Here is a 240,817-nt window from a genome sequence, read left to right on the forward strand (position 1 = left end):
TTGGCTCACTATAATCTCCACTTCCCGGGTTCAAGCAATTCTCCTGCCTCAGCCTCCTGAGTAGCTGGGATTTCAGGTGCCCACCACCACACCTGGCTAATTTTTGTACTTTTAGTAGAGACGGGGTTTCACCATGTTGGCCAGGCTAGTCTCGAACTCCTCACCTCAGGTAATCTACCCGCCTTGGGCTCCCCGAGTGCTGGGATTACAGGCATGAAAAAATTTTGGTTTTATAGATTTCTAACAACACACATGGAAGAAATTTTAATATTCTATAGTTGGCTTACCTCTGCTACTCTTAGCTACACCTGTATTCCACTGTTTTATATTCTCGTTCCAATTTTACTTGTGAAAATGGCAATAATTATACTCATCCTAAATTCTCAGGTTATTATGAGGGTAAACAAAAAATTCACAACTGCATTTAAGCTCTTTGATAAAACAAAATGAGCCAATAAACCTAAGGCACTACTATTTTTAAATAAAACAATCGGACAGCATCATATATCTGCATACCTAATAGTTGGTTTTAAAATGTCATTTCTGGCTACATGTGGTAGCTGAAACCTGTAATCCCAGCACTTTGAGAGGCCAAGGAAGGAGAATCACTTGAGTCCAGGAGTTTGAGACCAGCCTGGGCAACATAAGAAGACCCAGTCTCTACAAAAAAAGTTTTAAAAATTAGCTGGGCATGGTGGTGTGCACCTGTAGTCCCAGCTACTCAGGAGGCTGAGGCAGGAGGATTGCTTGAGCCTGGGAGTTGAAGGCTGTAGTGAGCCATAATCGTGTCACCATACTCCAGCCCGGGTGACAGAGAGAGACCCTGTCTCAAAATGAATGAATGAATGAATGAATAAAACAAAAATAATTATTTATAATATAGCCAGACAGACCATCTGCTAGCTCATTCAGCCACTTCCTAGGTTCAGACAGGAGATTAGTGTAAACATGCACATGCAATGTTTGGGCAAAGCCCTTCTCAGGACTTTACTCAATTCAGGGTTGCTGCTGTTGTTTGTTCTGAATATGTTTTTAAACAGTAAATAAGTTACTATGGATAAAAAACACTATATAAACCAAAATACATGTCTGAAATTAATCTAAATGTTCTTCAGTATACTCAAGAAGATGTTTTGACCTATGGGTCTCAAATTCTAAACTCGAATAGCTTCAGAAGAAGCATAAAGTCATTGAAAATTTCAGAAAGTAATATGTATGTCTATGTATGTACATGCATAGACACATAAACAATTTCTTCTAAAGATTACTATCAATTTTGGTTTCAAACTTACTGAATCAACATGAAGATATCATTAATAGTTTCATTATTTACGTATTTATGGAATGAAATACTAAGAAGCGTAAGTACTTCCCCTCCCCTGACCCTCCAATTTTCTTATTCAACAAGTTGGCAAGCCTAGTGGTTTGTGAGGAAATCTGTTAGAGAGTAAGTAGTGGACACACTGTCTTATGATAACGTTTGCTCTCTCTTTCTCCAGTCTAAATTATATAATTCACTTGACTGTTGTAGTTATCAAGTTGTATTTGTTCATGTGTCTGTCTCCCCACTGGATAGTGAGTCCAGGAGAGCAGGGATTATGATTTTTATCTCTGTGTCTAATCACTTTTCTGCCCCCAGGAGCCAGCTGCCTTATTCAGTAAATGGATGCTCTTCTACATGGTAATCTTGATTGGCCAATTTCTGTACTATATAAGGTTTTGGGAAGCAGAGATGGACAATGATGAGACAGAGTGGATGTACTCAAAAAAAAAAAAAAAAACAAGGTTGTAGGGAGAATGCAGGAAAGGAAGGAAGAGGGTATCTTTGTAGAGCAGGTAGCAAAATTGGAAGTCAAAGTGTCCAGTGGCAGTGGTGAAAAGTGTTGACCAACCTTGGTTTGATGAAGGTGGCGTGAAAGTCAACAAACTTTTCACTGGGAAGCAGGATATTTCTGAGCCTAATGCTTACGGAGAATTGGCCTCCGTATTTCCCTCCAGACTTTTATGAGGCACCCAGCCTGGCCCAAACATGAGCCAGATGCTGAATGGCCTGCCAATGGCCTGCCAATGTGAAAATTATTCAGTTTGGTTAAGAAACAATTTAATCATATTCTGGTTTGTATCTGAAGCCTGCTAATATCAAAGTACACAGAATTTTCAATTTTTATGCCAGCTACTTAGATATTATTTTGAAGCTGTGCCATGATGAAATTAAAAGCACAGGCCGGGCACAATGGCTTATGCCTCTAATCCCAACACTTTGGCAGAGGTCAGGAGTTGGACACCAGCCTGGCCAACATGGCAAAATCCCATCTTTACTAAAAATATAAAAATTAGCCAGGCATGGTTGTGGGCGCCTGTAATCCCAGCTACTTGGGAGGCTGAGGCAGGAGAATTGCTTGAACCCAGGAGGCAGAGGTTGCAGTGAGCTGAGATCATGCATTGCACTCCAGTCTGGGCAACAAGAGCAAGACCCAATCTCAAACAAACAAAAAAAAAGCACAAGTGCTAGAGTCAGCTTTCACCATTCCCCTAGAACAGATCATATTTTTCAGTGTTAACAATGTGTTCTATAGCAGGAAGGCAAGACTACTGTCCAATGTCTGACCTCCTTTCATATCTCCCAGAGGGCTGTGATGAGGGCCACTGCTGCTGGCTGTGGGGGTCTCCATTCCCCTGCCTCTCACCCCTGCACCCTCAGGGCACACGTCACCTTTCCTTTTTTACATGGTAGACTAGCTGTGTCTTCTGGTGCCCACGTAGCTTCAGAAGTGTGGTTTTTAGTAGGTACAGATCTACTAGGAACTTTCATTCAATTAAAGCTTCTAGGAACTGAAAGACAACAGGAGACAAAGAGAGCAGGAGAAAGAGGAAGCATGGGGTATTAGAAGATAAATGATCCTCATTTCAAATGCAGACTGCTTAATGAAAAATCTGCTTAAGGCACTATTTCCCAAACTTGCCTGGTTATCAGTGTGAATTACACAGGGCCTCTGGGAAAAATCCAGACTCCTGGGTGCCATTTTAGAACCACTAAATACATCTGCAGAGGTAAGAGTCTCGATAATCTGTATTTTCAATATGACCTGGAAATTCCAACAGTCAGGTAAGTTAGGGAATCACTAATTTAAAAGAAGTCCACTCCATCAACTTAAGTCATTAAGATTTGAATATATCAGGATTAGCTTTCAAAAACACATTGCTTCTTGGAGTAAACATTTCAACAGAATTGAATTTTAAAATTATTAAACCCCCTAATGCTATCCCTCCCCCGTTCCCCTAGCCCCCCACCCACTGACAGGTTCCACTATGTGATGTTCCCCTCCGTGTCCATTTGTTCTCATTGTTCAACTCCCACTTATGAGTGAGAACATGCGGTGTTTGGTTTTCTGTTTCTGTGTTCGTTGGCTGAGGATGATGGCTTCCAGCTTCATCTATGTTCCTGCAAAGGACATGAACTCATCCTTTTTTATGGCTGAAGAGTATTCCATGGTGTGTATGTGCCACATTTTCTTTATCCAGTCTATCACTGATGGGGATTTGGGTTGGTTCCAAGTCTTTACTATTGGGAATAGTGCTGCAAAAAAACATATGTGTGCATGTGTCTTTATAGTAGAATGATTTATAATCCTTTGGGTATATACCCAGTAATGGGATTGCTGGGTCAAATTGTATTTCTGGTTCTGGATCCTTGAGGAATCACTACACTGTCTTCCACAATGGTTGAACTAATTTACACTCCCACCAACAGTGTAAAAGCGTTCCTATTTCTCCACATCCTAATGTAGCACTGAATGTAGATGAGCAGCTAATGTAGATGAGAGGTTGATGGGTGCAGCAAACTACCATGTCATGTGTATACCTACGTAACAAACCTGCACGTTCTCCACATGTATCCCAGAACTTAAAGTACAATAATAATAAAAAGATTGAAAATTTAAAATGTTAATACAAAGTTAGGCTTTAGTTATTTGCAAAATACACTGTATTTTCAATGTGAAGAACAAAGGGTTACTGTATGTATTATCAATAAAGTTATATAGTTTCTTATAAAAATAACATTAAAAATGGAAAATTCTAAAAGAAAAATAATTAAATTTCTTTTAGGATAATTTAAAAATGTATCTGTCAGTTTTAACATGAAAATTCTCTTACATTTATACATCCCACATTCTAATAAAGACTAATTTTTATGAGCAGTAAAGAAATATGTGTATGCGTGTCTGTATAATTATAGGTATATATCTGTTGCTGTGAAAATATCTCTTTTAGAGTCAGAAAATGTTTGGTCCCAGTTCTTACTAATAATATATGATCTCACTAAAGATACTTAAATTCAATAAACTCAATAAACTTTACTCTTACTGAGGTGAGAATGAGAACACAGGCACAAGTCATGAGCTGGGGTTCCTCTGGCACAGGCCTCAGAGACCCTACCTTTAACATCCTCCTTTCATTCACTTGAGCCTGATAAGAAAGGAGTCTCTTGGGAGACTGTAACAGCAAGCATACACCTTGGGGCCAGACAGCCCACGGTCAAAGTTGAACTCCACCACTGTTGAGCTGTGTGACTTTGGGCAAGTGACTTTTCCTCTCTGATCCTCATGATCCTTTTTGGTAAAAACAGCACAATGACAGGTCTATGAAGATTGGAGGAGCTGAAAGAAAAATATGTGTCTTAGTTTACGTTTCCTGGAAGTAGATCCTGAGGCAAAGATTCAAGTATAAAAATTTTATCTGGAGATGACTCTAGGACAGTAATTCTACTGCCAGTTCTTCCTTAGGATACTAATTGCAGGCAACACCAGTAGAGGAGTGAGGAACTGAGACAGGAATGGAATATAGCAGTTAAAGGGACCTTCATCAAGAAAGTTTCCACTGTGGGCAGCCAGGACTCAGCCCTGCCGGGTACCTCTGAGAGACAGCATAGAACATGTGCCTCAGAGTCATCCCACCCAGAGCAAGGGAGTTGGGTTATTTATCCACCAATACACACCAGTCACTCCTCAGGGCTTCTTCCAAGGGCATGATTCCTCCAGAATGCCCTGCCTGCACTGCAAGAATGAGACCTGGAGGGTCAATGGCAAGGGCCCTGACAGCGCCTCCAGCAGTGAGCAGGACCACAGCCTGGTGTGTAGAGTTTCAGTCCCTCAGTGACCCCAACACACACACATACACACACACACACACATTCTCTCTCTCTCTCACACACACACACACACACACTCTCTGTCTCTCTCACACACACACCATACTCCAACACCAACAGAGAACATACATACATACACATACATGCATAGATGACTGTTACCCACTTAGATCCTGGTGAATCCATGGATAGAAGATAAGGTGGGAATCAGAGAGACAGGCGAATTTAAGGGGAGTGAGGGTCTTGGGAACAAAATGCAAATATAGGCAGAAAATCAAGGTGGAAGAGTGGTCTGGACACCAAATACCTGCCGGCTGGCACCTGCGCTACATACACTGTCAGTCATTCTCCAAGCAGCCTCGTGGGGTAGAAGGAATTCCCCTCAATTTACAGATGGCAGAAATGTAGTTCAGAAAAGAAAACTGATTTTACTAACTGATTTTACTGCTTCTGGGTTCTGCTCTTTTTCTTGCTAGGCAATCATGGCAGAATTGACAAAAACATTTTCCCCCTTCACCAACTGGAGCAGAGCCAATGAGAGGGGCTGGGGAACAGGCCATGAGGCCCTGCACCCACCATTCAATGTCTTCAGGATTAGGACTCTTGCATCATGGGCTGGCAGCACTCCCAATGTCTGGGTGTTTTGTGAGGTTGTACAGGATCCAGTAGAGGCCACTGGCTCTGCTGTCATATCCTAAGAGGCAGCCAGGCAGGCTTGTGTCTCTTGGCTGCTTCAGCACCAGAGGATGAACAGCGCCCATACACCGAGGCTTTCGGGAGAACGGGAGGAGGGAAAGGAAGGGCAGAATGGAGTGATGTACGGTCCATCCATCATGTCCCTGGATGGAGAGACCCCTGTTCCCACAGTAGTCCTGCACCGGGACCACCACCAGCACTCATGAATATGCCAGCCTCCATTTATATGTCCTCGTCTGACAACTCCTTCCCATTTTCATCCTGGAGGCAAGACTGAACTTGCTAGCTCTGAGGGCACCTGTGTGTAAACCGAGACAGTTCCTGAAGACCTTTCATCCAAGCAGAATCCCTCCCTTGCCATCTCCAGACCTGCCCCACAAGCTCCCTCCCTGGTCTCCTGGCTCTTGTTCACTCCTTCCAGGCAGCCTCCTACAGTCATCTCTAAAACATAGCTGACTGTCACTCCTTTATCCAGCACCTTCCATGGCTCCCCAGAGCCCTCCAGATCAAGTTCAAATTCCTTGATCAGACACTTGATCTCAAGCTCCATTCTACCTCCTGAATTAAGATCCCGGAGAAGCCCACCTTGCTCAGCACAAGTGCATCAATGAAGTCCGAAGCCTTGAATGTGGCCTTGGCCTTGAGGAAATCATCAACACCCTGGCTAGTGAGGGTGCGGCGCTGCTGCAGGATGATGGTGCCTGAAGTTGTGCACCAAGTCACAGGCCCTGTAGAAGCATCGCCCCTCAGGAATGGGTAGTACAGGAAGTCCAAGCACAGGCAGATCTGCTGATGCCGTTACACTAAGAGGGCACTGAGCTCCTAGATGTCGGCAATATATTCACTGGCATTCCTGCAGGGTGATGCTGGGGAGAGGAAGCAGCTCCGTAACACATGAAACTCTGGAAGCTCTTCCCAGCCAAAATCTCTGGACCACATTACACCCAGAAATGGGTGCCCTCTAAGCACACTTCTCTCTGCCTCCCACTCTGAGCTGCCTCCTGGCCCCACATGCCCCAGCCTGGACCAGGGCTTGGAGCCCAGCAGGTGTTCAGTCCATGGTGTTGACTGCTTCCTGGCACAGGAGAGCCCTTGGTAGCTCTGTGACTCCTCCTGTGGAACCCCCGACTCTGCCTCAGGACCTCCCTATTCCCATGGGAAGACCCCAAGGATTGCCCCACCTGCCCAGGGATCCTCCAACCCCATAGGCCTTACTTGATGCCTTATCCCTCCCAGAACATGACATGTTTCTCAGAAGGTGACTTATTTCCAAGGCCATCTGTGGATGTTTGCTGGGGACCTCTTGCTGTTCTCCTTTATGATCTGAAGGGTAGGGCCAAGAGGAGAAACTAGCCCAACCTCAGAACAAACAAAGACTTACTGCCACAAATGGCAACCACCAGTCAGCAGTGCTTCTGGGAGGAAAGGAGGTTTCATTCTGCGCAAAGCTCCTTGTTTGGCTTCTTTCTGAATCTGGGGAGGGGTAGGTACCAAGCCCAGCTTACCTGTGGTGTCTGCATTAGCATCTGTGCCTAGGATGTGCACAGGGCCCCTGCTCCCACTGCAGGGTTGATGTTCCCTCCAGCTGGAGACCTGGGCTCCTGACACCGCCTGGCCTGTTTGTCCTGCTCTGGATCAGCGTGGAAAGGCTGTACCTGGTATTTCCCTAGGTCCTTGGTTTCCACCATCTAGACACCCAGCAGGAGTGAGCATGCCCAGCACCACACCTGAAAGGGGACTCCCTTGTAGAGCAGCCCAGACATCTACAGATGGAAGAGTGCTCGGTGAGACAGGCCACAGGGGTCCCCAGGGAGGATCGGGGGGTGGAGGATTCTGGAGGTTTCCAGCCTTGGGCTCTGTGGTTCCTCAAAGAGGTTAGGTATACCTAGTATCAGGCCTCCCCTCCCACGATTCAAAGAATGGATGAGTGCCCAGCATCAGGAACTCTGTTCTGGGCCTATGTTTTCATTTAGGTCACCAAGGGACAACCCCTAACCCCTGAGCTAGGGATGGTCCAAGCTCTGGCTTGAAATTTTCCTCCAGCAATGTGATGCTTACAGGGACAGGTAGAAAAGCTGGTGACCAGCCCTACTGTCCTCTGGGTAAGGACAGTGTGCCACCCACCCTCTGAGAGGCAGGTGGTGCCAGGCCACAGCACTGGGTGCCTGTACCCCTGGCTCTGCAGACAACGGTCATGGAGGTCCCTCCCTCTCCACATTACCTTCTTGCTGCTCCTAGATTTCTTCTAGTCATTAAGCACTTTGAGTCATTTTTCTGTGCATCCAATTTTACATTTTTGCTCTGAGATGAAACATGATAAAGTATGCTGAGCTGCTAGGATTCCTGGAGGGGACCTTGGATGCTGAGTCTTGGGCTCCAGGGCCCCGATGGGACTGAACCAGGAGGAGCCAGGGAAGGACAAACATTGGGGCTGAGCCCCTATGACCCAATGGCCATTGGTGGCCTGGCCTTACGGTCCCAAGACACCTTGTCCTCAGGCCAGAGAGACCATGGGCTTTGGTCAGGTCCCAGCCTCCCAGTAGTGTCCTGGCACTAGCAGGGGCTGACCCCCGAGCCACAACCACAGTTCTGGGTTTGGGGTTTGGTAAAACCACCTCAAGGACAGAGTCCTGGGGTCGGGTTTGGCAGGAACCATGGTGCCTCCCAGAGATGGTGTGTCATTCCCACTCGTCACGAAATGTGCACACAGGCTGTCCCCCTGTCCATCCCATCCTGCTGGACAGGATGGAGGAAGTCAGGGAACAGGCAGGGTGGACAGCTGGGGTGCAGGGAGAGGGAGGTACATGCTGGGAGGTCAGACCCTGCGAGGGCTGTGGAGGCATCAGGTGGAGTGGGCTCCAGGTGCACCTTCAGTGCACTGGGCATGTCTCAGGCCAGGATCCCTGGACCCTGGATGTGTGACATGGTCACTCTCTGGGGGACTGCTGTCAGGTCCCAGCCACTCATCCTGGGCAGCACTGTCTCATCCCAGGACTGGACTTCCTGAGTCCTAAGACAAGACAGTGCTGCCCAGGCCTGACAGCCTGGGAGGACCTGTTAAGTCCTCCATGCCTAGACCAGCCTCCCAACAACAGGGACAGTCTCTTATCTTCAGCTTCAGGGCACTGACTGATCCATCTCACTCTAAGCCAATCAAGGCAGAGCCGAGGCCCTGCACCAGGCCAGGAGCCAGTCCCCTCCCCAAATGGGCCTGAGGGAAGCACCATCCCTGTCCCAATCTGCCACAAGTTTCAGCCCAGGAGACACATGGGGAAGGGAGGACAGGGCCTCCCTGCTCGCTGACACTGGAAAAGTGGGACCTGGGAGAAGAGGGAGCACAAGGCTGGCAGGGGGTGCCCCAGGCCCATGGAGAGCTCAGGCTGCACCATGGGGCTGCCCCTCCTGGGTGGAGGCTGTGCCCTCTACAGGATCTGAGAAAGTCCAGTCCTGAGATGGGACAGCACTGCCCAGCGTGGGTAGCCGGGGCCTGAGAGCAGTCCCCCAGGGAGTGACCACATCACCTGGCTGGGGTCCAGGGAGCCTGGGGTGAGACCCACCCAGCGCACTGAGGGTGCACCTGGAGCCCATCCCACCTGACACCCTCACAGCCCTCACAGGGTCTGATGTCCCACCATGCACCTGCCTCTCCCTGCACCCCACTGCCCATCCTGCCTGTTCCCTGGCTTCCTCCATCCTGTGCAGCTCATAGACTGTGACCATCTCTCCAGCCACTCTGGCCCTTTCTTTACCTTTGTCCTGTCAGAATCTCTGAGCAAGATCTCCCAGGTCCATCCAAAAACCTGCTTTGTCCACTTTTGACTGGGCCATTGGGCACCACTGGGCCATCCCAGCAGTCCACAGGGCCCTCGATAACGCACAATGCACCTGGCTTCTCCAAGCAGCGCTCAGCAGTCCCCACTGACCAGGTTCCTGCTGACCAGACCCCACACATCAGGTCTTCCCTGACCACACCCTCACTGATTAGACCCCCATCACCAGGACCCACTAACCAGACCCCCACTGCCAGGCCCACAATGACCATGACTCCACTGACCAGGACCTTACTGACAAGGCCTCACTGAACAGGACCTTACTGACAAGGCCTCACTGACCAGGACCTTACTGACAAGGCCTCACTGACCAGGACCTTATTGACAAGGCCTAACTGACAAGGCCTCACGGACCAGGTCCTTACTGACAAGGCCTCACTGACCTAGGTCCTTACTGACAAGGCCTCACGGACCATATCCTTACTGACAAGGCCTCACTGACAAGGCCTCACTGACCAGGACCTTACTGACAAGGCCTCACGGACCGGGTCCTTATTGACAAGGCCTCACTGACTAGGTCCTTACTGACAAGGCCTCACTGACCAGTTCATTACTGACAAGGCCTCACTGATTAGGTTCCACTGATCACGACTCCAATGCCCGGCCCCACAGATGAGGCCCCACTAACCAGGCCTCCAGGAAACAGGCTGCTACTGATCAGGCCCCTACTAACCAGGCCTGAGGTGACCAGATGCCTCTGACTGGGACCCTAGTGAGTAGGCCCCACTGAACAGGCACCGACTGCTCAGGTCCCTGCTGACGAAGTCACCCCGTAGACCAGTGATACAAAAGCCACCACTGACCAAGTCCTCTCTGACCAGGTCCCCACTGATTAAGTTCCACTGACCAGGCTGCCCTGATCAGGGCCCCACAGACAAGGGCCTCAATGATGAGGACACACCCACCAGGCCCTGCTGACTAGGTCCCATGTGACCAGTCCTCCACTGAATAGCACCCCTTGACCTGGTCACCAGTGACCCAGCCCACGCTGACCAAGCCACCACTGAGCCCAGCTGACCAGGTTGCCACCAGTCAAGCCCCACAGCCCAGGTTTGCACTGACCAGACACCAAACAACTGGCTGCCAATAGGTCCCCACTCGCCAAAACCCCATTATTAGATCCCCCTAATGAGACCCTCTCTAAGCAGACCCCTGCTGGCCAGGCTCCCACTAAACAGGCCTCACTGACCAAGTCCCAACTGACTAGGTCCACTGAGCAGGCCCACACTGATCAGGCCCCTCCTAACCACACCAGAAGGCCAAGCGGAAATGAAATGTTTCATATGTTAGAAATAGGAGCAAGACAGAGAGAGAAAAGAGATGCCACAGCCCATTATACAACCAGATCACATGAGAACTCACTATCAGGAGATCAGCATCAAGAAGATTAACCACTGGTGAAGGATCCACCACACACACCACCGCCCAGTTTCCAGGCAGAAGCCTTCTGCAGAGGCAGAACCTCTTGGGAAACTTCTACTATGGCAGTGCAGAAGGGAAATATGGTCTTGGCTCCCCATACAGGAGCCACCATCCTCCAGACCCCAGATTCATAAGCCACCAACAGCCCGCACCCTCAGTATGGAAAAGCACTCAACACCAGCCCAGCCCATGAGAGCAGCCACGGGGGCTAAAGCCTGCAAAGCCACAGGAGCACTGCCCTAGTAGAGGTTTTCCACGAGGATGTGACTCTGCAGCAGGCTACTCCCCCTTCCTAATACCCACCATCCTCTCACCACCCTACTGACAACCCACTCCTCCCAATACTACCCACTTTTTTTCCTTCCAACCCCAACCCCCTCCCATCCATCGTTAAATCACCTTCCACCAGGCCCCATCTCCAACATTCAAGATTACAATTCCCATGAGTTTTTGTAGGGAAACACAACCAAACTATATTATTCTGACCCTAACCCCTCCGAATCTCATGTCCTTGTCACAGAGCAAAATACAATCATACCTTTTCAAAAGTTGCCAAAAGTCTTAACTCATTCCAGCATTAACTCAAATGTAAAAGGTTCAACGTCTCATCTGAGACAAGCCTACAGTCCCTTTTGCCTATGAGTCCCTGAATTTAAAAGGGTGTTCTTTTCTTTCAAGATACAATGATGGTACAACCATTGGGTAAGCTTTCTCAGTCCAAAGGGAAGAAATTTCCCAGCAAAATAACACAGATGGGACCACAGGCCCAATGCAAGTCCAAAACCCAGGAGGCCAGTATCCATTCAATCTCACTGCTCCAAAATCATGAAGAGAACTCACCATCACAAGGACAGAAATAAGGAGATTATATCTAATCATTTGTGAAGGATCCACCCGCCACCATCACTTTTCACCCCTCACCCCCAACATAATCTCCCCATTCTCCCTATCTCCCACCTTCCAACTCCCACTCTCCACCATGATTAAATCACCTTCCAGCAGGCCCCAGCTTTCACATTCCCCATTACAATTCCACAAGAATTTTGGTAGGGACACAGGGCTAAATTTAGTTATTCTGTCCCTGGCTCCCCAAATCTCATGTCCTTCTCACATTGCAAACTACAGTGATAGCTTCCCTACAGTCCCCCAAAGTCTTGTATCATTTCATCATTTATATAAATGTTCAAAGCTTAAAGTCTCAAATAACACAAGGCTGCAGACCTTTAGGCTCATGAGCCTCTGAAATATAAAGAAGTTAACTACTTCCAAGGTACAATGCTTATACAGGCACTGGATAAGCATTCCCAGCCAAAAGGAATAATTTTGTCAGAAAGAACAAAACGCAGAAAGGACTTACAGGCCCCATGAAACTCCAAACCCAGAAGGCCAGTCATTCAATCCTACAGCTCCAAAATTACCCTTTTTGAAATCTTGTCCCACATCCAGGGCACAGGGATGTAAGGGCTGGGCTCCCAAGGCCTTGGGCAGCTCTGCACCTGTGGCTTTGCAGGGTTCATGCCTCACAGCTGTCTTCATGGGCTGGGCTGGTGTTGAGTGTCTGTAGCTTTCCCCCACTGATGGTACAAGCTGTTGTGGGGTCTATTAATCTGCGGTCTTCATGATGGTGGCCTCCAGTGTGGGGGCTCCAACCCCATATTTTCCTTCTGCACTGCCCTAGTAGAGGTTACTTATGAGGTTCTGCCTTTTTGCAAGGCTTTTGCCTGGACACCCAGACATTTCCATACGCCCTCCAAAATCTATACAGAGGATCTCAAGCCTCTAGTCTCATGCTCCGTCCAACCAGTGGCTTAACACTATGAGGAAGTTCATGAGAACTCACTATCACGAGGTCAGCATCAAGAAGATGGTGCTTAATCATTGGTGAAGGATCCGCCCCAACCCACCTCCACTCCCTACTGTTTCCAGGCAGAAGCCTGAGGCAGAGCCTGAGCCTCCTGGAAAACCTCTACTATGGCCGTGCAGAAGAAAAGTATGGGCTTGGAGCCCCTATGCAGGAGGCCACCATCCTCCAGACCCCAGATTCATAGACCCATCAACAGCTTGCACCTTCAGTATGGAAAAGCTACCAGCACTCAACACCAGCCCAGCCCATGAGAGCAGCCATGGGGGCTACACCCTGCAAAGCCACAGGTGCACTGTCCTAGTAGAGGTTTTCCACGAGCCTCTGCTTCTGCAGCAGGCTACTCCTCCTTCCTACTACCCCCACCCTCCCACCACCCTACAGCCAGCTTACTCCTCACCACCCTACCCACCCCTTTTTCCCTCCAACCCCACCCACCTCCCATCCATGATTAGATCACCTCCCACCAGGCTCCACCTCCAACATTCAGGATTGCAAGTCCACATGAGTTTTTCTAGGGAAATACAGCCAAACCATATTATTCTGACCTTGACCCCCTCCCCCAAATCTCATGTCATTCTCACAGAGTAAAATGCAGTCATGCCTTTTCAAATGTTTCCAAAAGCCTTAACTCATTCCAACATTAACTCAAATGTAAAAAGTTCAGTCTTACCTGATACAAGGCTACAGTCTCTTCTGCCTATGAGTCCCTGAACTTAAAATGGAGTTCTTTAAAGGTACGATGATGGTACAGGCATTGGCTAAGCTTTCTCACTCCAAAGGGAAGAAATTTCCCAGAAAAATAACACAAATGGGACCACAGGCCCAATGCACATCCAAAACCCAGCAGGCCAGTATTCATCCAATCTCAAAGCTCCTAAATCATGAAGCAAACTCACTACCAGAAGGACAGCATTAAAAAGATGGTGTTTAACCATTTGTGAAGAATCTGCCCCCCACCTCTGCCTTTCCCCACAACCCCAACACAATCGCCCCCCATGCTCCCCACCACCCCTACCTTCCAAATTCCACTCTCCACCATGATTAAATCACCTTCCACCAGTCCCCACCTTGAACTTTTCCCATTACAATTCCACATGAGTTTTGGTAGGGACACAGAGCCAAATCATATTATTCTGTCCCTGGTCCCCCAAATCTCCTATCTTTCTCACATTGCAAAATACAATGACACCTTCCCTACAGTCCCCCAAATCTTAAATAATTCCAGCATTTACTCAAATGTCCAAAGCCCAAAGTCTCAACTGAGACAAGGCTACAATCCTATCTGCCCCTGAGTTTCTGAATTATAAAGCAAGTTAACTACTTCCAAGGCACAATGATTGTACAGGCAATGGGTAAGCATTCCCAGCCAATAGAAAAAAAAATTGCCACAAAGAAAAACAAAACACAGATGGGACTCACAGGATACATGAACATCCAAAACCCAGCAGGCCAGTCATTCAATCTGACAGCTCCAAAATCATCCTTTTTGAATTCTTGTCCCACATCCATGGCACAGGGCTGTGAGGGCTGGGCTCCCAAGGCCTTGGGCAGATCTGCACCTGTGGCTTTGCAGCGTTCAGCACCCACAGCTGCCTCTCATGGACAGGGCTGTTGTTGAATGCCTGCAGCTTTTCCACACTGAGGGTGCAAGCTGTTGCTGGATCTATGAATCTGGGGTTTGGAGAACGGAGCCTCCCTCTGAGGGGGCTTCAACCCTACATGTCCCTTCTTTGCTGCCCTAGTAGAGGTTTTCCATAAGCCTCTTGGAAAGGCTACTGCCTGGACACCCAGGCTTTTCTGTACATCCTCTGGAGTCCAGACAGAGTCTCCCAAGCCTCTAGTCTCTTGCTCTGTGCACCTGCTGGCTTAACACTATGTGGAAGCCATCAAGGCTTGGAGCTACCTCTGAAGCAGTGGCCCAAGATGTACCTGTGCATCATTCAGCCATGGCTGGAGCTGGGGCTGCAGGGATGCTGGCAGCAGCATCCTGAGGATGCACACAGCAGCAGGGCCATGGAGCTGGCCCAGGAAACCATTCTTCTCTGCTAGAACCCAGGGCCTGTGATAGCAAGGGCTACTGCAAAGGTCTCTGAAATGCTTTCAAAGCCTTTTACCCTTTCTCTTGGATACTTGCACTAAGCTCCTTTTTGTGCAAATACTCTAAGCCTTATTGAATTTCCCCCCTGAAAATCAGCTTTTCTTCTTGACCACTTGACTAGGCTGCAAATTTTCCAAACTTTTGAGCTCTGCTTCTCATTTAAATAGAAGTTCCAACTTGAGGTCATTTCTTAGGTCATACATAATAACACAGGCTGTTCGATGCAGACAGGCCACCTCTTGAGCTATGCTGCCTAGATGTTCATTCCACAAGATATATCCTAAATCATCACCCCCAAGTTCATCGTTTCACAGATCTCCAGAGCAGGGTCACTCTGCAGCCTCTGTTGGGCCAATCAAATGTGACTTTGGCTCCTATTCACAGGAAATTCCTGATTTTCCTCTGAGAACTTTTAAGTCTGGCCTTCACTGTCCATCCTTCTGTCAGCCTTCTGATCACAAGTATATAACAATTCTCTACAGTGGTCCAAGCTTTTCCTCATCTTGCTGTCTTTTAAGCTTTCCCAACTCTCCCAACCTGTCTTTTTCCCACTTCTGAACCTGCTTCTACATTGTCAGCTATCTGTGCCACAGCCTGGCAATGTGGTAAAAGAAGAAAAGTCCATTTTCAGGGAAAAAATTCACACAGGCTTCAGATATTTGCATGAAAAGAAGCTGAGTGCCGCTTGCCAAGACAATGGGGAAAAGGCCTTGAAGGCATTTCATAGCTCGACTTCACAGTACTAACTTTCTGTATGATCAAAAAGAAAAGAGGTTTCATTGGCTCACGGTTCTGCAGGCTGGAAAGGAAGCATAGTGGCTTCTGCTTCTGGGAGGACTCAGGTGCCTCCCAATTATACTAGAAGGCCAAGGGGCAAGGAGATGTTTCATACAGCAGGAGAACGAGCAAGACAAACAAAGAGGTGCCACATCCTGTTATACAAGCAAATCTCATGAGAACTCACTATCATGAGGTCAGCATCAAGAAGACGATGCTTAACCACTGGTGAAGGCTTCCACCCTGCAAAACCACCTCCCCGTTTCCAGGCAGAAGCATGCTGCAGAGGCAGAGTCCCTTGGGAAACTTCTGCAAGGGCAGTGCAGAAGGAAAATATGGGCTTGGAGGCCCAAAGCAGGAGCCACCACCCTCCAGACCCCAGGTGCACCCTTGCAGAGGTGGCTAGTTGGTCTCTGAGCCAACATGGCCTTGCGTGGCATGGAAAGGACCCATCTACTGACATGCTACTCTGAGAAAGCTTCTCCCACCTTGGCCCAAATTCTAAGTCTGGCCAGGGCCACAGAAGGTAGATCTACTGGGTGATAATCCTGGCTGCTTTCTGCACTTGAATATAAAGTCCTCCCAAAGACCTGTGGTCCGCCTCTTGGCAACCAAGAAGCCTGCAGTGCCATATGACCCGAGGCACGGACTGGAGCCCTAAAGGCAGCGCACACCCTGCTTCTGAGCCTGCTGCTCATTTCCTCTCTGTGGCTCCATTTGTAGCACAGTAGTTGCACTGAGGCTTCTGCATGCCAGGCAAGGCTAAGCTGGCTCAAAGAGGAACCAGCCACGTTTGCAAGGGTGTGCCAGGAGCAGCCGGACGAGCCACCAACCTCACTAACTGCCGGACATGGTACATAAGTTGTTCTACCCTAAAGGTAAGGCCAAGAGGCAGAACACAGGCCGTCTTGAGGAGGGCTTTATGTTCAAGTGCAGAAAGCAGCCAGGATTGCCACCCAGGGGACTCGGCCTTCTGTGGTCTGCAGTGCCATACGAGCTTTGAGGCATGGACTGCTGCCATCTGCTTTACAGAAAAATTAACTTAAGATCCGTTAGAGTTAAATGCGCCATCTGGATTTCCTCAGGCCTCTGCTCCATCAGCCCTCAGGTGGCAGCCACTCAGGCTGTTGTAACCTGGCCATCCCTGCTTCCTTGACTGGGTGAGGTTGGTGGCTGGTCCCACTGGTCCAGGTGCACCCTTGCAGAGACGGCTGGTTGCTCTTTGAGCCAGCTTGGCCTTGCCTGGCATGCACAGGCCCCAGGTACTAACACGTTGCTCCGAGTGAGGTTGTCCTGCATTGTCACAAATTCTAAGTCTGGCCAGGGCCACAGAAGGCTGAGTCCTCTGGGTGGTAATCCCGGCTGCTTTCTGCACTTGAACATAAAGTCCTCCTCAAGACGGCCTGTAGTCTGCCTCTAGGCAACCAAGAAGCCCGCAGTGCTATACGACCCAAGGCGTGCACTGGAGCCCCCAAAGGCAGCACACCCCCTGCTCCTGAGCCTGCTGCTCATTTCCTCTCTGTGGCTCCATCTGTAGCACAGTTGTTGCACTGAGGCTTCTGCATGCCAGGCAAGGCCAAGCTGGCTCAAAGAGCAACCAGTCACCTTGCAAGGGTATGCCAGGAGCCGGTGCACCAGCCACCAACCTCACTTGCTGCCGGACATGGCACATCAGTACTTCTACCTTAAAGGTAGGGCCACAGGGCCTTCTGCTTTTCCTAAGGCCTATGGTCCATCAGCCATCAAGAGGCAGCGTTGGAAACTGGCCATCCCCGCTTCCTTGAGTAGCTGAGGAGGCTGGCTGGTCCACCTGCTCCTGGCTCTCACCCTTGCAGAGGTGGCTGGTTGCTCTTTGAGCCAGTTTGGCCCTGTCTGGCATGCACAGGCCCCAGGTACTAACACGCTGCTGAGTGAGCTTGTCCTGCCTTGGCACAAATCCTCACTCGCTGCCAGACATGGTATATCAGTTCTTCTACCCTAAAGGTAGGGCCAAGAGGCAGACCACAGGCCGTCTTGAGCAGGACCTTATGTTCAAGTGCAGAAAGCAGCCAGGATTGCCACCCAGGGGACTCGGCCTTCTGTGGTCTGCAGTGCCATACAAGCTCTGAGGCATGGACTGCTGCCATCTGCTTTATAGAAAAATTGACTTAAGATCCTTTAAAGAGTTAAATGTGACATCTGATTTTCCTCAGGCCTCTGCTCCATCAGCCCTCAGGTGGCAGCCACTCAGGCTGTTGTAACCTGGCCATCCCTGCTTCCTTGACTGGGTGAGGTTGGTGGCTGGTCCCACTGGTCCAGGTGCACCCTTGCATAGGTGGCTGGTTGCTCTTTGAGCCAGCTTGGCCTTGCCTGGCATGCACAGGCCCCAGGTACTAACACGCTGCTCCGAGTGAGCTTGTCCTGCATTGACACAAATTCTAAGTCTGGCCAGGGCCACAGAAGGCTGAGTCCCCTGGGTGGTAATCCCGGCTGCTTTCTGCACTTGAACATAAAGTCCTCCTCAAGACGGCCTGTGGTCAGCCTCTTGGCAACCAAGAAGCCCGCAGTGACATACGACCCGAGGCATGGACTGGAGCCCCAAACGCAGCGCACACCCTGCTCCTGAGCCTGCTGCTGGGTTCCTCTCTGTGGCTCCATTTGTAGCACAGTTGTTTCACTGAGGCTTGTGCATGCCGGACAAGGCCAAGCTGGCTCAAAGAGCAACCAGCCACCTCTGCAGGGGTGTGCCAGGAGCAGGTGCACCAGTCACCCACTAGCGGCCGGACATGGTACATCACTTCTTCTACCCTAAAGGTGGGCCACAGTGCCATCTGCTTTTCCTAAGGCCTCTGCTCCATCAGCAATTAGGTGGCAGCCAAGGCAGGACAAGCTCACTCGGAGCAGCGTGTTAGTACCTGGGGCCTGTGCATGCCAGGGAGGCCAAGCTGGCTCAAAGAGCAACCAGCCACCTCTGCAAGGTCTGGCCAGGGCTACAGAAGGCCGAGTCCCCTGGATGGTAATCCTGGCTGCTTTCTGCACTTGAACATGAAGTCCTCCTCAAGACGGCCTGTAGTCTGCCTCTAAGCAACCAAGAAGCCGGCAGTGCTATACGACCCAAGGCGTGCACTGGAGCCCCCAAAGGCAGCGCACCCCCTGCTCCTGAGCCTGCTGCTCATTTCCTCTCTGTGGCTCCATCTGTAGCACAGTTGTTGCACTGAGGCTTCTGCATGCCAGGCAAGGCCAAGCTGGCGCAAAGAGCAACCAGTCACCTTGCAAGGGTGTGCCAGGAGCCGGTGCACCAGCCACCAACCTCACTTGCTGCCGGACATGGCACATCAGTACTTCTACCCTTAAGGTAGAGCCACAGGGCCATCTGCTTTTCCTAAGGCCTCTGGTCCATCAGCCATCAAGAGGCAGCGTTGGAAACTGGCCATCCCAGCTTCCTTGAGTAGCTGAGGAGGCTGGCTGGTCCACCTGCTCCTGGCTCTCACCCTTGCAGAGGTGGCTGGTTGCTCTTTGAGCCAGCTTGGCCCTGTCTGGCACGCACAGGCCCCAGGTACTAACATGCTGCTGAGTGAGCTTGTCCTGCCTTGGCACAAATCCTCACTCGCTGCCGGACATGGTACATCAGTTCTTCTACTCTAAAGGTAGGGCCAAGAGGCAGACCACAGGCCGTCTTGAGGAGGACTTTATGTTCAAGTGCAGAAAGCAGCCAGGATTGCCACCCAGGGGACTCAGCCTTCTGTGGTCTGCAGTGCCATACGAGCTCTGAGGCATGGACTGGTGCCATCTGCTTTACAGAAAAATTAACTTAAGATCCATTAGAGTTAAATGTGCCATCTGGTTTTCCTCAGGCCTCTGCTCCATCAGCCCTTCGGTGGCAGCCACTCAGGCTGTTGTAACCTGGCCATCCCTGCTTCCTTGACTGGGTGAGGTTGGTGTCCCACTGGTCCAGGTGCACCCTTGCAGAGGCGGCTGGTTGCTCTTTGAGCCAGCTTGGCCTTGTCTGGCATGCACAGGCCCCAGGTACTAACACGCTGCTGAGTGAGCTTCTCCCGCCTTGGCACAAATCCTCACTCGCTGCCGGACATGGTACATCAGTTCTTCTACCCTAAAGGTAGGGCCAAGAGGAAGACCACAGGCCGTCTTGAGGAGGACTTTATGTTCAAGTGCAGAAAGCAGCCAGGATTGCCACCCAGGGGACTCGGCCTTCTGTGGTCTGCAGTGCCATACGAGCTCTGAGGCATGGACTGCTGCCATCTGCTTTATAGAAAATTTAACTTAAGATCCATTAGAGTTAAATGTGCCATCTGGTTTTCCTCAGGCCTCTGCTCCATCAGCCCTCAGGTGGCAGCCACTCAGGCTGTTGTAACCTGGCCATCCCTGCTTCCTTGACTGGGTGAGGTTGGTGGCTGGTCCCACTAGTCCAGGTGCACCCTTGCGGAGGCGGCTGGTTGCTCTTTGAGCCAGCTTGGCCTTGCCTGGCATGCACAGGCCCCACGTACTAACACGCTGCTCCGAGTGAGCTTGTCCTGCATTGACACAAATTCTAAGTCTGGCCAGGGCCACAGAAGGCTGAGTCCCCTGGGTGGTAATCCCGGCTGCTTTCTGCACTTGAACATAAAGTCCTCCTCAAGACGGCCTGTGGTCAGCCTCTTGGCAACCAAGAAGCCCGCAGTGACATACGACCCGAGGCATGGACTGGAGCCCCAAACCCAGCACACACCCTGCTCCTGAGCCTGCTGCTGGTTTCTTCTCTGTGGCTCCATTTGTAGCACAGTTGTTTCACTGAGGCTTGTGCATGCCGGGCAAGGCCAAGCTGGCTCAAAGAGCAACCAGCCACCTCTGCAGGGGTGTGCCAGGAGCAGGTGCACCAGTCACCCGCTAGCGGCCGGACATGGTACATCAGTTCTTCTACCCTAAAGGTGGGCCACAGTGCCATCTGCTTTTCCTAAGGCCTCTGCTCCATCAGCAATTAGGCGGCAGCCAAGGCAGGACAAGCTCACTCGGAGCAGCGTGTTAGTACCTGGGGCCTGTGCATGCCAGGGAGGCCAAGCTGGCTCAAAGAGCAACCAGTCACCTTGCAAGGGTGTGCCAGGAGCCGGTGCACCAGCCACCAACCTCACTTGCTGCCGGACATGGCACATCAGTACTTCTACCTTAAAGGTAGGGCCACAGGGCCATCTGCTTTTCCTAAGGCCTCTGGTCCATCAGCCATCAAGAGGCAGCGTTGGAAACTGGCCATCCCAGCTTCCTTGAGTAGCTGAGGAGGCTGGCTGGTCCACCTGCTCCTGGCTCACCCTTGCAGAGGTGGCTGGTTGCTCTTTGAGCCAGCTTGGCCCTGTCTGGCATGCACAGGCCCCAGGTACTAACACGCTGCTGAGTGAGCTTGTCCTGCCTTGGCACAAATCCTCACTCGCTGCCAGACGGTATATCAGTTCTTCTACCCTAAAGGTAGGGCCAAGAGGAAGACCACAGGCCGTCTTGAGGAGGACTTTATGTTCAAGTGCAGAAAGCAGCCAGGATTGCCACCCAGGGGATTCGGCCTTCTGTGGTCTGCAGTGCCATACAAGCTCTGAGGCATGGACTGCTGCCATCTGCTTTATAGAAAAATTGACTTAAGATCCTTTAAAGAGTTAAATGTGTCATCTGATTTTCCTCAGGCCTCTGCTCCATCAGCCCTCAGGTGGCAGCCACTCAGGCTGTTGTAACCTGGCCATCCCTGCTTCCTTGACTGGGTGAGGTTGGTGGCTGGTCCCACTGGTCCAGGAGCACCCTTGCAGAGGCGGCTGGTTCCTCTTTCAGCCAGCTTGGCCTTGCCTGGCATGCACAGGCCCCAGGTACTAACACGCTGCTCCGAGTGAACTTGTCCTGCATTGACACAAATTCTAAGTCTGGCCAGGGCCACAGAAGGCTGAGTCCCCTGGGTGGTAATCCCGGCTGCTTTCTGCACTTGAACATAAAGTCCTCCTCAAGACGGCCTGTGGTCAGCCTCTTGGCAACCAAGAAGCCCGCAGTGACATACGACCCGAGGCATGGACTGGAGCCCCAAACGCGGCACACACCCTGCTCCTGAGCCTGCTGCTGGTTTCCTCTCTGTGGCTCCATTTGTAGCACAGTTGTTTCACTGAGGCTTGTGCACGCCGGGCAAGGCCAAGCTGGCTCAAAGAGCAACCAGCCACCTCTGCAGGGGTGTGCCAGGAGCAGTTGCACCAGTCACCCGCTAGCGGCCAGACATGGTACATCACTTCTTCTACCCTAAAGGTGGGCCACAGTGCCATCTGCTTTTCCTAAGGCCTCTGCTCCATCAGCAATTAGGTGGCAGCCAAGGCAGGACAAGCTCACTCGGAGCAGCGTGTTAGTACCTGGGGCCTGTGCATGCCAGGGAGGCCAAGCTGGCTCAAAGAGCAACCAGCCACCTCTGCAAGGTCTGGCCAGGGCTACAGAAGGCCGAGTCCCCTGGATGGTAATCCTGGCTGCTTTCTGCACTTGAACATGAAGTCCTCCTCAAGACGGCCTGTAGTCTGCCTCTAGGCGACCAAGAAGCCCGCAGTGCTATACGACCCAAGGCGTGCACTGGAGCCCCCAAAGGCAGCACACCCCCTGCTCCTGAGCCTGCTGCTCATTTCCTCTCTGTGGCTCTATCTGTAGCACAGTTGTTGCACTGAGGCTTCTGCATGCCAGGCAAGGCCAAGCTGGCTCAAAGAGCAACCAGTCACCTTGCAAGGGTGTGCCAGGAGCCGGTGCACCAGCCACCAACCTCACTTGCTGCCGGACATGGCACATCAGTACTTCTACCCTAAAGGTAGGGCCACAGGGCCTTCTGCTTTTCCTAAGGCCTATGGTCCATCAGCCATCAAGAGGCAGCGTTGGAAACTGGCCATCCCAGCTTCCTTGAGTAGCTGAGGAGGCTGGCTGGTCCACCTGCTCCTGGCTCTCACCCTTGCAGAGGTGGCTGGTTGCTCTTTGAGCCAGCTTGGCCTTGTCTGGCATGCACAGGCCCCAGGTACTAACACGCTGCTGAGTGAGCTTCTCCCGCCTTGGCACAAATCCTCACTCGCTGCCGGACATGGTACATCAGTTCTTCTACCCTAAAGGTAGGGCCAAGAGGAAGACCACAGGCCGTCTTGAGGAGGACTTTATGTTCAAGTGCAGAAAGCAGCCAGGATTGCCACCCAGGGGACTCGGCCTTCTGTGGTCTGCAGTGCCATACGAGCTCTGAGGCATGGACTGCTGCCATCTGCTTTATAGAAAATTTAACTTAAGATCCATTAGAGTTAAATGTGCCATCTGGTTTTCCTCAGGCCTCTGCTCCATCAGCCCTCAGGTGGCAGCCACTCAGGCTGTTGTAACCTGGCCATCCCTGCTTCCTTGACTGGGTGAGGTTGGTGGCTGGTCCCACTAGTCCAGGTGCACCCTTGCAGAGGCGGCTGGTTGCTCTTTGAGCCAGCTTGGCCTTGCCTGGCATGCACAGGCCCCACGTACTAACACGCTGCTCCGAGTGAGCTTGTCCTGCATTGACACAAATTCTAAGTCTGGCCAGGGCCACAGAAGGCTGAGTCCCCTGGGTGGTAATCCCGGCTGCTTTCTGCACTTGAACATAAAGTCCTCCTCAAGACGGCCTGTGGTCAGCCTCTTGGCAACCAAGAAGCCCGCAGTGACATACGACCCGAGGCATGGACTGGAGCCCCAAACCCAGCACACACCCTGCTCCTGAGCCTGCTGCTGGTTTCTTCTCTGTGGCTCCATTTGTAGCACAGTTGTTTCACTGAGGCTTGTGCATGCCGGGCAAGGCCAAGCTGGCTCAAAGAGCAACCAGCCACCTCTGCAGGGGTGTGCCAGGAGCAGGTGCACCAGTCACCCGCTAGCGGCCGGACATGGTACATCAGTTCTTCTACCCTAAAGGTGGGCCACAGTGCCATCTGCTTTTCCTAAGGCCTCTGCTCCATCAGCAATTAGGCGGCAGCCAAGGCAGGACAAGCTCACTCGGAGCAGCGTGTTAGTACCTGGGGCCTGTGCATGCCAGGGAGGCCAAGCTGGCTCAAAGAGCAACCAGTCACCTTGCAAGGGTGTGCCAGGAGCCGGTGCACCAGCCACCAACCTCACTTGCTGCCGGACATGGCACATCAGTACTTCTACCTTAAAGGTAGGGCCACAGGGCCATCTGCTTTTCCTAAGGCCTCTGGTCCATCAGCCATCAAGAGGCAGCGCTGGAAACTGGCCATCCCAGCTTCCTTGAGTAGCTGAGGAGGCTGGCTGGTCCACCTGCTCCTGGCTCACCCTTGCAGAGGTGGCTGGTTGCTCTTTGAGCCAGCTTGGTCTTGTCTGGCATGCACAGGCCCCAGGTACTAACACGCTGCTGAGTGAGCTTGTCCTGCCTTGGGACAAATCCTCACTCGCTGCCAGACATGGTATATCAGTTCTTCTACCCTAAAGGTAGGGCCAAGAGGAAGACCACAGGCCGTCTTGAGGAGGACTTTATGTTCAAGTGCAGAAAGCAGCCAGGATTGCCACCCAGGGGATTCGGCCTTCTGTGGTCTGCAGTGCCATACAAGCTCTGAGGCATGGACTGCTGCCATCTGCTTTATAGAAAAATTGACTTAAGATCCTTTAAAGAGTTAAATGTGTCATCTGATTTTCCTCAGGCCTCTGCTCCATCAGCCCTCAGGTGGCAGCCACTCAGGCTGTTGTAACCTGGCCATCCCTGCTTCCTTGACTGGGTGAGGTTGGTGGCTGGTCCCACTGGTCCAGGAGCACCCTTGCAGAGGCGGCTGGTTCCTCTTTCAGCCAGCTTGGCCTTGCCTGGCATGCACAGGCCCCAGGTACTAATACGCTGCTCCGAGTGAACTTGTCCTGCATTGACACAAATTCTAAGTCTGGCCAGGGCCACAGAAGGCTGAGTCCCCTGGGTGGTAATCCCGGCTGCTTTCTGCACTTGAACATAAAGTCCTCCTCAAGACGGCCTGTGGTCAGCCTCTTGGCAACCAAGAAGCCCGCAGTGACATACGACCCGAGGCATGGACTGGAGCCCCAAACGCGGCACACACCCTGCTCCTGAGCCTGCTGCTGGTTTCCTCTCTGTGGCTCCATTTGTAGCACAGTTGTTTCACTGAGGCTTGTGCATGCCGGGCAAGGCCAAGCTGGCTCAAAGAGCAACCAGCCACCTCTGCAGGGGTGTGCCAGGAGCAGTTGCACCAGTCACCCGCTAGCGGCCAGACATGGTACATCACTTCTTCTACCCTAAAGGTGGGCCACAGTGCCATCTGCTTTTCCTAAGGCCTCTGCTCCATCAGCAATTAGGTGGCAGCCAAGGCAGGACAAGCTCACTCGGAGCAGCGTGTTAGTACCTGGGGCCTGTGCATGCCAGGGAGGCCAAGCTGGCTCAAAGAGCAACCAGCCACCTCTGCAAGGTCTGGCCAGGGCTACAGAAGGCCGAGCCCCCTGGATGGTAATCCTGGCTGCTTTCTGCACTTGAACATGAAGTCCTCCTCAAGACGGCCTGTAGTCTGCCTCTAGGCAACCAAGAAGCCCGCAGTGCTATACGACCCAAGGCGTGCACTGGAGCCCCCAAAGGCAGCGCACCCCCTGCTCCTGAGCCTGCTGCTCATTTCCTCTCTGTGGCTCCATTTGTAGCACAGTTGTTGCACTGAGGCTTCTGCATGCCAGGCAAGGCCAAGCTGGCTCAAAGAGCAACCAGTCACCTTGCAAGGGTGTAGCAGGAGCCGGTGCACCAGCCACCAACCTCACTTGCTGCCGGACATGGCACATCAGTACTTCTACCCTAAAGGTAGGGCCACAGGGCCATCTGCTTTTCCTAAGGCTTCTGGTCCATCAGCCATCAGGAGGCAGCGTTGGAAACTGGCCATCCCAGCTTCCTTGAGTAGCTGAGGAGGCTGGCTGGTCCACCTGCTCCTGGCTCTCACCCTTGCAGAGGTGGCTGGTTGCTCTTTGAGCCAGCTTGGCCTTGTCTGGCATGCACAGGCCCCAGGTACTAACACGCTGCTGAGTGAGCTTGTCCTGCCTTGGGACAAATCCTCACTCGCTGCCAGACATGGTATATCAGTTCTTCTACCCTAAAGGTAGGGCCAAGAGGAAGAACACAGGCCGTCTTGAGGAGGACTTTATGTTCAAGTGCAGAAAGCAGCCAGGATTGCCACCCAGGGGACTCGGCCTTCTGTGGTCTGCAGTGCCATACAAGCTCTGAGGCATGGACTACCGCCATCTGCTTTACAGAAAAATTGACTTACGATCCTTTAAAGAGTTAAATGTGTCATCTGATTTTCCTCAGGCCTCTGCTCCATCAGCCCTCAGGTGGCAGCCACTCAGGCTATTGTACTTGAACATAAAGTCCTCCTCAAGATGGCCTGTGGTCTGCCTCTTGGCAACCAAGAAGCCCGCAGTTCCGTATGAGCCCTGAGGCATGGACTGGAGCCCCAAAGGCAGCACACAGCCTCCTCTTGAGCCTGCTGCTCGTTTCCTCTCTGTGGCTCCATTTATAGCACAGTTGTTGCACTGAATCTTGTGCATGCCGGGCAAGGCCAAGCTGGCTCAAAGAGCAACCAGCCACGTCTGTAAGAGTCCTCCTGGAGCAGGTGGACCAGCCACCAACCTCACCCACTCATGGAAGCAGGGAATGCATGTTTCTACCATGCATTTCACTACAAGTACATTTCCCCTGAGGTTGGTGGCCAAAGTTTTCTTCTACGTTTTTTGCTTTTAGATTTTACGTTTAACTCTTTTATCTTTCTTAATTTTTGTATAAAGTGTAAGGAAGTGGCCCAGTTTCAGTTTTCTGCGTATGGCTAGCTGGTTTTCCTAACACCGTTTATTAAATAGGGAATCCTTTCCCCAGCGCTTACTTTTGTCAGTTTTGTCGAAGATCTGGTGGTTTACATGTGTGGTGTCATTTCTGAGGCCTCTGTTCTGTTCCATTGGTCTATATACCTGGTTTGGTACAAGTACCATGCTGTTTACGTTACTGTGGCCTTGTAGAATAGTTTGAAGTCAGGTACTGTGATGCCTCCAGCTTTGTTCTTTTTGCTTAGGATTGTCTTGGCTATGTGGACTCTTTTTTGGTTCCATATGAAATTTAAAGTAGTTTGTCTAATTTTTTGAAGAAAGTCAATGGTAGCTTGACAGGGATAGCACTGAATCCATAAATCACTTTGGGTGGTATGGCACTCAGGCACAGAAATGTCCTTGTGTTAGGCAATACCATTCAGGACATAGGCATGGGCAGAGACTTCATCACTACAACACCCAAAGCAATGGCAACAAAAGCCAAAATAGACAAATGGGATCTAATTAAGCTAAAGAGTGTCTGCAGAGCAAAAGAAACTATCATCAGAGTAAACAGGCAACCCACAGAATGGGAGAAAATTTTTGCAATCTATCCATCTGTCAAAGGGCTAATATGCAGAATCTACAAAGCACTTAAACAAATTTACAAGACAAAAAACAACCCCATCAAAAAGTGGGCAAAGGATATGAACAGACACTTCCCAAAGAAGACATTTATGCAGCCAAAGAACATGTGAAGCAAAGCACATCATCACTGGTCATTAGAGAAATGGAAATCAAAACCACAATGAGATACAATCTCACACCACTTAGAATGGCCATCATTAAAAGATCAGGAAACAACAGATGCTGGAGAGGACGTGGGGAAATAGGAACGCTTTTACACTCCTGGTGGGAGTATAAATTAGTTCAACCATTGTGGAAGACAGTGTGGTGATTCCTCAAGGATCTACGACTAGAAATACATTTGACCCAGCAATCCCATTACTGGGTATATATTGAAAAAATAATAAATCATTCTAATATAAAGACACATGCACACCTATGTTTACTGCAGCACAGTTCACAACAGCAAAGACTTGGAACGAACCCAAATGCCCATCAATGATAGACTGGATAATGTGGCATATATACACTACGGAATGCTATGCGGCCATAAGAAAGGATGAGTTCATGTCCTTTGCAGGGACATGGATGAAGCTGGAAACCATCATTCTCAGCAAACTATCACAAGGACAAAAAACCAAACACTGCATGTTCTCACCTACAGGTGGGAATTGAACAATGAGAACACATAGACACAGGAAGGGGAACATAACACACCGGGGACTGTTGTGGGGTGGGGGGAGGGGGGAGGGATAGCATTAGGAGATATACCTAATGCTAAATGACAAGTTAATGGGTGCAGCACACCAACATGGCACATGTATACATAGGTAACAAACCTGCACATTGTGCACATGTACCCTAAAACTTAAACTATAATAATAACAAAATAAAAAAATTTTTTTAGAAGTTTTAAAAAATTTCCAACTGGATTTTTGTTTTTCTGTTTTTTGTTTTTTTGTGTTTTTTGTTTGTTTGTTTTGGTTTTTTTGGTTTTTTGGCTTTTTTGTGTTTTTTTGTTAGTTTTTTGTTTTGTTTTTTGGTTTTTCTTTTGCAGCCACAGGAGTTTAAGCAAATTCAGATGCCTTGCTCTCCACAATTTGGAACATTCCTTTGGATTTGACCAAGTCAGGAAGAGATGGGAGAAAAATGAAACAGCAACAATAAAACCCCAAACATAAACAAAAAGAGTTAAGCATAACAAACAAATGCACAATTCATATGATTACTGAGTGTTCCAATGGTAAGAAGAAATTAAAAGGAGCTGGTGGGTAAATCTTAAATTTTAGTCATTAAGGAAAAATTTTAAGACCAAACTCTAATTCAGCTACTTACCTGGAAATAAGGCTCAGGCTGGTGATCGTTCTCTGCCATCATAGAAGCTGGCAAAAACTTACCCTCACCTTCCCTGTCAGAAGCAAGCTGAAACTCAGGAAAGGAGGTGCCTGCTCTCCATCATCATGGAAGCGGGAAAACTTGCCTTCCTTGTTGGAAATCAGTAAAACTTTAGAAAAGGAGTTGTAGAGCAAAATCAACCTTACATCTCAACCAAATTTTGGGAGATCAGGGACCCTCTGCAAGGAAAAAGCTCCACAACTTCAGCAAATTATTCTATTGGTTTGGGCAATAAAAATAGCCCAGGTTGGTATCAAGCAATAATGAGATTTATCAAAGGTCAGGACCACCTTTGTAATGTCCTTCTCTTTTTTTAGCTTTATTGGTGTAGTCTGTTTTGTCAGAAACTAAGAGTGCAACACCTGCTTTTTTCTGTTTTCCATTTGCTTGAAATATTTTTCCTCTATTCCTTTATTTTGAGCCCAGGTATGGCACTGCATGTGAGATGGATTTCTTGCAGATGGCATACTCCAGTGCGTCTTGGTGCTTTATCCAGCTTGCCCCCTGTGTCTTTCAATGGGAGCATTTAGCCCATTTACATTTAAGGTTAGTAATGGTATGTGTGGATTTGATCCTGTCATCATGCTGTCAGCTGGTTATTTTGCAGACTTGTGTATGTGGTTGGTTTTTAGCATCACTGGACTGTGTACTTCAGTGCGTTTTTGTAGTGGCTGGTGACGGTCTTTTCTTTCCATATTTAGTGCTCCCTTCAGGAGCTCTCGTAAGGTAGATCTGGTGATACCGAATTGCCTCAGCATTTCCTTGTCTGAAAAGGATCTTATTTCTCCTTCACTTATGATGCTTAATTTTGCTGGACACGAAATTCTGGGCTGAAATTTCTTTTCTTTAATGGCAGTTGATGTGGGTTGGGGTGTGTGCTGCACTCTCGTGTGCTGTCAGGGCAAGTAGAGCAAAACCCACCTGTGTAAACACACACAGCAAAGTGATGTAGGAAGTTTCCATATAAAGGGCTGCAGTATGGAGAGGTAATGTGCAGGCTGGTGTGTGGCTGTAGGGGCCACCTTGCTGCAGCTCTCCACTGATATGGTATGGTCGACTAGCATGGAAGCTATCTATGGTGTGGGCATCCGAGAGTGCCCTGTAAGCAGGTGTGGCCAGGCTGGGGCCCTGGGAGAGGCAAGCAGACTAAGGAGTGCTAAGATGAGACCAGCCCTATCTCATGTGCAGGACTGCCCAGCCTCCAGAATCAGGTCTCAGAGGAGAACTCTCTCAAAAGTGAACCCCCAGCACAGCACAGCTGCTCTACATAAACGTGGCTCGACTTCTTTTTTAAGCAAGTCCCCTTTTCTAAAATAGGAACTCTCGGACCGGATCTCTGCTGGGCAATCTTGCACATGAGATGTGGCTGGTCCGACCTCAGCATTCCTAAAGTGCTGGGATAAAGTGTCTCACAAGGGCAAGTGGACCCTAGAGAGAAATAGCTGTCCCTGCCCTCTGGGCTCCACATCACCTGCCTTGCTGCTCCACCACTTTGCTCGTCTCCTGGGTGCTCCATCCCAGAGACATGTGAGTTAGCGATCACTTAGTGTAATCAGCCCAGGATGGAGGGTCTGTGCTGTGGGCCCAAGCCAGGGTTCCCTGTCTGGTGATGAGTAGTGGAGTGTGTGTGGTACCCGTGGGAAATGGACTGGCTTGTTCTTTGGGTCAATTGTAACTTACTGGAGGTGTTGATATGGCACTTAGGGTCTTTGCTCCCTTGATATATCTTCTGAGGGTAGCAAAGGCAGTTCCACTGTAGAGGCAGTGGCAGAAAGGATTTCATTTGCTCCTGGAAGCTCTGTCCAAGGAACTGCTGAGTTGCTACTGGCTTGATAGGTCTGGTGGTGGGCTGGCTAGACACCCAGGCCAGGAGGACCTGCCCATCAAGTAGAGAGTCCGGCCAATTTTCTGGAAGGCTGCTGTGGTATGCTGGGTGTCCCCTCCAGTCCCTAATTGCCCCATATTTTCCAGGGAAAATGATAGCCTGCCTCTTCCTCAGGGAGCTCTGTACCACTGAGGTATGAACCTGTTGCCAATCTGAACACACCTATAAGATGTGGCTGGAGGCAAGTTGAGAAGTCTTACCTAGTCAGGAGGAACAAGGACAGGGACTTGCTTTAAAAAAAAAAAAAAGTCTGGCCACGTTTTTATACAGCAGCTGTGCTGTGCTGGGGGTTCACTTCAGCCCCTGGTCACCTCAGACACTCTGAAGCCCTAAGGCTGAAATGGCTGGGTTACCCAAACAGCATGATGACAATCTGGTCCTCCCGCTGGGAGCTCTGACTCAGGGAGGCCTGAGACCTCTGTCGGCCAGAGAACAGCAGTCAAGGTAGCCAGAGACCCTGGGTGAAAGACTTCACCCGCTGACTAGAAATGTGGTCGGGGACTGATGTAAACAAGAGTCTGGCCACGTTTTAGTAGCGTGGCTGTGCTGTGCTGAGGTACCTCTTCCACCCCTTGTCAGCTTGGGCTCTCCAAAGCCCACAGGCCAGAACGGCTAGTCACCCAAACAGCAAAGGTAGGGGCCTGCCCCTCTCTCCGGGAGCTCTGTCCCAGGAACATTTCACATTTCCATTGGCCAAGGAATGCTGGTGGGGGTAGCTGGAGGCCCCAGTTGGGAGGTCCTGTCCAGTGAGGTGGAACAGGATCAGGGGCCTGCTTACAGAAGCAGTCTGGCCATGATTTGGTAAAGCAGCTATGCTGTGCTGTGGGATCTCTTCTGTCCCTGGTCGGTTTGTATTCTCCAAAGCCTGCAGGCTGGAATGACTAAGTTGCCTGAACGGGAAAGATGGCGGCCTGCCCCGTCTTTTCGCTCAGAGTTTTATCTTGTTTCATGGAGCTTAATTTTTAGCCTGTTGATTTTACTGCCTACATTAGACTTGTTGAGGAAGATAAATGAGAATTCATTGTCTTCTGTAAATAAACCTGTTCAGGTCTTGTTCTCTGGAAAGAAGTCTCTTTCAGCTCTCTGACTTTGGTCACAATCATGTACAGCAGTAGCCAGTCTACAATGACGTAACTGAATTTCCATTTCCAGTGTTTCCTTGTTGTGTCTTACATTGTCCAGTTCAGAACTCAGAATTTTATTCTCAGTTGTCAACCTGCTAAGCTGTCCACTGTACTGAAATACTGTGCTTCCTCATTCAATTTTTTTAAGGTATGCACTTTTATCCAAGCCTTCATACACCCCAAGTTGGGGTACAAAAAAGGGGAGCCACGAAGGCTGATCGTTCAAAATAAAACAAAATTAAAAAGTATTAAGGCGAAGATTCAAAAAATTTTGCATTACGTAATTTGCACGAAAGCAATGCTATCACCTCCTCTGTGTGAACTCGGGAGAGGACTGGGCCACTCTCCACTGGACGAGTGGCTTTTAGCCCAGTCGTCCCAGTTGGCGATGATGCCTTGCTCCATGGGGTACTTCAGGGTCAGGATGCTTGCTCTGGGCCTCGTTGACCACATAGGACTCCTTCTGACGCATGCCCCCCATCATGCCCTGGTGCCTGGAGTGCCCCACGATGGAAGGGAAGACAGCCCGGGGGGCATCGTCGCCCGCAAAGCCGGCCTTGCACACGTCAGAGCCGTTGTCAATGACGAGCACGGCAGTATCATCATCCATGATGAGCTCACTCAATTGTAGAGCCTTTAAAAGATTATCAGTCTTTTTTCTCACACTTTCAATTTCCTCCAAATATTTCTCTTCTCTTAGCTGGCTCTGATGTTTCATTATGTCTAGCTTCAGTCTTAGCATGGCAATTTCTTCCTGCAACCTACTATGTTCATGCAAGAGGTCTTTTTCTTTCTTATAACGAAGAGAAAGCTAAGTAAACAAAGGGAACTTTTAGTTAGCACTCAATAGATTGACATATCATGATTTCTTCCGAAATTAAAAAATAACGTGTATTTGTATAATGAAAGAATCCCCAAAGTGGATATTTAACTGGAAAAAAATTGGACAAAACTTCAAACCTAAAAGAGTGTAAATTCCTCTAGTGATTTATTTTTCATAGTCTTTAAACACATATTTAAACTTTTAGGAATCTGCTCCTGAATTCCTAAAAGTTTAAATATTTATTTAAAGACTATGAAAAATAAATCACTAGAGGATTTTTAAGAATCTCAGAATTTAAAAAGCCTTTCTCTGAGTTACAAAAAACCCAGAGGAATAAAATATCAGATTGATACCTTTGACTATATTTTTAAGATTAGCTTTACACTCTGATATCTAACCTATCAACCACACCATCCTAAGAGCCTTAGCTATGCATATATATTTGGACAGAAGCAATTTCTCAAAGTTCTTTAAGTTTCTTTTACTGAAGAACGTTTTACCGATATTCTACATTTCTAATATTTTTATACTGTTATAAGAATTACATTTATTTATAACTGTTAAATCTAAGCACTGTACCCTTCTACACTGTACACATCTGTATCTAAGCATTGCACTTCTACATACAATACTGAACTCATTTAAGATAACGATTCTTAAAAGGAGAGATCAAAAAATATATAAACGATGCAGGATTTTCCCCAGGTCTTCTGATGCTACTTCTAGTGATGCTCCACAAAACCACAGTTACTTCTGTGGTGTAAATATATAAATACAAAAGAAGCCTATTGTTTCAAAATACGAATGGTAAATAAAACTTATAAAGATTTTCTTAGAAATCATGAGATTATTTGCCATTGCAATAACTTTCATTTCCTCTTTATAATGTTGGAAACAGTAGTAAGTGTGAAATAGGGGAAATATACTATTTCTCTAGGAACAAAATACTTATCAATAAATGATCACTAAATGTGTATCATGGCATGTCATTGTTTTCAAGCCTCTTTACATTGAAATGAGAAACTACTTGGAGCAAACTGTTCCTCTCCGCGAAAGGAAGGATAATGACATCCACCATGTGGCCTCTGACCCAGCTATACATTTCCTACTTTCCTATCAGTGAAAATAATCAATTGACTTCTCTATTAACATTTTTTAAAAAACTGATGTCCAAAAACTAGAAAATGTGTTTTTCGTAGCAAAACTTATTTTTGATATGGAAAGATCATCAATTCTTATGAAAATATCAACTGCTTCTCCTTTGGACTGAGGCCATTGTGCAGGTCACTACTTGACTGTTGCAGGCAAATGGAGCTGAATTAAGAACATGGCTTCATCCTGTATGTACACATACAGATATATGACGAAGGATATATAGAATACATACACACATATATATGACTTAAAAATCCTTTACATTTCCAAAATACGTAGTTTTTTAAAAATATATACACGTATAAAAACATTTGAAAATAACTAAAAAAATACCTCAGAATTCATTTTCTTTTCAGCCACTTCTTTCTGCTTTTCTTTATGAATCAGAATCTCATCTTGTAATATTCCAGTGTTCTGTTCTTCAGAAAGTCGTTTCTGAATATCATTTTGTTCGTCACTAGAAGAAATTTTAATTTTCATGAAATACTGGAGGTGTCCCTAAAATTATCTACAGGGCAAGATGGCGCCATCAGATGTCATTCACACAATGTATATCTGCACATTATTCCAAGACAAGGCAAAGGGGTCTCACATCTGTTAACCAGATGTCCCCAACCATGCTGGCACCAGGGACTGCTTTTGTGGAAGATGATTTTTCCAAGAACCTGAGGTGGGGGATGGTTCCAGGATGATTCAAGTACATTACATTCATTGTGCACTTTATTTCTATTATTGTTAATATATAATGAAATAATTATATAACTCACCAAAATGTAGAATCAGTGGGAGCCCTGAGCTTGTTTTCCTGCAACTAGATGGTCCCATCTTGGTGTGTGTGTGAATATGCTAAATTAATGTTCAAAATGTATTTACCAACAGTGTATGAAATGTCTTTTTCAATGAAACCATTTCCTTTGCAGCAACACGGATGGAGCTGGAGGCCATTACCCTAAGCAAACTAATGCAGGAACAGAAAATCAAATGCCACATATTCTTACTCTTTAGTGGGAACTAAACATGAGAAATCATGGACACAAAGAGGAGAAAAACAGACACTAAGGCCTACTTGAGGGCGGAGTGTGGCAGGAGGGAGACGACCAAAAAACTACCTTTCGAGTATTTTGTTTATTATGTGGCTGATGAAATAATCTGTGCCCCAAAGCTCCATGATACAGTTTACCTATATAATAAACCTGCACATGTACCCCGAAGCTAAAATAAAAGTTCACTGAAAAGAAAATGCCTTTTCCCTCACATTTGCCAATACTGGTTATTTTTCAAATAAATTAATGACTGGAAAAAAAGGTAATTCATTGTTTGCTGATTTTCATTTTTCTGATTAATAGGCAAGGGCTGAATATCCTAGTAAAAGTATAAAATTTGTTCATCATGAATATTACCCAAATTAGGATTAGTTTGACAGCACATAGTTACCTCCTGTTCAATGCTGCCATAGGCTCACCTGTGATACTCTTCATTCTCAGTGTCAGGAAATTGCTGGCTTTCAGGTGTTCTGCTCTTCCTTGGAGGAATTAATCCATCATCACCATTGCCAGCAGCCGCACCATGAGTCAGGTTTTCCGGGAATCCCACATGAATACTTCCGTGCTTCTTCATTCCTTCTTCGATAGCCATGAAATTTTCTAGCTGGAAAATACACAGAATAAGAAATTACCTACTTTAGCCACATTATCTATTGATAATCAGACTAAAACCGAGAAAGATAAAATGATTGGTCCAAAGCTCCTAAAGTGGCATTACCTAGCATTTTATGGCACCATTCGGGATTATTCCATAAAAATGAAAGGATATCTCTAGGGTTTGTATCTCTTTAAAATTCAATGTACAGAATTCTGAGTTAAGTATTAAATTTTTCACTCATGATTTATGCTACTTACATGATAGGATCATGTATGCCTACATTTACTACACTTTGTTAAACAACATAACGTAAAAATCTAGTTCAACAGAAACATTTGAATATGAAGGTATACCTCTCTATCACCATCCTTATTTATTTCTGGTTCTTGAGACATTTTCTGCAGATGCAAAAACAGTAGGTTAATTTGCTTGTTGTATTTCTGTGATGTCTCCTCTTTTGGAGCACATGTTTTTAAAATAATTTTATTCTTAAGTAATCAAGTATGGACAATAAAAATCAGAAAATAATTAAAATTAAATTTAAAATAAATAAATAATAATTAAAATTAAGAATTAACTTTTTAATCTATGTTTAGCTACTGCCACATCACTGGCTTCTAACATGTGAAAAATAATTCACCTTAGACAAAGGGAGAAGAAAAACATGAACCAGCAAACTTAACTTGGTCACCATTTGTTTGGACTAAACTTAATTTGTTATGACTTAAATCTACCAAAAATGAATCAGCAGAAGATTTGTAGTGTTGCAAAATCTTCCTCACTTGAAAAGAGTTTACCTCACAAAACCCTAACTAGTGAGCCCCTACAGTGCACTGAAGTGCTTTTCTAAAAGATTCCTAACTGGATTGTAGGCACCCTTTAAACTATTAGGAGCCGAAATCAACACCAAACAGAAAGAAATACAAATTCTCAAATTTTAATTGAAATTATATACTGTAATGTGATAGTGTTATGTATCCAGATTATCTGCTTAAGCCCAGTTCTAATATATTCTAATGTGTACTAATGACAGTAGATAAAAAATTTTAATCTGTACTGATTTTCTGCAACTGAAAGAAATTAGAATGTTATTGTGTTTGTGCACTAACACCAAAGGTCCCATTCAGCAAGATAAGATTCTTGTAAAAGGCAGTTCGGTTGCTTTTATGACCTGGTTCCCTCCCCGAACAGAAACGCTGAGGTCAACAAGAGACCACAAGGCAGAATATATCTTTAACCTTGGTATCAGTGACTGACAATATAAAACTGCAGATTTTCAATCACTGGCCATGATTACTCTTTAACCATGAATCCAGCTCAGGGACCATCAGTGTTACATTGTTCATAATTCCTATTGCTTAAATAATATGATTCAATAATCGACGTTACTTTATCATGTTACGGTGTTGTAAAAATAAAAGAACAAAGTTCTGAAATTTGTTTTTGCCTCTATTAAAAAAGGAAAGATTAGCTGTAAGCTAATCAAGAAGGCAAATAAGAATACTTGAAAATAAGAGTATTTTAAATTTTATAGTGGGTTATGTTCAAGTTAAATATCAAATATTAAATTAGAATCTATTGATTCTTCTGTTAATAAGGTTGCTGATTTTATTACGATAAATTTTAAGAATCTATTAAAATATTCTTTTTTTATTTTTTTTTGAGACGGAGTCTTGCTCTGTCGCCCAGGCTGGAGTGTAGTGGCGGATCTCAGCTCACTGCAAGCTCCACCTCTCGGGTTCATGCCATTCTCCTGCCTCAGCCTCCCGAGTAGCTCGGACTGCAGGCACCGGCCACCATGCCCAGCTAAGTTTTTGTATTTTTAGTAGAGACAGGGTTTCACCGTGTTAGCCAGGATGGTCTCAATCTCCTGACCTCGTGATCTGCCCGCCTCGGCCTCTCAAAGTGCTGGGATTACAGGCGTGAGCCACCGCACCTGGCCAAAAGATTCTTAAAAAAAAGAATCTATTGATTATCAAAGCCTAGTCTGAAAGGTAATTTCATTTGGACTATCTAATATTGTTAAGGCAAAAAAAAAAAAAAACGTTAAACCAAAAGTTTAAATTTAAAAGTTTCCATGCCTCTGGCTGGCCATTTTGACTTCCTTTAAGCCTTTGTGACTCTTCCCCGGATGGCAGCTTTAAGTCTTGTTCTGTTGAAAAATCCATATAATAAGTTAAAATCAACCACTTAGAACAGTTAAAAACTATTGCCTTTTAAAAACAGATTTAAGACAACATTTCATTTTATTTTATAAATTGAGCGTTTAATCTTTCATGAAATTGTCATTTATAAAATAATTCTCAAAAACTTCAAAAAATCACTTGGGGAGACACCAGATGTCGGCAGTTTGAAGACACACAAACATGTCAAAAATTCCCTCATAAATTCATACACCCAACATCAATGAACAAAACCACCATAAACACAGCTTTAAAATACAGTAGAAACATATAAGGTGAGGCCGGGCGCGGTGGCTCACGCTTGTAATCCCAGCACTTTGGGAGGCTGAGGTGGGCGGATCACGAGGTCAGGAGATCGAGACCACGGTGAAACCCCGTCTCTACTAAAAATACAAAAAAAAAATTACCCAGGCATGGTGGCGGGTGCCTGTAGTCCCAGCTACTCGGGAGGCTGAGGCAGGAGAATGGCGTGAACCCGGGAGGCGGAGCTTGCAGTGAGCCGAGATTGCGCCACCGCACTCCAGCCTGGGCGACAGAGTGAGACTCCGTCTCAAAAAAAAATAAATAAATAAATAAATAATAAAAATAAAAATAAATAAAAATTAAAAAAGAAACATATAAGGTGACACAGTATATTGTTCTCCACTTCCTAATAGTACCTTATAAATGATTTCCAAAATCACTGCTGACACCTTTATTACTGTACAACATCTTCCTAATATCTAAAATGTTTCCCTCCACTATTCTGACAATTTTATTTTCTTTTTTTTTTTTTTTTTTTTTTTTTAATGAGCCAGGGTCTTGCTCTGTCGCCAGGCTGGAATGCAGTGGTGCAATCAGCTCACTGCAACCTCCCACTCCCTGGTTCAAGCGATTGTCCTGCCTCAGTCTCCTGAGTAGCTGTGATTACAGGCAAGCACCACCACACCCAGCTAATTTTTGTATTTTTCGTAGAGATGGGGTTTCACCACTGGACAGGATGGTCTCGATCTCCTGACCTCATGATCCGCCTGCCTCGGCCTCCAAAGTGCTGGGATTACAGGTGTGAGCCACCACACCTGGCCTTATTTTGATCTTTTGAAATAATCCTATGTGAAGTCTTCCTTGATTCTGCATGTCTTTCCCCAAATAAACAGGTACCTCCTTCCTTGAGGCTGCCTTAGTACTTTACTGATTTTTCTACTGCATCTTTACCCCCTAAACTGTGCATTATTCCTCCACATGTCTGTCCCCTCTGCTCCAAGACTGCAGGGGAGAGTCTTACACATCATCTTTGTAAAAACAGTCTTTGCTTTACTCAGAAATTTTTTATTGAGTCCTGCTAAATACATACTAGGCGTTACGGTCTAAAAAGAATGAAAATAAAGCATGTCAGGGATGGCTTTTCTAGAACACATGCCTAAGAAGAGACTTAAATATTGAGGCTAGCCAGATTAAAAGGGGTAGACAGCAGGAAAGGGTGACAGCATGCCAGGCAGCAGCAAGAGCGGGAGCGAGGCCTGAAAGAGTGAAAGTATTTGCCTACAATAGAAGGATGAGTGAGTAGGACATTACCAGCAGCTCAGTAATGCCAGAGAAAGGGCACACAGGGAAAAGGGCTAAAGATGGAGAGTGGGGCAGAAATCAGATTATGAAAGCCTTATCTGTAATTTTAAGATGCCCAGACGTTAATGTTCAAGAGTGGTCCCTGGACCTATCTGCATTAGATATAGATCACTTTAAATGCCAAAACCAATATTCCTAGTGAACAATTATTCATTAAGACAAGGTGACAGATAGCTCATGTGGACACAGCTGAGATGATACTACGTAGCAAATTCTCAATAATTCCCATGAAAGTCAATTCTATAATGAAGTCATACAAATTATAATAAATCAGTAAATATTTGATTTGGGAAGATGCTTTGTAAAGTTATAGTGCATATGAATACAACTAAGAGTTGTGAATTCAGAGCTGTGACAATACAGCAAAGAAACCACATTGTGTTTGAGTCAGCAATCTTTAGATTTCTATCCAGTCTTCCCATCCAGTCCATAAATTCTAAGTATAATCCTGGTACTCACTCTCAAGTTTACATTAAATACTATCCCATACAAAAAACCCTCTTTCTCTTACTTCTTTTAATTATTTATATGTTGCCTTGTTTAAAGGAAGAACACAAAAATGCCCTGCTAAAGGGATTCTGTTTAGCTGCAGGCTGCAAGAGGGAAAAACACAAAGCAGGTTTTGCAGAAAATGATTTTTTAGAAGTCAGAACTATGACGTGAAGTCAAGCAGGGCACTCTAGGACTGAATTTGCTGTGCTTCCTTCATACGCTCCTTGCTCTTTCTTTTCTGGCAGCTGTGACTCACACAGGTCATGGAGAGTATCATTCCCTAAGAGGAACAGCCATGATATGCATCTTTATCTATTAAGTTCATCCGTCCCAATTCTGTGTTCTGTGGATGCTGACTTTCGGTCACGGATGGTGATACACATGGACATTTATCATCAACTTTCAGATTCTCGGATCTTTGACAAGTCTTATTGCTGAGAGTCAAACTAGTAGGATGCAAATTATAAATGCTGATTATCCAATTACCTACTCAAAATATCCTACACGAATATTCCATTAAACATGCATAGAAAAACATTAGTCATTCCTGCTGACCTGCTGCTCTTTGCTCTTCTGTATTCACCAGAAAATTTCCTACTCCTTCCTCACGTCCAGGTTAAATACTGGTGTACAACCTGGAAACCTGTATATCATCTGAGATTTCTCTCTGTCCCCCAAGCCTTTCTCATTCAATTATCACTAAATCATATTGACTATACCTCTCTTCTGCCTCCGTTTTGCATTCCCACTGCCACTGGGAACATAAACATTTACAAAATGGCTTTTATTTAAAAGAAAACCGCAACTATTAATGTTATTTCTTACATGAAAAAAAAATTAAGCCAAACAAATGAAAAAGGCATAACAAGGGCCAACACATTAAAATGAGTAACTGAGATTACTAACGTTATTTATTTCACCATGGATGGGTGAAAGCCTTATAATACATTGATACTAGTCCAAGGATGTGTGACATGGAAACTACAGCTGACTACTGCAAAAGCTTCCTTTGTCTCCTGGTTTCTTTACATGGTAAAGAACCTTCCATCAATCCCAGCAAACTATAGGCTACAGACCAAATCCAATCTGCCTTATGCCTTTGTAAATAAAGTTTGATAGGAGCTCAGTCATGCCTGTTTGCTTACGTATAATCACGGTTTCACGCTACAAAGCAGACAACAGCAGGGTTAAGCAGATATGACAGAGACCACATAGTCTAAAATATTTCCCACCTGGTCCTTTACAGAAAAAGCTTGCTAACCTGTTTTACACCGTAACCAGAATGCCTTAATACTCAAATTTAATCTTGTGACTCCCCTGCTCAAATTTCTCCAATGAGCCCCTGCAGCACACACTGTTGGCTCCCTATCAATAGCCATGCCTTATCCTTTCTTGCAGAAGAAACACAAGTCTATTGGGATATTTATTATCCCAATCCCCCTCCTCAGCCTCAGAAAGAGAAATGTTTATTCTAAGCTAATCAGGTATTTGCCTTCCCAGTGCCTGGTTTGGGAATGAGCATGCGGTGTGACCCAGCCAATGAAATGCTACAGGAAGCCCCTTGCATGCTTCTAAGTTTTCTCCCTGTTTAAAAGACACATGTGAAAAAAAGCAGCCCTCGCGATGTTGTGTTGGGAGAACAAGATGTTTGGAGCTGCTGCGGATTAGCCAACCACGAAAGGAGACGTGAATAAAACACTGCCAACAGCACAGCTGAAAGAGGGACAAGTGGGATCCCTAGGATATCAATGAACAAACAAAACAACTCTGGTTCCTACTGTTTTAGCCACTGCTCATCTAGTATTTGCAGTCCAAAGCATTCTACCTGGTAAACTTCCCATGGCCCACAGGATAAGACCTACTCATTTCTATAGTATTAAAAAGTCTATCATAAACTTGCCTTAGCTAAATATTCACCTCATTCCCAACCTCTCGTATCTCACACTTTTGGTACTAGCAAAAGTGAATTGCTCAGAAACCCTGCAAAGTTCACTCAAGCATCTTGTCTTTTGCACTTGCTGCTCTTCCTGCCAAACAGGCAATCTCATTAGATGTTCCTTCTGGCAAACACACAACCTTGCTGCATGTTCCTTCTGCCAAACATTATTCTTCTGCTTCTTTACCTAGAAAAATTCTTCTTTCTCTGCATGCTTACCTTAAATCATACCTACTTTTTCCCAAAACTTTCATTCCTCATTACATATGTCTGGCACATAATCAATATATAATAAATCATAATTATAAGCTTCCAGTGGGCATCTAGCACACAGTAAGCACTGAATAAAGTAGTAAAATAATGAAAATGACAATGATAATAACAAGCTCCTGTCTGTATTTTTGTTTGTGTTATTTAGCATCAGAAAAATGGTTAGTATCTAAAGGCATTTGATAGTTATTTGTTAAGCGGACAAGTGAAAACATAAATAGAAATGTTTTCTTTGTAAATTCTGTTGAAAAAGCACAGAAATGGAGACAGCTCCACTACGAGCACCTTAAAGATCAAAACTACATCTATTCCATCTTTGTCTCCTGCAACTTATAAAACCTAACTTACAGAAGCTCTTTGATAAATAGATGGCTAAATTAAAGGTGTCCTCATACAGTTTAGACTATACAATGTATTAGGTGTCCACAACCAGGTAGCATACTAGCATTTTTGTTAGTGTGAAACATCTTTCTACTTTTATTATAATCTGCTGAGCCTAGAGTTGGGCAATTTGTATATTTATTATGACAATCTTTTGGCAAATGGTAGCAGAGCATCTTGTTCTAACAAAATTACTGTTATCATGACAATTAACCAGCAGGTAAAACACATCTTGTACCAACAAAGTAAATATATCTCTTTCCAATTTCAAATGAGAAGGAATGAAGTCAGTAATAGTGAGACCTTATTGGGACAAGCATATGTAACATGACTTGTGCTTCAGTGTTCTTTTGTGATCAAAAATTCCTTACTTTTACTTTTTTATCTATGGTAGAACCACCCAGAGCAGGGGTCTTCAACTCCCAGGCCACAGACTCGTAACAGTCCATGGACTATTATGAACCACACCACACAGGAGGAGGTGAGCAGTAGGCAAGCCAGGGAAGCTTCACCTGTACTTACAGCCACACCCCATGGCTCCTATTACCACCTGAACTCTGCCTCCAGTCAGATCAGTGATAATATTAGATACTCATTGGAGCATGAACCCTGTCGTGAACTGCCCATCCGAGGGATCTAGGTTGTGTGCTTCGTATGAGAATCTAATGCCTGATGATCTGTCACTGTCTCACTTTGCCCCCAGATGAGACCATCTAGTTGCAGAAAAATAAGCTCAGAGCTTCCACAGATTCTACGTTATGGTAAGTTGTATAATTATTTCATTATATATTACAATGTAATAATAATATAAAGTAGCACAATAAATGTAACATGATTGAATAATGCTGAAACCATCCCCACCTTTCCCCAGCCCATGGAAAGATTGTCTTCCACAAAACCGGTCCCTGGTGCCAAAAAGGTTGGGCACAACTGACCTAAAGTAATTCACTGTCACAAGTCTTACCTGGATTGCTGTTTTCAGAAGAAGCTTTTAGCATCTGTTTTTCTTTGTAGTCAGAAAGTAACTGGCAAATTCTATGTATAAAAATATAATAAACCAAATTACTATCTCAATACTGATATAAAAAATACTTACCAAATGTAAAATTCTTAAGAGTATTTCAAACAATACCAGAATATCAGAACTTAACAGTATTATCCCATCCACTTATGAGTACATTCTGCAAACTTCTCTTTAAGCTTCTAATTAAAGAAGAAAAAAATGTAGGGTGAAATACTCATAAATCGAGGGCATGTGACCCAGTAAATTAGGTTGCATTAGCATGACATAATAAAAAGTGTCCCAACTCTGCATAAGTCCTAGCTCCATAATGAACAGCTATTTGTTCTTGGACAACTTGCTTCTCTTAGGCTCAATGTCTTCTTCAACAAAGTGAGGACTTTGCTGCCTTATTTCCCTAGCTTGTTATAAAGATTTAAGGAGATAACATTTTTTAAATGCTGAGAGAAATAGTAAAGCAATGGAATAATCTCTTCCTAAACTTTATGACTAAAATTATCTTGGAATCCCAAATAAAACCCAATGCGCATTTTGTTCATAGGTTCTAATATGCAAATGTTGTAGTTTTCAGAAAATGTTATTGAGTCCTAATTTTGCCTCTTAGTTGTCCTACTCCTTATGGCTTATAATTCAGGGCATCTCAACTATGTCATAGTTTGTAACTAAATTTATTCATATATATCTCATTAAAGTAGATAATGTGATTGTCCACTATTACGGAGTTGATCAATCACACCAAGGGCAGAAAAACCAATGGATGTTAAGACCTGGTTTGGACCAACGATCCTTCTCTACAGACTCAAACTCTCAGCCAGCAGATGTTTGTGAGGATAATGCTTTATACTGATGTTCAATTCCAGCTGACATGGGAGACCAAAAGTCTACTTTTATTTTTTTTAGTTTCCATGAAGAAGTTGCAAGTTGACATTCTGTAATTTTCGACATACATACTAACAATGTATTTTGCACCGAACACGTTATTCAGCTCAAAGTCATCTCATGGACCATCTTACATGACTATTTTTGCAGTGCAAATCACAATTTCAATATTTTGGTGGCACCCATTTTGCTTTGATTCACACTGTTTCCTTAGAGCTAGTCAGCAAATAGTCAAATGACCTTCCAGTGACTGCACAAAATATGGAATGCTTCAAAGATTTGTGCTGCCTCCTTATGCAGAAGCCATGCTAACTTTCTCTGTATTGTTCCAATTTTAGGATATGTGCCGCCGAAGCAAGCACAAAGCCCTACTCTTACACATGATTAGTGATGAGTCATGGACAAGGCTTGGCTCTGTTAAGTCCAACTAACCTACTTGAGATTCTGAGAATTCTCTTCAATGGCTTCCTGTGAGCTAGAATTTGAAAATATTTTAAAATCTTGAGCTAGAGATGGAAGTAGCTTGGACGATTTTCATTATCATGTAAATCAGATCACTCAAGGGGCCAACCACAGCTGGGAGCCACTGCTCAAGGGAAGGTTCATATGGGATTTTCTACTGCCCAAGGTTCTATACAGGATATAAAGGTGCCTCACAGTACAGATCTGGTAGCAAAGAAGAAGAAACAAACACTGATCTCTTTCTGCCACATTATTTGAACCCCTCTGACCCTTTAGAACAAGCCCACCCAATACCTGCTAGAGAAAAGACCAACAACGGCCTCAAAGGATCTCTTACCATGAAGGTCTCAGCTAATTCTTGGCTAAGATGTGGGTTCCACATTAGGTTCTGAATATGGGGGGAAGGGCCAATTTGCTCACTTTGTGTGTGGTTTATAAAGTCAGGACGCCCAGCGGCCACAGCAGGGGGCTGGTGCTTTGGGAACAATGGCTGAGCATATAAGCATGGGTATGGGAACTAAAAAACGTTGTACTTCAAAGTCACTGTACAACTCGCCATGAAGACTTGAGGGACCTGAATCTACCGATTCATCTTAAGGCAGCAGGACCAGTTTGAGTGGCAACAATGCAGCAACAGAATCAATGGAAACAACAGAATGATTGCAATGTCCATTTTTTTTCTCCTCCTCCTGACTTGATAAAAGGGACTGTCTTCCTTGGATTTAGTGAACCCCTTCGGTTCCTGAAAAATTCAAGGAGTATATAGGACATAGTCCCCAGAAGACAGTACAAGACTTTCTGATAAACTGGACATTTCCAGGCCCAAATAACTAATCAGAAAAATCAAAGATGTGACACTATTTTTTATCCCATGCATAGGTGTTACACTTGGATGAAATGAACAATGTTGGGATCTCTAAGGATAAAGGTCTTAAAAGTCTTGACATAAAGAATCCTGCACCCATTGGTACTTCTAACTTGTCTTGCTTTTTGTCTGATTTCTGGCTGATGCAGGGGACTAACTCACTGCCACTCTAAAACTACCTGAACCAAACTATGACATCTCACTTGATATGTAAGATGCAACTGTTATAATTATTTTAAACCTCAATTTAGCATTAACTAGCCTTTTAATGTAAACACTTACACATTATGATGACTAGAAACAGCATACTCTCTGGCCGTCTGTCCAAATAGATCTTGAGAAGATACATCAATACTTTGCTCAAGTAGAAGGCTGACTATACTTGCTGATCCACAACATACAGCAAGTATGAGAGCAGTTCTAAAATGACAGAGATAGGAACTGTAGTAAAGTTATTTTAAAAGCTAACTTCATATACGTTACCAATTTAACTTCTTGCCTGTCTGTGCAGAATCAAACATTTACATGCACTAAAAGACATAAGCATCTTCAGTGCTCAAGTGTTCACCTTTGTAAAATACCACCAAGGTTAACAGGAGGGGACAAAACAAACCCCTCTTATCTCAGTGGGGTATTGCATAGCAGAAGCTACTAATTTAAAGTCCTTTGACGGGCAAGAAACAATGTTAGGGCCACTTATCTGAAGTGAACAAAGATTTAAGTGAAGATTTTGTCACAGCTTCCCTAGACTGATATGCTGTAATAGAAAATCAGCTAGGGGGTAAAATAAATAAGAGCTCTCTGCATGCTGAAAGCAGTAAGATTAATAATAATGGTAAGAATAGTAGTCACAGGAGTTTCAGTTAATGATGCCAATAAGCATGTGCTAGGCACTGAATTAAATGCCACATGTATCTTTCTTTCTTATGCACAGCCAACTTTGAAGGATACATTCTCCTATTTTTCATACATGACAACATATTTGGTGGTAAATAACGTTCCCAAGGTCACACACCTAGCAAGTAAGAAAGTTAGGAATTCAACCCAGTATTGTGTGAATCCAAAGTCTAGCTCTTTTCTCTTTATGACCCACCTATGGCTTCCCTTCATTAAAGGAAAAGTGTATCCACTTAAAACTATCTTCACTCCCTCTCTCCATACCAATTAAAAATAAAAACATCAAAATACACTGGAAATAAAAAAGGAAAAAAGCTGTTGAACCCACAGTATGTGGGAACAGCAATTAATTGTCATGTAGGGATAAGCTAACAATATTCTTCAAAGAAAGCAACTTAAGGCAAAGTCATTGAAAAGATGAAAGGATTTTCTACCCCTATTTATGTTTAATACAGCGTATTTAGTGGAAAAGCATGTAAGACACAGAGGTTAAAAACTATTAGAAAGCGTTAAGAAGTTCAATACTGACTCATAACTTTAACTGACAGTTAAAGTTCAAACTTCATAATATTAATATGAAATCCCTTTAGCTAACATAAGATCATGTAACCAAAAATGTCACATAACAAATAACATCAGTCAATATAATAAAAGATGAATCCTACTAAAACTGTTCTTTATGTTGCCCAGTCCAAATAACTGTTTTTCTACCTAACTGATTTGTGTTCATACTGATCACTATATCCCAGTAAGTATAATCTTATTAATTTAATATTTATGACTTGAGTGACTGCTATCTAGAATACACAGATTAAAAGAAAGAACTATACCTTCCATATATATCCAGTGCATTTAAATTAGCTTTTTTCTTGATTAAAAATTTCACCACTTGCTGTTTTTGTTCATGTACACCAAGTAACAGTGGTGTGAGGCCAAGCTGCAAAACAATATAAAGCAAAAACTTATGTAATTCAAAAAAGTACATATTCCTCAACTGAAGTAGAAACTTTATATAAGATCTTATGGACTTACATGCATAGAAAGTAAATAAATTGTAGTTGCTTCCTTCTCACTCTTCTGTGCTTTCCCACACACTGCTCCTTCCCTTGGAAACACCCCTTCTCTGCCTCACCACGTTAACTCTAATCAACTCAAAAACTCACTTTAAACATTTACTGCTTCCAAGACTCTTTACTTCTAACCCAGCATTTGGTATGGCATTATTGGATGATAATATTTTTCCCATCTAAACAAAGAGCTTCTTGAGGGCAGGGGCTGTATCTTTTGTCTGTATATCCTCAACCCTAAGACAAATTGTGTATAAAGCAAGAATTTGCATGTAAAATATTTTAGTTTCATGTTTTACCGAAAGTTCAACCTCAAACATGCAAAAAAAATTGCTATTAAAACTCATACTGCCCACTTGAAAAAATTTTCCAACATTTATTTATTTAAAATCTATCTGTATTTAATTTTCCCAGATTGTTAACTAAATCATCAGTTCATAGGACTACTGAAACTAAATTAACAGAATTCCTATCTGTATTCTTAGTAACTCCACGGTTTTAAGTGTTTAAAACTGCCAATTATGCCAAAGCTCTACATACTTGAGACGCACTGGATAGTCCATAATACAACTTCAATTGGCAAAAAATGGTTTAGAATTTGCTATAATTCTAATTGAGAAAACTCTGCTCTTAACGACTTACTGACCTAAGCACTTGAATGACTCAACAAAGAGACACAAAATGCTGAGAGGGCCATCCTCTACTTACTGAAAGACTACTCACAGCAAATTTCTAAAGACTTTCTGAATGGCAGTGAATAACTGATGGTAGAAAGGAAAATGTATTATTCTGTAACCTGATAGATACTACCAATAATTCATTTTAATGTCTCAACCACAGAGATAAAAGACAGACTAGGCCAGGAATGGTGGCTCACACCTGTAATCCTAGCATTTTGGGAGGCTGAGGCGGGTGAACCGCTTGAGCCCAGGAGTTCAAGACCAGCCTGAGAAACATGGCAAAAACCTCATCTCTACTAAAAAAAAAACTGAAGTTGGAGGGCCATCTGAGCTTGGGGAGGTCGAGGCTGCAGTGAGCTGTGATTGCACCACCGCGCTCCAGCCTGGGAAACAGAGTGAGACCCCATCTCAAAAAAAAAAAAAAAAGTCAGATTAACGTTACTGGAAAGGAAAGATTTAAAGAAATCAGCACATATCCAACTCCAACTCTTCTAGAGCCACCTTAAGTTTCTGAGATATAAGAATTTACATATTACATTTCTGTATTCAGTGGTTCTTAAGCAGGAGTGTATCCAGATTTTGAGAAAATTGTTGTTGTTATTGTTGTTGTTGTCGTTGTTGTTGGTCTCATTATGTTGACCAGGCTAGACTCGAACTCCTGAGCTGAAGCGATCCTCCCACCTCAGCCTCCCTAGCAACTGGGACTACAGCCATGCGCCACCATGCCTGGCTTCAAGGAAACATTTTCAAATATACATATCCAGGCTTTATTAGACTTACTGTATCAAAATCTTCAGGAAAAAGCCTAGACTTGTTGATTATTTAAACATTTTCCTCAGGTTACTGGGATGCACAATTCTAGCTGAAAGCTAGTGTAATAGACAATTACTTCAGTCTCATTTCTCACCCACATGACCAATTCCCTTTCTCATTTGAAGATTTGGCCAAAAAGAGTAAGGAGGAGGAGAGAGACCCATTTGCTGAAAACACCACATGATTGTTCCCGGTAAGAGAAGAGCAGGGTCTAGTCAACTCAAAATCCAACTTGATCTTGTTACTTATTTATCTTCCACCTTCTCATCCAGACACTCTAGATTTGAAAGCAGAGCTGAGACTCTAATTGGCCATTTCTACCAGAATAGGATACTAAGTCAGTTAATTACTTGATATTCCCTCTGCTCAAGGGTTTCCCCTTACATTACACCTATTCACTGCCAATCTGGTTCCTCAGAGGCCTCCTAAAATTGATCTCTAGGCAGTTTACAACCCACTAACTCCCTCTCCCAAACTGAAAACTGTCATTCTCTAAAATTGAAGAGAACCTTGTCTCACCATACAAAGGAAACAAATGAATCAACAACAACAACACACACACACACAACCTCTTCACGGTCTTTTCCCTCTATTACCTAATTTCCAAATTGGCCCTGATATTTCGGATTGCTCTTTTTCCCTTTCCACTTCTGCCTCATGAGCAATCAGAAATATCTGAAGCCTTGCCACTGAGAGGTGCATCACCTCGTCTCTATTACTGCTTTTTAGGAACTTGCCAAAGGAGCAGGATCTCTATTCACTGAAACATGTTTAAGTTTTCTTGGAGTTTTCATGTAAAACCTATTTCAGGGCAAATTTTGCCATTTTACATTCATTAGGGGGAAAAAATCCTAGGAGGGAAAAATTGAAAAACAGTAAGTATTACCTTTTATAAATTCAGTGTTTTCAAAAAAAGTATTTACCACAAGTGCATTAAAAAAATCTGTACCCTCTAATGCTTCTTCGAAAGTTACAATATTTAAAATAAAATCTTAGATAATTAGTTCATTTCAAAATATTTTCATTCAGGTTATGCTTGAGCTTCCAAATACGGAAAACTGGCCCGTACACAGGTCAATGTTAAAATGAATGCATTTCAGTATTTTGAAGATAAAATTGGTAGATCTATACCTCGTTTCTTGATTCGATATCAGCACCGTATAAGAGCAGTGCTTTGGCCATTAATTTATCTTCATTGTAGATAGCATAGTGCAGACTGGTATTTCCATACTCATCTGGAATAGTTGGATCAGTGCCATGTTCCAGCAACATTAATGCACATTCATCTTCCTGGCATTGTACGGCCTGTCAGTATTAGACCAAAAACAAATTACAAATCCTAGGAATTCAAAATAAACATTCCACAGCTTTCACCAACTACTTATATTTAAAGGAGAAAACTCATTTTTATGCTATGTATTGAAATCAAACCCACCTCACGCTGATATAGTTGGCTACTGCATACCTTTGTCAGAGCTGTCCTCTTTTTGTCATCAAGGACATTAAGTTCACATCGTCTGTCCAGCAGGAGTTTTACTACTTCTGAATTCCCACTGGCAGAGGCCAGATGTAGAGCAGTCCTATGAGAGTGAGAAGACTTTTTAGGAAATTGTAGTGCACCAGCTACAGCCGTATCAATGATTTACGTAATTGCAAACACTGAATACCCCGCTATTACTCTGCCTTCAAAACAAACATTTAACTTTCCCATGAGAAAACCACACTATTATCTCTCATTACTCGCTGTATTAATGAAAGAGCAGCCTATATGAATACAAAGAGCATAGCCCTTGGATGACATTCAACTTGGGCTGGAATCCTACTTGAAGCTCTGTCACTTCCTGGCTGTTGCTTAGCCTTTTGGGGTCTCAGTTTCCTCGTCAATAAAATAGGAATGAAAATAGTAGCTTTCTCACAGGAAACCACCGTAATTCTTAAATGAGACTCTGCACAAAAGATATAGAATAGTTCCTAACAACAGTTCAATAATAGTTAGATATTATAATTTTTACTAATACCACTAAAGAATTAAGTGAGATGATACAATTATACCTACACTTTCAGGTATGTTTTAAATATTGCAGGTAACATTGTATTTTAGTGATTCTAAGATGATCATTGTCTCCATGTTGTCTCCACTGAGATACCACCTACAATTCATGATTTACTATAATTGGCGGCATTCAAATAATTCTCTTATTGAGATATAAAATAATGGGGCATCATACAATACCTGGTGCCTTACATTAAGTAGAATATGTTATAACAGGTCTGGGGCGGTTCCACTCAGATGACCAGCATTTAGATAAATTTTAGTTTTTAAGTACTATGGAATAAGAGAGCTGAGGTGAAAACAACAAATTTCTAAAATAAACCAACTTTTACTTTGGTTTTCAATAAACTCTAAGCCAAAGAAAACTTGGAATTGAAATGCATAGCATGGGCTTATTTTTTTCAATACTTAGATTTATACAATGTATGTACATCGGATATTTCCAATGATTCATATTAGGATTTAAGACTGTTATAAATTTTCTCTTTTTAAAAAGGATTTATGAAACTATTTGTGGAGCTTTTTTCAACTTTTACATTCAGGGGTACATGTGCAGGATATGCAGGTTTGTTACATAGGTAAACGTGCACCAAGGGGGTTGGTTGTACAGACTATTTCATTACCCAGGTGTTAAGCCCAGTACCCGTTCGTTCTATTTCCTGCTTCTTTCCCTCCTCCCACCCTCCACCTTCTGATAGGCCCCAGTGTGTGTTGCTTCCCTCTAGGTATCTGCGTGTTCTCATCATGTAGCTCCCACCTATAAGTGAGAACATGCAGTATTGGGTTTTCTCTTCCTATGTTAGTTTGCTAAGGATAATGGCTTTCAACACCATCCATGTCCCTGCAAAGGACATGCTCTCGTTCCTTCTTTCATGGCTTCATAGTATTCCATGCTGTTTATGTACCACATTTTAGTACTTAAAACAACTAAAACAGTCTTTACCCAAGACTTATAAATTTTCAAAAGGGCAGTTAAGGGTTGCCATTTACTATTTTCTACCTTCGGAAATGCTTCTGTTTGAAAGGAGGGAGGAAAAGCTTCAATTGAGATTAAGTCCTAATGCCCCAATTTTAAATCTCTCAGCTTGCTTAAGCCTAGCAAGTAAACATGAAGTTTTCAAAGATGGAAGGATCCTGAGAGATAGTAGAATATGCCTGCCCCATAATAGGTGTCTGGCTTATGTCTGATGACTAAATGGATTGAAAAAATGGAAGAACACAGCTTGGGAGTTCAATATTTTTAAAGAAAACTCCTGTAGAGTAGGGCAATACATGTGCAATAGTAATAATCTTTTATATTTGCTATCTTAATTTTCGTAAATATATAACTCAAGTAAAATGATTAATTCATACTTTTTACATGTTAATCTATATATAATGAAAAGGTAATTATGTAATAAAATGTATATACAATAAAATCTACAGGAACAGGTAAACACAATCCCTTTACTTCTGAAGAGGGTAAAAGTTCACAGAAGATAGCTAACCACAGAAATAAAAAATAATAGAATGTGAGAAATTATTTGCATCTACGCAAGAAGCATATTCCTTTTCTTCCCAAGGATTATTTCATTACTAATGAACCTTAACTAAAACTTCAGATGTTCACTGCAGAAATCACAGATAAGAGAATGGGAAAAACTTCACTTACAAATCCCCAGAAACAAGTTTGATTATATTTTCTACATATTTTCAGCTAACACAAGAGCAGATTCTGTTCGTGTATATGTGTAACAAACTGGTTTTTTCCTCACTTGATATAGCAAAGTACATCTTTGCATGTCGACATATCTCTGTATCTACTGACATCCTCAATAGTTATATATTATTCCATCCTATGGATGCACTGAAATTTGTTCATGAAATCTTTATATGGGTTCTTCTAAATACACTGCTATTTTAAGCAATACTAAGAAAAACAGACATCTATTTGGTAAAGATATTTCAGTATAATGGAATTGATGAGTAAAAAGCATAACCTTTTTAAAATGTGGTTCTTACCACTAAAGTGTCTGTTTGAAAACCTGCAGCAATTTAAACTTTAAACAACTATATAAGTACCACTGTTCTTCAACCTCACAAACTTTGTGGATAGAAAACAGTATTTCTTTTTTTTTTTTTTTTTTGGGATGGAGTCTCACTCTGTCACCCATGCTTGAATGTAGTGGCATGAATCTCAGCTCACTGCAACCTCTACCTCCCTGGTTCAAGCAATTCTCTTGCTTCAGCCTCCTGAGTAGCTGAGATTACAGGTGTGTGCCACCATGCCCAGCTAATTTTTTGTATTTTTAGTAGAGATGGGAGTTCACCACACTGGCCAGGCTGGTCTCAAACTCCTGACTTCAGGATCCACCTGCCTCAGCCTCCTAAAGTGCTGGGATAACAGGCGTAAGCCACTGCACCCGGCCTTTCATTCCTCCTCTAACTTAAATAGAAAACAGTATTTCATTCCTCTTCTAACTTAATTCCTTCTTCTACCAGGAACGCTATCTTTTCCTATGCGCATAGGTCACTGGTAGATATGCAAAAAAGTACTTTGCCCAATTTTAAAATGTGCTTATTTTATTATATCTGCATATATAGGCCAGGCACAGTGGCTCATGCCTGTAACCCCAGCACTTCGGGAGGCCAAGATGGGTGGATCACGAGGACAGGAGTTCAAGACCAGCCTGGCCAAGATGGTGAAACCCCATCTCTACTAAAAATACAAAACAATTAGCCAGGCGTGGTGGCAGGTGCCTGTAATCCCAGCCACTCAGTAGGCTGAAGCAGAGAATTGCTTGAACCTAGGAGGCAGAGGCTGCAGTGAGCCAAGATCGCACCACTGCACTCCAGCCTGGGCAACAGAGTGAGACTCCATCAAAAAAATATATAAATAGGCATTTGTGTTTTCTTCTGGCATGTTTCTCTTTTCATATATTTAAAATTTTTAACCTATACTCTTATTTTTGTGATATAAACATCTAGCTAGTTTTCTCCAAAAATGAATTATGAACAATCCATCTTTTTTAAACAATAAAAAACATCACCATTATCAAGTGCTAAATTCTTACATATATTTGGGTATTTCTAAATTTCCTATTCTGTTTTATTCATTGATGTCTTTTCAGCCATTAGTAAACAATTTGTGGAAATAAATAACATGCACATTTGGTATCTGGAAAAGCAAGCCTTTTATCATTGTTACAAAAAAATTTATCACAATAATAAAAAACAGCATGTGTAATTTAAAAACGCTAAAACTGCTATTTTTATTTGGCTTAGGTAAAAGTGATAAATAGAAAGAGCTCACATTTTTTTTTTTTTTTTTTTTTTTTTTTTTTTGAGACGGAGTCTGGCTCTGTCTCCCAGGCTGGAGTGCAGTGGCGCTATCTTGGCTCACTGCAAGCTCCGCCTCCCAGGTTCACGCCATTCTCCTGCTTCAGCCTCCTGAGTAGCTGGGACTGCAGGCACCTGCCACCGCACCTAGCTAATTTTTTTAATATTTTTTAGTAGAGACGGGGTTTCACCACGTTAGCCAGGATGGTCTCGATCTCCTGACCTCATGATCCGCCTGCCTAGGCCTCACAAAGTGCTGGGATTACAGGCATGAGCCACCCGACCCAGCCAAAAAGCTCACATCTTAAGAAAATTCGATCTTCCTATTCGAGCACAGGAACCATCTTCCCATTTCAGTTTCCTTCTAAGGTTCCTCAGTAAAGAACATATTTACATAGTGTACATTTATATAAAACCCATACTGGATTTTATTTGAAGAATATTTAGCCCTGAAGTTGATGTGTTATGGGGCTTCATTCTTAGTTCTCAATATACACTTTTCTATAACGTATAGAACAGTGTTTTAAAATCTGTAGATTAAAAATAATCTGCTGCATAGACAATTTTGCGAGTTAAATCACTTTAAAACAGTCTATTAGTGTTCTACGAGGAAAATTATAATTTGATTGGAAATCGGCCAAAGTTTTGTTTTTCCGTTGCAGCTCATAAAGGGGCCTGGGCCCTGACCTCTCTGAGGTTTCCACAGCCAGGGTGGTGTGAGGCCTGCGGAGGCGAGAAAGCCAGGTCCCCCTCCTCCCCCGCCAGGAGGGTATGTCCCCATCATCCCCCCACGTCCCACCTCCTCCCAGCCCGGGCCTGGTTACCTCTTTTGCTTGTCCTTCTTGTTCACGTCAGTGTCCCTAAGCATGACGATGAGATCCTTTCTGGGGACTTTACCCCACCAGGCAGCTCTGTGGAGCTTGTCCAGATCTTCTCGATGGACGTGGTACCCGGGCTCCATGAAGGCGCTGTCATCGTAGTCTTCCCAAGCGCCCACGTTGCTTCTGAGCGTCTTCACAGCGGAGTCATCGTGGTCTCCAGAAGCGCCCACGTTGCTTCTGAGCGTCTTCACAGCGGAGTCATCGTGGTCTCCAGAAGCGCCCACGTTGCTTCTGAGCGTCTTCACAGCGGAGTCATCGTGGTCTCCAGCAGCGCCCACGTTGCTTCTGAGCGTCTTCACAGCGGAGTCATCGTGGTCTCCAGAAGCGCCCACGTTGCTCTTGCCTCTCCCCCTGCAGCAGGGGAAGCAATGGCAGCACCACTTGCCCATCTTGCTTCTGAGCGTCTTCACAGCAGAGTCGTCGTGGTCTCCAGAAGTGCTCATGTTGCTCTTGCCTTTCCCCCTGCAGCAGGGGAAGCAGTGGCAGCACCACTTGCCCATCTTGCTTCTGAGACCAAATGGCTTCTTCATAGAGGAGGCAGCCGGCATTGAACCAACCTCAGCCACCATCTGCTTTTAACAGCCAGGAGAGACCAGTGGTAGCGAGCAGATCGCGTCTACCAACCAGTTTCACCAACTAGCAGGTAACTCCGGGTTTCCAATCTGTTTGAAAAGTCAATCCCAGCCAAAACCTGCCAACCCCAGCAGGGGAGGCCAGCCCACCCCACTCAGGCAAAACCCACACCCACCCAGGGTGACCCCACGCCCACCCCAGGAAGGGCCACCCCCCCCCCAAGAAAACACCCGGCCCACCCAAGGGAATGCCAAACCCAGCAGAGAAAACGTCAAGCCCAGTAAAAAAACGCGAGAGAGGAAACGTCAACCCAAGGAGAAACCGTCAACCCAAGGAGGAAAGGTCAATCCAAGCAACCAACGCAAAGCGAAGCCAAGCCAAGCCGCTACAGGCCAGCCAAGCCGTTACGCGCATGCGGCATGCGCGTGCAGTTACACGCCAGCCAAACCGTTACGCACGTGCAGCGTGCGCGTGCAAGCCGTTACAGGCCAGCCGTTACACACGTGTGGCATGCGCGTGCAATTACACGCCAGCCAAACCGTTATGCGCACGCGGCGTGCGCGTGCAAACCATTGCCAGCCAAGCCGCTGCCGCGCGTGCGGCGTGCGCGTGCGCGTGCGGCGTGCGCGTGCGGCGTGCGCGTGCGGCGTGCGCGTGCGGCGTGCGCGTGCGGCGTGCGCGGTGCACATCTCAGGTAGCGTCAGTGCACGTGGCACAGACAGTGGCCGATGCGTGCAACCCACGTTAAGTCTTGGCGCCTCGAATGTCACTGACAGCTTAGTGTTCCTGGCAAACTTCGTGGGAGTCAGCCGAGCTTTCAAGCCATTGAGAAGCCTCCGGTGGAAAAAAAAACCTCTTGAAGCAGGACTGGGGCTAAGCGGCTGGAACTTGAGGATGCTGACAGCCTCCTCTGAAGAAAGCCCCCAGGACACTCCTGGCGGTGCTGTTGTGCGTGGCAGCTGCTGCAGCTCGGAGCTCAGGCTGGCAGAGCTGGCTACAAATGGCCTCAAAATCACGGAGCATGTTCTCACTCATAGGTGGGAACTGAACAATGAGAACACACGGACACAGGAAGGGGAACATCACACACCAGGGCCTGTTGTGGGGTGGGGGGAGGGATAGCATTAGGAGATATACCTAATGCTAAATGGCGAGTTAATGGGTGCAGCACAGCAACACGGCACATGTATACATATGTAACAAACCTGCACGTTGTGCACATGTACCCTAAAAATTAAAGTATAATAAAAAAAAATCATGGAGCACAAGACGCCAGAGCCCAGCACCTGCCTGAGGTGCCTTCGACACCTGCTCCTCTTTGCTCCGCACCCAGAACACGAGGCTATCAGCGAGGAGGCATTTGGGGCCACAGGATCGCAGTCAGCTCCTGTCCCGGTGCCCCCTGCCTGTCCAAGCCAGGGCCAACACCTGTGGGGCTTCTGGCCTGGGGGGCTCTGCTCCACTGGCATGCAATAGGGTCAAGGTCAGGAAGTTGTGTCCAAGCCAGCAAGAGGGGGCTTGGAGGAGCACCTACCACTGATGGGGAGATGCAGAAAGGCAACCCCATGTGCAGATCCTGGGAACAGGACACTGAGCCTCCCTGGTGCTGGCCTCTCAGCTGGACCACCTCGACCATCCTACCGGGACCCTTCTGCTGCGAAGCTTTACGCAGCCAGGCTGCTTCACCCAAACCACAGGTGCTTTGGTGTGGGAGGAAAAATGGATTCTGAGCCTGGACACCAACCTGCTCTTACCAAAAGAAGTAGAGGGGAAGCCAATCACAAGTGCAAAAAAAAAAAAAAAAAAAAAACCCCACAATGCCATGCCAGCCTACTCCAGCAAGAATGGCCACAATCAAAACATCAAAAAATAAAAAATACTGGTGGGCATTTGGTGAAAAGGGAACACTGCTATACTGCTAGTGGGAATGTAAACTACTACAACCACTATAGTAAACAGTGTGGAGATTTCTTAAAGAACTGAAAGTAGAACTACCATTTAATCCAGCAATTCCATTACTGGGTATCTACCCAGAGAAGAAAAGAAGTCATTATATAAAAAAGATGCCAGCACACGCAAGTTTGTAACAGCACAATTCACAATAGCAAAAGTATGTAACCAGCCCAAATGCCCATCAATGAGCAGATTAAGAAATTGTGATATACATCATGGAATACTATTCAGCCATAAAAAGGGAAAAAGATAACGGGATTCACAGCAACCTGGATGGGATCAGAGACTATTATTATTCTTTTTTTTCCCTTGAGACGGAGTCTCGCTCTGTCGCCCAGGCTGGAGTGCAGTGGCATGATCTCAGCTCACTGCAACCTCCGCCTCTCAGGTTCATGCCATTCTCCTGCCTCAGCCTCCCAAGTAGCTGGGACTACAGGAGCCCGCCACTATGCCCAGCTAATTTTTCGTATTTTTAGTACAGACAGGATTTCACCATGTTAGCCAGGATGGTCGTGATCTCCTGACCTTGTGAGCCGCCTGCCTCGACCTCCCAAACTGCTGGGATTACAGGCATGAGCCACCGCCCCCAGCCGATCAGAGACTATCATTCTAAGTGAAGTAACTTAAGAATGGGAAAGCACACATCGTATGCTCTCGCTAGTAAAAGGGAACTAAGCTATGAGGATGCAAAGGCATTAGGATACTACAACGGACTTTGGGGACTTGGGAGAAAAGGTGGGTGGGCGGTGAGGAATAAAAGACTACAGTTATATAGAGTGTATACTGCACAGGTGTTGGGTGTACCAAAATCTCATGAATCACCTCTAAAGAACTTACTCATATAATCAAACACCACCTGTTCCCCAAGGAGGATGGATCACCTAAGGTCAGGTGTTCTAGACCAGCCTGACCAACATGGTGAAACCCCCTCTCTACTAAAAATACAACAATTAGCCGGGGGTGGTGGCAGGTACCTGTAATCCCAGCTACTCAGGGGGCCAAGGCAGGAGAATTGCTTGAACCCAGGAGGTGGGGGTTGCAGTGAGCCAAGATCGTGCCATCATACTCCAGCCTGGGGGCAAGAGCTAGACTTCATCTCAAAAAAAAAAAGTTACACGAGATTCTCCCCCCTTCCTTTTTCTCTTGCAAAGAGGTGGTGATGAACCAGGTTTGCTCATGCAGGTGACAATACTCTTGAAAATGGTGGCAGAGAGTCTGGTGTGGTGGCTCACACCTGTAATCCCAGCACTTTGGGAGGCTGAGGCAAGTGGATCACCTGAGGTCAGGAGTTCAAGACCAGCCTGACCAACATGGAGAAACCCCGTCTCTACCAAAAATACAAAATTAGCTGGGCATGGTGGCACATGCCTGTAATCCCAGCTACTCAGGAGACTGAGGCAGGAGACTCACTTGAACCCAGGAGACAGAGGTTGCCGTGAGCTGAGATCACCCCATTGCACTCCAGCCTGGGCAACAAGAGTGAAACTCCATCTCAAAAAAAAAAAAAAAAAAAAAAGAAAGAAAAGAAAAAAAAAGAAAATGGTGGCAGAGACATGAAATGAAGAGAATACAGTTCACTTAATAATCTCATAAATTGGAACTTATTACCCCCATGACTCTTGCATAGCTCCCGACAAATGTGAGATGAAATGGCTGTTTGCTACCGATATTTTATGTGATGCTTCATTTTTTGATTCCTTGAGTAACTACTTACAACCCATTAGCCCACTTAATGCCAGAGGATGCAATTTTTTGAATTTTTGCATGAGTGAAAAACCAGACCTTGTCAATGACCCTGAAGCAGTAAGATGTTAAGTAACTTCCTCATGCTCAGCATTCTAATAACAGAACACTAGGCATAAGTGGGTTAACACGATCATGAAAGCATACATATTCAAGTAACTAATACAACTGATTTTTTTCCTCACCTCTAAAACATAGTAAGAGACCAGTTATTTTAAAAATACAACACAGGGACAAGCAGTTTCTTTTTAACTCAGTTTCGGTTTGTTGTTTGTTAAGGCCATTGCTTGGCATAAAGAAAATAAAAAGAGGAGAATAAACCACAATAGAAACACAAAATAGAAGCAGCATCAAAAGAAAATGAAGAGAAACAAGAAGATGAGAAGGCAATACAGACTAGAAAAAAGAGCAGGTGTGGGAATTAGAAGGCCTATCATGATACCTTCTATCCCCTTCCCCAATTCATAAAATTTGAAAAAATCCGAGACTATCACAACAAAAAAGGAACAAAAAAGATACACAAATAGTCACCCCTTAAGTTTTGTTAAGAATGAGACAGTTCTGCCCCTCACACCTGGCTCGGTCACCAGCAGGAGGAGGGCACCCTCCAGAGATTGCAGGAGAAGGGGGAGGACTCCTCCTTTCCCTAGGTGCGCCTCCACCACTGCCACTGAGGCCCGGTACAGTACCCGCAGGTTCCTCCCCACCCCCAGGTCGGGCTGGGCCTTGCAATGCTCCTACGCCCCCTTCCCAACCCACAGACTTGCTGCTGCTACCACCAATAGCACCGATGCCAATACAACCGCTGCCGCCCTCAATGCAGCAGCCCACCCTACAAGGTTCCTACCACCTTGCCCCCGCGGGCACCCTCCTACCACTCCACTCAAGCTACAGTCTCCGTCATTGCCACCAATCTCATGAGACCAGCTGCAGAGCCACACCATATGCAGGCTCCAGTTTACCACAGGTGACTCTTCCTTCTCCTTCTCCTCCAGCCTGGCTTGGAGTAGCTGGAAGGGCAAAGTCAGAAAAGCCTAGAATGGGATGCAGGGAGTGGTAGTGTTAAAGCCTCACCTTGTCACGCTGGCCACTGGGTGGCAAGGACCAGTTTCAGCGAAGGCACTCACACCCACCCTCCAAAGTCCAGCCTCTCCTTCTGGCAAAAGCTGGCCAGGAACTGGGGCCTGGAGTGGGTGTCAGGGCCTTCGCCGAAACCGCTCCCATCCAGGTGCAGCTGGCCAGAAACTGCTGGGCCCACCCGGGCTGCACTCCTCCAGGAGTAGGAGAAACTCAGACCCAGCCAGCCCTCCCCACCCAAGTGCTGGTTCCTGTTCCTGACGCCTCCACCCACAGTGCCCTGGCCCCACAGTGCCCCATGATGCCCACTAATCCCTGCCCGGTAGTCCCAGGTGGTCTCCGAAACACACAGCGTGAGGCGCGGGCCACGGAACCACAGTGAGTGTGGGGGCCCTGCCATGCTCACAATTGCATGAGCAGGAGGAGATCACCCTCTAGAGTCTGGAATCTGGGAAAAGAAGAATGGTCACTGGAAGGAGAAAGGAGGCAGCACCACTATTGCTATTGCTGCCACCTCTGCAGCCCATCAATGCCACACAGTGTAGCCCCTGACAGCACCCCTAACCTGCTCCTTGCCACCAGCAGTGTAGCCCCCGGTTAGCACGCCCAACACATGCCGTGCCAGTTGCAGGCAGTATAACCCCGGTACCCCTCCCAAGCCACCCCCCCCAGGCAGTGTAGTACATTACAGTGCCCACAGCCTGACCCAGCCATGGGTGTTGCTGCACTAGACAGCGCCCCAAACCTGCCACACCCCCACCCTGCCACAGGCAGTGCAACTCCTGATAGTGCACCCCAAGTGAGGTCAGTGCAGCACTCTTAACACCCCTAAACCACCACCCACTGCCAGCCTTGTAGCTCCAGATAACCACCCAACCCACCCCCTGCCGCAGACCGTGGAGCAGAAAATAGCACCCCTAACCCGTCACCCACCACCAGCAGTGGACGTTAGTGCACACAACCTGCCTCCCCCTACCACCGTGGGCAATGTAGCCCCCGATAACCAGCCAACCAGCCCACTGCCAGCAATACAACCCCAGAGTGCACCCCCAACCAGCCGCCTGCCATAAGCAGTGCAGCCTAGGGCAGTGAGCCCCAAAATGACACCCAAAACTCACTCACCCAACGACATCTCCACCACTCTGGCTGAGGTGCAGCGTCCGACTTCACCACCAATCGCAGCGAGGCGAGCCGCTGTGGCGCAGGCTCCAGCCTCCAGCATGCGTGGGTGCCTCTCTCCTACTCTTCCTCCTGCCCGGCAGGAGAAGCTCCCGCTGCAGGCCGCCCTCCTACCGCTCCGTCGGCCACCACCAACCAGACGGAGCCGGAGCCCAGGCTCCAGCCGGCAGCAGACAGCGGCCTCTCTCCTAGTCCTCTAAGCACGGCATCCAACACCTCCACTGAAGCCCCCGAAATGACCAGAAGCCGGGCTCACCGTGCTTTATATATGGAGGTTACGCACATGCGCTCCTGGACTACATGTTCTGATTGGATGAGAGAAAAACCTCTAGGCCTACTCTGATTGGACTTTATTTTCATGCTGTGATTGGTCCTCTTAAGACTTGCTCTCATCCAATCAGAACATGATAATAAAGCCCAATCCGAGTAACCCTGGAGGGTTTTTCTCATCCAATCAGAACATGCAGTCCAGGAACCCTCATATATATATATATATATATATATATATATATATATATATATATATATATATAAAACCTCAGTATATGAATGATCCTGAAGGGAAGGCAGGTCCTTCCAGGTTCCCGTATCTTCCTGTAGAGCTGCTCAGTGCCCGGATTAGAGGACCGGGAATGGGTAATCACAGGCCGTACGCTGGAGGCTGGAGCCGCGGCAGCGTGGCTCGCCTCGCTGCGGTTGGTGGTGACGGCGACGGAGAAAGCAGTGCGGCGTCAGCGGTAGGAGGAGGAAAATAGTTTTGGGATAGATGGAGGGAGGTAAAGAGGGTGGTTAGTGACAAAGGAAAAAGAGAATAGCGAGCAGGAGAAGGCGTTGCAAAAAGACAGTGGGGAAAAGATGGTGGGAAAAAAAGTTTTTGGGTAGATGGAGGGGGAGAAACAGTGTGGGGAGCGGGAGGGAGGGAAGGTTTTGCAGCAAGATAGTGGGTAAAAAGTTTATGGGTAGATGGAGGAGGAAAAGAGTGTGTCAAGGGGGAGGAGGAAAGAGAGGGTGGGGGGGAAACGGGGGTGAGCAGTAGGTAGAGAAGGTTTTGTGAAAAGACAGTGGGGAGAAAAGTTTTTGGGTAGAGGGGGAAAAGACGGTAACAAGTGGGGGAAGGGAAAAGGGTAGCCAGCGGGAGGAAGACAAGGTTTTGCAAAAAGACAGTGGGCAGAAAAGAAAGACGGTGGAGAAAGAAAAGAGATCACGGTGCGATCTCGGCTCACAGCAACCTCCACCTCCCAGGCTTAAATGATTCTCCTGCCTTAGCCTTCCAAGTAGCTGGGACTACAGGCACGCGCCACTATGCCCAGCTAATTTTTCTTTTGTATTGTTAGTAGAGACAGGTCGGGCTAGTCTTTAACTCCTGACCTCAACTGATCCACCTGCCTCAGCCTCCCAAAGTGCTGGGATTACAAGCATGAGCCACTGTGCCCGGCCGAGCTTCCCTTTTCTTTCCATTTCTTGGTATTTGGAAAGTGAGCAGCCATGGAACAGCCGGTGTTTTCAGCTGGTGCAAACCCAGCTGGTATGCTCTTAAGGCTTCTAGCTGAAGGAAGTGTCCACCCTGCAGTCTCGCTGCCATCCCACCACCTTCCAGAAGCAGGACACCAGCTGTGTATGCTCTTGGCCCATGGTGAGCCTGTGCTCTGGTGCTCGTCTTGCCAGTTTTCCCACCCCTTGTTTCAGGTGAGGTCCCCGCCCGGCTGGCATGGGAAGGAGGATGGGGAGTGGTCACCAATGTGGTTTGTTGCAGAGTGAGTTTGGTGGCTGCCCTGCTTGGGCCCAGCTCCCATGTTTCTCCCGCTTGGCTGCAGCTCCAGCCCTGCCCCGTTCCCCATAGCTTCCTGCGCAGCCCCACACCACAGCCTTCCCAGCACCCAGAAGCAGCACAAACCCCACAGAACTCCAATGTCCCCTCCCCTAGGCCTTTACACACACCTGGTAAGCCGGGCATGGGACCGACAGCTCCATCGTGTGAGCTGTACACGGCCTGGCGGGTTGAGGTGCTAGGTCACCCCTCACCTTTACAAGGCCTCAGGTCGTACCATTCGTGCGAGCTCTGGGGCCCTCAGAGCCCAAGCTCCCCACCTGAGGGTCTAGGGCTGTGGCCTCACCCGCCCATAGTCCTGCAGTGACCCCAGCTCTGTCATGAGTCCAGCTGGCTCCAGCCAGGTGAGGAGCAGCTGTACCGGGACACGCTGAAGCAGCTGTCCAAGCGCATCAAGCCCCTGCACCGTGTGGTCAACAAGATCCAGAAGAACGAAGGTGGGCTGCGGCCAGGGTGGGGGCCAGTGCCCTGGGGATGCCACCGGGCTCATGTCTTAGGGTCCCTTCTGCTGTTCCAGACAGAGAAAAGGGCCTGAGCAAGATGAAGAGCCTTCTGGACATTGTGACAGACCTCTCCAAGCAGTGAGTTTTGCCCACAGCCAACGTAGGGTCCACAAGGGCGTGGGTCGCCCAGCCATGGATGGGCATTTGGTGATGATGTGGGTTTAGCAAAGGCCCCAGGCAGCTCTTTGGGCCCTGGACAGAGGCCTCCAAGGCTCCACTCTTGTGTGTGCTGGGGCTTTGAGCCCAGGCTTCATCTTGGCCAGTGCCCAGCCTTTGCCTTACTCCTCACCACTGCTGTGGCCCTCATGCTGGCCCATCACAGCCAGGTCTCATCCAGGCAGTAGTTGGGGGCCCAGCTTGCAGTGGCCTGACCATCAGCTGGCCGTGATGGGCCTGAGCATGACCTGGAGCTCTGCCCCTGACTTGCTCGGGCAGCACCTCAGAACTGCATGGGCGTTGGCCTATACCTCCCTCTCACCTAAACTCAGGCTGTCCCCCCACCCCCATCTAGAAGTGTCTCTCTGTTCTGCTTGTCCGGATAGAATGCCAGTCACTATTGCGTGGTCCTCCAGGCCTTTCTTGAGTTGATTCTTCGTTAGGATTATAGGACTGAGCAAGACAGGGACTAGCCTAGGTGCAACTGAGGCCTTCCCAGCCTGTTCAGGGGCCTGACCACGGTCCCTTCTCTTGACCCATTGCGTCACTGCCAACAGGGATGGGCACTTCTGGGGGTGAGGGCCGCCTGCCTAGACGCTGGGTCTGGGAACAGCTGGTCAGCTGGAGGGAGCTCCTGCAGAGGTTTCTGAGGGCCGAGGCCCAGCGGCAGTGGTTGGGATCCCAGATCCAAGCCTGAGACCTGCCATGTCTCCCAGCCCTCCAGCACGGAGCTCAACCCAAGTCCCCTATCTCTGCAGGTCCCCTGAAGACCTTGCCAAAGTGTGACATCACCCTGGAGAAACTCAAGAATGACATGGCGGTGGTGAGTGGGATGCTGGGGACCCCTGGGGGAACCGGGGCTCCCCCAAGAGCTCCTGGGAGCACCACTGGAGGGGCCTTCACAGTCAGGCTGGGTGGGGGCTGGGCCTGACCTGAGACCCTGCCCACCAGGCCTCTTCCAGGCCAGGTTCACTGTGCTGGGTGGGAACATGGGAGAAGTCACCCTCTGTTTGCGGCCCCCATGGGTCACAGGGGGCAGGGACTCTGGGGAGGACAAGGCTGTGGGAGTGGGGGGTTATACCCAGGATCGGCCAACATTGTCTGCACAAGGGTGGAGGCTCTGAGAGAGGCCTTGGGAATCTGGCTGTGAGTGAAGACTGGCCTGGGGTGGGAAGGCTCCCTAAACGGAGAACCCTCAGGTCCCCGGCTTCTGACCGTGCCCATCCTACCTCCAGCCCACTGCCCCTGGTGCCGCTGACCAAACAGCAGTACCTATGCCAGCAGCTCCTGGATGCTGTCCTGGCCAACATCCACTCACCCTCTTCAACCATTCCCTGTACCGCACATTCACTCCAGCCATGACTGCCATCCACGACCCACTCATCATGTACATCCAGCTGGGCTGGGCTTCGCAGAGGGCAGCTGGCCAGCCCTGGGCCATGTGTATCCAATGTGGTCGCCATGCTGCCTCCTCAAGGCCCTGGTGGTATGCACCCGGAAGCACAGGCTTGAGGACAACCAGCGGCAGAGCATCCCCAGCATGCTCCAGGGCTTGGTGGCCAGGCTAGACCCCAAGTGCATGATAAACCTGGACCCTTCTCGCTGCAGCGACAGTGCCACCATCTGCGTGATCTGCTGGGCGAGTGTCCAGGAGGGCCAGGCTGGCGCAGGAGAGCAACCCCCGACCGCGTCCCCAAGCCTCTGCTGTCCAAGCCGGAGGGCACAGTGCCCAGACCCCATCCTGTGTTCATGTCCCGGCAGGCTGTCTGCTCTGTCTTCACATACACCCAGCCCAGGACAGATTGGCCATTGCCTCTGCCCCCACCCCCAGAGCCCACACACCCTCACCTCCCAACACAGATGCGGCTCTGCTTGCGTGGGGCCCTAGGGAGGTGGAAGGCAGGACCTGTGGGCACCCATCGATGCAGGTCACTCTGGGCTTCAGGTCTGGAAGTCCGAGAGTCAGAGAGACATCCAGGCTTTACCACAAGCCTGACCAGAACCTCCCGGGGTGTGAAGAGTCCTGTTCCGGAGCAGGGCTGTGAGGCGGGGCAGGCCAGGGCTTGTCTGGGTCACACGTACAGCCTTGTGTGTTGCAGACGACAAGGACCTCCCAAGTGTGCCACCATGTGCCCACCGACTACCCTACCCAGAGTCCACTGTGGATGGACCGGCAGTGGCTGTATAGTGGCAGACCCAGAGGAGCTGTCTGGGGGCCCGGGGCGGGCAGCGGTCATTCTGGAAAACCAGGCTTCCAGTGCTGCAGGGACAGCCTCTGTGCCCCTCCCCGGCTCAGGCCCCTTCCTCCCTTCTTCTGACTCCCCCTGTGTGGGCAGGAGCGGGTGTTCCAATGGTCACCTGAGAGATAGGGGTCTCCGCTCTTCTTCTGTGTCCCTTTGCCCCTTCGTCTTGTGTCAGGTCAGCTGTCCAGGGTGGCTGTGTTCAGTGGCTGAGGGGTGAGAAAGCCTGTGGCTCAAGGACAGACCCTGCTTTTCTCAGAGGCCACCAGGGAGCTCAGCGGAGCTGACAGGTCCTACCAGTAGCTTGGGCACACAAGGCCCCATCTGGGTGATGTGGCTCCAGAGAGTCATGTTGGCAGGGGTCAGTCTCCCTGAGCCCAGAGCTGGCACAGCAGAGCCAGGGCTGGGTCCCCAAGGTTGTCAGAGGCAAAGCCCTGGGCTCCAAATCCCGTTCAGATTCAGTTCTTCACTGATGATGAGACTCTGGGAGGAGAGCCCGACGGCCAGGCAGGCAGTGTGCAGGGCTCCTCCTGGTGCTTCAGCCAGTCCTGGGGCTGCCACTTCCCAGAGCACTGCCGGGTGTGCAGGGCGTGGGTGCAGCACCGGCTGCCTCAGGCTCATGCGCACTGTTCTTTTGCAGGCACCAACCCCTTCCTCAGGTCGATGCACCACTGCGTGACCTCCAGGCGGCCGCGGCTCCCGGACAAGCACTCGGTTACCACCTTGCTCAACACCTGTGCCCGGAGCATCCACAAGGCCTGCCTCTCGGCTGCCTAGCCAGGACTGCAGGGATGGCCCGCAGCCTCATCGGGGCCAAGGACGCCTGCCTCCTCTCAGACACTTCTAGGTGTTGGCGTCCATGGGGAGCCTGGAGTTAGGTTAGCTTTCCTCCTTTTCTATCCTGCCCTGGGGATCTGCCAAATGAAATCCCACACTTGTACAGACTGAGACGGGCGCGGTGGAGCGGGCTGCTCGCCGTGGCCTGTCCAGGGTCCGGGTCCGTCTCAGCAGCATGAGGGTGCGCTCAGGGTGTTGTTAGAGCGTCTTGTGTGTCCTCGACACACCCCTGCTCCTTTCTATAGGAGAACACGTAGAGGACATAGGAAACCCTTCAAACACACATCGGATTCTCTGCTCACAGTTTTGGGTTCAGGCTGTGCTGCTTTGGGCAGGTGGGGCACCCCCCAGGGAAGCCCCTAAGTCCAGGGCACAGGCTGCCTATCGGAGGGAGAGCTGGCCCATGGCTGCTGCCAGCTCCCCACCACCAGCTGGGCCTCAGCCCTCACGGCATTCCTGCTGAGCACTGTGGGGCCCCCAGGGAGCAGGGGCATGAGGGATCCTGCTGCCGGCACCCGTGTCACTCGTGTGAGGGCTGTGTCCCCATTGTGAAGGATGAAGAGCGAGGCCCTCACAACCCACGTCCTCAGAACACTACGCGCTGCACCACCCAGAGAGAGTGGGCCTGGCGGTGGGTGGGGCCATGCAGTGAGCACCTCCCTATGTTGCCCGCTACCCTAGGCACTGGCCAGCAGCCCTTTGGTGACAAGAGTCCCCCCTTTTTATGCATACTAGCCCATCATCTGTGATTGTTATACTCTTGTTATTCCTGTGTTTGTCAGGACTTGTCACTGTGTCCCCCGCTCCATGAAACTGGGCCTACTGTCCTGTTAGGATGCTGTAAGCCCCTGGGCGTCGGCTGTCCTCTGACACACTGTCCCATTCCTGGTTCATCCCCCAGCTTCCTGGCAAAGTTCCTGCTCCCTGAAGCAGGAAGAGGCTGAGGTTAATGCCAACGAAGTGGGGCCGTGGGCCTGGGAAGACTGTGTGGCTGGCTGAGGGTGGGCACTAAGTTGGCCACCCCACCCCCGACAGTGGACATGGCTGTGCTGTGGTGGAGGGGGTGGTGTGGGCATGGCCATGGCACTCGAGACAGCCCTCCGAGGAGGAGGGCGAGCCAGGCTGGACCCCCTGTCTGTGGTGCTGTGTCAGGGCAGGAGAGGACAGCCTCTTGCCCCCAGGAGTGTGCAGTCTGGGCAAGAGATAGAGTGATCATTTGTTTGGAACGCAGCTCCAGCCCAGCCAGGGGACCAGAAAAGCCCTCCTGCTTCCAGGGAGGATGTGCACGGCTCTGCCAATGCCTCTTTCCCAGGGCTGCTGGTAGGTCCCAGGATGAGTAAGACTGGGCTGCCCAGGAAGGTCCCTGCAGACAGCGGGGGCTGGGCTAGGGGCCAAGGGCTGGGACTGGGAAGGGACGCGATGCCTGATAGCCAGTGAGGAACCAGGCATACAACTTGGAAATAAACAAGCTTTATTTTCAGTTTCAACAGGTAAGGCGATACCTACTTCATCATGTGCTTTTATGTAAATGCCAAATAGCAAAATAACAGCTAGAAAATAAACAGTTTGTCAGTTTGGAGATCAAGTACTTTAGCTATCTTGAGTGTCATCTATCTTGGAATTTGGAATTCAGCCAGGCCTAAAAGTAGTGGAAGTACCAGGAAATGCTATAGAGAGCCAGTCTCCAGCTGCAAGTTGGTGGGCCTGGCACTGACCAGATGCGGGTGGCTCAAAGCACTGAGCGATGCAGGCGCCGTTTCTGCATTGCCTGCGGCCTCTTCTGCCTCTCGGCAAAGTTGTTCTTCGGGGTCTGCTTCAGTGCGGGCAGGATGGCACGCTCCGCCACAGGTGGGCTCAGAAGCAGGCTGGGGGCAGGTAGAAGGACTGTCACCGTGAGTGGGGCCTGCATGGCCCTCACGGGAGCCCAGAGAGGCCTCAGCGTGCTCTGCTTCTGCGCCGCCACCCTCCCTTCCCCACTCCCTCCCTGGGGCCCAGGCCGCAGGGCTGCCCCACTGTCCCTATGCCTGTGGGACTTACCATTTCTTGGAGAGGCTCTTGGTGGAGACCTTGGGGAAATGCATGGTTTCTTGGTCCCTGGGTGAAGGAAGAGTCAGCAGTGAGCTGTGGATAGGCCCCCAGGGATGGGGCAGGGGTGCACGAGGCACTCACCTGGGAAAGCTAGCTTCCTCTGGGGCCCCCTGGGGCCTCTGGCTCCCTTCCAGGAGGGACTTGAGGTGCTGCAGCTGAAAGGCAGGGGCAGGGGCATGGTGGGGCCTATGGCGGCACCAGACTGCCCAGGGCCACCCCCACCACCCAGGGCCTCACCTCTTGGGTCTGCAGGAGGTTGGTATTCCACAGCTCGCGGATGAGCACTTCGCACTGCCTAAGTGTGGTGGGCTTTCGCAGGGGAAGGGGCAGGATCACTGGGGGGTGTGCCCCCGTCCCCATCTGCCTGCCCTGGTGCTGGCTGCTCATACAGGCAGCTCCTGCGTTAGAAGCTTCTGCTTTCTCCTTTCTGAAACAGTCATTGCAGCAGCCAGAGGTGACCTGCCTAGGTGCATCTAACCACCCAACCAGCATACCTCCCCAGGCAGCGCCCAGGCCAATGTAGGGAAGAGGGCCTGGCTCCCCTCTCCCACTGAGCAGGGTGCTCTGGGCACCAGGTGGGGGTCTCTGGGACTGGGGCCTGTCCCTTTCTCCCCTCTGAAGGTGTCCTAAGGGTCAGATGGGCTTCAATGGGTGACCAGCTAGCTGCCAGGCTGCTCTTGGTCGTGACTCCACATCCAGTGGGGCATCTTGCTCCAGGCCTGGTCTCCGGATGTGCAGACACAGGAGCCTGTCCTGCTGGTTGCGCTGCTGAAAGTGTGCACTCTGTAGCATCCCAGGGCAGTCCCAGAAACTCAGGGATCACCAGAACCTGGTCCTGCTCTGACCCGCTGGCCTAGTGCCCTCCAAAGGCAGGCTGTGGCCACGGGCAGCAGGAATGCAACTCACTTTTCTTGGTAAGAATATTACTTCACTTTTCTCTGAGGAAGTGGTTTAGGTGCTGCTACTGGCCCACCTTGTGGGCTCAGGTCAGCACAGGTACTCTGCAGGACCCCCAGGGGAGGGGGGGAAGACAGCACCCACCGATGGGTAGAGCGTGGCCGTCATCTGCTATCATGAGCCCTGGAGACAGGCCCCTGGAGCTAGGGGCAGAGCAGTTGGCTGACTGCAGGGCGTGAGCCTAGTAAATGTAGTCATGGGGCCCTTAGGGTGCAGGCAAGACTTACCTGGCCTGCCCTTGCACCCCAGGAACACCCAAGCCTTACCTGGCCTGCCCTTGTACCCCAGGAACCTTGTCCAGCTTGCTGTTGTGAAGTCGGGGCTCCTCTTCCAGGTCCGCCTTCTGGGGGATGTCAGCTTTCGAATCTTGCTTGTTGAAGGAGCCGGGCTGGGGCCTGGCCTTGCCTTGAGAGTTGGCCGCAAGTCAGACCCTACAAGGCCAGTCACTGCAGGCACCAACAGTCACTGCCCAAGTTTTCCAGGATCAGCTGTGTGTACCCAAGAAGCCCCTGCCCCTGCCTGTTTCCTCCTCTGTAAAGGGAAGCCTGCCTTGGAGGGTTCTGGGGGGAATCAATGAGGTTCTGAGGGTGAAGCCCATGGGTGATGCCTGTGAACATTCTAGAACAATCAAGATAGTGGAAGCTGGCCCCATTTTGGGTAAAATGAAACTGCATGAGAGGCTTAGGACCCAGCCTGCATGGGTTTCCTCGGCAAGGACAAGGCCCGTCTAGCGCCTGGGCCCATCACAGGAATGGTGGGGGTTAGGGCTGGGCTGAAGAAAATGCCCGGCTTCACAGAGTGGGGAAAAGAGGTTCTTTGCTCCCGGCTCACTCTGCAGAAGGTGCCATGAGCCCAGGGCTCCGTGGGCAGTGCCATCCCTCCTGTGTCCTGCCTGCTTGTGGCGGGGACACAGCCAAGCAGGGCTTCTGCTGGGCAGCCAGGGTACGTGCTCCCTAGAAGGCCACCCGGGGAGGCCCCTCCTGCCTGCTTGCTGCCCCGCCCTGGGGTGCCTGCTGTGAGGCCTTACTGCCCTGTGACTGGTCCCTGGTCCTGCCCACGCCCCCTTAATCCCCTCCCGGTGGCTTCAGCTTGCAGGGCTCTTTTCAGCTGCACCTTCACCCCCAAATCCTGGAGCTTGGCCCAGCAGAGGGCGCCTGGTCAGCACCCCTAGAGGCCACCCAGGCTGGGGTCCCCGTGGGGCAGTCACCCCTGTGAGCACATGGACACTAGCCTGCTCACCTGAATTAGAGATGGACTTGACAGACTGGAAGCTTGACGTGGAGAGGCTGTCTGCAGGAGAGCACACAGTGTCGGTGCCACCGCCTGCAAGATGCCCACGCTTGCCTCCTGGCCTGTGTGTCCATGAGGAGCCCTCCTTCAGCCTGGCAGGGCTGGGTCCCCTTGGCTCTACCCACCCTCCGTTGATGCAGAACCAGCGAGAGCCTAAGGGAGCAGAGGCCCCGGAAAGGTGGTTTCCTGAGGGGCCATCTGGAAAGCAGGAGGGCTTGGGACACGTGGAACAGCAGGTCCCAAGGGAGGGCATGGCCTCTTCCCGGGTCCTGTCAGGGTCCCCGGCACTGCAGGGCTGGGGCTGCTGACTTGGGCCACACTTTGCCCAGAACAGCTCACTGGAGTTGCCACAGCGCCTAGGGAAGGGCCCTCCCTCGACCCCATTCTCCATGTCTCCCTGGGAAGGGAGAGCCCTAAGCACTGCCCCAGCTGCGATGTTCCCAGGCTGGCTCCATCCACCAGTCAGATGTCCTCCTGATGTCAGGCCCGGCCCCAGAGATAACGGGAAGTGAGCTCGAGACCACAACCCAGAATCCTGGGCTGGGTGGGGGCTGCTGTCAGGATGGGGAAGTGCCTTGGACAAGTGGCAAGGAAACAGGACTCTGCTTCCTCCCTTTGTCCCCATGGTTGCTGCCCAGATGGCAGGAAGGGATCCCTGGATGGAGTGTGTCCAGAGCCCCTGGGGCCCCCAGCATGTCAGGACTCACCGAGCCACGGGGCTGGAATCCTGGGCCTGGCCACAGCAGCAATCTGAGGCAAAGACCCAGCAGGGCAGGGGCTGTCCCAGGGGTTCCTTCCCATTTCAGCTCTACTTGGAGGAGGGAGGGTCTGGGAAGCACCCTGTGCCCACCTCCCCACTGCAATGACCTCAGGCCCTGGGCTTACTGAGAGCAGCAGGTGCTGTGCTTGGCTGCATAACATCGTCCAGCCACGGCTAGAGGTAGCGGCATCTGTCCAGGTCCCCCAGAACCTGTTCCCACTGGGTTGGCATACAGGGGCCAGTGCAGCCAGGTGGGAAAGGACAGTCTGGAGGGACTCCCCTGGGTGGCAAGAGCATCCCATCAGGCGCTGAAGGGCCCAATTCTCACCTTTCTTCTGTGATGTCTGATTCATTATGAGCTTGTAATGGAGATCTGAAAGCAAGCACACGCTCTCCACAGCACTTGTGAAACCACAGCCATTCTGAGAGAAGAAGCCTGACCTGTCCTCTCCCAGCTGCTGAGCCCGAGAGTCCTGGCCCCCCACTGGCTGATTGGGCCCTGCCCCGTGGATCCCGCTCTCCACCACGCCTTTGCGGTGGGCGGCAGGCCAGGAATGGCCCAGCCTGTTCCGTAGGCAGAGCCCACCCGGCATATCGGCCTCATCCATCTGAGATGACTGGAGGGCGTCCACACTACCAGGCAGGACCTGGGTTTTAGGGGTACAGAGGTGAACTCCGGAACCCCTGGCTATGGCGGTGTTATGATCCCGTGGGCATCAGGGACTTGGGCGGGGGGGCTCAAGAAGACATGAGGAACGCGGCGTCCTGAGGCTCAAGAACACATGGGGAAGGGGGGTCCTGACAAAACAGACGCCTGGTGATGGGATACTCGGCACTCAGGTAAGGCAGCACCAGGGAACGGGGCGGGAAAGGAGGCCGCGGGCACTGGTGCCCTTGCTGGAGCCCTCCTGAAGCAGGAGCGAGGAGCGGAGCCACATCCCACATCCTGGCGGGCCCTCCTTCTGCTCGGGGCAGGAGGGGTGGGGGAGGAGGGAGGGAGAAGGGGCGTGGGGGTGAGGAGCAGCTGAGGGTGCAGTTGGGAAGGCCCCGTGGGAGGACAGTATGGGCACAGGCGAAGCGGGGACGGGGTGGGGGTCAGGGGGATGCCTGCTCCTGATCCGATGTGTTTAGCTGGAATAAATTCACTGAGCTGCGCACTCGCACTTGTGCACGTTTCCCTGTATAAAGTTTTTGTTTGTTTTTGTTTTTTTGTGACGGAGTCTCTGTCGCCCAGGCTGGAGTGCAGTGGCAAGATCTCCCCTCACTGCAAGCTCCGCCTCCTGGCTTCACGCCATTCTCCTGCCTCAGCCTCTGGAGTAGCTGGGACTACAGGCGCCCGCCACCACGCCCAGCTAATTTTTTTGTATTTTCAGTAGAGACGGGATTTCACCGTGTTAGCCAGGATGGTCTTGATCTCCTGACCTCGTGATCCGCCCGCCTCGGCCTCCCAAAGTGCTGGAATTACAGGCGTGAGCCGCCGCGCCCAGCCCCCTCTATAAAGTTTTTAACAGAGGTGTGTCGGACCCTTCCTGGAGAGGAGAGGACTGGCGGAGTCAGCATCTGAAATGATGCTGCCCCATGAGACAAGCAGACAGGGTCGGCACTGCCCGGGGGCCACGCGGGTCTCCCTCTGGAAGAAGGGGACAGCTCAGAGTGGCAGGACCCAGGGCGGGCTTGCTGTCCTGTGTTCCCCCTCAGCCCAGGCGTGTGCTGGAGTTCATGGCTGTGTTTCTGTGCTGCGGGAGCGGCAGTGTTGAGTGTGCCTGGGGAGGCAGGGCCGGCCTAGGGCCCCGCGCCGGCTCACCCCTGTTCTCCCGCTTCAGGTGCTCGATCTCCTCATGGAGCTTGGCCAGCATCTCCGAGTGCTGCTGCTGCAGGAACTGCAGGCTCTTCTCCAGGTCCAGGTTCCGTTTCTGCGGGTCGCTCTGCCTTAGCTGCGGGCTCTGCGGCCTAAAGGACTGGACGCCCACAGAGGGGCACTGGCGCCGGCAGCCCAGAGTCGGCGAGCTGGGGGGCCGCGTCCCAGCCGCCACCCCCGCACCGCTCATATCGCCGTCGCCAGGTACCCTCCTGCTGCCACTGCACCCCGGCTCAGTGGCCAGGCCGCCCTAGCCTGGCGCCCCGTCACCATGGAAACCGGGCGACGGAGGGCGCGAGGCGGTTGGCGGGGGCGGGGCCTGTCGCTAGCTCTTCCTGGGTGAGTAGTGATTTACAAGGCATCCAGGGCTGCGCGCGGAGGCTCACGCCTGTAATCCCCGAGCTTTGGGAGGCCGAGGGGGACGGATCACTTGAGGTCAGGAGTTCGTGACCAGCCTGGCCAACATGGGGAAACCCCGACTGTACTAAAAATAACAAAATTTAGCCAGGCGTAGTGGCAGGAGCCAGTAATCCCAGCTATTCGGGAGGCTGAGGCAGGAGAATAGCTTGAACCGGGAGGCAGAGGTTGCAGTGAGCCGAGATCACACCGCTGCACTCCAACCTGGGCGACAGAGACTCTATCTAAAAAAAATAATAATAATAATAATAATAAAAGGCATCCAGGCATCCTTTCCAGCCTGGATGGAAAGTGAGACCCCGTCTCTATAAAAATTAAAACAGAAAAAACCCGGGCATGGTGGCTTGCGCCTGTAGTCCCAACTACTCGGGAGGCTGAGGCGGGAGGACTGCTGGAACCTCAGAGGTCGAGGCTGCAGTGAGCTATGATGGCACCACTGAACTCCAGCCTAAGTGACAGAGTGAGATGCTGCCTAAAAATAAGAGGCCGGGCGCAGTGGCTCACGCCTGTAATCCCAGCTACTCTGGAGGCTGAGGCAGGAGAATCACTTGAACCCAGGAGGTGGAGGTTGCAGTGAGCCAAGATCACGCCATTGCACTCCAGCCTGGGCGACAGGGTGAGACTCCATCTCAAAAAATAATTAATTAATTAATTAATTAATTTAAAAATAATAAAAATAAAAAGAAGTAAGTCTTTTTTTTTTTTTTTTTTTTTTTTTATAAGGCCTGCCCTCAAAGAAAAAAAAAAAAAATCACAGCCAGGCCAATCGTAATTTTGCCAGATACCAACAAACCTGGAGGAAGGGAACGTAGCTAACCCCAGCCTGCTCTGGCTCCCCTTCCCCACATCTTACTGCCACATCAACGGGGCTCCTGTAATAATAACAGGGGATACAAGTGAAAGAACTGCTCATCTCAGAGCTTATTCGAGAAATCTCTAGGAAACCGTAAAGACAACAGGGAGACAAAAACTAAGACACTAGAGGAGGTTTAAGGCTCTGACACCTCCGGTTAACAAACAGCACACATGGCCCAACCCCTAACCAGACCTACATAAAACTTCACACAGAAAGTCCATTTACCTCTTACTGGTTGAGCACGACCAGCCCTCAACAAAAACGTGCAAGGCATAATAAAAAAACAACACAGTTTGAAGACACAGCAAACATCTGAGCCAGACTTAAATAGGCAGAGATGTTGGAATTATCAGACCAAGAAATGGAATACAACTATGATTAATACGCTAAGTGCGCTAATGGAAAAAGTAGACAACATGAGATTACAGACTGATAATGGGAACAGAGAGGTAGACATTCTAAGAAATAATCTAAAGAAAATGTGAAGGCCAGGCAGGGTGGCTCATGTCTGTAATCCCAGCACTTTGGGAGGCCGAGTTGGGCACATCATTTGAGGTCAGGAGCTCAAGACCAGCCTGGCCAACATGGTGATACCCCATCTCTACTAAAAAATACAAAAATTAGCTAGCGTGGTGGCATGCACCTGTAATTCCAGCTACTTGGGAGGCTAAGGTGGGAGGATCACTTGAATCCAGGAGGTGGAGGTTGCAGTGAGCTGAGATCATGCCACTGCCCTCAAGCCTGGGCAACAGAGTAAGACACCATCTCAAAAAAAAAAAAAAAAAAAAAAAGAAGAAGAAGAAAAGAAAGAAAATGCAAGAAGTTGGCCAGGCACAGTGCCTCACACCTCTAATCCCAACACCTTAGGAGGCCAAGGTGGGCGAATCACTTGAGGTCAGGAGTTCAAGACCAGCCTGGGCAACATGGTGAAAACCCATCTCTACTAAAAATACAAAAATTACTGGGAGACCGAGGTGGGCGGATCACGAGGTCAGGAGATCGAGACCATCCTGGCTAACATGGTGAAACCCCGTCTCTACTAAAAATACAAAAAATTAGCCGGGCATGGTGGCGGGCGCCTGTGGTCCCAGCTACTCCGGAAGCTGAGGCAGGAGAATGGCGTGAACCCGGGAGGTGGAGCTTGCAGTGAACCAAGATCGTGCCACTGCACCCCAGCCTGGGCGACAGAACAAGACTCCATCTCAAAAAAAAAAAAAAAAAAAAAAATAGCAGACATGGTGGTGCATGTCTGTAATCCCAGCTACTCAGGCGGCCGAGGCCGAAGAATTGCTTGAAGTCAGGAGGTGAAGTTTCCAGCAAGCTGAGATCCTGCCACTGCACTCCATTCCGAGCAACAGAGTGAGACTCTGTCTCAAAAAACAAAAAGAAAATGTAAGAAGTGAAAAACACAAGAGAAATGAAAAGTCAGGTGCATGCCTGATGCCTGTAATCCCAGTACTTTGAGAGGCCAAAGCAGGAGCATCTCTTGAGCCCAAGAGTTGAAGACCAGCCTGGGCAATGTAGCCAGACCCTGTCTCCACAAAAAACTAAAAAATTCACCTGCATGGTGGTGCACACCTGCAGTCCCAGCTACAGAGAAGGCTGAGATGCAGCGAGGCGTGATTGCACCACTGCACTCCAGCTTGGGCAACAGAGAGAGATCTTGTTTCAAAAAAAGAAGGAAAATGATATAGGAAATTTGGATCTAAAAAAAGGGAAGTGCATTAGAGAAAGAATAAGATAAAATATAATCTTGTATTATTATTTTTAACAGATGACAGGTTGTTCAAAAAAATTATAGCAACATGTTTTCAGTAATTATGGTTTATGGATAGCTGGAATGAATGGCAGCAATATTATTGCTGGGAAGGAGGATACCCTGAGTGGAGAGAAATTCATCCAGGCAGGAGTGCAGTGGCGCAATTATAGCTCACTTGCAGCCTGGAACTCCTGTGCTCAAGCCATCCTCCTGCCTCAGCTTCCCTAGTAACTGGGATTACAGGCACACACCACCATGCCTGGCTAATTTTTTTTTTTTTTGTCTTGCTATGTTGCCTAGACTGGTCTCAAACTCCTGGGCTGAGGCAATCTTCCTGCCTCAGCCTCCAGAAGTGTTGAAATTACAGGTATGAGCCACTGTGCCTGGTATATGGTTGCTTTTGAATGTCCTAGTCCTAAACATCTGGTTCCCAAGAAGGAGAAAAGAAAAATGAAGGCAGTAGGAGGTGCCGATCCATAAAAACCTCCTGGAAGGTGTCCCCAGGGAGGTGGTGAGGGTTGAGGAGGGAGGTTGCAAACATAGCAGTGGAGATTGCAGCAGTGGCTGCCTGCCTCTTTGTCTGCATTTTCACAATCAATAGCAGCCATCATCAATCAGAGCACAGATCCCCAGTATTTGGAGGATGGGGCTCTTATTGCCCACTCTGGTTCCTGCAAGCTACAGGGAAGCTACTCCAGAAATGCATGCATGGCTGCTTGCACCACCAATTTAAATGATTTTTTTCTGAAAACACCCTTACAGACCTGCCAGGAAATAATGTGTAGCCAGATATGAGTGCATCCAGTGGCCCAGACAAGTTGACATATAGAATTAACCATCACAAGTCTATCCCTTGTCAACCTGGCACCCATACACATCTCCTTAAACCATACTTACTCTCCAAATAAACACAATAACCAAGTGTTATTGTGTTAGCAGTGGAAGGTGTCCGAGTTAATAGTGTTAGCAGTGGAAGGTGTCCAAGTCACTGGCAGTGAATCCGGATGGGTCTTCAGCAACCACAACTCTTGGCTCCTCAGAAGAAGGAATTCGACTGAGGGGCATAAGGCAGAAAAAGAGACCGAAGCAAGTTTCAGAGCAGGAGTGGAAGTGTATTTTAAAAGGCTTTAAAACAGGAAAGAAAGGAAAGTACGCTTGGAAGAGACCTAAGTGGGCACATGAAAGTCAAGTGTGGTGTTTAACCTTGATCCTAGGACTTTCTAGACTGGCCCCTTTCCCATGATCCTTCCCTTAGGGTGGGCTGCCCACATGTACAGTACCCTCCTTACCCTTAGGAGTTGAGCACATGCAGTGTGTTTAGGAAACTGTATGCATGCCCATCTGAGGTTTTTGGGTGGGGTGCCCCCCAAAGGTCATACTCCACCACTTTGTCTCTTAATGCACATGCCTGGGAAGTTGCTTCTCCCTGGAATCTGCATTCAATTAACACTTTAGTGAAATAGGTGTGGCCCATCAGGAAATGGCCTCTCCCTGGCGCCAGCTGCCAATTTATCACTTTTATTATTTATTTATTTAGTTTTTGAGAAGGAGTCTCTGTCACCCAGGCTGGAGTACAGTGGTGCGATCTCGGCTTACTGCAACCTCTACATCCCAGGTTCAAGCGATTTTCCTGCCTCGGCCTCCCAAGTAACTGAGATTAGAGGCATGCGCCACCACACTAGCTAATTTTTGTATTTTTAGTAGAGATGGGATTTCACCATGTTGGCCAGGCTGGTCTCAAACTCCTGACGTCGTCATCTTCCCGCCTCAGCCTCCTAAAGTGCTGGGATTACAGGCGTGAGCCACTGCACCTGGCCAAAAGTAGGAATTCTTGACTGGGAAATAATTTGACATATTTTGGCACCTTGTGACTTGAGAAAATTATGCTCAGAATTCTGGTTTTGGGAGTCAAGGGAAGCTAGCTTTTTACAGTGAAGGCTACATAAGAGTCCTCTCTCCACCATGGTGGCTCACACCTGTAACCCTAGCACTTCAGGATGCGGAGGCGGTTGGATCACTTGAGCCCAGGAGTTCAAGACCAGCCTGGCAACACAGTGAGACCCCGTCTCTACAAAAAAATTTAAAAATTAGCAGGGTGCGGTGGCACATGCCTGTAGTCCTGGCTACTTGGGATGCTGAGGCGGAAGGATTGCTTAAGGCCAGGAGTTAGAGGCTGCAGTGAGCCGTGATGGTGCAGTACACTCCAGCCTGGGCAATATAGCAAGAACTTGTCTCAAAAAAAAAGAGAGTTCTCTCTCATTTATATTGGAAATGTCAGGGTTATTGGTGAGAGCTGGCCTTTAGGGGATCTAACTTGCTCTTGGATGTCCAAGGGGAAAGGTATAGATTTCTCCTGACTGCACAGGGCCTCTGCTCGTGAGTTGCTTGCACAAGATGATCAGAATCTGACTTACCTCGGATCACGGGGGCGCTGGTATATCCTAGCGGTATAATGTGTTGGTCGTGGAAAGGAGTGGGCCACAAATGGGATCCAGGGAACAGGATTGTCTTGGGGCAAGGAGGAAGATGCAGAGGTGCAGGGGGCAGGGGTGGTGTCAGGACAGCCCGAAGCTGCGCTGCCAGAGGCTCTGGCCCACGCGGTCAGAAAAGCATCTGGATTTGGCCTGTTAGCAGGAGAGTGTGACCCAATGGCAAAAAGTCAAGGGCATCCTAGGAGCTGAGGAGGCGGTGGTGGTGGCAGTTAGGGCAAACCACTCTGGAGGCGTCCAGGGGTGGAGACGAGAATGTGCAGGAGCTCCTGCCTCCAGCCTGGCCTCCCTCCTTGTGCCCCAGACAGAACTGCTTCCTCTGAGTTGCTCCAACTCGTCCTTCCCCAGAAGTCCCTCACAAGTGCCTCCTGGCCGGGCCCCCCCAGCTGCATTTTGCTTCTGCTCTCGTCCCAGCAGTCCCATTTTCTCTACAGTGAGAGTTCTTGGCAAAATTTAAATCCCATTTTATTGGCGAGGTCCCTACCCCTCTACCTGGAAGTGGCTGGAACCTAGCTGCCCCGCTGCTGCCCTCGCTCCCCAGGCAGAAGCCACTGAGCACCAGCTGGCCTTGTGGCCATCGCTGTCCAGGTCCCAGCCACCAAGACCCTGACCCCTCACTCAGCTTTGCTGTTCTGGGTTCTCAATGTGTTTTTGTCTGTCCCCAGCTCCTGGCCACAGTTCAGCCCCCAGCAACTCCCGCAATCCTCGGAGCTTCTGGAAGCGACAGACTTGGCGGCACATGTTCCCGGTGGTCAGCTTTGAGCACAGGATCTCACTGTCACCCAGGCTGGAGTATAGTGGCATGATGAAGGCTCACTACAGCCTTGACCTCCTGGACCCTGATGATCCTCCAAACTCAGCATTCCAAGTAGCTGGGACCACACAATGTGAACCACCACGTCTAACTTTTTCAATCTTTTGTAAAGACAGAGCAAAGTCTACTGTGCCTCTGAGAGAGGAAAGCATAGGAAGCCAGAGGCCCAGGCCTGTGGACACTGGGGGAGGGGCCGACGGGGTGCCCAACAGTTGTTTCTGCAGCCCCTGTGTGCTCAGGGACTCTGTACAGGTGAACCTCCTAGAAGACTGAGCCCAGGTGCCAGAAGACTCAGAAGCAAGGACAGGTTTATTCAGATCCATGGTCGTTACAAGCTTGATTTTTGGTCACAGGCCCTAAAATGCCATTATTCTCAGTTTACATCAAAATAAAAAGCCCAACATTCACATTTGAAAAACATTAAAGCAAACCCAAAGCCCCACACCGAAAACAAAGGCTTGGTTTGGAAATCACCACTGAGATGCTGTTCTCCCTCACATGTCGTCTGTGGGGTGAATGAAGGTGAAGACCCCGTGCTGGTTTCTGTCAGAGAATCTGCAGTTGTATACTTTGAATACTTAAGTACCATTGAACGGTTGCTGTGTCTTTGAGCACTTGATGTTAGTGAAGTGACAATGCTTCTGACCATCTTTGGCTGCAGAGCAGAAACTGGCAGAATCCAAACCCATCGACCCAGCAGTGTCCCCAATGCCTGAGGACCAGCACCCATCTGTGACAAGGCACAGGGGTCGGCGATGTTGGCCACTGCTCTGGGTGATGTGCTCAATGGCTTGGGGTCTGCAGTGAAGCACCTGGGCTCTGGGAGGGTCTTAGGCTCCTGAAACATGGAATTCTATGGCCCAGTCTTGGAACAGCTGGGAGAACATGAAGAATGCCCCTCACAGTGAAGAATCAGGAGAGCCACTCTCTAGTTTTCGCACAACTCTAGAAACTTTGATTCTTTCCTGGAATGGAGACTTGAGCCACCGTCCTGGTCCCACACAGGGAGAGGAGGCGCCACAACCCACTCTGCCCACCTCAAGGCCAGCCAGTGGGGAGGCCAGGCCCAGGCGGCTGTTGGCAGGCTGGCTCCCAAGCTTGGTGCAGCAGAGTACCGAAATGGGCACTGGAAAAAAAGGCCCCGAGAGCTGGCTTGGCCATGAGTCCTTGGCGGAGGGAGGGAAAGGCTGGCGCTGAGCTCTGTGCTGTCACAGAGCGTGGCTGTTGAGCCCTGGTAGCCACTCCTTTGCCAGGCCCCACCTGCCTTCCCTTCTTGGTTGCGTTTCCTCCAGATGCCTCTGAGGCTGCAGAAACCCCACTCCAGAAGCCGGAGGATGACCGTGTTCCCTCCTGGAGGGGCTTCCCAGGTCCTCTCAGGCCCAAGGGTGGGGCTGTGTGGCAAATCCCTCCAGCCTGCTCTGAAGGCAGCTGACACCTTCAGGGCTGGTGCAGCTTCCCCCGCTCGGTCAGCAGTGTCATGGCAGAGGCGTAGAGGACGTAGCCCAGGGTGAGCAGCAGCGAGACCAGCGTCCGGTAACTGCCCAGGAAGCGCAGGCTGAGCCTGGGGCCGCGGGTGTGGCCGGCCACCTGCCTCCGCCCCACAGGGCTCAGCAGGTGCCTGCTGGCCAGCCCAGGTTCTGTGAGGTGGTAGTGACAGAAGCTGCCGAGGAAGTCATCCCGGGAACACAGAGCCGCCATCTGTCCAGCAAACTGAAGCACAGACAGAGGCACGGGGTGTGGGGTGGTGGCACCACAGGCCTCAGGACAGCAGTACCCCACCCCCACAGGCCACCCCGGGACTGCACCCCAGGTAGGGGCATCTAGAACCCTCTCTGAAGAGGCCAGGCCGGCCCTCCTGCCCACTCACTCTGTGGTTGATGGCAGACGACAGCCTGAAGAGCGTGCGGACCAAGCTGGCGATCTCATAGCTCCAGATGGGCTGCAGCTCCAGGTCCCCCGGTACTCAATTTCAAACCTTCGCAGCCCATTGATGATCTAGAAAGCCAGGCCATGGGGACGGGTCAGAAAACACAGCCCCGCACAAAACTCAGAGGAGCCTGATTGCCTCTGCTCACGAGGAAGGAAGGAGCTGGGGACGGGTCAGGGCCCAGCCCATGCGCCTCTGAGACACGGGCCTCTCACCTGGTACTGCCCCAGGGGCGTAAGCATGAGTCCGTCCTCACCCACGATGGTCGGGAAGCTGCTTTTTTCCATTCTCATCCTGGGTGGTGCCCAAGGCGAGTGTGAACTGCCTGAGCTGCGCTTCGCTGAGCTGCCAGAGAGAAGTGCCACTGCCCTCAGCATCAAGATGAAGGGAGGGGACCAATCTTCACCCCACCAGCCTACAACAGTGGCAACAAGGGGACCCAGATATGACGCTTGGGGTGTGGGCCTGCCTCCCCCAACACTGGGTCCATATGTGTGGGGCCTGGGACTGGTACGTGGCTGACCACAGGCTACATGGAGTGGATCCTTCAGGGAAGGGGACCCTGATGGCCATGGGGCAGGCCCCATAGCTCATACCCGGAATATCTGGCGCAGGTACTCCAGGGCCTTCTCCAGGTATTCATCTGTCTTCCAGACGCTGTCTTGCCCCATCTCGTCCAGGTCGTTGGCTGTGTAGGAGCCGTTGGTGTCCATGGAGCTAAAGCCCAGCCATGAGAGGAAGGAGTGGCCAGCCGGGCTCTCCGCACACTGGTCCGAGATGGACTTGGCTGTGTGTTTGGCCTGTGTGATGAGCTGAGCAAGGCGCAGGACCTGCAAGGGAGGTGCGGGCAGGTCACCAGTAGGACAGGCCTGTGCTGCCACCCAGGCAGGCCAGCCAAGGGCCCCAAGAGCAATGCACAGCCAGACTGCTGAGCGTCAGGAGGAGTGGCTTCTGCCAGAGGACTTTTAAAGACTAAAGGATGATCTTCTACATTTGAAATTTCCCAACAAACACTGCCTTCGTTATCAGGAAAAAATTAGACTTTACTAAAACGGGGGAAGGAGATATGGCATCAAATCTATACCCAGCCTCCCTCCTTCCTGCTGGATCACAGCACTTCCCGGGTTCTGCTCAGCCCCATGGCTCCAGGGGCCCTGAGGACAGGCACCGCCGACCCACTCACCAGGGTGCGGGCCTCGGGCCCAAACATCGGGGCGTACTTGCAGTCCTGGCCCTCCAGGCTGTAGACATGGCTCTTCACCTTGAAGGAGGCATCAGTGACCGCTGGTGGCCAGGGTGACAGGAAGCTCCCAGTGAATGTGGGGGCCATGAAGAGTCGGTGCTGGCGGTGGGGGATGACCAGCTCTGGCTCCAGGAACAGCTGCTCACCTAGAAGGCAGGAGACGAACCTGGCACCCACTTCCCGGGGGCAGAGTACCCGACTGCTGCCCTTAGGATTCTGGGGTGCCTCCGAGGTGTCTGGGGAGCCATGACCCAGGGGTGTCCTCCTCAGGCCCTGCCTGGCAGCATCTCCCATACAGTAGGTGGCTGACATGGGGAGGGCGGATGGGGGAGCTGGTGGCTCAGAGCCCCCAGCAGTGTCTGCAGGAAGTAAACAACAGGAGGATCGATAGAAACCAACGCACAATCCAGCCAGGATGAATGCATGGCAGAGACCAGGCTCACCTCCTGAAGTGGCCACCACGAGTTGCCAGGGAGAAACGGCGGGGTCATAGGGCCGCAGCTTGGACCGTGCAGCCCCCCTCTGTGGGCACACCTGCAATCCCCCACCCAGTGCCTGGTGCCTGCAGGGCACGCAGGATCCAGCCGGTTTCAGACTTCACCGCACAGATGTGTCCCAGGAGTCTCCACAGCACCCTTTGCCGGGACCCACTCTGGGCGGGTGGGTCCCTCTTAAAGACCAGCCACTGCCAGCTAAGGGCCTGGCCCTGGTCTGGCTGGATCAACATCTACCTGGCTGGCCCAGGCTGAGGACTTACCTTTCTGAATCACCTCAGCCAGGCTGGGCTGGGCAAAGACTTTGGCCACTCGGAACACCACGAGCGCATGCTTGGGGCTGACCAGGTCTGTGCGGAGCGCGCGGTTCAGGAAGCCCACAAACGACTTGGTGTACATCAGCAGGGTCTCCTCGACAAAGGGCGCCCTGGGGACCAAGGTGGCAGGTTGGGGCCAGCCTTCCAACTGGAGGCAGGGTCTGCGCCGGTCCATGCCCCTAATGCCCTTGCTCACCCTTGGGCTTTCAGACTCTCCCTGGCCAAGGTGACAAGCTGTCACAGATGACAGCTCAGGGGGCCACAGGCAGGCAAGGAGGGCAGGACAGAGGCAGGTAAGACCCAGGCCCTCTGAGGACGCCACATCCTTAGCAAGGCTGAGGCCCCTTTCCAAGTGGACGGAGGCCACCATGGCAGAGGCCGGCCCAGAGCCTGAGGGGGCTGAGGGAGGATCCCCCAGAGGGTCCAAAGGGGAATGCCTTGGGCAAGGAGGGGAGGGGTCAGTGGCCATGCCAGGTGCCACGGAAGCCTGGGGGTCTGCTGTGAGGATCAAGCAGGGGATGACGGGAAGATGGCCTCCCTCATCCCCTGCTTGATCACCACTGCTCTGCTCTGATGAAGGTCAAAGGATAGTTTGGGAGTGGCTGAACACTCGTCTGGGACAGAAGGGAGAGGGGACAGGGCAGGATGGGTCATCCACAGCTTCCATGAGAAACCAATTCTAGGGCCTGGCAAAGTTGAGCCTAGGAAGGGCTGGTCTGTGTTCCACTCGGTAGGCGCTGGGAGAGGACTTCAGGAGGCCACGGGAGCCAGGGCCAGGCTGACCCCAGCACAGGCCACTGGCTTGGCCTCCACCCACTGGAGCATTATCTCTGGGGGAGCCAGTGGCATGTCTGTGAGAGGGGCTGAGGCTCACCATTTCTCCAACACACACCGGGGCTGGGGGTTGCTGCCCAGAGCCTGCTTGTCAGGTGCATACCGCCACGGCTGCAGGTAGCTCAGCCACATCTCCAGGACCTGTGGGGGAGGTGTGTGCTGAGGGCTCAGTGGCTGGGGGCTAAATCCTCCGGTGGCCTGAAGCCTGGGTACCAGGCAGCAGCTGGGTGGGACTGACTCTTCCTACTTCCCCCAGAGGGCGGAGGAGAGACGTGCACAGCCCTGTGAGGTTTGGCTCTCTTGCTGGCCCTCCAGAAGCCAGGGTGGCACAGTGCTCCCTGGTCAGGTAAGGGTAGGAACCTGCCCTGCACCAGACAGGTGGGACAGGGCAGGGCTTTCCTGAAGGTTGGCTTTGGAAACTGAAACAGAAAGAACAATGTGGCCCTCCAAGACCCTCTCCTTGCCAAGGCCTCTATGATAACACTTGCTCTCCTCCTTTATTTGCCCCAGAGGACCTCCCACCTCAAGGCACACAGAAGACACAGGCACATGTGTGACGGGGCCAACACTCACAGCTCTGAATGATGCGTCCAGGGGCCAGTGGCCAAAGCAATGCTGCAAGAAGAGGTAGAGTTTCTGCTGGACGAACCTCGGGACAGCGGCCCTGCAAGGGATGGGGAAGGTCACCTGCTGCTTGCCCAGTAACGAGGCCCTGCTCACAGATGAGCCCAGCGCTCCCATCAGTGAGGGTCGGCTCTGCCGGGAGAGAGCACTGGGCACCTCCGAGAGGTTCAGCCCCACTCTTCAGAGGAAGAAACCAAGGTCCAGAGAGGTTAGGGAACATCCCAAGGACACACAGCACGCAGGCGGCCGAGTCAGTACAGCTCCTGCACACATCTCACCTCAGTCCCATACAAACAGCCCACTCTGCTGGCCCTGGTGGGCCTGGCAGTCAGGGCCGCCCCAGCTCTTCTCCTGACAGGGTTGAAGAATATGAGATGCAAGAGATGGCAGCACAATAGGGCCTCTCTGGCCAGTCTGGAGAGAGGCTCTGGGAGACAACTGGGCAGGGTGAGAGGGTACCTTCCTAGGCCTGGAGAGGCCTCACGTGCTCTGTGAACAGAAAGGGACTCCTCTCTCCCTGCCTCCATGCCCTGGGGAGAGGTCGCTGTGGGCGACACCTTAGGAGGGGAAAGTGGGGGAGACAGCAGCGGTGGGAAGCCGCAAGGGCCACCCACCGTTTGAACTCCTCCAGGGGGCTGGTGGCGTGGGAGTGGGCGGAGGGTGAGGCCTGCTCTGGCTTCAGGCTGTTGGCAAAGGCGTGCAGCAGGCGCACCACCAACACATGCTCCTCAGTAGGCGTGAACGACTCCTAGGTGGAGAAGGAGGGGTGAGGGCCTGGGAAGGAACTCGGCACCCATAGCACTCGGCCTCCAGGTCTGACATCCCGCCCCAAGCCAGCTGCTCTGCTTCCCCACAGGAGGCACGAGCCAGGCCGGGAGTGGGGCCACCCCCTGGGGCACCACTGTGCCTGGCACCCAGCGGACATGCCTTGCACTGCTTGGTCTGAACTGTGACCAGCTTGTGGTAGGGAAGTGCTTGGCCCGGCGCCCACACAGCCCACCCTGGGGAGGCCTCACTAAGACAGACACATCTGCAGAGGGCCTCCCAGCCCTGCTTCTGCACCCCTGCAAACCCGCAGCGGTGGCACAGGATGTGCCCTTGGGCACTGGTGCCTGTCTTGATCCCCAGGGCAGGAGAAAGCCAGCAGCACCCACAAGCTCTGGATCCAGGGTCTCCCACCTGCCTCCCAAGTGTGTGCAGAAAGCACATGGAACCCAGGTGTGGTGCCTCAGACCTGTAATTCCGGCACTTTGGGAGGCCGAGGAGGAAAGATCGCTAAGAAGTTCGAGATTAGCCTAGACAACATAGGGACACCCTGTCTCTACAAAAAATTTTTAAAAGTTAGCTGGGTGTGGTGGTGCACACCTATAGTCTTAATGACTCAGGAGGCTAGGGTGGGAGGATCACTTGAGCCCAGGAGTTTGAGGCTGCAGTGAGCTAGGATCGTGCTATTGCACTCCAGCCTGGGTGAGAGTAAGACCTTGTTCAAAAATAAGAACCCCATGGCTTCACTTTTCTCCCCAATTCCTTCCACCTGCTCCTCATCCTGGACACAGCCAGGTGAGAACTCGGCCCAGTAGAAGCCCCGGGCGTCACTTCCTCTGTTGCCCAGGGACCTGTGGTCAGGAAAACCCCAAGACAAAAGCAGTCAAGCATATTAGGCCAAACTTTTTTTTTTTTTTTTCTGGAGACAAGGTCTCCCTCTGTCACCCAGGCTGGAGCACAGTGGCGCAATCTCAGCTCACTGCAACCTCCACATCCAGGTTCAAGCGATTCTCCTGACTCAGCCTCCTGAGTAGCTGGAACGACAAGTGTGTGCCACCATGTCCAGCTAATTTTTATTTTTCATAGAGATGGGGTTTCACCATGTTGGGCCAGACCTCAGGTCTCCCAAAGTGCTGGGAATACAGGCGTGAACTACTGCGCCCAGCCTAGGCCAAACTTTTTATTTGTAACATACAAGCAGGATCCTGGAGATCTAGCTGGAGAGGAAAGCCTTTTTGGTGGCCATGGGCTTCCTCTGGTTGTTTAGCCATTGGGAGGGCAGGTGGGAGCATCGAGAGTAGACGAGGGCAGGGAAGTGGGGGCGCTGAGGGCAGAATCCTGAGTCTGAGTGGATATGCTCGCCTCTCCACGCTTGTCCCCTAGCCCTTTGGGCCTTAACACATCTGTGCTGCTGAGGCTGGTGCAGGGCCCGGCCTCCGGGTATACCCTGGGGTGCTGTAGACCCCGCACGGGCCACTGCCCATATCGCTACCTACTCAAGTCTCCCCGTCAGGAAACTGTCCCCACAGGTCCAGGTGACACACCCCAGAGATCAGGGGCTGAGTCTGAAGATGGAGCTATGGGGTGGGAGGCATTTTCTTCTTTTTTCTGAGACAGGGTCTCACTCTGTCACCCACGCTGGAGTATAGTGTCGTGGTCTCGGCTCACTGTAGCCTCTGCCTCCAGGGCTTAAGGGATCCTCCCACCTCAGCCTCCCGGGTAGCTGGGAACACAGGCACACACACCACCACACCAGGCTAATTTTTGTATTTCTTTGTAGAGACAGGGGTCTCGCCATGTTGCCCAGGCTGGTCTCAAACTCCTGAGCTCAAGCAATCCACCTGCCTCAACCTCCCAAAGTACTGGGATTACAAGCATGAGCCATCGTGGCTGGCTATTTTCCACTATCTGTATCGTTAAGTCTTTGGGCAATGAATTTGCATTGTTTTGGAAGAAAGGGCCGGGTGCAGTGGCTCACGCCTGTAATCCCAACACTTTGGGAGGCCAAGGCAGGCGGATCACTTGAGGTCAGGAGTTTGAGACCAGCCTGGCCAACATGGTGAAACTACGTCTCTACTAAAAATACAAAAATTAGCCAGGTGGGTGGCACATGCCTGTAATCCCAGCTACTCAAGAGGCTGAGGCAGGAGAATCACTTGAATCTGGGAGGTGGAGATTGCAGTGAGCCGAGACCACGTCACTGCATTCCAGCTTGGGCAACGGAGTGAGACTCCATCTCAAAAAAAAAAAAAAAAAAAAAGACGGAAGGAGAAAAGTATGAGACATAATACCTGTACCTATACTGCCCAACTAGAAGGGCACCAGTGGGGTGGGAAGTTAGACCAGGGTCTTTCTCCTCCTCCAGTCTCAGCCCAGGCCGTCCCTCCAATCCTGGCCTGGGATCCTGAGCCGTAACATCCACCCTGCAGCTCAGGGGAGGGGACGACCTCCACATGGGAACTGGAAAACTGTCTTCCCCTGCTGGTGCACTTGCCCCACCTCAGCTGGTCCTTCCAAAGGGTCTGGAGGGCCCACTGTCTGCCCCTGCCCCCAGCAGTCACATGGAACCCTCTCAGGCTATTTTCCCACAGGTTTGCTGAGCCAAACTTCTCCCTCAGCTCTGCACCCCTCCTGGGCCATGTTCCCACATGGAGTCCCTGGCCACAGTCACACCTGCTTGCTTCTTAAGGATGTGTCCCCAAAGCCACACATTTCCCACTGGGCTGAGACTCACAGCACCTCAGCTCACCCCACCTGGGTCTCGCTGGTCACCCCTCCCACTATGGGGTTTGTCAGATGCTTTCTGGACACTGTCCTCCCTCCCTGGTGCAAGCCCTCAGGTCCCTCCTCTCCTCTGCAGTGGCTCCTGTGGAACGAGGTGCCCCCGTGTGTTGTGGCCGCCATCCCAGCCCACCAGCGCTCAGAGGCCAACACATTTTCTCATCTTATGCTCAAATTCCTGTTCAATCATGCGTGCTCCTTCCCAGGTGAACGGGACAGATCACCGGCTGTGAGCACAACCCATTTCCCCCGGCTCTCACAGATTCCTCTGTCATCCCTGAAGTCCCCCACAGGTCTGAACTCTGCTTCACTGACCTCAAATCCATCCACACACTTGTCATTTCTGCCTAGGCAGCCACAACCTCTATGAGGTTACCACCCACTCTAATCTGCCTCTAGAGGTGTGTATGAGTGGCCAGGGTTCCCCAGGTAAAGGCCGGGTCCTGGCTGGGCTGTCAAGGACTGACAGCTTCTGTGGACTATACAGTCAAGCCCCAGGTCCTTCCCACCCCCCTGCCTCACACGCAGGCTCTGGGTCACAGCACCTCCAGGCTGGGTGACAGTTCTGAACAAGGCAGAACCCACACCACCCATAAGTCCCAGGCCTCTGCGTCTTCAGCTCCTTCCTGAGCGCCAGACACTGCAGATTCAGTGAACCCAGCCACTGCTGAGGCCTGAGGACTCCAGCTCTTCAAACCAGGGCCAAGCACAGGGCCTCCAACACTGGAGAGCTTGTGAAACCTCCACTTGCCAGGAGCCTGGACAGCCAGGGCCACATGCCCACATGCCTCATTCTGCCACACAGCCACCACCCCCACCCCCAACCAAGCTAGTCTACAAAGCCAGGGGCCAAGCCCGGCTGGAGGCTGACCCCTCCTCCCCCGGACACAGGGGCTTCGCTCTGCTTGGAACTAGCCTCTGAGTCACCAGCGGCCGGCCCCAGCGGCCCCTTGCTTTGCCAGGCATGGACATGCACTCTGGGCAGGGGGAAGGGAACGAATGAGCCAGTACTTGGTAGGCGTGGAGGGCCTGGAGGCTGGGTTGGGCAGGGTTGTAGAGGGCGCTGGAGACACTGAGTCGGTAGTGCAGAACCTCCAGCTGAGACAAGGAACAGAGAGATGCCGGAAGAGGCAGAAGAGCAGAGGACAAGAGGATGGGGTGGGGAAGGGGAGAGATAGGACCAGACACGGGAGGGGGAAGCGGAGAGAGAAAGAAAGCAATGAGAACGAGCCCAGGAGTGAGGAGAAAAAAACAAAAACAAAAGCACGGTCAGTGACAATCCAAACAACTGCAGTCCCAGCAGCCGCGGGCCAGCGCAGCACCCCCCTCCGCAGCCAGGCCAGGGCTGTGGCCACACTCTCCTCGCTTGGGAGGCCCGGGCAGAGGGACCCTCCAGGTCACCTGGGTGGCCCCTCAGTATTGCTGGGGCCTAAAGGCCTCTCTAGCTCCTGGGAAGGGCCCAACTCACTGCCCTTCAAGATGGGACCCACTCTCCCCAGTGACTCTGTCACACTATCTGTGGCACATGCACACCAGAGCCCTCCAAGAGCCCAGGGCCCTCGCTGGGACATGCTGCCAGCCACCAAGACTTCAAGATCCTGAGGCTCAGAAAAGAAACCAGCAGAGCATGTTCCAGGAGGACTCTGCCCAGAAAAGACACATGTGGAATTGACTGGATTTCCCTGGGTTGCCTTAAGAAATTTACCAAATTGGTATAAGATATGATCAATTCCTATGTGTCTAAAACTCAATCAATGTCCCCTCCATAACTGGCTCTCAGAGAACTGAGGGCGAGGACAGGTCCCCAAGGGTACCACAGAGACGAGGAGCACAGGCTCAGGCCACCAGGCCCTGCCCTCCACCCTCACAGTCCGGACGTCAGCTAAGGTGGTGTGCACAACAGCTCTGACTCCTGAAGGCAGCCTCTCCTACCGTACCAGAAACTCCCACCCTCCAGATACAGTGGGTTCCCAAGGGCGGGAGCCCCCGAGGATCTGGCCACAGCCACACACACCCAGAGGCAGCAGGAACCTGAGGCTGAGCTGGCTCCTAGCCAGGACCCTCCAACCTACTGCCCTGCAGCACCACCACCTGCCAAAGCACCCCTTCAGCCCAGTGCAGCCAGAGCCGGCCTGGCACACATCCTGCCTCGCCAGCAGCATGCCTCCTGCCCAAGCAGCACATCCACTGGGCTCCAAACAGGAGAAATCAGAACACACACCAGTCGCCATGACACGCAGAGCAGGGAGTGAAAGAGCAGGGCAGGGAGGTGCTGCCCTCCACAGCTTTCCTCTGTGCCAGACCTGGGGCTCAGGAAGGAGTCAGACACATAGTTCCCCAGTGTGGCTCTGCCCTTGCTTGCAGGAACACAGTGGCCTACAGCGCCATGGCCATCCTTACTGCCCACAGGGCCACTGGGGAGCAAACACGCATCCTGGACTCAAGAAGGGTGAGGAGGATGACCCCAGGAGCCTCACTTCCTGCATCTAAAATAAGGGCTAGTGGAGACGGGCAGGGATTTCTGCATGGCAATACAGGTAGCATAGGCCTGGACAAGCAGCAAGAAGCCTTGGGAGACACAGACCTCCACAGCTGCCTTTCTCTGACTCCCACCCACCAAGTTTTCTTGTGTTTTGCCTGAACTGGAAGAGGCGAAGAGTGGAGCATCTCTGGGTACTTGGTCCGGCCACTGCAAGGTATTCTGAGCAGGGCCCACCCACCCCAAGGTCTGGCCAAGAGGAAGCAAATGTGGGGAAGAAGGGAACTGCACCTCCTGCACTCCACAGGGACAGCCCCCTGCTCTTCCTCTGGCCCATGAGGACACAGAATCCTCACAGGTGACAGCTCAAAGAGCCTTTCTGGCTGACTCTTGAAAGTAGGTGTGCTTCTACTCCCTCAGAAGACAGAAGGAGCAACAGGAACACAATGCAGTACAGTGGCCCCTGCCCCTTCCAGGCCACACCACACCACATGCACGAGTGCTGAGTGAGTGTCCCAGAGCCCCGCGGGAGGAGCAGGCCCAGGGAATAACCAGGGCCCCAGGCACCAGCCAGGGACATGCAGCAGGTCTGCTCTGGAAGCAGGAAGGACACTGCAGGCTCTTTGTGACTCAGGACGCCCAAAATGGGGTCCTCAGCTTTTCCCCATTCTCCACCCATGTGATTCTGAGGGTGAGGATTTGGGGGACCCTATGCTCTGAGAGAGCCTCCACATGGCAAAGCATGGGGCCATGGAACTGGCTGCAGAGACTGTGGCAGAAGCAGACCCACAGCTCATCGCCAGAACCAGAGGAAAAGTGACAGGATGCTCTTCTGAAGTTTAACTCCATCACCCACATTCTGGAGGAAGCCCTCAATAATTCTGTCAGTGACAAAGCCAAAGTTTCCCAAGCATACTGATGCACAGATGCCATGGGCACCAGACTACGTGGCTGATGCCACTTCAGGCAAGGGCCTGGATGGGCATGAGTCAAGCTGCTCCATGGAGGATGACTGACTGGAGATCTAAGGTTCACCTAGCTGCTTTCTCACTCTGACCGGTCCAGGGGTGGTGCTGGCTCCAGGAATAGCAACAGCAGGAACGACCCAGGGCCTCTGCCACCTCCATGCATCTGAAAGCAGCGTGCTGCCCAGAGAGAGAGAGCGGGGGGAGGCAGAGGGAGAGGAGGGAAGCCAGGCTGCATGCAGGGGGGCACCAGGTGACACTCGCCACGAGAAGGGCTGCTTGCTCATGCTCTGGAGGAGGTGGGAGAGTAGGGGCAGGAGGCAAAGGAGGCTTCAGGCCACCCCTTCATGGGAAAGCACAAAGGCACTGCTGATGGTCGAGGAGACAGACGAGAAAGTGGCTCCCAGAGGCATTGCAGCTCCCCCGCCCCCAGAGCAAGAGCACCACAACCTCATCTGTTCCCGCTGCCAGGGAGGGGGTTCAGGAAGCTGCACAGGGAGGGCCCCGGAGAGGCCAGACTTCCAGGCCTCAAGTGTCTACACGTCAGGGTGCAACGCCCCCTGCCCGCCACCGGAAACTAGAGAACGATGCCCACTTCTTATTCGGCTTCTGAGTGACAGGTGGGTGGTGGGTTTCTGCTTCCCACCATCCAGCCTGTGAAAACTCACTCAGAGGCAGGATAAAAAGCAGCAGGCTGAGCAGGGTCAGAAGCAGGAGGTGGGAAGAAAAACTGTGGAAACATACCTTGGCGTGAGGTGACTGCATTTTTTGATACAGCTCCAAGGAATAGTGATGAAGCCACATTTCAACAAAAACCTGCAAAAAAGCATTAGCTAGTCAAACCATTCTCGACAATGATGCCAGACCATCCAGTGGGGAAGGACAGTGTCTCCAACAAGCAGAGCTGGGAACACACAATACCCATGTGCAGAACAGTGAAGCTGGGCCCTTCCTTCACACCATCGCCAAAAAATAACTCAAAATGGGTATGTGACCTGAGGATAAGCACTAAAACCATACACTCTCAGAAGAAAACATGGGCGAAAACTTCATAACACTAGATTTGGCAATGTTTAATTAGATATGATGCCCAAAGCACAGGCAACAACAGGAAAAAAAATAGACAACTAGACTTCATCAAAATCAACACTCTTGAGCATGAAAAAACACTGATTGAGTAAAAAGGCAACCAACAGGCACGGTGGCTCAACCCTGTCATCCCAGCACTTTGGGAGGCCAAGGTGGGTGGATTACCTGAGGCCAGGAGTTCCAGACCAGCCTGGCCAACATAGTGAAAATCAGGCTCTACAAAAACACAAAAAATTAGATGGGTGTGGTGGGGCATCACACCTATAATCCCAGCTACTTGGGAGTCTGAGGTGGGAGGATTGCTTGTGCCCAAAAGTTTGAGGCTGCAGTGAGCCAAGACTGCACCACTGCACTCTAGCCTGGCAACAAAGTTAGACTCTGATTTAAAAAAAAAAAAAAAAAAAAAAGCGCTGGACACAGTGGCTCACGCCTGTAATCCCAACACTTGGGGAGGCCAAGGCAGGTGGATCACCTGAGGTCAGGAGTTCGAGACCAGCCCGAACCAACATGGAGAAACCGTGTCTCTACTAAAAATACAAAATTAGCCGGGCATGGTGGCGCATGCCTGTAATTCTAGCTCAGCTACTCGGGAAGCTGAGGCAGGAGAATCGCTTGAACCCAAGAGGCAGAGGTTGTGGTAAGCCAAAATCGCGCCACTCCACTCCAACCTGGGCAACAAGAACAAAACTCGGTCTCAAAAAAAAAAGCAGCAACTCAAGTGTCTACTGAGGGATGAATGAATAAACACAATGTGGTACATCCACACAATGGAACACTATTCAGCCTTAAAAAGCAAGGAAATTCTGACACATGCTGTAATCTTTAGTCCATTGTGCTAAGTGAAGCATGCTAGTCACACACAAATAAGTACTATGTGCTACAAATACTCTGGGTATGAGATCTATGAGTCAAATCCATAGAAACAGAAAACAGAATAGTGGTTGCCAGGTGCTGGGTGGGGAATTGTTTAATGGTTTGATTTCTTTGTTTTTTATTAAAAGAGCCCAAATGGGGTCTCACTATGCTGGCCAGGCTGGTCTTGAACTCCCGGCCTTGAGCAATCCTTCCCTACTTGGGCTCCCAAAGCGCTAAGATTAGAGGTGTGAGGCCCCTGCGCCTGGGCTGGTTCAGTTTCAGTTTCACAACCTCCGCCTCCCGGGTGCAAGCAATTCTCTGCCTCAGCTTCCCAAGTGGCTGGGATTACAGGCGCCCGCTACCACACCTGGCTAATTTTTGTATTTTTTACTACAGACGAGGTTTCACCATCTTGGCCAGGCTGGTCTTGAACTCCTGACCTCGTGATCCACCCACCTTGGCCTCCCAAAGTGCTGGGATTACAGGCGTGAGCCACCGCGCCCGGCCTCAATTCTTAACCTAGCTATCAATTGCAGTGTTGAAGAAAAACGCCTCAGTCCTAAGGCACCTGGTCAAGAAAACGCTGCACTACTGCAAAATGATCAAAGCAGCATTAAACTGTGCGCTGCTGGATAAGCGCGGAGCTCTAGAGATGATGAAGTGGAGAGCATCTCTGCTCAGAAGAAGCTTTCATGGGCAGCGACTGAAAGATATGAGGCCCAGAGGAATTTCTAGGAAATTTCCGAGAGGAAATTCAAACCCGAGAATTCCCAAGAGGTGTCTCCCACACCCCTGTTCTCTGACCCTGCCATGGCCACCCTCCCCCGTCACAGGTCTCTGCGTGCCGTGCACCTAGAGTCCACTTCATCGCAACTCTCCAACACCTATTTTCTCCAGGAGCTGCTTCGGACCCCGTTTTTTGTTTTGTTTTGTTTTTCTGACAGCGACAGCCCTCGGGCAACGCCAATCATTCCAAGCAAATTCTGTCATGCCAAGACCTCCCTCAGCAGCACGCGCTCACTTGTTCCCAACTCTCCTGCGATTTGGGCTTCGGGAGCCTCCGAAACCAAGGCTCGGAGAAGTGAGCAAACAGGGGAAGGGGTCGAGCTGGGACCCACACCCGGCTCTTCCTCCCACACCGCCTGTTGAGCCCAAGGCTCAACTTCAACACAAAGCTCTCCTTCCCTCAACTCCTTCAACGAAGGTTAACCTTCAACGAACACCTACCGGACCGGGACAGAGTGTACGAGCCGCGCGGGAAGGTGGCACAAACGCATGGCCCAGAGGGGTGGCAGGAAGACTCAAGCGGGGCCCTCCACTCCCCAGCCTGCCCGGCCTGGGCAAAGCCGGCAGAGCCGACGGGCCGGCCCGAGTCCTGGGGCTCGCGGAGGAACGGAGATGGCCTCCGCAGGGGCTCGGGGAAGCCCCCAGGGCGCCGGACCGTCTCACGCGCCCGTCCCGCGCCACTCATCTGTGGGACCCATAGCGTCGCCCGCCTCAGAGGTGGAAGCAGCCATTCCGCCACGGCGCCGAAACGTCGTCATCAAGCTACGCGCAGAGCCACGCCCCGCGGCCGGGCGGGAAAAGCGCTTCTACCTCTTTGGGCCGTTACCTCAAAAGGCGCGTGCGCAAAGCGAAGGCCGACCGGGCGGGGAGGGGAAGTGGAGAGGCAGGAGTGCGGAGGAGGGGGTGGTCTGTAGCTGAATGCGCCTGCGTTGTGGCGGCCTTTGGCGCCCCAAGGTAGGGCTCACGCACTTTCTACCCAGCAAGGAATGCGCGTGCGCGTAAGCAGGGTTGTTGATTAGTGCCCCCCTTCCCCCCCCCGCCCCGAAAAGCGACCCCTAGTGGTGCACCGGCGAGGACCAGAAAATTGCACGCTTTCTTGAAAGAGGCATTTACTGAGCGCCCAATGTATGCCTGGCACTGGGCTGGGTGCTGCCACCTAAGCGAGCACGACCAATGCAGTCTATCAGAGAGGCCCAGATCGCCAAGCAGCGGGCCCCTGCAGTCCGCCATGCCACTCCCGACGCCTAGAGCGCCGCTCAGCACACCGTGAGCGCCCAATAACTGTTGGGCTCCAATGACACCGCGGAGGCGGCCTCGTCCCCGCGCTGCCGCCGGTGCCGCCGCTCCCGCTAGGGCAGCCCGGGAGGCCAGACGCTGGCGCTGCAGGGAGAGGGCGGTGGGCGCAGCCGCTAGGGGGCGCGGCGGGGCGGGGCGCACCTTTCCGTGTGTCGCGCGGATGGCGGCGCAGGGCGTAGGTCCGGGGCCGGGGTCGGCGGCGCCCCCGGGGCTGGAGGCGGCCCGGCAGAAGCTGGCGCTGCGGCGGAAGAAGGTGCTGAGCACCGAGGAGATGGAGCTGTACGAGCTGGCACAGGCGGCGGGCGGCGCTATCGACCCCGACGTGTTCAAGTGAGCGGAGCGGGTGGGGGCCGCATGGTCGCTAGACACCCCCGACCTCTGCTCTCCGGGTACGCCCGGCCCGCTGGTCGAGAGGAGCCCCGGCCCCCTGCCCCCCGCCCCCGTCCTTGTTGGGTCTTCAGGGAGGTGGCCGCGCTGGGCGGAGAGGGCTCACCGGCCCCGCGTCTGTCCCCGTCAGGATCCTGGTGGACCTGCTGAAGCTTAACGTGGCCCCCCTCGCCGTCTTCCAGATGCTCAAGTCCATGTGTGCCGGGCAGAGGCTAGCGAGCGAGCCCCAGGACCCTGCGGCCGTGTCTCTGCCCACGTCGAGCGTGCCCGAGACCCGAGGTCAGAGCTGGGCCCGCTGTCCCTGCCCCAGTGGCGGGGGTGGCGGGCGGGGAGGGGGCAGGCGCGGCACAGCGGTGGCGTGGCCCTGAGTGGCCAGGCCTGTCTGTCGGTCTAGGCCCAGCACCTGCAGGGCCCATCCGTGGGCTCTGCTCCCGGTCTTCGCTGCCAGCCTTAGGAGGCACGTCTAGGTCAGGTGGACGCAGAGTGCGTGCCCCAGGGTGGTCCAGGCTGGGTAGGGATCCTCCGCTTAGCTCCTTCCCACCTCTTCACTCAGGCCTTCATCCTACAAAGTCGGGAATCAAGACGGTTTGGGGCTGGGCGCCGTGGCTCACGCCTGTAATCTTTGGGACCCAAGGGCGGGAGGATCGTTAGAGGCCATGAGTTTGAGACCAGTCTGGGTGATAGGGTGAGATCCTGTCTCTAAATGTTTTTCGAAAGACAGTCTCGATCTCTATCCTGTGGTATACAGCATCCAGGGAAGTGCCCAGGGAGCAAGGCAGGCAGAGGTCTTCCTGCCTTTACCCCACCTGGGCCCAGTTCCTGCGCAGGGGCTTGGCCAGTATTGGTCAGCTTCCCTCTGATAATTGCAGGAAGAGAGTCAGAGGCAGAACTCCCAGGGTGCAGAGGCCTGCGGGGTCTGAAGGGCCTCCTCCCTCTCCAGTGTGGTGACTGGGCTGAGGAGATGCTGGGACTGAGAGTGTCATGGTGGAGCCTCCGTCCCTGCTCATCTCCGCATGTTGCTTCTGCTCCGGATGGCTCTCTCTGAAATGCAGCACAACCTCCCAGGCCAATGGAAGGAGGCCCAGAGCTGGCTCCCTGCCTGGAAGCACAAGGAGACTCGCACAGGCATCCTGAGAAGGCGTGGAGAGCAGGCTGCCTTCATGGGGGGAGTGCCAGGGCCTGGGCACCCACGCCCCCTGACCCAAGAGGGCCCGGGCATCTGTGTGCTGGCCTCTTCACTGACCCTCGCTCTGTCTGCTCTCTTTGTGTCTCTCTCTGACCTCCAGAGGCCTCCTTTCTCTCTGCCAGGAACAGTAGCCCCCCTGCAAGGCCCTCCTTTTCCTCCAGCCCGCAGCCTGCGGCCTCTCCGGTTCTGCTCCACAGCCCGGCTGCCACACACTCGCCTCTCTCTCCAGGCCCCCCGGGTTCCCTCCGCCTCTCTTGCTGCCTGTTCTCTCCTTTTGCAGGTTGCGTTTATTGGCTTATCTCTGGGGGTTGGTGCTCTCCCTTGTTTCCATGGAAACTGCCTGGCCCCAGGAGGCCCAAGCAGCTTTGAGCTGCGAGGGCAGGACCATGCAGGCCACCGCTGCCCTGCTGCTTAGCAACAGGGCACAATTTCTGACTTGGTTTATTAGAGATATGGTGTGGCAGTCTCTAGACCCCACAGTCGGGCTGGCATCCGGGGACAGGACCAACACCCCCACACCCCAAAGGCGAACTGTGGTGAGTGTAAAGAGCCCCACTCCAGGAGAAGACAGCTGGCCAGGTGCGGTGTGCTGTGCTGGAGAGCACAGCCCCAGGCGTGACAAACACCTCGGCCTCTTAGAAGTTGTCCCCTACCTGGACAGGAAGTCTGGAGGCTGAAACAGAGACTCCTACCTTCCCAGAGTCTCCTGGGCAGTGCCACACAGATACCATGTGCTGGTCCCATGGCCACACTCCAGCACTCAGCCGCCTTGCCCGCCTCACTCCTGAGTTGGGACACTTTCCAGGTTTTACCAGGTATGATCAGGGGCCCAGAGCCAGGGGCCTGTGAGAGCCCAGGGGTCTTTGGTTGCACCTCCTACATGCGCCTCCTGACAGCACCCACCTCACTGCCACCCAGAGCTCAGGCCCAAGAGAGGGTGGAGAGGGGCTGAGGGACAGGCCTGTAGTAGGAGTGTATGCACTGCAGGCTGAGATGAGCAATTGAGGGGCAAGTGTCCAGCAGGAGGGAGAAACTTGGAACAGAGTCCTTGTCACTCCAGGGGATGTTGCTGCTCACTCAGCACTCACTCAGGGCTCTGGGTGCCAGGCCCAGCTCTCAGGGCAGAGGGCGTGGCAGGGAAGTGAGATGATCACACTCAGTCCAGTGAGAGGCAGTGAGGAAAACCACCAGCGAGACCAGTGTGGTGGCTCACACCTGTAATCCCAGCACTTTGGGAAGTCAAGGCAGGTGGATCCCTTGAGCTCAGGAGTTCAAGACCAGCCTGGGCAACATAGCAAGACCCCATTTCTACAAAAAATACAAAAACTAGCCATGCAGGGCTGGGCACGGTGGCTCATGCCTTTAATCCCAGCACTTTGGGAGGCCGAGGCGGGCGGGTCTCGAGGTCAGGAGATAGAGACCATCCTGGCTAACACGGTGAAATCCCGTCTCTACTAAAAATACAAAAAAAATTAGCCAGGCGTGGTGGCAGGTGCCTGTAGTCCCAGCTCCTTGGGAGGCTGAGGCAGGAGGATGGCGTGAACCTGGGAGGTGGAACTTACAGTGAGCCAAGATCGCGCCACTGCACTCCAGCCTGGGGGATAGAGCGAGACTCCGTCTCAAAAAAAAAAAAAAAAACCAGCCAGGTGGGCGTGGTGGTGGCGCCCATCTGTAGTCCCAGCTACTTGGGAGGCTGAGGTGGGAGGATCGCCTGAGCCTGAGGGGGTTGTTGCAGTGAGCCGAGAGCTTGTGACTGGACTCCAGCCTGGGCAACAGAGGAAGACCCTGTCTCAAAAAAAAAAAAAAAAGAAAAACTGCTAGCAATGGAGATGGGAGGAGGCTTCAGAGCCCAGAGAGCAGCAAGGGTTACACAGGGCGGAGCAGGAGGGGGTCGGCAGAGCCCCACAGGTGTGATCTGGGGCAGTAGGAGGGGGTGGGTGAGGCAGAGTGCTGTCCAGGTGCTGGTAGGCCTGGGGCGGGAGGAGGCAGGTGGGAGGTACAGTCAAGATGTATGTGGGGGTTGTGGCACTGGAAATGCAGGCATAGAGGGGCGGGGAGGATTAGGGGGTGCCGTGTGAGCGAATGGGGGCTCCGAGAGAATTTACCCGAGGATAGGAGTGGCCTGGAGTGCTGGGCCCCTCAGGGTCATTTGTTCCTCGAGGGCTCTGTCCTGGAAGCATAGCCCAGGTCCTGTAGGCTGGGTGGCAGAAAGCCAGGACATGAGGGCACAGAGGCCCCGTGGGGATAGAGTGGAACCTGAGGAGGAGGTGGAGGGGAATGGGGCAGATATGGGGCTATACCAAGAGTGTACTGCTGAGTGAGAGGCAGAGGCCACAGATGGAATGCTGAGAGCTCTCTGAGGCCCACATGTTACAGCATCTGACCACACAGAGCTCCGGCTGCCCTGGTAATGGCAGAATCTGGGGTGGAGGACATAAGGGGGATTGTCGGAGTGATCCAGCTGGGGGGCATGGAGGCCATAGATTTCCCACAGGACTCGGGTGTGGAGTTCTCCAGGCTGTAGGCCAGGCCCTCTCGAGCTTGCCTCTGTGAGCTGCCGCAGGCACCCTGGGTCCTCTGGATGCCTGTCCCCCAGCCATCCAGACGGCCTGTGGGGACAACCACCACCAGATTCACTCATACCCACAGGGAAGGGGAAACAGAAAACCCCAGAAGCACAGAGGGGTAATGCTTGTCTTGGTGAGAGTCTGGAGTCATTGAGGGAAAAATAAATTCAGTCAAGCGTTCTATTTAAGTTTAGGGAAGCTATATGTTTTAAAAGTTGTCCGGAGCATGTGTGTATGATGACGTTTGGAGTGTGGAAGCTGTCTCACCTGAGCTGTGCTGCCTGATACAGGAATCTCGGGCCACACATGGCTGGTGTGATCATTGCACTGCGTGTGTTATGCACAGCAGATGCCAAAGGACCAGTACAAAAGGGAATGCAAAAAACCCACCACACCTTAGGAGGCCGAGGCTGCTGGATCTCTTGAGCTCAGCAGTTCAGGACTAGCCAGGGCAACACAGGGAGACCCAATCTCTACAAAACATACAAAAATTAGCAGGGCATGGTGGTACACATCTGTAGTTCCAGCTACTTGGGAGGCTGAGGTTAGAGGATTGCTTGAGCCTGGGAGGTTGAGGTTGCAGTGAGCTGTAACTGCACCACTGCACTCCAGCCTGGGTGAGAGAGTGAGACCCTGTCTCAAAAATAAACAAAAAACCCCAAAGTGAATGAGGCTGGGCATTGGTTCACACCTGTAATCCCAACACTTTGGGAGGCTGAGGCAGGAGCATCACTTGAAGTTCGTAGTTTGAGACCAGCCTGGGCAACATAGCAAGACCCCACCCATCTCTACAAACAAACAAGAAAAAGAACAAAGGTGAATGCAACATCTTATGAATAACTTATGTACTGATTACATATTGAAATAATACGTTGGATATTTTAGATAAAGTATTTGAGCTAATTCTGCATTTTCTTTTACTTTTTATTTATTTATTTATTTTTGAGACAGTCTTGCTCTATCACCCAGGCTGGAGTGCAGTGGCACACTCATAGCTCACTGCAGCCTTAACCTCGTGGGCTCAGGCAATCCTCCCACCTCCTCTTGAGTATCTGGGACTACAGGTGCACACTACCACACCTGGCTAATTTTTTAATTTTTTATAGAGATGGAGGTCTCACTGTGTTGTCCCAGCTGGTCTCTAGCTCCTGGCCTCAAAGGATCCTCCTGCCTTGGCCTCCCAAAGCACTGGAATTACAGGCATGAGTCACGGACCCCTGCTGAGCCAGGCTGTTTTAACATTCAATGGTCATTGACTATCTTTGGCGCTTTGGAGGGCCCTCCAGGGACCAGGTGTAGGGGCGTCAGTCACCCCGCCCTCACACCCCAACCTGCAGGCACACTTGGTTCAATCCCACTGTCTAGCCGGTCTGACTCAGTAGCCCCTCCCGAGGGAGCAGGGCTAAGCAAAGCTGGTTTTCCCACTGCAAGGCATTGCAGGCCCTTCTATTCTGGGCCTTCTCATCCTTCATAAAGTGAGAAGACCTGAACAGGGCTCCCCACTAACCCTGAGAGCATGCAATTCCTGAAGATTTCCAGGATTTTCTTAATACCAGTTATGGCTTAAAGTTATATTGGTTTCACATTTCCAGGGTTTGTCAACCCTGTCAGATTTAAAGATAAGCATTGTTAGCCAGGTGTGGCCCCATGCTTGTAGTCCCAGCTACACTGGAGGCTGAGGCAGGAAGATCCCTCGAGGCAGTGAGTTTGGGGCAGCAATGAACTGTGATTGCATCACTGTGCTCTAGCCCAGGTGACAGAGCAAGACTCAGTCTCTAAACCCCTCTCCCCCACGACTAAAAAAAAACAAAACAAAAAACAAAACGTTATTTGCTCTTTTCTGCTTCCCTCTCATCCTTGTTTCCAGAAAGGACTGGGTCATTACTGAGGGGAGGAGAGGAAGCTCAGATGGCGGCAAGCTGAAGGGAAGCCGGCTCTGAGTCAGGCTCAAGTCTGCGGCCTGCCATGCCACGTGCTGTGGGGAGCTGAGAGTGCATGGGCACCTAAGCACCCAGATTAGGCCGCGGCTACAGAAGATCTGACTCTGTCTGGCCTGGCCTGCAGAGGGACTGTGGCCTCAGAGGAGGATGCTGGCCCAGTGTGGGAGCTGCTGCAGGGTGGCGAGGCCCATCTGCTCATGGAAGACAGAATCCTTGCCCCTTGACCAGTCAGTGGGGACTAGAATAATGGTAGTTCGTACCACAAGAGATGCGTGGTGGCCGTTGTCTGCTTTGTGCCTGTTTCACGAGTCACTGCTGGGCTGAGGTGGCCAACCATCACCCACCACGTGTTCCTGACTGCGCTCCTCCTTGGCTCAGGGCAACCCTGACTCCATCTTTGTTGAGTCAAGTGTGCCAAGCTGACAGAGTTCCAAGCATGACACCACTGTAACCCTCACCACCACCAGGCAAGAATGAGCAAAGATCTCATTCTCTGAGGAAGAACTCCCCGGAAACTCATGAGGGCCATCCTATCCCTGCAGGGTATGGGGAGAATTTTGTGGTATTAGCATAGAAAGGGAGCTGGAGGTACCTCTGGAAGAGCGGGGGTCCACAGCGTCTCAGACACAGGAGTCTCTGCTTGTTCAAGGTGACAGATGGTGAAACAGAAATGACCTAATAGATCCCTGGACACCCGGTTGCATCTTTTCTCCAGGAATCCAGTTTCCCCTTGCAGGGTACTTGACTACACTTGATAAGAGGCCAAGGAAGGACCAGGATTGAGGCTGGGTGTTCTGTTGGCTGAACCCTTGTCTGGAGTCACCCTAAAAGTGGTGGCAGGGGAGTTCCCGCAAGGGACTACCCCAGACCTTTCCAGGATGAGAGCCAGTTGGGATTCCAAAGGAAGAAACACTTAATGCCAGGGTGGTCAGTCCAAAGCATTTGTTAGGGAACTTACATACAGAGGGGGCTGCAGTGTGCCCTCATGAGGGACAGCCAGGAAAGAGGTTGTGCCCAGGCACACCGCACTGAGGGGGTGGGGCCAGTTTCCATGTGCTTAGCAACATGTCAGATCTTTCAGTGTTCCAGTCAACAACCTAAACGTGTATCAGTGTCTGGGAACATGCAAGCCCCAGCCAGGATTTGAGCCTGCAGGGGAACATGTAGCTGATTAGGTCAGAGTGGTCAAGGCACTTCCCCAGTCAGGACAAAGGAAGCGCTAGGGGGACGAAATGGGGGACCCAACACTGAGTCAGGCAGGGGACACATGCCCTGTTTAGAGCCCACGGGCCAGACCCTGCCAGGCCAGAGCAGGGGAGAGCCCTGGCCAAGGCACTCCGCATGGGGGGCTGTGACCCCATGGGCAAGCCTGCTACCCAGGCACGTTTGTACCTTGGAGAGTCCTCTCAGTCTTGCTGATGCTGTCAACACCCTGAGCCCAGGGAAATCCATCCCATTAAAATAAAGCTTTGGCTCAAGTGTGGTTGCAGATCTTTCTTGGCTATCTTAAAGAATAAAGTAAGCAAATTACAAATCCAAGAAACTCTGAACCAGTGGTCTTCATCCGAGAGAGCCTCTGGTGGTCAGAAGGAAAGTCTCAAGCATTCAGACCGTGGCAGGAACCCTGTCATGGAATCTGGCAGCTAAACCCAAAAGCAAGAGGCTTGACCACTGCAGAACACTCGGGTAGGTAGGAAACAATGAAAGAGCTTCCAAAATCAAAATCAGAAACCCAATTCCAGGACTTGGTGACTGCAGTACTTCCTGCGTGTCACCATCTAGGGCAGCTCAGATGTACAGTCCAGCGTGAACACACCTTGAGGATGAGGCAGCGCGTCCCTGCTGCTGCTGCTGCTGCTGATGGCACCATCAGGGCAGACTAGGTTTACTGACCAGGCTAGGTGTGGACCAGCGCACCTACCTTTCCCTAAATAGGTCCTTTTAAAATGTTCCCTTGGCAGTGTGCTCCTTGCATGGCTTCACTCCTAGGACACATCCTAAAGGGTCCCCTGCACACTGCCAAGGGCTTCTGGGGCGTGACCTGTCTTTAGTGGTTCTGAGTCTCAGGACTTGGGGCTGATGCAGGGCCTCTAGCTGAAGCGACTTTGATGGAAATGTGTAGACCCAAATGTTGCCCAAGGAGTACGAGTACAGCAGGTGCTGCAGTTACGGGGCGCACCCATTCCTAATCGTTGTGCTTTATGTCTCCTTAGGGAGAAACAAAGGCAGCACTGCCCTCGGGGGAGCATTGGCCCTGGTGGAACGCAGCAGCCGCGAAGGATCCAGCCAGAGGATGCCACGCCAGCCCAGCGCTACCAGGCTGCCCAAGGGGGGCGGGCCTGGGAAGAGCCCTACGCGGGGCAGCACCTAGGATGGGGCAGAGACTTATCACATCTTTGTCCCCAGCAAAGGCTACGTGTTATCTCCTTCAGTTGATAATAAACCTTTCTGAGATGCAGAGGGTCCAGGTCAGATGTTCTCTACCGTATTTTTTTGATATTAAGGCACACTTAGAATGAAGTTTCTGTGCCGGGCCTGGTTGTGCCACAGTGAACTAACCAGGTCCCTTCACCATGGGTCAACTTCCTGAACCTGATTTGGGTTCTGAGAAAATGTGTCTGGATTGCCAGGTCTTTTATAAATAGGCGTCAACAAGCTTCACTTGAAATGTGGGAGTTTTTTGTTTTTGTTTTTGTTTTTTGTTTTTTGAAACGGAGTCTTGCTCTGTCACCCAAGCTGGAGTGCAGTGGTGTAATCTCGGCTCACTACAAGCTCTGCCTCCTGGGTTCATGCCATTCTCCTGCCTCAGCCTCCCAAGTAGCTGGGCCCACAGGTGCCCACTACCATGCCCGGCTAATTTTGTTGTATTTTTAGTAGAGATGGGGTTTCACCGTGTTAGCTAGGATGGTCTCGATCTCCCACCTCATGGGAGGTTTTCTACCAAGACAGTTGGCAGTGCTGAGGGACAGGGTGGCTGTGTGTGCGCACAGAGGGCAAACGCTGCCTTCCGGGTTACCGTAGAGCACTGGGGTCAGCATGGGTGTGTTGTAACCTTCTGTGGGTCACGAATGCTGTGCGGAACTCGGTTAATATTCTTTCCCTCTCTAAGATGTCCTGATCTTACACATTTGACTCACAGCTTTAGAGACTTCATGGACAAGCCCCATCCACAGACCTCCAACACTTCTAGTCTCCGTTTTAGCCAGCATGACCCATCAATAAAGAAGCCCAAAAAATCGCAAATTCAGTTGAAAACCCTGACTCTGCTTTCCTAGAATTTATGAAATCTATACATTGAATGCCTGGCTTTGAAGAAACACTGTTTTCCCCTGGTCATGTTACTTCCATGGCAGCTGCTTATGTATAGTCGTGCTGCATCTAACCCCACGCCAGCAGGGCAGGCTGGCACCCCACCACTGTCCATGCAGGCTCTGGGGTCCCACCGGCTCCTGTAGGCAGAGCTAAGCTGTACGACACACAGAGATCTTGGTTTTATACAGAACCTTTAATTGCAAACAACTTGAAAGCAGCCATCCTGGGGGTGGCAGGGGAGAACCCACCACACCCTCCCCTCAGTATTCTTCACCTTCTTCAGCCTCAGCTTCCACGGAATCCACGCCCACCTCTTCATAATCCTTCTCTAGAGCCGCTAGGTCCTCGCGGGCCTCAGAGAACTCTCCCTCTTCCATGCCTTCGCCCACGTACCAGTGCACAAAGGCCCGCTTGGCATACATGAGATCGAACTTCTTATGGTCCAGGCGGGCCCAGGCCTCCGCGACGGCCGTGGTGTTGCTCAGCATGCACACGGCCCGCTGCACCTTGGCCAGGTCTCCCCCGGGGACCACTGTGGGGGGCTGGTAGTTAATGCCCACCTGCCGGAGAAGGGAAAGAGCAGTCCGTGAAGCTTATATCAAACCTAGAAATGGTAGCTACTTTTCCTCAAACAGAAGACACCCTGTAGGCGACAAGGAGAATGCTCAGTTCACCTCACAAACGTCACTAAGCCCTTCTCTGCGCCAGGCAGGGTGATAGTTCCAGACGAGGAATAGAGAAGGAACCTTGGAAGTAGCCACCCTGGTGGGATCCCAAGCTACCTAAAGGGCTGTGTCCTAGTACCTGTGACACGTGATAGGTGCCCAGGTGAAGACAGTCTTCCCTCTGAAAATGTATGCTGCTTGTCTTCTTTGTAGATTACAATTAAATTCTATAGCTAAACTTTTTCCACCCAGATAGATTCAGAGTACACAACTCTTCCCCATGCTATCGCAAGGAACATCATACCCACTTCTGACCCACAAAACAAGCCACTGTGGATATGCAAAGGTAGCAGATCATGGGTCAAGAGTCATATGAATGCTGCTACCACAGCAGCAGGAAGTGGTCGAAGTGGTCCATGTGCCTGCCTAAGTAAGGGGTGACATTCCAAGGTAGTAACCAAAGGGGAAGCATTCCAAGTTTCAGAACTCGGGAATAACACGACCTGAGATCCAGGCAGCAGTGCACAGGGTCAACCAGAGCAGGGATCAGCAAACTTGTTCTATAAATGACAACATCAGGCAAGGTGTGGTGGCCCAAGCCTGTGACCCCAGCACTTTGGGAGACTAAGGCGGGCAGATCACATGAGGCCAGGGGTTTGAGACCAGCCTGGCCAACATGGCCAAACACCATCTCTACTAAAAATACAAATATTAGCTGGGTGCGGTGGCTCGTGCCTGTAATCCAGCACTTGGGAGGCTAAGGCGGGTGGATCACCTGAGGCCAGGAGTTCGAGACCAGCCTGGCCAACATGGCAAAATCCCATCTCTACTAAAAATACAAAAATTAGCCAGGTGGGGTGGCAGGTGCCTGTAATCCCAGCTACTTGGGAGGCTGAGGCAGAGAACTGCTTGAACCCGGGAGGTGGAGGTTGCAGTGAGTGAAGATCGCGCCACTGCATTCCAACCTGGGCGACAGAGCAAGACTGTCTCAAAAAAAAAAAAAAAAAAAAAAAAATCACCCAGGCATGGTGGTGCATGTCTGTGGTCCCAGCTACTTGGGAGGCTGAGGTGAGAGAATCGCTGGAGCCTGGGAGGCAGAGGTTGCAGTGAGCCAAGATCACACTACTACAGCCTGATGGACAAAGCGAGACCCTGTCTCAAAAAATAAATAAATCTACAAAGCTCACCACAGATATATAGTGTGATGACTCAGAAAGAGAGTTTAAAAGACATCACTGAGCTGGGTGCAGTGGCTCACAACTGTAATCCCAGCACTTTGGGAGGCTGAGGCAGGCAGATCACCTGAGGTCAGGAGTTCAAGACCAACCTGGCCAACATGGCGAAACCCCGTCTCTACTAAAAATACAAAAATTAGCCAGGCGTGGTGGCGGGTACCTGTAATCCCAGCTACTTGGGAGGGTGAGGCCGGAGAATTGCTTGAACCCGGGAGGCAGAGGTTGCAGTTAGCTGAGATCGCACCACTGCACTCTAGCCTGGTCGACAGAGCAAGACTATCTCAAAAAAAAAAAAAAAAAAAAATCACTGAATCAATTATCAACTCTGGTTCACTAATTTATGCCCACATGCCTAGCCCATGGGACAGGGATAGTCTCCCCAAAGGATGTGGGCCTTCAGGGCCATTGTTATTTTGTGCATCTGCTGCTTGCTAAAAGGCCTCCACATCACCCAGTCATACCTTAAATCCAGTCGGGCACCAATCCACAAACTGGATAGTGCGTTTGGTCTTGATGGTGGCGATGGCCGCGTTGACGTCTTTGGGGACCACGTCCCCCCTGTACAACATGCAGCAGGCCATGTACTTGCCATGGCGAGGGTCACACTTGACCATCTGATTGGCTGGCTCAAAGCAGGCATTGGTGATCTCAGCCAGACAGCTGCTCATGGTAGGCCTTCTCGGCTGAGATGACTGGGGCATAGGTGGCCAGGGGGAAGTGGATGCGGGGGTACGGCACTAGGTTGGTCTGGAATTCCGTCAAGTCCACATTCAGGGCCCCATCGAATCGCAGGGAGGCCGTGATGGAGGACACGATCTGCCCAATCAGACGATTGAGGTTGGTGTACGTGGGACGTTCGATGTCCAGGTTGCGCCGACATATGTCATAGATGGCTTCATTGTCGACCATGAAGGCACAGTCAGAATGTTCCAGGGTCGTATGGGTGGTCAGGATGGAGTTGTAGGGCTCCACCACGGCCGTGGAGACCTGGGGGGCTGGGTAAATGGCAAACTCTAGCTTGGACTTCTTGCCGTAATCCACTGAGAGCCGCTCCATGAGCAGAGATGCGAACCCAGAGCCAGTGCCGCCCCCAAAGCTGTGGAAGATGAGGAAGCCCTGCGGTCCTGTGCACAGATCCGCCTGAGAGAAACCAGACAACGTGAGCCAATGCCCGTGGAAGCCACACCACCAATCGCCAACAAGCCAGGGCCACTTCTCTTTGCCTCTAAAGAGTTGATATGGATTCAAATCATCCATAATAAACACACGGTACACTTTGAAGCAAAGAAAAGCAAAGGTCTACAGACAAATCACCATTGCAGACTCAGTAGGACTCAAGATGCTGGTCTAAGTTTTTGTTTGTTTGTTTGAGATGAAATCTTGCTCTGTTGTCCAGGCTAGAGTGCAGTGGTGTAATCTCAGCTCACTGCAACCTCTGCCTTCTGGGTTCACGCAATTCTCCTGCCTCAGCCTCTCAAGTAGCTGGGAGTACAGGTGTGTGCCACCACACCTAGCTAATTTTCATATTTTTAGTAGACATAGAGTTTCACCATGTAGGCCAGGCTGGTCTCAAACTCCTGACCTCAGGTAATCCATCTGCTTTAGCTTCCCAAAGTGCTGAGATTACACATGTGAGCCACCGCGCCTGGCCAAGATGCTGGTCTAAGTGTTGATAAAATGACTTCCCTTTCACATTCCAAGAACTACCCTCCCATCCAAGACAATGGCCACATGAAACCTTCTCTTCTTACCAGTTTGCGGATCCGGTCCAGGACTAGGTCAACAATCTCCTTGCCGATGGTGTAATGGCCCCTGGCGTAATTATTGGCTGCATCTTCCTTTCCGGTGATCAGCTGTTCCGGGTGGAAGAGCTGCCTGTAGGTCCCTGTGCACACTTCATCTACAAAAGAGACAGTGTGTGCTGTGAATTTTTAAGGCCTGTACTCACCAAGATGGACACATTCCAGGACTGTTCACTTCTACAGAGTACATGCTGTTCAAAGTACATGACCTACATGTCATAGGTCAACAGTGGCAGTGTCTGCTAGAAAATGTCTCTGTGTGATAACCAAACTGCAGATGCAATTCATGACTCTACGAAGTTAAACTCAGCTTGTGGTATAAATGTCAGCAGGACCAGTTCCCAGTGAAAGGAAATAAGCTCTTGCACTCCTACGCAGGTACACAATTCTTTCCTACGTGTAGCTACATCAAAGGCTGTAAGTTAAAAACTCTTACAACCTGGGCAGTCACCAGGTCAGTGTGACTTCTGCAGGGCAGTCCCATCAGGCCACCCTGGATGACCTGGGTCCCACAGGCTTTCAAGTGATGCTGTCATCTCCTGGGGGGCCACTGAAAGGTGCTGCCTCTTTGTAGCTCTCCTTGGAAACTACCTCAGGCTGCTAATCTGAAGGAAGCAAATGACTGTTCTGTACTTACCTTCTATGCCTAAGACGCAGGTCAAGACTCTTGTGCACCAGCATAAGAGAGTGCACAGCATTCAGGAGGAAACCAATGCCACTGCACAGTGCAGGCAGGGCCACCTGAGCAGGGCTGAGGCAGCCACGAGGGAATCTCTTCACAGCGCATCTTACTGCTGGCAAAGCAGCTTTTCCCTGTAGGTCAGGTTTTCCCAAATTAGGAGCCGAGTCTCACAAACACTTTCATCACGAACCTTTCAGTTTCCCTCCTAACAATGCCATGGGCATATGCCTGTCTATCCCATCCTTTCAGCAGGATTCAAAGGAGCCCATACGGGGCTTTACCAATCCTCTCCCACCCTCTCAGGAAAGCTGCCATCCAGTGCCTAGGTACCTACCGACCACAGTGGGCTCCAGGTCCACAAACACTGCTCTAGGCACGTGCTTGCCAGCTCCAGTCTCACTGAAGAACGTGTTGAAGGAGTCGTCCCCGCCACCAATGGTTTTATCACTTGGCATTTGACCATCAGGCTGAATTCCATGTTCAAGGCAGTACAGTTCCCAGCAGGCATTGCCAATCTGGACACCCGCCTGCCCCACGTGGATAGAGATACACTCGCGCTGTGAACCGGAACATAAACATGAACCCATTCATTTCAAGGCAACTTGAAACCACATGGCATGCAAAATATTCTAATTTAATATTTATATAGTGCTTCAGTATCTGGCGCTTTCACAATTGATATTTCCTAGGAGGGTTAGGTGACTGATCCCTTTATCCCTGTGAAAACTAACTTGCTGTAAACCACACTAGCTACTAAGTTCTAGAGGCAGCCCTAGAACCTGTTTGCCACTACACAAAAAAGGTTATTTTAAAACTTGGAAGCCATGTAATGTCAATAATCAACTCCACATTATAGCCAGTCACAGTAATTCTCTGAAGAATATATAGCAGTTTTTGATTATGTCCTGATCAAAGGATAAGGTAGCTGGGTTGAGTAAGGAAATACAGAGTAGGTCCCAGGTCACCATGGTCTAAGCCCAGGTGCTCAGTGTGTGTCCTCTCTCTGCCCCCCAGATCTACCCCCTCCATCATTCACCACCTGCTCTGTGCTCTCAAAGGCTGACCCTTGAGAACAGCATCAGAGGCCTTCCTCGCCCTCTGGCTTCTTGCTGGTTTGGTCAATGGCAGGCAACAGTGGGATACTGGGGAGCTGGAGGAAAGCAGTGCCAGGGTACTCCCTCCTTGGCCCCATCCTGCTCAACTGCTGTGGGTGACCTGAATCCCTCTCAAGGCCACACTTTTGGCAGGTTGCCCTCTTCATAAAACTACCCTTTCAATTTCTTGTAACCACTCCCTCTCTCTACCCCTTGAAGCCTACGGGTGTAATGGCTCCCAGACGTCATCAGTGCTGGGATGCTGCACTGTCCTTTGGTAGTTTCTTTAAACCCTGCCAAGCCGGGTGTGGTGGCTCATTCCTGTCATCCCAGCACTTTGGAAGGCTGAGGCGAGAGGATCGCTTGGGACCAGTTTGAGACCAGCCTGGGTAACATAGTGAGTCCCTGTCCCTATGAAAAATTTACAAATTAGCCAGGTGTGGTGGCACACACCTGTAGTAGCAGCTACTCGGAAGGCTGAGGCGGGAGGACTGCTGGAACCCAGGGGTTCAAGGTTGCAGGGAGCCGTGATCCTGCAACTGTGCTCCAGCCTGGGCAACAGAGCATTTGTTGAGTGCGGTCTCAAAAAAAAAAAAAAAAAAAAAAGAAAAGAAAAAGAGAAAGAAAGGAAAAAAAGGATAACTGACAAACCACAGCTATTCAGACTTGGGAATCTGTTAACAGGCTGTTTTTTTTGTTTGTTGTTTTGAGGCAGGGTCTCTGTGGCCCAGGCTGGAGTGCAGTGGTGCCATCACGACTCACTGCAGCCTCAAAGTTCCAGGCTGGGCTGATCCTCCCACCTCAGCCTCCCGAGTAGCTGGAACCACAGACCCGCATCATCATGCCCGGGTAATTTTTGTATTTTTTTGTAGAGACAGGGTTTCACCATGTTGGTCAGGCTGATCTTGAACTCCAGACATCAGGTGATCTGCCCGCCTCCACCTCCCCAAGGGCTGGGATTCCAGGCGTGAGCCACCGCGCCTGGCCTAACGGCTGCCTTTAGGTGAACGAGGCAAGTTGCAGCAGCGTCTGAGCCTTAATTCCTAATCTGACCAATGTCCACGGCCCCAACCCCCGTCAGCGAAGGCTCCTGGGGCTCCTCAGTCGTTTCCAGTAGCACAAAGACATGTGAAGCGGGAGCAGCGCCCTCCCGTCTTCAAGAGGCGACGCCACTATTTGCTCTCTGGGGGACAGGACACTGTCAATGGTCCCCGTCCACTGAAGGCCCGCAGCTTCATCTAAAACAAAAGCCGCAGTCCCTGCGCTGGGACCCGCAGATCCAGGAGACGATCCCATGTCCTCCTGTCCCGCACTAGACCCTGCGTCCTTCTCTGGCCTCCTCTCATCGCCCAGGCCCACAACAACATCCCTCTGTGCACCCGAGGCCAACTTCGTCTGCCTGGGCATCTGCGGGGCGGGAGTGACCCAGGCCTTACCATGGTGAAATCCACTGCTTTAGCCCAGTGCTACTTCCAGACCTCAACCGGCTGCCACAGCTGCCGAGCGCCCACCTGCAACCGCCTGTCAGCGAGCGCTGCACGGGAGAGGCCCGCCGATGCCAGGCCGCCATTGGCTCAGAGTTCCTGGGAGGCGGGCCGAGGGCCGGGCCCCAGTTCTGATTGGCCATTGCTCAACACGTGTAGTGGGGACGCTCTCTGATTGGATGCAGGATTGGCGGGAAGGCAGCGGGGTCATCAAAGGCTGTGCGGGTGCTGAGGCATTTCCGGGGTGTCTTCTGACCAGGGTTGGAACAGCTACTGTACTGCCTCTGTGGGTCGCAGAACATTGCCTTGCTCCCAGTGTGCCACTGCCCCCTCCCTGATTGCCCCAGGCCTGCTCCTCTCCCTGCCTAATTCAGATCTTTGCAAACAGGGCCGCCTCTGAGAGGCCTTCCCGCCATCTACCCAAGTCACAGCAGCACCGCAATTATCCCCCCTTCCCTGTTCCCACCCAGCACCCGGGAAGTGGCAGGATTCAATCACTTTTGTGACCCAAAAGGAGAAAACGGGCCGGGCGCGATGGCTAACGCCTGCAATCCCAGCACTTTGGGAGGCCGAGGCGGGTGGATCACCTGAGGTCGAGAGTTCCCGAGACCAGCCTGGCCAATATGGTGAAAACCTGTCTCTACTAAAAATACAAAAATTACCCAGGCTGGTGGTAGGCACTTGTAATCCCAGCTACACGGGAGGCTGAGGTAGGAGAATCGCTTGAATCTGGGAGGCAGTTGTTGCAGTGAGCCGAGATTGGGCCACAGAACACTCCAGCCTGGGCAATAGAGCCAGACTCTATCTCAAAAAAAAAGGAAGAAAGGAGGCAAAATTAACGTAAGTGGAGAGGTTGGGCCAGGCACACCGGCTCATGCCTGTAATTCCAGTGCTTTAGGAGGCCACGGCAGGAGAATTGCTTCAGGTCAGGAGTTCAAGACCAGCCTGGGCAACGTGGTGAGACCCACCTTGCCCGTTTTTACAAAAAATACAAAACTAAAATTAGCAAGGCATGGTAGCGCATGCCTGTAATCCCAGCTACTCAGGAGGCTGGGGCAGGAGAATCCCTTGAACCCGGGAGGCAGAGGTTGCAGTGAGCTGAGATCATGTCACTGCACTCAAGCCTGGGCGACAGAGCGAAACTCCATCTTGAAAAAAAAAATAAAGTTTATCTGGGCCAAGTTTGAGAAGTGCAACCCTGGAGATGCAAGTTGTCTTAATATATTAGCAGCAGTTATAAGTGGGTTTTTAAAGGAAAAGAAGAGGCAGTTCCTAAGTTGTTTACAAAGAATTTTGAAATTAGAGAGGAAGTCTTGCTGTGTTGTCCAGGCTAGTCTTGAACTCCTGACCTGAAGGCATCCTCCCACCTCGGCTGGCCTAGCCTGAGGAATTTATATTAAAATAACGTAAGCTATTTATTGGGTCAGGCGTGGTGGCTCCCAGCACTTTGAGAGGCCAAGGTGGGAGGATCACTTGAGGTCAGGAGTTTGAGACCGGCCTGGCCAACATGATGAAACCCTGTCTCTACTAAAAATACAAAAATTAGCCAGGCATGGTGGTGAGCATCTATAGTCCCAGCTACTTGGGAGGCTGAGGTAAGATAATCACTTGAACCCAGGAGACGGGGTTTGCAGTGAGCCGAGATCACGCCACTGCACTCCAGTCTGGGCAATAGAGTGAAACTCCATCTCAAAAAAAAAAGAAGGCCGGGCACGATGGCTCATGCCTGTAATCCCAGGACTTTGGGAGGCCAAGGCAGGCAGATCACGAGGTCAGGAGATCGAGACCATCCTGGCTAACACAGTGAAACCCTGTCTCTACTAAAAATACAAAAAATTATCCAGGCGTGGTGGCGGGTGCCTGTAGTCCCAGCTACTCTGGATGCTGAGACAGGAGGATGGCGTGAACCCGGGAGGTGGAGCTTGCAGTGAGCCGAGATAGCACCACTGCACTCCAGCCTGGGCGACACAGCGAGACTCTGTCTCAAAAAAAAAAAAAAAAAAAAGCTATTTATTGTCTCTACATTGTCTACATTGTCTTTCATATCACAAATTCCAGGAACAGGAAGATAATGGGTTGAGCTAGTCAGGAACAAAATGCCTTTAAACAGTCACCCCAGGGCATGAGTACAATGGGTGTAACTGAAGTCCATATTCCTGTCTCTCTGGGCCTGATAAGTTCTGCACACCTCACATAACTCAAAGTGCTGTGAACACTTTTTCTTTTCTTATTTCTTTAGTGAGAGGGAGTGGGTTTATGGCCAACAGGCAAGGGGAAGGCACACCCCTGTCCCGGGAAGAGCAGAGTGGGGACCCAATACCCATTTTGGAGGAGTTTGGAATAGTCACCTGACTCTTCCTTTTTATTTTTTTATTTTTTGACACTGGTTCTCACTATGTTGACCAGGCTGGACTCAAATTCCTGGGTTCAAGTGATCCCTAAGCCTCAGCCTTCCTTGTAGGCTGGGACTACAGGTGTGTGATTCTTCCCAGTTTGATTCTTCCATCCCTAACGATCATCTTAGTGTGTATTCAGGTCTGGGAAAAGCCCTGGAGGAGACATGCTGGCTTACCCCCAGCTCATCACTAGGATGCAGCATCCCATCATGGCATCTCCCTGGAGGGTGGCTAAGCAGGCCCTTAACTTTCCCTCCTGAGAGGAGAGCGGAGAAGAGAGAGGGAGCTCCCCCAGTGGGATGGGACTCACAAGGTCCAGGAGTTGAGACTTTTCTGTGGCCTTTGGGGACCACTGAACAGTGCAATCAAGTCTTCCCTTAGAAAGATGCTTTGGCAAAGGGAGGAGGGGCAGGGATGGAGTTCTGCGGACAGCCAGGAAAATCAGAGGAGGCCACTGACCCCCTGCCTCTTCTCCACAAGAGGATGAATCCTTCTGTATTAGCCCCAGGCACCCTAAAAAAGTACCACTGACTGAGTGGCTTAAACAACAGGGTTTTATTTTCTCACAGTTCTGGAGGCTAAAAGCCCCAGAGGCCTCTATTCCTGGTTTGCACACAGCCACCTTCTCACCATGTCCTCCCATGGGGAGGTAGCACCCAAGCTCTCTGGTCTCTTATAAGGACACGAATCCTGTTGGATCTGGGCCCACCCTTATGACCTCACTTAACCTTCATCATCTCTTTATAGGCCCAGTCCCCAACTACAGTCACACTGGGGATTAGAGCTTCGGCATCTAATATTGGCGGGTGGGGGACGCCATTCAGTCCATAGCCCTACCCTTCCTCAGGGCTCCAACCACATGATGCACAGAACTCAGCTGTAGCCCGCATCACACGGTGCTCTTCAGTCCAGCCATGCGTCGTTCAGCGGCTGGGATACGTTCTCGACAATGCATCATCAGGTAATTTCGTTGATGTGAGAACATCACAGAGTGTACTTAGACCAACCAAGGTGGTGCAGCCTACCGCACACTTAGGCCACATGGTATAGCATATTGCTACCTACACTTTCTTTCAAGGATATCTGCTGGAGGCAACCTACAGAATGGGAGAAAATTTTTGCAATCTACTCATCTGACAAAGGGCTAATATCCAGAATCTACAATGAATTCAAACAAATTTACAAGAAAAAAACAAACAGCCCCATCAAAAAGTGGGCAAAGGATATGAACAAAGAGCTCTCAAAAGAAGACATTTATGAAGCCAAAAGACATATGAAAAAATGTTCATCATCACTGGCCATCAGAGAAATGCAAATCAAAACCACAGTGAGATACCATCTCACACCAGTTAGAATGGCCATCATTAAAAAGTCAGGAAACAACAGGTGCTGGAGAGGATATGGAGAAGTAGGAACACTTTTACACTGTTGATGGGACTGTAAACTAGTTCAACCATTGTGGAAGTCAGTGTGGCGATTCCTCAGGGATCTTGAACTAGGAATACCATTTGACCCAGCCATCCCATTACTGGGTATATATCCAAAGGGTTATAAATCATGCTGCTATAAAGACACATGCACACATATGTTTATTGTGACACTATTCACAATAGCAAAGACTTGGAACCAATCCAAATGTCCAACAACGATAGACTGGATTAAGAAAATGTGGCACATATACACCATGGAATACTATGCAGCCATAAAAAATGATGAGTTCATGTCCTTTGTAGGGACGTGGATGAAGCTGGAAACCATCATTCTCAACAAACTATCACAAGGACAAAAAACCAAACACCGCATGTTCTCACTCATAGGTGGGAATTGAACAATGAGAACACATGGACACAGGAAGGGGAACATCACACACCAGGGCCTGTTGGTGTTGGGGGGAGGAGGGAGGGATAGCATTAGGAGATATACCTAATATTAAATGAGTTAATGGGTGCAGCACACCAACATGGCACATGTATACATATGTAACTAACCTGCACGTTGTGCACATGTATACATATGTAACTAACCTGCACGTTGTGCACATGTACCCTAAAACTTAAAGCATAATTAAAAAAAAAAAAGAATATCTGTTGGACCATGCATGTGAATTGGCCATTTGACATAAGAACTCAGAGAGGGGGCCAGCTCAAGCAGTTAAATGCTATTAAAGTGAAACTGAAATTTATTATTTTATTAGGGAAAATAACTAAAGTTCTATTTCTTTAATCCATCCTAATGAATTTTTTGTGCAAATTTCATATTTAAAAAGACTATGGCTTTAGAACAGGTTTCTCTAAGGACAGTATGGTTCTCTAAGCATCTGTTTGTTTAAAATTCAGATTCCCAGATCCCATCCCATAACTACTATATCAAAGTCCCAAAGAGAAGACGGGGAGAGAGGAGAAAGGAATTCATATGTTTAATAAACTCCCCAAGTGATTATTGTGCATATATATATTTATTTATTTGAGACAGAGTCTTGCTCTGTTGCCCAGGCTGGAGTGCAGTGGCACAATCTCAGCTGACTGCAACCTCCACTTTCCAGATTCAAGCAATTCTTGTGCCTCAGCATCCCAAGTAGCTGAGACTACAGACGTGCACCACCACACCCAGCTGAATTTTGTATTTTTAGTAGAGATGGGTTTTCACCACATTGGCCAGGTTGGTCTCGAACTCCTGAGCTCAAGTAATCTGCCCACCTTGGCCTCCCCCAAAATGCTGGAATTACAGGAGTGAGCCACCATGCCTAGCCAATATTTTGAAAACTAATGCTTCAGAGTAATTTAAAAAATAATCATAGGCATTATATATAATCCTCAAAGGCTACATGCATAAAACTGGGCATCTCTATCATTTGAATTAGGCTTTTCTTTTTTCTGTTTCTTCTTGAGTCCATTTTAGTAATTTTTATCCTCCTAGGATATCATAATTTTAGTTAGCTTTTAAAAGAATTATTGTAATAAATTATATTTAGAAAATAATTTAGTGTGCTTTTCTTTTCCATACCTGTCTGATCATGTATGTCTCTATATAGGGATATGAACTGCTAGAGATATCTTTAGTTTAAGGGAAATGAAAGAACAGAAGTTTAAAATTTATTTAGCTCAAACACAAAGAGAATGCAAACTGTTAAGAGATATTTTTAAGGGGAATGTGAGAACAGAGGTTTAAAGTTTATTTAGCTCAAACACAAAGAAAAAGAGTCGGCCAGGTGCAGTGGCTCACGCCTGTAATCCCAGCACTTTGGGAGGCCGAGGTGGGTGGATCACTGGGTGAGATGTTCGAGACCAGCCTGACCAACCTAGTGAAACCCCATCTCTACTAAAAACACAAAAATTAGCCAGCGTCATGGCTCATGCCTATAATCCCAGCTACTCGAGAGGCTGAGGCAGGAGAATCGCTTGAACCTGGGCGGCAGAGGCTGCAGTGAGCAGAGATCGTGCCATTGCACTCCAGCCTGGGCAACGAGAGCAAAACTCTGAAAAAAAAAAGTAAAGAAAAAGAGAGTCAATTTTTTGAAGTCCACATAAAAGATGATAGTTTGGAAAGCTGTTCGTTTATAAGAACCAAGATTTTTGAAAGAATAATTTTTGAAAATCAAAAGGCAAAGATTTGAAAGATAAAAGTATAAAATTAGCCTACAAATGAACAATTAAGATTGGGGTTTTCCAGGGAGTCAATAGGATGATAGAGAACCTAACAAGAACGAGGTCAGGATGACCTGCATGGCTTGGAGGGATCACACAGAGAAGAGCAGAGATCATACTTGGAAAGAACTCAGTTTCTGCCCTAAAGAAGACCATTACAGCCAAACCAGGGGCAGTCGGGCAGGTGATGGAACCAAGCCACGCTGAAGTCTGTCCACCACTGTTCAGGGGTGTGCTGTTCCCCGTCCTGCCAGGAGAACTGCCAGCATTGCCTTCATTGCCCCCCCGTGAAGGTCTTCCTCTGATCGCTGCTTGCACCTCACTCCATGAGCACTCAGGAGAAATGTGACCTGTATACATCCTGATGTTTCAGTCAGCCCATCTCAACTCTACTATAAATATTTTTCAATAACCCAGCACTTTTTAAGACCCCTAAAAGAAAGGGTAGAACTGTGGATGCCTGACGGGACTGGGTAGTGCAGAAAGAACCAGCAGCTCAACTTGGGTGGTTTCGGAAAAACAAAAAACAAAAACCAAAACAGTTCAAAACTTCACTTTGAGCCAGGACAGTGGAAAGAGCCACAGCTGTTCCATTAGCATCAGTATTTTTAGCAGAGCCTGCTTTCCTCAGGCTGCAACTTTTCTTACTGGGAAAGTGCAACACCCCTTAACTGATCTGCCTGAAACTGTTCTCTCCACTCTCCAGTCTTTTCTGTATATTGCTTGCGACAATTACCTTCCAAAAAATCAAATGTCGTCATGTTTCCTCTCTAGAAATCTTTATTATCCTGTTGTTGCACACAAGAGGAAGGCCAAACTCAGCAGCACTAACTGGACTGCCCTTCAAAACCCAGTCCCAGTCAAAATTTTAGCCTCATCCTATGCCTCTGCCAGTGTTTAAACTTAAATGTTAGCCATTTCAAACAGGGCAGAGCTTTTGCATACAGTTGAATATTTACTCACTGGTTCTTCCTCCTAGATTATCATGAACTTGGTTCTCTGCCCAGCAAACTCCTTTCCAACTCAACTCCTGTTATGACCCTATAAAAAGTTACTTGCTTTCTCTCTCATTTACCGAGGTGCTTTATTCAGATTCATCTAAAAGCATCCGTCAGATTCTTTTTGTTTTTTTTTTTGAAACGGAATCTCGCTCTGTCACCCAGGCTGGAGTACAGTGGCATGATCCCGGCTCACTGCAAGCTCCGCCTTCCGGGTTGACGCCATTCTCCTGCCTCAGCCTCCCGAGTAGCTGGGACTACAGGCGCCTGCCACCACGCCTGGCTAATTGTTTGTATTTTTAGTAGAGACGGGGTTTCACGGTGTTAGCCAGGATGGTCTCGATCTCCTGACCTTGTGATCCACCCACCTTAGCCTCCCTAAGTGCTGGGATTACAGGTGTGAGCCACCGTGCCCGGCCCCATCAGATTCTGTGATCATGATTTCCTCTTCTCTCTTTCCCTGCTGGACTGACAGCTCCTTGAGAGCAGTGACTTCCTTCCACTTGCTCCTAGGAGCCACCCTATACATGTTTGTTGAATGACTCAGTCCACAATGAGTGACACAGCTGACTAATATAAAACTAAAATGACCTTTGTTCACACAACAGGCTACATTATTTTGTTATTGTTCTGATCCAGCTTTTTTTTGTACTTGGAAGTTTATTTGTTCATCGCGCATCATTTCTTTAGATTTGGTCAATCATTCCAGCCTGACAAGGTAGATTTGTTTTTTGTTTTTTATCATTTTTTAAACATTCTGAGTCTGTTATCCAAAGAATAATGCTGCCTCTTCCAGCTGCATCCTCAGCAACATTTATAATTGTGCCATCAATTCCCTCATCCAAGTTATAAATATCAGTTCTGGATAGAGCGTTTTACATGACATTTACCTTATCTTCTCTAGAATTATACTTATTTCTTCTCTTGTTTTGTCAACTTGAATGTGAACTCCTCAAGATGGGCATCATGGACCTCTCATATTTATATTCTCTTAACTTTCTTGATTTTAATAAACGCTACAAAATATCCTAGTGTCCCTTGATGGTGGTGGCAGAAAGCTGGTTCTGGAATCAGATGACCGAGGATCAGACCACAGCCCCCCACCTGCAGGTCAACTTAGGCAAGTTTCTCAAGCCCTTCTAGCCATTGATGACATTTTCTCATATACAAAATGTGGAAAAAAGTAGTACCTACATGACAGAATTGTCTTGAGAGAATAAAACAGATAATGTATGTAGAATGTTTCATGCTATACTTAATCCAGAGTGTTTAATATAATAATATTTATTAGAGGTATTAGTTGAATAAAATAAATTATGGAAATATCAATGTCATTGAATCTACTAATTTATTACTCAAGTGTATACTTTGCTAGGGCTGCCATTACAGAGTACCACAGTCTGGGTGGCTTCAGCAACAGAAATCTATTTTCTCACAATTCTGGAGGCCAGATCTCCAAGATCAAGGTGTCAGCAGGGTTGACACCTTGAGGCCTTTTTTTTGTTTTGTTTTGAGGCCTTTATTCTTGGTTAGTAGATGGCCATCTTCTCCTTGCACCTTCACATGGTCTTTCCTCTGTACCTGTCTGTGTCCTAATCTCCTCTACTTATCAGAGCACCAGTTATATTGGATTAGAGCCCACTCCAACAAACTCATTTAACCTTATTTATTTTTTTAAAGGCCCAATCTTGAAATGCAGTCATTCTTAGACACTGAGAGTTAGGATATCAAACATAATTTTTTTTGGAGAGGGGACACAATTCAGGCTACGTTAATCAGTAATAGCTATCACATCCATTATAAGTAATATCTAAGTTAGTCATGATCAACTGTATAACCATTAACAACAACTCACTGACCCTTCTTTTGTCTTTTTTTTTTTTGAAACAAGATCTCGCTCTGTTTCCCAGGCTGGAGCGCAGTGGCACGATCTTGGCTCACTGCAGCCTCAATCTCCCAGGCTCAAGTGATCCTCCAGCCTCAACCCACTGAGTAGCTGGGACTACAGGCATGTGCCACCACACCCAACTAATTTTTTTTTTTTTTTAAGACGGAGTTTCACTCTTGTTGCCCAGGCTGGAATGCAATGGTGCAATCTCGGCTCACAGCAACCTCCGCCTTCCAGGTTCAAGCCATTCTCCTGCCTCAGCCTCCCAAGTAGCTGAGATTACAGGCATGTGTCACCACGCCCAGCTAATTTTGTATTTTTAGTAGAGACGGGGTTTCTCCATGTTGGTCAGGCTGGTCTCGAATTCTGGACCTCAGGTGATCCGCCTGCCTCAGCCTCCCAAAGTGCTGGGATTACAGGCGTGAGCCACCATGCCTAGCCTGATTTTTTATTTATTTATTTTTTGTAGACACAAGGTTTCTCTATGTTGTCTAGGCTGGTCTCAAACTCCTGGGCTCAAGCGATCCACCTGCTCTGGCCTCCCAAAGTGCTGAGATTATAGGCATGAGCCACTATGCCTAGCCACTTGCCCTTCTTTTAAGATTATATGTCCTCAACTTCTGCAATTTGACTGGCAGTACCTCCAATGGAAGAGATAAATATTCATGCCCCATTGCCATCAGGCTCAGCCATGTGACTTGATTTGGTGAGTGCAAAGTGTGCATATGTGCACACTCCACTTCCAAGCAGAAGTTTAAGGACCACTGATTGTTTTCTTTAGCTATCTTACTCTTTTCCCTCTGCCACAAGGACCATATATCTCAAATAAGGGCTTCTCCTTCAGCCTAGTCCCCAGAATGAGCGCTTCCCAACTTTCAATGAGACTAATCAGGCAGAGCTGCCTAGATCAGGAGTTACTGCTAATGCGCAAAGTCAAGCGACAAGCATGTGGTTTTGGTTAAGTCACTGGGATTTGGAGGGATTATGACTGCACTGAAGCTGACTAATGTGATAACCAATACATTACCCACAGATGCATGTATAGCTTATTCCTTTTCCTTATAGAAGGCATAGAAACCCGATATGCCATTGATCAGGTAATTCTAACAAACCCAGAATGCAAAAAGAGGAGCAGAATATCAACAATTTCAAGAGGGATCAAAGATTTATTTATTAAACATTCTTAGTACTTTTCCCATTTATTTTATTTTATTTTTTTTTGAGACGGAGTCTCGCTCTGTCGCCCAGGCTGGAGTGCAGTGGCGCAATCTCGGCTCACTGCAAGCTCCGCCTCCCGGGTTCACGCCATTCTCCTGCCTCAGCCTCTCCGAGTAGCTGGGACTACAGGCGCCCGCCACCACGCCCGGCTAATTTTTTGTATTTTTTTTTTAGTAGAGACGGGGTTTCACCGTGGTCTCGATCTCCTGACCTCGTGATCCGCCCGCCTCGGCCTCCCAAAGTGCTGGGATTACAAGCGTGAGCCACCGCGCCCGGCCTACTTTTCCCATTTATATGTAAGAACATGGCAGCTTCTCTCATGCTTACATTTTATCTAGCATATAATGAAATTACAGATTTCGCCGTTGGAATGGCAGCTTTGCAGCCCTGCTTTCCCCGTTCTAGAGAGAAATCCTCTTCTGTTCTTGGAGAATCACAGTGGATACAGAAAATCAGAATGGTCCGCCCTCACTTAGCAAACACAAGGATTCTCTAATGCAGTATAACTTCACTCACACCAGTGTCAGATTTACCACAATATATGCCAAGTTCACAACTCAAACGACCATCCTTCAACCTTCTTCTAGTTCCCAGTGTCTGAGTGAAGGTGACAATTGAGCCAGACTGTAAGGAATGAGCAGGATTTGGGCTGGTAAAACAGGAGGAAGACATTTAAGGCAGATGGTGCAGTTTAAACAAAGGCACAAAGTGTGATGGAATATAAACGGTTGAGGGTGGTTGTGGCAGAGGGTGGAGGAGTGGCTACAGATAGGATTGACAACGAGCTGAAGGGCCATCCTCAGAGCCAGTGTCCTTGATTCCACCCCAGAGCAAAACTCAAGAAACAATAGGTAAACACTTCTAAGTTTTATGGACCATAAATGTATATATTCCTACCCGATTTAAAAATGACTTTGCTTTAATAAATACATTGTTTTGCATAGCAGTTAAAAACATGGGTATTTTCAGCAGACAGGTCGATTCCATACTATAGCTCTGCCGTGGATGTGCCCTATTCAACCTGGGTACAGTGATTAACCTGCCTGACTGAGCCTCAGTTGCCTCTTCTGAATAATGGTGATAATAGTCATCATCATTCTTGTAAATGAGGATCACTGGCTATAAAGATGCATGCAAATTCTTGGCAAAATATTCGAGTCAGAAGTAAAAGCTCCAGAAATGGCACTTTCTGAAATTGTTGTTATCACAATTGTTCAGAAATGAAAGCTTAGTCATATGCCCCCCGGAGGTTTGATCACCTACACCCCTCAGTTGTGCTGACATTCTAAAGACTGCTTCTTATCTGTTCTAAAAGGTGCTTAAGACAAAGCCAAAGAGAGACATGACAATTCACTGATTGATGTGGACTTGGTGGAGAGCCAGTTAAGTCTCTCAGTGCCTGTCTCAGCTGAAACAGGGCTAAGCTTACACAGCTCAAAACTAGCTGAAGGCCTGACTTTCCCTGGTGACCATACCAGATACAATCATAAAACAGGGAAAAAAGAGAATGTGCCTGGCGACTCCTCTTCTGGAAGCTCTCTGGGAAATCGGTCCTCTTGGCCACTATCAAGGCTTGGGGGCAGCTTAGATTGAAAACTGTGGTGCCCCATTAGCAGGCAACTTTCCTCCAAGAAAACGTTATTTTTCTTTCCTTTATTGAATTACTGGCTTCATTATTTAGGGGTTTATTTGGGAGGGGAAATTTCTGTCTTCCTTGAATTAAAACCCGTCATTAGACATGGTTCTTTTGTACGTATGCTGTTTGGTAGGGTTTTGAAAAAACGAAGGGATGAAGGAAAAGAAAATGATGAGGATAAAACCACCAGTTGGCTTAGTTCTCTGTAAATATTTTCTAGTTTAGTTTCAGATGAAAGTATTTGATCAATGGGTCTTTAAAACAGTATTATTGTACTGTGAGAACTTTGAGAGAGTGTTGTCGTAGAAATGAGGAATGTCATGAGCCAGAATCATTTTTCCCTTTTCCACTAAAATTAAAACATATGAGCACAGGGCTTGAACGGACGGTAAACAGTGGCATTTGTTTTGCACTAGCTCCCCAAAATCTAAACAGAAAAGCTACTTATCAATCAAATAATCTTAATAAAATATATTGACCTAGTTTATGATATGGAATATCAATCTGAGTGTCCTAGCTGCTTTTCATTGTTGATGGGTTGTGTTCCCCTTAAATAACACATTTCTATTGGGTGATACTAATTATTCTAGATAATGTTTCTTAATGAAATTATTACAGCAATCAGCTCTCTCTCTCTCTCTCCCCCTGCCTGTCTCCTCCATTTTCCCCATCTCTTCTTCCTTTTTCCTTCTGTCTTCTTTCTCAAATGTTTTTGTTTGCCTACCATTCATTCCTTTAATCTACATTTACTAGCACTTAAAGAAGCTTCGAGGCTGGGCGTGGTGGCCCACACCTGTAATCCCAGCACTTTGGGAGGCCAAGGCAGGTGGATCACCTGAGGTCAGGAGTTCGAGACCAGCCTGGTCAACATGGTGAAACCCGTTATCTACTAAAAACACAATAATTAGCTGGGCCTAGTGGTGGGTGCCTGTAATCTCAGCTACTTGGGAGACTGAGGCAGGAGAATCGCTTGGACCTGGCGGGCAGAGGTTGCAGTGAGCCAAGATCAGGCCATTGTACTCCAGTCTGGGCAATAAGAGTGAAACTCCATCTCAAAAATATATATAATAATAATAAAAAGAAGCTTCGAGAACAGAGCAGGGAAGCCTTGGAAAGAATCATAATTCAGAAAGATACAGCAGCCCCTCATCAATCCTAAAGGTCAGATTTCTCAAAGCACTCAAGGGGAAAAAAACTAAGTGCTTAAAGGCATAAATCACATGGGTGCTTTGAACTAACAGGCAGGCCTATTAAACTCTGCATATTTTTATTACTTACAATAAGCAAAATAAAATGTCCACTGCTTTTCCTATTTCCAAACTCCAAGTTCATGACTACCTCTGACTAAACTCTGTGTTTCACTGAGTTTCCAGAGGCACAGAGTGGCTTGAATGTTGGTGTGGAGGGTGAGGAAAAAGACTACTTTAATAACTGGTTAACTTGGTTTTGCTTATTAGGCTAATGATTTATATACATCTCTGCCTAATCCCTAGGGTACAGGATGACACTGATGACAAGTGGGGAATTTTCCTGCTTATCACTGAGGCTCCAGATGTGAGATGCTCAGCTGAGTCCGTTTGCCAGGTTCCCCTTCTCACGGGGCCTGGAGGGAGGTGTGGGGTGACCTATAAATATGCTTCTGCCGAGGAGACAGTGAATGCCCAGACTGGAGTATATTTCTAAAAAGTAAAAAAAAATGGCGGGGCTGGGTGCAGTGGCTCACGTCTGTAATCCCAGCACTTTGGGAGGCCGAGGCTGATGGATCACAAGGTCAGGAGTTCGAAACCAGCCTGACCAACATGGTGAAACCCCATCTCTACTAAAAATACAAAAATTAGCTGGGCATGGTGGCATGCACCTGTAATCCCAGCTACTCAGGGGGCTGAAGCAGGAGAATCACTAAAACCCAGGAGGCAGAGGTTGCAATGAGCCAAGATCTTGCCAGTGCACTCCAGCCTGGGTGACAGAGCGAGACTCCGTCTCAAAAAAGAAAAAGCAAAATATCTTCAGAGTTGGGTAAAAGAAAGATCTGTGTTTACATCTATTTGGGTGAATGACTACCCTAGTAACAATAAATACTTTTATGTTTATGTTCTATTAAAAAACCACACTGGAAGTCAGCTCTCATGGAAACAACTGACTTAATTAGCAAAATATCTTAACAAACCACTTGAGATTAGCAGCTGAGTCACTGAGAGCATCGGTTAGAAAAGAACAGGATGTAAAAGAAAGAGCTCAACTTCTCTCAATAAGAAAAACACAGGAATATGGGAACCAGAGAGAGTATAAAAGAAAGAAGAGATTTTTTGAAAGAGATGCCAAAGCCACATGCAGACAATTTCCATGAGAATCTTAAGAAATTTCTCTGTCCAATCTTATGGTGCATTCTGTGCTGCCTGTAAGCTCCTTCTACCTGCCTAAAGCTGCAGCAAAGACCTTGAGTAATTTGTTTCTTTGTAAAAATAATAGAAAGGGGTTGGATCTATGTTCAGTCAGTGCCAAGGTGTGAATAATAAGGAATAACAGCAAGCATGGAGCAGAGAATGATTCGGCAGTGTTTGGAAGTCACAGCTGGAGGTGATTATGAGAATGTTAACCTCTCCAAGAATTCACAGTGCATGGGTAATGGAGGCAAAATTCTGGGCACTATGGGAAAAAAATCCAGAAGTACAGATACATTTATTGGAATTACCCAACACAGAAACTCACTGCTGGGGACTGATCACTGTATGCTAATGTAGGTTTGTACAAAATCTTTTGGAGTCCCCCGGGATAGAATGACTTATTGGGTCAAACAGAAAGGAATTCACCCTGCATACCAGAATTTGGTCAAATGACCGCTTGCCCAATATAGTCCATTAATGATGACTAGAGCAGATAGTTCTTGCTAGACAAACTTTCCTTCAAATTCCTCAGTATAACATTCCTACTAGAGGATAAGGACAACCTACTTATGAGATCCATTGCTGGAAGTGCCCAAAGGCCGTTCTGTAGTTGGATTCTCCTCTCCGTGTCCTCTCTGAACTCTCCCCTGCCCTAGAGGGCTTCAGCGTTGGAGCATCTGAGTGCCAGCCAGGTAGACAAGTATGAGGATTTTGCTTTAAGGTAGGGTCATAAAGCATTCAAGGACCTGAAGTAAGTCCAGGGAGACCAAAGGGTGGCCCAGGAGGCAAATCCTTAATGAGTTGAGTTAAAGCCGGTAAAAAATCAGTTCACATGTCCAGGAGTATGAGCTGAGCCAAATCAGAGAAACCTAGACTAGAAAGAAAAAAGAATTGTAATAAAATGGGAGGAATTCAGAGGATGGGACAGAGGAGATTGTCTCGGTTAAGCTGATGGGTCCCAGGCTTATACATATTTGCTGTCGGCCATTTGGTTTGGGTTTCTGGCTGTGTTGGTTCAACTTAAACATACAGGTTCAGGACAAGCTGTGCAAAGAAAAAGCACAGAGGACTCAATGGTAGCTGAGTCCTCATGAGAGTGACAGAACCCAGAATGATTCAAAAGTTCTGGCTAATTCACTGAATCAATGACCAAGGCTTTGTGGTACAGTCGAAAGAACACCAAATTCATAAGTAAGCAAAAATGATTGATTCCCAACTTGTCGAACAAATTATTAGTTTTGTTGTTGTTGTTTGGTTTTTTGTTTTTTTTTTTTAGTTCAGGGGACCTGTTTCATGGTTCTGAGCCTATTCAAATTAAAATGTAAAAAATACCTACCTTGGGCCAGGCGTGGTGGCTCACGCCTGTAATCCTAGCACTATGGGAGGCTGAGGTGGGTGGATTGCCTGAGCTCAGGAGTTCGAGACCAGCCTGGGCAACTCGGTGAAACCCTGTCTCTACTAAAATACAAAAATTGGCTGGGCGCGATAGCAGGCACCTGTAGTCCCAGCTACTCGGGAGACTGAGACAGGTGAATTGCTTGAACCCAGGAGGAGGAGGTTGCAGTGAGGGAGATTGCGCCGTTGCACTCCTGCCTGGGTGACAGACAGAGTGAGACTCTGTCTCAAAACAAAACAAAAACACCTACCTTGCCAGGCTGTCTGTGAGGATCAAATAAACTACACCTGTGAAAGTAAATCACACAGTGTTTAGCAAATACGTGCTGACATCTTTTTGTCCCTGCCTCTTTTCTTCCCTTTCTCCCTTTCTTTTTCTATTTCTCCTCTTTATCTTCCACAGTAGACACCTTAGAAGCATTCCTACCTGAGAAGCAGACCCATCAAGCCGTTCACTGCAGTCTGATTTTCTGACATTGCCACAGTGACCTTCAAGTGCATTAATCTGTTGGTTTCCTTCCACACCGTCTCAGCTGGGTGGATGCTCTATGCCCACATGGATGTAAGCAGAGGGCGACTGGAGCCCTGAGTCAGGGTGCCTCAGGGAAGATGAGTGGAAACCTCAGCAAATTCAAAGCATGTGTTTCATGTATCAGGAGAGCACACAAGGGCAGACTATCGGTCAACTGTTTCCAGGGGTGAATAGGGAAGGCCTTGCTGACAGCACCCCACCAGTCACTGTTCATGCCTCTTCAGAGGTGACTCATTCCCCTCTCCCCTGTAGCAACTTTGTCTTAATAGCTAAAATGATACCAGTTTGGAAACATCCTCAAAAAAGCAGTTACCTATAGAGTTACAAAACAGGGCTTAAGCAGACCATATAAATATTCATGTGACCAAAATTGTGCATCATTTATTTTGTAAGCAGATGAAAAAAGGCAACTGCAACCTAGGGGAAAAGTTTTGGAGGTATCTACAAGAGGGTGATAGCTGAAACCGTGCAATAGGTAAGATCACTCAGGGAAAGTGATCAGCGTGAGATCACTCAGTAGAAAGCAATATTTAAGGAGCAGATGGAGATTAGCTGGGCGTGGTGGTAGGCACCTATAATCCCAGCTACTTGGGAGGCTGAGGCAGGAGAATCGCTTGAACCCGGGGGGGCGGAGGTTGCAGTGAGTTGAGATCACGTCACTACACTCCAGCCTGGGCAACAAGAGCAAAACTCTATCTCAGAAAAAAAAAACAAAAAAAAAAACAGGAGCAGACAGAGAAAAATGAGATTGAAAAAGCATAGCCAGAGTAATGGGAATAGAGCCAGAATAAAGTAGTATCTCTAAAGAATCAAGTCTAAGAATGTCAAGATGTTGGAGGGTTAGCAAGCTAGGAGTATAGATTGATATACAGGTTGAGGATGAGGGAGGTGCCTTTCAGTGGTGCCCCATTTCTCCTAGGATAAGTTCCTAAATTTCTCACAATGCCCAAATTGCCCTTCAACCTCATCTCACATCATTCTCATTCTCCCACCACTAAATCCCTGTTCCTGTATCACTGACTTTCTTTTCGTTCCCCAATATGCCATGTTCCCTCCTACCACAGAGCCTTGGTACATGCTGTTTCTCTGCCTGGAATACTCGTCCCTTTAAGTGCACTTTAATTCATCTTTACAGACACAGATGAAGCATCATTTCCTCAGTAAAGCCTTCCCTGGCCAATCCAGGTCAAGCCAAATTCTTTTTTTTTTTTTTTTTTTTGAGATGGACTCTTGCTCTGTTGCCCCGGCTGAAGTACAGTGGCGTGACTCAGCTCACTGCAACCACCGCCTCCAGGGTTCAAGCGATTCTCCTGTCTCAGCCTCCTGTGTAGCTGGGATTACAGGAGTCCACCACCACGCCTGGCTAATTTTTGTATTTTTAGTAGAGATGGGGGTTCACCATGTTGGTCAGGCTGGTCTCGAACTCCTGACCTCAAGTAACCCACCCGCCTCGGCCTCCCAAAGTGCTGGGATTATAGGCATGAGCCACCATGTCTGGCCAAGCCAAATTCTTTAATTTTATAGAATCATGCTTCGTTCTATCCTAGCACTTTTCACAATTTATAATTATGCATGCGTGTTTTTTGATGAGAATATGTCATCATATTGTAAACTTTATTAGAGTGAGACTTGAGACATTCTTAGCACAGCAGGATTTTAACTAAAAAGCAATGGAATAAAGTTTCCTACTGGAATAAAGTTTGATGTAGAAACAGACTTCCTGTACTTTCTTCCCATTAGTACATGCCTAAACAACCCCATCAGAATTGCCTTGGTGTTTCTCCATGATTTGGCACTGAAGACACACCAAGGCCCATCTCAAGTCTACCAGCTTGTTGGTTAGATTGGTATAGGATAAGCCATTAAGAAGATTTTACAGTCAATAGTTCTTAGTCTTTGGAAGGGCCACAGACACCTTTACAAATCCAATGAAAGCTAGATTCTGTTATGGGTTGAATTGTTTCCCCCCAAAAGAGATGTTGGAGTTCTAACCCCAGTGCCTATGAAAGTGACCTTACTTGGAAATAGAATCTTTGCAGATGATTAAGTTAAAATAAGGTCATTCAAGTGGGCCCTAATTCAATATAACTGATGTCCTTATATAAAGGGGAAATTTGGACACAGAGATGCATATGTATGGAGAAGACACAAGGAGATCACCATCTATAATCGAAGGTTGCTTGGCACTACCAGAGGCTAGGAGAGAAGCATGGAACAGGTTCTCCCTCACAGCCCTCAGAAGGAACCAGTCCTGCCCACACCTTGATTTCAGACTTCTAGCCTTCAGAACTGTGTGGCAATAAATGTATGTTGTTTAAGCCACTCAGTTTGTGGTAGTTTGTTAAAGCAGTCCCAGGAAGCTAACAGAGACACTTACCCTAGAAATAAAATTTCTTGAAAACATACCCAACTTTGCATGCAATTTCCAGGTATTCACAGATCCACTGAGGCCCAGGTTCCTCATTTTATAACATCAAAGGTGCTATAAAATTTCCAAGCTAAAATCCCCCAGGATAAAGGAAAAGGAAAGAAGAAAATTGGCATCAGCTACTATTTGCTATATGTTTGGCCCTTGCCTAAGCACCTGGCATATACTACTTCACCAAATCCTCATAACCACTCTATGAAATAAATGGAAATAGAGACCCAGGGAGATTGAATGTCATGCAGAAATTCACGCATCTAGAGGCTGTGCTGGGAATAGGACCCGAGTTTTCTTTTACCCTGAAATCAGTGCTTTTTCCATTCTTGCCCTACCTCTGAGTGACCCGTGAGAGCCAAAGCACATGATATGTGGCTTCTTGGGCTGTGAGGTACAGCGAGACCGGGGTTACGTGCATGTCAGTGGCTTAAAGAGAAACTAGAGAAGAGTTTTTCTAAAAAAAAATAAGTTAAGCCGAGCACAGCGGCTCACGCCTGTAATCCCAGTGCTTTGGGAGGCTGAGGCAGGCAGATCACGAGGTCAGGAGTTTGAGACCAGCCTGGCCAACGTGGTGAAACCCTGTCTCTACTAAAAATACTAAAATTAGCCAGGCATGGTGGCAGGCACCTGTAATCCCAGCTACTCGAGAGGCTGAGGCAGGAGAATCTCTTGAACCCAGGAGGTGGAGGTTGCAGTGAGCCAAGACCACGGCACTGCACTCCAGCCTGGGCAACAGAGTGAGACTCTGCCTCAAAAAAAAAAAAAAAAATACTGCTCTGCATTATTTTTGGCATTATTATAACTTCTTTTGAACTCTCTAATGATTTTGTACACAAGAATTTTTGTTCTTGCTAGGTAAGTATGGAGACAATAAAGCCTTAATTCAAATTGATGATGCTAATCATCAGCAAGAACTTTAGCATTTTCAGAGTCAGGGGAGGGATAGTGGTGGGAATGAGACAGCAAAGCAAAAGAAATTCGAGTTTTCTTTCATCCAAAGATATTTACTGATCACCCATTTGGAGGCAGGCTCCGTGCTCTGTAGACAAAGTCTGGCCGCATAGAGCCTTGTGTCTAGTGAAGAAACCAACGGTTCCATCAGTCAATACAGTAAAGCAAATATGATAAGAAAAGAGTAATGTACTATATATAGCAGATTATATGAGTAACTACCCACTTCTTGTTGGGGAGAACACTAGATCTCAGTTTATCCAGAAGTCTGAATAGTGGTTTTCCTGGACAGTAATATAGGAAACAGGTGGTTCCAGGCAGAGAAAACACATGCAAAAGTCCTAAGGTGAAAGAGAATATAATACACTTGAAGATGTAAACACAATTCACTATAGACTAAATGAAGAATGAGAATGACAAAAAAAAATCATAATTACACTAGAGAGATATGCAGGAGCTGGATTCTGAAGGGTCTTGCCTGCAGCTGTGATGGAGATTGCATTTCCTTCACAGAGCAGGGGGACACCATTAAAGATTTGCAAAAAGAGGACTGAGCACGATCCTGAAGACAGGGCTACTGGTTGTGGAAATCAGGCAGGCCAATGAATCTCTCTGAGTCTCAGTTGTCTCATAATAAATGATAATAAGGACCGTTGTGAAGAATAAAAGAGTCATTTCATACAGTACTCTCAGAACAGTGCCCCAGGAAATATCAGCTCTCCTATTAGAACAGTGACACAGGCAAGCCCTGACTTCGTCAGACACAGTAGTCTAAATCATGCCTTTCATTTCACCCGCTCTTCTTAGAAACACTCCCTAGTAGCAAGTGTGGCAACGGTGCCCTGTGCACAGTGTCCCTGGATCATGTAGATGTTTCAACAGGCGGGTCCCATTCCACCTTGGTTTTCCTTCCACCATTTTCAGGCAAAGTCTGCAAGCCTCCAAGTCTACTAGGAGGTAGGCAATGCATTGGGGCAGGGCAGCGGGCAGAGCCCAGGGCACTGGGCATTCAATGGTGAGTTGCTGGCCAGTGGCCCTTGGAGCCTCACACTCCATCTGAGCTTGGACTCACCAAGGCTTATCTCCTTCCCAGGTTGTTGTGGGCTGGCAGAAACTCACCCTGGAAGCATGCATGCATCTGAATCTTGATGCCCTGTCTTTTTTTTTTTTTTTTTTTTGCTTTGAAGCTTTTGAAAAGTTTTGGTTCACTGGGGCCTGGGGAAGGTAAAAGTTAAAATGTCACCATGCCTCTCTGCCATAAGAAAATCCTGGAAAATTCAGTTCAGTTGAGACCTTCCTTCTTGTCTTTTTTTTTTTTTTTTTTTTTTGAGACGGAGTCTCGCTCTGTCGCCCAGGCTGGAGTGCAGTGGCACAATCTCGGCTCACTGCAAGCTCCGCCTCCCGGGTTCACGCCATTCTCCTGCCTCAGCCTCTCCGAGTAGCTGGGACTACAGGCGCCCGCCACCACGCCCGGCTAATTTTTTGTATTTTTAGTAGAGACGGGGTTTCACTGTGGTCTCGATCTCCTGACCTCGTGATCCGCCCGCCTCGGCCTCCCAAAGTGCTGGGATTACAAGCGTGAGCCACCGCGCCCGGCTCTTGTCTCTTTTAGGTGCAATTTTAGTGACTCAGGCAAAATGTGTATGTGTGTGAATAACAACTCCTCCAAACACAGGATGCCCCAGGACACAAGGGATGTTCTCATCTTCAGCCACAGTGCCTCTAAGGATGGAACAGAACACCTAGATATATGGGACCAGAGAATGCAAAGAGAATACTCTCTTTGTTCTGAAGATTTCTTCTCATAAGGACAGAAACTCACATGTGCTGAGTACACATGCTCAGGGAACCGTCATAGTTGTTTATGCATACATATTATTATTTTACATTATTAAATCTGTGAAGTAATGATCAAGATCCTTGATGTTATATGGATGAAAAATCAGCTGCAGAAAGGTCTATAGATTGGACCAGAATTTCATCACAGGGGTCATTTGACTTGAAAGCCTGTGGCATTCCAGTATTCCACTGCAGTTCAGCTGCATTGCTTTAAGCCCACAGCTCCGCAGAGTGGTTAGAACCTGACCAGCGTAAATCCCAGCTGTATCACTTCCTGGCTGACATTGGACATGCTACTTAATCTCTCTGTGCTTCAGATTTCTCAACTATTAAAAAAGATAATAAAATAGGACTGTTGTAAATTAAATGAATTAATACTTGTCAAATACTTAGGACAGTGCCTTGTGATTCATAAGTGCTATAAACAAGTTAGCCATTATTTTTACTATAACTGGAAAGGGCACCAAAGTCCCAACTTCATCAGGGGAAAATAGGATATTGCCCAATATCTGGGATAAAAGTAAATACATATATAACCACATAAATATATAAAAAAGGAGACAAAGGACATTCAATACCTAACCTTAAGCTTTTTCCAAGAAATCTTCCCTAAAAAAAGAAAGAATGAAAGAAAACGTTGAGGCCAATACATGAGAAATGTTGGTTTAAAAAATTGTTTTCCACGCAGAGCTAATTCTTTTATTTGCATCTCCCACACTCCCCTTCTCTTGCCCCGCAACTTCATTAAGAATTGGGATGAACTGTATAATACCATCCTCCTCCCATGATTACCATTATTATCGGCATCCCAAAATAAAGCCCATCCAGGGACTCTTAGAGGAGCTTTATCACCATTAAAATCTTCAACCTCAAAGTTTATTCAGCTTATCAGCTACAACTGGGATAATGGAAAGATAGGGATTTAGTGACAGCCCTTAACTGGGCTAAGCACTAAATCCTAAATTGTAGCTGTGGCTACATGTACAGAACTTTCTATGGACTCTCTCTTCTCAGGATATGTTTGATTTATGAGTTCAGTTCAATTAGCAAATCTCTATTGATCCTTTACTTGTGCAAATAACAACGGGGAATTCAGAAATGTTTAAGATGGGGATTTGCCCTTGAGGAAAATAAAGTCTAACTGGAAAACCAAGGGCTGATCCCACATTAAAAAGTAGTAAGTGGGCCGGTTGCGGTGGCTCATTCCTGTAATCCTAGCATTTTGGGAGGCCGAGTCGGGTGCATCACGAGGTCAAGAGATTGAGACCATCCTGGCCAGCATGGTGAAACCCCGTCCCCACTAAAAATACAAAAATTAGCTGGGCGTCATGGCGCACACCTGTAGTCCCAGCTACTCAGGAGGCTGAGACAGGAGAATCACTTGAACCCGGGAGGTGGAGGTTGCAGTGAGCTGAGATCGCACCACTGCACTCCAGCCTGGTGACAGAGACCCCATCTCAACAACAATAAAAAAAAGAAAAGTAGTAAGTGACTGAGTCTGGCTGGGATATCTCTCACACACCGGCTGATACGTACGTGAAATCGTTCTATCGCAGTTTCATGTTTTCAATTGAAACTTTTGGCCCCCTCCAAAACCAAGTGACTCTGGGCCAGTGGTTCTCCACCAGCATCGGCATCACCTGGGAGCTAGTGAGAAATGTGAATTCTCAGGCCCTGCCCCAGATCTACTGAATCTGAAACTTTGGGAGTGGGGGAACCAACAACCTGTTTTATCATCTGTCTCAGGTGATCCCAAGTCATGCTACAGCTCGAGATCCACTTGTCTAAGAATTTTACTCTAATCCCCCACCCGCAATTGGACTAAAGGCTTGTGGAGGAAACAACGTATTTTTACCCAAGCATGTGCATTTTGAAGGAGTGCGAATCCAAAGATTCAATGGCTGGTAAAGAGAAGACCGCCAAGGTTTCAATAGCCCATTGGGTTGAATTAATACCCTTTGATGGAAGATTAAAAATGGATGGATAAAAGATTGCCCCAACTCTCAAAGATGAACTGAGAAAGGGTCAATGTTTTCTTTAAAAGTAATGTGGAGGTGACTCCAAGAAATAGTCAAATGATTCATTAGAACTTAAAAGTTCTACAGCACACATCCAGACTGCCAGAATTTATCTGGAAATATGTTTAAAGCTGGCGATACTTAAATGCCCTTCTCAATAATTGGAGGGTGGGAGTGGACAGACGATGACCTCACATCTGACAGCCACGTCTGCCTGTGCCCACAGCTTCCGCCCACAGACCTCCAGGGACAAGAGCAAATTGCACCACAGCTCCCTGCCTGGCCTGGCCCTCCCCGGGCGGCTCAGTGGCTCATGCTGTCCTGTGAGAGCCCCTGCCCCAGAGCGGCCCCACTAAGTGCATGTGGCTCCTGGGCTACCCACAGCCAGCGCAGCCTGCTGGAGCCACAGGGCCAGGGCCATGCAGATGGAGGCCTCTGGGAGCCACCTCCAATCCCTCACCACTCACTCAACCAGTGGCACAGTGTCCCTGTGCCCACACTGAGCCAGCAAGTCCTGCTGTCCACACCCACAAGCTACCTGGAGGGACAGGACCCACTTCCATCCCTCGGAAGGCCTTCCTGGAATCCCACCTTGGCCGCCCACCTGGGTTCCGCCCCGCCTCCCTCCCCCCAACCTTGGGGCTTGTGTGGAGCCCTTGGGTGGGGCCAGGGGCCAGGAGGCGGTGGGGTCAGAGGTGGCTTGTTCCCACCTCCAGAGAGGACGCTTCCTCTGTGGCCAGCGCAGACCTGGTGTTGGGCTCACGCTTGCCCAATGAAGGCTTGTTCACACAACCACAGCAGCCTGTGTGGCTTGTGGCGGGGGTTAGGGGTGGAGGGGATGGCAGCAGCTCTGGACACACTGCTGCTGGGGCAGTTGAACAGAGGGACAGACATCAGACAGGCACAAGTTCAGAGGGCCCTAGCCTCTATCCCAGGCCAGGCTGCCATAAGCGGTTGAAGACTAGCCCTGCTAGGACCTCACAAGCCTGGGTGGCCAGGTCCACATAAGCTGGCCCAGTGGGCAGAGGAGGGGGTGGGCGGGGACAGGACATGCCAGCGAGGTGGGGGAATCCAGGCCTCCAAGGTGCTATGTCCAGCTCTGCCCACTGAGCATAAGCTGGCCTTAGCATGAAGCCAGCAGCCAGAGAGCCGCACCTCCGCTCTGGCCTCCTGGGGGTAGTGCAGGCTATCAGTGCCCCGGGTTGGGGGGAAGGACAGAAGGTGTGAGGAGGGGCTTGGGAGGAGGACTCTCCCATGAGTGCCCCTCCCCAGTCTGAGAAACAGGAAGGAAGGAAGGGAGGGGGAGGAAGGAAGCAGAAAGAGGGAGGGATGAAGTCATTTCTGGAGAATGCAGCTGCCCTCCAGGTTCCCTGGGGGAGTCACACGGCATTTTGGTTTTTCTGCAGCTCTCTGCGGGCCAGAGCCTCCCAGGCCCCCTGTCCACCTCGTGCCACACCTTGCACCCTCAGACAGACACACTTCTCCTGCTCCAGGGGTTTTTATTGAACATTCTGGTGGGGTGGGGTTGGGAGGTGTCCTCTCAGCCATCCGCCAATAGCCTGGGGGTCCGAGACTCCCGACCCCACTCTGGGCCCATCTTTTGGCCTCTCTGGGCAGCGCCCAGGACAGAGGGGGCCGCCTGCGGGGCTGAGTGGGCTTTGTATGGGGGGCAGCATGGAAGGCTGCCTGCCGAGGACAGGCCCTGGGCTAAGAGGGCCTGGGAAGGTGCGCCAGGCTAGAGGTCGGGAAGGGCGCCTGAGCAGACACGCCAGCATCCGCTGCTAGGTGCTGGCCAGGGTTGGGGCCTTGGAGCCCCGCTGCTTGTTCATGGTACTCAGGAGCTGCTGCACATATGAGGTCAGCAGGTCATCCATCTTGTAGCCCTGGACAGGGGACAGGGTGGGTCAGAGGCTGTGGGTGCAGAGGGCAGGTGGGGTTCCTGGACTCAGGGACCACCTTCTCCTCCTCAGCAACCAGTGGTGCAGGGCATGGAGAAAGGGAAGGCGGGCTCCTGCCATTGGGGGCGTCATTTCTGCCTGCCCTGCTGGAGCTGGGTCTCCCTCCCTCCTCGGAATGGGCCAGGGGTGCAGGGGGTCCCGCCTGGCCTTGCCACCTTGGCTGCTGATTCTGGGGACGCACCCAGTCCCTCTCCAGATCTGCTGGCCCCGCCTGGGCCCTGTGACTGAGCCCTCTTAGTTAGCCACTTGAAAGGGGTGAGGGTGGGGAACCCAGTCTCCAGCAGCTCCATCCTATGCATCTTGGCTGGGAGAAGGGACCTGAGCTCACCAGGGAGGTCTCGCACAGCAGGCGGCTGCCATGGCCCAGGCTCCCCAGTGCCATGTGGAAGTAGGTGCTGCCGCTGCTCCAGCTGGAGATCTTGGTGAAGGGATAGGTGGTGAGCAGGTCCTGGGGGTAGAGAGGGTGGGTGGGCAGGATGCCTCCAGAGCCTGTGGGCTCTGTGTGTGTTAGGGGACAGGAGAGAGGCAGGACACACCGCAGAGGTGACTACAGCCCCACCTGCACGGGTCCCTGGACCTGGTGGCCCCCAGCCCCTCCAGAGGCCCAGCAGCTACCTTGGTCTTGGGGTGGATGAGCAGAACCCCATGTCGGTTGATGGCGATGAGGATGATGTCTGGATAGGAGGGCTCTGAGGTTTGCTGGGACGGAGGGACACGGCGGTCACAGTCCAGCCCGGGAGGCCAGGCTGCACCTCCCAGGAGCTCACCTAGGCCACACGCACATACACACACACACCCACGCCCTCCAGCCTGGCGGCCAGCCCCACCCAAGATGTGTGCTGGTTGACGCTGGGCCTGCCGGGGCAGAACTGAGCGGAGCCTGCTTGGGTAGGAGGCCCAGGCGTGGGGCAAGGTCTACCTTCACCTCGAAGAAGGCAGACCCGAAGGTGGGCCACCGGCAGATCCACTTCAGGAAGGCCACCTTGGCCTCCTCCACTGTCTTGTCCTTGTGCTTGTCATAGGCCAGAAGGATGCTCTGGGGGACAGGAAGGCCAGTAAGGACTTGGGTGCCCAGAGGCCCCCAAAGCCCTGGTGGGGGCAGCACTTGCCTACCCCAGGGCTAGTACGGTGGGGAGGGGAGAGGAGGAATGCAGCGTGAGACAGAGTCTCAGTGGTGCTGTGGACAGCATGGGAAGGCGTGGTGTGTGCAGAGCCAGCCTACCCTCCACACCACCCATGTGCACCCATGTGATCTTGGAGCCCAGGCAGGGCATGGCACTGGGGCAGGGTCCCAGGGAGGAGCAGCAGCCCGAGAACCCTTCCCCAGCCCCATGAGGGACCTTTTTCCACTCCTCCGAGGACATCAGGCGTGTGAGGTTCTCAGGCACCAGTTCCCTCAGGATCTTGGGGACACTAGCCAGCTGGGACCGGTCGTTGTCGAACTGGGCCTTGTAGATGAGGCCCCCCAGGTGGATGGCGTCCTCCCTCGAACACTTGTGGAATCCTCGCAGGTACTTGGGCAGCTCCTGGGTGGTGGACACACTAGGCATGCTGGGTCTCCGGCTGCGGCCCACCCGCCCCCAACCTCTTTCCCGCTCAGATGGTGGGGAACTGGGGCTTAGCCCACTCCATCCAGGACGGACTGAGCAGGGTAGAGAGTTTCAGGCCAGGGGAATGACCCTGAGTCAGGGCAGAGCCCCCTGACATCTGTGTGGAGGTGATGGACTGCTCCACCCATGTGGTTGGCCCTGCAGGCCACGGCCACTGCTCCATGGGCCACAGGACCCTCTGTCCCACCCTCTCCAAGTCATGCTGCAGGTGCCAGTGCAGTCACTGTCCCCAAACATTGCTGCCCTCTGCTCCTGGTTCCAGAGCCCTCAGGGGCTTAGTCTGCCTACCACATGGGCTGGTACCCAGGGCTGAGGCTGGCCCTGCCCCGGCCTGTTGGCTTCTACAGCCTCAGAACAGGTGTGGGAGGATGGGGGTGGCCCCAGTGCCCACCAGGGCAGCCTGCCCGGTACCTGGTGGTAATGGAGTATGGTGTCCGCATTCACATCCTTCCCCGGGGATATGTTGAGCCACAGTTTCCGCATGAAGTACACCTGGTAGGGGAGCGTCACGGGGGCCCCTGGGCGAGGGCCAGCAGTGGGCACCAAGCCTATCCCAGCAGGTGCACCAGCCCTGACCCCCTGCCACCCCCACACAGCGCCTGCCACCTTCCTGCCTGGAAAGCCTCCACCCTTCTTCCTCCCCAGTCCCCACATTTTCCTTCAAGATTAGTGTAGAGGCTGCCTTCTTCAGGAACGTTCCTGGACTCCCACTCCTGGCCCATGAGGGTCATGCCCCTCAGCCCCGGGGCATCCTTCATCACTCCGCGGTGCAGCTACCTTTGTTCCTGCCTGAGCTGGGAGGCCCTCACCGCCAGGCCCCAGGGCCTGGTTGTTCCCAAAACCCAGGGACACACGGGAATGAATGGATGGATGAATGGGCATGGGCTGCATGGAGGCTGACAGTGCCCCCTCGCCCCACCCAGCCACGCCCTCCCCCAGCTCCACAGAGGCCTCCTCACCTTCTTTCTGGGGCTTGTTCTTCTTCACCCAGTCAGACACCTGCCTCAAGGAATCAAAGAAGAAGTCCCCCTCCTTCTGGCTGATGACCTGGGGAAGGGGAAGGTACAGGGAAGTCGGGTGGCTTCTGGGGACTGTCCTCCTGAGAGGTCCCTGCTGGGCTCTGGTCCAGTGGCCGCCTACGGCCTGGGTGCTGCACTGGAGTTGGCTGTGCGTGGGCTATTGGCGTGTGGAGCTGGCTCTGCTCCAGGACCCCACCTACCTCCATCTCAGCAGCCCTGGCCGTGCAGCCTGGTCCAGCACGGGTGCCCCTGGCAGGCTGAGGCCCCCCCAGGCAGCACCTAGGGCCCCGCTCACTGCCTGCCCGCCCGCCGTCTGCCCAGTCCCAGCCCAGCCCACCTTGTCTGCAATCTTGATGAAGAGGCTGCAGCCCTCCCAGGAGGCCAGCTGCAGCCTGGTAGCAATGCTGTCACACACATCCCGCACCCGTGTGTTGGCAACTACCTCCAGCATCTGGACAGAAAGGCAGCTGGTGAGGCCCGGGTCCTGGCTAGGGGCCAGCACAGCCCAGGATGAGCCTTCCTAGCCTGGCACTTTTGCTCCTTCATGAAACCTGGGTTGGATGTGGTCTGCCCTGAGCAGGGCAAGCCTCCCTTCCAGAACCCTGGCCAGAGGATCACGTTGTTTAGTCCCAGCATTCGCTGTCCTGGGGCCCCGGAGGCCTGGCCTTTTGACTCGCCTTGAGAGCCCAGCTGCCAGACTGTGGGAACTTCCTGTTACTGAGACCCAAATGTCAAGGCCAAAAAGACCATCCTGCTGTTGGAGAGGGCGTGAGGTGACACTGCCCACCTTGGCCTCTCAGCCCACTTGTCTTTGCTGCCCCTGGTCAAGGCCTCTGTGTCACGGCTGGGTCCTGGTGGTCTTCCACCTGTCCTCTGGCCCCTTTGTTCCCCCAGCAGCCATGGCAGGCTCTGTGCACAAGACACACACAGTGGGGATACCTGCTCTCCCACACCCCAGCTGGTCAGAAGACCCTAGGGGCCCCCAAGTCCTAAGACTCACCCTTGCTGCCCACCCCTCTGTCCTCTCTCCTGTGTCCTGGGCCTGGATCCCCCAACTCCTACCTTGGGACTGGCCTGACTTCTGAAGCACCCAAGGGCAGGCGGGGCCTGCATCCCATGGGGAGAGGGCGGGAGACTGTTGAGGATGGGACAGCCCTAGAAAAGGCCCTCCGGGGTTACCAAGGAGCAGGCTGGGCCAGGAGGGAGAGTGCCCCATGGCCTCCGGAGGCCTGAGACTTGCCGTGCAGACCAGAGCAGGGCCTCACCTCGCTGGTGTCATTGGGGAGGTAGATCTTGTGGCAGATGCGGGAGACGTTCTGCTCCGCGGCCTCCACCTCCACCTGGTGTGGGGGCTGCTTCCGGGGCCCTGTTCTGAGGGGGACAGTGCGTGCTGCAGGTGCCACCCCCACCCTCATCCTCACCCATGCCCCAGCCCCGACGTGGGCCCTAAACCATGTGCCAGAAACAAAAGAAAACCCCAGTGACCATCACTGGGGTGGTGCCAGGGGCTGCCCCTGGCTCCATGCGGCCTCAGAGGCAGTGATGGTGCAGCTGTGCCCAAAAGCCTGGGGCACACATGGGGAAGGGCCAGGCCAGGGGCTCCTGGGGAGGCACCAGCGGGCAAGGCTGGCAGTGTTCTTGTTCTTGCACAACAGGGGCATCGGGCAGGGGCCAGGGACTCTGGCAGGGCCTCTGTGGGGCACCCACCTCCCTCTGTGACCATGGCTGCCACTGAAATCATGGCCACTCTCACGGTCAACCTGCCCTCCTCACGGCCATAGGAGGCCCAATCCTGCCTCCCAAGCTGACACCGGCTTCTGGAGAGTCCTCCCGGGACCACGAGCTCCTGGAAGGCTGACCAGGCCCCACAGCATCCCAGGTCTGTGGGCCCAGGGCCAATGCTGGGGGCTGGAGGCACTGGGCTCACCTCAGGACCCTCTGGATGCGGCGGCTGCAGTCGGGGGCCAGCAGCTTCCCCCTCCGAGTGTCTATAAACTTCTGGGCGTGGGGCAGCAGCCCCTTGCTGGGTGGGAAGAGGCCCGTGCACAGACACAGCAGCTGCCAGCCCCGCTCCTCGCTGTGCCTGAAGGGTGGCGTTTGTCAGCCAGGAAGGGCCCCTCAGGGGGCCCAGGCCAGGCAGGCACCTTGGGGAGCAGAGATGGATGTGAGAGCTGCCTGGGGTCTAGGGGGCCCGAGGGGGAGGGCACCTGCCAGGCTGCATCATGCCAGCTGTGCCCGGCTGCCCGATGCCACGGGCTTTCACACCTTCAAGATGGGGGTGGGTAGGCATTGCACCCATTTTGTGGAAGAGGACACTGAAGCTCAGAGAGGCCATGGCCTGCCAGGTCACACACACAGGGTGGGAGCAGGCAGGGCCCAGGGCAGGGCCATCCTCTCCTGCTCTGACCACCCCTAGGACATCAGCAGAGCAGACCAAGGGCCCCAACCCTTCCCACTGCTGATGCAGGTGCCCAGGCAGGGGTTCCGCCACCACGAGCTGTGGTGTCCTCTCTGAGCCTCAGTCTCGCCTCAGGGGCTGGGATGAGGACTGAGGGTGCCAGCGCGGACTGGCCGCCGCCCCACCAGACCTGTTGGAGTTGTGCGTCAGCTGCTTCAGGATCTGGCAGTAGACCTCGTCCTGCAGGGCGGGATGCTGCAGGGCCAGTGTGAAGATCTGGTCGGTGAGCTCCAGGGTGGGCCAGGCCTGCCGAGAAGGGTAGTCACCCATGTACCGGAGGATGGGTGTGGCTGTCAAGGAGCATGGTGCTGGGGCGGCCCCACGCTGACACAGACTGGGGATAGATGCTGACCCCGACCTGGGCCCCTTGCTGACCCCAACCCCAGCCCTGCGGTGAGCCATGTGTGGGCTCTGCCCCGCCACTCCGGGTTTCTCAGATCTCCTGGGCTCTCCTGCCCTAGAGCACAGCTGTAGGGCCAGGAGGTGCTGGGTGCCTCTGCCCTGGGGTTGACGAGGCGCAGGCAGGCTGGTGGGGAAGGATATCGACAAAGATCTGGCAGGCGATGTCCCAGAGGTCGATGTTGGCGTGGACTCGCTTGAGCAGCGGCTGTCGCAGTGGCTCGGAGGAATAGGCCCACAGGTGGCCCCGGGCACGGGCCAGGGGCAGCACGGCCATGCTCACTATATCCTTCTCTGGAGCCCTGTGAGGTCAGAGGCTGGTGTGAGGCCTGCCCTGTGGCCTTCTCTGTCCCACGCTTCTCTGTCCTCTGACACCCCTGAGTGGCTGTGGGAGGGCCAGAGCACCCCACTCTGCTGTAAGCCCCTCCTGACTCCCCTGGCCTGGGAAGGCCAGGCAGGCTCCACATGGGTGGCGTGGCCTCTCTGCAGCTCTCAGTGGGTGCAATGAGGTGGAGTGGGGCTGGGAGCAGGGGTGCAATGGGGCAGGGTGGGGCTGGGAGCAGGGGGTGCAATGAGGTGAGGTGGGGCTGGGAGGTGGGGGTGCAATGAGGTGGAGCAGGGCTGGGGAGGCACCTGAAGAACTCATAGGAGAACTCCTCCAGGGTGTGTGGCTTTTCCTTGGGTGGCTCCTCAGGACGTGGCTCTGCGAACTGCCCCTCCTGAGCCGCCAGCTTCCTCTTCTCTGGTGACATGGCAAGCAAGCTCTGGAGGGGGCACAGGCTTGTGGGTGCCCAGGAGCCACCGCCCATGAGGCCCTTCCTGCAGGCTCCTCCTGGCCTGGTGGCCTCAGTGACTTGGGAGGGGTCAGGCCCAGGGCTGAACAGGCCAGGGCTTACCCACACCCCGTCACCTGCCGTGTGACCCAGGACCGTGACTCTACCTCTTGGTGCCTGTCTCCTTTCCCTTGGGAGGATGAGTGCCAATGGCTGTGGCACCCACATCACCCATTCTGGGGTCCATGGCACTCTGGGTTTCTCAGACCCCCACTTCCCCAGCTCCCCTTCTCCATGGGGCCACCTCTCACCCCAGCCCTGCCTGCCTAGTCTGCCACCAACTTCAGGCCTCAGCACAAATGTCCCTCCCTCGGGGATGCCTTCCCAGACAGGGTGAGCTCCCCACCCTATTATCTGTCCCTCTCTTTGGTGGCACTTTGCACAGTTGCCATCCATGTGTCATTATCTGCCCAAATGTCTGCCCTGAGGGTGGAGCTGCTATTGTGCCCAGACTCGTACCACAGGCACAGGGCACATACTCAGTACTCAATATGTACATGTTGCAATGCTTGCCATTCCTGCCTCCCGAGAGGCTGGTCTTTGGGGCTGGGGTGGGTGGTTCTCTTGTGCAGGGAGAGACTTGGGCCCCCGTGGGTCAGAGTGTAAATGAGGCAGAGAAAGATTGGGTTTGTCCCCAGGACACACCCATGATGGAAGAGGCAGGGAACACCCATTTATTGAGCACCTGCTAAGTACCAAGAGCTGGGCTGGCACTGCACACACACCTTGCCGCAGGAATAGTGGGGGCTGCCCAGGTGGCCCTCCTGGCGTCTGCTAGGTGGGCTGTAGGCCCTGAGCTAGGCCTCCCAACTAGGCATCCCAGGACCGCTCCACCCTGCCCTGGGGTACCCAGGCTGAGGACAGGGGAGCGTGCCAGTTACCAGCAGCTGTGCCGAGGGCTTAGTGACCGTGGGGATGGTGTAGAGGCAGGCCGTGGGCACCAGCCCCATCTTGCCTGTCCTGTCATTCTGGCCGAGGGTCCAGTTCTCAGAGGCCAGCAGCCCCTGCTTCTTTGTCAGGACCAACAGGTCCCCCTTCTTGAAGGCCAGGAGGGTGGCATCATCTGTAAGGGCAGGGAGGCTGCTATTTGCTGAGGGCTCTGCAGGGGCCAGAGGCTGTGCTGGCATTTTATGGATCATCTCCTTTGACAGATGAAACCGAGGCATAGAGTGGTGGGCAGAAGACCACTCCAAGAGTGAGTGATGGTGGGACTGGAACCTCAGGGGCCTCAGACGGCTGTCACCTGCTGCAGCTGCACAGGCACAGAGCCCAGGGTGGACGGGGACTCGAGAGCTCTGACTGCAGCCCTAGCCCTGGGAGACCCTTGGAGGGCTGACCAGGAGCCAGGGATGAGGGAGGGGAGGATGCACAGGCTGGCAGTCCCCACGCCTGGCCTGAGTGCTGCCTGCCTCTCTAGCCCCCTTCCTTATCTGGAATTTGGAGATGGCAATCCTCTTTCCCTCCTGCGGTGGCCATGAGGACTGAATGGGGCGATAGGGCAGCACATCTCAGCTGACATTTCTCACTGCCCAAAGACCACACACACAGCCTTTTCTGCTACATCCTAACCAGCACCCCCTTCTGAAGCCCCTGTACTAACCACGCCACCCACCACCCATGACCGCCCGGCCAGCAGCCTGGGCCAGCAGGGGTCCTGGGACTTTGTCATGCTCCCCCATAGCCCACAGACACAGCCCAGCTCTTGCTGGAGTGCTGGCTTGCAGGAGAGCTGTGGCCAAGAACTAGGCTGCCACCCCCTTGAGCTGTGTGACCCTGGGTGAGCTACTTCCATCTCTGGGACTCTGGCCTCGTGTCTGTACAATGGGATAATGGGGTGCTTTTGCAGCAGTGCACTGTGGGGATAGTGTTCAAAGCTTCCCTGGGCTGGGGGCTGGCCCTTCTCAGTGCTTCTGCAGCAGTGCAGCGCTGAGCGTATGCAGGGCTGGAGACCACCTCCTTTAGCCCCTCATTTTGTAGAAGAGGAAGCAGTGGCTGAAAGAAGGCAGAGCTTTGCCTAAAGCTGCCCCCACAGAGCTTTGGGGCCCTCCCTCCCTCTGCTTGCCTTGCAGCTGCTATGTGGAGACGAGAACGCCACCTCCCTACAGACCGCACGCGCGGCCCTCCCCCCACCCCACCCAGTCTGGCACCTGTGGCCTTCCTGTCCTGCAAGGCCATGGCGAACACGGACCTCTCCTTCAGGCCCTCCAGGAACAGGGCCACCAGCTCAGTGATGGCCACACTGCTGGGCGACATAAACTCGTACTCCTCATGCATCGTGGAGAGCAGTAGCCTCTGCCCGCCCTGGGCCTCCCTGGAGATGAAGGGCAGCGTGACCAGGAGCCCCCTCCACCTCCCCCTGATCCAGCCCCTAAATAGCCTCGGGAGGTGGGTTGGGGGGTCCTGAGTCACAGATGAGGACACAGAGCTGCTCTGCCAGGGCCAGGACCAGGCCAGACACCACTGTGGGTCTGGACAAATGAAGGACAGCGGAGCACAGGACCTCTCGGAGGCTGAGAGTGGTGCAGCCCATGTGTGGGGTCGGCTCTGGGCAGATAATGAGGTGGCCGGTGTGCAGGGACACCACAGGGACACTGCAAAGGTCAGAGCTGAGATGAGCTGCCGGCTCTGCCGTGTGCTTACTCTGAGCCACCTAGCCTCGGCGTGCCTCAGTTTACACATCTGCTCATCTGCAGAATGGGCGATGCTGTCAGTACTTCGTGGCATACAGGAAAGTGCCCAGCATGGTCAGCCTCAGTCAGAGGTGGCCAGTGGGGAGTGGTGGCCACTGTACACCTGGCACAGCCCAGAGATGCACGTGCCACTCTGTCGTGTGCTTTAACCAAGGAGCGCTCTGGCAGGGCTTGGATGGGACTTCCCAAAGGGCATGGAAAAGTTCCCAGTCAATAAGAGCCATGGAGGCCCATGGGAGTGGGAGTCAGCCCCAGCCTAAGAGGCCCCCCAGCCCTGCCCTGTGCCCCAGGACACACCAGGCACTGTCCCTTGCCGGTCTCCCAGACAATCTGTACCCTCCAGGCCACCAGTTCTCGTCCATGACAAAAAAAGGAGCCTTCTAAATAAGTGCCCGCCAGAGGCTGCATGTTTCCCTGCCCTTTCCGGGTGGATCTGGGTTTCAAAGAGAAGCTGCCAGTGCAACGCATGATGCCCCAACGGAGTACTTCATGGGCAGTACAGCCTGGTGCAGGAGGGTGAGGCTCCGAAGTACAGAAGCCATCGTATATGTTGATTCTTGTCCCTCCACCCCGGCCTGTTACCCGGGACAGCACGCCGCCCCTCTCCCCATCTCTCCCCGAGCCCCCAGATGCATCAGTCCAAGGACTCAGGGTGTAAGAAGAGATCTTCCCTCAGGGCCCGCACCTGTTGGTGGCCAGACCCATGACCTCTGGGAAAGAGAGTTCCAGCAGCATCTTCTCCCGCTGGTCCAGGAAGCAAAGCCCCTTCCAGTTAACAGCCAAGATCAGCTGCGTCTTGGGCAGGCGGGGGCCTGGCCAGGAGAGACGGCAGTGTGAAGGCTGCATGGGACCCCTGGGTGCCCAGCCCATACCCGCTCCCTGCCCCCCCCCGTCAGATGCCATTACCTGAGAGTGTGATGACTTCAAACAGCCGGGAGAAGAGCAGCGGCCACTGCAGGCGGGCGGCGTCCACCACCTGCTCTCGTACGGCCAGTGGTGTGGCTTGCCTCTGAGTGTATGGGGCCTGAGGGGGGGATCCTGGATGTCACCTCCATCACCTGCCTCCCCTAGTGAATCCCTCACCTAGTGCTCAGGGTAAAAGAGTTGATGGATCCTTCTGAGAAGGCTCTACAAGGCCAGTGTCTGGAGACGGATCCTGTAGGGAGGCACCTGGGACGTCCCCAGGGACTGGTGCAGCCCTATCATTTTTTTTTTCCTTTTTGAGGCAGCGTCTCGCTCTGTCACCCAGGCTGGAGTGCAGTGGTGCGATCTCAGCTCACTGCAAGCTTCGCCTCCTGAGTTCCAGAGATTCTCCTGCCTCAGCCTCCTGAGTAGTTGCGACTACAGGCGCGTGCCACTGCGCCCGGCTAATTTCTGTATTTTTAGTAGAGACAGGGTTTCGCCACGTTGGCCAGGCTGGTCTCAAACTCCTGACCTCAGGTGATCCACCTGCCTTGGCTTCCCAAAGTGCTGGGATTACAGGCATGAGCCACCACGTCCAGCCTGGCACTGCCCTATTCTACCTGGGAGGGGTGTGGGGACCCTTTGGGAGGAGGGAGGAAAGCCATCCCGTCCCCTCATTAGCATCTGTAGGGTGGGGCTGCGCTAGCTGTGGAAGACGCTGTCTGTGTGCCCCAGCCCATGCTCGCTCTTGCCAGCCTATGCCTTGCAGGACTGTGACTCGTTCCGTGCAGGAGGGCATCTTGCTCCGAGTCTGTGTCCCGGGTGCCTCTCTTCTTTCTTCTCTGGAGCTCTTCTGTGTCTCTGGGAGCCTCTCTCGGGGACCACCTCTAGCTCCTTGTCTTCCAGTCTCCTTCCTTCCTCTTTTCTAACTCCCCGCCTTCACCCATTCCTCTCCCCAGCACCACTGTGCTGTGTCCATCACCGACTATAATATCCAACTGAACTCTCTTTTCACTGTTTGTTGAATACAGTGTTATTTCTTAGAAAAGTGGCTGGGTACTATTCATATACTGGCTTTGGGAATGTAATAAATCCATCAAATCTGAAGGGTGATTTGAAAATATTCGATATGTATCAAATGTTTAGAATGTCCATACATTCTGGGCCGTGGGGTTCCCATGCACCCAGCGAGGGGATGCTGAGGCCCAGAGGCAGGCAGGGGGGCCCCCAAGGCCATGGTATGGTCAGCAGTCAGCTGCTGCGGGTTCCCTCTCATGCCAAGAAGCCAGGGCCTGGCCAGACACCACAGTGCAGACCAGCACAGGGACCCATCCAAGATGCCAGCTTGGAAGGAAGAAGGTGGCATAGGCCTGTGACAGAGAGCTGAACTGAGTGGGACTTCTTAAACCTGAAGGGACAGGGCTCTACTTAACTGTCAAGCTGAGGCTTGTTCCCCAGGGGGTGGGGGATGTGGGGAGGGAATCCATCTCCTCTGTATAGCATGAGCCCCCCCGACCTCCCAAAGGAGAGCCCTCAGGTGGGTGCCTGAGCTGCATGCAGGCTGACCTTGGCACAGGCGGCAGTGATGAGGCTCGCCCACCTGTCTGGGGGCTTGGTCCTGTACAGCTTGTGGGGGATGCAGCTGGGCAGCAGCTCCTGGACAGCCTTGCTCTCTGCTGAGGCGCCGAGCTGCACGTAGCAGTGCCGGGCCAGCAGCTCAACCAGCTCTTCCTCCTGCACAGCCCAGGGCACCCACGGGGGCGAGTGAGACAAGTGAGAGCTCCCCCCTTCCCCAGGATGCCCCTGTCCCATGGCCGAGCTCTTGCCCCAACACAGGGGAGCTAACCTGTGGCTCGGGCAGGACCTTCCCCCTCCCTGCATGCCCTGACTGGGCCACCATGCAGGCCGGGAATCCCAGAGGCCTTGGCCAGAGCCTCACAGGCCCTCTGCCTGAGGACAACGGCTGCTCTCCAGTTCTGGGGTGGACCCAGCAGGGTTGCTCCGAGTGACAAGGCGTTTCCTCATCTGAGCTCCAGTCCTTGCTTGTCAAGGGAGACCAGTAGCCACCCTTGCAGAGTTTCTGCCCAGGCTCAGCTGGGCAGGACCCAAGGAGCCCCTTCCCTCTGGAAGACCAAAGCATCTTGGAGCCTGGTGCCCCTGCCACTCCCTGCCCATGCCTCTTCCAGGCGGGCTTCCTGCGCTGCTATGGCCGCCTCCAGTGGGTCCCGGAACAGCATCTTCCTGACTCGGCACAGGGAGGGTTGTGCCTGCTGCCCCCAGAACTTCAGGGGCACAGACACTTTGCTTTCTCACAATCCCCTACAAAAGAGCTGCCGGTACGCTCTGCACAGTCCAGATGAGAGGCCCTCCCGAGCCCCCCAGTCAGATGAGGGCCCGGGGCTCAGCGGTGACAGGACTTTCCAAGGTCACAATGCCAAGGAGATGGGGAGGTGGGATTCAGACTTAGGTGTTAGGGCTCCAAGGCCACGTTCTTGACCATCAGGTCTCACTGCCCCATAAACAGAGCAGGAGAGGTGAGGCCAGGCAGGCCTGGGCCCTCTGGGACCTGCTGCCGGAACCACAGACCCTGGAGGCTTGGACAAACCTGTGGCCTAAGGGAGGAAGAAACAGAGGCTGGGCCTGGAAGGGACCTGCACCCTTGTGACCCCCTTTCCTGGCCCCCGTTCCTCTGCCCTCGGCCTCCTGCCCCCACCGGCCAACCTGGCCTCAGAAGCCAGTTGGGTGCCTCCTCTATGGGATGTTTCCCGATGGCAAAGCCTAGGGTGGACCTGGCTCTCAGGCCCCTCACCTTCTCGAAGCCGTACTCGCCAGACCAGACTCCATGGAGGACTTGGTGGTAAATAAGCTCGGTGCTGATGGGATCCTCCTGGGAGTCATGCCAGGGGGTGAAGAATTCCTTCCGGAAGTAGATGCGCCAGGGTGACTGGCGCTGGCTCTCGCCCCTCTCCTGGGCCAGCTGCTCACACTGGGCGATGGCATCCATCATGTGGTCGCGCCCGCTGCCCAGGGACCAGAACTGAGGCCAGAGTCGGGGAGCAGGGGTTAGCGGCTGTTGCATGCCCCACCCCACGGGGACGCCCACCGTCAGCTTGTGCATGTGGAGGACAGGGCCTGGGGCCCCTGGAGCCCAGCGTGGGCTGAGTGGACACTGCTGAGCCTGTGTGGACACCTGAAGGGCTTCTCCACACAGCAATGGCCCATCTGCCACTCCCCATTACTCTCCCTGCAGCCCCTTCCCTAAGGAGGCAGATATGAGTCTGGCTGATGTGACTCGGCTCTGGCACCTCGGTTGGATGACTGGTGTGTGTCTGAGTCTGAGGGTGTGGGCGTGGAATTGGGGGTGCCTGTGTGGGTGGTGAGGGTCTGTGCCGGTGTGATCCTCCATGTTTGCTGCAGGGGTGTCCACAGCTCCTGGGCACGAGGGATTTTGGCGCAGGAGACTGGTGGGAGTGCCTGATGTCTGTGCATGGCTGCTGGGTGGGGGACCAGGTGTGCACACGGCACTGCTGGGGCTGAGGCGCAGCTGCGAGGTGACCATGTGAGTGCAGGAGGGCAGGCTGTTTGCTGTGTGTGTGTGTGTGTGTGTGTGCACCTGCCTGTGCCTGGTGCCTGGGAGGGTAGGCAGTGCTGTGCCTGGTGGCTGGGAGGGTAGGTGGTGGCTGGGCTGGAAAGGTGAGAAGGCTTGAGCCTTGGGGTGCTCTCCCTGGGTGTTATGAGGGAGGCAGCTGACAGGCAGGGTGCCTGGCTGGTACCTTGTCATACACGGCGACCTGGAGGGAGAAGCCCAGGTGGTCGCTGAGGCCCTGCTTGTGAGCGATGTGCATGCACATTTCCCGAGATGTGGAGGCTGAGTCCACGGGGACAGTCAGGCTCTCTCCAGTGGCCAAGATGACTTGGATGGGGATGTGCTTCTTGGACTTGACAGCCTGGGGACAGATGAGATTCAGTCTCCCGGCCTCTTGGAACCTATGGACAGGAGGCCGGCCCCCCATCCACCACCTCCCTCCTCTCCCCAGCCCATGGGCCCTGCTTGCCATCCCGTGGGTTCCCAGGGGTGGGCCCTATGAAGCCCCAGGCCATGGGCTTGGCATGGAAAACAAAATTCAGACAAACAGGTGTTTGCCGCTGGAAGCACAGCCACCAGGCAAGAGCAATGGTAGCCACAGGCATCCAGGTCCTCCTGGACCTCCAGTGGGGGCAGCCTCAGGCCATAGTGGCTACTTTTATGAGAATCCTGAGCTTGGTGTGGTTCAGTGACTTCACCTCAAAGAAGACCAGGAACTCTTGGGAATCTGAGTCCAGGACTCGGGAACATTTTGGGGCCTTTACGTATTGTTCCCTTGTGTCAACGTGCACAGCTACTGCAAGTTCACCTACAATTCCAGGGCTCGTGGGAGGGAGCCCCTGTGGGCTCGGGGCCAGGGTGAGAACAGACAGAAGGTGCAGCGGAAGTGACCCGCAGCTCCTGGTGTAGGGCACCTCGGGCCACAGGGCGGGCACCTGCCAGGGTTAGGCTGGGGCCAGAGCTTTGTGTAGAGCCGGGTGCAGGGGTGCTCTTGCCACCCTGGCTGGCTGTTATGAATGACCCTTCCTGAGAAAACAGCGAGAATTCACAGATGACACAGTTGCCAAAGCAGGTCGAGGTGGCACATGTGCCCAATAGCAATGCCACCAAGGATGCCAACCATGGTGTGACTACTGCCCTTGTCACCAAGTGAAATGCCCTTGGAGGGGAGAGCTGGAAGCAACTGGCGCACCGTAATGCTAATGCATGGGTCCGGTGATCTCCCCCTTAGCTAGTGGGGCCCTAAAGGAATATGGATTTGGAGATGGGGGCCACGCTTGGGGAGGCCAATCCCCAGGGGCACTCACAGGGACCACTGGCATGGGAGGTACTGCAGAGGAGATGGCGGGGCTCCGAGGACAAAGTTCTGTCCTAGGAGAAGGCACCCCATGAGCTGTGCTGGGGGTCCCTGGGGGCCTGCACTACCCCACCCTGCCCGCTCCCACCCCTGCCAGCCCCTACCTGCAGCTCCAGCCAGGTGGGGGGCTCCGCACGCACCCCATTGGCATAGGTGCGTCTCAGGCGCTCGGCACAGAAGGGGCCATAGTTTGCCGGCCCTTGGCCGATGAAGTTCAGTAGATACTGGTGGGTGAGGAGGGAAGAAGGGAGGAAGACACCCAGAAAGGCCAGTTTCTACTTACTGCCCAGGTGGACTTAAAAATTATAATACTCAGTGTGTAAGGTGCATTGAGGTGGCACCCTCACACCCATTAGAAGGATCACAAATCAGTGTGTTTCTGAGGAGCAGTTTGGCAACAAGTTTTAAATGGTGCATAGTCTTGATGTGTGCACACTCTTTGTCACGATAATGCAGGCCTATCCTAAAGGTGGATGTGTGGTTTTCTATCATGGTGGCATCTATAGTGATGAGTGACTAGAAGATGGACTTTAAATGCCCACCCACAACTCCAGTGCCTTCTGGAACAGCGAGGCATCAAGCTGGCATCTGGGAGGTTGATACCATGAGAAAACATAATGAAGACAGTAAATGAAAAGTGCAGGGCCAGGCGCGGTGGCTCACGCCTATAATCCCAGCATTTTGGGAGGCCAAGGTTGGAGGATCACCTGAGGTCAGGAGTTTGAGGCCAGCCTGGCCAACATGGTGAAACCCCATTTCTACTAAAAATACAAAAATTAGCCTGGGGTGGTGATGCACACCTGTAATCCCAGCTACTTGAGAGGCTGAGGCAGGAGAATCACTTGAACCTGGGAGGCAGAGGATGCAGTGAACCAAGATCGCTCCACTGCACTGCAGCCTGGGCGACAGAGTGAGACTCCATCTCAAAAAAAAAAAAAAAAATGCAGAAGAGTCCATGTCCCAAACATGCTCAAGAAAACGTGCTGAGGCTCTTTTTGTCTCACAGAGAGATGTTATTCCTTCTGCCTTGGGGAAGGGAGGAACAGCCTGGAAGGGTTTACTGGTGTCAGGAGCAGCCTGAGTGCCATGCGCAGATGGCTTCAGTGACCATGGTTCCTGCTGTCCTCAAGGGGACATGTGAGAAAGTGTTTTCTGTTTGATCACAAGGACCCTGTAACACCACAAAAGGCCAGAAGAAAATATTAATGGAAGATAGCTCTGAGTGTGGGGGTGACTTTTATTTTGGTTTTAGACGTTCTGCATTTCCACATATTACTTTTATAATCAGAATTTAAAGGCATATTAAATCAGTGAAGCTTGGGGCCACTAACACTCAGCCAACCCACCTCCATTTTCAGTCCTAAGAACTAGAAAGAGGTGCTGTGGCCCATCTCCAGGCAGGGCCCACTCCTGGACACCTGTCTTTTCAAGGCCCATGTCATCTACCTTCTCATTTTAGTCTTGAAGCGCCATCCTGGCACCCGAGCCAAAGTGAAAAGGCCCTGCAGACCCTGCGTAGGGGCTGGAAGGAGCCAGGAGCAGGGTCCTCTTTTCCAGATGGGGAAACTGAGGCCTGGAGAAGCATAGGCATGGCTACCCATCTGGCCTGCAGGAGCAGGAGAAATGGGCCACGGACTGGAATCTGTGGACCTGCTCCAGGGCCAGGGGCCACCTACGCTCTCACCAGAACCTGCCCTCTGCCCGCCCTCCCTTCATGAACCCTCTCACCTTCATGAACCTCTCTGAGGGTGGGAAGCAGCCGAGGCAGAGGCTGAGCAGGATCCAGCCCCGGGCCAGGCTGCTTGTTTTGAAGTTCTCCGAGAGCTGCTTGCAGATCTGGCAGTAAATCTCATCCCTGAAAGACACAGACCACTGGGAGAGTAGGCTGGGGGCTGGAGAAGGAGAGGAGACAGGGGTACCTGGGCACACAGCTCTTCTACACCTCTGAGAGGTCCCATATGCAGGGCACCTCTCCAGCACTGGGCCCTGCCCAGCCTCCTCCTCTCTCAGGACAGTGCCACCAGGCTCTGCATCCCTACTCGATTCCTCTCTCATGGCCTGTGCTCTCGGTCCTTTAGGGTGGGGCTCGGCTTCAGGAAGCACCGGGTTCTCCAGCCACAGCCCTGTCCTCAGCAGCTGTGCCCTTTGCACACCCCATCTGTTCCCAGATGTGCAGGATCCCCAGCCTCATGCTGAGATCTAGCCTCACGGTGATTACAGTCATTTCTCCCTCTGCCTTGAGGCCCCACCTCCCTCCCTGAATGCAGCCCCTCCCCTCCACAGCAGAGAGAAAAGTGAGGACTTCATGGGAGCCACTCAATCCCATCTCCTGACCATTCCCACTCCCACAGTCTATGGAGCCTCCCCACTCCTGGTGGGGGTGTGTTGGGGGCGGTTCTCTCCTGCATTCTTCCCCATGGACTCAAGCCTCTATCATGTTATAAAAGTGGCCCATTAACACCTCAAATGCCACATCTCCAGAGGCCAGCATCTTTCCCCTAATACTCTGTGGTATGCTGGTAAATGTTTATCAACCAGCTCCCCCAGGAAGAAAAGCCCAGTTCACAGCATTTGCTTATTTCTGTGATGTAGATGTTCCCACCAAAGCCAATGTCAACTGCGACACGACGTAACCACACGGAGTTGGGAAGCAATGTGCATGGTTGGCTCTCTGAGTTCCTGCATCCCTCCTCTTTCTGCAGTCTACAGGCATCGCCATCAGCCATTCACCCAAACTGGAAATCTGGGGGTCATCCTGGAGCCCTCCCATCCCTTCATTCCCCCAATCCAACCAGCCGCCACCATCCATCCAGCCCCCACCATCCAACCAGCCCCCACAACCCAACTGGCCCCCACCATCCAGCCGGCCCCCACCATCCAGCTGGCCCCCACAACCCAGCCGGCCCCCACAACCCAGCCGGCCCCCACCATCCAGCCGGCCCCCACAACCCAGCCGGCCCCCACCATCCAGCCAGCCCCCACCATCCAGCCGGCCCCCACAACCCAACTGGCCCCCACCATCCAGCCAGCCCCCACCATCCAGCCGGCCCCCACAACCCAGCCGGCCCCCAAAACCCAGCCGGCCCCCACAACCCAGCCGGCCCCCACCATCCAGCCAGCCCCCACCATCCAGCCGGCCCCCACAACCGAGCCAGCCCCCACAACCCAGACGGCCCCCACCATCCAGCTGGCCCCCACCATCCAGCCAGCCTCCACAATCCAGCCCCCACAATCCAACCAGCCCCCACAACCCAACCACCTCCCACCATCCAGCCAGCCCCCACAATCCAGCCCCCACAACCCAACCACCCCCCACCATCCAGCCAGCCCCCACCATCCAGCCAGCCCCCACAACCCAACCAGCCCCCACAATCCAACCTGCCCCCACCATCCAACCAGCTCCCACCATCCAGCCAGACCCCACCAGCCAGCCAGCCACCACAATCCAACCAGCCACCACAATCCAACCAGCCACCACCATCCAACCAGCCCCCACCATCCAACCAGCCCCCACCATCCAACCAGCCATCACAATCCAACCAGCCCCCACAATCCAACCAGCCCCGACATGCTGCCAACTGTCTCCTGCATGTTTCCTCTGTCCCCTCCTCTTGGCTCCTGTTCCTTGGGCAATTCCTCATCAGCTCTCTCTGGATCTCTGTAGCAGCCCTGCCTGGCCTCCCAGCCCCAGGCTCTATCCTGCCACATTGCCAGGGAGGTCTTTCTGGAAGTCAAATATGATCAAGATTCTCTCTTGCTTAAAACTTTCCCCACTTCCCTTAGGATAGAATCTAAGCTCCATGCCCCATCTATGGCAAACCACTCAGAAATTCCAGACCCTGTGGGCTGTCTCAAGGGTGACTGTTGCAGGCCAAAAGAGTGAGGGTCGTGATCCAGTACACCACTGGAGGCTATACGAGTAAACAGCAAACTGTTCTCATAAAAGCAGAATGTTGGCAAACTGACAAACTGCGTCTGCTGCCTAGAAGGAATGCTGAGGGCAGTCATGACCCAGGCACAAGTGTTTCTTGTGATTATCTACAGAGCATATCTGAAGCCTGTTAGTAATAATATGAACCTGTGATCAATTAAGCAGCTGACGAATTGTTACCTCCTCCTCCCTGCTCATTCTACCCAATAAATACTAAGGGCTGAAGAAGCTCAGGGCGGGGGCTGTCTTTGCTCACTAGGAGCAGGGAGCCCTATTTCTTCCCCTGGCCCCTTTAAAACAGTTTCTTTTGTCTTACGTTTTCATTTCTACATTCATCCCCCTTTGTTCCATCTCGTAATGACGGTCTCAAGTAGTAACAGTGGCAAACTGCAGCAAGTGCTGCCTAGACAGGGACATAACAGGGATAATCAGGGACAAACAGAGACCTGAAGGGACCTGAAGAGGCCTGCAGGGACAAATAGAGATAAGTAGGGATGAATAGAAATAGAGATAGAGACAAATAGAGATAGGGAAAGACAGGGCCTTGCAGGAACTAACAGGGACTATAGGGACAGATAGGGATAGACAAAGACTAGCAAGGACTAGCAAGACTAAAAGAGATGAGCAAAGACTAGGAGAAACTTGCAGGGACAGACGGGAACAGATAGGGACAATAGGGTCCTATAGGGACTTGAGCGAGGAAGGTCTGCTGGAGAAAAAAAAAAAACAAAAAAACTAAAGCCCAGAAAAAACTAAAACCAACCAGATGAACAAGAAACCCCATTACAAGTCTGCTGGCAGCATAAGGTCAGTGCTCTAAAAAGGTTACTGGTCAGTGTCCTAGAGGTACAAAGAATGGGAAGTTTTTGAATCAGGGTAACATGGGGAAGAATTTGGTTCTTTTTTTTGTTTGGAGTTTGGTACATACCATCTTTTTGTCATTTCAGGGTTTGAGAGAATTTTTTGCCCCACCTACAGCACCTATCGAAAGTGGTGAACAGGAGAAGAAGGATGAAAATTGGCTTGTACCATCTTTTGCGGCTACAGAAAGGCGAACTTTAGCTCTGTCTTTTGTGGCTTGTAAATGTGCGCTGGCACCTGTGAGATGTGCAGAGGACTTGGGAGGTTTTCTCAGAGCTTGTCAAGATGTGGGAACTGAGCTTCATTGCTCTGTAATGTTGACTCAGGCAATGGCTAGTTTGGTAGCTGACAGATCTAAAAGAAGCCAAGGGTTAAGCCCTAAAGTGGGAAAATGTTATGAGTGTAGGAAAATTGGACATTTCAAAAAAGAACACTGCCAGACCTCTGGGCAAAAGGGATCTTATAAGACAGTTCCCCTCTCAACAGAAAAAACACCAAGACTTTGCCCTCATTGCAATAAAGGAAATCACTGGGCTCATCAATGCCACTCAAAATTTCATCAAAATGGCACCTGCCTGTCAGGAAATGAGACGGGGGCCTGGACCTGGGCACCTCAAACAATGAGGGCATTCCCCGTCCAGGCCACAGCTCCGTTTCACGGGTGGGTCTCCGGGGGCACATTGATTCCCTCTCTCCAGGAACGCCTGGAAACGCAGGATTGGATCTCCCAGTCAGAGTGTGTTACGTTAACTGGAGGAGACAAACTCACTAAGATTCCCACTGGTATTTGGGGACCTTTGCCAACAGGATACATGGGATTAATTTTAGGTAAAAGCTGTCTTAATTTACAGGGCATTATTGTAACCCCAGGAGTTGTTGATTCGGATGGCGAAGGAGAAATTCAGGTGGTGGTGATGTCACAAGGCCTTTGGGTTTTTGAACCGGGAGAATATGTTGCTCAACTGTTGCTTATTCCCTGTAAATTGTACCCTTCTCTATGTAAGAAGAAGCGAGGAGGTCAGGGATTTGGAAGTACAACTAGGAGAGAGATGTATCTATCACAACCCTTAGCATCTAGTAGATCCACTTATGCAGTGTAAATTGAAGAAAGTAAATTTTGTGAGCTTATGGATACGGTCTCTCCTAGTAATAGATCTTGAGGATTTTTTTTTTTTTTTTTACTGTGTTATTGCACGAGAAGGACAAACTCTTGATTTGTTTTCTCTATGCCTTCTGTTAATCAGAAAGAGCCCGCCTCTTGCTATCAGTGGAAAGTTTTACCCTGTGGTAATTAACCAAAGAGGCAGAAGCTGAGTTGCAGCTTGTGGAGCGGATGCTTCAGCAACGGCATGCTTCCCGGCTGCAGCCACAAAAGCCTTTGCTTCTGTTTCAGGAGATTTACTATTGTGGGAACGAGGGTATGCTTGTGTTTTCACAGAAATGAACAAACCATGTAGGTGCCCTCAAGGTGTGTGCGGCCATGCAACGGGAGACTGGAGGGACCCGTGGATCCCAACCACGGGCCTGGTTCCCCCAGTACCAGCTGAATGCGAAGACGGAACAACCACCAACTGGCAATTAAGGGCTGCACAGCCTGCAATTGCCTTTCTCAATTCAAAACAAAAAGGGAGAGATGTTGCAGGCTGAAAGAGTGAGGGCCGCGATCAACTCAGTATACCACTGGAGGCTATATGAGCAAACAGAAAACTGTTCTCATAAAAGCAGAATGTTGGCAAACTGAAAAACTGCGTCTACCGCCCAGAAGGAATGCTGAGGGCAGTCACGACCCAGGCACAAGTGTTTCTTGTGATTATCTACAGGGCATATCTGAAGCCTGTTAGTAATAATATGAACCTGTGATCAATTAAGCAGCTGACCAATCGTTACCTCCTCCTCCGTGCTCATTCTACCCAATAAATACTAAGGGCTGAAGAAGCTCAGGGTGGGGGCTGTCTTTGCTCACTAGGAGCAGGGAGCCCTTTTCTTCTTCCCCTGGCCCCTTCCTTTAAAACAGTTTCTTTGTCTTAAGTTTTCATTTCTACGTTCATTCCGCCTTCGTTCTGTCTCATAATGACGGTCTCAAGTAGTGACAGTAGTGACTGTGGTAGTGACGGTTTCAAGTAGTAACCGTGGCAGTCTGTCACCGTTGACCTGTTTACCCTTTCCCTCTGTCTGGCAAACACCCCTCCTCCTTCCTGGCCCAGGTAGGCGCTAAGGCCTCTCCTCCTTGGTACCCCTATGGGGCCCTGAACAGACCTCCATCTTAGCACATACTGGCGTTGTGAATTTCCTGGTCCTCTCGTGCTCCCCAACTAAAGGATGAGCTCCTCCAGGACACAGCCATGTCTTCTTCATCTCTGTCACCGGCCCTCAGGCTGGGGCCTGACCCAGAGTGGGTGATGAGCAAGTGTGTGTGGAATGTGTGACAGACGTGGAACGGGGCATCTGCTTTGTCTGGGAATTTCACCAAGGCGCTGCAGCCAAGGATAAATGGATGCTCACATCCAACATTCTAAAGAGACAGAATCTTGCAGGATTTACTAAAAGGTGGTAGAACTAGTGCAGCCACCAAGCCACCTCCAGCCTGCATAAGGGAAGATAAGAAATTTGGAATGTGATTCCTGGAAGGGACTTCATGGGAGTAGAGAGATCTGTGGCCCATTTCCACTCCCTGTAAGTGATGAGGGTGGTGAGGGGGACCCCAGGAGAACTAGGGGCTGCCAGAGAAGAGACCCATGTCACTCCCCATCTGATGCCTGCTGAGCTCCAGAAGCCCATTTGCCACCTCCCAGGGTACTAGAATAGAGCCTGTTGACTGAGTTCTTGCTAGTGCTTGACTTTTGTACCCTGGAGTTAGGGACCTCCATGAACAAAGACATTAGCGCCTGCTTGTTCCTGGAGAATTCTGAGCCCATCCTGATGGGCAAGGAGGAGAGAGGACAGGAGATGGGAGCTGCACATGTACTGTATGGTTGGGAAGGCATGAGCTTCCTGCTGACCAAAAGATGTCATGGAAGGAGCTGAGCTTCAGGCATCTAGATGGGATCCCACACAGGCAGGCAGCCCATTTTCTAGAAGACCCCAGCAGTAAGAGGCTGTGAGATGTTCCACTTCAGCCTAGAGTCAGTAGGAAGTCTCAAGGGATCAGTGTTCAACAGTATCACTGCTGGACACCAGCACTGTATGGGAGTGCCTATAGGGGGTGTCTGAAGAACCCAAAGTACATGTCATTTGAACATAACTTTTATGTGTCTGCCATATTGGAGGGTGTGGTGTGGTGGCCAGTGAGGATTAACCATGAGAGAGTTAGAACCAGCTAAGTCAGAAGACTTGCCCAGCCAGTGTAATGCAGGCAGCTAAAACTTGAGAAGCCCTGTAGTCTTACTGGCTTGAAGAACCAGAGTTTGGGGTACCCACAGCAGCTTGAAAGTGAGAAGGGAAATCTTGTAACAAAGAGAATCAGAGGAGTCCTAAATTTTGCACATAAAATCTTCCCAAATCTCTGGTTGCCCCCTGACACGCACGGTGCGGCAGACTCCAGGTACTCTAGCCAAGGCTAAAATAACTAAACAGGGATTCTAGCTTCTGCTCATCATGGAGACAGAGTTTGAGTCCAGCCAAGGTAGCTGCCTCCTAAAACAAAAAGTCAATGCTCTTTGAAAGAGTATAACAGAATCCAGAGTCCCTAACATATCATCCTCAATGTCCAGGATACAACCCAAAAGTACTAGACTTATGAGGAAAAAACAGTCAGGTACCAGATATATGAGGAAACAAACATACCACCATCCTCAAGAGAAAAGACAGTTAATAGAGACTGACTCTGAGATGACCCAGGTATTGGATTTGCAGAAAAGATTTAAAAACTACTGTAAATCTGCTCAAGGATATAAAGGAAACAATGCTCATAGTGAATGAACAAATAGGAAATTGGCACAGAAATCTAAAAAAGACCCAAGTACAAATTCTAGAACTGAAAAATACAATATCTGAAATAAATTTGTTGGATGGATATGACAGCAGATGGGGAAGACAAAAGATCAGTAAATTTGAAGACAGGTCAATAGAAACTATCCAATCTAAAGAACACAGAGAAAAAACAAAGAAAAGATAAGTAGACCCCTAGGTACCTGAAGAACAATATAAAAGAATCTTACAGAGGCTTAATTAGATTTTGAAGGAAAGGAGAGAGACAGAATGAGATAGAAAAAATATGTGAAGAAATAATGACCAACAGTTTCCCAAATTTTGTTAAAAGTATTAACCTAAAGTAAGTGAACCCCTAAAACACAGTAGTCTGTTCCTTAAAGCAGTGAACAATCAGCCTCTGTATCTTCGGATTCTGCTTCTACGCATTCAGCCAACACGGATGGGAACTGCAGTGTTTGCAGGCTGACTATACATGTTTCTTCTAATTGGTATAGAAACCCATTCCTATAAAGCAAATTGTATATAAAGCACAAAATATATAAATGAGGAAGCTATTCATTTACAGGGCCCTGCACTACAGCCTGTTCTAAAAGGAATCACTGGTCCATGATGACTCTTTTCCTAAAACCGGGTTTTACTCATGGCTTTTTTTAAAGGCAGAGCACATAGAGAACCCTCGGTAGCTATGATATCTGCTGTCCTGAGGCCCAGCCTGCAGGCTGCAGGACAAGGAGGTGTCATAGGGGTGGTGGGGGAGGCTGTGGCCATGGGCTGAGAGCCAGCAAGGGCATCCGATGCTCTGAATGGGGCTGGGATGGGAGTGGGAACTGACCTGAGGCTGGGCCGCAGGATGGCGTAGCCCACAATGAAGTGCACCTTCTCCAGGTTGGACATGGGCCGGTCTGCACCAAGGCCATCGGGCTCCAATGCCTCCTCTCCAGTGTTCAGCTGGCTTGCCACCTTGAAACCCAAAGGCAGCCATCAGGACAGCTATGATTCTCCCCATCTGCCAAGTAGGAAACTGGTGCACAGGGAGGGAAGCAATAGACTGGAACCCTGCAGCAGGCCAGCAGCAGCTGGGAGCAGAGATTTGTGCCCTGGGCTCACCTGGCCCGTGATCTGAGAGGACCGCTTCAGCTTCATGGAGGAGATATCCTTGGTCCCTTTGTCCTTGAGGCCAGATCTCTGTGGAGGGAGATGGTTTCCACAGGAAGGTGAGCCTGGGTTCACCTCAGTGATGCTGACCCCACAGCCTCCTGGGGTGTAGCACATGTCCCTTTCACCCAGCCATTTCCTGGCCCGATTTATAAAGCACCATGCAGTCCCTCAGCTCGGTAGAGCTTTACCACACACACATACAGGTGCATGTCCCATCCTCACTTCCAGGTGTGGAATCAGAGGCTCAGGGAAGGCAAGAGACTAGATAAAAGCTGCTCAGTGGGTCACCGGCCCCCAGGGAGGGGCTCAGGGCTGTTCTGATCCCAAAGCTTGTGCCTCTCCCCAGTAAACCCCTGGGAGGTGGGACTGGGTCTGAGCCCAGGTGCTTAGGACAGCCCCAGGCCATGGTCATTCTCAGTAAAGATAGCAGATGAAGCAGGATGCTCTGCCACTGCAAGGTGCTCTGCCGGGGATCCAAAGAGACAGGGTTGAGAGGCCGGGTAGGAGGGAGGGACTGGCTGCAGCCACCAGGATCTGTTGCTCTCCTTAGGCAGAGGCCGCCCCTTCTCATGATGGTGTCATGAGAAGAATTTGCTGCCAAAATTGGAGCTCAGTGTGGGACTGAGCTTGGGTGGGGGTCAGCCTGGTCCAGGGCCAGGCACCAGCTCCTGGGTGCGTCAAAGCTGGTTTACCGTGCAGGGGCTGGCCATGAAACACATGAGCTGGCAAAGTCTGTGAGGGCAGTGAGGCTTGCTGGGCTCACTGCTCTGTGTCTGGGGCACATCATGGATACTTAATAAACAGGTGCAGGACAGAAAACCTGAGATCTGACCTCTGGGAAGCCAGTCCTGCTTCCCCCCATGTCCACCCTTCAGAGGTGCTGGTTGGCTGGACTGCCTCCCAGAGTCTTTTTCCTGAGTGGCTGCCAACCTCCAACGTGGCCCCCGTGATCCCTGCATCCTGAAATTCCTGCCCTGTGTGGGCCCCTCCCACAGCCACAGGTATGTGACTTCCAAGACTGGATATTTGCACCTTCCTTCTTGCTTTTCTTCTTGGATCACTCATGTTGAGGGAAGCCATGTTGTGAGGATGCCCAGGCAGCTTTGTGGAAAGGCCCATATGACAAGGAACTGAGGTCTCCCACCAACAGCCATGTGAGTGAGCCCTCTTGGGAGCAGCCCCTCCAGCTGTCAAGCTTTCAGATGACACCATCCCCAGGGGACAGCTTGACAGCAACCTCATGAGGGACCCTGAACTGGAACTATGCAGCTAAGCTGTTCCTGACCCTCAGAAACTGTGTGAGATAATGAACATGTGCTATTTGAAGCAGTTAGGTTTGGGGGGGTAATTTGTTACACAGCTACAGATATGACACACTCTGGCAGAGCCCATACCTCTAGAGATCAAGGAGTCAGGGCTTGGGCCTGGGCAACTTCTCTGTAATTCCTGGACAAGGTTGGCCATGTGATGGGGCTGCAGGCTCCTTTAGATTCCTATGCAGTCAGCCTGCACACAGGACCCCACAGGTATTGAGCTAGGTCCTAGCTGGTCACCTGGCACATGGGGCAGTCATGGGCTCCTGCCACTGGCGGGCCACTGAGTGCTGTCACTGCGTGTAATTAATTTGGACTGTTCTTGGTTAGTTCCACTAAGATTACAGCATGGAAACAGAACTTAGGAAGGACTTCTGACCAAAAATGGATGTGAATTAACTTTCACTAGAGGACAGGGTAGAAAATGGGTCAGGAGCTCGGTTTTTGAATTCAGCAGAATGGATTCAAAGCCCAGGTCCCATGCACATGTCCACTGCAACTGGGGGCAGGTCATTTCAGCTCTTCGTTTCTTTAGCTATAAATAAACATAGTCATCCCTACCTTGTAGGGTTAGCCCACCTGGGAATTGAATTAAGAGTAGCAGCTGGCACAGAGCAGGCTGTCAGTCAATAACACCTGTTATTATTATTGTTATGTGCATCTGAATCTGGCTCAAGTCACACCCAATACTCAGAGTCCAGGGCACCCTCTCTGTTAACGACTGTATAATTCAAAAAGCCCGGGATGGGGATTCATGAGCTCCTGAGCATGGTTCAACACTGAAAGTGCCTGCACCATGGCCTGGGGGCTGGGTTCCGTGGGTGAGGCTGAGGACAGGGCTCCAGGTCTTGTCTCTCCGTCCTGTCCAGCTGCCCCAGGGACTGGGCCCTGGTAGGCACCTGGCAGGTGTCACCCTCCTCTGCCCGCTGCTGCCCCCCACTTGCCTGTGCAGATCTACTGTGCTGTGGAACCTGGGCACCGTGCTCCCTGCCCAGCGTGTCATGGATCTGCTGCATCACTGAGCTGCCCTGCTGGCTGCTCCTGGCATACAGCACTGGCTCTGGCAGGTCACCCATGAACCTCAGGATGACGTTCCATATGACCAGGGCAGCCTGGGGAAACAAGACAGAAGGCCCAGTGGGAACCCATCGGTGACTACGGCCCCTTCCTTCTCCCCCCGAGCCATAGCTCAGACCCCAGGCTCGGGGCTGGCCTGATCCACTAGAAGCCAGTGAACCCTGGTACCAAGCAGTCAGTGTCATCTTCGTGGTAAAGCAGCGGGTATCGGAGGGGCCGCCGGATGTGTGTGTGGCTGGCTGATTTCTGGAAGTAAGTCACAGCAAACTTGGGGAAGGTGTACTCGGCCAGGCCATCCACATCCTCCTCAGGCTCCTCCGCCATGGGGACTGTGTCCAGGTCAACCTCAAGCAGCTTCTGGGTCTTTGATTCCAGATCCTACGGCCATTGAGGGAGAACATGGGTCAGCACGGCTTTCAGGTAACAACCAACCTAACAGCTGGCTGTCCAGCAGGCCGGGCAGCACGGGGGCTGTTGCGTTATCCCGCTCCCTGAGGTGCTGGAGACCACCCATCCCCACATTCAGTGGGCTCAGGTGGGCTGCCGTGTGCCAGCACAGGGCTCTCTACACACCCTGCCGGGCAGGGGCAGGGCTCCTGCCCTCTCCCCTCCTGGCCGCATGCCCCATCCTCACTGCAGCTTCCTCAGCCACACTGCAGAGCAGCGGCTTCAAAGGTGCTCTGGGGGTGCCCAGGTGGGGTCAGATATATGCGGGGAATGCTGTGTGATGGAGAGCCCAGCAGCATTGGTGGAGAAGGCTCCAGGAAGTCTTGCAGGTGGGAAGCCTGCCTGACTCGAAGGCTTTGACCACAGAACCCACGCATGCTCCCCTCTTCTGTGCAGGACCAGCAGGGCTGCAGCACACACTTGGCCACCGCTCTGGCTTCTCAGGGAGCCGAGAGGTGGACTGAGTTCACAGAATGGGCAGGCTTCCCTGTCCCCACCCGGGGCGGACTGTGGACACCAGGCTTGTGTTACCTCAAAGCGCGGTGGGGCCTGGCCCTCCTGGCCCCCAATCATGGCAGGGAGGAAGCCGAACACCTTCTCCACCATCTCCGTGTCAGTGACGGTGTCGTAGATGGATCTGCGCTTCTTGGTGGGGAGAGCACCTTGGCTCTTCTGCCCCTCGGCCGGGATGACCAGCGGCGCCTGCATACCCCGTGGAGGAAGCTTACCCATGGGCCCAGCCCTGCCTACCCCACAGGGCAAGCACCTCCCAGAAGCCAAGTAAGCCTCATCCTGCCATCGTTTGTCCAAATCCATACTCTGCTCTGAAACAATAGATTTTAACAGCTAGTGTGGTTAGAGATCAACCAGCCAGGGCTTTCCCTTTCCCAGTGATAATCAGAGCTCTGGAGAGGTGAGGTTGCTGGCTTGTCCCTACCCTCAGATGGCCCTTAAGACACCCCTTCAAACTCCAGGGACCCCCTAGGAACCTGGCTGCACAACCACTGCTCAGTACCACTTGGTCCCTTCATTCAAAGGGCATCAAGGGTCCACCAGGACAGGTCCCCAGGGACTGCAGTAACGAAGTCACAGATCAGACTGCTTTGCGGCCAGCTGGGGGCATGCGGGTGCAGAAGCATGCTGCTGACGTGTCTGTGGGTGCATTCTCTCATTTGCCCTGTTCACTGTATTAGCAGTGTGCTTAGTAGACCAAGTTTTCATCCATGGAGCAGAAGCCCCTTTGCCTTATCACAACTTCCAAATGAGCCAAGTGTGAAGGTTGAGTCTCAAGTACTCGATGGAGGAAATGGGGTTATTTTCTTGTTGCTGTCCCCCTGCTCCCTGTCCTCCCAGCCCCCCAGACACTCAGCAGCTCCCCTTGGTATTAATACTTCTGTCCCCTGAGCTGTCATACACAGCCCAATAACCAGGGCACTTTGCTCTCTTCCATGGAACTGGGGCCTTTCCCAGCTTCTCTGGCTCAGCTTTGCTGCACCTTCCAGGGGACTGAACATCCCTGCCCCAAAAATCATCTCCAAGGTGAAAGGGAGGGGACCGGAGCTCACCTTCCAGGTTTAAGGCTAAGGCTGTCCCATTGACCTGCTGCCTCTCCCATGCTATACCCTGCGTGCTCCTGGGTGGTGGCCATGGCTCCCCAGCCATTGCAGAGCCCTTGTAGAACTGACTTTGAACAGGGAGAGGAGGGTGTGTCTCTCATGATATCTACATCTCAGTCCAGATGGCTGCTAATTTGCCTCTTGTGTCCTGTATCCTTGCTGTGCTCTTGAGTAATTGAACAAATTTTACGTCTTGGCTTGTGGTGGGGGTGGGGGGATTTTCCAAAGTGCTCTGGTGAGCTCTCTACACAGCTGCTCACTCCTTCTTGCCCTCACCCACTGGGGCCCCAGCCAGCCCCACCTGCCCAAGAGGCTAGGTGACCACCTACATTGGCCTTCCTTTGCTGGAAGTTGCGCCGGGCAGCCATGCCCCTGGCATGGGCCTGAATGACCACCACTGCCCTCCTCTTGGTCTGGACTTGCTGGCGCACCAGGTATCCCCTGCACAGGGCCTGCAGCTGGACTGTCCTCTGCCGCATGGCCTGGTACTGCCTCGCCAGCAGCTGGCTCCGGGCAATAGCCTGCAGGCGCTCAAAGCCCACGAGGATCTGCGGTGGCAAGAGGGAGGTGGGATCAGGGGCAAGAAGGCCTTCCCCAGGAAACAGAGAGGGGTGCTCCCCAGGAGACAGTGCAAGATAGATTCACAGTTAGTTTTGTTTTGGCAAAGGGCTGGTGCTAGAATGGTACACACCTATGAACACAAGAATAGTAAGTGAGTTATTGCTTGTAAAGTACTTAGACCAGAGCCTGACGTGCAAATAAGTGCTAAATAAGCATTTGCGAAATAGCATAAATAATAAAGTGGCCTCCTTGAGGCCGTGGATGGAGAGAATTCGTGTGGATTTCGCATGGGTGAAATGGGAGAGTGGATTCCTGAGGCCCTGCTGTCCACATCTGCCAGCCAAGTTCAGCTGACTTGCCCACGGGCTAGCACACCTGTGTGGAGGCCTGTGGCCATGCAAATCCCTCAGAGCATCTTTAAAGTAAAAGTGCAGTAATAAATGGATGAACACCAGTGCCGCAAACATCCGCTGGGCCACAGCGGTCCCTGGGCTTCCTAAAGACCCGCCCAACGGGTTGGCTTAAGAGCTTGGAAGTCACAGCCCCTCATCTAAATCCCAGCTCTGCGGTTTACTAGTCTCATGCTCTTGGGGAAACTGCTCAACCCCTCTATGTCTCAGTTCCTTGATGTACAGAGTTGGTTTAATATTAAATAAAATGATGTATGCGAAGCAACAGGCCCCAAGGAACTGCTCCACACAGGTCAGCTACTATCATACCGTTGGTGGGCATGGAATGCAGGCAGGCTGGGCCAGTCTTGCTGATGTGACCATTTCATGTCATGACCAGTCACATCCATGACAAAAGCAAGTGGCCAAGTGACACGGGCACAGCCATAGTTGCTCTAGTTCATTCTTTTGAGCAGATACTCATTAGCAAATGCCTGTGGTTAAGAGAAAAAATTAGGAAAAGGTACTTGGAACAAAGAATAATCAATCCATTTGATTATTTTGTTGCCTGCAAGTTGGGAAAAGCCAGGAGTTATTCCATTCCAGAGCAGGACACCTAGTCTAGCTCTGAGGATGCTCTAAATTCTGCAAAACATTTTGAAGCCTATAGACCATGGGGCCAGAGATTATGCTAAGAAGAGACTGTGTGGGATGCTGAGGTCTGATCATTTTAAATTTGCATGCCACGTCTGTGAATGGTTTGATCCTTCCTGCCTGAGGTCTCTCATTCAGAGAAACAAACTTTACAAATCTGTCTTTCACTGGACAGTTACCCGCTGGTCCCGTGGGCCCAGCCGCCCCAGCGAGCTCTCTCACCAGCTTGAAATTCCTCCTGTTGCAGTAGCCTCTCCACCAGGCCTGCAGGGTCACAGCTGCCCGCCTCTGCCTCAGGAACTCCCTCCTAGAAGGGCAATGCAAGCCGCACACATGTAACAATCCCAGATGGTTTAAAGCCTCTGGGGGAGAAAAACTGGTTTGGAAGGGAAGAGGGATAGTGAAATATTGGGAAAAATGAATATGTACAATCCTTTCTCAGAAGGTGTTACAGACCAAAAGACACACAGGCAGGTTAGGAACAAAAAATCTACTATCAGCAACCCAAATTGGTGGATGATGACAGTCCAGTTTTTTGTTTTTGTTTTTGTTTTGTTTTTTTAAATGGAGTTTCACTCTTGTCGCTCAGGCTGGAGTGCAATGGCACGATCTCGGCTCACTGCAACCTCCGCCTCCCAGGTTGGAGCAATTCTCCTGCCTTAACCTCCTGAGTAGCTGGGATTACAGATGCCTGCCACCACGCCCGGCTAATTTTTGTATTTTTAGTAGAGACGGTTTCACCATGTTGACCAGGTTGGTCTCAAACTCCTGACCTTAAGTGATCCACCCACCTTGGCCTCCCAAAGTGCTGTATTATAGGCGTGAGCCATTGTGTCCAGCCGACAGTCCAGTTTTTTAAGTTATCAGAAAATTCTTCCTTATTCCCTCCACCCCCAAAGAGCTACAAAGGGATAAAACTTACTTCCGCATTGTTATTGCAGACGGCCCTCCTCTGGCCACTAGCCCAGGGCTAGACACGGAGAATAAAACCTGAAAGCTGGGCTCTGGCGAGGCGGAGTCACTCCCAGGCAAGCTCAGTGCATATAGAGATGCAGGCATGCCTCAGTTTATTATGATGTTACTTTGCTTTATTGCACTTTGCAGATATTGCGTTTTTAGAAATTGAAGGTCTGTGGAAGCCGTGTGTTGAGCTAGTCTATTGGTATCATTTTTCCAAAAGCATGTGGTCACTTCATATCTGTATCACGTTTTGGTAATTCTTGCAATATTTCAAATTTTTCATTATTATTACATCTGCTATGGTGATCTGTGATCTTGAATGTTACAATTGGAATTGTTTTGGGGCATCACAAACTGCACCCATATAAAATGGGAAACTTAATAAATGTGTGTGTTCTGACTGCTCCACCAACCAGTAGTGCCCCATCTCTCTCTTTTCTCTGTTTCCCTGTTCCCTGAGACACAGCGATACTAAAATTAGGCCAGTTAATAATTCTATAATGGCCTCTAAGTGTTCACGTGAAAGGAAGCATCTCATGTCTCTCACTTTAAATCAAAAGTGAGAAATGATTAAGCTTCGTGAGGAAGGCCCATCCAAAGCTGAGACAGGCCAAAAGCTAGGTCTCTTGTGCGAAACAGCCACGTTGTGAATATGAAAGAAAAGTTCCTGAAGGAAATTGAAGGTGAAGGTGCTACTCCAGTGAACACATGAATGATGAGATAGTGAAACAGCCTTCTTGCTGATATGGAGACAGTTTTTGTGGACTGGATATAAGATCAAACCAGCCACAACATTTCCTTAAGCCAAAGCCCAATCCAGCGCAAGATCCTAACTCGCTTCAATTCTGTGAAGGCTGAGAGAGGTGAGGAAGCTGCAGAAGAAAAGTATGAAGCTAGCAAAGTTTGAGTCATGAGGTTTAAGGAAAGAAGCCACTTCTATAACATAGAAGTGCAAGGTGAAGCAGCAAGTGCTGATGGAGAAGCTGCAACAAGTTATCCAGAAGATCTAGCTAAGGTCATTGATAAATGTGGCTGCACTAAACAACAGATTTTCTTTTCTTTTTTTTTTTTTTTTTGAGATGGACGCTCCCTCTGTTGCCCAGGCTGGAGTGCAGTGGCGCGATCTCAGCTCACTGCAACCTCCACTTCCCAGGTTCAAGCGATTCTCCTGCCTCAGCCTCCCGAGTAGCTGGGACTACAGGCTTCCACTACCATGCCTGGCTAATTTTTGTATTTTTAGTAGAGATGGGGTTTCACCATATTGGCCAGGCTGGTCTCGAACTCCTGACCTTGTGATCCACCCACCTCGGCCTCCCAAAGTGCTGGGATTACAGGCATGAGCCACCACACCCGGCCAACAGATTTTCAATGTAGACAAAACAGCCTTATATTGGAAGAAGATGCCACTAGGACTTTTATAGGTAATAGAGAGGTATAGAGAGGTCAGTGCCTGCCTTCAAATCTTTAAAGGACAGGGTGACTCTCTTATTAGCAACTTATGAAGCTGGTGACTTTAAGCTGAAGCCAATGCTAATTGACCACTCTGAAAATCCTAGGGCCCTTAACAATCATGTTAAAGCTACTCTGCCTATAATCTAGAAATGAAACAACAAAGCCTGGGTGACAGCACATCTATTTATAGAATGGTTTACTGAATATTTTAAGGCCACCATTGACACCTACTGCTCAGAAAAAAAGATTTCTTTCAAACTATTACCACTCATTGACAATTCACCTGGCCACCCAAGAACTCTGATGAAGACATACAAGGAGATTAATGTTGTTATGCCTGTGAACAAAGCATCCATTCTGCAGCCCGTGGATCAAAGGGTAATTCAGACTGTCAAGTCTTATTTAAGAAATAAATGCCATAATGCTATAGCTGCCATAGATAGTAATTCTTCTAATAGATCTGGTCAAAGTCAATTGAAAACCTTCTGGAAAGCTTTCACCATTCTAGATGCCACTAAGAACATTCATGATTCAGGAGAGGAGGTCAAAATATCAACATTAACAGGAATTTAGAAGTTGATTCCAATCCTCATGAATGACTTTGAGGGGTTAAGACCGGTGGAGGAAGAAACAGCATATGTAGTGGGAATAGCAAGAGAATGAGAATTCGAAGTGGAGCCTGAAGATGTGGCTGATTTGCTGCAATCTCATGATAAAGCTTGAATGGATTAGGAGTTACTTTTTTTTTTTTTTTCTTTTTTGAGACAAGGTCTCACTCTGTCGCCTAGGCTGGAGTACAGTGGTGCAATCTCGGCTCACTGTAACCTTCACCTCCCAGACTCAAGTAGTCCTCCCACCTCAACCTCCTGAGTAGCTGGGACTACAGGCACACATCACCATGCCTGGCTAATTTTTTGTATTTTTAGTAGAGATGAGGTTTCACCATGTTGCTCAGGCTGGTCTTGAACTCCTGGGCTCAGATGATCCACCTGCCTCAGCCTCTCACAGTGCTGGGATTACAGGCATGAGTCATCTTGCCCAGCCAGGAGTTGCTTCTTATAGATGAGCAAAGAAAGTGTTGTTGTTGTTTCCTTTCTTTGTTTTCTTTTTTGGAGACAGGATCTCACTCTGTCATCTGGGCTGGAGTGCAGTGGTGCCATGAGCTCAACATAACTTTGAACTCCTGGCTTCAAAGATCCTTCCACCTCAGCCTCCCAAATAGCTGGACTACAGGCATGCACCACCGTGCCCAGATAATTTTTGTATTTTTCTTTTGTAGAGATGAGTTTTCACTACGTTGACCAGGCTGGTTTTGAACTCCTGGCCTCAAGTGATCCTCCTGCCTGGGCCTCCCAAAATGCTGGGATTACAGGTATGAGCCACTGTGCCTGGCCAACACTTTCTGATGTCATTCTACATGTATGTAGAGAAAATATTTAAGAAAATTGTATTACATATGAGAGAAGGTAAATGGACATAAAAGGGGGTAAAGTTTCTATACTTCACTGGAAGTGGTAAAATGATGACACCGGTAGATACTTTCTCTCTGTGTGTATGTGTATAATGTGATACCTAATGCAACCACTTTAGAGAGCTAGAAAAAAGATATATACTCTAACACATTGTAGATAAATCAAAATGAAATACTTACAAATTTTTAAATAAGTCATAGAAAGGCCAGAAAAAGAAAACATAAAAATGCAAAGGAGAGAGAAAAAAATAGAAAACAAAAAATAAAATGGCAGACTTGAGCTCTAATATGAATAATTACATTAAATGTAAAAGGCCTAAATACAGTAAGTCCTCAATGTTGTTGATACCTTCCTGGAAACAGGCTTTGAGTGAAATGATATGTAATGGAACCAACTGTTTTCTCATCATTATAATGAAACCACATTGAAGGGAACAATGATATTCAAACACCTGCTGTATATTCTTGGAAAGTCATAGTTTCCAAGAATCTGTTGATGATGTTAAGGGAGAATTTAATGTATGCCAATGACATACATTGGCAGAGATTGGCAGAATGGATTGAAAAACATGATCCAATTACATACAGTCTATGAGAAACTCACTTAACATATAGTTATATAGGTAGGCTGAAAGTAAAAGGATGAAAAATATAGATCATGTAAATAGCAATCAAAACAGGAGTGGCTATATTAATACTAGATAAAGTAGACTTCAGAGCAAAAGAGATAACCAGAGACAGAGAAGGATATTACATGATAATGAAAAGCACATCCACCAAGACATAGCAATCCTAACTGTGTATTCACCAAACAACAGAGCTGCAAAATATGTGAAGCAAAAACGATAAAACTGAAATGGAAAAGGTAAATCCGGCCAGGCGCAGTGGCTCAAGCCTGTAATCCCAGCACTTTGGGAGGCCGAGGCGGGCGGATCACGAGGTCAGGAGATCGAGACCATCCTGGCTAACACAGTGAAACCCCATCTCTACTAAAAATACAAAAAATTAGCCGGACGTGTTGGCAGGCGCCTGTAGTCCCAGCTACTCGGGAGGCTGAGGCAGGAGAACGGCATGAACCCGGGAGGCGGAGCTTGCAGTGAGCCGAGATCGCGCCATTGCACTCCCGCCTGGGAGACAGAGCAAGACTCCGTCTCAAAAAAAAAAAAAAAAAAAAGGTAAATCCACAATTATAATTAGAGACTGTCTCAACAATTGATAAAACACATAGACAGAAAATCAGCAACAATATAGACTTCAACACCGCTACCAACCAACAAGAGCTAATTGACATTTTTCAGAGCACACCTCCGAATTAACAGCAAAATACATGTTCTTTGCAAGTGCTCTTAGTATATATACCAAGGGAGGACATATCTTGGGCCATAAAGGAAACTTCAACACACTTAATAGAACTTAATTCATACAGAGTGTGTCTCTTACCATAGTGAAATCAAACTAGAAGTCAAAGACAAAATGATAACAGGAAAATCTCTAAACACTTGAAAACCAAACAACATACTTCTAAATTTCACAGAGGAAATTTCAAGGAAAATTTAATTTTTTTTCTGAATGAAAGTGAATGAAATTGAATGAACTAAATGAAAGTATAACATGTGAACATTTGTGAAACACAGCTAAAGCAGTGCTAGGACAGAGATTTATATCACTCTACATTAGAAAAGAGGAAAAGCCTTGAATTAATAATCTAATTTCCTGCCTCAAGAATCTATAGGAAGAAGGGTAAAATACACCCAAGGATGTATTTTGGAAGGATGAAAATAATGAAAGAGCAGACATTAAGGAAATTAAAAATAAAAAATGAGAGAAGAAGTAATGAAACTAAAGCCTGATTATTTGAAAAGGACAAGAATGTTTTTGTTTTGTTTTGTTTTTTTGAGACAGAGTCTTACTCTTGTTGCCCAGGCTGAAGTGCAATGGCACGATCTTGGCTCACTGCAACCTCCACCTCCCAGGTTCAAGCGATTCTCCTGCCTCAGCCTCCCGAGTAGCTGAGATTACAAGCACCTGCCACCACACCCGGCTACATTTTGTATTTTTAGTAGAGACAGGATTTTGCCATGTTGGCCAGGCTGGTTTCGGACTCCTGACCTCAGGTGATCTGCCTGCCTTGGCCTCCAAAGTGCTGGGATTACAGATGTGAGCCACCATGCCCGGCCAGGACAAGAAAATTGACAAATCTTTAGCAAGACTGACAAAGAAAAAAAGGGGAAGACATAAATTGCCAATATCAGGAATGACACAGGGGATATCATTACAGAGTTTGCAGATATTAAGAGGATAATAAGGGAATACAAATTGACATGCATACATTTGACAACTTAGATAACATGGACTAGTTCCTCAGAAAGCACAAATTACCACAACTTGCTCAATATAAAATAATTTGAATAATTCCTATAACTATTAAATAAATTGAATTTATAATTAAAAACTCTCTATAAAAAAATTCCCAGGCCCAGATATTTTCACTGGAGATTTTTGCCAAACATTTAAAGAAAAATTCACATCAATTCTACACAATTTCGTCCAGAAAACAGAAGAGGAAACACTTCCTAATTCATTTTATGAAGCTAGTGTTACTCTGATACCAAAACCAGACAAGACAAAAGAAAAAAAATACTCAGACCTCATGAATATAGATGCAAAAATCCTTAATGAAACATTAACAAACAGCATTCAGCAACATAAAAAAAGAATTATACACTATGACCGAGTGGAGTTTCCTCCAGGGATGCAAAGCTGGTTCAATATTTAAAAATCAGTAAACGTAACTCACCACATTAAAAGGCTAAAGAAGAAAAATCACTTATCATTATCAACTGATGCAGAAAACAAAATTGACATTCAACACTTGTTCATGAAAAAACTCCCAGAAAACTAGGAATATGGGAAGCTTCCTCGACTTGAGAAAGGGCATCAATGAAAAACCTACAGCTAACATTATATTTAATGGCTAAAGTCTGAGTGTTAAAGGACACTCAGATAAAGGACAAAGCAAATATATCTGTTCTCACCACTCTAATAATACTGGATGTTCTGGCCACTGCAATAGGCAAGAAAAGGAAATAAAAGACATATGGATTGGAAAAAAAAGAAAGAAAACTGTCCCTATTTGCAGATGACAGGAAGATCTACATCGAAAATTCTAAGGAATTTATAAAAAGTAAGCTCAGCAAGGTTGCAGGATATGAAGTAAACACACAAAAATCCAACATATTTCTATATGTTAGCAATGAATACGCCAATGTCAAAATTAAAAATACAGTACCATTTACAATTACTAAAAAAAAATGTAAATCCAATAAAACATGTACAGGGTTTGTGTGCTAAAAACTACAAAACACGGATGCATGAAATCAAATAAGATCTAAATAAATGGAGCTACATATCATGTTTATGGATTGGAAGATGGATTTAGTAGAGATGTTAATTCTCAAATTGCTATACAAGCCTATTACTATCAAAAATCCCAGCAAGGTTTTTTTTTTGTAGATATGGACAAGATTATTTTTACATGTACATGGAAATGCAAAGGAACTAGAATAACTAAAACACTTTTGAAGAAGAAAAGTGGGAAGAATTAGTCTACACAGCTTTAAGACTTATTATATATTATATAACTACTATAAACAAGATGCTGTGGCACTGTGGAGGGATAGAGTCATCGACCAATGGAATGGGATAGAGAACCTAGAAATAGACTCACACCACTAGGTTTTGACAAAGATGTAAAAGCAATTCACTGAAGGAAGGATAGACTTTTTTTATGAATAATACTGGGGAGACAACCATAGGAAAAAAATTTAAAAGAACCTTGACCTAAGCGTCACACTCTATACAAAAATTAATTCAAAATGGGAATGTATCATGGACCTATATGTAACATATTTAAAACTATAAAAACTTTTAGAAAAACACAAAAGAAAATCTTGACAAAAAGAGTTCTTAGACTTAACACTAGAAGCATGATCTATAGAAAGAGAAATTTGACAATTAGACTTTACCAAGATTAAAAACTTTTGCTCTGCAAAGCCCTCTTAAGAGGATGAAGAGACAACCTACAGACCGGGAGAAAATATTCACAAACCACATAGCTGACAGAGGACTAGTATCTAGAATATACAAAGAACTCTCAAAACTCAACAAAGACTCCAATTAGAAAACAGGCAGGCAACATGCACAGACAGGTCACCAAAGAGGGGACACATACTTGACAAGCACACACAAAGGTGTTCCACATCAGGAAATGGTAAGGACAGCCACAACGAGAGATCATCACACACCTATCAGAAGGGCTAAAATAAACAGTGACAACATCAAATACTGGTGAGGATGCAGGGACACTGAATCAAACAGACATTGCTGGTGGGAATGTAAAATGGTACAGCCACTCTTGAAAACAGTTTGGCAGTTTCTTAAAAAACAAAACTTGTAACCACTGTATGACTCAGCAACTGCACTCCTGGGCGTACATCCCAGAGAAATGGCAACTGATGTTCTCACAAAAACCTCATAAATGTTCATAACAGCTTTATTCATCAAAGCTAAAAACTGGAAACAGCCCAGATGTCTTTCTACAGGTGAATGGTTAAACAAACTGTGGTGTATCCATCCCATAGAATACTACCCAGCAATAAAAAATAACAAAATATTGGCTGGGCACAGTGGCTCACATCTGTAATCCCAGCACTTTGAGAGGCTGAGGCGGGCGGATCACTTGAGGCCAGGAGTTTGAGACCAGTCTGGGTAGCATAACGAAACCCCGTCTCTATAAAAAATACAATAATTAGCCGGGCATGGTGGCGGGCGCCTGTAGTAGTCCCAGGTACTTTGGAGGCTGAGGTGGGAGGATAGCTTGAGCCCGGAAAGCAGAGGTTGCAGTGAGCCAAGATTGTGCCACTGTACTCCAGCCTTGTTGACTGAGCGAGACTTTGTCTCAAATAACTAAATAAATAAATACATATTAATGCAAGCAATAACCTAGATGAATCTCCAGAGAAACATGCCAAGTGAAAAAAGCCCACCCCAGGCTGCATGTTGTATAATTCCACGTATATAACATTTGTGCAATGGCAACATTCTAGAAATGTGAAACAGGTTAGAGGTTGCCAGGGTTAAGCAGGGCTGGGGGCGGGTGTGAGGGAGGGGGCGTAGCTAAACAAGGCCGCAGAAGGAATCCTGGTGGTAAGACGGTTCCACCGGGGGAAATGGGTGAAGATTATGGCGATATCTCTGTATTAACTGCATGTAAATCTACAATAATCTCAAAACAAAAAGTTTAATTTAAAATGTTGGGAGTCAGGGTGGCCAGCCTCTGACCATGGGGGCCTGTTTGGTCAGATGCGGCCTGTTGTCCTGAGATCGGCAGCACCAGAGGCTGGCCCCGAGCTGGCCTCTGGCTTCCCAGGAGCAGAGCTGCCTCTCTAGCTGTGGGCCCTAGCTCTCTGCTCCCTGCCCTGCTCTCTGTCCCCTCATTCTCTATTGCCGGGGCTGGCTGTCTTCTCCTACTTTCTCATGCCTGGGTTTCCAGCCCTTGCTATGGTGGCTCAGGAACCCAGGTGAGGGTGGGGCAAGGCAGCAGCGCTGCTGATCCACTGATCCTGGATTACAACGTAAGCGGTACCCTCTTACTGACCAAGGAACCCAGGCAAGCCATGGATTCTTTTCTGTTCAAAAGCAAATTGCCTCACAACCCAAACCCATACGCTTTGATATAATTGAAGTGGAACGTCAAACCCTGGTTGAGAGCGGGGCTGCCCCTTCATTCAGCTCCCCTTTCTTGCATATGGAGTGTTTTTTTTTTTTTTTTTTGAGACGGAGTCTCGCTCTGTCGCCCAGGCTGGAGTGCAGTGGCGCAATCTCGGCTCACTGCAAGCTCCGCCTCCCGGGTTCACGCCATTCTCCTGCCTCAGCCTCTCCGAGTAGCTGGGACTACAGGCGCCCGCCACCACGCCCGGCTAATTTTTGTATTTTTAGTAGAGACGGGGTTTCACCGTGGTCTCGATCTCCTGACCTCGTGATCTGCCCGCCTCGGCCTCCCTAAGTGCTGGGATTACAAGCGTGAGCCACTGCGCCCAGCCATTTTTTTGTTTTTTCCAAACATTCCAATAATGTATCCGAATTCTCTGGCCAACACAGGCTGCAGTGTGCCTAGTTGGAAGGCATTGGAAGATCTCAGTAACCCCAGGGAGGGCCCAGCAGGAACATGTGATCCTGGTTTGTGGGCTGCAGGCCTGTGTGGGGACACTGTGGGCAGGAGTGGGCTGGGTGGTCCTTGGGGTGGGGCCGGCACCTGTATCTGTAGCCCCGCAGGACTCTCTGGATGCTGAGCGCCGCTCTGTCCAGCACCTGGCTTCTCTGTACCTCCAGCAGAGTGTCCTGATGATCCTGGAAAGGGAGAGATGCCGTCACCGGGCTGCTCACCCTCACCCTACAGCCCCTGCCTGGGGCCAGGGCTGTGTCTCCCGGAGGTAGCATCTCTCAGGCTTCTCCCAGGAGGGCAGGCCAGAGAAGGGGACCCTCAAAGTGACCTTGATGTTGCTCAGAGACAGGAGCTGCAACTATACCTCCCACCCCAATCCAAGAACTTCCCACATTAGCTCTTTCTTCTTGCTAATTCAATCTGGCATCCTTCATTTCTACTCTGAAGAATTCAAGAGGGGGCACACAATTTTCCTGAAGTTGTGTTTTATTTCCCAAAATTCATGTGGCATTTGCATTCAACCGTGTAAAAGCCCCATGCTTGTTTCAATATAAAAATGTTTCCCTCAATAATAGTGGGAGACTTTAACAACCCACTGTCAATATTAGACAGATAATCGAGACAGAGAATTAACAAAGATATTTAGAAATCGGCTCTGGATCAAGTGGAGCTGATAGGTATCTACAGAACTCTCCACCCCAAAACAACAGAATATACATTCTTCTCGGCACCACGTGGCACTTACTCTAAAGTTGATCACATACTTGGAAGTAAAACACCCTCAGCAAATGCAAAAGAACGGAAATCATAACAAACAGTCTCTCCGACCACAGTGCAATCAAATTAGAACTCAGGATTAAGAAACTCACTCAAAACCACACAACTACATAGAAATTGAACAACCTGCTCCTGAATGACTCCTGGATAAATAATGAAATTAAGGCAGAAATCAAGAAGTTTTTTGAAACCAATTAGAACAAAGAGACAACGTACCAGAATCTCTGGGACACAGCTAAAGCAGTGTTAAGAGGGAAAGTTATAGCACTAAATGCCCATATCAGAAAGCTAGAAAGATCTCAAATTGACACCCTGACATCACAACTAAAATAACTAGAGAATCAAGAGCAAACAAACTTCAAAACTAGCAGAAGACAAGAAATAACCAAGATCAGAGCAGAACTGAAGGAGATAGAGATACAAAAAACTCTTCAAAAAATCAATGAATCCAGGGGCTGGTTTTTTGAAAAAATTAATAAAATAGACCACTACCTAGACTAAAAAAGAAGAAAAGAGAGAAGAATCCGATAGACACAATAAAAAACGATAAAGGGGATATCACTACTGAGCCCACAGAAATACAAACAACCATCAGAGAATAGTATAAAAACCTCTATGCGAATAAACTAGAAAATCTAGAAGAAATGGATAAATTCCTGTACACATACACCCTCCCAAAACTTAACCAGGAAGAAGGTGAATCCCTGAATAGATCAGTAACAAGTTCTGAAATTAAGGCAATAACAAATAGCCTACCAACCAAAAAAAGCCCAGGACCAGATGGATTTACAACTGAATTCTACCAGAAGTACAAAGAGGAGTTGATACCCTTTTTTTTGAAACTATTCCAAACAATTGAAAAGGAGGGACTCCTCCCTACTCATTCTATGAGGCCAGCATCATCTTGATACCAAAACCTGGCATAGATATAACAAAAGAAGAAAACTTCAGGCCAATATTCCTGATGAACATCGATGCAAAAATTCTGAATGAAATACTGGCAAAGTGAATACAGCAGCACATCAAAAAGCTTATCCACCACGATCAAGTTGGCTTCATCCCCAAGATGCAAGGCTGGTTCAACATACGCAAATCAATACACATAATTCACCACATAAACAAATCTAAAGACAAAAACCACATGATTATCTCAATAGATGCAGAAAAGGCCTTCGATAAAATTCAGCATCGCTTTATGTTAAAAATCTCTCAGTAAACTAGGTATTGAAGGAACATGCCTCAAAATAATAAGAGCCATTTATGACAAACCCACAGTGCTCTGAGATGGTCCCTCTGCTGGCCTTGCCTCCCCAACTAAATTGGAAGCCACTCTGCTTCTTCCCACGCATCTTAGCCTCTGAGCCCCAGCACAGCCTGACTACTGCACAGCCAAATGGACAGACAGACTGACTGGAGGGCTGGGGCCAGGATGTCCCTCTGAGGACACATAAGGGCAGGTGGGCAGGCACTATGGGGGAAGAGGAAGGGGCAGCAGGGATGGGTGGGGGCTCGGGCAAGCTGGCAAAGCATCCTCCCAGCTCTGCTCCCAGCTCTTCCTCTTCCCTCTCACTGTGCTGGCCTGCCGAGGCTTATGAGGCTAGGGGACAGGGAGGTTCCCTCCTCAGTGGCTCTGACCCAAATGGCACTTCTGGAGGGCCCCGAAGCTTCCTTTGTGTGACTTCAGCTCCCTGCGCATTTTGGGGGATCCAGGTTGTGGTGGTGATGCTCGCACAAGCCCCCCTAAGGACAAGTCACTTTGTGGAGAGTTGACACACAGCACCCTTCCACTAAAGCAGTAGCCCTCCGGGCTCTGCAGAGGCTGGGCCTCCCCAGTGTGGGGAAGTCTGCGTGGCAGGATGTAGCTCCCAGCATGATGGAAGCCAGGTCTCAGGACACCGGCAGACCGCCCTGAGCTCCTGGGTGCTGCCCCGTGGCTGGAAGGCACCTCCTCTGCACCCTCAGGCCTTGCCCTAGATACCCCTCTGAGAAGCCTCCTGGGCTTCCACAGGCTGGGCTGGCCCTCCCCAGTACCCTCACCACCACCTCATTGTCCCCTAGCGTGATGTTCTACATCCAGGGGTGCCCTGAGGGTGGGGACCATGCTTTGAGCTGCTGCCCAGTGCCGTTGGCTCAGGGCACACGGACCATGGACCCCGGGCCTGGTGCAAGAGCTGACAAGCCCACATGCTGCAGGAGGCCGACAGCTGGCTGGTTCCTCGGAGTCTCACCTTCAGGAAAATTTTGGTCTTCCCCACTTTCCAGTCTTTGTCTGTCCGCAGCCACATGTCAGTGATGCCCAAGGTCATCTGGCGGAACTTGCCTTGCAGCTGCCAAGACCAAACGGGGGTATTGGTGGGAGGTGAGGCAGAGACCCCTCGGCGGCTCTCTGGGGGTGGTGTCTCCCTCCTCCTCCCACAGGCTCCCCAATCAGGGGCTGTCCCCCACCCCCGCCCAGGCACAGGCACAACGGGACCCTGGAATAGGGGATGGGGTGAGGAGGGAACTCGGGGCCTGAGGCCTCCATGTGTTGTGGGACTCGGCCCAGGCCAGGCCCAGCCTCAGGACGGCTGAGGGTTCCAGACAGGACAGGAAGAACCTCGGGCCCCAGTAGCTTTCTAGCCATACCTCGGCTCCCTGACACAGTAGGAGAGAACGTGTCTGCAGTACAACTACAGACATGTTCCAGAAGGAACCGCTGCGGCCGCCAGCTCTCCCAGACCCCAGGGAAAGCTCCCTCACTTCCGCGGCGCTGGGAGAGGGAGAGGGCAGGGCCGGAGGAGGAGAGAGGGAGGAAGGACAGGGCTCATCGCAAGGCTGGGGCCGGGGAGGGCAGCGGGGGACCCCCTCGGTACTGGGGGCTGGAGGTGCCCAAGGCCGAGGGGAAGGCCGCGGATGGCCCGAGGTGACCGTCCCCGAGGGGCGCTGACCTGCATCCGCACGGCGTTGGGCAGCAACACGCCGAACCTCTGCGAGAACTCCTCGAACGTGTAGCGGATGGGGAAGCCCGACTTGCGGATGTGCACGGTCTCCATCATGCCTGAGTATCGCAGCTGCCGCAGGCACAGCTCCCGGTCGAACAGCTGTGGGTGGACACGGGGCGCTGACCCAGCGCAAGCCCCCTTTCCAGCCACACCCCTTCCCGGCACCCCACCATCGGGCACGGGCCCACAGCCAGAGGTCAATGTGTACAGCCCCTCGCCCCACCTGCCCCCACTGTCCTCCAGAGATGGAAGAACTAAACAAATGCGACTTCAGTAAGGCTACATTTTGAAGAGAGTAGTGCAAGTAGTTGAAAAACCCGTAGTGTTGTCAAGGAGATAAAAGTCCATAGCATGGAAACTGGCACCCACAGAAACACAGTACTCCCATCACTCTCAACTACCCGAAGCGCTGTGAATATAAACGTCCTCTGCACATGCCCAGTTTAAAATGCTTTTTTAAAAAAAATTTTTAATTGTATTTATTTATTTTTTTTGAGATGGAGTCTCGTTCTGTCGCTCAGGCTGGAGTACAGTGGCACGATCTCGGCTCACTGCAACCTCTGCCTCCTGGGTGCAAGCGATTCTCCTGCCTCAGCCTCCCGAGTAGCTGGGATTACAGGCATGTAGCACCATGCCCAGGTAAGTTTTGTATTTTTAGTTAAAGATGGAGTTTCACCATGTTGGCCAGGCTGGTCTCCAACTCCTGGGGTCAAATGATCCGCCCACCTTGGCGTCCCAGAGTGCTGGGATTACAGGCCTGAGCCACCGTGCCTGGCCCAGTTTAAAATGTTTTTAAGCACCCCTTGCCTACGTACGTCGGGGTGGAAAGCTGCCCCGCAGGCACTTGCAGTTTCATGGTGCCTCCCCCACAATAGTTAAAGGAAAAAATAAATCTACTCAGAGGCAGAAAATATCCTAATCAACTTAGTCTCTCCCTCCCTGGAGATGGAGGTCAGAATAAGACCTGGAGTGGCTGGGGCGGAGGAGTGGAGGGCCTTTGGCCCCAGGGAGCTGAGCCGTCTTTTGCTTGGAGGCGAGTGTGACTGGCAGAGAAATGGCATAATGTCCTTCCCTGGGGTGTCAGGCTTCAGCAGGGGTTCCAAGACTCTGCCATGGCTTGGATTCTAGAGAGCCACCCCTCCACCTACAAGCCAGGAGTCTCTGAGGGACCCTGGGGAATGCCCTCTGATCTGGCAAGCCCACCAGCGGGCACTGTTACCCCACCTGCAGGGCCGCAGCGCCAACTGCTGGTGGGGTCCAGGCCACACTGAGCTTAGCCTCGGGTAAGTGTTTAGCTGTGCTTCACTGACGATTTCCTATGGGCCTGGCGTTTCTCACTGAATCTTTACAACATTCCTACCTGGTGGCGGTGATTGGCTCCAACTTAAAGATGAAGTGCCTGAGGCATAGGGTCGTGCTTCTAAGGGGCTGAGCCTGGGTTTGAACCCGGAGCCTGTCTGGGCTTCCCCTACACACCACACAGCAGGGCAGCTGCCACCAATGAGAGATATCCCAGCCAGAGGCACTCTCAACACCCGAGCTTCAGCCTCAGGCCTGCCCGCCTGTCCTGCAGCTCCCAGCTCCCAAGGTAGGCAGGGTGGGAACGAGCCAAGGGTCTCTGGGAGCCCAGCTACTTCTCCCAGCAGTTAAGGAACAAGATAGGTTATCTCACATCTGCCTATTTTGCCTTCAAGGAAGATGCAACCTAGATTTCATAAGGCAAGCCCCATTTTATTTTTTTAGAGACAGGTCTTGCTCTCTCACCCAGGCTGAAGTGCAGTGGTATGATCATAGTTCACTGCAGCCTCGACCTCCTGGGCTCAAGTGATCCTCCTCCCTGAGCCTCTGAGTAGCTGAGACTACAGGCACATACCACCATACCTAGCTAATTTTTATACTTTTAAATTTTTTTGCAGAGATAAGGTCTTGCTATGTTGCCCAGACTGGCCTCAAGCAATCCTCCCACCTCAGCCTCCCAAAGTGCTGGGATTACAAGCGTGAGCTACTGCACCCAGATCAAACTCAATTTCACGTAGTTTTATTCTTTCCAAAAAGCATTTAATTTCATGTAATATTTTTATTCCCTTATGGGGATAAAACCATTTTATATTGTTTCAGCTGATGTCTCCTAGTTTGGGGAATCCCTGCATATGCGGCCTCTGGGTGGGACTCCCCAGCCAATGGAGCAGGGACTCCCTTGTGGGCAGGGAGTGGGCTCTCACCCCCTCACTATCTCACATCAGGTAAAGCTGACTCTCTGCAGGGCTTGGTGAAAGGAGTGGTGTCAGCCTCCAAAGTCCTATTACTGATTGCTGCCTTTGTTGAGTGTGGTTTACATATGGGACATGTACTGCAAACCTCATGTCCAACCCTCAGTGCATTCCTGCAGGCAGGAGCAAGTCTGACTTTACAGAAGGGAAAACTGAGGCTCACAGCAGCAAAGAGCCAGGCCAAGAACACACAGAAGATGCATGGCGGAGCTAAGGGAACTGAGGTCTCAGCAACCCAAAGTTCTGCAGGTCACTCACTGACCTTCACATGACCTATTCTGGTCGCCTTACCCCAGTGTACTTACCTGTAAGGTAGGGGCAGTAACAGCTCTAACGCTAGCCAGGCCCTGGCAGAGGGAGTGACCACAACCCTAGAGGCCATCAGCCTCCTCCTCCTCCCTCCTTTGCTGTGCCCCAGCCTCCTGTCATTACCAGCGGCTTCTTATACTCATTAGGTTTGATGCAGCGGATGAAGTAAGGCTGGCAGTTGGTCAGGATTTTCATCAGCTGGTCCAGAGACTGTTTGAACTGGCTTCCTAAGGTGGAGGGCCGTTTATTTGAGTCTGCAGACTGTGAATGGAAGCACAGAGCACAAGTGGGTCTCAGGAGCCATGTCCTGGGACAGCTGACCCTGTAGCCCAGCAAGGGTTGCTGCCAAGGCCCCACAGGTGGGGTGGTGCATCCACCTATTCAAGAATCCACCCACCCACCCATCCATGTATCCATCCACCCACTCACCCATCCCCCCCACCCATCCACTCACACACCCATCCATCCACCCACCCATCCATCCACCCGCCTACCACCCATCCACCCACTCACCCATCCTTCCACCTACCCAGCACCCATTCACCCTCCCACCCATGCATCCATCCATTCACCCACCCACCCACCCATCCATCCATCCATCCACTCACCCACCCACATAGCCACCCGCCCATCCATCTATCCATCCACCCTCTCACCCATCCACCCACCCATCCACCCACCCATTCACCCATCCGTTCACCCATCCACCCACTCATCCATCCACCCACCCACCACCCATCCACCCACTCACCCATCCATCCACCTACTCACCACCCATCCACCCACTCACCCATCCATCCATCCACCCACCCATGCACCCATCCATTCACCATTCCACTCACCCATCCATCCATCCATCCACTTACCCATCCACACAGCCACCCACCCATCCATCTATCCATCCACCCACCCACCCATCCACCCACCCATCCATCCACTCACCCATCCACACAGCCACCTGCCCATCCATCTATCCATCCACCCACTCACCCATCCACCCATCCATTCACCCATCCACCCATCCATTCACCCATCCACCCACCCACCCATCCATCCACTCACCCATCCACACAGCCACCCACCCATCCATCTATCCATTCACCCACTCACCCATCCACCAAACCATCCACACACCCATTCACCCATCCACTCACACACCCATCCACCCATCCACTCACCCACCCATCCATCCACCCACCCACCACCCATCCACTCACCCATCCATCCACCCATCCACTACCCGTCTACCCACTCACCCATCTATCCACCCAACCACCCATTCACCCATCCATTTACCCATCCACCCACCCATCCATCCACTCATCCATCCATCCATCTAACCAATCATCCACACACCCATTTACCCGTCCACTCACACACCCATCCACCCATCCGCTCACCCACCCATCCATCCACCCACCCACCACCCATCCACCCACTCACCCATCTATCCACCCACCCACCCATTCACCCATCCATTTACCCATCCATCCATCCATCCATCCATTGCAGCTTTCCCAAGTGCCTACTGCATGCTGGGGACCCAGAGGTGAGTAAAACAGTCTTTCCCGTGCATGTCTGTCTGGCCCTGTAGCCATCAGGGGTGAGAGACCCAGGAGGGTGCCTGGGAGCCCACCTTGAAGAGATGGTTTCCTGCCTTTGCCTGGCGGATGGTCCCATGGCCCAGCCTGGTCTCTGCTAACTCCAAGTTGAATATCTCCCTCAGAAACTTGTTTTTGGAGGAGTAAACCAGGGTGAGGATATCTGTGCTCAGCATGTCTCGGTTCTTCTCCAGGAAGCCTGTGGGGACACAGGGCCCACCCAGCATCCCAGCTTAGCCATCACTGCCCACCCGTGGGGAAGAAGAGGGCAGTGTGGGGGAATACAGGATGCGTGGAGGAGCCCCCTCCTACAACGGCCCCACTAAGGCCATGCTCTCCACCCCTCTACCCAGGCATGGCCCCCACCATCTACCCAGCGCAAAGTCACTTCTCCTATCTAAACTCTGGACCCCCCAAATTCCCATTCCCACTCCAAACCCCCTTATATAAGCTGCCACATCCTCCTGCCTCTGGGCAGATCCTACTAGGCCTAAAGCTCCTTCAGACTAAAAACAGATGAAGCCTCCAGAAATAGGAGAGGGGCAGTGTCATGGGCTAAATTGTGTGCCCTAAAATTCATATGTTGGTGTCCTAACACCCTATACATCAGAACATGACTGTGTGTGGACATAGGGCCTTTAAAGAGGGGATTAAAGTAAAATGAGGTCATTAGGATGGGCCCTAATCCAGTGTGACTTGTGTCATTATAAGAAGGGGAGATGAGGCTGGGCATGGTGGCTCACGCCTGTAATCCCAGCACTTTGGGAGGCTGAGGCAGGTGGATCACAAGGTCAGGAGTTTGAGACCAGCCTGACCAAGATGGTGACACCCTGTCTCTACTAAAAATACAAAAGTTAGCCAGGCATGGTGGCATGTGCCTGCAATCCCAGCTACTCAGGAGCCTGAGGCAGGAGAATCGCTTGAACCCCGGAGGCAGAGGTTGCAGTGAGCTGAGATCACATTATTGCAGTCCAGCTTGGGTGACACAGTGAGACTCTGTCTCAAAAAAAAAAAAAGAAAGAAAGAAAGAAAGAAGGGGAGATGAGGACACAGACACACACAGAGGGGAGGAAGGCCATATGAGGACACAGAGAAGATGGCCATCTGCATACAAAGGAGAGAGGCCTCAGAAGGGATCAAACCTGCCAGCACCTTGATCTTGGACTTCCAGCCTCTAGAACTCTGAGACAATAATTTCTGTTGTTTAAGCCACTCAGTCTGTGGTGTTTGTTACTGCTGCCCTAGTGACTAATACAGGCATGGCTCCAGGGGGTGAGAAGATCCCACGTCTCCCCTCCAGCCATGAGTAAGAATGGCCTAGCCCTGCAGTAGGGACAGAACCACACTGAGAAGGCACTGAAGACAAGCTGCTCCTCAAAGCCAGGCTCCAAGAGGCCAGGGGCTGCACTGCTTGGTCTCTAAGGACCAACTCCCAAGGGCACAACCCTGACTTTCCTCTTTCACTTTCCTCCCATTAAGTCACTCCAGCTTTTAGTGGTATGCTCTGTGCACACCTGCACAACCTGCTATGGATCTGGGGAGGAAGAGTCAAGGGTGGGAGAAGGAAGGGAGCCTGTTTCCCACTTCTTCCTGCAGGTGTCTGTGAGGCGAGCAGCACCAGGGGAGCTGCACTGGGTGCTGGGCGGGGGGTAGACACTCGGTGACACCTTGCACCCCTGAGGCTCAGGCAGAGCTCCCCACCAGTGGCAGGGAGCTCCCCGGATGTTTTCAGGGTGGGGAGGGTCGAGACACTCCTGGGTTCAGTCTCCCAACAGGCAGAGGAAGTGAAGCCGAGGTCATCAGCACAGCATGGTATCCAAAATAAAAAGAAGGCTTAGCTTTAATTAATATTTCTGCAACCAGAAAGTCTAGAAAGAATCGACCTTAATCTTAGCATTATGTAAGTTTCCTATCATTTCAAAAAATAAAACTCAGCCTTGAATTGCCCCATGGAGGATGGGCTCGATATCTTCTTTGCGTCCCAGGACCCTGCAGGTCCGACTGGCTCCAGCCTCTCCCTTTTCCAAGAGCCCAAAGCCAGGATGTGGCAGGAACTATGAAGGAGCCACGGCACCTTTCCCTTTCTCCCCTGGCCTCCCAAAGCCTAGCCTGTTCTGACTAAATGATCACCCTCTACTGAAAAGAATCATCCCTGGATTCCTGTCCCCAGTTCAATAGACCAGAACACCTCCTCATTCCTCCACATGAGGTGCAGAGAGTGACCCTCTGGCCGCCCCACTTTCCTGAGCACAGCAGCCCATGGCCACCTTCCTCGTTTTTCTTAGCACACTCATAGGGTGACCACCCCAGGCCTTCACTTCTTCAATCAAAACCATTACCGATCCTCTCTCAACATATCCCAAAATTAACTCAAAATGGGTCAAAGACCTAATGTAAAAACTAACACTAAAAAAAATCTTAGAAGAAAACATAGGGATAAATCTTCATGACCTTGCATTTGACCCTGGACTCTTAGATATGACACAAGCAAAGAAAGGAAAATAGATAAGTTGGACTTCTTCAAAATGAAAGATTTTTGGGCCTCAAAGGACACAGTCAAGCAGATGAAAAGACAATCCACAGAATGAGAAAATAATTTACAAATCACATATTAGGTACTTGTATCCAGAATATATAAAGAAGTCTTACAACCCAACAATAAAAAGACAACCCAATGAAAACACGGGCAGAGCATTTAAATAGACATCCCTCCAAAGAAGACGTGCAAATAGCCAAGAAGCATATGAAAAGGCGATCAACATCATTAGCCATCGGGGGATGCAGATGCAAATCACATTGAGACTTCAAACCCACTAGGGTATAACAAAAAAGACAGACAATCACATGTGTAGGCAAGGATGAGGAGCAACTGGAACCCTCATACATTGCTAGTGGGAATGTAAAATCATACAGCCACTTTGGAAAACAGTTTGGTGGTTCCTCAAACAGTTTTACATAGAGTTATCATATGACACAGCAATTCTGCTGCTAGGTAGATACCCAGGGGAAATGAAAACCTATGCCCAGACAAACACTTGTACGTGGATGTTCCTAGCTGTGTTATCCATAATAGGCAAAAAGTGGAAAAAACCCAAATGTCCGCCAACTGATGACGAGATAAACATTCCAGATAATGGAATGTTTTTCTGCAATAAAAAGACATGGAGCACTGACACGTGCTACAACATAGATGAACCTTGAAAACATGATGCTAAGTGAAAGAAACCAGCCACAAAAGACCACGTATTATATGGTTCCATTTATGCAAAAAGTCAGAATAGGCAAATCCATAGGCACAGAAATTGGTTGTTGCCCAGGGCTGGGGGTAAATGGGAGTGATTGCTCATGAGGGGTTTCTTTCAGAGGTGACGAAAAAGTTCTAAAATTGTGACAATCATTAATATACTCTGCATATACTACAGTCAAGTTGTACACTTAAAATAGGTAAATAACATGGTATGTGAATTATATCTCAACAGAGTTATTACCAAAAACAAAACAAAACATGCCTGGTCCACTCCGTTTTCTTTCTCCAGTAGAAGCCATACGACTCATCCCTCTGCCCCACTGCTAGGGCTGCAAAACAGCCTCATCCTCTGAGCCTGTTTTCCATGGTCTCCCTGGAACCCGGTCCAGATTTGGAAGGGGCATGAGAGGACAGCTGCACCCACCTTCTGCTTGGTAGTACACCTCGCCGGCAAAATGGGCAATGCCAAATCTGGCACTGTGGATGTTCTTGGGCTGTAGGAAGGCCTTGTTGCTGGCGTGGACACTGTTCAGTTTTTGCAGCATGGTGAGATCTGTCCCCTGGAAGAACCCAGACACCCTGTGGGCTGAGGTCCCAATGTCCAGCCATGGGGAGGTGAGGCTCAGGGACTTCCTCATGGAGGCAAAGAGATCTGGGCTCAGAATGATTGAGGGCCTCTGTACAGACAGGAAACTAATGCCCAGGGGTCAGTGACTTGTTGCAGGGAGTGAGGGCTGAGCTGGGAGCAGAGGCCGGGTCTGCCGCCCTCCACCACCAGCTCTTCTGCTCCACCCTCTGAACTATTGTCTGAGGACCCCAGCAGTCAGAAGTGTGCCTTGGAGAGGAGGGTCTGTCTGGTTAGGCTGAGGGTCTTCTGCTTATTCCTGGCAGAGGTTTTAGTGACTCTCAGAACAAGTGGCCCACCCAAATGGAGTTTCCCAGCCTCCAAGAGGAGACCCATAGCAGGGCCTCCACCAGAAGGTCGGCAGGCCAGAACACACACCTGCGGGAAGCGGCTTTCTTCATCCAGGAGGGAGATGATGCTCATGGGCTTGAGGGCCAGCAGGTCCAGGGTGGGCCGATTGTCGGTGTAGTGGATATAGTCCCAGGAGATGTTCTCCGAGCGGTACTCCTCTTGCTCCATGGTGAACACGTGCTGCACAAAGAACTGCTGCAGGTGCTCATTGGCGAAGTTGATGCAGAGTTGCTCGAAGCTGTGGAGGCAAGGTCACTGCCCAGGGGTGGAGTGGGGGCTGAGTCCCTGCTGCAGCAGGCTAGAGCCATAGGATCACCAGCCATCTGCACACAGCTGCATACAGATATGCCCACAGATGCACATCTCATGTACACACAGATGCACACTCATTCCTGCACACTCTCTCTCTTCTGTCTGCCTCCATCACCGTCACCTTCTTCACCCCACGGCAAAAAAACAGAGAAATGAGGAGGCTTAGCATATCATCAAGTCCTCGCCTTCGGCTTCTCACAGCCCCCTGCCAGGTCCTCTGCCAGGCCTGCCTACCTGACACTGAAACAATTCTTGTGGTCTGAGTGCATACTAGCAGCCCCACCCATGAGCCTTGGTATTGAGACGAGCTTCCAGAGACCCAGCATTGACTGCCGGGCCCCCCCTGCATCAACCAGGCACATGCCCTACTGCCCCCATTCCCAGAACTCCAACCTGCACTCCCTCCTGCATTCCCCGCCTTGGGAAATGGCCCCTCCACCTACCACCCCCGGCTCAAGTCAGAAACCGAGGAGTTTCTGTCTCTGTCCTTCTTCTCCAGTTCCCATCAGTTGCCAAAGTCTGGCCCATGCTGTCTCCAATACCTGTCCCTCCCAGGGCCAGACGCCAATGATCCAAATCACACTTGAGCTCTCTATGCCTTAGAGAGTGCACTGGGCTAAGTTCTGCCAGCCCTGCCTCTCCCACCTGACTGCAGTGAGCCGGCCCCTGCCCTGCACCCCTGGCTGGCCCTGGGAGGGCTGAGATCCCAGCGTGCTTGCATGTGGAATGGCTTGTGTCTTGACAATCCTGGCTGTCCAAGGGGGGCCCTTCTAAATCACTCTCAGATCAGACAGGCCTTGGGCAGGGGCAGGCAAGGTCAGGCTAGCCCCCTGGCTCCTCAGACAGGGCCCAGAGGCCCCTGCTTCCTGGAGCCAGCGGCCCGGTCTCTGTCCCATCAAGCCTTTTCAATAAGCTGGCTCAGGTAAGCTAAATTGCAAAGCTAGTGTTGTCAGCCTGCTTGTCCGTCTTGATGGGACTCCTCTTGCTGGTGATAGTGCCCCTGAGCATCACCTGGCCTGGCCTGGCCTGGCCTGGCTCTGTTGCCTGGTCCCCTCACCACCTTTGTCTATCTGACCTCCAGCCTTCATCACAGTCATAGCTTGCAGCTATTTTCTGACCTGCCTCTTGATTACAGCTCTCCAGCTTCTAGTCTGGGGTGCCAGAACACTGGGACTCCAGGTCAGAGGAGTCCTGCTGTGCCTTACCCCACAAACAAAAAAGTCAGGGATGGTCCACAAATGCTTCTAGCTTCCCCCACTACCTAAAATGGTAAACCAGCCAGATGCAGATGAATCCATGTTATTGATTTCTGTTTCAACCCTGACCTCGTGTGATAATCCACTCTGGCTCATGAGGACAGCAGGTGGCCCAAGAGGGGTGACAAATGCCAGGGCCTCAGCCCGGCTCTCAGGGACAGCTTTTAGTTGTACGACCTTCTCTAGATGGCAGGGGACAGCAGCCACCCCGTGCAGAGCACGCGGACCTGTTGGGACTCGCCAGGCCTGGGTGCAGTGTGATGGCTCCCCTCCAACTTGCCCCCTTCAAGAGGAGCTGCTTATCTTCCGTTTTCTGGAAGCAGTGGGGCTGGGATCTGAGATCTTCGTACCTATTGTTCTTGAAATTTTCAAAGCCAAATATGTCCAGGAGGCCGATGGCCCTCCGCACATTTTTGGGGTCCTGGGCTGGTGGTGTGAAGATGGCAGCATTGATCTTCTTGACAATCCACAGGAAGAGGTGCCCATAGATGCCCTGGAGAGACACGGGGGTGGGAGAATCCCGGGCTTGGAGGCTCAGGAGGAGGTTACCTCCAAGTTCACCTGGAGAGGCCAAATGTCTTGGACCTACTGCGGATGTTATCCCTCCTTCAAAGGGAAGAAACCGGGGCCCAAGAGGCTGAGGAGTCCATGGTCACCAGGCAGGTGACGGGCAGAGTGGGGATCTGCCCAGGGCCCCCTGCTCCATCCTGCCCTCCACCGGCACAGTGAGGAGCAGAGCCGTGGTCAACAGATGGCCATGTAAGCCCTGCTCTCTCAGCTCTGTACCTTGACAAAGGCGTCCCTCCGGTCAGCAGCCTGGGCGACGTTCAGGGGCCTGGTGACAAATTCCCCTCGGATGAGGATGGTATGCTTGATCAGACAGTCCCGGAGCTCCTGGTGCTGCACCTGGGGGGGCAGGTGGGGGCTGCGTCACACCTGTGGAGCAGGGCCTGGCCCAGCACGCTGACCTGCTTCTGCCAAGTCTTTTTCCCTCTCGTGACCAAGCACCTATGCCCACCTGAGGGTGGGCGCTGCCTGAGGCCAGGGCCAGGGCCTTGGGAGCTGTTAGGGAAGGATTCTCCAGCTCAGTGGGTCAAGCCCTTTGTGGGTCTCCTGGGGGCTGAGAAAGGGGCTGGCTCCCCCAGGCTGGCCTTGGAAAACCAGGGTAAGGGAGGGCTCTGAGGCCAGACCTCAGGCATGTCCTGGCTGAAATCAGTCCCGCCTGAAGGCTGAGTGTCTAAAGGAGCAAGGGAGTGTGCTGGGCCAGCCTTCCACTGGAGCTGACAAAACCCAGAGTTTCTGAGTACCCTCGAACCAAAAGAAGAATGTTTAATAGCAAAATATACCTAATGTGATTGCTTGCTTTATGTATTTATTTCTTGTTCCTGTTTCTATTAATTTTCCACCAGAGCTGTCAATGGGGGTGACGTGGGGCGCTGCCCTGTCCCCATTGCAGAGGTAGCCCTTCACTCAGGGCCTGCTGCCCTTCCTTTAAGCTGAGGAAGGGCTCGCATTTGGCCTGGGGAACAACTGGGAAGGCTAATGGGTTGGGCCCCGGACTCACCGGCACATTCCACTCTCCCAGAATAGCACAAGCCCCAGAGAAGCCCTGAGGGGTGAGGGCACAGGGCAGGGCTGGTCTGATGGGTGGGTTGGGGCCCAAGTGGGGAGCCTAGGGACCGGACAAGGTGGAGGGCGAGGATGCTGATACACGGCCACTGACAAGCAGGAGGGAATGTGGGGAAAGGGAGGGAACATTCATTAAAGCCAAACTGGCCATTCCGCTGCTCTGTTTGGCACTGCTCCACTCTGCGCCCACCCTCAGGCACTTGCAGTATACAGAGGGGAGGGGTTTGAGCCTAGGCCCTGGGAGAGGGGCGGGGGCCTGGGTAGGGTTATGAGAATCAGGTGTCAGGGGTCTGTCGGCCCAGGCCTCTGAGGCCCCCCCACCAAAATGGAAGCTGTGGACACAGCAGCCCTACCTCCAGTAACGTCATCACAGTGGGAAAGGTAGGTGTCTCCATCACGTCTGAGGCGTCCAGGTTCTCGAAGACCGAAGCTAGAGAGAGAAGCAGGAATCCTGAGTGGGAAAGCAGCCTGGAGCGATGGGAGCCATGTCCCGACAGGCCCAGGCCCAAGGCAGCCACAGATCCACTCAGGAGGACAGCTGCCCCGGCGTAAGCCACGGCCTCTCCCAGGGTCCTCTCTTTGAGGGAGCCAACGGCCCCATGACCGTGGGTCATTCACACCTTAGCTGTTGGTGAACGTGGCACACCACTTCCTCTTGGGGAGACCAGGGCCCTGGGTCGAAGGGAAGTTTAAAGAAAGGTGGGCTTATTTGGAGGGAGAAGTCTGACTTGGGAAACACAGCAGACACTGGTGCTGGAGAGATGAGCCATCAGGACCCTCAATCCATGCTGCTGAGTGTAGAAACCTGGACATTTCATTATTTATTCAGTCACAGGAAGCAAAGCACTAATGGAGCTCCAGCTGTAAGCCAGGCCTGGCTCTAATGCAACCGTCTCCTGACTGGCTTCCCAGCTTCCAGTTTCTCCTCTTCAACCAACGTCCAGCTTAGGACGTGCCAGGCTGGTGGGGGATGGGACCTTTGGGTGTCTTTGTTTTTGCCTTTTTTCTTTTTTAAACTGAAAAAAATTGTGAGATAAAATATACAGATAAAGAAGTGCATAAAACACAAAGCTGTGTTGTAAAGAATAAAGTCAGCACCATGTAACCACCGCTAAAGCCAAATCTAGGCTCTGCCAGCACCCACAGCCCTCCAAGGTCCTTGCAGGCTGAGACTGTGTCCCTCTCCTCCAGAGGTAAGCACCCTCCCAACTTGTAACTTCCTAGCTTTTTATTCCCTACATAGAGTCCCTAAACAGCATTTAATGTGCCTGCTTTTAAATGTTATGTTAGTGGGCCAGGCGCAGTGGCTTGTGCCTGTAATCCCAGCACTTTGGGAGGCCGAGGCAGAAGGATCACCTGAGGTTGGGAGTTCGAGACCAGCCTGACCAATATGGTGAAACCCCATCTTTACTAAAAATACAAAAAAGCCCTGTAATCCCAGCTACTCAGGAGGCTGAGGTGGGAGAATCGCTTGAACCCAGGAGGTGGAGTTTGCAGTGAGTCGAGATCCCACCACTGCACTCCAGCCTGGACAACAAAGCAAGACCCTGTCTCAAAAACAAACAAACAACAAACAAATGTTATGTTAGTGGATCTGTCTGCGTTCTCTTGTGCCTGCTTCACTTCCTCAGCATCATGTTTCTGATGCTGTCCCAGGCCCCGGTGCCCACCTCTGGTTAGCACCCACCTTTCCCTGGCCAAAGTGTGCAGTCTGGCTGGTAGACGACAGATCAGCCCAGCTGCAGCTCGCCTGGAAGCAATGTTCTCACGCCACGTGAGATGGTGGCCCAAGCTCTTGTTTTCTATACGGACACCCCATTGCTCTAGAACAGTTTATGAAAAGTCTGTCCCTTCCCATTACTTTGTGAATGGTCTCTCCTTAGTTCTAGAACCAGCCCTAATCTCTTCAAATATTGCCTCTGCCTCTTTCTCTCTCCTTTCCTTTAGGACTCCGATGAAAGGTGTGCTCCCTCTGACCACAGTGTCCTCCCAGTCTCCACCTTCTCTCTGACATTTCCTGACGTTCCTCTCTCCATGCTGTACTCAGTTTCTCCTGATTTTCCCTCCAGCTCACACATTCCCTCTCCTAGACAGGCATAGAATCCCTTAAACCATCCATTGGGTTCTTCCTTTAGGTTGTTGTATTTTTTTTTTAATTTTAGAATGGAATTTCTATGTGGTTCATTTATAAATCTGTAATGTCTTTAAAGTTTCCCATTCGCTGTCTAAATTTTCAAGCTTGGCTGCTTCTTTTCTTGAGCAAAGTAAGCAGAACTTCTCTAGTCTGTGTCTAATAATTGCAACTTTGAAATCTTTGTGGATCGATTTCTACTGTTTATTATTTCTGCTGGTTCTTGTTCATGGTATCTCATTTCCTTGTTCCTATTTCTTCCTGGATTCATGCTGGATGTTGTGTTTGAAAAACTACCTGCAGGAATCATTTGTAATCTAACTTGCTGGTGCTTTCTTCCAGCGAGGACTGTCAGTAACTTCCGTTAGGTGCTTGGGGGTGTTCACAGGTCAGGACACCTTAATCCCCAGACCGCCCCATGCTCACAACCTGATTTGCAAGTTCACACATGGATTTGTTTACTCTGGCTTACCTGAACCTTAAGGGGGAAGCCCTTTGGGGTCCCAGCTAAAAGTGGGGGATGATTGGCCGTAGTCTCCACCTGTGGAGACTTTAAGCTTTGACATTTTCCCCTTCGCCTCACAAGGCCTCCAAAATCGCAGCTGAATTTTTTAGATATATTTTTCCAGGCCTGGATTGGACCACAGGATCCTTCCTGTGAGAACCCCTAGAGATGCCTTCCTGCTCCTGTCCCCTTCCCTCTCCCTCCTCAAGGGTGCGGTTGGGGCAGAACCCGCATTACCCATGAACCCCACGTTTCCCAGGTGGAGAATGGCAGCCAGCAGCTTGGTGAGGTCCCAGCTCTCGGAGTCAGAGAACTGGAGGATCTTCATGGCCGAGCGGATGTGGGCGTAGTCTTTGGCGTCGTTGAGCCCCTCACAGGAAGTGCAGTTCCCCTGTTGGACAAGGCGCCTCAGTGAATGGGGCCATCCCCTGCCCCACCAGCTCCCTCCAGCAAGGCTTAGACACTGCACTTCACAGGCACTGGGTGGACCATGTAGGGTTCACGCTCAGAAACTACATACAACTGTTTTCAGAGGCAGAATCATGACACAGTAGCCACAGCATGATCAGGCCTTGCAGCCAGCACCAGCATTTGGCCACTGTGTGACCTTGGCCAAGTCACACTTCTTCTCTGATCCTCTATTTGTCATTCATCCCTACTCGAGCCTGCCTTGTCTCTCTGGGGGACACTGCGGGTTTGTTCCTTTAAGAAACGCTTTCCAAGGCTCGCCATGGGCCAGGCCCTGTGCTGCGCATCCGGGGGGCAGGCAGGGAGCCAGTGACCGTGCCATGGCCATTTGCCTGTTACAGGTGCCCAGACCACAGGGGCCGGGGCCAGCCCTATCGAGAGGTGGAGAAAGGCTTCTTAGAGGAGGTGCAGAGCTGGCCCCACCGCCTCTGAGGACAGAGGGCAGTTTAGGCAGAGGATGATGGGAGCAAGGCCATGAGGTGGGGAGGCAGGGACGGGGCTGCGGGGAGGCTGGGGTGGGTGTTGAGAAGGGAGAGATTGGCAGAGGGGCAGATCTTGGAGAGACTTGGAAACCACGCCGAGGAGTTTGGACTTCTACCCTACAGGCCGCAGGGGTCACTGCAGCAGTGCCATCCAAAGCATGACGCTACAGTGCAAACCTTCTACAGGAAGAGCGCTTTGGCTGCAGGGTGGATGACAGATTAGAGGTCAAGACTGGTGACGGGGGATCCATGAAGTCTAGGCAGGGGCTGGTGAAGGCCTTGGAGCAGTGGACCCAGGAGAGAGGGTTGCATGGGAGAGACACCGGAGGCAGAACGCTCTGGGTCCACTCCGTGGTCAATAAACCAGGAGGTGCAGTTCCCCTGAGGGCCAGGGTGCCTCAGCTAATGAGCGATGGCTGTGGTGCCGCTCTGTCCTAGGTGGCGGGTGCAGCTGGGAGCACAGGAAGGGCTTTGCTTTCCTGGGGCCCGGGGCTTACATTTTAGGGGGCCCACAAGGACAGACAATTGGAGTGAAATCAGGAGCAGAAGGCGTGTGGGCAACTCCCTGTGGCCCATTGGGCACCGGGAGCCTGTCATCCAGGGGGGACCAAAGGAAGATGAGGTCTATGGGGAGGCCCCAGGTCCAGCCTGGGGCATGGGGTACATGTGACAGGGAAGCGGGAGGCACGTGGGCAAGGTGATTCCCAGCACAGTGGGGCTGGCGAGGAGAGGGAAAGGGAACCAGCCCCGCCTCAGGGGCCCCGCCAGCACTGGGCTTCTCCGCAGCTGTCATGGAGGGTGGAGCGGCACCAGCTCTTTTTCCTCCCTTCCATTGGCTACTGGGAGGTGGCAGGTGGGCAGCTCACCATGGTCAGGTAGTGGTACTCGGAGGGCGTGCCCAGGCTCAGCAGCTGCTTGTCCTCAGCACTCATCCCCATGAGCATGCAGTAGAAGATATGGTAGTTCCGCTCCTCGGGGGCCTGGCAGGGAGGGAGGACATTCCAGACAGATTCTTGAGCCATTCCCCTGAGGCCTCAGGGCCTCAGACTGCCTCTGCCCAGCCCAGCCCTGGCCTCTGCTCCAAGTCTCTCAGCCAGGAGCAGCTCTGGCACTGACCCAGGGCCAGCCTGGCTTGGTTGCTGTCCCTGTCCCGGGCCTCCACGGCTGTCTCATCCCTGCCTTGAGAACTCCATTTCCCTGCATCTTGACTGCTCCTTGAAGCCCTGACACTGCTGTGCCCAAAGTCCCCAGGCCAGGAGTGATGGCACAGAGTCAGGGCTCTCTTACAGTCCCACAGTCTTCATAGGCACTTAGTGGCCCACGAGAGATCTGACAGCCACGGGGCTCCCTAGGCCTTCGGTATTTTTTTTTTTTCCAAGAGAAGGTCTTGCTCTGTCACCCAAGCTAGAGTGCAGTGGTGCAATCTTGGCTCACTGCAGCCTCGAAGTCCTGGATTCAAGCCATCCTCCCACCTCAGCCTACCAAGTAGCTAAGATCACAGGCACATACCACCACACCCAGCTAAGTTTTGTATTTTTTGTAGAGATGGGGTTTTGCATTGTTGCCTAGGGTGCCTTCTGTATTTTTTAAAACACTATTTATTAATGCATTCTGATAAAAATCAAACAATCTGAAGCAAATGCAGTAGTGTTAAAAGATGGGAGTCTCAGGTGGGCTGTAATCCCAGCAGTTTTGGGAGGCTAAGGCAGGAAGATTACTTGAGCTCAGGAGTTTGAGAGCAGCCTGGGCAATATAGTGAGACCTCATCCCTACAAAAAATAAGAAAATTAGCTGGATGTGGTGGTGAACACCTCTAGTCTCAGCTACTCAAAAGGCTGAGGTGGGAGGATCAAAAACAAAAAAATGAGAGCTCCTTTCCACCCTGCCTTCCACTTCCTTAAATTCCCTCCTCCCCACCCCAGAACCTAGACATTTTTAAAAAAACATTTACCTATAGTATATCTATAAATAGTTCTCTCTTTTCTTTTCTTTCCTTTTTTTTTTTTTTTTACACAAAACATATTTATGGTTCTGCTACTTCCTTTTTTTTTCACCTAAACATATCTCTTGGTGATCCTTCACGTTGACATGGACAGACTGCTTCCTCTGTAGTATAGACACGCCAGAATTTTTAAATCTCTCTTTTCTTGGGCAGGCCTTGTTTCTCATCTGCTTTAGAAATTTCCTGCTCATTTCAGGGTATCATTTTGGGTGACAAGTTCTATGAACTCAGCAACCGCTGTATCAAGAAATAGGAGCTTCTAAACAGGGCAGAGAGACTCTGCCATGTGCTGGCTCTGTGACCCTGGACAAGGGGCCGAACTTAACTGGACTCAGTTTTCTTATCTGTACAATAGGGATAAAAAGACCTACCTCTCATGGTTGTGAAGGTCAAATGAGATAAAACAGGAAAAGTATAGCACCAGGTCAGGGGTCACTAAATGTGACCTTCCTTCTCAGCTTGCCACAGTGCCGAGGCATCTGTCCCTCTCACACAGCCATAGCCCCTCTGTTGGTGGCATTCTCCCCTCTGGACCCCTTCTGTGTGTGTGCATTCATTTGCACACATGCATGTATTAGGTGTTATGCCATCATACGAGAGCACCCCCCCCACACACACACACATACAGGTGCATTAATTCTGCTGTTGTGGGTGCCACGTGTTGGGATCCCTACCATTTGGGACTGGCTACATTATCGCCCAGTGCAAAAGGAAACCATGGGCCCTCTTGCTAAAAAGCTAGTAAGAATTTCAAGGTGGCAATAGCAGAGCATGAAACCAAGCATGGGGCCCCCTGAGCACAGGGCCTGGTGTGACAACACAGGCCACATGCCACTGTACTTCCTGGCAATGTGGTATTTGGGATACTGTCATCTGTGTCTTTCTGCCATGTCCCCTAACACACCTGAAGATATGGCCCACCCAACTAGCCTAGTCTCAGAATTAATTCTAGTAGAGATGAGGAATGATAGGCACCAAAGAAAGAAGAAATTTATGTGAATGGAAAATTCAAAATGGAGAAAAGTCTTTTTTGAGACAGAGTTTCACTGTCTTTCCCAGGCTGGAGTGCAGCGGTGCAATCTCAGCTCACTGCAACCTCTGCCTCCTAGGCTCAAGCAATTCTCATGCCTCAACCTCCCAAGTAGCTGGGATTACAGGCGTGTGCCACTGCCTAGCTAATTTTTTTTTTCATATTTTTTGTAGAGGCAGGGTTTTGCCATGTTGGCCAGGCTGATCTCAAACTCCTGGCCTCAAGTAACCCACCTGCCTTGGCCTCCCATAAGTGCTGGGATTAGAGGCGTGCGCCACCGAGCCCTGCTCAAAATCGAAAAATTTCTATCATTTGCTGTCCTGGCATACTGGGGAAGGGCCCTCATTATCCAGCGAGGCCTGTGGGTTCTGGGAGGGCCCCTGGGGAAGAGGGGAGGAGAGGTGAGAGTGGTGAAAGGGGGCCCCTCTTGGAAACCTCCCCCATTCCCTCAACTCCTGACCTGGGCAGGTGGAGGCCTCACCTGCCGGCAGACCCGGGACTTCTCCAGGAGAAACTGCTCGATGCGCGCGCCCTCGATCACCCCGCTGGGGTTAAAATAGATGTCAATGTACTTCCCAAAGCGGCTTGAGTTGTCGTTGCGGATTGTCTTGGCATTTCCAAAGGCTGAAGGTAAGCAGGCGATGCCCATGATGGGAGCAGAGAGGAGAAAATGTAATTTGAGTGGGATCATGTAAGAGGGCTTCTCAGAGGAGGTGGCCGAGCCTTGAATTGAAGAAGGGGCACGGCTGCACCAGACAGTGATGGAAGCCGAGGGCCTGCTAAGAGGAAGACAAAAATGCAGGGAAAACCTCGGAGGTCAGAAAAAGCATGGAGTGTGCTTGCAGACACAGAAATCTTGTCAGAGTGTGGGATGCAGGAGGAAAGCAGTGGAAGGTAGACAGAACTAGTTCGTAGGTAGGGCGAGGTGGCACAGAGCCTTAAACACCAGGCTCAGAACTTGGGCAATCATTCTGCAGTAATAAGGGAAGCAGTAAAGCTTCTGAGAGAGTGTGGGAGGAGATTCACAGCTTAGAAAGATGGCTCAGGTTGCAGGGCTAAGGCTGATACGGAGAGGCCAAGCTGGCATGGGGAGTGGCAACAGCGTGTCCAGGCCAGGGCACATGGAAGTGGTCAGTCTTTTTTGTAAAGCTGTTTCTGCAAGCTTTTCTGATGTGATCCACAGTAAGAAAGATATTTTGCATTACATCCTAGTATATACACATGTCCACCTGCACACACAAAGTTAGAACAAAATACTCAGTTCTAGTTATTATGAAGAGTGATGTGCTGGGGTGTTTCTATTCTATGATATTTGATTTGTTCTAAAAGACTGATTTTATGGCCCATTAATGGTTAGAATACAGTCTCAGAATACCAGCATCCAGCATAGTCCCATGAAACAAAGGAAAAGGGTTCCTTGGGGAAGTAGGTTTAGGAAACATGGCACCCTGTCTCCCTCTCGAGGAATCCCAATGCACGGCAGAGCCTCTGAGAAGTGCCACAGTTACAAAACCTGTTTAACTTATTGAACCCAGTGTGGCCATCATGGGGGTGACTGGTTGGGTGTCTCTTCAAGAAAGAATCTGATGCAGGCAGGTTTGTTTTTTTTTGTACTAACTGACAGGCTGATCTTAAAATGTACTATATATGGAAAGGTAAATGACCTAGAATAGCCAAGTTTGAAAAAGAATAACAAAATTGGAGGGCACATGCTATCTGATTGCACCGCTTCCTACAGAAATCAAGAGTGTAGCACTGGTGAAAGAATAGACAGAGAGGGGAATTGAAGATAAGAGAGAATCCAGAAACAGCCCCATACATGGATGGTCAATTGATTTTAGACAGGGGTGCAAAGGTAAGTCGATAGAGAAAAAATAGTCTTTTTGACAAATAGGACTGGAACAGTAGAGTATCGACATGCAAAACAAAAAAAGAGAGAAGAAGAAAAAGAAAGGAAGGAAGGAGAAAAAAGATGAGAAAGAAACAAGGAAGGAAAGAAAAGTCTTTTTTTTTTTTTTTTTTTGAGACAGTCTCACTCTGTCGCCCAGGCTGGAGTGCAATGGTACGATCTTGGCTCACTGCAAACTTTGCCTCCTGGGTTCAAGCGATTCTCCTGCCGCAGCATCCCAAGTAGATGGGATTATAGGTGCATGCCACCACGCTCAACTAAGTTCTGTGTTTTTAGTAGAGATGGGGTTTCCACATGTTGACCAGGCTGGTCTTGAACTCCTGACCTCAAGCGATCTGACTGCCTTGGCCTCCCAAAGTTCTGGGATTACTGGCTTAAGCCATCACGCCCAGCCAAACGTCTTTTTTTCTATGCTGTGTACCTTGCACCGTAGAAAAATATCAGATCACAAATGTAAATCATAAATTGGATCATCAACCTAAATATAAGACCTAAAACTACAAAACATATGGGAAAAACATAGGAGAAAATCTCTGGGTTAGGCAAAGATTTCTTAGATACAACACAAAAAAAATGACCCATAGAAGAAAAAAAGGAAAAATTGAACTTCATCAAAATTTAAAACTTCTGCCCTGCAAAAGACCCTGTCTAGAGAACGAAAAGACAAGCCACAAACTCAGACACAATATAAGATGTTAACACCTATCTTATAAAGGACTTGTATCCAGAACACATAATGAACTCTTAAAACTCACTAGTGGCCAGGCACGGTGGCTCACGCCTGTAATCCCAGCACTTTGGGAGGCCGAGGCGGGTGGATCACCTGAGGTCGGGAGTTTGAGACCAGCCTGACTAACATGGAGAAACCCCATCTCTACTAAAAATACAAAATTAACTGGGCATGGTGGTGCATGCCTATAATTCCAGCTACTCGGGAGGCTGAGGCAGGAGAATCGCTTGAACCCGGCAGGCGGAGGTTGCAGTGAGCCGAGATCGTGCCATTGTGCTCCAGCCTGGGCAACAAGAGCGAAACTCCGTCTAAAAAAAAATAAAAAGCAAACAAACAAAAAACAAACAAGCAAAAAAAAAAAAAACTCACTAGTAAGGAAATAGACCAATTAAAGAATATTAAAGAATAGGCAAAAGATTTGAACTGACACTTCACCAGAGAAGATATACAGAGGGGAGGTAAACATGCGGAAAGATGCTAACATCCTTAGTCGTCAGGGCCACGGGAGTTACAAGCATGCTCCACACATATCAGAAGGCAGACCGTGTCCTTCACCGTGCCAGGTACTGGTGGGGACACAGGACAACCAGAATGTTCCTGCTCTGCTGGTGGGAAAGCAAAATGCTGCGACCACTTTGGAAAACATTTCGGAAGTTTCTGACAAAGAAAAATGGCTCACTTGCCTTTTGAGCCAACAATTTCACTCCTGCATATTTATCGAAGGGAAAGACCTATGTGCACACAAAAACCCGTATGTGAATGTTTATAGAGGTTTTACTCCTAGTAGCTAAAAACAATAAACAACCCAGATGTCCTAAACAGGTGGGGAAGCTGTGGTACCTCCACACAATGGAATTCTACTCAGCACTAAAAAGGAATGAATCACTGCTGCAGGCAGCAACAAGGAAGAATCCCAAATAGCCAAGGTAACTAGACACAAAAGGCTACAAACCCTGTGATTTTACTTCTATGACGTTCTGGAAAAGACAAAACTGTGAAGCAGGGTGGGGGAAAGACAAATCAGTAGTTGCCAGGGGAGGAGTTGGGAAGACGGGGTGACTATGAAGGGGCGTGAGGGAAGATCTGGGGGGTGATGGGAACATTCTATTTCATGATGATGATGGGAGCCATAGGCCTGTATGAGTTTGTCAAAACTCACAAAACTGTACATGAACAAGGTGAATATTTACTATATGTAAAGCAAACTTCAGTTGTAACGAAATGAGAGAGACTGTGCTGTCCAGCAGCTGACAGCCTTGGGGCTGAGGCCACAGGCTTCTGGGCAGCCCCGACTAGACTGAGGCCGGGGTCACCGGGGCCAAAGGCAGGAGCCTTCTAAGGAGCAGTTTGCTCCAGAGCCCCCTGCTGGGTCGGCCAAGACTTAGATCTGGATCACAGCATGAGCCTCTCCCGACTCAAGCTGCTTCCTCTCCTTTTCCTGTTCATAAGCGTCTGAGCAGCATCCAAGTTTGAAGGCTCATCCTGCCCACTCCTGCTTCCTCCCACTTTGCCTTCCGCAGGTCTACCCCTCGATAAACCTCTTGCAGTCCTCACTCTGGCCCAGCAACTGCTTTCCAGTTCAGTTCCAGCAACTGAACACACACATCTAGCATTTCACAAATTGATTTGATCTTGGATGCCTTTTTAAAAAGAATACTCCTTACAATCCCGTGGAAAACACACCTGGTGAAAATTTATTAAGTCCTCAGTCTTTCCCCTTTGTGCTGCCTGGCCCCCTTCCCCTACCATGCACCCCACCCTTGTGTTTTGTGTCCCAAGGGTCTGGAGGAGTTGCTGAAGGTTTGTGGCCTATCCCGTCCCTCCCCATGGTCCCACCTGGCAGGAAGTCTCCAGTGGGGCTGGGGGAGAAGGGTGGGTCCCAGAGTGATGCTTACCCTCCAGGATGGGGTTGGCTTCCAGGACCTGCTGCTCAATCCACGAATGCTGGCCACTGACGGTGGCCAGGAACTGCAGGATGAGTTTGGTGGTCTCCGTCTTGCCAGCCCCAGACTCGCCGCTGCAAAAAGGGTGTGCAGGGACATGAGGCCACAAAACAACTATTTTTTTCAACACCTCTCAACTGTCCTGCAAACCCCAGTCCTGCTTTCTGAGCCAGTCTGACAGGGATGGCCTCTCCCCTGCAGAAATCCCACTGCATTGAAGCCCTGAAGTCCCCTGCGGGTCTCAGACTGCCTGTGTTGTACATGTTACTGTGTTTGTCTTTTCTTTTCTGCTCGGCTGCAAGCTCCTTGGCACACTCGGGTCTGATTCGTTCCAGGGTCAGCACCACAGTGCCCAGGACATACAGAAGGCTGAGTGAGATGACTCAATGTCTTCCTAATGAAAGGGTGGCCCACAGGCCAGCAGCAGGCTCGGAATGCAAATGCCCAGGTCACACAGGTTCTGTTGGTCAGAATCTGCATTTTCACAGGATCCCCAGAGGATTCCTACATTTTGGAGTTTGCAAAACAGACTCCCACAGTCTCATTATCCAGCTTCAACTCCTGGCCAATTTTGTTTCCCCTCCTGTACTATTTTAAAGCAAATCCCAGATATTGCTTCATCTGAAAATATTACCTTTTTTTTTTTTTTTTTTTTTTGAGACGGAGTCTCATTCTGTCGCCCAGGCTGGAGTACAGTGGCATAATTTCAGCTCACTGCAACCTCCACCTCCTGGGTTCAAGTGATTCTCATGCCTCAGCCTCCCGAGTAGCTGGGATTACTGGTGCCTGCCACCACGCCCAGGTGATTTTTATATTTTTAGTAGAGATAAGGTTTCACCATGTTGACCAGGCTGGTCTCAAACTCCTGACCTCAGATGATCTGCCTGCCTCGGCCTCCCAGAGTGCTGGGATTACAGGCATGAGCACCGTGTTTGGCCTGAAAATATTGTCTTTTTTTTTTTTTTTTTTTTTTGAGACGGAGTCTTGCTGTTGTTGGCCTGGGCTGGAGTGGAATGGCACGATCTCAGCTCACTGCAACCTCTGCCCCCTCCAGTTCCAGCAATTCTCCTGCCTCAGCCTCCCAAGTAGCTGAGATTATAGGCGCCAGCCACCAAGCGGGGCTAATTTTTATATTTTTAGTAGAGACAGGGTTTCACCATATTGGCCAGGCTAGTCTCGAACTCCTGACCTCAGGTGATCCACTTGCCTCGGCCTCCCAAAGTGCTGGGATTAAAGGCGTGAGCTACCGCACCCGGCCAAAATATTACCTTTTTTAAAAGTTATGATCAAAATACCCACAATCACTATGCCAGCAAAGCAGAGTGAGATCAACGAACCTCCAGTGATAGCTGCGGACTCCCCTGAGTGCCTGTCAAGCGCCAGGCGTTTTTATAAACACGAGCTCATCAAATAACCTGCCATTGTAGAGACAGGGGCTTAAGGGGACTTGCCCACAGCCCTGGGGGAGGAAAGGGCAGGAGGAGAACGCAATTTGACTCAAAGTGATAAGTGACGTTCTGCTCACTACAAGGAACCAAAATCAGGGGGCTCTTTCCTCTCCTTGTTCACACTCGGCCAGCCCCGCCAACCTCCAGGTGGAGCCACACCGTAAGCTCCCTGGCCAGCCAGCCTGAGGCCCAGCTCTGCTGAGAGGCCTCTTGCCCTGCCTCTGGGGGCAGGTTGGGAGTTCCAGCTTTCTCCCAGAGCGCCTGTCTGCTGTCTTCTCCAGAGCCCTGGGTTTGAATTCCCCACTTCACTGCTGTGTACCACTGGAACAGAATCTCAGCCCCTCTGATTGTAGGTCTCTCCAGCAGTAACACGGGACCATATCATGGGAATAAGAGCATCTCCTTCAGAGGGTTGCTAAGGACACGAAATGTGATCACCTGTGCCTTAGGACTTCATTCTGTTCTCTGTTCAACATCCCTCCTCAGAGAGGCCGTGCCTGGCCTGCCCCCTATCTAATTCAGAGGCCGACATCACCCTTTCCTCTCCCCTGCTGTGTTTTTCTTCAAAGCTGTTAGGACCTGCATAAAAACGCACTTATTTGTTGCTTGTCTGTCTCCGCTTCTAGAATATAAGCTCCCTGAGGAAGGGATTCTGGTCCCTTTTGTTAGCTGCTGCCTCACCATGTTAGGACAGTGCGGGGCACACAGTTGGGGCATGACAAAACCTCAAACGACTGAATGAATGAAGGAATGAATGAATGAATGAATCCCCCAGGCGGATCATGTCGTCCACGCCCTGGACTGAGTTGGGGTGCATGGGGCTGAGGACACCAAAGTCCTCTGCTCGGATCCAGTGTTCCTGGAACAACGGGTGCAGACTCCCCTGAGGGGTGGCTTCCAACCCCGTGGCCAGCCTGCCACTCCCTCCCCTCCAAGTTCTCAGGGTCTATGGTCACCGGTAGAGAGGCCAGGCCAGGCAGGGAGTCTCTGAAGCAGTCAGGACCTAGACTGGAGGGGACACTTTCCTTCTGGTCCTCTAGTGATCTGAGAGCTGTCCCCTGGAGCTGCTGCTCCTCTGTCCTCACCTGAGGCCTGCCCTGAGATTTTTTTTGAGTGGGCCTCACCTATTCAACTCCTGCATCTTCAAGTGCCTAACCTGGGTCCCATATCTTTTTCTTTTTTTATTTTTACAGAGACAGGGTCTTGCTATGTTGTCCAGGCTGGTCTGAAACTCCTGGCCTCAAGCAATCCTCCTCCCTTGACCTCCCAAGTCACTGGGATTATAGGCATGAGCTACTATGCCTGACATCTGGGGCCCATTTCTAAAGGAACCCAGCCCAACTTCCTTCCTTGACTCAGTAAACCTTTATTAAAGGCTGGTCAGTCCAGTCCCTGGTGACACGATGAAAGCCTAGGTTCTGAAGGAAGGAAGCTTTGGAGGAACTGCTCGGGGTGCAGGGTAGCTGGGGCCATTGTGTGCTGTGGAGAAGGGTGTGTGCCATGGAGTAGGGAGAGCTCCTCCCTCGCCTGACCTTGCAGGCATGCTGGTGGGGAGCAGTTCAGGGAGATGCCTGGAGGCGGTGCCTGACCCCTCTGCCTCACCTGATGATGCAGCACTGGTCCCTCTTGTTCCTCTTCATGTTGAAGTAGCAGTTGTTGGCGACGGCAAAGACATGTGGGGGCAGCTCGCCCATATGGCGGCTGTAGTAGAGCTGTACCTGCTCCAGGGTGTAGAGCGGTAGCACCTGGAACGGGTTCACGGCCACCAGGATGGAGCCTGTGTACGTCTGGGAAGGAAACAGGTGGTCAGTGCCCTCTGTCCCTGGCAGAGATACTCGGCCCTGGCCTTGGCCTTGGCCCTGCCCTCAGGGGGTTATCAGGGCCACTGACTTTGGTGGGGAAGTAGAATCTGATTCTGGGCGAGGGAGATAAGACATTCAGCTGTGCAGATCCCTCCTCTGGGAAGATGGGATGTCCATCAGGAAGGTGAGCTCCCAGGGGACATATTTCCAGGAAGATCAAATGTTAACTGTTTGGTACCCTGCCTGGTATTTAGAAGGGACTCGATAAAAATGGACTAAGTATGAAATGGGTTTTCACCTGCATCCCGCAGGGGCTTTCATATAGGCTGGTCAACAACTGGCCCTCACAGACCCCAACCCCAAATTTTGTGTGCCCCTGGGACCTCCGCCCTGGATCAGCTGCCCATCTGGAGCCCCCACCCGGCCCCACTGCCCCTCAGGGGGTGGGGCAGGCAGAGCCTGCACAATAAGCCACATGAGCATGGCATCCTGGTTTTCACTTTAGGAAAGAAGAGGACGTGCCCTCTGGCTTCAGGCTGTGACACCAGATGAGGAGTGCAGGCACAAGCCCTTTGGAAGCACAAGCTGCCTTCCTCTGAGCAGCCCAGAAGGGCCGGTCAGAACCGAGCTAGCCACCCTCCAGACCAGAGAGGCCCAGGCAGGCAGTGGCTTCTGCAGGCCACACCTACTTAGGCCGAGCTGGTGTCGGTTTTGGAATACCACCTCCCCTGGAAAAATCTGCAATGGAACCAGGATGAGAGCTTCAGGCTGCGGTGAACCTCCATCCAGGCCAGGTTTGCGGGGAGGGCCCACATCCATCCCCATGGCCCCCTCGTCTGGTGAATCAGGACCTTGGGATCCGGGCTGTCACGGGCCTCACTCTTGGGAGGCCAGGGGCTTTCTGTCTAGTGACTCTGTCTCTACAACATGCCTGGGAAGGAGAGGGCAGAGGATGATGGCCACCTGATGGCCATCTGCAGCCCTCACTGAGCACAGACTGTGCCAGGCACTGTGCTATCACTCTACGCATCGGCTTCCTCCCCTCCAGGGTGGGATCACCCTGTTTGTTTGGGACTGGGCAGCAGAGATTGGGAAAAGTTAGGCACCTCACCCACCTCCCTCAGTGAGGGCATGGGGGGCAGTGCCCCCTGTGCATCATTTTCTTCTCCCTGTCCAGGAGGTTGGCACCTGTGAGGGGCTCCCCTGTGGACACAGGGCTGGGGCGACTCACATAGATCTTGTGCTGCTGGTAGCGGATCAGGAGGTTGTGCACCATGCCTGCCTCGTTCAGGTCCCCCAGGCGGATCATGTCGTCCACGCCCTGGACTGAGTTTGGGTGCATGGGACTGAGGACACCAAAGTCCTCTGCTCGGATCCAGTGTTCCTGGAACAATGGGTGCAGACTCCCCTGAGGGGTGGCCTCCATCCTCGTGGCCAGCCTGCCACACCCTCCCCTCTAAGTTCTCAGCATCAAGATGAACTTCCAGGTCATGGGTCAGCTGACCTGGGGCGGTGGCCAGCCTCCAGCCAGGGTCAGTCTATGAGAAGGGTTAAGGGACTCCTGTGGCAGGATCCAGTTCATCGATGGCTGGGTCAGCATGGGTCTAGGGCCCAGGGTTAGGGCATAGCTGGGGCTAGGGCTGAATTTCAGACCCGGGACAAAGGAGCTTGTAGCCAGAAGTTAGATCTAGGGTCAGGTTGCAGCTGGGAGCCTTGCAGGTTGTTGGAACAAGACTGCACAAATAAAGCTTTTTAAAAAAACTACAGTGTTACACAAATAGAAGATATTGTTATTATTTTACTGACTTCCATCATCTGGATCTCACAGGCCACAGCTTAGAAACTTCTCCTTGGAGTCTAAGCCTGCAGCATCCTGCTGAGCAGAGAGGACAATCTGAGGAGCTAAGTGACCGGCTGGACACTCCACTGTAAGCCCTTCCCTGCTCACCACCTAGCTGGCCCTGACCCCTCTGGTGGACGAGCTGGTCACCCCCAGGCCACTCCAGGTTGCTGGCCTCTTACTTGTGTATTTTGCCCTGTCCTGCCCCTCCACACACCTTCCTCACCCACCTTTTCCCCTTGCCCGTTTCATTTTGCAAACTGGCTTTCTACCCCTCTGGCCCTTCCAGAGCTCCTTTCCCACTTCTCCACTTCCTGCTCCCCTAATTCTCTTCATTTCCCTGGACTGCAACTCTTGAAACGTTCCCCAGGACACACAGACCATGTTCACCATGGCACGACTCCACCGTGATCTGTCCTGCCACCCAGGTCCCCACTTGGCCTTGGAGCCCCTGGTGTTGGGGAGAGGCTTCGCAGGGTGGGGAGGGCTCCGGGGCCCTGGAGGTGAGGGCAGGGCAGGGCCCAGAGGAAAGCCCCAGAACACTGACCTTGCCCTCGTCATCTTCAACCAAGACCTTGCCTGGCTTTGTCTCTTTGATGATGCCCCCGATGGCCACGCCGGTCTTGTGGGTGGAGGGAGGCTCCAGCCACACGTGGTCACCCTGGAGGGCAGACAGAAGACAGTGGTGTGATCCCCGCTCTCTTCCCCTCCCTGCTGGATACCTACCTTTCTTCGGGGCTATGCCTTCCAGCCCAGAGCTCCCAAGGTGGCTGAAGCTTGTCTCTCCTTTCCTCTCCTCCCCTCTCCCCCTTCCTCTCCCATCTCTCTTTCTCCCTCTCTCTCCTGGCCCAGGTTTCCTTTGAGCATGTGTCACCTGCCCTGCTCACTGGGCAGGTACCAGGCGCCTGTACAGCTTCTGTCCATGTCTTTGCCTTGTCTGGGACAATAAGCTGACAAGAACAGCAGCTCCGGTCTCACCACAGCAACTCTCATAATGAAAAAGAAACTTGGCTACTATTTAGGAAGGTGGTGTGGCTGGGTGGTTAAAAGAGAAAGTGCTTCTCAAGCTTGATGACGGTAGCAAGAGTTGCATCCTCTCAGAAATCACCCACAAGCAATAGGAGGATGAGAAACAGAAACAAGCACTAGAAGACACAGGAGGAAACTGAAAAGGTGGCCCCAGCTATAGATTCCAGAAAGAGAGGGCAAAGTTCACTTCTCCAAGGCAGGAGCCCATCCTGGCATGCAAAAGCAGCATGTCTTGCTGCAGCAGCAGGAGCAAGGGCACAAGGTGGCAGTCGGAGCTTGCCTGGCCTGTCTTGGTTCTAGGAAACAGACCATATTTGCAGGTCTGCCATATTTGCAGGAAGCAGTCTCTCTGTGGGGTGGGAAAAGAGAAGCCTTGCCCTGTGAAAAGCTCTGCAGTACCCAGATCTATTGGGTGGGAGAAGCCACTACTAAAAATTCACATGTGAGATTTCTGCTAGCCTGCACTGTGGCATTGACCCCGCATGAACCTCCTTCTAATCCAAGAAAGCTCACCCCATCTGAAGAGAAGTAATCCAAAAGGAACCAGCACAGTTCTGTGTTCGGAGGTACTGAAACCCAAGAGGAGGAAAGGAGCAAATAACACTCAGCAAAAGAGAAATAACTGCCACAGAGCAGTAGGAAGTTGTGACCAAGTATTTCACCATAATTTACAAAAACTGACCAAAGATTAGGTCAGAGGCAAAAGAGCCCAGGAATTAGATGTGGGACAACTGAGGAAAACGATGTGACATGAGTTGTCAGAGCCAAATGAAAAAATTGAGGAAATGAAAGAAATGCAGACCAGAATGAAAGCAAAATTAGAAACAGCAGGAGAACATGCCTTGATTATAAAAACATGGGAAGAATCATAAAAGGTAGGAAAGAGAAAAGTGAGCAAAATGATATCGAATTTGTTAAAAAACTAGAATTAGGGGCTGGGCATGGTGGTTCACACCTGTAATCCCAGCACTTTGGGAGGCCAAGACAGGCCAGGTGTTTGAGACCAGCCTGGCCAACATGGAGAAACCCTGCCTCTACTAAAAAAAATACAAAAATTGGCTGGGTGCAGTGGCTCACGCCTGTAATCCCAGCACTTTGGGAGGCCGAGGCAGGCGGATCACGAGGTCAGGAGTTCAAGACTAGCCTGGTCAACATAGTGAAACCCTGTCTCTACTAAAAATACAAAAATTAGCCAGGTGTGGTGGCACGCAGCTGTAGTCCCAGCTACATGGGAGGCTGATGCAGGAGAATTGCCTGAACCCAGGAGGCGGAGGTTGCAGTGACTGAGATCATGCCACTACACACCAGCATGGGCAACAGTGCAAGACTCCATCTCAAAAAAAAAAAAAAAACCCACAAAAATTAGCTGGGCATGGTGGTGGGCGCCTGTAATCCCAGCTAATCAGGAGGCTGATGCAGGATAATTGCTTGAATCTGAGAGGTAGAGGTTGCAGTGAACTGTGATCGCGCCACTGCACTCCAGCCTTGCTGACAGAGACTCTGTCAAAAAAGAATACATAAATAAAAAATAAAATAAAATAAAATTAGAATTAGGAAGAAGATCACTATAAAAGATGGGCAAAAATATAAATAAACTTCATTACATGGACTGAATTGTGTCCCTCCAGAATTCATATAGTGAAGCCCCAATTCCTGACATGACCATATTTGCAGATAAGGCTTTCAAGGAGGTAATTAAGGTTAAATAAGGTCCTAAGGGTGTGGTCCTAATCCAACAGGACTGGTGTCTATAAAAAAGGAAGAGGCACCAGAGTGAGATGCATGCACTCTCTCTCTCTCCCTGTCTCTCTCTCTCTCTCCCTCTCTCTCTCTTTTCTCTCTCTCTCTCCTCACCCCCCAGCACAGAAGAAAGGCCATGTGAAGATAAAATGAGAAGACAGCCACCTACAAGTCAGGAAGAGAGGCTTAGCCAGACACCAACCTTAAAGGCACCTTGACCTTGACCTTCCAGCGTCCAGGACCGTGAGAACATAAATGTCTGTGGTTTAGGCCACCCAGTCTGTGATAGCTTGTTATGGCAGTCTAAGCCCCGATGAGGTCAGACAGACCTGGCTGGGTTCTAATCCCTACTCTATATTCCAGGAGTTATACAGCCTTGGGAAAGTCACTTAACTGCTCTGAACCTTAACTTCCTTATCTGTTGAAAGGGTCTGCTTCACAGGCCTGCTGTGAAGATGGAATGCCCTATGGCAGGGAGCCTGCATAGTGTCCAGCACAGAGGGCACCACAGAGGGCTCAACAACCGCCCTCTGTGTCTGAAAGACTTATTCATTAAAAAGATGACCACTCTGCACTTTGGGAGGCCGAGGTGGGTGGGCAGATCACCTGAGGTCAGGAGTTCGAGACAAGCTTGGCCAACGTGGTGAAACCCTGTCTCTACTAAAAACACAAAAATTAACCAGGCATGGTGGTGGGTGCCTGTAGTTCCAGCTACTTGGGTGGCTGAGGCGGGAGGATTGCTTGAACCTGGGAGGCCAAGGTTGCAGTGAGCCGAGATTACGCACTCCAGCCTGGGTGACAGAGTGAGACTCTGTCTAAAAAAAAAAAAAAAAAAAAAAAAAATTACTCTCCTCTCAAAGACACAATCTCTGAAGACAGAGCAGGCCTGCAATTGTAATTGTGAGTAATAGGGCCCCAAAAGGTGTTTTCCTAAACTCTGCTTGCAGTTAGTCACATTCCCAGAGGGACATTTGGCGTTGATGCATCCCGTGGCATATTCCTTTGTGAAATGTTTGGCTTTGTCTTAAAACCACATCATGCTCCAAAGTGGAGCCACGCTCTCATGTTTGCAACTTAGTTACCAGAAGCGCTCACAACCTGACCTTTTAGACCATGTATGTCCTCTCTCCAGCCTGAAACAGCCTAAGCTCTATTCTGTAACTGAAAACAAGAAGCCAATCTTGGCTGTCCATTCTGTGAGTCAGATGCTACCAGGCTTAGTGGCAGCACCAGGGGCTCCTGCATAGTGAAGGTCCTGCTCTCAGCAGTGTGCTCCAGCAGCCAGGAACGATGTCCTATGTGGCTTTGCACTCAGGAGGAGAACAGTCGGGGCATTTTCTTATCAAAGAGCACTTTGCAGCACTGTCCTGCTCTCCTGGACTCTGTGGGGCATGGGGCAAGGGTGGAAATGTGGAGGGCAGGAAAGGATGCACAGGCTGGTTTGGGGCCTCTGCTCTCTGGGCTCACCAGCCTCTGAGCTCTCCACCCTGCACGCCCCGCTGCCAGGCTTCTCAAAGCCTGCCCCTGCCTCCCAGGGCAGGGCAGTTCCCCAGGGTCTGTTGATCAGACAGTAAATGCAAAACTCCTCTGCTTTCTTCCTGTGGAGGAGCCATCTCTTGGCCACTGGAACACAGGAATATTTGTTGAGTGAAGGGAACACGAGGCAGAGTCCAAAGTGGTGATTCAGGCCTGGGTTTCAGTCCTACCCATGCCCACAGTTCCCCAGTTCCCTGTTTTCTCTGGGGGAGCTTCCTGCAACTGCCGCAATGAGACAACTGGGAAACCGCTTCGTTGGCTGGGCAAGGTGGTTCACACCCAGCACTTTGGGAGGCCAAGGCTAGTGGATTGCTTTGAGCTCAGGAGTTCGAGACCAGCCTGGGCAACATGGTAAAACCCCGCCCCTACAAAAAATACAAAAATTAGCTGGCTGTGGTGGCATGCACCTGTGGTCCCAGCTACTCAGGAGGCTGAGGCTGGAGGATTGCTTGAACCCAGGAGGGAGAGGTTGCCGTGAGCTGAGATTGTGCCACTGTACTCCAGCCTGCGTGGCAGAGTGAGACCCTGTCTGAAAAAAAAAAAAAAAAGAGAAAGAAAAGAAAAGAAATCCCTTTGTCAAGACAAAGGGATATGTTAAGCCCTGCATGAAAGTGAGGGATAACGATATATAACTATACATGTATTGCCGAGGCCAGTGGCTGGCCAAACTTGTTTTCTTTAGATGCTAGAATCTGTCATGTTTCCTAAACTCCCCTGTCTCTGGTATTTTCCTATAGGGTCTCATTGCCTTTCCTCTCTTTCCTTGGGAGCGATTCAACTTGGCCTTGAGTAACTTACACCAATAACCCCTAGATCAAATCATACAATTCTTACCAGCCTGAACCCCGACATCCTGAGTCAGCAGTTCCACACGCCTGTATGGAGAGAGAAAGCAGAACGTCAGCTCCATGCACAGCCCCGATAGGAGCCCCTGGAGCATAGGAGCTGGGCTTGTTCACCAACACTTCCCTAAGTGCCCGGCATGGGACCTGGCTCAAAAACAATGCTGAATAAATGGATGAATGAGTTACAGTCCTAGCCCAAGTGCAAGAGCTGTTCTCAGCTTCTTCATCCTACATCACCTTTATTGAAGATGTATTTCATACTCAGTCCTGGGCTTGATACAGGGAGTAGGTGGTTCCCTGTCATCCAGAAGCCCCAATTTTAACTGGTCAGATATCCATGAAAACCGGTCATCATCACACATCCTGGGAAGTGCTCAGGTAAGCAGCCACTGCAGCTATAGACACAACTTTAAACCTCACAGCACTGCAGAATGTGCGTGTTCCCTCACTTTAGACATGGGACTCAATGCAGGAAATGCCGCTCAGTTAATTAGTAGCACATCTGGGAATCAAACCTGGATCTGCCTCCTTTCAAACCTGTCCTCAGCACCTGGTGGTTCTAGAGGGAGCAGGCAGCCAGGCCCAAGTAGGCAGCCAGGCCCAGCAGGAGGAGGAGTGGGGAGGAGCCCACTTGTCCCATCTAAAGGAGGAAACCCCGAGTTACCCTGACTGAGTGTTGGCGTCTTCTCCTCCCTGCGCTGAGCAGTGCAAGGTGGGTACCAGGTCTATTGCTAAGCTCTTTAGCAGTAACTTGTGGGATTTTGGTGCACACATCACCCAGAGAAATATACACTGAACCCAATTTGTAGTCTTTCATTCCTCACACCCTTCTCTCCCTTTCCCTGAGTCCCTAAAGTCCATTGTATCATTCTTACACCTTTGCATCCTCATAGCTTAGCTCCCACTTATGAGTGAGAACACACAATGTTTAGTTTTCCATTCCTGAGTTACTTCACTTAGAATAATAGTCTCCAGTCCCATCCAGGTTGCTGTGAATGCCATTAATTCATTCCTTTTTATGGCTGAGTAGTATTCCATCATACATATGTATATCATATATATGATATATGTCTATATCTCTATATATATGATATATAGATATCACAGTTTCTTTATCCACTTGTTCATTGATAGGCATTTGGGCTGGTTCCACATTTTTGCAACTGTGAATCGTGCTGCTATAAACATGTGTGTGCAAGTATCTTTTCAGAATAATGAGTTTTTTTCCCCTGGGTAGATACCCAGTAGTAGGATTGCTGCATCAAATGGTAGTTCTACTTTTAGTTCTTTAAGGAATCTCCACACTGTTTTCCATAGTGGCTGTACTAGTTTACATTCCCACCAGCAGTGTAGAAGCATTCCCTTTTCACTGCATCCACGCCAACATCTTTTATTTTTTGATTTTTAAATTATGGCCATTCTTGCAGGGGTAAGGTGGTATCGCATTGCAGTTTTGATTTGTATTTCCCTGATCATTAGTGATGTTGAGCGTTTTTTCATGTTTGTTGGCCATTTGTATATTTTCTTTTGAGAATTGTCTATTCATAACCTTAGCCCACTTTTTGATGGGTTTGTTTGTTTTTTTTTCTTACTAATTTGTTTGAGTTCCTTATAGATTCTGGATATTAGTCCTTTGTCAGATGCATAGTTTGTGAAGATTTTCTCCCACTCTGGGTTGTCTCTTTGCTCTGCTGACTGTTCATTTTGCTGTGCAAAAGCTCTTTAGTTTAATTAAGTCCCACCTATTTATCTTTGTATTTGTTGCATTTGTTTTTTGGGTTCTTGGTCATGAAATCTTTGCCTAAGCCAATGTCTAGAAGGGATTTTCTGATGTTATAGTCTAGAATTTTTATAGTTTTAGGTCTTAGATTTAAGTCCTTGATCCATCTTGAGTTGATTTTTATATAAGGTGAGAGACGAGGATTCAGTTTCACTCTCCTACATGTGGCTTTTCAATTATCCCAGTACCATTTGTTGAATAGGGTATTATTTCTCCACTTTACATTTTTGTTTGCTTTGCTGAAGATCAGTTGGCTGTAAGCAATTGGGTTTATTACTGGGTTCTCTATTTTGTTCCATTGGTCTATATGCCTATTTTTATACCAGTACCACAAAAGGGGGAGAGTACTACATCGGGGAACACCCCATGGGACAAAAGAATCTGAATAGCAGCCTTGAGTCCCAGAACTTCCCTCTGACATAGCCTACTCAAATAAGAAGGAACCAGAAAGACAATTCTGGTAATATGACAAAATGAGGTTTTTTTTAAAATCCCCAAAAAAACACACTAGCTCACCAGCAATGGGTCCAAACCAAGAAGAAATCCCTGACTTACTTGAAAAAGAATTCAGAAGGTCAATTATTAAGCTAATCAAGGAGGCACCAGAGAAAGGTGAAGTCCAATGTAAGAAAATCAAAAAAATGATACAAGAAATGAAGGGAGAAATCTTCAGTGAAACAGATAGCATAAATAAAAAACAATTGCAACTTCAGGAAACAAGGGACACACTTAGAGAAATGCAAAATGTTCTGGAAAGTCTCAGCAATAGAAGCAAACAAGCAGAAGAAAGAACTTCAGAGTTTGAAGACAAGCTCTGAATTAACCCAATTCAGAATTAAATCAATTCAACAAAGACAAAGAAAAAAGATTTTTAAAAAATGAACAAAGCCTCCAAGAAGTTTGGGATTATGTAAAACAACCAAACCTAAGAATAATTTGCATTCCTGAGGAAGATGAGAAATCTAAAAGTCTGGAACACATGTTTTGAGGAAGAATCAAGGAAAACCTCCCTGGCTTTGCTAGAGACCTAGACATTCAAGCACAAGAAGCCCAGACATCCAAATACAAGAAAGAATACCTGGGAAATTCATCACATAAAGATCATTGCCTAGGCACATTGTCATCAGGTTATCTAAAGTCAAGACAAAGGAAAGAATCTTAAGAGCTATGAGGCAAAAGCACCAGGTAACCTATAAAGGAAAATCTATCAGATTAATAGCAGATCTCTCAACAGAAACTCTACAAGCTAGAAAGGATTGGGACCCTATCTTCAGCCTCCTTAAACAAAACAATTATCAGCCAAGAATTTTGTATCCAGCAAAACTAAGCTTCCTAGATGAAAGAAAGATACAGTCTTTTTCAGACAAACAAATGCTGAGAGAATTTGCCACTACCAAGCCAGCACTACAAGAACTGCTAAAGGAGTTCTAAATCTTGAAACAAATCCTGGAAACACATCAAAACAGAACCTCTTTAAAGCATGAATTTCAAAGGACCTATAAAACAAAAATACAATTAAAAGGTATACAGGCAACAAATAGCATAATGAATGGAATAATACCTCACATTTCAATACTAATGTTGAATGTAAATGGCCTAAATGTGCCACTTAAAAGATACAGAATGGCAGAATGGATAAGAATTCACCAACCAAGCATCTGCTGCCTTCAAGAAAATCACCTAACACGTAAGGACTCACATAAACTTAAAGGGATGGAAAAAGACATTCTATGCAAATGGACACCAAACGTGAGCAGGAGCAGCTATTCTTATATTAGACAAAACAAGCTTTAAAGCAACAGCAGTTAAAAAAGACAGAGGGATATTATATAATCATAAAAGGCCTTGTCCAACAGGAAAATATCGCAATCCTAAATATATATGCACCTAACACTAGAGCTCCCAAATTTATAAAACAGTTACTACTAGACCTAAGAAATGAGATAGACAGCAGCACAATTAATAGTGGGGGACTTCAATACTCCACTGACAGCACTAGGCAGGTCCTCAAGACAGAAGTCAACAAAAAAACAACGGATTCAAACTATACCCTGGAACAAATTGACTTAACAGATATTTGCAGAACATTCTACCCAACAGCCCCAGAATGTACATTCTATTCCTCAGTGCATGGAACTTTCTCCAAGATAGACCATACGATAAGCCACAAAACAAGTCTCAATAAATTTAAGAAAATTGAAATTATATCAAGTACTCTCTCAGACCACAGTGGAATAAACCTGGAAGTCAGCTCCAAAAGGAACCTCCAAAACCATGCAAATACATGGAAATGAAATAACTAGCTCCTGAATGATCATTGGGTCAACAATGAAATCAAGATGGAAATTTAAAAATTCTTCAAACCAAACGATAATAGCGACAAAACCTATCAAAACCTCTGGGATACAGCAAAGGCAATGCTAAGAGGGAAGTTTATAGCCTTAAATGCCTACATCAAAAAATCTGAAAGAGCACAAATAGGCAATCTAAGGTCACATCTCAAGGAACTAGAGAAACAAGAACAAACCAAATCCAAACCCAGCAGAAGAAAGGAAATAACCAAGATCAGAGCAGAACTAAATGAAATTGGAACAACAACAACAATAACAAAACCCACAAAAGATAAATGAAACAAAAAGCTGGTTTTTTGAAAAGATAAATAAAATTGATAGACCATTATTAGCAAGATTAACCAACAAGAGAGAAGATCAAAATAAGATCAATTAGACGGCCGGGCGCGGTGGCTTGTGTCTGTAATCCCAGCACTTTGGGAGGCCAAGGTGAGTGGGTCACGAGGTCAGGAGTTCAAGACCAGCCTGGCCAAGATGGTGAAACTCCATCTCTACCAAAAATACAAAAAATTAGCCAGGCATGGTGGTGGGCACCTGTAATCCCAGCTACTTGGGAGGCTGAGGCAGAGAATTGCTTGAACCTGGGAGGCAGAGGTTGCAGTGAGCTGAGATTGTGCCACTGCACTCCAGCCTGGGCAACAAGAATGAAACTCCATCTCAAAAAAAAAAAATCAATTAGAAATGAAACAGGAGGTATTACAACTGACACCACAGAAAGACAAAAGATCATTCAAGGCTACTTGAACACCCTTACACGCATAAACTAGAAAGCCTAGAGGAAATGGATAAATTCCTGGAAAAATATACCCTCCTAATTTAAACCAGGAAGAATTAGAAACCCTGAACAGACCAATAACAAGCAGCGAGATTGACATGGTAATAAAACAATTACCAGCAACAACAAAAAAGTCCAGAACCAGACAGATTCACAGCTGAATTCTACCAGACATTCAAAAAAGAAAACCAATCCTATTGATACTATTCCACAACTTAGAGAAAGAGGGAATCCTCCCTAACTTATTCTGTGAAGCCAGTATCACCCTAATACCAGACCCAGAAAAGGACATAACCAAAAAAGAAAACTACAGACTAATATCCTTGATGAACATAGATGCAAAAATCATTAACAAAATACTAGCTAACTGAATCCAACAGCACCTCAAAAAGATAATCCACCATGATCAAGTGGGTTTTATACCAGGGATGCAGGAATGGTTTAACATACGCAAGTCAATAAATGTGATATGGCCGGGAGCAGTGGCTCATACCTGTAATCCCAGCACTTTGGGAGGCCGAGGCAGGTGGATCACCTGAGGCCGGGAGCTTGAGACCAGCCTGACCAACCTGGAGAAACCCTGTCTCTACTAAAAATACAAAATTAGCTGGGCATGGGGGCGCACACCTGTAATCCCAGTCACTCAGGAGGCTGAGGCAGGAGAATCGCTTGAACCCGGGAGGCAGGGGTTGCAGTGAGCTGAGATTGCACCATTGCACTCCAGCCTGGGCAACAAGAGTCAAACTCCATCTCAAAATAAATAAATAAATAAAAATAATAAATAAATAAATGTGATACACCACATAAATAGAATTAAAAACAGAAGTTACATGATCATCTCAATGCAGAAAAGGCATTTGACAAAATCCAGCATCCATTTATGATTAAAACCCTTAGCAAAATTGGCATACAAGGGACACACCTCAATGTAATAAAAGCCATCTATTCGGCCAGGCACAATGGCTCACGCCTGTAATCCCAGCACTTTGGGAGGCTGAGGTGGGTGGATCACCTGAGGTTGGGAGTTCGAGACCAGCCTGACTAACATGGAGAAACCTCATCTCTACTAAAAATACAAAATTAGCCGGGCGTGGTGGTGCATGCCTATAATCCCAGCTTATCAGGGGGCTGAGGCAGGAGAATCACTTGAACCCAGGAGGCGGAGATTGCGGTGAGCCGAGATCGTGCCATTGCACTCCAGCCTGGGCAACAAGAGCAAAACTCCGTCTCAAAAAAAAAAAAAAAGCCATCTATGACAAACCCACAGCCAACATAATACTGAATGGAGAAAAGTTGAAAGCATTCCCTTTGAGAATGGGAACAAGACAAGGATTCTCACTCTCACCACTCCTCTTTAACATAGTACTGGAAGCCCTAGCCAGAGCAATCAGACAAGAGAAAGAAATAAAAGGCATCCGAATTGGTAAAGAGGAAGTCAAACTGTTGCTGTTTGCTGATGATATGATTGTATACCTAGAAAACCCTAAAGATTCCTCCAAAAAGCTCCTAGAACTGATAAATGAATTCAACAAAGTTTCAGGATACAAAATTAATGTACACAGATCAGTAGCTCTGCTATACACCAAAAGTGACCAAGCTGAGAATCAAATCAAGAACTCAACTTCTTTTACAATAGCTGCAAAAAAATAAAATAAAATACTTAGGTGTATACCTAACCAAGGAAGTGAAAGGCCTCTACAAGGAAAACTATAAAACATTGCTGAGAGAAATCATAGACAACACAAACAAATGGAAACACATCCCATGCTCATGGATGGGTAGAATCAACATTGTGAAAATGACCATACTGCCAAAAGCAATTTACAAATTCAAGGCAATTCCCATCAAAATACCACCATCATTCTTCTCAGAACTAGAAAAAACAATCCTAAAATTCATATGGAACCAAAAAAGAGCCCACATAGCCAAAGCAAGACTAAACAAAAAGAACAAATCTGGAGGCATCGCATTACCTGAATTCAAACTATCCTATAAGGCCATAGCTATCAGTCAATACTTGTCCAACGAAAGAGTGGATGAAGCCCCTTGGAGAGGATGTGACTTTGGCAACGGCTTTGACGGATGAGTGAGGGTGCACAGTGGCGGAGGAAGCTCTGAGAAGAAATGCTGCTGTCCCTATTTTAGAGGTGAGAAAATGGAGGCTGAGAAATGCTGAGACTTTGCAGAGGCTATGCAGCTAGTAAGCAAAGAAGGGGAATTTTCTCCCCAGCTCCAAAATCCCTCCTCTTTGCCCCACATCCTCTGCTTTGGGAAAGTTTAAGAACCTGTATAAAAATGCAGGGAACACCTGTTATATAACTGAATCCTGGCTCCCAGACAGCTCTTTCAGAGGGTGGCAGGTGGGAAAAGACACAGGGGGAATTGCCCTGCCTCTGGCTACCGGTTGTTGCTTCCAGATTCTGGATTCTCCACCCCGTGTGGAAGTTTGAGGCCCACCCATGGTCTTGAGCTGGCTGGCCTTTAAGCCCTCCTCCCCGTTGCAGCATCTGACCTCCAGGCATGCCCCATCATTCGTCTCCAGACACCAGGATCTGCCCCACAGGAGCCCCCATGTTGGTCCTGCCATTCCCCGCAAGGCCTGTCACATACCATAGACATCCACTCCTCTGACCCCCAGCCCAAGGGACCCCCACTCCATGGCTTGCCTGGTCTTCCCACAGCCCAGAAGTGCTCCACTTCAGAAGCTGTGGCCTCCACCGTCCTTCCCCACCATGTCCTTCCCTGGCCCCAGCTGGCTCCCGTGAGCAACTGGTTCTCATTCCATCATGACACCTGGGTCCTTCCATGTCTCCTCTGTCTATCAACCCACCTCCTGGCTTCATTTCCATCCCCAACTAGCCTGGAAACAGTCTCAAATCTTTTTGGAACGAAAGTGGTCAGATCAACACTTGCGAATGGAATACAGAAATAAAATACATATTGAAACACCCGCACTGTACCCCACACATATGTACAATTATTATGCGTCAATTAAAAATAATAATTAAAAGGCCCAAGGAAAAGAAAATACAAGAAGCACACTCCTTTTTCCAAACGCCAACTTGAACCAGAAGGAAGCATACATGACTTGGGCCCCTGTGGTCCGTCGCCCTCCTGCGAATACTGTGATTTCCCTTGAACTGATTCCTGATCTCTCCTTGCAAAGTCCCAGCCTTGGAGCTGAGCAGGGCTGGGGATGCATTCCACCCCCTTACAGACAGGGGCAGGGTGGTCTCATGGCCTGCACCTCCGCTAGGCCTTCAGCAGTGTCCAGGGATCCTCCTTTAGGCCCCAGTCAGCTATTTCTGCCAAAATCCCTATTTCAAAGCTCCTTTCCACCACTCACTCTGCAGAACGCCTTGACCTCTTTCACTGAAACAAGAAAGAAACCACACTCAGCTTCCAATGCTGCCACTCCCTGTCTCCTCTGTACCTCTGCAGACTTAGATGACTGCCCAGGGGCAGGGAACCCTGACAGCCCACACGAATCCTTCCAGCCCTGCCTTCTCCGGCCTCTGCTTTAGGGCCCTTGCTTTATCAATTACTGTAGTGATTTAATGTACCTCCCCAAATTCTTTGACACATCTCCCTTCAAAAGATAGAGACTAATTTATCCTGCCTCGAGTGTGGACTTAGTGATTTGCTTTTGTCAAATAGAATAAGGTAGAAGGAATGGAGTAGAGCCTCTGAGGCTAGTTTACAGAAGTCTTTGTGGCTTCCGGCTTGCTCTCTCTCTAAGATCACTTGGCCTGGGGAGGCTGGAGGTTGTGAGGATACTCAAACAGCCCTAAGGAGAGGCCCGTGTTGTGAGAACTGAGGGCCCCAGTTAACAGCTGTGTGATCTTGGAAGGGAACCCTCCAGCCCCAGTTGTGGCTTCAGATCACCACAGCTCAGCCAACATTCTGATGACAACTTTATAGTCAATGACAGATTAGGATGCAGACATGCAGAGGGAAGACTGTGTGAAGAGGTGACAAGAGGACAGATGGCTGTGCCCACATCTGCAAGCCAAGGAGAGATGCTTGGAAGAACCAACCCTGCTGACACCCTGATTTTGTATTTCCAGCCCCAGAAAAATGGAGAATATACTTTTCCATTGTTTAAGCCCCACCCCCACTCCATCCTCAGTCTGCAGTATTTGGTTATGGCAACCCAAGCAACTACTACAAACCCTATGAGGGTCCCTGGGCCAGAACCACCCAGATAAGCTGCTCTTAGATTTCTGACCCCCAAAACCTGTGTGAGATAATAAATACTTGTTATTCTAAGCTGTTAAAGTTTGGGATAACTTGTTATGCAGCAATGAGTGACTAGTACATTATCCTCCCCTCACATCTTTATCCTCTCCCATTCTCCTGGTCCTTTACCCTCTGAATAATGATAAGCTCAGGTCTTGTCTATCTTAAAATGCGTTTTCTTAGCCTCACTGTCCCTATCCAGCTTTCATACCCTCCTTCTCCTTGGGTTTGCTCCACAGCCGAGTTGCCTGAAACAGCCACCCCATAACACTGCCTCCACCTTCTCACCTTCCTGACCATCTCACTTGGCTCCTACAAGGCTGCACTTTCCTGACTTTCCCTCTGCCTCTGGGGCACCACTAAATCTCCTCCCAGAGCTTTTTTTTTTTTGGAGACAGAGTCTCAATCTGTTGCCCAGGCTAGAGTGCAGTTGCGGGATCCCAGCCCACTGCAACTCTGTCTCCTGGGTGCAAGAGATCCTCAGCCTCCCGAATAGCTGGGACTATGGTCTTGCTCCACCATGCCTGGCTAATTTTTGTATTTTTAGTAGAGATGGGGTTTCCCCATGTTGGCCAGGCTGGTCTTGAACTCCTGGCCTCAAGTGATCTGCCCATCTCGTCCTCCCAAAGTGCTAGGATTACAGGCATGAGCCACCGCGCCTGGCCCTTTCATTCACCTTGACCTCTAGTGTCCAAGGGAGTGGCTGGTGATTTTTGTCTGCCCAGTATGCCTTCCTCCTATATCCTTATGGGGAACATCTCCCCTAGTTCAAATCGTGTTGCTGATGAGACGTTCGTGAATCCTGGGACCCCAAGCGGCCATGTGGTCCAAGCCAGAGCCAATCACAGCTTTTTCTGGGATGTTCTGAGTGGGAGCTGGGGGTTGGTTTTCTTCTCTAATGCCAGAATAATGAAATCCAATGCCGAAAGTACCAGGAGCTGTGGGCTTAGCTCCTTAAAAATAGCTGATTTGAGAGAACAAAATTGGCGGATGTGGAGGGAAGGAGACAAAACACAGAAATCCTGTCTCTGCCTTTTTGCAGTTTGATTATTTGGGGTAAGCCATTTGGATTTGATTGTTGGAACCAAATAATTCCCACTGATCTGCCAGCCCTTGTTCTATTCTCTTTCAGCCTGCACACTCCCCTTATGTGTGCCCACTCTCTCGGGGCCACCAAGATCATAGCCTTGCTGAGTCCCAAATTAGCATCTACAACTCTCATCCCTACCCTGATCTCCAGACCCACCAAGGCCCCTTTCCCTGGACATTCCCTCAGATATGCCATGGGCACATCAAATTCGGTGTGACCATAGCACCTCATCTCCTTGATCCCCAAACCTGCTCCTGCCCCTGCATTCTTTATCTCAGCAAATGAAACTAACAATTGCTGAAAGAAACACTGACTCTTCTATTCTTCACAGCAAAATGATCCCTAGGACCTGGAGATTTTGTCTTTTAAAAACTTGAGGCTCCCAATTATATGTTGTCCACAAGAAACCCATGTTAAATGTGAAGACTACCTATTGAGTACCATGCTCACTACCTGGGCGACGGGATAATTTCTACCTCAGCATCACGCAATGTACCCATGTAACAAACCTGTACATGTACTCCTAATAAAAATCTCAGTTGAAATTATGTTTTAAAGACCCAGATAAATTAAAAGTAAAGGGTTGGAGAAATGGTTAAAAGAAAGGGTTGGGTTAGTAATAGGTTGCTTATACTAATCAAAATAGAGCTAGATACATCAGTGTTTTGTGTAAGAAAGAAAAGAAGAAAGAGAAAGAAAGAAAAAAGAGAGAAAGAAAGAAAAAAGAGAGAAAGAAAGAAAAAAGGAAGAAAGAAAGAAAGAGAGAAAGGAAGAAAGAGAGAGTAGCTATACTAGTTTTAGAGCAGACTTCGGGGCAAGGAAGATTATGGGGAATAAAGAGAAATATTACATAATGATAAAGGGATAAAGTATCAAAGAAGACATGACAATTATTAACATGTATCACCTGACAAGAGAGTGTCAAAATACATGCAAAGTATGTTCTCAGACCACAATGGAATTAAACTAGAAATCAATAACAGAAAGATAACTAGAAAATCCCAAAATGTTTAGAGATTAAGAAACATATTTCTAAATAACACATGGGTCAGGTAAGTCCGAAGAAAAATGTAAAATTAAATGAAAATGAAAATATCACACCAAAATTTGTGGAATCCAATGAAATAAATACTTAAGGGAAATTTATAGTGCTGAATGCACAGAAGAAAAATCTAGAGGCCGGGCGTGGTAGCTCATGCCTGTAATCCCAGCAATGTCCACGAGATGCCCTTCCCATGAATGGCTCATGACTGACAGTGCCGGAGACATAGGTCCCTGCGAGATGTTCTCTGGCCTAGAGATGCAGTGCTCCTGGATCACCATGAGGGCTCCCTCCTCTTCTGCCCAGGCAAGCCCAGGGTAAGAATGCGAAGTTACAGTCCTCCACCCTGTCTTCTCCCAGTGGGCACAGAGCCCAGCCACCCCACTGCCAAAAATCCTACAACATGCAACAATGTGGCTAGAGAAATCCAGCTTTCTTAAGAGGCAGTCAGCGATGGCAAGGCAGCCCCGGGAGAGAGACCTAGAAGATACTATGGAGAATTAGGCTCATTTGTTCCTTAAATGCTTGGTAGAATTACCAGTGAAACCATCCACACCTGGTGCTTCCTTTTTTGAAAGGTTGCCAATCATTGATTCAATTTCTCTAATAGATATAGGATTTTCAGATTATCTATTTCTCTTTGCATGAGTTTTGGTAGTTTTCGTTTTTCAAGGAATTTGTTCATTTCATCTAAGTTACCGAATGTGTTGTTCATAATATGTCTTTACTATCCTTTTAATGTCCATGGGTGACAGAGCAAGACTCCATCACTAAAATATTATAATTAAAAATAAAGGCTGGGCGCGGTGGCTCACGCCTGTAATCCCAGCACTTTGGGAGGCCGAGGCGGGCAGATCACGAGATCAGGAGATCGAGACCATCCTGGCTAACACGGTGAAACCCTGTCTCTACTAAAAATACAAAAAATTAGCCTGGCATGGTGGCGGGCACCTGTAGTCCTAGCTACTCGGGAGGCTGAGGCAAGAGAATGGCGTGAACCCGGGAGGCGGAGCTTGCAGTGAGCCAAGATTGCGCCACTGCACTTCAGCCTGGGCGACAGAGCAAGACTCGGTCTCAAAAAAAAAAAAAAAAAATATATATATATATATATAGAGAGAGAGAGAAACAGAGAGAGAGAGGATACATATATACATATATATAGAGAGAGGGCGATGGAGAGAAATACTCTGTGGAGGTAATTATATTAAACTGTAAACTGTAATTTATTGGGTTGAAGAGTGGAAGGAGGGAAGAGACTTTTACTTCACACATGGCTCCCTTCTGTCCTGTCTGGCTTTTCCTTTGTAGGGAAAAGAAAGAGAGATCAGACTGTTACTGTGTCTGTGTAGAAAGAAGTAGACATAAGAGACTCCATTTTGTTCTGTACTAAGAAAAATTCTTCTACCTTAAGATGCTGTTAATCTGTAACCCTAGCCCCAACCCTGTGCGTGCAGAAACATGTGCTGTGTTGACTCAAGGTTTAATGGATTTACGGCTGTGCAGGATGTGCTTTGTTAAAAAAAAAAAGTGCTCGAAGGCTGTATGCCTGTTAAAAGTCACCACCATTCTCTAATCTCAAGTACCCAGGGACACAATACACTGCGGAAGGCAGCAGAGACCTCTGCCTAGGAAAGCCAGGTATTGTCCAAGGTTTCTCCCCATATGATAGCCTGAGATATGGCCTCGTGGGAAGGGAAAGACCTGATCGTCCCCCAGCCCGACACCCATAAAGGGTCTGTGCTGAGGAGGATTAGTAAAAGAGGAAGGCCTCTTTGCAGTTGAGATAAGAGGAAGGCATCTGTCTCCTGCTCCTCCCTGGGAATAGAATGTCTTGGTGTAAAACCCGATTGTATGTTCTATTCACTGAGATAGGAGAAAACTGCCTTAGGGCTGGAGGTGAGACATGCTAGCAGCAATACTGCTCTTTAATGCACTGAGATGTTTTTGTATGTGCACATTAAAGCACAGCACCTTTTCTTAAACTTATTTATGACACAGAGATCTTTGTTCACATGTTTTCCTGCTGACCTTCTCCCCACTATTACCCTATTGTCCTGCCACATCCCCCTCTCCGAGATGGTGATAGAGATAATGATCAATAAATACTGAGGGAACTCAGAGACCAGTGCCTGCGTGGGTCCTCCGTATGTTGAGCACCGTATGCTGAGTGCCGGTTCCCTGGGCCCACTTTTCTTTCTCTATACTTTGTCTCTGTGTCTCTTTCTTTTCTCAGTCTCTCGCTCCACCTGACAAGAAGCACCCACAGGTGTGGAGGGGCTGGCCACCCCTTCCTCCTTATCCATAGTTTGCATTTGTTATTTATTTTACTGTCAACAGGGGTTGTCTGGGATATCTGAGCTTCCATCCCCCCCAGACAGTGATGACCATCTGCACAGCCCACTGCCAAGCTCAGTGGGGAGCCAGCCATGGGAGGGCCCAACAGAAAGGGCCTCCACACAGCTGCCAGGGAGCAACAGGAGGAGCTGAAAGTGGCGGCAGCCCCACTCTCAGTGGCGCTGGGGTTGTCAGTGCACACTAGAGAAAAAGGGTCCTGAGTCTAGATTTCAAGTCCCCGCCATTGCCCTGCTCCAGCCTGTCTCCACAGCCCAGGGCTCCCCATGAAGAAGGGTATGCCCCTCTTCTGGTAGGGAGTCTGACACCCACAGGACAGCTCAGCATTCAGGGCAATGTCCACGAGATGCCCTTCCCATGAATAGCTCGTGACTGACAGTGCCGGAGATATAGGTCCCTGCGAGATGTTCTCTGGCCTAGAGATGCAGTGCTCCTGGATCACCGTGAGGGCTCCCTCCTCTTCTGCCCAGGCAAGCCCAGGGTAAGAAAGCGAAGTTACAGTCCTCCACCCTGTCTTCTCCCAATGGGCACAGGGCCCAGCCACCCCACTGCCAAAAATCCTACAACATGCAACAATGTGGCTAGAGAAATCCAGCTTCCTTAGGAGGCAGTCAGCGATGGCAAGGCAGCCCCGGGAAAGAGACCCTGCTCTTGGAGAGCCTGGCGCAGCCCCTCCTGGGGAAGTCAGCGAAGGCAGGGTGCCCTGGAGAAGAACCTCTTCTAGGAGAATCTCTCCTCCCAGAAGGGCTCTGCTCCCTATCAGAGGGGAAACATGAGGCTGGGGATTTGGCAAAGACCCTGCCTATCCTCTGCAACATCACAAGATGAGCAAATTTGACCAAGTTTATCCCTCCCCACCACCTACACACACTTGACACACACAACTAGGTTCAGGTGCCATATGGCTCCCATGTAGGTATGGGCAAGTGTCGGCCTATTTAGCTTCTAGTCCAGCCTGCAGTTTTAGACCTGGTTCAACTGTTTCCTTCAGACTCGTTGATGCTGTTCCGCTCAATCAGAACTGAAGTCTGACACCCTCTGCTACCAGTGGATCCTGTACAGCACTTCGTAATGATGTTCACTGCTTTGCGCTAAAATGCTTAGTTTACACTTATTCAGAGGCAGTTCATCCTAAGCTGCACTTTTATGCTATGCTGTTGGCCTACCTGGAGACAGCATAGGAGAGACAGCCCTCGAGATGCCTCCTTCACTGTGGAGACAGCATCAAGAAGATGACATTCACTGTGGGGACAGCCTTGGAGAAGCCCCCTTCACCATGGAGACAGATGCCTCCTTCACCATGGGGATGGCTCAGGAGAAGCTCCCTTCACTGTGGAGACAGCCCAGCAGACGCTGCCTTCACTGTGGAGACAGCCCAGGAGACGCTCCCTTCACTGTGGAGACAGCCCAGCAGACGCTGCCTTCACTGTGGAGACAGCCCAGCAGACGCTGCCTTCACTGTGGAGACAGCCCAGGAGACGCTCCCTTCACTGTGGAGACAGCCCAGGAGACGCTCCCTTCACTGTGGAGACAGCCCAGGAGACGCTGCCTTCACTGTGGAGACAGCCCAGGAGACGCTCCCTTCACTGTGGAGACAGCCCAGCAGACGCTGCCTTCACTGTGGAGACAGCCCAGCAGACGCTGCCTTCACTGTGGAGACAGCTCAGGAGACGCTCCCTTCACTGTGGAGACAGCCCAGCAGATGCTGCCTTCACTGTGGAGAGACAGCGTGGAGATGATGTCATTCACAGTAGAGAGAGATATCCCACATTATAGATATGACCTATGAAAATCCCTCCTTCATTTTAGAGCTAGCACCTGAGAAAACTTCCTAAGCTGTAGAGATAGCCTGTGAGAAATCCCCTTTCCTATACAGAGATAACCCTTGAGAAATTATTCTTCATTAGAGAGACAGCCCTTGAAACACCCTCCTTCATGTAGACGTAGCTCCGCAGAAGCTCTTGTTCACTGTGTCAGTGCCTTTTCAAAAACTCTCCCTCATTTTAGAGGTAGGCCGTGAGAAACTTTCCTCTACTGTAGAGATAGCCTTTGAAAAACCTCATTCATTTGTGGGATGGTCCTTGAGAAATCCTGCTTTATTCTAGAGCTATCCCTTGAGAAGCCCCACTTCATGAGATAGAGCAAAAGCCCATTGGATGCCCCCCTTCATTCTAGAAAAAGCCCTTGAGGAACACTTTTACACTGCTGGTGGGAATGTAGACTAGCACAACCACTATGGAAAACAGTAGGGATATTCCTTAAAGAACTACAATGAAACCTACTGTTCAATCCAGCAATCCCACTGCTGGGTATCTACCCAAAGGAAGATAAGTCATCATACGAAAAAAACACTTGTGGCCGGGTGCGGTGGCTCACGCCTGTAATCCCAACACTTTGGGAGGCCAAGGCGGATCACCTGAGGTCAGGAGTTCGAGACCAGCCTGGCCAACATGGTGAAACCCCGTCTCTACTGAAAATACAAAAATTAGCTGGGAGTGATGGTGAGCACCTGTAATCCCAGCTACTCAGGAGGCTGAGACAGGAGAATCGTTTGAATCCGGGAGGGGGAGGTTGCAGTGAGCTGAGATCATGCCATTGCACTCCAGCCTGGGTGACAGGGCAAGACTCCATCTTAAAAAAAAAAAAAAAAAAGAAAAAACCAGAAAAAGACACTTGCACATGCATGTTTATAACAGCACAATTCACAATTGCAAAGATATGGAACCAACCTAAGTGTCCATCAACTCACGAGTGGATAAAGAAAATGTAGTATACATACACCATGGAACACTACTAAGCCATAAAAGGCAATGAAATAATGTCTTGAGCAGCTACTTGGATGGAGCTGGAGGCCATTATTCTAAGTAAAGTAACTCAGGAATGGAAAACCAAATATCGTATGTTCTCACTTATAAATGGGAGCTAAGCTATGAGGCTGCAAAGGCGTAAGAATGATACAATGGCCAGGTGCGGTGGCTCACGCTTGTAATCCCAGCACTTTAGGATGCCGAGGTGGGCGGATCACGAGGTCAGGAGATCGAGACCACGGTGAAACCCCGTCTCTACTAAAAATACAAAAAATTAGCCGGGTGTGGTGGCGGGCGCCTGTAGTCCCAGCTACTCGGAGAGGCTGAGGCAGGAGAATGGCGTGAACCCGGGAGGCGGAGCTTGCAGTGAGCTGAGATTGTGCCACTGCAGTCCAGCCTGGGCGACAGAGCGAGACTCCGTCTCAACAAAAAAAAAAAAAAAAAGAATGATACAATGGATTTTGGGGACTTTCCGGGGAAGGCTGGAGCGGGGTTGAGCAATAAAAGGCTACGCATTGGGTGCAGTGTACACTGCTGTGGTGATGGGTGCAAAAAAATCTCACAAATCACCACTAAAGAACTTATCCATGTAACCAAAAAACACCTGTACCTTAAAAACTATTGAATTTTTTTTAAAAAAGAAATAACCCTCAAGGAAGTCCTTACTCATTCCTTTTTATGATGGTCCTTGAGCAGCCCCCTTCATGTAGAGATAGCCTGTGAGGTGCCCTCCCTCATGTAGAGATAGTCCTTGAGAAATCTTCCTTCCCTTTCTACAAATAGCTCTTTAAAAACTCTCCTGAATTTACTGTTACAGCCAATGTCGTTTTCTCCCTTTTTATCCCCTTCATGACATTGCAACAGGAAAGCTGATCTTCTCCTTGGAAACTGGCTTGTGCCTAACTTGAGAACATTAGTAATCTTTACTGCATAGTTTTGTGCGTGACTGTCTGGAAGTTCAGAACAAATTTTGTGTCTATGCCTAGCAAATATATGGGATTTTCTGATGCACATTTTGTTTACTAACATTTTCCCAGCTGCAGTGTATTTTCCTACCTTCATTTCTCCTACGTCCCAGCTTCTTATTTTATTTTTGATTCTGTTGTATTATAGGTATACTGTAAGCTGCCTCATATCACTCTGTTTTGTTTAGTATTTGAATAAGGCAGGCAATGGATGAAAGAGAACTTGACAGATACATATACTTGTGCATGAACCACTGCACTGTGGTTCCTTTTCATACCCTCAGTACCCTGTCCCCAGCCCCCAGAGCAGAGTAGGAGCTCAGACAGACACTGTGCTGAAAGTTTTCCAGCACTTGCTCATTAGTTTGATCTGTAAAACAACCATGCAAGGTAAGTGATGCTACTCCATTTGATAGATGAGGGAACTGAGGCTTAAGGCCCCACATTTGGTAGGTGAGTGAGTCAAGATTTCTTGACACAAGATTTCTGCAGGGCCAGGTGCAGTGGCTCATGCCTGTAATCCCAGCACTTTGGGAGGCTGAGGAAGGTGGATCATATGAGGTCAGGAGTTCAAGACCGGCCTGGTCAACATGGTGAAACCCCATCTCTACAAAAATACAAAAATTAGCCGGGCGTAGTGGTGTGCGCCTGTAATCCCAGCTACTCGGGAGGCTGAGGGGGAAGAATTGCTTGAACCTGGGAGGCGGAGGTTGCAGTGAGCCGAGATCATGCCATTGCCCTCCAGCCTGGGCAACAGAGCCAGATTCCATCTCAAAAAAAAAAAAAAAAAAAAAGGCACAAGATTTGAATCTGCAAATGTTTGGCTCCAAAGTGTTTGCTTATTCCAGTTACCTCTCCCTTAGCTTGATCGGCAAGACCCTCTAGGTTGCACTGTCCGATATGGTAGCCACTAGCCACATGTGGCTATTTGAATTTAAATTAGCTGAATTAAAAATTCAGACCCTCAGTTGCACCAGCCACACTTCAAGTGCTCAACAGCCACATGTGGCTAGTGGCTACTGTTTTGGACAATGCAGAAGAGAACATTTCTATCATCATGGAACGTTCTAGAGCATATCTTACCACTCCCCTCAACCGTATTTCATCCCTGCCAGGCGCCAACAGTGCCCAAGCCTTACTGGTACTTCCTTTGCTCTGTATCTTTGCAGATACCACTTCCTCCACCTGGAACATCCCCCATTCCCCACCCTCATCCTCACACCGTCCTCCGCTCACAGCCTGCTGCATCCCTTCCCACCCCTACCTGTCCTCGGCCCCAGGACCACCTTCTCTGACCACTCAATGCCAGAGGTCTGTGCCTCTGGTGTACGTGAGTCACTTTTCCTTCGCAGCCTCGCCTCCCCAGCGGGCAGTGAAGGAACACACTACACACTGCTGGAAAGGCAGACAACAGAGTCTACAATGACACTGGATTTGAAAACCTGACTTCATTCTGAGCTGGTCTTCTGCTGCTAGCTACTCCATTCATTCATTCAGCACGTGCCAAGTGTCCATTCTCTGCTGAGGCCTGGGCTTGTGCAGGAGATGGAAAAACCCCAAGGAAACCCAGCCCAGGCTCTCAAGGAGCTCATAGTCCAGTGGCCTTGGTCAAGTCCTTCCTCCTTCTCCTCCTCCTCCTATTCCTTCTTCTTATTCTTCTGTAGAGATGGAGTCTCCCCATGTTGTGGACTCAAGCAATCCTCCCACCTCAGCCTCTCAAAGTGCTGGGATTACAGGCATGAGCCACCACCATGCCCAGCCTCCTTTACCCTTCTTCATCTCTTCCGTGAAAAATGTGCTAAGATTCTGACTCTTCCTCCCTGAACAGCTTGTTATGTGGACCAAGAATGGGGACACAAGCATCATTTAAATACACGTGTTAAAGTAAAATGTATGGAGGCCATTGGTTTGGTCTGAGCTCCTACACAAGGCCAACAGACCAGACCAAAATGGAGTCACTCATGCTGAAGTTCCACACCACCAGGCCCAAACGAAGATTATCTGACCTTCCAAGAATCAGGAGAGAGGCAATAGCTGGAGCCCCATACAGGCCAGTTTCAGTGGGCATGATAAGGAAATTCCCTCAGCTCTAGCCTTTACAAGGAAAATAAATTGAAATGACTAATCCCCTTTCGTTTTCTGTTTCTCTCAGCCCCATTCTGTCTATAAAGCCAAACTCCTCTGCTCGGCTCATCAGAGCATTCATTATATTCTATAAATGGGGTGTTGCCCAATTCTAGAATTGCAAATAAAAGCCAACTAAGATCTTTAAGATAAATTTTTTATAATTTTGTCTTTTGACATATGTAAAACAGGAGGCAATATCAACACATATAGATCATCCCTGAGGTGCCGCCTCTCCACAGAGCCCCGTGCTAAGAGCTGTGGATGCAGCAGGCCCCAAGACAGCCGTCTGGGGAGGATTCTCTTAGAGGTGGCATCTGAGGGACAGATGTAGGGCCCCCAGCAGGTCCAGGGAGATGGGGTGGGCTTCCTGCCCAAAGGGCTGATGAGCTGAGTGGTTCCTAACAGTGATTCACTGAGGGCGTGTGCGAATCTCAGAACTAAAATACTAAACAAAGTTCAGGGGTCTGATAAATTAGAGCAAAATTCAAGTCCACGGTTACAAAGTGGAGCCTGAAGGGGAGGCCTCATCACGGAGAATTTGGGGGATCTGGGTGGGGGCCCCACACCCACCAGCTGTCTGACCTAGGCCAGCTCTCATGATCTCTGTGTCTCAAGTTTCGTCCTCTGTGAAATGGGGATGGGACACACACCACCTGGACAGCTCAAGGGGGACAGCCCATGTGAGCTCCAGTGCGGTCCCTCTCCTCAGCCACCTCTTCCCCCACCACCCCCTACCCCACCCCAGGCCTGTCCTGCCTCTCCCCAGGGTCCTAGCCTTCCAGAGGTGACTAAAGTCAATTGCCCAAGGTACATGGGTAAGGCGGATAAGCCTGGGCTTTGGAGTCAAATCTGGCTCTGCTTCTTCCTGTGGGCACCTTCACTTCCATGGTCCTCAGTCTTTGTGTCCATAAAATGGAGGCAATTCCACCACTGTGTTGTGAGGACTCAGTGGGATGTCACACATGGCACAGCTGACATCTAGCAGGGGCTCATCATGGGACCCAGGCTATCCATGATATCCCATGATTCCACAGTGAGGCCCTCCAGCTGTGAGGAGGCTTCAGGGTGGGAGCAGCCTTGGCACCTGCCGTTCCCCTCCTGCATGGAGTTTGCCGTTCTACAGCAGAGGGCTAGACAGTTTCTCCCCGTCCTCCTCCTCCTCAGCCCCCCAGGGGCTGCCCTTCAGCCCGATGGACTGAGTCCCCTGCTGCGGTTTCTGGTTTCCAGGCTCCTGAAGGGCTTCTCCACTCTCCATCCCTCAGACCTGTTCCATCTTATTTCCAGAGCACCTGCCTCCTGCTCAGCGACCCTCTTCGGAGAGGTGACCCCCCACTCCCCGCTGGCAGACACGCCCCTGGCACACCCTTACCTTGTCGGGATGGGGATCTGGCTGACTCCCTTTCCCCTCCACCCTGGGCACCCTGAAAGAGCCAGGAAAGGAGGCAGTGTTGGGTCTCCGGGTGTGTCAGGGAGTAAGGGATAGAGGAAGAAGAGGTAGGGCTCCAAGAGGAAATGACCGGGAGCACTCTGGGCCCACGTAATTTATTACAGGACTTTGTCCCTGCTCCAGTCACTCCCACACACCTCCCTCAGCCCCAGCTGGCAGAGCCTCATGACGTCTGCTCTTTAACCCAGGCCCCTTCTGCAGAGCAGCGATGCATGCTGCCCGGAGGCCACCAGGGTTTGCAGTCTGTGCACCTGCTCTGGCCACCAGCCAGATCCCATGGTGACAGTCAGCTGACCATCCAGGGGGCTCAGCATCTTCCCAGGTGCTGCATGGCAGGATCTCTGCCCCCAAGCACCCCAAGCTCTAATTGAGGGTGGTAGTATAATATGAAATACAGTATATTTGGTCCTTGTTCCCGGTTGGTGTCACAGAACTCCTAAAACCCTTAGAATTTCCTGAGTGATCGCCGGGTGCGGTGGCTCACGCCTGTAATCCCAGCATTTTGGGAGGCTGAGGTGGGCGGATCACAAGGTCAGGAGATCGAGACCATCCTGGCTAACACAGTGAAACTCTGTCTCTACTAAAAATACAAAAAAAAAAAAACTAGCTGGGTGTGGTGGCGGGCGCCTGTAGTCCCAGCTGGAGGTTGAGGAAGAAGAATGGCGTGAACCGAGGAGGTGGAGCTTGCAGTGAGCCAAGATCGGGCCACTGCACTCCAGCCTGGATGACAGAGCGAGACTGTCTCCAAACAAACAAACAAACAAAAAATTTCCTGAGTGATCATCTCATAATGAGTCCGTTTGATAACACCTGAAGTTATGCTGAGGAGGTGACCATGTGGGGGCCCTACCTAGCCTCAGCATGGGGTCAGTCACCAGAAAGACCTAGTGAATAGAGGGTTGGAACTTTCAGCCCCGCCTACTGACCTCTGGGAAGGTAAAACTCTTGAACAAGATTTGACGAGCTTCCACACATCTGAGGTCCCTGGGGGGTAGCATGCGGGAGAGGGCATGGAAGCTCCATGCCCTTCCCACACAACTCACCTGTGCCTGTTTATTCGGCTGCTCGTCTGTAATCCTTTGTAAAATCTTTTCCCACGAACTGGTCAATATGAGTGCCGTCCTGAGTTCTGTGAGCTGTGCTAGCAAATCCAACCTGAGGAGTGGGGCATGGGAACCCTGATTTATAGCCAATTGGTCAGAAGTATAGGTGCCAACCTATTACTTGAGACTGCATTTGAAGTGGGGCAGTTTTGTGGGACTGAGCCCTTAACCTGTGGGATCTATGACTCCAGGTTGACAGTGTCTGATTGAATTGAATTATAGGACATCCAGACGGAGTCTGCTGGAGAACTGTTTGGACACCTGGTCAAGAGAGTGTTCTGTGTTGAGTGTGAAAGGAGCATACACCTGGGGCATGTCTGGGGCCATCAGGAAGCCTTAGAGACAAAGGCCATCGGACAACAAGGTTTCCAGGAGGGCACCTGGCAACAAACTGGGAAGGCTCGGGCTGCCACTTGATCAAGGCGGCTTTGGGCTTGAGGCAAATACAGACCATTTGGAAGGGAAGTGCATCCGGCAGTGGGCCCTGGGAGGGGTCAGACTGGAGGGGCCAGGCAGTCCCTGGAAGTAAGCATAAGGGCGAGGGGAGCTCATTTATGCAAGGCTATGAAGGTGGGTGGATAATAGGGGCAGGGAGTTACCTGCTCAGCCACAGGCCTTGTGTTGGGTGAAAAAGGGGTCTTGGTCATCTTTACAGTTGGCCCAACTAGAGCCAATCAGATTCCTTTCTTTTCCTTGGACTTGGAGGGACTCGGGAGCTGCAGGCAGAAATGTGGGAAAGAGCCATCGTCTTTTAGAACTGAGGTCAAGGCAGGGTGGCAACCCTGAATATGGACCTTTCGTGGGGACACAGACCAAGCGGTGGTGGGAGAGAAAAGGAGAGGTGGACAAGCAGCAGAGGTGGAGACCCGGTGGCTCCAGAGACAGAAGGAGACCCCCAATGCCTCAGGGTTTCCCGTGCCTCCTGTGGGTGGGCTCCATGGAGTCCCCAGTTTCCGTCTGTTAAATGCTCTTTTTGTTGACATGGCTTGAAGGAGTTTCTGTATCTTAAAACCAAATGGCCCATGCCAAAGACAGGGAACCGAGCTGGGAGATCCCTTGAAGGACCACTTGGAGGGAGCTGTGTGTTCTGAGTCTTTCAGGCAGCCCCCCGTCCCGTTTGTTCCCCCAGAACAGCCCCTCAAGTTCTGCCCTTGCTCTAACTAGCCTCCTGCTCCCTAAAATCTCGTCTAGTTTCTGGGTCCACACTCAGCTTTTTTGGGCTTCATGCTGCACGTGGTTTCTCGGGTTTAGAAAGATACCATTTAGCTCCTCTAGGGCTGACACTGCTGCTCCTGGCAGCTCCCAGAGATGGTGAACCCCTTGCTCTGGGGCTGAGACTGAGTCCTCTTCGGACCTTTACTACTGCCCTCATGTAAGAAAATATTGGGACAGAAAATTTGTGTGGACCAAAACAATCTGTAAGATGTTCCCATCCAGTTCTTACCTTATGCAAAATTTCACAGAAACACATTTTAGATACTGACATGCTATTCTCTGTCTCTCTCTCTTTTATGTTACATATTATATCACAAGAGCTTTCTGACACTGTACCAAACTTTTACCACTGGTCTTTAGAAACAGCGTGACAGTATGCCACACAAGTTCCCCATCATTCGTATACCCATCCTCCCTGGATGGACACGGGGAGGTACCCAATCCTTTGCTATCACACACAACACTGCAATGAACACGTCTGTGCTCTCAGCATTGTTTGCATTTTGTCATTACGGAAGATTCCAGAGGGGGATCTTACGAAACAGTGGGCATGAATTTTTGGTTGCTAATCTTTCTGAATTGGCATGCCAAGTCCTCCCTCCCAGTCAAAACTGCGCCTATGATTGCAAGGACCTGGTCTGATTGCTGTGTTAGTTGGTGCAAAGGGGGACACCCTGAGGCATGGTTCTCCTGGAGCTTCAGGCTTTCCATAGCCAAGGGACCCCAAGCCCTGGAAATCCAGAAGATGCATTGGGGAAAGGCAGGGCAGGCTCTTCCTGGTAACATGGGTGACCAGGATTGGCTGTCTCCCAGCCCAGTGCTACTTCCACAATTAGCGTAGTGCTGATTTCCCAAGATGCAAATATTCTGCTAACCTCGAAAAATACGTTTGTGAGCTGAGCTGAAATGAGCCCATGGACAACCTATGGTTCATTCCACTCCTGTCAGTGACCAAGCCCATTATAGCGTCATCACAGCGACTGACACAGAGCAAGCCTTTCGCTTCAGCTCTACCGGTATATCATAGAGCTAACTGAAGTCGCTTGCTTATGGTGGCCCTAATCTTCCCATCTAGGCTACAGCAGCCAAATTATCCATTAACCCTATGAAATAGCAAGGTTGGCAGCATAGACCTCTGCGACTGAACTACTCTTTAGAACAGTTTTGAATTCTCAGTCTCAGAAAGAGCTGGCATGTGATGAGGATTTTCTCTGTGCTGTGGGCTCTTTGCTTGTACCATCTCACTCAACCCTCATCAAACCTCAACAAATGAGGGGTGCTTCTCCTCGTTTCATAGCAAGGAAGTTAAAGTCAAA

At 50.1% G+C, this 240,817-nt stretch overlaps 5 protein-coding genes, 1 long non-coding RNA gene, 1 other non-coding gene and 2 pseudogenes across 15 annotated transcripts; 3 read left to right on the plus strand and 6 right to left on the minus strand.

Annotated features, from left to right (window-relative positions):
• Window positions 1-31,989: 31,989 nt before the first annotated feature.
• LOC129472168 (POTE ankyrin domain family member H-like) lies at window positions 31,990-55,689 on the minus strand. The gene is made up of 11 exons (XM_063631136.1): window positions 54,991-55,689; window positions 50,261-50,375; window positions 49,927-50,100; window positions 47,066-47,172; window positions 45,621-45,758; window positions 43,076-43,146; window positions 37,326-37,396; window positions 35,598-35,642; window positions 35,066-35,250; window positions 33,937-34,060; window positions 31,990-32,418 (listed from the first exon to the last, which is right to left on the minus strand). Exons 1-11 carry the CDS (start codon window positions 55,614-55,616, stop codon window positions 31,990-31,992), a joined length of 2,085 nt encoding a protein of 694 aa, XP_063487206.1. The 5' UTR covers window positions 55,617-55,689.
• On the minus strand, window positions 44,267-44,373 carry LOC129472826 (U6 spliceosomal RNA). The gene has a single exon (XR_008654096.1). It is a non-coding gene; the product is annotated as a U6 spliceosomal RNA (small nuclear RNA).
• Window positions 55,690-62,204: 6,515 nt separating the features above from the next.
• LOC129472169 (mediator of RNA polymerase II transcription subunit 15-like) lies at window positions 62,205-68,724 on the plus strand (annotated as a pseudogene).
• On the minus strand, window positions 68,585-75,305 carry LOC129472422 (coiled-coil domain-containing protein 74B). 4 transcript variants are annotated; one of them, XM_055262032.2, is made up of 8 exons: window positions 74,036-75,305; window positions 72,560-72,604; window positions 71,421-71,669; window positions 70,448-70,586; window positions 69,462-69,651; window positions 69,306-69,379; window positions 69,174-69,230; window positions 68,585-69,001 (listed from the first exon to the last, which is right to left on the minus strand). In XM_055262032.2, the coding sequence occupies exons 1-8, from the start codon at window positions 74,277-74,279 to the stop codon at window positions 68,866-68,868; spliced, it is 1,134 nt and encodes a 377-aa protein (XP_055118007.1). In that variant the 5' UTR covers window positions 74,280-75,305; the 3' UTR covers window positions 68,585-68,865. The 4 variants fall into 4 exon arrangements, with proteins under 4 accessions (XP_055118007.1, XP_055118011.1, XP_055118008.1 ...); XM_055262036.2 differs by having other exon boundaries at window positions 69,462-69,533; window positions 71,421-71,471; window positions 74,036-75,213; XM_055262033.2 differs by having other exon boundaries at window positions 71,421-71,471; window positions 74,036-75,208.
• Window positions 75,306-80,715: 5,410 nt separating this feature from the next.
• Window positions 80,716-96,263, minus strand: LOC129472065 (sphingomyelin phosphodiesterase 4-like). Its single transcript, XM_063631271.1, is given in 13 exon segments — window positions 80,716-82,134; window positions 82,292-82,383; window positions 82,386-82,419; window positions 82,567-82,615; window positions 82,617-82,696; window positions 82,948-83,181; window positions 83,535-83,740; window positions 84,352-84,515; window positions 85,280-85,380; window positions 85,813-85,903; window positions 86,478-86,611; window positions 93,598-93,669; window positions 96,025-96,263. Coding segments are annotated over 12 exon segments (1,518 nt in total). The 5' UTR covers window positions 93,658-93,669; window positions 96,025-96,263; the 3' UTR covers window positions 80,716-81,861.
• A 368-nt stretch (window positions 96,264-96,631) lies between these two features.
• On the plus strand, window positions 96,632-105,431 carry LOC129472067 (mitotic-spindle organizing protein 2B-like). Of its 4 annotated transcripts, XR_010118831.1 has the most exons (6): window positions 96,636-97,209; window positions 97,397-97,545; window positions 98,553-98,732; window positions 98,901-98,988; window positions 99,114-99,267; window positions 105,173-105,375. XR_010118831.1 is itself a non-coding variant. In XM_055261432.2 (4 exons), the coding sequence occupies exons 1-4, from the start codon at window positions 96,878-96,880 to the stop codon at window positions 105,328-105,330; spliced, it is 819 nt and encodes a 272-aa protein (XP_055117407.1). In that variant the 5' UTR covers window positions 96,637-96,877; the 3' UTR covers window positions 105,331-105,431. The 4 variants fall into 4 exon arrangements, 3 of the variants coding, with proteins under 3 accessions (XP_055117413.1, XP_055117407.1, XP_055117412.1); XM_055261432.2 differs by lacking the exons at window positions 98,901-98,988; window positions 99,114-99,267 and having other exon boundaries at window positions 96,637-97,209; window positions 105,173-105,431; XM_055261437.2 differs by lacking the exons at window positions 98,553-98,732; window positions 98,901-98,988; window positions 99,114-99,267 and having other exon boundaries at window positions 96,650-97,209; window positions 105,173-105,431.
• Window positions 105,432-106,445: 1,014 nt separating this feature from the next.
• LOC129472066 (tubulin alpha-3 chain-like) lies at window positions 106,446-113,318 on the minus strand (annotated as a pseudogene).
• A 24,718-nt stretch (window positions 113,319-138,036) lies between these two features.
• Window positions 138,037-216,238, minus strand: MYO7B (myosin VIIB). 3 transcript variants are annotated; one of them, XM_055262100.2, is made up of 47 exons: window positions 216,198-216,238; window positions 211,606-211,719; window positions 210,450-210,602; window positions 209,019-209,203; window positions 205,921-206,042; window positions 201,868-202,010; window positions 199,221-199,334; window positions 197,642-197,795; window positions 195,122-195,198; window positions 193,926-194,045; window positions 193,490-193,632; window positions 191,599-191,809; window positions 191,020-191,155; window positions 187,384-187,547; window positions 185,871-186,008; window positions 183,115-183,267; window positions 182,416-182,514; window positions 179,501-179,595; window positions 169,527-169,611; window positions 168,030-168,248; window positions 166,616-166,786; window positions 165,806-166,015; window positions 165,505-165,672; window positions 163,197-163,274; window positions 162,922-163,049; window positions 155,096-155,222; window positions 153,472-153,591; window positions 152,198-152,371; window positions 151,234-151,461; window positions 149,991-150,158; window positions 148,428-148,545; window positions 148,207-148,333; window positions 146,979-147,142; window positions 145,713-145,894; window positions 144,632-144,762; window positions 144,143-144,300; window positions 143,730-143,883; window positions 143,069-143,224; window positions 142,407-142,512; window positions 141,479-141,592; window positions 141,082-141,169; window positions 140,534-140,640; window positions 139,853-140,038; window positions 139,432-139,548; window positions 139,128-139,211; window positions 138,841-138,960; window positions 138,037-138,437 (listed from the first exon to the last, which is right to left on the minus strand). In XM_055262100.2, exons 1-47 carry the CDS (start codon window positions 216,213-216,215, stop codon window positions 138,336-138,338), a joined length of 6,429 nt encoding a protein of 2,142 aa, XP_055118075.1. In that variant the 5' UTR covers window positions 216,216-216,238; the 3' UTR covers window positions 138,037-138,335. The 3 variants fall into 3 exon arrangements, with proteins under 3 accessions (XP_055118075.1, XP_055118076.1, XP_055118077.1); XM_055262101.2 differs by lacking the exon at window positions 163,197-163,274; XM_055262102.1 differs by lacking the exons at window positions 162,922-163,049; window positions 163,197-163,274; window positions 165,505-165,672; ... (20 more) ...; window positions 211,606-211,719; window positions 216,198-216,238 and adding an exon at window positions 155,310-155,556.
• LOC129472468 (uncharacterized) lies at window positions 204,870-215,895 on the plus strand. Its single transcript, XR_008653950.1, has 3 exons — window positions 204,870-204,951; window positions 211,047-211,146; window positions 213,949-215,895. It is a non-coding gene; the product is annotated as an uncharacterized lncRNA (long non-coding RNA).
• Window positions 216,239-240,817: the final 24,579 nt, after the last annotated feature.

The sequence above is a fragment of the Symphalangus syndactylus genome, chromosome 22 (genome assembly GCF_028878055.3).
Source record: "Symphalangus syndactylus isolate Jambi chromosome 22, NHGRI_mSymSyn1-v2.1_pri, whole genome shotgun sequence".
NCBI lineage: Eukaryota > Metazoa > Chordata > Mammalia > Primates > Hylobatidae > Symphalangus > Symphalangus syndactylus.

Excerpts from the sequence above, each read along its gene's own strand:
- MYO7B (XM_055262100.2), bottom strand. Across the intron at positions 186,009-187,383 it reads CAGGAAACCATCTCTTCAAG|TCTGCAGACTCAAATAAACG; the intron begins GTGGGCTCCCAG and ends TTCCATTCACAG. Across the intron at positions 169,612-179,500 it reads CTGCGGGGCTACAGATACAG|GAGGGAGTTCCTGAGGCAGA; the intron begins GTGCCGGCCCCA and ends TTGCCCTTCTAG.
- LOC129472422 (XM_055262032.2), bottom strand. The coding sequence starts at position 74,279 with ATGAGCGGTGCGGGGGTGGCGGCTGGGACGCGGCCCCCCAGCTCGCCG. Across the intron at positions 72,605-74,035 it reads CCTGAAGCGGGAGAACAGGG|ATCTCCATTACAAGCTCATA; the intron begins GTGAGCCGGCGC and ends GCTTGCTTTCAG. Across the intron at positions 69,231-69,305 it reads GAGGAAGCTAGCTTTCCCAG|GGACCAAGAAACCATGCATT; the intron begins GTGAGTGCCTCG and ends TCCTTCACCCAG.
- LOC129472067 (XM_055261432.2), top strand. The coding sequence starts at position 96,878 with ATGACACCGCGGAGGCGGCCTCGTCCCCGCGCTGCCGCCGGTGCCGCC. Across the intron at positions 97,546-98,552 it reads GAGCGTGCCCGAGACCCGAG|AGGCCTCCTTTCTCTCTGCC; the intron begins GTCAGAGCTGGG and ends TCTGACCTCCAG. Across the intron at positions 98,733-105,172 it reads CCTGTTCTCTCCTTTTGCAG|GGAGAAACAAAGGCAGCACT; the intron begins GTTGCGTTTATT and ends ATGTCTCCTTAG.
- LOC129472168 (XM_063631136.1), bottom strand. The coding sequence starts at position 55,616 with ATGGTGGCTGAGGTTGGTTCAATGCCGGCTGCCTCCTCTATGAAGAAG. Across the intron at positions 50,101-50,260 it reads AGAGGACAGCTCTGACAAAG|GCCGTACAATGCCAGGAAGA; the intron begins GTATGCAGTAGC and ends TAATACTGACAG. Across the intron at positions 43,147-45,620 it reads GTTTCTAGTCATCATAATGT|AATTTGCCAGTTACTTTCTG; the intron begins GTAAGTGTTTAC and ends TTTTATACATAG.